Source organism: Acipenser ruthenus, chromosome 1, assembly GCF_902713425.1.
Source record: "Acipenser ruthenus chromosome 1, fAciRut3.2 maternal haplotype, whole genome shotgun sequence".
NCBI lineage: Eukaryota > Metazoa > Chordata > Actinopteri > Acipenseriformes > Acipenseridae > Acipenser > Acipenser ruthenus.
In genome coordinates this window covers 23803736-24092093 of record NC_081189.1, presented here as the reverse complement: position 1 = coordinate 24092093, position 288358 = coordinate 23803736, and the positions used below count along the sequence as shown (strand labels likewise).

The following is a 288358-nucleotide window of genomic DNA, read 5'->3' as shown; positions in this document are numbered from 1 at the left end:
GCCCGTGACCATAAGGATTTCATTGTGGAAGACAGCAAAGAAAAGAAGGTACAATTTAAGTGTGCAAGTACTGTCGAGTTACTACTACACATATTTTGACAGAAAAAATAACGCTCAAGCATTTATTAAAGTAACCAAAAACACTTATTTCATACAGTATATAAAAAACAAAAGCCCTCCAAAAAAAGCGATTTACATAAAACTCGAATATGTTGTATTCTGTTAGGAAATACTAATCTGTGCTGATTACACAATAGTGCTGAACTGACAGGTGCAGAAGGGGGAGCTGCTTCGGGGCTGTTCCGGAACCTGCCGAGTGAACTCGGAGAATGACACAGAGAAAGCAGGATACCCCAGGTTAGTCCTAAAATTGCATGTACATTCACAACTTAGACATAAAAAATAAATGTGTAAGAAGCCTATTTAGGCTAAATATTTGTTGTTGGTTTCATGCATTTGAGGACTCCAACTCCCATAAGCCAACTCTCAATGACAACTGCTGTTTATATGATTACACTAATATATATATATATATATATATATATATATATATATATATATATATATATATATATATATAGGGCTCTGGACTCTTGACCGGCGGGGTCGTTGGTTCAATCCCAGGTGGAGGACACTGCTGCTGTACCCTTGAGCAAGGTACTTTACCTAGATTGCTCCAGTAAAAAAACCCAACTGTATAAATGGGTAATTGTATGTAAAAATAATGTGTAAAAAATAATGTAATTGTATGTAAAAATAATGTGATATATCTTGTAACAACTGTAACAAGTCGCCCTGGATAAAGGTGTCTGCTAAGAAATAAATAATACTAATAATACTACTACTAATAATGATAATAATCATAATTATAATAATTATTATATCTATCTATCTATCTATATATATATATATATATATATATATATATATATATATATATATATATATATACACTGTATATATATATATATATATATATATATATATATATATATATACTGTATATATATATATATATATATATATATATATATATATATATATATATATATATATATATATATACACTACCGGTCAAAAGTTTTAGAACACCCCAATTTTTCCAGTTTTTATTTAAATTTAAGCAGTTCAAGTCCAGTGAATAACCTGAAATGGTACAAAGGTAAGCGGTAAACTGCCAATGGTAAAAAAAAAAAAGTTTAGGTTACCAAAAACTGAAAAATAATGTACATTTCAGAGTTATACAAAAAGGCCTTTTTCAGGGAACAAGTAATGGGTTAACAACTTACAGCTGTTCTGCAGCAATGGAAGTAAATTAAGCCTTGAAAGTTGATGCTAACAATTCCTACAGGTGTCCCAACTTTTGTTGATTACTTACAAACCCTCTGTATAAAAGCAGTGTTGGAACAGACTGTGTTACTACACCCTCTTAAACATTATTTGGACAGTATTGTACTGCAGGAAGTAGTATATTGCTCTCATAATGGCGAGAAAAAGGCAATTAACAAAGGAAGACAGACAGACCATTATAACCCTTAAAAGTGTAGGTCTTTCCTTTAGAGAAATTGCAAAGAAAGCCAAGGTGTCAGTGAGTACAGTTTCCTACACCATCAAAAGGCACTTGGAAACTGGAGGAAACTCTGACAGGAAGAGGTCTGGCAGACCCAAAGCCACAACAGAATCAGAAGACAAGTTTCTGAGAGTCAACAGCTTGCATGATAGGCGGCTCACAGGACAACAGCTTCAAGCACAGCTTAACACTGGTCGAAGTAAGCAAGTCTCAGTTTCAACTGTGAAGAGAAGATTTCGAGCTGCAGGTTTGACAGGTCAAGTGGCAGTAAGAAAGCCATTGCTAAGATGGCAAAATAAGAAAAAGAGGCTTGCCTGGGCCATGAAGCACCGCCAGTGGACTACTGAAGACTGGAAGAAGGTCTTATGGACCGATTAATCAAAATTTGAAATCTTCGGTTCATCACGCAGGGTTTTTGTACGCCGTCGAGTAGGCGAAAGGATGGTTCCTCGGTGTGTGACACCAACTGACAAACATGGAGGAGGAAGCGTGATGGTCTGGGGCTCTTTTGCTGGATCCAGAGTTGGCGACTTGCACAGAGTGAGTGGCACCCTGAACCAAAACTGCTACCACAGCATTTTGCAGCGCCATGCAATACCCTCTGGTATACGCCTAGGTAATGCAAGATACAGCAAGATAATGACCCAAAACATACCTCCAGGCTATGTCAGAACTACCTTAGAAGAAAAGAACAAGATGGTAGGCTTCAAATCATGGAATGGCCAGCACAGTCTCCTGATTTAAACCCTATCGAGCTGGTTTGGGATGAACTGAACAGAAGGGTGAAAGCAAAGCAACCTACAAGTGCAACACATTTGTGGGAACTTCTGCAACAGTGTTGGGAAGAACTTTCCGAACAATATTTGATTTCCATTGTAGAAAGAATGCCATGAGTGTTCTGCAAAAGGTGGCTATTTTGATGAGTCAAAACTTTAGATTAAAGTTTGTTAAACAAAACGATTCCATGATTTCTTTTTTACCTCCAATTGTTTATTTGTTCTATGCTTTAATTTCAGAGTACATTGAGACATTAAACTGCATAAATGTCAATAAAAACTGGAAAAATGGAGGTGTTCTAAAACTTTTGACCGGTAGTGTATATATATACACACAATATGTGTTTTGTTTTTTTATTATTTGCTCACAGCAGTAACCTATTGAGAGGCTTCAAGGGTTAAATGTCAGGGGAATAAAATGAAGCAGTGGTATGATTCTCCAGGGGTTGAGGATTATGATGTATTCATTCTCCCAGTCCAGGAAAATGTACAAAGGGATTTACTTTGGCTACAGAATAGTGGAATTACACTAGCATTAGTAGAAAGTGATGTATTAAATGCTGTAATCCACATCTTGTTATAATCTCATTGTTGGCTATGCAGACCCTGTTTCCATGACATTTGCATGTGATAACTCATTGCTTTCCAATCTGCCATGTGCCTTTCTTATTGAAGTTGTCAAGAGTACAATAGTAAATCTACACTAAAGAAATCAAAGCAATATAAATATGTCATATTGCAAAAAAGCAAAATGGTAGCTCTTCCTGGGATATCATATTTGTAATTTCAGTAAGCCAAACTCACATCACCAATGATGTATGTTCTCTCAATCACCCACCCTTCCTTTATACTATATGCCTACTGTGCAACCTTGCATTAAACATAGTTTAATAATAATGTCAGTGAGTTTAGTATGGCAGAACAAATCAATAAAGTATAAATGCAGGTATAGAAATCTGCAGGAGATTTCAATGAAGAACTAGATTCAACTCAATCCATTGCTCTAAAATGTTATTTACTTTTGTATTTTAGGCAGTAAGCAAAAATATACACTGAAATGTTTAAGCCCTAAATATAGAAATATGATCTGTATTTATAACTGTCTTATTAGCTGCATGTTGTTCAGACCCTGCAGATAACAAATCAAGCATGAAGCAATCCCAGGGAGGTTTGAGATATTAGCATGTATTGCCTTTTTCCAATCTAGGAAATGCAAGCTGTCATCTCATCCTAGATCTTTTAAAGTAAATCTTTAAAGCCAAACACATACCTCTAAAACCAGAATGTTGGACATGTTATTTTAGTGTGGTCTAGTGTGTACAAAACCACTACATCAGTTGCTTGTGAACTAGGTCTATGTCCAAATGCTTCATGAAGTCTTATTCTGCACTATAATTTGCAGTTCCAAATGTTTTTACTCTGTTTTACAATGGTTTACCATGTTTTCTTGCATTGCTGCACCATACTTACAGTATGTGTGATTTGCCATGCTCCCAGCTTATACTACAGTTTGTTAAGTTTTTCCAGTATGCAGTGACACACCCCTTTTCTACAAGAGATCTTCAGTACGCAGCCACATAAAATATTACACTCACAAGAGTCATGAATCATAATCTATCAAATTACCCAAAAGGATTATCCAACTATATTCACACAATTTAAGAAAAGTGTAGAATTGTAACATTTTATTTGGCAAGGCTATATTTAAATTATGTCGTGACGGTCTGTCCTTGAAATGGGACGGAACTCACAGTACCACAACTTCTAAGTTCCAAAGATGGCACTTTTTTGCCCAAAAATATCTTAGTTTAGAATATGTATTTTTCAACAGTAGTACGTTCCATTCCTTTTATTTCTCTACACTAAAGCAATGCATACTCTACATAAGTCATCTTTTTAACTCATTGTGTTGAATAAATGTTTTTTTAAGAACAATTATTCCATTCTTATTGTCAAATTGCAAAAGAATGGTTGTTGTTTCCACGGAACATTATCACTAGACTTGCTACTTTTCAATTTTAATCGGTAAAGCTCGTTAAATGTTGAATTCCCCAAAAATAGTTTGACTGAAATAAATGTATATATGATAAATGTTGGTAAAACCACTTGCTATTTATTTATTTTTTTCTTACCAAAATTATAATTTAGAAATCATCTCTAGTTTGTGTAGTTTAAATACTTACTGTCTGTCCCGTCTCCATTCCACTCTGAATGGCTAGGGTTCGCTGTAAGTCAACTCAGTGGCTACTGTAGTTTCACCGTCAGTCATTTCATCCTGTTCTGACAGATCTCATTTACTGAAGCAGCGCTGGAATGCTCTCATTTGTTTAAATGACTGCCAATCATCAAACCTGCACCGACTGTGCAATTTTATATGCCAGCTACAGCGCCTGTCATTCAAAGCGCATACTTTGAAATCAGTGGGTTAAGGTGTAGGTAGGCTTTTGCTATAGGTATACACGGTGACAGTTACTAGTTTGATTTGAAAATGGGGTGCAAGAGGAAAACACTTAACAAGTATTGCACACAATCCCCTGAACAACAGCTGAAGTTTCCGCGTCAGGATGAAGTGTGCCCGTCTGCCTTGCCTTCCAGTGAGTCCAGCAGTGCTGAAGCAGGAGAGGGGGGAGCTCAGTTAGTTCTGTTCAGCTATCTAATGTTTTGTTCTGTGCATATTATTTTTACTTGTAAATCTATGCTATAAAAGTCTGTGTAATACACTTTTATATTGCATCTTCTACGGCTTATTTGAGACCATTTTTAAATTTGTGTAGGATCTATACAAGGTAGCTCCGCTGTGACCAAACGTTATTCAACTAGAATGTTGGTAACCATGGTTTTGTTGCATGTTGAATATGATCAAGGGGTTTCGCTAAATGAGACATTTCTCAATAGCATAAAAAGTCTGGTGGTTTTCTTTTAAGCATAAAGGTCGATTTCATCCATTCTCTGCTTCAATTGAAAAATAAAGATCGAAAAAAAAAACGGTAAATTCTTCCAAAAAATAAATGTCGATATTAATCGTCAATTTGGCAAAAAAATAAAAATCGAATAGTAGCTAGCCTAATTATCACATACAAATGGCTGCATCATAATTAGGGCTTGAATTTTTCGGTTTTTATTTTTTGTTCAGTTTGGGGGGGGGGGGTATCGTTTTTTATTATTTAGCAAAATCTGGAATGAAGGATAGTGAGAGAAGATCTCAGTGGAAAGAATCAAGCAGCAGGGTTAGGTTACTTAATCCATTCAAAGGCAAATGCTTCTTGCCAATGAAATGTATAAAAGAAAGGAGTTCAGAACACTCTGTTGTCACCAGAAGTTTAAAATATATTTATCTTGCCTTCTGTTAATCGTGTTTTAGAAAGACGGGAAACGCATACTTGGTAGGTTGGTAAGTGTAGAACAGCATTGTTTAGTCACTGTAAGTTGCTCATTAGGATCCAAACAATGACATCCAGCTAATGTTAACATTTTCAGAAAGGCGCATATGCAGAAACATTATAAAGTCTAAGTTGGATAGTATTGTAGTGTATCATATTAATATATTATTTATGCACATGGTGGATACACAAATGAGGATGATAAGAACCAAAACATAGAACATTTCCAGAAGACAAATGCAAGATGAGATAACTTTGATCAGTGGAGTGATATTCTTCATATTATATGACAAATGGAATCTCTCCATTATCCAGATTCGGTTGTTCTCTGATAAAACAATACGGTAGACTTTGGATAAACAAACACCACAAAGGTCCATAGAGATGACTTTGAACAGAAGCAGCACATAACTAATTGTTACAATCCAGGATTTAAAAAAAAAAAAGCAATGACCAAAACACTTGCATCGCGTGTGCTTGGACACAACAGTCTCTCCTGGTATAAAATGTTCATCTTGTATTTTATTTGTTTCAAAGATTGTTATCGTCTTATACCTGAAGCTGTCACTTAAATATATCACTTTATAAGTTAAGTAAAAAAATCATACTTAAATATGGCAGAAATACACTTGCATATTTAATGTGATAGTATTTAATAACATGCCATTTTGTCACTCTTATTGTATGATAAGAATGACAGTGCTGGTTTAAACAGAATGCATCTGGGACCACAATCAGACTCCCATGCCAACTCAGACAAAGGCGGACAGCAAATGGGAGGACAGATTAAATTACCGCGTGTCACAAAGACTAACGTTGTGATTGGCCAACAGCCAACACAGGCAGCACTAGAAATACATTGTTTATTCACAGATTTTCTCCAGGTCGCTGTCGTCTTCACAGCTGTCCTTTTCTAGAACATCAGATAACTTCTCCCATCGCTTCTAATCAATCCTGATGACACGTTGTTGATATAATGAGGCAGGCAAGGATAGAATTCAGAAATGTGAGCTGGTGAAGCTAATCACTCTTGATGCTTATGCTAATTTTTCACAGTTCTGTTTCACAGCGTAGAGTAAATAAAACAGTCCAATAGTTTCAGAGAGGAAAGGTTTTGTATCCAAAAAACATACATCACTGTTATATCATATGCAGTATATAATATATATTCTACCACACAAGATGGCATAATATCCATTGAATTATCTTTTATACTATTGCTTAAACTTTTACAAGATGGTTACATCATCATAACACAACAACGTACATTAAATAATGTGCACCTAAACTAAACGTAAAAAAAGAAATCCTAATCTTAAATGCATTTTGAATGAAAATTAAGAAGCAATGAAGAAAAAGCTATAAAGGAAAGTACAGGAATTGTTAACATGAAACACATGATTGATCAAATAAAATATCAAGTAGCCAGACATCTGTATTTTACAAACCATAAGCAAAACCAAATCCTGTTAGAACTTTACTGAAATTTTAATTTTTTTATTTACAAAAATTACAATACGTCATCATTATGGCTGGCAGAAAACACTACCAAAAGTATCTTCCTGTCATACTGTCTATGAGATCATTCCAGAATGTTATAAAGATTATGAGGTCAGTTTAATAATGATGGTAAATGTTGTTGTTTTTTGTTTTGGTATGTTTTATAAACACACAGCTTTACAGCTGTTTATAGTTAATTAAACATATGATATTGTATACACACATGGGCTGCAACAGCACCTGATACAGGCAATTGTTTATTCACTTAGTTCCCCTTGGCTTATTCTCTGCCAGAAGCAAATCTGAGCACCCTAACTCAACAAGCGACTTTATGCCAGCCCTATAAATAACAGTGATTAGTTTTCAAGATACAATTAATTCCAAAGGCATTTAGTTCAACCATGCATATAGCTAGTATCACTAGATAGTTCAGTTAAAACCAGTAATCATTTTTAAATGTTCAAATATAGCTTCCAGTTAACTACTGCAATGCCCTTCATTCATTACATCTTTGCTTCAGTAATTCTCAGAACGTGAATGTGCTTTCATTAATTGTAGCTGAATAAACATTTGACAGTTCACTGTAAAATCAGCTGTTGGTTCAGAGCTATGCAGCAGTTATCAAAGCTGATAACATTCATTGATTTTCCCAGTGCTACTGAAGACTCCAGCTCAGTCAGGACAGGGAAACTGCTTTTGCTTTAATAAACAGATTTATTTTATTACTTGTTGCTATGGCTGCACAGGGATTCAGAATCAGAGATCAAATAAAGTCCTTTCTAATCAGAACTTGAGTGAATAAACTTAAAAAGTAAAGGATAATGCTCATTGTAAAAAGCAGACTATAGTGATTTCAAAAAAGTATATGATTACTGTGCCTTAAATATAATTGCCAGGTTTATTCCTTTAAATAACCATTCTTATTCTTATTTATATATAATCCCCAATATATAATGACTGTTTATAAAGTATGCAGTTTGTAAAAGCGGACATATTGAAACTTAAAAGCAGTTTAAGAATCTCAGAGATTATTGCTTTAAATAGGTCAAAGTGGGTCATGTACCATTAGGAATTGCACTTAACTTTTATAAATACCAGAAACTGACAATTTTTCTTGTACTTAAAATGTAATTAATTCATTTTTTTTTTTTTTTTTTTGGAAAGGCTATTGTTGCTCTGTGTGGAGGACCAATCTGTACATTTTTGGCCAGGCTGGAATCATCCAATTCCAGTGCCCCTAACCACCAGTGCAGACTATATTATGTAATGCAAAATCTGCACATCATTATTTTGTCACTGTCAGCTGCATACATCCCTTCTTTGCAGCGTTGTTTAATTGTTATGCGTGGTTTAGGCATTTTAGAAACAAACACCTCTTCTCTTCCATCACAATCTGAATTCCTAAACGACTCGCTTCAAATTGCACATCTGATCAAGTGCTAGTCAGAGCTTCCATTTCCCTTCAGACTATCTCTATGGCAACCACTGAGTCTTGACAACTACGATTGTAAGTATTTGTTTAAAGCATTTTGTTTATCCAGGTGCAATGAAGGTTTAATTGTATAATCCAATGCCTGATGGCTAACAGCAGTAAACAATAACAATGTTAATGAAGCAATACAGCGTCGTGTATTGCTTATTTATAATCCGTGGGTTTGCCCCGAAATAATAACAGTCCCGTTTCAGTTCACCCACACGTAACACATACACAAACACAAACACCAGTCCACAGTGCGTGCTCTAGTGCTCGTGGTGAATACAGTTCTTTAGTGACAACAAAAGTGCAGTGTTGTTGATCCGGGTTTAGTGCTGGCCTTTGGCGACAGCTCCGGATCGTGTTAGTATACCGTAACGCTGCCCCTTTTCTAAATGGCACTGTTGTGCCATTTAGTCCAGGGTATTCTGCTCCCTTTATGTAGCTGCCTCGCAGGTCCGGAGGGAGATCTAACACCAAGAATCATTCAATCTCTGTCACAGTCCTCCATTTGGTTCTCCCTGGAACCACATGCTCCCTTCCTGTAGTTGTGGTTCCATTCTTATGCAAAGTGCATTGGTGTAAATGGAAAACACCTGATTGCATTTGGAATTGGGGAATGGTACTAATTTCTACTTCTATTCACCCGTGCTGTGGTACAAATAATAACACACACTTAACAAATAAATACATCTGTGACAGTGTGCCCCGCCCATGTGTGTATTTTGTGTTATATGTTGCGTGTGGTGTGTTAATGTTGGTGTATAGATATTGGTGCACGGGATATAAATGGGTCTGTGTAGCACGAGTGTTTTAAAATGTAGAATTGTATTTAGGCATGGGGATTGCACAATCACTCCACATGCAGATTAAACCCAGTCCTTACCTAGTAACAGTCTGTGAACCATACAGCTTTCTAATCATGGTAATGAGTTGATGATTCATTTTCTTTAACACATTAGGTATTGCTTTGGTTTGTTTAATTACTGCCATTATCTCTTTCTAAAATGAATCTAATGATTATGCAATGCTTGCATTTGATTATATACACGTTAAGTGGCAAAATTATTAGGAATAACTTGGTTACATGATTACATCTACACTCATATATACTGTATATTTGATCTGACATTTTTTGGGGGGGTCTAGTATTTTTTGGGGATGTGAGTGTAAGAAATCTGTGCTTTGTGTTTTAAAACACTTGTAATGCAAATCAGTGGCTACTCGACTGTGAAAAAAAGGAAATTCAAATTACATTTAATGTGACTAACCCTGAACACTCTTTATTTTAACAATATTTATTTTATTATTTACGTTGTTCACATGAATTGATATACAGTTTTTATATGGTACAAAAAGCCACTTGACCTCTCCACATAGCATGTGTAACAAATACAGTTGCTGGTCCCTTCATGCAAATTACATCAAATGTAAAGCATTCCTTCAAAGATTACAACAAATATTTCAACCAAAAAAGTAAATTGGATTGGGTTAAAAAAAACAAAACAAGGCTATGTATAGTACACTAATTGATATGTGACAGTATGTAAAGAATATCTTTGTGTCTCATGACAGTTTCCCTGTTATATACTTGTGTCAAAACATTAATATATTAATTTATAATATATTTGACAGTTTCAGTTCAATTTGCATAAACTCATTGTCATGAATTATGTTCCACTGACAGAAGTCTTTTCAGAAGCACGGCAGTTGCCTTGGTGACTGGAATAGGTAATGAAATCAGAGGTTCTGAGAACATCATATTAGACTTCTATTGTTGTTGATTTTGCATTAGTAGTACTTATTGCTTAAGCATATATTTATTATACAGCATATTAAAGTGTGTGAATATGAAATACATTTCTTCAGTAAGCAGTGTAGAGTAGTGGTTAGGGCTCTGGACTCTTGACCCCGGAGGGTTGTTGGTTCAATCCCAGGTGGGGGACACCAACTATATAAATGGGTAATTGTATGTAAAAAATAATGTGATATCTTGTAACAATTGTAAGTCGCCCTGGATAAGGGCGTCTGTTAATAAATAAATAATAATAATAAATGTGAAACATATTTCTTCATTTTTAGCCCAGTACATGTTACAAATAATTGTTTAGGTTAAGATCCCAAGCATAAGGTTTGTTTTCTTGTTGTGTGTTTGGTTTCAGGCCACATTGTGTGTTCTTGTTTTGTTTTGTTGTCTGTTTTCTTGCATTAGGATATGCTGCTGACTGCCACACACCTGCCCAAATTACCCAAACTCTGAGTCACATTAAGACACCCAGTTGTGAAGTTGATGATAAACAGCCAAAGTTGCTTCTGATTATTTTTAACATTACTTTAGTTGAAAGATGGGCTGAACAAGGATTTACAATCCATTTCCTACCTCTTATTTGCATTAGCAACATCATGCCTGGTCCCCATTTCTTGTGTTGAAGATTTTTGGGTTCTTCTATTCATATGATGTGACTGAAGCAGTTTTACTCATTTTATGATTGCATGGAGGTAGACAGTCTTGTGATAGCTAGGGCCTTGATACATTTACACCAGAATTTACACAAACTGACTGGCCTGTAATTCAGTCCTAAAACTCAAGATGTCTGTTTTAATATTGCTAATTACTTTACTTATGTTGAGTGTAAACTGACATTTTGTAACTGTAGGACTAAACTACAGGTAAGCAGACAAGCCATGGAGATGACTGAGTCAATAAGAGTAAAAGCAGTCCGGAGGAAGCGTCTGGGGATCCATCCTTTTTCCTCTTCTCAAGAGGAAATTAAAACTGTTATTGCAAACTAGGATAAATACACAGCATTGGCATTCTAGTGAATCCATTACAGTTAATGTATTATGGTTCTGTTGCAATGCTAAGTACACCAGACAGCATGGAACACTTAGAGATACATTTTTATCACAGCAATTTGTCAGACGAAGCAGACATTTCATTAAATTAAATCTAATTAAGATACATTATGTGTTTATTAAATACTGTACATTTTGCCCATATTTCACAAAACTATCTTGATGTTAATTTACCAGCTTTAATCTAAATTACACACACGTATTATAATACTTTTTTTAAGTGCCACGTGCAGTTAAACAATTACATAGATTTTAAAACACAATTCTAACTGTTAAAAATGAAAGCTGTATTGTAAAATGTTTAGCAATAGAAAGTCAGAACACACTGTCACATACTGTATTTTTATGTAATCACATTATATAAATTATAGTGTGGTGTGAAGTTTGTGAAGTGCATTTTTTTATTATTATTTAAATCTCAACGATATCTAACAATGTATAATTATATACAGCTGTCGCAAAGCACAGCTTGCTAAAAAAATGCTTTAACAATATTTTGGGAAGTTTTTTGTAAATTTCAATGCTATTTTTGTTTTGTTTACTCGTATATTTTTTATCATTATTATTTTATTTGATGATTGTTGTATTGTTAATATAAATGTAGAAAACTGCTTTGTTTTAACAATACATTTCCAAAAACACATGGCATAAGGGAAGCTGAAATCATGGGTGCCATATAGGGAGGGTAGACAGCTGTTGTTTAATACTGTTAGGGCAACATACAGACGTGCTCAAATTTGTTGGTACCCCTCCACAAAAAACGAAGAATGCACAATTTTCTCTGAAATAACTTGAAACTGACAAAAGTAATTGGCATCCACCATTGTTTATTCCATATTTAATAGAAATCAGACTTTGCTTTTGATTTTTTATTCAACATAATATTGTAAATAAGAAAACAAATGAAAATGGCATGGACAAAAATGATGGGACCGCTAACCTAATATTTTGTTGCACAACCTTTAGAGGCAATCACTGCAATCAAACATTTTCTGTAGCTCTCAATGAGACTTCTGTACCTGTTAACAGGTAGTTTGGCCCACTCTTCCTGAGCAAACTGATCCAGCTGTCTCAGGTTTGATGGGTGCCTTCTCCAGACTGCAAGTTTCAGCTCTTTCCATAGATGTTCGATAGGATTCAGGTCAGGACTCATAGAAGGCCACTTCAGAATAGTCCAATGTTTTGTTCTTATCCATTCTTGGGTGCTTTTAGTTTTGTGTTTTGGGTCATTATCCTGTTGGAGGACCCATGACCTGCGACTGAGACAGAGCTTTCTGACACTGGGCAGTACGTTTCACTCCAGAATGCCTTGATAGTCTTGAGATTTCATTGTGCCCTGCACAGATTCAAGGCACCCTGTGCCAGGCGCAGCAAAGCAGCCCCAAAACATAACCGAGCCTCCTCCATGTTTCACTGTAGGTATGGTGTTCTTTTCTTTGAAAGCTTCATTTTTTCGTCTGTGAACATAGAGCTGTGACTTGCCAAAAAGCTCCAGTTTTGACTCATCTGTCCAAAGGACATTCTCCCAGAAGGATTGTGGCTTGTCAATATGCATTTTAGCAAATTCCAGTCTGGCTTTTTTATGTTTTTCTTTCAAAAGTGGAGTCCTCCTGGGTCTTCTTCCATGGAGCCCACTTTCGCTCAAAAAGCGACGGATGATGCGATCAGAAACTGACGTACCTTCACCTTGGAGTTCAGCTTGTATCTCTTTGGCAGTTATCCTTGGTTCTTTTTCTACCATTCGCACTATCCTTCTGTTCAATCTGGGGTCGATTTTCCTCTTGCGGCCGCGCCCAGGGAGGTTGGCTACAGTTCCATGGACCTTAAACTTCTTAATAATATTTGCAACTGTTGTCACAGGAACATCAAGCTGCTTGGAGATGGTCTTGTAGCCTTTACCTTTACCATGCTTGTCTATTATTTTCTTTCTGATCTCCTCAGACAACTCTCTCCTTTGCTTTCTCTGGTCCATGTTCAGTGTGGTGCACACAATGATACCAAACAGCACAGTGACTACTTTTCTCCATTTAAATAAGCTGAATGACTGATTACAAGATTGGAGACATGTGTGATACTAATTAAAGAAACTAATTAGTTTGAAATATCACTATAATCCAATTATTTATTATCTTTTCTAAGGGGTACCAACAAATGTGTCCAGGCCATTTTAGAATATCTTTGTAGAATAAGCAATAATTCATCTCTTTTCACAGCTTCTTTGCTTTATTCTATGACATACCAAAGGCATGCAAGTATACATGATAAAATAGCTTTTAATTTCATCACTTTTCAGGAGGAATGAAGCATTATTTCAATGAGCTGTAAGGGTACCAACAAATTTGAGCACGTCTGTATAGTCTATAGTGTAAGCGTGGCTGCTTCTTTCATGACATGCTCCTACAAAAAGCACAATCTGCCACTAATGTTCACAGAGAAAAAGCAGGCTGCTACAGAAAACAGGTTTGCTTTGGCGAGTATCACTTGATGCTAGCATAGGGCTTCTCAAACTCGGTCCTGGGGCTGCTGGTTTTCATTCCAACCGAGCTCTCAGTTACTTAACTAGACCCTTAATTGAACTGATAATTTGCTTAATTAGACCTTTTTACTTGTTTTCAGCTCTTGAACAGTTCCATATTTCAAATGATATATAACATTTGATACATAACTTGAACTGCAACTGTTTAAGAGCTGAAAACAAGTAAAAATGTCTAATTAAGCAAATTATTAGTGCAGAACAGGTTAAAAAGGTGTAATTTAATAAAAGATGTTTTTAATCTTAGAATTTCGACTGTTGGACTTGTTTCCTGTTGCAGAGAGCGAGTCCACTTGTTGCTACCAATCAAAGGATTTAAAACATCTGGAATTGATCTGATGCGATCAGAAACCCAGGCAGTGTAAGCTGTGCTGCTACTGTAGTTTTTTTATGTTAAGCATTTTTGTGTTATTTTTTTTTACGTGGGTTTAATTAAGTAACAGCCAAAACGGTTTGTGCCAGACTTGTTAGAAAGTCTGTAAAAAAAATGGTTGATTGTTACTGTCGATACGTTGTAGATACGACTGTTACTGAAGACACCCACCATGCAGGTATCGCAAAGTCCATAAACAAAAGAAAACGTTAAAATAAATGAGTTCTGTACCATATAAAACTGAGCTGATTTTGCCAGTGCTTGCTAGTCTGTTAACCAGTTTAAAATTATTTCGAAGCAAATTAAAACATTTTAGTTTCGTCTTTATTGTTAAAGTTCTCACACGTGGCAGTACTGTCCTACAATGACTGCATGATACTGTGATCATTCCACTGTGTTATGTTGTGAACCAGAGCTAAGTTTTAAAACAGAGATAGCAAATGCTTAACATAAAAGTTTATAATTAAGTGGCCATATAAGAATGCTAAATACTGTAACTGATTTTTAGAAGGCCTTCTTTGTTGTTCTCCAAGTTGCTGCAGTGACATTGCAGGTGCTATAACGAGTTACTGTGCATGAGATACTGTTTTAGCAGACAGATTTCATTTAGTAAACATTTATTTGAATGTTTTTGGAATTCAAAGTATACATTCAAAGTATTTGAATGTATACCAATTCAAAAATGTCAAAATCCACCAAATTTAATACCAGCCAAAATTTCCTGCTATATGGTATATATTAACTTAAAACAAATCATTCTGCTGACACCTCCAGGCATGTCAGAGTTTGTAGATGGTGCTGTGCATCTGACTGGTGCCTTTTAAGCTTGCATATTTTTGGATGAAGTCCGCTGGCATCTGGTAATGTATGTTGTTTAATATTGGCTTACTACGTGGTGTGCACATTAGTGCGCGTTGCTACGATCAGTAAACTGTAATTTGCAATGTTACGTTTGCTCTTATTACGATGGATGGGTGGCTGGTTTCCACGAAGAGACTGTGAGATATTAAACTTGATCTTTATTATATATGTAAAGGAAGTTTATACCATATACAAAAGTATACTTCTTACACACAAATTTAATTTGCTGGTGGTTTTACTACTTCGAGACTGTATAGGCTGTATAAGCAGGTGCATGACTAATCTATGTGTCTCACATTCTCCACCTTATAGTTTCAGCCATCAGACAGATGAAAGGCTGACATTCAATTGAACCTGGTGTGTCTTCACCTCACTTTAATCTTTAAACCTTTCATCGCTTTGCTGCTATGCTTGTTCAAGTACCTTTCTAAGAGGGAAAAGGAGACTACTAAAGAAGAAATGCACAAACAAGCAATGAAAACTAAAGTGCAGACTTTCAAATTGTTGCTGGCTCAACTGGCATGGTTCAGCCATGGAAACGCAAGCTAGCATAAAAGAGAAGCCTAAATAAAGAGATGGTCTGGCTCTGTAGTCGCACTGGTGGTCTCCTGCAACAAGGAGGAATCAGTTGAGTTCAGGCTTCATGGCAAGCCAACACAAAGGGCACTCAACACAACCTGCTGACTGGAGATGAAATTATGCATTACATGATCTCTCAGCTTAATGGGGACTTGAACGGCAACTAGTTTCATGAGTCAGGAACAAACACATTTTTAGTGCTCATTCAGGCTCTCCTATAGCATGCTAATAACGATCTTTTCTTGAGATTAATTTACTAAGAAACCCTGTGAAATAATTGAATTGCCCAGTGGCTCGTCTACCTTTATAGAATGGGTTGGGAGATATCTGCGTCCTGATTGGCTGATAGGCATTCCAAGTCAATGAATTATTACAGTACAAGCAACGGGTAAAAACAAGTCCCAGCAACTAAGACTTTTTACAAACAGATATTATTGCACTGAGCGTTTAAGAACGTTTCAAAAATAATTTTGAATTGGCTGCCATTTTTTCCCTAATAATAAAAAAATAATAATACAATGTCAGATTTCCTCCATGTAAATTTCAACTTGTTTGGTGACTCCAATGTCCACACATTCCTGGAGGATTTAGACCACAACAGTTCGGTAACAGAACCGACAGTAATAATTAAAAAAAAAAAAAAAGGTCAGGAAAAAAATGAAACCATGAGTACTACAAGACACCTCTCTCTCAGTACTGCTGAAATGAATACAATTGAACCCAATAAAGAAGAGCGGAATACAAAAAAGTAACCGCTTGGGCTGTGTCAGTTTCTAATGATTGGTCTGCACAAACAAAAAAATAATATGGACTGGAAAACTGCACCTAAGACTGAAATAAACACAGTTTTAAGAAGTTTCTTGCTGAAGTGAAGTGTATTCAGTTAGCAGTTACACACTCTTGCGAGCTGGCCTGAATCGTTTTTTAAATTCTCCCACAGTGGGACAATCTATAAACATAATTTCAGATACCTACTTTAAAACAGCAAACAATGTCTTTATTTCTGTCCTGAAAACTTACACGCGACAACAAAAAGACAAGTCACAACATCACCCTGCTGTATCTCAAACAGACTTAAACAAACTTAAATCAGCGGTACTCAGCACACAGATATCTCCCAACCCATTTTATAAGGTAGTTTAAGAAGCTATTGGGCACCACCAGCTGAGAAAGACAGGAAGTCCTGCAGTTACATCGTCTCTGGAGTACCATCATCAACTTGTAAACAAAAAGGCAGAAACAAACTCCCCTACACAACAAACAGTGCCACCTACTGCACAATCTGTCCAACTGTGTAACCAGCCATAATGTGTCTATATCTTTACTTCGAAAAACTTATAACCCATTTTATAAGCGCAATAAGACACTCCCAGGGTGTTGTTTGTGCTTGAATAACCGTACTTCTACGGCCTCGTGCCTCACTACGCCCCTGGGCTTGCGGTTATTCTAGCACAGAGGTTCCCAAACTGTGGTACACGTACCCCCAGGGGTACGCGAGACGTGTTTAGGGGGTACGCGTGACAAATTGTGTAATGGCGAACATTTTTTTTTTTTTTTTTGCATTTTCATAAGACTTGTCTTACTCACACAAAACTTTAAAACGCATTGGAAATTCCTTTTAATTTCTGCCGTGAAATGGAGAAATAAACAGAGAGCCATGCAAGACAGTCTCGCGGGCAGCGCGACACTTGGGATCAACGCTGTGGTGTGCTCGTTTATTGCAAACCTCCAAGTGGTATCAATGAGAACAAGGATACACAGGGACAGTGACGTACAGAACTCTCACCACCAATAACTGTACAACGCGAATTAAATGTGTTATATTTATGACGTATGTTTTTAGTTTTTTATTAATTACATTTTTTTGGTGCTTATTATGAGCTATTTTCGATTTTTATGTAAATCATTTTTTCAGAGCTTTCGATTTTTATGTACTGTATGAAATTGTTGTTTTCTGTTACTGTACTTTACAAAATGCTTGTTTTTTTCTGTCACAAAGTAGTAACTGTACAGTACCACACTTTGTACCTTCTTTCTTTTGTTGTCTTCCACAACGAAATCCCTGTGGTCACGGACACATTCTTCTGGGTTTTTTGTGTTTAGGCATTTTTTTTACATTTCGACACAATTTGCAATTCTGTTTTAAATCCTACGTATCTTAACTGTAATATAGCTTTAAATCCCGCGAACAAGCCTCCAGTCGAGAAAGTATTCAGAACTAATCAATACAAGTTAGGGAAAGGTAGTTTGTCTGTTGTTTATGTATTAGGTTTTTGAGTTATGTGAATTGAGTATATTTCCAGTGTTTTTCTGGTGTTTATTATACACAGATTTTTTTTTTTTTTTTTTTTTGTATCAGGGGTGTTTTATCGGTTAAACCCTAAAATCAGAAGCCGTAATTATATTATTATAGTCATTTATATTGTAAGTATATTATTGTGTATGTGTATAAATCTGTGTATTATGAAAGCATATATTAAAAACAACATGAAAATATAAATCTGTATGCTAGGGGTACGCAGACAGTTGATAGGTCTGGAAGGGGGTACGCGGCAATCAAATGTTTGGGAACCTCTGTTCTAGCACAACCAACACCCTGTCGTGTCTTATTGCTTACATAACTTACCTAGCAAAGTATGCAATTGCTTCTTTACAGCTCATTGCATTCATACTTTATTTACAGAAAAACAATACTTCAAAATGTGTAATTATTTGTACAATGGCTTCACAACAGACACAACATATGGAGTAAACTGTGAATTTCCAAATACTGTGTTGATATACAGTATTATTTCATATGTAACCCTGAACAAATGTGAAGCATGAGAGTTACCCATCACTTGGTGCACAAATGTGACAACATTTCTAATTCTTAAAGCTAGATTTGCACTAATGAATAAAGGTTAAGCTGGTTATCTTCAGGAAATTATTTTGGAAAATGGTATTGGCAATGTTTCTGTAAATCAATCAAATGAATTAAATGCTGAAGACCTTCTGATCAGTAATATAGTTTGCAGTTTATATTTTAAGTACCAATAATTGGTTAATGTGGCGTTGGCTTTTTTTGTGCTGTTGATTTGGATGTTACTGCAGAGCTTCAAAGATCCACAGATAAAAACTAGTTTGATTCTACCCAGATCTGAATAATGTTGTGTGAGATATGTGGTGCAATGGTAATTGTATAGGGCTAGTAGAATAAATACAAAATACTACTTTTCACTAGTCACTAGAAAATTGCTAAGATCAATTTTAACAGCATTTATTCTATTTATTTTTTTATTTAGAATGTCCAATTATTTAACCCGCTATTTCTTCTCAGAAATTTGGAAGGTCCAACTATGTTCCATCACTGCAGCAACTCTTCACAGCTCAGGAGAACTGAAGGTCAGCGGGCCCACTGCCAAGCCAATTTGTTCCAACACCCTTTTTGGGTTTTTTGCAAAGTACAGGGTCAGGGGAATAAGCCTCTCTTCACCCAAACTGATCTTGTGCCAGCAGTGGGAAGACTATTTATTCAGCTTTCATTATGTTATGTTTTGTGCAAACATGTCCTTCATTAGGAAGCAGCCTTTCAACATAATCTTTTAGTTTAAATATTCTATTAAGTACTGTAGCGGTCCTGGAAGTTAGCCCAGTTATATTAGGGGTGACTAGTCACGGTAGCCACAATAATTTGTGCACTAGTTTCCAACCTGGTCTGCGGAGGAATCCCTGGCCAGCTGTGGAGGTTCCTTAACATAATTGTAGGGGCATCCTTACTAAATGTATCCCTGTGGTTTGCTTTCTTTTATTAGGTTTGTCTTGGGGAGGGTTTAGAGGAGGGGAAGAGGCTAATGCTCAAAGTGAAGTATAGGGATCTTGACTGGAGTTCCGTTGCTTGTACTTTCCTGTCTGCAGCAAATAAAAGTACCTGGTACCTTGTGATCCATGATGGGGGTTTGTGTCATCAAGCCAGTGGCGTGGGAACAATTTTTTTATAGTGGGGATGCTGAAAGCCATTAAACAAGACTGTAACCCCTGTATATGATGGAAGCCATGCATTAGGTTGCTATTATATGTTCAACATGTTAATGAAACAAAGCCAGTATCTTACCTGTTTATCTATTTAAGTAAAAAAAAATCTTTAACCACAGTCGTTGCTACAATGTTTAGAACATGATTACCATAAAACTTTTAGAGCAAACAAACCGAAAAGTAGTGTATACGGTTATGATCCACTTAAATACTGCAATTTACAAATGTTTACTTCTACACACAGGTTGAACAGTTGTGTTTTATTTACAGTAGTCATTGTAGACAAGGACAGTCAGAAGGCTCCAAAGGTTGACTTGCACCTCAGTGTCATGCTGATGAATTTTTTCATGAGGGAAGAGACATCTAGCGCACCCAGAACGTCACTGTGTACATGTGTTTTTAGTATTTCAATAACCGTTCTCCTGTATATAAGCTACTAATGGGCTCCAACTACTAACCGACTCTCGTGAGAGTTCAACCGTGCGATTTATAAAATATCCTGTCCATGCTGTGACAGTCAGTTCTGATTGGTCTATTACTGTTTGTGTTCACAAGCCATGTAAAAGGGCACAGTGCACTGCACACACAGCTCATAAAACACTGCTCATGAAACTAGCAGGACTTATCACTGCAGCAGCAGGTGCACAGCACCCCTGTATTTCAGCCAGAGGGTCTTGCCACACCCCCAGCACCCCTAGTTCCCGCATCCCAGGTCTCTGCCTCCTGATTTATATATGGTTGAGAATGTGTTTGTTTAAATGTTTTAATGTATTGCGTTTTTCTGCTATGATGGGGCAACACCCACCCCCATTACGTGGTATTACTTTGTGTTTTACAACATCGCTCACATGAGGCTAAGTTTTGTAACCGGTACTGTACTTTCAATAGTCATCATTCTTATTGACTTTTTTTAAATACAAGTGCTCTAGACCCCATTGGTCCCTTCGTCAGGTAAATGTATTTGCAATAGACATAATTCAAACTTAAACATTCCCTGTCTCCCTGTTAAAAATATGCTTGCAGCTCTAAAATGGAGGTTGTTCTAGCCATGCAAACAAGCAACATGCAGTTGTGCCAATAAGCGTGCATTATTTTGGGCAGTCAAATGAAAACTATGTTTGTTTTAAGCACAGTAATGTGAAAAACTATTTTCAATATACACTGCAAAATTCTGATGCTAGGATGAAAGCATGTAGCTGCACGAAAGCATGAGAAAACATTGTGCATAGATACCACAAAATATTTATTGAATTGTGTGTGTGTGTCTCACGCATGTAGCATGAAACATTTAGTGAGTAAACATAGCTTAGAAGAAACCTTTTAAAAAAGAACTTTAAATACAGTGCTGCACAGTTGTGAGATTGTAGATGCAGGATGTCAGTATGATTCAGATCCTGGTGACATTTAAGAGCAGTGATGTAAATCAGTCTGTGAACCTTATCCTTCTAATGCTTTAAATTGATTTTGCTTTAAATTGAGATATAATTATGAATAATTAAAGCTGTAGTTTCACTGCATTGAGCCTTATGCTCCATAACGGCTGCCAGTATGCTTTAGTCACCTGAGAATGTTCAGGTCAAACAAAGTTGCTTGAAATACAAGTCCAAGAGTCTGCATATCCCACTGACAAATTTATTAAGAAAAAGCAAGGCTCGCCAATAAGTGACATACGAGCTATGAACACTCTTTTCAGGTATGATTAACAGAGTGATTTCTTTCTATCCTAATGCATAGAATGTCCAATATGTTCACCTAGTTTCTAAAACTGTGTATGCATGAAACTTGTAATTATATAGTACTTTCTGTACTACAGTACTTTCCAAGTACACTGATATTATGGTGAATATAATATAATATAAAAGGAAACCTACTTCTCTGATACTACGGTGAATATAATAAGACAGGGAACCTAGTTCTTGCATGTTTCAATGTGTTCATAATGCAGACATGGGGCAAGCTAACTCAATGCACAGACGGAGACTGCAAACTCGACGTTTACCAATCCATATCTGTTCATAAGAGCCAGGGTCAGACCAGATGTAATGCCTTCTCGACTCTCCCTTCCATTAACAGTAATAGCTTCTGGTGGTTTACTAAAGTTCACATGTTTAAACCATTTTGGGTGCCTACAGTAGAGGTAACATTTTGATCTTTTTGTTTGAGAGTGGAAGTACTTAAGGGGGAAAAGCCTTTGGAAATCCTAGTTAGTGTATTAGGGAAATCTAACTAAATCCCTTCAAGAAAGAACCATTTACTTGCTAGCACTGCAGAACGTCAAGGATGCAGCTGGTGTTTGAGTGAATACAGATTTCAGACAACATATTAATGGCTCTTTGAAAAGTCTCCTTTGGAGTAGTGACACTAATTGGGGACTGGATAGATGAATTACCATACCAGCAGTGCTAGAAATAGCAGTAGTGAAAACTGATCTACAATATTTGTCTTTGCTTGGATTTGTGAAGATGGTTGTTCGCTTTTTTTTGTTAAAACAACAACATGTTTCATGTGGTTTTCCTTGCACATTTCTTGTAAGTTATTTATATATTTTAATTACACTGTTGCAACTTAAATACTATGTAAAATGGACTTGCAATTAATGTCACTTTATATGATATGTTACATAATTTGCAAACTATTAGGGTCCAAATGCTGGTGTGTTTTATTTAATGCTGGCCAATCCATGGAAAGTGGGTGGCAGAAAGGGTTAGTTGGAACCCCGGGTCACAGTCAGCAGTGACATAGCCTGGATTCGAACCTGCCATCTCCAGGCTATAAGGCGCATCCTGCACTCCATAAGGAGCGCCTTTACTGGATGTGCCACTTGGGAGCCCCCACATTCATTCTTTCTATAATAAACATGCGATCATGGGAGCTTATACAATATCTGTATGATATGGAACATGACTAAAGGTCGGATCCACCTAGCGGCCCATAATCAGGCGCTAACCATTGCCTTAAACTTAGTGCCTTGCCTGATCAAAATGGGGCCCATAGTATTTCATAATGGATTGCTTAAGATTGCACATGATGTTTTATTAAAGCCATGGGGAATAATTATTGAGATTAGACCAATGAGAGACAGAAGATATTTCTAGGTAGGCACTTTTGGAATTAGTCATGCAGAAGCCTCAGTATACAGTCTTAGAAAATAGTTTTTCATTTGTATTTATTAATAAACATTTGCATAATTTAATATTAAAATGTGATTAGTATCAAATTACTTCTCCTCGAGACACCATTCCGAAATTATTCATGTCCACCAGGCAATTTCTCATTTCTCATGTCAAGATAAACTTCAGTGAATACATAATAAAACTCAGCTCCACTCTTCAGTATGTGCCCATATGTGACCAGCTAAAAAGAAAAATCCAGATGTTGAAATGAATATACAGATATAGCTTTTTATGAAGGAGGTTTAGTTTATGAAGCTGTCTTCCACTGAGTTGGAGATTTGATCTAACACTGATGTGCCAGACCTGTGTTATTTCACATTACAAAAATAGCACTCAATTAAACCTTCAAAGGGGTGCATTCAGTCTCAAGTCCAAGGCACATGGCATCCATTCTAATCCCAATTTAACATTTGAAATTATTGAATAATAATTTAACATACATTTATTATTGTACCTTGTTCACTGTTATGTCCTATAAAAATGACAGCAATTATTGATATTTACTGGTGGGAGACTCCTGGCTTCATTGTACATTAGAGTCTTTTAAAGCAATCATAAATGGACGAGTATGGTAATGCGTCGGCCATGCAACCAAATTGCACACAACGCTTACTGATGATGGATGATACATTTAATAAGAGAGCCTGTGTGCGTTGGCCAAAGGCTCAACACATGTTAGCACAAGAGGTTAACATTTTGTTCAGCACCGGAATGAGAGGATTAAGCTGTATCTTCTGACATCTGTAACACACTTTAAGGAATGTCGTGTGATAGTTTGCTAATTTAGTGCAGTACACTTGGTTTGCCTGAAGGGGAGATAAGGCAGTTCTAATAACCTTACAAACAACTGAGAAAAAAAAAAACTAAAATAAGAGCATTTAATTCAGTCATCTTAAGCAGTGGTTAATGTCATGTTCACACCTTGGTGCTTATATTGGATAGTTATCAGTACCAACAATACAGTATATGTATGTATACGGCTAACTACACAAGTACCACTATTTTATATATTATTGTTTAAAATTAAGCAAAACAATGGTTCTGGCAGGGAACTCACTTTACCTTAGATCAAATCATATTTTAGGCGCTTCCAATACCAGACTAAATCGTCAAATTGAATAGCTAGTTTATTCTGCCACATTTCCATGAACCACATAACCCGAGTATGTGCTCGAGTTGCCCCTCCACACCTCCATTTCCATGGTTTTAAATTGCTCGAGTTGGATCCCAATTTGGGCGGGAGCCCAAATTCTCTTGTCCGATTTCACTCCTCCAGCTGGCCTGAATTCTAAAGTCTGGGAGTAAATTACATCACTAAATGTCAATCAAAAATGTTGTAGGGGACGGGAACATACCGTATAACGGGACATTTTGGCTAGTATTAAATTTGTCGGATTTGCTACCTTGGGGGATTTTGATGGTTTTTGAATTACTGTTTTTCACTTTTTTTTGTATTTATACTTTTAAATAAATGTTTACTTAATGAAACCTGTCTGCTAAAACAGTATCTCTTACAGTAACTCATTATACTAGTATCTACAATGTCACTGCAGCAACTTGGAAAACAACACAAAAGACCTTCTAATCAATCTAACTAGCAAGCACTGGAAAAAAACAGCTCCATTTTATAAGGTGCAGAACTAATTTATTTTAACGTTTTGTTTTGTTTATGGACTTTGCGATACCTGCATGGTGGGTGTCTTCAGTAACAGTCGTATCTACAACGTATCGACAAAAACAATCAACCATTTTGTTACAGACTTTCTAACAAGTCTGGCATAAACAATTTTGGCTGTTAATTAAACCCTTGTAAAACAAAAAAAAAAAGAACACGAAAAATGCTTAACATAAAAAAGAACAGTCCTACTACAGTAACAGGCACAGTTTACAGTGCCTCTGGGTTTCTGATCACATCAGATCAATTCCAGATTTTTTAAATCCTTTGATAGAAATGTCTACTCTACTTTTAATTTTTTTCAAGCAAATTGGCTTCATCACTGCCATTCTCATATCCATTTATTTTGACATCTGACACATTATTTCCCTTGTCCAGCGCTTCTGTCCCTGTTCTGCATACCAGTCTGCCAGAAGTATATGCACTGCATGAAACAAATGCGAAAGAATATCTATATGGATGTATCTTTTAAATAATTGACAATGTGACTGTAATACCGTCTGCAGCAAATGCACGTCTTGACCTTTAACTCGCAAGTATTTCCTGCCCAACTCACGTGACAACTCGGGTGACTCGGAAAACCATGGAAACGCCTCCTTTTTCACCAACTCACTTACTTCAATCCATTACGACCCTGCTGTGTGCCAGAGTTCACCTCCTCCTCCCCAGCCTCCATCTGCTTTAACGGGGAGGGCAGCTATCCTGCTCCGCTGCCCGTGGCCTCCCTATGGCCAGCCTCTCCGTGTAGCTAAAACATGTATATTGTAGTAGTGTGGTCTTGTCTGTTTTAATAAATAATCTATCACAGGAGATTCCTGACTGAACTATTATGCACATAATATATTTAGAGCTAGAGCATCCATTTTGAAAAGAGCTTTGAAACAGACTTTAAAGTGTCAGGCTGTTAACAATGAAAAGAAAAATTACAGGTACGCTATTTAAATAGTTGTAGCAACACGTGAGTGTAATGCTACTTACTCTTTAAGAGATTCATACACATTATTAGAGATGATGGTCCTCTTCTACTAATTATTGAAACAACGACTATATATGGAACCACCTCTGTTTACTGCAGATCAGTTGAATAGCACCTGGTGTTATGTAGCAGAGTTTATTCCTTTGAGGTGTTATAAGGGGGGCAGGATTATCAACCCTTTCTGTCTCTGACAAATAGGTTTTTTTTAGAATCAATTTATCCCAGGTTATAATCTATGGTTTTGACAGAATGTGGGCATGATGCTCTGCTGAATATGAGAAGTATCATCTTTCAAGCCCCATTGTTTGGTATACTTCAAGGACACTGGGTTCAGTTAATGAAATAATTAACATTGTGAAAGAAAAGCAAACATTTGATGTTTCATGAATACTGTGATAGAATACATCTGCTTAACCAAGATATTTGTGTAACGGCTGTAAAGATTGTGGATGACAATTCTAAACTGCATGCCCTACTTATTGTTTGCACTTAACTTGCATGAGTGCTTTTGCTTTCGGATGAGGTAACATCATTATCAAGCATCTGCTTCATTGAAGTCCAAGCCTTGTTTGAGTAAATAAAGGATTAGCAATTCTCAGTGGATTTTAACAACTTTTTCCATAAAGCAACTCTATTTTTTATCACAGTAGATATAATTGGTCGACTTTTGTAGTAAATCTGCCACTCATCCTGTTCTATTTAGAGCATACTATGAACCATTTTAACAGTAAATTATTCTGCATTTCTTTAGAAGTTTGGGCATGCACCAGCCTTGAAAATGCTGTCTCATGAATATGATAATTAGCATCAATATGCTAGCTAATATCTAATCACAGTTATTAACCCTACAAGCTTTACTACAGTTTCCTGATCTGTTGTTCTTTTTAAATTAATATCTTGCAGTGTTGTCATGTTGATTATTTCCAAGTCATCTGTTAATTTTACTTAGTGACTGAGTGTCAACACATATGATTGCTCTAAATAAATTCTATATAAAACACAGGCGGTAACTGATGCTTGTATTCAGCAGTAAAGTCTTCATTATTTATTATTTGATTACTGCAGCAATTGATCATTTGTAATCTGTGTCAGTTGCAGGAACACACAGTTCTTTTCAGCTTTCATTTAATGTGGCATGACAATTATCTTCTAATCTAACAGTCATGAATCCATTTCATCCCTACACGAACACGTAATTCCTTTTCTAAAATGTGTGTAACCTTTGTCATAATTTTGTTCATTTCTTTTTTTAATTTAAATGTCAGATTTAAATTTGTAAAGGAGGCATAAACTGAAGGGACAGCTTATAACTGTGAATCAAGATTTAAGACATTACATTGTTAAAACTTTAAACTGCCTGTTCTACTCTACCCCCACCCCACCCCCCACCCCCCCACCTATAGGATTCATGTCCCTTGTGACGGGTATATAGTGGAGACTCATATGTCTGTAAGTATCTCACCCTTACATTTTTAACTTCTTACATTTTTACCTCCAGAACCAGACACTCAAGTGCTTTATACTTGGTATAGCACAAGTTCTTGAGAGCATCAAGGCCACCTATTTATTCATGTTCAGAAATTAGAGATGCTAATGAAGGTTATGTATTGAGAACCGCTTGCCTGAGTTTAATCAAACTTTGCCAGCCAGTAACATACACACTAATCATGTTCATAAGTCCACGTGTGAAAACCATTCAGGGTCACTCATTGTTATAATACTTTTTAATATAATCAAATTATATATTTTATGTTTTTTTTTTCTTTTATGTGTTTTTAGTACAATTAACCTGTCAGAAATGTAACTTAATATTTTGTTAGACACAGAGTGACACAGAAAACATCTTACAAGACCGCAGACAGACTGTGACTGTGCGTGTTTTAGGACTTCTGCAAAGTTATGCTTTTGAAGGAAACAGAGTCTGGGTTTACAGTTCTGCAAAATATGGCACTGCAGTACTCTGTTTCAAACACCAGATGGTACCTCAGCTCCATTAACATTTTTTTTTTCTCACACACCCTAAACTAATGCATTTTAAAGTGATAAACCATTAGGCCTAGGGGTGAGAAGGTCATTTAACTATTCAGGTGAGATGACCTAGGAAGTGAAGTGAAGACAAGGCAAGGAAAAAGAGCTATCTTTAACATAGTATGGTATCATATACATGTTTACTATAATATGTTTTTTTTTTTTCTTTCTTTCAGAACTGCACATGTGTGACCTGTGTAGTGAATGAAAGTGCATGACAGGTACTGCTTACATTTCAGGTATGTGGCTTTGCTGGACATCAGACATTCTCATCAGTTTACTGCTTGTTTTAATTTGAGATATACAGATTATTATTCACTTCTTGTGCAGAAGGGCACTCATTTCAACCAGACCATTTTTCAATCTATAGCGTTGTCTTTGAAATATCTGCATGTCCCAGTTAACCTATAAAAACAATATATTCAATAAAAGAAAAAAATATATCAGTAATAAGGTTACTAGTGGGTAAGAAAAATAATTCCAGGGGCCATTCATTTAAATGGGCTTCATGGTACAATTAAACAATGTTTATTTCTTTTCATCACCTTTTAGATAAATGTAGGGTCTTTCTTTTCTATAAGCCAAGTATGAGCTGCTGGCAGAGTTGGATCATTGTAATCCGTTATGTTGTCATTGGATTTTCACGAGAGTACATGAGTAATAGAAAAGTATTATGTGGGCTGCTGTCAGAATATTTCTGTTAGTGGTAGATAATAGCAACAAACTGTACTGTCAGTTGAACAAATAAAGTGAATTGAGTGAGCACCTCTGAGCTGCTTAAGCTGAAGAGCATGTCAGATTTGTGATGCTCATACTAGGAGACAAGAGGTCTTGTGATATTTGAAACCATTTGCCAGTCTCCGGATCATTTCTTGTGCTCTCAGATATATTTCTGTCTCGACTCATTCAGACATGGCACATTTATCCTGGACATCTTCTAAGGAACACAAATTAAAGCCAATAACTGACAACATGCACGGTTGCTCTTTTTATTACACACAAAATAAATAAACTAAAACAAACTCCTAACAGTACCTTTTCTTCCTTTGACACACAGTCGGGACTCTTCACACAGCAGAGACCCCGAAGAGACTAACTGCTCTCTTTTTAAACTCTGCACCTGGCTCTAATTTACAATGATAGCCAGGTGCAGGTGATTATTAACAATTAACTAAATTAACAAACAATTAACACACTGGGGTGGTGGTCGGGGCTGTGGTGGAGGTGGGCTCCTCACCTCCTTCTCCTTGCCTGTAGCCAGCGGTGGTACCTGTTAGTCCTTCGGCTGCCCCTCTCGCTCCGCCAGCTGCTCATCCTGCTCCTCTGCAGGCAACGGCTCCACCTTCCCTGGGACTGGAGTCAGCTGGGCTTCTCTCACCTGCTGCCATTTTTGGAGCACCGGTTCCAGCTCAGTCGGCTCCTGCTCCGGTAGCCCTAGCTCCTGCCTCCACTCCACTTCCTGTTGAGCAGTGGTATTTTTATTAATCTGGTTGATCAATTATTTTAGATCTTCCATTTTCTCTGGGTCTTTTAGGGGCGCCCACACTTACTGCCACCATATGTAAATCGGGCTTCACTCTCCACAGTTCGTTTGCCCCTTTTCAATCAAACCCAGGACACACAGACTTGAAGTTTAAGCACTTATGCGCTATTTTTAATAAACAAAATGAAAACAAAAACCTAACTCTGTTTTTGGAGTGCTGACTACACACATAAGGAACCTAACTATACTGCAGGACAGCTCAGCTGTTTACCTAACAAATAAACGGTTTTTAAACAAATAACACAACGGCTATACACAGAACATTTAACTACGATTGAGCATTCTATCAATCGGGCTCCTTCATACAGCAGCAGCCTTGAGCAGACTGGCTGCTTTCTTTAAATGCCATGCACATAGCCCTAATTTACAATGGTAGCCACTAAGTGGTCCAGTGGTTAAAGAAAAAGGCTTGTAACCAGGAGGTCCCCGGTACAAATCCCACCTCAGCCACTGACTCATTGTGTGACCATGAGCAAGTCACTTAACCTCCTTGTGCTCCGTCTTTTGGGTGAGACGTAGTTGTAAGTGACTCTGCAGCTGATGCATAGTTCATACACCCTAGTCTCTGTAAGTCGCCTTGGATAAAGGCGTCTGCTAAATAAACAAATAATAATAATAATAATAATAGCCAGGTGCAGGTGATAATTAAACAATAAATAATAATTAAACAATAATAACAACAAATAAACAAATACACGTTTCTGGCAGGGAGGATATTAACCCCCCTCCCTGCCTTGTTACAATATATATATATATATATATATATATATATATATATAGATAGATAGATAGATATATAGATATATAGATATATATATATATATATATATATATATATATATATATATATATATATAGATATATATATATATTTAAAGATAGAAGTAAAAATGATGTCACACTATATAGAACACCATTACATCATGTAAGAATAAATCATTGATTTGAATATAAACAAAAACAACTAGTTGTCATGCAGTCAAAAACCTATAAATACCTTCAATGTTTTGATTCAAACACATGCTCCCTTGAGAAATATATGTACAGCGCCTTTCATAGTGGACCACCATCACAAAGCGCTTTTATGCCATATCATTGTCAATAGGTTTTGACAACACAGGCAGCAAGGACGTGAATGAAAGGTGTTTAAATTGTTCAGGATATTTCTTAATGATACTGCCTCCACAGCACAGTTTATTTCTCCAGAAAGGTCCATAGAGTTAATTTGCCCTGTCTTTGATACAGAAGTACCTGCCAAGTGAACTCAGCCCTCAAGTCTGTTACATCTTACTTGCAACAGGTAGATGCAGATTTTATATATTATAGAAAAGATGATATATAAATAGTTTTAGGCATTTATGGTAGACGCTGTAAGTTTTACCCATTGCCATTTTAATCACTATCTAAACTACATAGTAGTTATTTATCAAAAAAAAAAAATGCTGGTGTTAATATATACACAGTCAAAATTCTAATTCTGGTAGATGCTTGGATCCAAAATAAAAGGATATGCTAGGGTCATGTCAATTACAATAGCCTGGTAAATAAAATCCTCCCAGGTGTTGAAAGATCTGGAGTGAAGCCAAGTTTACAACTGGTATATGAAATACAAGCCAGCCCAAAAAGAGCAGTAGAAATCTGACCTAAATCACCAGCAGCATCAAACACTACAGTTTAAATACGGTCAAACGGTCAAACTCTGAAATGGATATTTTCAAACTCTTGATCCAATCATTCCCATGTGTTCCAGGGCACATCCCATAGAGTGTTGTATCTTTGTTAATAATTTATTGTACTTCCAAATGTGATTTAGAATGAACCCCTTGCTGGTGGGTGAAGAAAGGCACAGTGTTAATAGAAAGAAGAGAACATTTGTGTTCAGATGCATTATTAATGCTTTCAAGTGCAAAAAAAAAAAACACAAATATTCAGCCTGAGGTGTAAAAGTACATTTGAACTCTTGGACCTGCTTTACATTATATTTGCATTGTAGTCAACATTAATTTCCTGAAATTAGCATGTACTGCAAACTTGTTGAAAAAAAAAACTCCCAAAAAAATGTTACACAGAAGCATATTGATCTTGTATTAAAACTCAAAGTAAAGCTTAAAGGATTACATGTGAAAACATGACACATGGTTAATATTTAAAGGCCTTGTGGTCTTAAAAGGTGTACAAACTTACTCCACTCTGAAACCCCTGCTTACCAATATGTTACTATGTGAGCCAAATAGTCATTAGTATGTTACTACTTGCAGCAGTGGGAGGTTATAACTGATAACGGCAAGGATATAACATGTCATATATTAAACAGTTATTTTCTGCATTTTAATTGGTTATGAGTTGTGCTTGAAGTAAAGTAAGGGAGACTGCAATGGATTTCACTACAGCATCTTAGCTTAGTTACCTGGACTGGCAGCGAGATGGTGGACAGCAGTGTGAGGGTCCCACTATAATGGGCAGTATAATGGGAAAGGACTCTATGTATCTTAAAAAAGGCTCATATTTCATGCACTTACGTAACATAGTAAAAATAATATTCAGAATGTACATTTAAGAGTAAATATTATTTGCAGTCAAATATATTATTACATTAAAATATATATATATATATATATATATATATATATATATATATATATATATATATATATATATATTACTCACAAAAAGCTATACAAAATACAGTAAGTACAATTGTACATTTCTGAACCATCTTTAAATCTACATCTCAGTCCTTTTTCTTTTTTTTTTTTACAGCTTGCCCATGCTTCTCAGTTTCAAACACTGACATAAAAAGCACAGTCTATTGGATCAAGTTTCAAACCTCATATATCAACAAAGCATTAGGACATTTTAGTATCGACTTACTTTACTTACTTTATATCACGATACTTTATATCTTTATATACTTTATATACTTTTACAATACTTTATATCATCTATACATGTTTAATGCATTTTTCTTACCTGTTAAATATACTATTATGTGTGGTTTCTTCATAGATTATTATTTGCCATGCTCTTCAGAAACAACTATTTCTAGTTTTAGCAAGCATTGGGAATATAGTTATATGGAGAAACAACAATACAGAATCAAACAGAACACACACAATAGGAAATTAAACAGGTATGAATAAAATACAGAATAAAGAAAATGTAGGTGATCAAAGTATTCTTCGAAGTTTGACTTTTGACTATTATTTTGTCAGGTTTCTGTGGATATTTGGATGCAGTTGGTTTTAAGAAGAAATCTAATGGAAAAATAGGACCTCTGCTTGATATTGCAGCTTCAAAGATAAACACAGGATACTGGTTCATAAAGTAAATGCTTTAAGGTAGAAATAAAAAAAAAATGACATTGGGGTCTATCTATATAGGCGGGACGGATTGCACTTAAATAAAAAGGGAACCAATCTACTCGGAGAAAGGATCCTCGAGGAGGTTCAGAAGCATTTAAACTAGAAAGGAAGGGGGGAGAAATCATCAAAAAAACAGAAGGGAGTCCACATCAAAACAAGGGCAGCAACTCAGGTAAGATAGCTATTAAATGTATTTATCTAAATGCTAGAAGTCTCAGAAACAAAATGTTAGAACTTGAAGACACTGCACAAACAAGTAACTACGATGTGATAGGTGTCACAGAAACTTGGTTGTCTGAGAGTGATGGAGACGAATATAATATTAGTGGGTATATACTGTATAGGAAATTCAGGTGGGACAGAAGAGGCGGAGGGGTAGCGCTATACATAAGAAATAGTCTTGAAGCCCAGGTGTTAAATCTGGAAGAAAAAAACAATGCAGAATCAATATGGGTCAGAATAATGGACAAAAATTCAAAGGGCATAATAAAAGGGGCATGCTATAGACCGCCAAATTCAGACACCAAGCAAAATAATCTGTTATAAAATTACATTAGAAATGCATGCAGCAAAGGACAAGCCATATTAATGGGGGATTTCAACTTCCCCCATATAAAATGGGAAAACCCGGTGGGGAGCACGACAGACGAAATTGAAATGGTGGAAATTACAAATGACTGTTTCCTAATGCAATTTGTCAAGGCACTGACTAGAGGGGAGGCATGCCTTTAGTCTTTTCAAATAACGAAGACAGAATAACTAAAACAGGTCAGCGAACCATTGGCAAACTCAGACCACAACATGGTCTCATTTGAAGTGCTTCTTAAAACCCCCAAAGTAATGACTAAAGCTAAGGTTTACAATTTTAGAAAGGCAAACTATGAAGGTATGAAACAGAAACTAACAGAAGTAGATTGGAATAAAATAGAGAAAACATCCTCAGAAAAAGGATGGTTGTTTTTTTAAAAAAAAAAAAAAGAAATGTAGTACTAGAGGCACAAAACAATTAATAGATTTAATAGATCTATTAAAAAAATGTTCAGAGAAAAAAGGCACTTTACAGAGCATTTAAAAGGGACCAAGAACCAAGTAGACAGAAAGAGTACTTGGAACTGCAAACACAAGTCAAAAAGGAAGTTAGAAAGGCCAAGAGAGAGATAGAAATGAGCATTGCTAAGGGGGCTAAAACCAATTCCAAAAAGTTTTTCCAATATTATAACAGCAAGAGAAAATTCAAGGAGAAGGTAAAATGTTTAAGAGATACAAATGGCAAAATCATAGACGAAGATAAAAAAAAATAGCAAATATATTAAATGATTACTTTTCACAAGCTTTTACAAAGGAGGGTGCGGGCAACATGCCCCACATGTCGACCTGTTCCTATCCAGTTTTAAATAACTTTAGCAAAACAGAGGCAGGAGTGTTAAATGGACTAGGAGCTCTTAAAATAAACAAATCCCCTGGGCCGGATGAGATCCTCCCAATAGTACTCAAAGAAATGAAAGAAGTTATTTACAAACCGCTAGATTCTGGTATAGTAAGCAAACTTGTTAAATTTGCAGACAACACAAAAATAGGAGATGTGGCAAACACCGTTGCAGCAGCAAAGGTCATTCAGAATGATCTAGACAGCATTCAGAACTGGTCAGAAACATGGCAAATGACATTTAATAGAGAAAAGTGTAAGGTACTGCACGTAGGCAATAAAAATATAAATATCATATGGAAGATACTGAAATTGAAGAAGGAATCTATGAAAAAAACATAGGAATTTATGTTGACTCAGGAATGTCTTCATCTAGACAATGTGGGGAAGCTATAAAAAAGGACAACAAGATGCTTGGATATATAGTGAAAAGTGTTGAATTTAAATCAAGGGAAGTAATGTTAGTAAGACCTCATCTAGAATATTGTGTTCAGTTCTGGTCACCTCGCTACAAAAAGGATATTGCTGCTCTAGAAAGAGTGCAAAGAAGAGCGACCAGAATTATTCCGGGTTTAAAAGGCATGTCATATGCAGACAGGCTTAAAGAATTGAATCTACACAGTCTTGAACAAAGAAGACTATGCGGCAATCTGATTCAAGCATTCAAAATTCTAAAAGGTAGTGACAATGTCGACCCAATGGACTTTTTCGACCTGAAAAAAGAAACAAGGACCAGGGGTCACAAATGGAGATTAGATAAAGTGGCATTCAGAACTGAAAATAGGAGGCACTTTTTTACACAGAGAATTGTGCGGTTCTGGAACCAACTCCCCAGTAATGTTTTTGAAGCTGACACCCTGGGATCCTTCAAGAAGCTGCTTGATGAGATTCTGGGATCAATAAGCTACTAACAATTCTTCCTGAGCAACATCCGAAGAATCCGACCCTTCCTCACCAACTACGCTACCCAACTCCTGGTCCAGGCCCTGGTACTCTCCCGCCTAGACTACTGCAACTCCCTCCTGGCTGGCCTCCCTGCGTCCGCCACCCGTCCGCTCCAGCTCATCCAGAACTCTGCTGCCCGCCTGGTGTTCTCTCTGCCTCGCTTCGCCCACACTACTCCACTACTCCGCTCACTCCACTGGCTCCCGATCACCGCTCGCATCCAGTTCAAGACTCTTGTACTAGCCTACAGATGCTTTGACCAGACTGCACCCAGCTACCTCCAGACCCTCATCTCTCCCTACACCCCCACTCGACCTCTCCGCTCCGCCTGCACTAGAAGACTAGCTCTACCTCCGCTACGCTAGCCTGCCTCCAGAGCCCGCTCCTTCTCCACCCTTGCTCCGCAGTGGTGGAATGACCTTCCTACAGATGTCAGGACTGCCCAGTCCCTGACCACATTCCGGTGCCTCCTTAAGACTCACCTCTTCAAACAGCACCTGTAGAACTCCTCTGTTTGTATCCTGGGACACTATCACCCTTCATTTAAATGTTTTTTTTATTTTGCTCTTATCTGCCCCCTATTTTACTGCATTTAATCCTGTACTTCAGAATACTGTAATCTGCCAAGTGTTTAACCTGTAGTATTTTGTATTTAATCATATCCTGATGTAACTATCACTATTATCTACTGTAGTATTGAATTGTGGTTTGTCACACTTGTACTTTGCTTGAACAAAAGTTATTGTATTTCTTGCTCTTATTGTATTACTTGTATTGTAACACTTGAAATGTATTTGCTTACGATTGTAAGTCGCCCTGGATAAGGGCGTCTGCTAAGAAATAAATAATAATAATAATAATAACAACCAAACGAGCAAGATTTCTCATGTTCTTATGTTCTTATTCATTCCCGTCAAAACAATCATTTAAAAAACAATCTCTAGTTCTAGACCTGCTGATCTAAAGTGACCATGCTGTAGACGAATAAAGAGCAAATGCTTGTGCTGATGAAATATTGATCAGCACCATTCAGAACTATAAACAGTGTTCCAGAGCAGTAAAAACAACACAATTCAATTTCACCTGAATTGACCTTTTAGCTACCAAGATTAAAAAGCAACAGTCACTACCACAAAGTCCATTTCAAGGATGAAGGTAATTACTTTTTGAAAGAACATGCTGTCCTAGTGAAATGTTAAATTCTGTTTCTTTCAGTGGCATTCTTTAGTTTAAGGTTTAAGGGTCAAAGCTCCCAAAGAAATATTTTGAACCTCTTGGTCAATTGTGACCCAATAATATATTGTTGCTCTTTTGAAATGTCTTAACAGGTCCTAGCTACACCACTGTTTCTATAAACTGGCTATAGGACTCTCCCAGTATGTTAGCAACAGCTTGACAAGGTTTGGAAAAGGTTGATATCTACAGTTTAGTATGAATTTACTCTATACCACTTTGGACAGCCCCTTTATTAGGGAAAGTCACACATTTCTGTTTATGTTGAAGTGGAGCCCCAATGCAAAACAGGTATGGTATGCAACAACTGTATACGTGTATTTTCATTAACAATAAAACAATGATACATTACTGTAGCCATAACATCATTTTCCAATGTCACCATTCCTGCACTATCAAGCTGAAAGAATGCATGGGAATGGGTTTGGAGGACACTGCTTTGCTCGTCTCACTGGCCTGTAGCACTGTGGTGGGATGTGCTAGCATCACTACAGTACATTAGTGCAGAAAGCAAAACTAACCATCTTGTGGTCTGTTTCCTCCCTGTTATCTGATTTAAACCTTTATTTCAAAAGACAAGGAGTTCATAAATATTAGATAACAGTGAATGCAGGTACTAGTGTGGAATAGAAAGCTTGTTTGCATAGAGTTTCAGAACATATTTCAATATCTGAAATTAGCATACAATAATGCAAATATTTAAATGCCACTTTAATTGATTAATAGATGTTGTCTTTATTTTGTATGATGTTTTCTATAATTCTGAGTGGTTCTAGGTTATGATGTTTGCTATAATTCTGAGTGGTTCTAGGTTATGATGTTTGCTATAATTCTGAGTGGTTCTAGGTTATGTTGCTCCAATATTGAATAATTCTATTTTTTCTTTCTATCTTTCTGTACTATAACTTTCCTTATAGCTTGTTAGGAGAATGCTTAGAAGTGTGTCCAATGCCCTCTTTACTTACATTAATCCAGCCTAGGATTCCCCCCAATGGTGATTCAGTGACCCACATATTAATGCAAAAACAATATACTAAAAAAACAGCAAATTAGGTTTATAAAAAAATCATGCGTATACATTTTAAATGGTATTAAGATCCTCCACAGATTTCAGTATGATGAATTCCAGCCTATTTAAGTAATGGATTCACTTGTTCAATATTATTTCTCATTTCTGTATACCAGCAAATTGTCTGGAAATACATACAGTGATCTCAAGCTTACCTATTTTTTCTCGTTTGAAATGACCACGTCTTACAATTGTGTTCATTGTGTCTGAAAGACTTGGTGATAATTTCACTAATAATAATGGAGAGCATAGAAGAACATCTCTGAATTTCATTTTTTTCCTTCTGTTTTTTATAAAGCATGGGATTAATCTAACATATCCAGTCTTCAAATGCATGCCCTTTTACGCTGCTGGATTCCTGCCCTTTTGTTTGCTTATCTTCTATACTGTATATTGCTACAATCACGCAAAACATAAGGTAGTATGTGTAGCTGTGAGAAACCTGCTAAAATGATTACATTGTAACATAGAATTACCAGGGTGATATTATAGCAGGGCCATTGTGAAGTAATTATTCCAAATCTATTGTGTTGTCATTGGTGCTAATATGGTCTGCTAATGGTTCTGCAGTTGTTTCAAAGACCAGAGTGTCACAACTAACTAACTTAATTGTCTCATACCCAAGCTTCTAAACCATTATTACACACTTGACAGAATGTTTCAACACTACATTAGTTAACTTGCCACAAAATAATTGTATGTTTATAACACCTTGTAAATGAGTTTTGTCGTCTTGATTAGAGCATGTCAACGTAGAAGGCACTGTGAACTGTGAGGGTAACGTTCCACATTTTGCTATGTGTATCAGTGTAAAGTACTTGCTTCTACTTGGCTGTACAGAATGATGATGTCCAAGTACACCATGCGCCGGATTGCAAATATGAACTTTAGCACATTTATCACTGTTCAGACCCACAGTGAAATTTCTGTGTAAATAATACCATGTCTAGTAAAAACAAAACAAACCTTGAACAGAACTTAATCTGAAATAAAGCATGACTGAAACATTTGCAACCAAACAGACCACAGTTGAATAATACACCCACTCCCTCAATTTCACATTTTGTTTGAATTTGTTTTTCATTTAGTCAGAGAATAATGTGGGAATGAGTGTACTGCTGCTGCCAGTTTTTGTGGAAACATTTGTCAAACCTTTTATTAAGTTTCTTTTTAGTTCTTCCTACGATTGAGTGTTAAACATTAAGGATGAGTTCCTGTAGACCCCCACTATAAAGTTAATGAAAAATGTATACGGAAAAAAAATGTAAAGCATAAAATACCATGATGATGTTCAATAACCAGGGGCATCTCTGGAGCTTCAGGTTTAAAAAGACAGGTATTAAAAATGTTGCGCCAACAATTATCCAATTGTTTTCTTGATTCGAGGTAACGATACCTCTACGTGTTTGCAACATATAACAAGTATGTCAGTAACTTAAATAGCTGTAAATTCCAAATGATGACCATGACATACTGTATATAAACAGTATTTACAGAGGGGAACAGAATAAGAATTACTGAATTTAATGACAATGTGGCAGGGCAGAAGCTTTGCTGCTGTAAACAGTTTGTGAGCAGGAATGTAAGGTTGGCAGGGATGGGGTTAAATCTGTCCCTGCCAGCAATCACAGGTGTGGCCATTCCCCAATTAGGTAATTGGTGCTAAATGGGGAGTGGCCACATGTATAAAAAGGAAGCAAAAATGCTTTGTTTGGGAGAGGGACTAGGTGAGTGTTTTGAGGTGCAGGTGCAGGTGCAGGTGCAGGTGCAGGTGCAGGTGCAGGTGCAGGTGCAGGTGCAGGTGCAGGTGCAGGTGCAGGTGCAGGTGCAGGTGCAGGTGCAGGTGCAGGTGCCGGTGCCGCCGCAGCCTATAGTTATTATTGTTATTTGTTTATTTAGCTGACGCCTTTATCCAAGGCGACTTACAGAGACTCAGGTGTGTGAACTATGCATCAGCTGCAGAGTCACTTACAGCTACATCTCACCCGAAAGACAGAGCACAAGGAGGTTAAGTGACTTGCTCAGGGTCACACAATGAGTCAGTGGCTGAGGTGGGATTTGAACCGGGGACCTCCTGGTTACAAGCTCCTTTCTTTAACCACTGGACCACACTGCCTCCCTATAGTGCATATTGTTGTCTTGTTTAACGTTTTATTTTGGTCCTTGTGCCTGTTTATTTGTTCTGTTGTTTGTTTCTGTCTACTAAATGTGTGCAACAGCCCTTTGAACTGCAGCTTCTTGTCTTTGGGTCTCTTTCCTACCGGTAAAAGCTTGGGCCATGACGCTACCCTGTCACAGACAATTTGATAAGATATCCAGATATACAGTATGCAAAAATCTGTGACTAAGAGGGATGGCTGTACGGACAGACAGACAGACAGACAGACATTCATTTATATTTTCAGAATCTGGTACTCTCAATAACATAAAGTAAATAAAGTTAAAACTAAGTTTCACGACATTTGGTTAACCAGTTCTCCAGATATATGTATGCAGAAATATGTGTGACATACAGATGGATGGATGCACAGACAGACACCTCCTTATATCCCCAGAATCTGATATTTTCAATACTTTATGCTAAATAGTTAAAACTAAGGTTCATGACTATTCAATTAGCAATTATACTGTATATCCCCTTTGCAGAACTTATGTACAATTGCCTCCAGTATCTCAGTTTCAAAGAGAATTTCATCCCCAGTGGTTGATAATCAAGAGGGAGCTCTCTATATGTCTTAATCAAGGGGTGAGTGGGATTAAAACAGGCAACACATGCCCAACCCCTGCATTAAAGTATCTGTTTCAATACTAGGTATATAATCCTAGAGATCTAAAGCCCTTAAGAGGCAAGATCCCATATTTCTAAAACAAAAAACGACTACCTAGTTTCTCCTATAGAAAGTAATGAATGTTTATTTTATTTTATTTATTTATTTCTTAGCAGACGCCCTTATCCAGGGCGACTTACAATTGTTACAAGATATCACATTATACAGATATCACATTATTTTTACATACAATTACCCATTTATACAGTTGGGTTTTTACTGGAGCAATCTAGGTAAAGTACCTTGCTCAAGGGTACAACAGCAGTGTCCCCCACTGGGGATTGAACCCACAACCCTCCGGTCAAGAGTCCAGAGCCCTAACCACTACTCCACACTGCTGCCCATGTTGCTCTCATGGATACAACAAAATGTTCCTGCCCACAATGACTTTGTGATACATCACTTATTAACTGATAAAAGCAAGCAAGCAATAGCACACCCCAGATAACTAGTAGATTCAAGTAGCAGGGGAAACAATTGATTAGAAACTTTTCAAGAGATCGGCCACATTTTTTGCAGCAAAATGCTTCCCAGTCCCAGCCCAATGGTTAAACAATTTGCTTATGATGACTCTGTCCTGTGTTCTTATAGAAGACAGTGCCTTCTAAAGCCAACGCATTCCACTCCTTCCAGTCCTATGGAAAGTATTGGATCTATGCAGTTATGGTAAGTGACTCTTTCTTAATTCTTGTACTATTTACAGTACTTATTCCAAAGATGAGGGTAATAGCAAGACATTCAATTCAGTCTAAAATGGCTAAATTTGGTGTTTATTTTCTAAAGTGGTTGTTGAAGGCAGAAACATTTTAGTTAGCAGCACCTGCACCAGTATGAATGGACTTGTACTATATGTGTGCTTAAAAACTGGCAGTTGCTTCGATTTATATTTTGCTACATTATTCCAGAAAACTAATAATGAAATTATCAAATTACAGGTTACAGTTATACAGCTCCGTCTACAACGCTTGGGAAAACACTACTTTGTCTTGTTATTAGCATTTCAGTCAGTTGGCAAATAATTAGGGCTTCTGTTTTTCGGGTTTTATTAATTGTATTTTTCGGTGCTTATTTTTAACTATTTTCGAGTTATGTAAACTGCTTTTTTTCGGGGCTTTCGTTTTTGATATGAAATTAGTGTTTTCGGTTACTTTCCAAAATGCTTGAGCGTTTTGTTTTTTTGTGTGTCAAAATATGTATAGTAACTCGACAGTACTTGCACACTTAAGTTGTACCTTCTTTCCTTTGCTGTCTTCCACAACGAAATCCCTATGGTCACGGGCACATTCTTCTGGGGTTTTTGTGTGTAGGCATTTTTGTACATTTTGCCACAATTCTGTTTTAAAACCTCCATATCTTAACTGTAATACAGCTTTAATTCCTGCTAACAAGCCTCCATTCCTGATTGTAATCTCGTTTTAAATCTCGCAAGCAGAGTCTCCAATAGAAATGTAGGAATGTGCTGTCACTCATTAGTTGGAGCGGGTATTCAGAATGAATCAATGATAGATACAAGTCAGGAAGGCGGGACATTGCCCAACAGCACTTGGAAATGTATTTATTATTATTTTTGTAGTAGGTATTATTTTTTAATGGGAAAAGGAAAACGTCAATGTGAATTGATTAACCATTTCCTCAGTTTTTCCGGTGTTTTCTGGTGTTTATTGGCTATCCACCGATTCCATTTTTTTTTTGTATCAGGTGTGTTTTATTGGGTTTTATCGGTTAAAACCACAATTTCAGAAGCCCTACATATAAGTAGTGTTCCGCGTTTCTGTTTTTTTTTCCGATTTTTCTTTTTAACTGGACATCGTTTTTTACTGATTTATACCTGATTTTGTGTCGATTTGTGAAATGCTGGTGAGATGATTGGTGAGAGTAAATATATGCACAATTTATACTTGGGTTGCTTTTCTTAGTTTTCATACTAAAATCTGGGTAGGAGAGGATCTCTCATGTCCTTTGTGTTCATCACCTGCAACATTAAGGCACATTTTGACAGGATGTAAGGGGGGTCTTAGCCAAGAACGGTTTACTTGGCGCCATGACCAGGTGCTGCGATGTTTGGCCTTGGCATTTGAAGACAAGCATAACATGACCAATAAGTTGGCACCAGTTCCATCAAAACATTACACAAAAAAGACAACATTCCTCCATCCAGGAGAGCAACCGCCAAGAAAAGGTGTTAAAACCAAGCCTCGCCCAGGACAACTGAAGCTGCTAGAGATTGGAAAATGTTGGCAGATGTTGGTCAACGGCTTATTTTTCCACCTGAGATTGCCACCACTAACCTTCGACCAAATATTGTCTTGTGTTCTGGATCAGCACGCCTTGTTCACCTGGTAGAGTTAACAGTGCCATGGGAGGATGCTGTAGATGAGGCGTATGAGAGAAAGAAACTTTGGTACGCTCAACTAGCTGCTGAAGCGGAACAGCGAGGATGGAGAGTCCGGGTTTACCCAGTGGAGGTGGGTTGTCGAGGATTTGTGGCACACTCTATAACGTGGTTTCTCAGAGACGTCGGATTCAGTGGCCAAGAGTTGCGTTGCACAGTGAAGAACTTATCTGAAACAGCACAGAGGAGCAGCAACTACCTGTGGTTGAGACGGAAAGATTCTGGTTGGGGATCTCAAGCACAATAGAAGAAAGAAACGCTGATGTACGGGTAAGTAAGTTGGGTTGAGTTGAGTGGGGGACAGAGGGGAGTGATGCCGGGACACCAGAATCACCATCGAAACCTCTTGAGGTGTCGTGGACTAGTTGACAAAACACAGAGGATGGAAGGTGCCCACTTGAAGACCCCAGAGATGCACCCTACTTAGCTCAATCCAGACAGTCGTCATGCTGATGCGCTGTAGTGACCGCACTGTGGTTGATCCCCGGAGCCAGCATCGCAGCCTTTGTGTGTGCTGATGCGCTGGGGAGGCAAAATAAGCTGATCCCTGGAGCCAGCATTACACCTCAGCCTTCAACACCAGGCAGAAGGATATCTACATCATCAGATGGAAGGAAACGCAAATGGATGGAGACGCAGATAGATCACATTAGTTTACTGTAAAGCTACGTCTTAGTTGGTGCTTATCTTAGCAAGAGCCGAGTTCAAATCAGCATTATGTTTTAACATCTACTCTCATGTAATGGAAATCTTTTATATTTGTTGATGTTAAAACATTGTAGGCATCATGTAAACTCTTTTCATGTCACTGAACAGGGTTATACTGGGTTACTTTTAAAACAGTTGACATAACACACAAGGTTGTAAGTACAATTTGTTTGTACATACTGCACTGTGATCAATGTAGGTCATTGACATACTATTGTTAAACTATTAAATAAACAAGGTTATTCAAAATACACTGAAAGGCCTTACAATTGAGAAGTAATTTCTTAAATAAATGAGTAAAATAAATAAATATAATATCTATTGGATTTGCAGGCTGTTGAATCGTCCAGTACTAAATACTCCATGAATAGCCACACTTTGAATTGATCTGTGGCATAGAGAATAATGGGCCCTATTCATGAAGCTTCCAATAAATGTTTTGTGAAGGACTGTTTTTTAAAGCCTATTTTGCTTAATTAAACAATTTTGCTGTTTCAGTAAAGGTTGGAAGTTTAGTCTGTTTTAAAAGAACACTGTTTTGCAATCTGATAGTGGATTTATGAGTAGAAAGAAGTTAAATGGGTAAAATTGTGATTTCACGTTAGGATTAGGTTAATGATTAGACAATCCTGGAATTATAGAAGTTCGTGGAATATCACATGCTACACAATAAAATGCAGTAAACATTTACAATGTTGTCACTAATACATGATCCAAACACCTCTGCTCTAGGTCTATCACAGACCTAAGTTCACTGTACAGTATTTTGTTATGTAAACAAGGGTGTGGTCTAACACTTATCGGGACACTGATTTACCTTTGCTCTGCTTGACCCAGAATTCTTTGTTCAATAGTCAATGGTGAATGAGGTCATGCCCTCACCCTCAAAACATGCGTCAATAATCTTTACCATTTCACAATAAACAGAAATGCATGATCCTTTTAACACTTTACTGGTGATTGTGTTTTCATTATTTTATAGACTAAATTTCTGTATAATGACACAGATGTCCTACAGATGTCCAATAGATATTAATGCATACATTAAATATCCTTAAGTACCCATTTTAGCCTTTTTGGTTTGGCTTCCATGATATTCTTGTTATTTCCTATGTGAAATGTGTTTATTGAGGCCAAGTCTCAAGGCGTTAGAAGGCCAATAAGTATATTATAGTGCTGGATGAACACAGGATTTTCATATTCGGAGATTCGCTCATAATTAAATATTCGTTTGGATATTCATTTGTTTTCAAAATGCAATAAAAGTCATTATATTGCACAGAATGCAGGCAGAGGCAGCAGGGGCAGGGGGATGTGGCCCCTGTGTGTGTGCCTTTCATTTACAGCAAGACGTTACACTATGTAACACGTTCAAGTAAACAAATATCCCAGGAGTAAAGAATACGTTGTGTAGGCCTTACTTTACCCCAGTTCTCTAACTACAAAATAAAGGATGCCAAATAGCAGTTCATGTTGAACGTTGTTTTGTTTATTCTCAAAATAAATAGTACATAAAGTTGACAACACATTTTATTTATTTTTTACTTTTTTCACTCCTTGCCAGCGCCATTTCTCCACAATATAAACAGTGGCCATAGACACGTTTTCATAAAGTAATAACACAAGGTTTACTTGTGCCTTTTTCTAGCTGAACAAGCAAACGAAAATTGAAATTGAACTTTAAACACTTCAAATAAACCAAACATGGAAATGGCGTTGTAAAATGATGGGGGAAAAACTCACAGTTTTGGTTCTCATTTATTACATTCCACATAACAAAGTCACAAAAATATATATAATACTGTGTATATATATATATATATATATATATATATATATATATATATATATATATATATATATATATATATATTTACATATATATATATATACATATATTTTAAATCTCACATATCACACAGAGCTCTTTTTCATTTTTTTATTTGTCAGGAAACTTTTGGTGAGACAGTAAATAAGTGCAAGGTATTTTTGTCATTTGTAGCATATACGAACATCTGATTTTTGTGTCTGAATACTGTACCTGTCAAAAAATATTCGTTTGAATATTTGGATATTTGTCCCAGCACTGGTATATTATAACAGCAGCTGACTGTCAATGTTATCCAAGTGTTGGGCTTGTATAACTGTTGGACAGTTATTTTTTTTTTTTTTAATTGTTACTCATTCTAAAAAAGTTGTTAACGTATTCCAATTTCGGGTAATTTCAACCACAAAACATATTTTTGCATTTCATTTTTTATTTGAAAGATGCTTAAGTGACAAGTAGAGAGATCCACTACAAGCTGACAAGATACTGTAGCTTTATACACGCAAAGGAGACAGCTGTCTCTGAGTTCATTCAATGCAGTCTCTAGTTGCAGCTGTCATGGATACAATAAACAGTAAACTGAAGCCTTACCATTGTATATATATATATATATTACAAAAATGCATTGTAATTCTTTCGTAAGTCACACTGATACCAGTGTCTCTGCTGCGTATGAAAACACTACTGCTGTCTTTACTGTACACAACTGTGTTTTTATAATACACAGAATCAAAAAATGTGAAGGTAAAATAACGAAAGATGGGAAGTATTTAATGCTGTAAGTCCAGCTCAGGATTCTGATGGGGATTCATAGAATAACTCCTATCTATTTCCAAATGTGTTTCTTCAATCCCCACCATATATAATGACAATTCAGATGGAGTACTGGCATTGTTACTCCGCATTTCATAATTCAGCTTCATAGTGTACATTTGTTCATTGTACTGCAGGAGATTGGGATGGTTTATGCAGAATCATCCTTCTGCATGTCACTGTGCAACTATATTCCCCAGTGCTTAAAATTAACATTTGAACCTGCCTTATATTCGCTTGCATGGGTTCAGAGAAAAATCCATTATCTTAAAAATAATGCAGCTACGAAACTGTAATTCTCTGGCGTTTGATGAGCCAATTGTCAAGTCATGATCATTTTGACACATTCTGAGATGGGGTCTCAGAGAAATGTGTCTAGATATGCTGGCTTGACATGAAATAACCCGGTATGCAACACATTAATCTAACATCCTTATCCCTCACCATTACTGTAAATCCAAAATCAGGGCTATCAGCAGCATGAAAAAGTAAATAACCCTGCAAGGATATGCAACTCCAGCAGGGTTTAATAATAAATCCCTCTCAGCAGTAATGTATAGCTTACATGTTCCTCCTATATCCACGTTTATTTCTGCAGAAAATTTCAGATAGCTATTACAGGAAGGAAAAGAAGGATTTTTACTGGCACTAAGGCAGCTGATTTCGCTGCTGCCAGAAGCTGCACAAAACAAAATCTTTATATAACTACCCCCTTCCCTTTCTCTAAACTTACAATAAAATAGAAATATTATTCTTTCTTCAGCCCTTCAACAGTCTTTTTTGAGTTTCTTACAGGAAGTACTGTACTGGTATTAAAGAATGCCCAAAAAGGCTGCTGCCAGGAGATTTTCTGCTGGTTCTACTCCTTTTAAAATAGTGAAATTTTTAGCTGTATAAATTTAAGAGTTATCAGAAATCCTTAACACTAGTGTTTAACAGGTTACCAATAGGTATCAAGGCGGATATATACATACACGACTTTAGTGAGCCTGGGGCGAGGTGCAGCGGGCAAGGTGAAAGGAGACTTAACGACCTCAGCATTGCGTTTGGTGCAATGAATGACGTGTATTTGCACACCTGAGGCGAGTGAGCTGACAAAAGCAGCAAGGCAAACAAAGTGTTCAGACTTCAGCGTTATGGGGGAGAAGTCTGTTGTGTCTGCTGCAATGCCCAAATTTACTTGCCACTTAAACCCTTCTATAATTAAAAGATAATTCGAAGTAGCAAACAGCCTGAATGAAATGTTCATCTTTCTGTAACAAAACCATTTATATGACAAGTTTATAACCTTGTTGTTTTAATTTATACTGTTATGGGAATTAGCTTGTTGGGATGCCTCTATGTCTAGAAATTTTATGCAATTACACTGCAATAGTAAGCTAACATACCAAGACTACAAAACATACATAGACATTTTTCTTATTCTGCCTGTCAGCTAGCATTGGTTTAGCACCTCTTTGTGAATCTACTTTACTGTCTTAGTCAGTCAGGTTGAAAGTTTTTAGCCCGTTGAGATATATGGGGGCTGAGGAACGGCCACCAATCGAAATATATTGTGTATAGCAAGAACAAAAGTGTTTGGAGTGAAAGACAAAGAGCTAGGATGTTGTGGGTTCAAATCAAAATGAAAAGAAAACAGAAACCACAGTTATATAACTGATATTCTACTAATATGTTTGCACATGAAGAGTATAATATGAGTACAGCTGTGACCAAAACTTTTGGCCATAGCTGTACAGTAGTATGATAGATACTGTATAATTATAGTCAAGTAACTCTTTACTCTTTAACATGAACTATTTGGCATCCTTTATAAGTCACTGTATAAGTCACTGTGTGTGTATATATATATATAGAGAGAGAGAGAGAGAGAGAGAGAGAGAGAGAGAGAGAGAGAGAGAGAGAGAGAGAGAGAGAGAGAGAGAGAGAGAGAGAGAGAGAGAGAGAATGCCTCAGAGAGTGGCATCCCTTCACACCAGACACACATGATCAAAGCATCACATTTTTAATGTACAGATCGTTTTAGTAAACAAGTGTCTGCGTGATTCAGTTCCATTTCTTTGTTTTGGTATCTGTCCTGCCATCTGACTCTGAGGATACTTCTCATGCATTGCTGTCTAAATTGTATCAATTCACTATGATCTGCTCAATTCCCTGATGCATACAAAACACAGAAAACATGACTGAGTGTAGATTGTCCCTCTAACTATAAGGTAAATATGTGCTTTGTCCTCCATACATATTTGACTGCATAATGCATTAGGGGAACATCCAGTCAGCAAGGCACTTAAAAACACTATCTGTTCCTCCAGAAAACATCTACATGTCAATATTTCATTTTCCAATACTTTCATCTTTTATACTAGCCAACAACAGGCCTTTCCTTTCTCAGTCAGTATTACATGTAAAACTCGGGCGGGTATTTTGAAGATAATTCAAAGTCTGGCACCAAGAGTTGATAATAACTAAAATAATAAAATAAATTGTGACTATACAAAGTAATTTTAAAATATAATAATGTCAGGTACTCACAGTAAAGGCATCATTTGTTACACATTTCAAATGAGTGATTTTTTAGAGTCAGGTTAGAATGTCTAAGGGTAATGGCAGTTATATATTTTCTTGTGATTGTTACATATGTACGCCGGCTCATTGAGGCCACAGGAAAAAAAATATATATATATTTCATTGTTATGTCGAGATCACAAGATAATTTATCTCATGATCACGAGATAATGGAAGGTTTTCTCAAGATCACAAGATAACAAAGGTTTATTTATTTTTTTCGATGGCCGCAACGAGCCACCATACATATGAGTTTCTTCTGGCCTGTAGTAATATATTAAACACTTAATATTAAAACTTGTTAAACAATGGCATAACATCATGGATCTAGTTCAAATCTGCCAACAATGTTATCAACTCGCTTTAAACAGAAATAACACTTTAGTATATATATATATATATATATATATATATATATATATATATATATATTAGATGATTTTACTCAGAGTTCTATGCAAGCCAGCTGAAGAAATAGAAGAATATGATTGGCTAATAGACGTGCTAATCATAACTACAGAGGAGGCAACCGCGCATCTGCTTCCTCTGAACATACAGCAGAGAATAAGTGGAGAATTTGTATCAGACAGCTGCCTCTGCATTAAAGCAATATACCTGTTGTTATATAACATATAAATAAATAGAAAGCTTATTTATTTCAACATTTTCAAGTAGGCAGTGCCTCCTCTGATGAGCCACCACTGGCTTGTGGTATTATTATTATTATTATTATTATTATTATTATTATTATTATTATTATTATTATTTTGTGATCAATGCAGTACTGGCTGTCTTGTCAAAACCACTGGCAGTGTTACAATACTGGTACAGTTTGGTGGATGATCTTTGGTTCAGGTCCAATTTTCAAGTCTGTGATCATCTTGAGGAGTTTCATTTGTTTTATAAAGATTTTCTCGGTCATTTGCATAATAGGAATATAGTCACATACTTAATGGTTCTGAATTTATACATGGAATCCTACTTGGAAAGTTGGTTAATTTGAGTTCTGGTTTAAGCTTAAAGCAGCCCCCAATTATTACGTAGAGCTGTGAGCTACCTGATAGCAACCAGATGGGACCTTCTCAATCCACGTGTTTGCAGATAACAAGGAACATTTTACATTAGGACAAAACTATTTACACAGTTCAGTTTTGATAATAATTTGTAATTCATGTTGTCAAAATCCATTTTAATGAAGCTATTTATATCTGATAAAGTGTCCCAAATTACAGAAGACCTCAACTACATGGTCCTGCCCATTATTAAGGCAATATGGACATTTGTTGTTCTTGTATTATTATTTGTACCTGTTTAATATACTAGTAGGTGTGTTCTGTATGATGTTATATCATGTCTGCTTACATAATAAATTGCCATTCCTACTAACTATTCCAGCAAAAATTGCTTCTGAAGACACTTCTCAAGGCTGATTGTGGGTAGCAGATGTGGGGAAGCATATTAATGTTATATACAGTTATAGCCTTTTAGAACATATTGCTTTACCTTTGTTATAGATTTAAGACGTTATTCCCTTCCATTTATTTAATCATATTTTACAACATCTTATTTGTACTTTCCTTTCTGGTCACAGATTTTATATATATATATATATATATATATATATATATATATAATTTAACTGCTAACAGAAAATACATCTTTAGTACTGTGCTTTAAGAATGTAGCCATATGTTTTATCTGTTAAATGGAGATACAGACGAGCTAACATTCTGTTTAAATTATTTCGTCTCATGTAAAAGATAAAGGCATCACAAAGAACCTGAGAAATTATGGGAACTTATTGTACGCAGGTTACTTTCATCTGCTGAAGTTACTATTCAATTTAACAAGTTATACAGCATGCACCTATCCAATCATCACCACATTTAACCGGATACAAAAGTAGCAGGTGCGCGTTTCATCAATTTGAACGGAACCCTTTAAAGAGTTAACCAGCAGCGGTCGGTTTGGTTCAGCAGCAGTCATTCAATCTGCCAAGCCAATTTATTAGCGGGGTAAACTTGACAAACGGGTTTTCGTTCCCTTAAGTGCTCCATCCTGCCTGTGAGCTGAAGAGTTGGGTGTTAAACTTCTGTATTTCATTTTGATTACTCTGTACGAAAAAAAAAAAATCACTAGCAGTAAACTTTACAAAGAAGAACCTAAGTTTGTCTAAAGTTCCATGTGACGGGCCTACCTGCTTAAGCAAATTCTGAACTTTGGAGAGGAAGTTATATAACTCTGCGGCAGTGAGAGGAGAGGAGACGGAAAAGGGTAGAGAAAGAGAGAGAGTGAGTGGCGCCCGAGATAGAGGCAGTTCTTACGAGATGGTGCTGGTGACTGAAGAGCAGGAAAACTATGAAGGCCAGCTCTGTACTCCCGTGGATGAAATCAAACCCGTGAGGTCGTCTAGCAAAAAAGAACCAAGAGGGGTTACATTTCAGTAAGTATAAGTACTTTTATTATTATTAAAGAAAAGACGAAGAGAAAAGGAAGTCGGGCAGTGTGCCACAGGCCTAATCCAGTTACCGGTATTATTATTATTATTATTATTATTATTATTATTATTATTATTATTATTATTATTTATATGGCAGACGCCTTTATCCAATTACAAAGAAAGTGACATAAATGTGTTTCACAGGATCATATGGAAGAGCGTATTCAATACTTAGTTGTGTTTTTGTTTCAGGGGTTTTTGTTTAGATTAGTTGGGCAGCTTTTTTGTGATGTCTGTATTCGGGAAGGAATGAAACCTTTGGAATGTAGTTCAAGTAGACAAATGTCAGAAGGAAAACGAGCACGTAGTACAAACAGCATGTGTGTTAAGTGCATTATTATTATCACAAAATATACTTGTGTAGGTCTGCAGAGAAGTTAAGTACAGTCCCATAGATATCCGAATCTACACGGTTCACGATATTATTTTAATGACTTTTGAACGTAGTTATATTTTTAAATACAGATAAAAGTCCAGGTATTGATCTGATTTTACAACCTACACAACAGCGTACAGACGTTTGAAACTTTGTGAAATTCGAAACTTACTGTTTATACTAGTACAGTTAATGGACTGCAATCCGAATGTCAAAACGTTTCACATCCTGAACTGCTTGTGAAATTGGCTTCATACTGAGGACTGTGCTTTCTTTCGGTCAAGTTGGTCGGTTTTATTTTATTTTCCAGTTACAAGTTTTAAAAATATTTAATCAGGCTATACCTATTTTGCATGCATCTGTATAAAGAACACTGGGTACCAGCAATTAGTACAAATCTAGACAGTTGTTTCTTTAACGGTTTTAATTGAAATAGTGAATTGGCCTACTCCACACTTATTTTGCATTTAATCGTATCCTGATATAACTATCACTGACACTGTTATCTGCTCTGATATTGAATCGTATTTTGTCATAATTGCTAGAACTGAAGTTATTGTATTTTGTCTTGCTCTTAATTGTATTAATACTTGTACTGTGATTCTTGAAATGTATCTATTGTTTACGACTGTAAGTCGCCCTGGGTAAGGGCGTCTGCTAAGAAATAAATAACACCATCGCTTGCTTGCTGTAGAGCTCCGTCTGAATAATCCCTACTTTAATTGGCTAATAGTGGAAATTGCAATGAGTGCAAAGCATCCTCGGATTTCTCATTCATGTTGCACTTAGTATATTTGCACCCATGAGAATGAAATTCATTCCTGTTGGTATTTTATAAAGCTTAAGTTTTGACTTGAACTGTGACGGTTTACATGCAGTTTTTAAAAACTCAATTCTCATGATATGACCTAGTGAACACACACATCCCTTGGGAAGTGTGCTGCAAAAACATGTCTGTGGCTAAAAAAAGCTGCTCAAATTGCCTAACAATGGGTATTTGCTTGGCAACAAGTAAATATGAACAATATGTTCAAATAACCTCACGCAACTTTCAACTAAAAGGCTACCATTCCTTTAAAAATTCTCTATACACGCAATGTTTCATAATACTCATGCTTTTTGATATGCCATTCTGGGTCAGTGATGAATACTAAATGTTTCATGCTTTAGGTCAATTATGTATACTATATTGTCTAAATATTTATGTTCTTGCAACTGATAATACCCATTGCTGCTCGGAGATAGGATACTAGTATGTTGAAAAAACATAGGACTGGTCTGCAAGGCTGTAATTTCTCTGGAGCTTGTGTTGATGCGAGTGTCGGTGGTAATGTTGCTTTCTGGCTTGGAATTCTTCAGTAACTAATGCTTTACACAGTATTCATGGTTTCTTTTAAACTTTTTTTTAATCATTCCTTTTGGTATTATTTGTAAACAAATATTTACCTTGCACTCCTACCTTTTTTATTTTCTTTCTTCAGCCAGGTTTAGAATTAAGGGCTTTCGTAAAAATAAAATAAATCTTGGCTAATGGCCAATAAGAAGTGCAAGTCAGAATGCAACCTGCAGAAAGGTTGCATATCCTGTCAGATGACTGCCTCAAGTGAAAACCTTTCCCTTGAACTCAGTAGAGGGTTGCAGCTTATTCCCAGGACTATGATTAAGCAGATACTGACTGTAAGCATTGCTGCTCAAGAGTACTGTACAGCGCCTCGTAAAATCCTGCATTTCATGTTCTGCAGAATTAAAGGCTGAATAGACGGACCTATGGTACTCGTATTTTCAATATGCCTTTACTCCAGTATAAAAGTTACAATCCTAGGAGTGACTCTGAAAGGTTAGGGGATCAATCTTGTGTAAATTACACTGTTAAATTGCATCAGTGTCTTTAGATAACCGTGGCCTACTCTATTTGCAGCTCTGAAACTGAGAATGGGGGAGAAGAGAAACACAAGAAGGCTGGGAAGCCATTTAATGAGCAGCTGCAGCCATTGAATATTGATGCGGAGCTCTTTCAGACCCGAAAGAAATCACCGCTTGTAAGGTGAGGCACTGTGATCTGTGCACTATAATAGTTTGAGGTAAGGTGAGGCAAGGCAGGGATGGAAATACCTTTTGCAAGTTCCAGGCTAATGCAAATAACTGTCGGTTCATGTTTAGTTTTAGGAGAAAAAATGGTACTATCTAATTTCACTCTTTGGAATTGTATCGGAAGATGATACCATCACAGTCTTGAAGGTTTCTTAATGCAGATAAGTTGGTAAGCTTTTTAAGTATGCTTGGCAGTCGGTGGGTATCAACTAGCATGGTTCATGTTAGGGGGTATCCTGGTATTGTAGTATTATTATTATTATTATTATTATTATTATTATTATTATTATTATTTAAGCAATGGTTGCTGATGGCTATCTGGTTGTGGACCACAGCGGGAGCTATGCACCTCAACCAGAAGGCAAGGTGTTATTGAAATCAATGTTTTTGTTTTTTTTTGTGCTGGACACCATGTTATGTTATCATGAGTCACTTTGTTTTGTTTAAATATCCTATATCTGGTGTTTTTATATAGTGAAGTACTCAACAATGTTATTTTCAAACACAGTATTATTTTTAAATCACTACAAACACAAGGAAAGTGGAAATCCTGGTAAGCATAATTGGCAATGTTATGTTCCTTTTTTTATATTCGTTTTCTTGCCATATAAAATCCATTCAAACTCATCATGACCATGTGTGTTTACTACATTATAGTACATGTATCTAGGTTTACCCCCTTTCAACTTTTTTTTGCAAAATACTGCAGTAAATTTCACCTTTTGTAGTACGACTGGGGTTCTTGATTTGAACATCATGAAACCTGTTAATTTTATAGATCAGTATTTTCTGAGCCCCTGACAAAATAAGCATCAAAAAGCAAACCTATTTAATTTGATGTAATAACAGTAAAAAAAGTCCCAGTAATCAAGTGCCTCCTCACTGTTAACTTGTATTCAACTCAAATACCCCTCATTTAATATTATCAGTTCACCTGTCATACATCCAACTTTGTGAAACATTGTAGCAGAGACGTTTTCTGTTCAGAAAATTAGTTTTCGGAGCATGATCTGTGATGGACCTTTTTTTCACTCCCCACCCAGGTCCAAGACCTTTGATACAAACGTTTCTCAAATTTCTTCTGAGTGTGAAACCAAGCTCGAGAGAAAGAAATCTTCGACCAGTCAGGTGAGTAATTTTAAATCTGCCCCTTCCCCACACTTTGCACTGAATTGTGTTGCAAGTAATTCCGTGATCCTTCCAAACTGTCACTAAACAAGTATGTGAGTGATCTAAAGCAACCCCTGGCACGGCTTTTAGTACAAAATTAAAGCCATCAGTAAACATTAACTTGATCTACCTCCATATATAGCAGTAATGTGAGGTCAGTGGTTGGGTAGGCACTGGCCAGTCTCGCACCCCAATTTACATAGATTCGATTGGCAGGCTTATAGAGAGCAGAATTATAATTATGCACGGTTGGGAACGAGACTTATTGACGCAGCTCAACGAAAACCCCGATGTAATTACACGATTCAACCAACAGATGGCACTGAATTAATACCTACTTTATTATCTAACCTCAATGTCAAATTGATGGTTATTGTCCTCAAAAGAATGTACTGTAAAGCATATACACTGATTTAATTCATACTATTAGTGTTTTTATGTAAATGCCCAAATCTACAGTTAACTTGTTACTGTTCTTTAAACATTTGCCCACCAATACCCGACAATTAAAAGGAAAATAAATACTTGCACTTACATACCTACTTGTATATGAAGTCCATCCTTCTCGACGAAAATGTCCGTGACATCATTGTAGAATTCCTCTCTTGGACTGAATTTAAGTCTCTCCTTTTCAATGGATGTAAGCACCAGGGATGAGAGCCGCCCTTGATCGGTCCGATTTCAGAGTGTAGGTTTTGATCCGTTTAAGTTGACATATAACGTTTTTCATTTTCGGATCTGTTGATGTTTGACATGCTAGCATAGCTTGGTTGGTTTACTAAAGAGCGGTAACTCAAGGACGCGCCCCCAAAGGCAGAGAAGGTCTGTGCCTTTCCAACGGTTGTTCCCACAGCATTTTATCCGCAAGAACGCATGGAATTAGTGTAGTCGGGTGACGCAGTTAAAGCAGCGAATCGCTGTGCTTTTTTTCTCTCATTGCTGAGACTAAGGTTGGAACGCGCTTGCGCGACTTGAGTAGAGCGGCTTATGTTCAAGTTCAATGGTAGGGAAAGGCAGAGCGCATCGCTGCCTCTCGTCTTTTCATTGAATTTTGTATTGCCCAAAAGAAATCCACTATGCAGAAATGCGTTGTGACAACGAAAGGTAATGAACAGTCATACACAATTTAATAATTTTTTTTGTTGGAATCTCACTAGGAAAAGCAGCTTTCTTAAATACAGTATATATAAGAGTAATTGTGATGTACTGACAGATGGGCAGATGTCAACCATATAACCCAGAAAAACTAACATCTTGTCAAGTTTCATGACAACTGAACTAATGGTTCTCCCTGGTAAAGTGTTTCATTTTTTTTTTTCCAGTTTACCAAGACTAATGCACAGTTTCATAAGCTTTTCAAGGAAGTATGTAAGGATGAGCTTCTAAAACAAAGTAAGAAACTTCAGAAATACACATTTTTAAAAGTGACTTTATACAGAGTAGTTTTATAGTCAGTTTTGCAAAAGTGAAATATATATTACTGTATAATATATAAAGACATGGTATGCCTAAATGATGGAAAACAGTATTCTAGGGCTGCATGGGTAAAAGGACCTATAGCTGTTCACAAACACCACTGTAGTTTTTTCTTGGCAGTCATGTGCATAAAACTAACATCATCAAACTTTGTGTTGCCTGTAAATTTTTATATTTTCTAATGTTTGCTCAATACACACAACTGTATTGACGTTTGATGCCGGTGTGCATTACGTAATCAACAGTCGATTTAGTATTTGTATTGTACTATACAGAGGAAGTATTCCACTGCAAACCATTGTTTTTTTTGTCTAGGTTATACATGTGCCTTACAAAAAGACATCCTCTATCAAGGAAAGTTGTTTGTTTCAGAAAACTGGATCTGTTTCCATTCCAAAGTATTTGGTAAAGACACAAGGGTATGAACGTTTTTTTTTTTTCTTGTTAAACAAGGAGTCTTTATACCGTATATATTTAGATGGACATTACTATTGATGAGAACTACAATGAAACATGAGCTGGATGCTGCTTACTGTATCCAAGATGTCTATTTCACTTGTGTGGATAAGATACAGGCTAGTTTAATAGCAGGTGATCACTTATTTTAAGTAGCAGTGAATACAGGCTTTATTGTACATCAGTTAACTGTTTAGACCTCAAACAAGGTCTTGGAATGGAGCTATTTGTTCAAATAGTACCTTCTAGTGCAGTCTGGGAAATCTTCCCACTCAGCAGACCGCAAAACAAATACATGAATCATCTTTTTGCAAAGTAAATCGCAAAAGGCAATATGCATTTAAGATGTAAATGAATAGATCCCTACTGGGTGGATTTGTCTGTTTTATTGGACTAATGTGTTCACATTCAGATAATCCTATTTAGAAGTCTTGCTCTTAAAGTGACTTCAACATAATTGTGCCTCATTAAACTATCTAAGTGATGACTGTATTTCAAGAACAGTTCTGCTGCTTTGAACAGTATTGCTCTTCCTGACTACTTTTTTTTTCTTCCACTAGATTGTTATCCCAGTTTCATCCGTGACCCTTATTAAGAAAACAAAAACTGCCATTTTAGTGCCAAATGCGCTTGTTATAGCAACCCCAAATGACCGGGTAAGTAAATGAGGCAAAATGTCTTGTTCTGCGCTGTACAGCTCCAGATCCCTCATTCCTGCTGTCCAGTTAAAGCTGCAGAGCCCCTGATAACTCCACGAAGGAAGCAAAATCTGTCATTGTGACTTCTTGGTTATCTTTTTCTTTGGTTATTTTATATATATATTTTTTTTCCCCCCAGCATGTGTTTGGGTCTTTGCTCTCCAGAGATGCAACGTATAAGGTCTTGAAATCCATATGTGTTCACCTGGAGGTGAGTAGTTTTGATATATGATGTAACTTTACTAAGTTCAATGTAACTTAATGGTGTTTATGGTCACCATACATTCAGTTCAATGGCCAGGCTAGGATATGAATCTGGTCTTGAGATGCTGTGATAACTTGAGTGATATATTTAAAGAAAGCAGGTTAATAGGGGTGACAATTCCGACAGTAAATTACATCATTCAGCACCTCAGTATTTTTGTTTGGTCTGTTACTTTCATACTTTGTGTAGTTTAACAATATGTGCCACTGGTGTTCGTGTTATGTAAACGTGTAGTGGATAACATTCTTGCATGTAACCCTTAATTTCTGATTTCAACTTTCCCTTTTTATAGTTTCTTATTTTTAAAAGATAGGTATGTTTTATAAAATGGCCCTCTCGTCAATGTCATGCAAGTATTAGTCCCACAGTTCTCTGTATAGGATAATGTCTCTTTCAGAGAAGGTTACTGTCATTCACCTCTTCTACAATTAAAGCTGGATGGCACAACATGTGTTCTAACTGGAAAATAATTAATCTGTCCAGAAGAGAGGAAACATTTAATAGGTGTGCACCTGCATGGTAGAATAGGATGCTCTACATTGTTCCTCCAAAGAATAAGGAAAGAAATTAAGAATCTAAATGAAAGGTTGATCTATATATTGGCACTGTGTCAAAGTGATTCCCTTGGAAACAGTAACAGTTAATGGAATAAAAATGTATTTTAGGACAAAAGCACCGGAAACAGTCCAGTCGTATCTGCTGAAAACAGCTTCAGGGCAGAACGTCCAACATCCTTGCCTCTGGTAGGTATTTTGACCTGATACTTGTGTTCTATTCTTCTCAGTAGAAATGTACTATTTCGTTGCCACATTTTTACTCTCTGCTCATATCAATGATTGCAGACTACACACTTTGAGATTATGGGGTCTAGTTTAATAATGTAAACAATGGTGCATCTTAATACCCCAGTCTTTCTTAATACCCCAATTTTTAAACTAATTTAACTATTTTTATTGTGATTAAAAGGGCAGCAATATTTATATCCCGATTTTTAGATAATTAAGATCCCAGTGTCAACACAACTGTATTCTATGATTCTACATAATGTTCCATTTATGCCACATTTGTGTTGCTAGCAAATGGTACAATAAGTGTGTTTTTCATGTTTTTAATCTGGCTTGATTTATACTTAATACTTTGCCATGACCAGTAAACATGTATTGATCAGGTGTATCTAGCTCAAACATTGGGATTCATTTAATTTGGTCCATTAGGATTTTGCTGCAGATTTCTCTGATCTGGATGGAGCAGTTAGGAAAAGAAGACAGGAGATGGAAGAAACTACCAGCTCTGGCTCGCAGACCCCAGAGTATGAAAGTATTCCAGGTAAGCAAAACCTTAAAGCCTGAACTATTTGGCATTGATACATGGTGCTTATTTAAACAACTGTCTAGTAAAAATAGAACTAGCGGATGTGGTTGGCTAAATATGTATTTAATTTCGGGAAAGCCTTATAACAAATTGCATTTCTCTTTTAAGAGGGAGAGAAAGGGCTAGGGTGATTAGAAGAAGGCATCGGTTACATCTGTTGTAAACTCAGATGGCCACTAGGAAGGTAAAATGACTAATATTTTAGATTGGGGAAACATTCCGGAGACTTATTTTAATTCGTAGTATGGTTCTTGTTGCTTGGAATCCTCCTTTTGTTACCAAAAATGACACCTACTGGCATGGCACTTTCTTTTTTTTTTTTTTTTTTTTTTTTTTTTAAATCAAAGCTTTAGTAAATAAGCCCTGGGTCTATAGCTATAGCTATTCTCTTGTATGCTGTTTTTGTAGTAGATGTAGCCTTTAGTCACAATTTATGGAGTACCTTGTAACAAGTGCCCATGCAAAGTTAATCAATCCAAGCAAGCTGTTACCAGCCAGTCTGGGGGCAGAACTAAAATAGATCACCATGAACTACTAGATTAAACTGGTTTATAGGGTTGGAATATAAGGAATGCTCCCTGTTTGGCCGAAAAACTCGGGAACACTTTAGAGTTTCCATTTTTCTTTCTTTCCCCCAAGAATTCCCAGGAGTGCCTCCTACTTTCCTAAATGTAGTTAAGAATGGAGATCTACCTGTCCATGCTGATATTCACATGCAGCAGAATCCTGAAAGAAATATGAGTGTGCACAGGAAAGGTAAGCAGTTCATTGGAAACCTAGATGAGCACTGTACAATTACGTTTTTCAAAAAGGTCATGGTTCATCTACACTCTCTCCCTCTTTCTGGTACATGGCAGGTTCTTCCAGACTGGTGGGTGTTGTGCATAAAGTGAAATCGTTGCGGCCAATATCTTTGAACGCTCTTCTCCTTGTCTACTTGGTCTTGTAAGTAACTAACATGTTTAACAATTTTAACACTGCAGACCTGTATATAGGTCGAGGAAGAACTCCCTTCCAGTAGGTTGCAGTAAGGAAAGATAACTTCAGAAACTGGGGAACAGGAAACTTCTGTAATATACCAATATGGATATCCTATTCATATTTCACAGTAAAAGTACTATTTGATTATCTGTTGTAGGGTTTCCTTTCTATTAAATACTCAAATTGTGTGTCTGGTACATTTGGAAGCAGGTTTGTTTTCCAGCAAATCAGTTTTAGCTAAATGTTTTAAAATACAGGGTCCAGTGCAGTAGGTAATTTAATTTGTCAAGTCCTTTAAATTTTGTATTTAATTTAGCTTTGACTTGTATCTGTTACAAGCATTTGGTATGGGAGTTAAATTTAATAAACGGAACAGTTCAGTTACAAACAGTGCACTGTAGTAGATGTAAAGTGTGTAATAACTAGAATACTCTACTGGCATAATTGCTGTGTTCTGATAGTTTACATCTGTTAATGTTTTGTTTTTCTCAGAGTGTGTGTCCTAGTTCTATCATCGTGTTATATGGGCTTTAAAATAATGGCTTTGGAGCAGCGATTGACTTCGCTGGGTTCTCTGACAGAGTATCGGGAAAATGAGTAAGTGCACGCCTCTTTGCACTGTATTGACAATCTTGTGGCTCTGTGCAGCACTCCCATACATACATACATTTAATGTTGTGGTGAGTAAAGGATGAGCGTCCAGGTTCTTTCCACATCTTGCATAGTACAGTGCAAATCGCAGCTTCCATGTAATGCACCAAAATGAATACATTTTAAATACAACCGATCCAAGATTGTTCACATTAGAAGACATGGGGAGGAATACTGTCGAGGGAATCAAAAGTAATAGTGACTGACATTGGGCAATTTATTTCTGTGAAATTTGAGGATCAGTTATAAACTTTCCGTGGTTTATAGTTGTGATTATTAAAATGTCAAAACACCAGTGGTGTTAGCAACACTGATTTATTTTCTACACCCAGGCGTTGTTAAAATTGCATGGGCTAATGTGTTAACACCTAAACAGTTTGCCATTTGAGCAATCTGTTAAACCTGATGTTTTCAGTGATGTTTAATCAGAAGGCATGAAACTGCACAGCATGATGGTGGTTTAGCTCAATGTATTTCCTATATATCCCTCTAACCACAGGTTCTGTTTGTGCCTTTTAATTGAAAATCTGAAATGTCTGCAGTTTTGGGGGGTTATTCACTTAAACTTACTGAAGGCAATCATTAGAAAATAAATACTTATGGCAGGGATATGTCTGCTGTAACCTACTGTGTGTCAAAAGGGGAGACACTAGTGATCAAATGTAAATTCTGACTTTTTTTTTTTTTTTGAGAATATTTTGAAACCTGTTGATACGTTGCTGATGTAAAGCATTTGGGAGATTTTAATATCAACATTTTGTATGTGCAACCTGAAATAACATTCATTTTGTTCTTGCAGGCTTTTTGTGCAGCGACGTTCAGAATCAAATGTTAATGCAGAAATGATTCATGGGGAGTTAACTTCAAACCTGGCCAAACTAGAACAGGTATGCAGGTTATTTTTGTTGTGTTGACAACTTCAAATATATACATTGTTTTAAATAGTCTGTTACTAGGTAAGTGTGTATTAAAGATAACTTTCCTGTCTTGCCTATGAGCCAATTCTACTTTTACGTTTTTTAATTGCATAAGATAATATGAGACTAGTGGTGTGTGTTTTTTCTTTTTTTTTTTTTTTTTTTTTCAGTGCAGTATTTTAAGGGCTTAAAACGGAAATGTATTCTAAATGTTGATTTTGCAGGAGAGGCATAGAAGTGGAGAAAATGCTAGTATAGAGAGATGTAATACAAAGGTTATTGTATGGGGAAGCCACGTGTTTTGTAAGCTACATTTTGGATCAGTCATGCAATTGTATTGAAAACTAGGTTTAACACAAGTTTCTTGAGTGTATTACAATGCAGAAACTGATTGGAGGGGTTCTGGTCTGAGCAAAAGTTCAAATAACTAGTAGCAATACTTCAAGCTAATGTAACAGTTAATACTATAATGAAGTGTCCTTTTTTTTTTTTTTTTTTTTTTTTTTCAGATTAAGAAAAACCTGCAAAGACTTCTAGATGAAACGGAATAAGAAGGGTTAACTGAAATAGAAGTTTATTTTCAAGCTTAATGTTTTGCTGCTTGCCTTGGGGACCACAAGACCACCTCTGCTGGACAGAGCCTCACAATTATGGTACTTGTAGCCCAAATCATGTGGACTGTACTTCACTGTGGAACACTTAAAAGTGGCCTTAATGCTGTGGAATGTAAAGATTCTTACTCTTGTGCAATAATATTCTTTTATTGTGAAACCTTTCCTGTGATGGACTGCACTGTTTCAATTAGCTGGTTTCTCTTGAAAACAGGAGTCCTAAATAGCTTATTGCCCAAAGACTATTGGTGGCTGTAGTAGATGGGTGCTACACCAAAAACTTATTTCTTGTACTCCACTCCAAATGTAGTGTAATGTTTGAGCTTTTCATTGCATAACACTTGCATATGCATTACAGATTATCCTTGGTGATCTGCATATGGGTAGCTATGCATAACTGTAGAAACTGAAATGTTTTGTAATAAAATAAATAGGGTGACTGAAACAAATCTTTATTCTGTATGATGAATTTTTGTCTGGTGTATAATATGCTTAGAGTAAGTAGCTGGGTTCTGAGAAATATATAGCATTGTACATCGCTGTGTTGCAGCAACTGTTCAAATAACATACCTGTCATTTCTTTACATCCTTACCACTTTTTACACTTCAACTTACTTAAGCCCATCACTCCTTTTTGGAGCATAGGCCGTCGACGACATCCTGCCAGTGTATCTGACTCTGGGCTATCTTTTCCAGTTCTCTCCCAGGTGTAATCCGTTATCTGTGTCTGCCTCAAGGTTGCACCTCCAGGTGTTCTTCGGTCTCCCTCTTTTTCTCTTCCCCTGTGTGTTCCAGGTCAGGGATTGTCTGGTGATGTTGAAGGTGGGCTTCTGTAGGGTGTGACCAATCCAGCCCCACTTTCTCCTCCGGATTTCTTCCTCGACAGGGTCTTGCTTGGCCCTTAAGTCAATGTTGCTGACTTTTATTTATTTTTTTTTCTGGCCAGTAAATGTGAAGAATCCCACGCAAACATCTGTTGATGAAGGTCTGGCTCTTCATCATTATCCTTGTTGTTCTCCACGTTTGAGCTATACAGGAGTACTGATTTGACTTTTAATTGAATATATGGATCTTGGTATGTGTTGTAATTGTAACTTTTTTAGGTGTTTCAAAGCTCTTCAATATGTTCACTCCAGCACACTGGGGTTTTAGATCTGTCCTCCTAAAGCACTGCAGATTTTTTAAAAAATGTACTGCACTGTCTTTTCTGTTCTGTACCACATCATGGATTGTTATTGCTGTGTTACCTGTTTGACAATGTGGGCAATAATCCTTGCACTAGATTGGCCATTTTGAAAAGAGCTTTGAAACACTAAGTTATAAGTGTGTAACATCAAGATGTTAACCATGAGAAGAGAAATTACAGGTATGTTATTTAAACAGTTCTAGCAACATGTGGGGATGTGTGACGCTATACTTTTCGGAACCCTGCTACTTGATCTTTAAGTCACAATGGTGCTGGATTGTGGGGCATTATGTCCTGAACCAGATGGCTGTTTCTGCAGATTTTGAAAAATTGTAAAGCAACAATCTGATGGATTATATTTATATAAAAAATGTAATTGGGTATATTTTTAACCATTTCTGTGAAATGTTTCTAAATTTGGAAATATGGAATAAATGCATTATATTGTCTTTATTGTCCTATATTTAACTGGTTTTGTTCTACAATTGATTTACTTTTTCATGTTTGCATGTCATCCTCAAGGGCCATACATGAGGGTTTCCAAATGAATGAGTCATTGCTGGAATCTAAATACAATATATTCTTGAATTTAGAAGTTGAAGCCTTGATTTTGAATTTTGTACTTTTTTGGGGGGCAAAAAAGGTTTAACAATGAAAGTATGACCTGTATTGTATCACTGCTGTATTTTGCACATCAGACTCTTCCGCAGGGGTCTCCAACCCTGGTCCTGAAGAGCTACCGGGTCTTCTGGTTTTGTATCTGCTGATCTCTGTTACTTAATTGAACCTATTGGCTTAATTGGTCAAGATTTAACATACATGCCAGTTCTTTTAGCCATTGAGGATGTATAGACACCTATAAAACCTGCAGGATTGGGGCTCTCCAGGACCAGGGTTGGAGACCCCTACTCTATAGTATGTTAATGATTCAGGGTCAGGCAACACAATGTGGAAACTTCGTTCTACAATTTATATATTTACATCCATGCTGTGAAAAAATCTCTTTGGAATTGAATGTAAAAATGATAATGGGGGCTATCGCCCATTATTATTATTTGTGTTGGAGCTTCATGAAATGGAACATTCACTTAGGGTCCTATTGAAAACTGTTTCACGGTTTCAGTTATTTTTAAATCTTAAATTTTCATGGTGGTGTAACAAAGTGTGAACATGTAGTTTAAAAATGGCAAAATGTAAACCATTTAAAGTCTTGAAGTTAATAAAAGCATGTGACTAAAAGTAGAAATGCTAAAAGAAAATGAAACTGAAATCCAGTGGATCGCTCTATGATTGTTTTGTTTGTTATTTTATGCAACAGTAACTCACTATTCTGAAATACTGTTTTTCTTCATTCCCTGTCTCTGTGGTGTAAATACTCGTCCGTATTTAGACACAGCGCTCTCTCTACATCCACAGAGTTTGTTAGAATTGACAGACTGCGCCGAGCTAGGGACGGGTCTGTAGCTGGACAATATATCCAGAGGCTAAAAATTTTGATTTATTTCTTAGCAGACGCCCTTTATCCAGGGCGATTTACAGTCATAAACAAATACATTTCAAGAATCGCAGTACAAGTAATAATACAATTAAGAGCAAGATAAATACAATGACTTTGGTTCAAGCAAGTACAAGTGACAAAATACGATTCAATAATACAGCAGATAAGTGTCAGTGATAGTTACATCAGGATATAATTAAATACAAAATACTGCAGATTAAATAACACTTGGCAGATTACAGTACTCTAAATTACAGGATTAAATGCAGTAAAATAGGGGGCAGATAAGAGCAAGTAAAGCACATTTAAAGAAGGGTAGTAAGTGTCCCAGGGGAAAAACAGAGGAGTTCTACAGGTGCTTTCTGAAGAGGTGAGTCTTGAGGAGAATATAAATATAAACGTGAAGTCTCTGAAATTATTAATTGCCCTGTGGTGCTTTTTAATGTATTTCTGCTCATACTACTACTTGGTATCTGATGCAGTAATGATTGTAGCACTTTTTAATCTGTTTTGAACACTAATTTTAAAATTCAAGTCTAATTTGACTTGCCTGACAGTACTAGCAGTTGAGTAACATAGGTTGTACTAAACCTACCTTGAAAGCCCGTGTCTACCTAGCGGGGAGTAAAGCACAGATAGTGGCTGTCAAGTGGCAATCAATAAATCCTGTCTAGTTCATGAGCTTTATTTTTTTTTAATTGAAACAAGCTAACAATCCAATCAGGAACCTGTAACTGTACATATAACATTGTGTACTTTTTACGCTGCACTAAAATCCAATTTCACAGTAAGTTTCACGACCGTCAATATCAATAGAGCTTGTAGGTATCGCCAACAATATTCCCTAATAGTTAAGCGCTGGTGGTTCTCCAAGAATCCTTCTCCAATGTATTTATTTGCTCTGAATATATTGTACGTGCATACTTTCCTTCCTTCATTGTAATATTATCATGTGCCTCATCCTCACAACCTTACCTTTTATTTAACTAACCCACTTTATTTCTAGTTCTTCATAAAGGCTGATAAGCAACTTTCACAATTTACACTTTTAATTATATTTATTTTTCCATCACATACCTTACCCAGTGGCCATTCTTTGCAGAATTCTATGGGGGGGACAAAACCTATGTGTAAATAGACACCTCTCTTCTGCCTAACATCTTCATGTGTTATACAAATCACACCATATGCTACTTTATATAGTCCTTGTCTCTGTAATTTGATACAAACAAATACTATATTTTAACAGATTTTATATTCTGTGATTGTTTTTAATTGCAGTAGCCAAAGGGCATTAAAAACAATGCACAACTGTGCTAATGAGCCACAGGCCTTGGCGAGTCGTGAATAATTCACATTCCAATAAATGATTTATTTCTGGCACAAAATAGTTCATGAAATAAAGATTAGCTTCTGCTGTGTTTGCTCTCAGCATGGTCTGTTATGAGAGCAGGTATAGTTTTACAGCTCTTTCCAGCGTGCTCAGTACAATTGCTCCTATGATGCTAGACCTATCAAATGCCTGATCTCGTTTAATGTTTACTACCCTCTGTAAATAATCCATGTCACTTGTCATTGTGTTTGAAAATGTGGCTTGGTTAGAAGGTGTTACAAACTAATTATGCATTTCAGTCCAAATTCTTCCCATGTGCATTATTTAGGGATTGCAGGCTTCAGATATTAATTAAATGAGACTTTTGGAAAAGCGTGACGTCATAAATTGTTGATAATTGAAACAGAATGCTTGCCTGATAAAATCAGTTCTAATTGTAAATGATACCTTTCAGGGATGCTTGGCATTCACAGTTATTGTGCTTACCACAGTACAACTATAGATACAAAATAGGTCAGCCCAAGTTCAGTTTCCCAGGGTTTGTAATCAAATAAACAAAGGCAGGGTCGCCATGTAATGTCAGCTGAAATGGGAACCAGGATATCCTGGTTTCTTTTTTTTTTTTTTTTATCCAATGAGAGCCAGGGAAGGACTCAACTTCTTGTGTATTGGTTCCCTTTGCTGGAACTATGCGTGGCAGCATGTGTTTGTTCAAAGGATTCAGCTGTTTCTTAAAATTAAAATTGGGACTTTTTAAGAGTATTTATACATTTACAGCATATCACTTTGCAATCTCAAATAATATCTGACATGCATGCTTGCCTTGTTCTAGCTATATGCATGCTCTGGCTGACGTGCTGCAGGTAGACCACACGTTGGGCTATTGAGATACACATTGCTTTTGATTTCTTTTCAGGTACAGGATTTTGCATATTCTTGTCAATCTTCTCTCTTTTGCAATGTCATAATTATTGTGACTATTTTAGTATTGTGAGTATGTTCAAAGAAATTCCTCATGTGACCCTTTCCTCTAGAGAGATATACAACTATTCATTTTGTAAAGGTATAACTAGTGTTTTAAAATAAATTTGCTTTACTTTCACTAGCATTACAACTTAATAACATTCGCTATATTGACTACTGGTTTTTGTTTCCAGATTTATTTTCACTCAAGTACAATTTATCCAATAGCCTAAGATGACGGAGGTGAGCTGTTTGTTTCTGTTTATTCCTGTCTGACAGGGTATAACAATCCACCTGAGTTCTATAGATGCATTATTTAGTTAACTGGCTTGACTAGTTTCATAACTGCTAACTGGTTTGACTAGTTTCATATTCCCCCATTCCCCACTAATTTTAGAACAAACTTTCAACAACAATGTTCAATGGTTAAGTGTGGTACTAGTTGCAGTGACACCAGCTTGTAATAATGTATGCATTATATAAAGATTATGCAATTCATATTTACACTTGGGTTATAGCATTCTATTCTATTGAGGGTGTTTTTGATGTGCTAATATGTAATAGGTGCATTTTACACGAGAAATGTGCTTTTTGCAGAATCTATTCTAAACATAAAGGAACCAAAAATAACCTATTTAGAAACATAATAAATTAAGTTTGATTTAATCACCAATAAAGAACAAATCTGTTTCAAATGTTTTTTTTTTATCAATATTCACCAATTACTAGTAAATGGCTAGAAAATGATTCTACAAAATGTTTGTTAAAATATATCATGTCTTGTTGAAATAGGCAGATTGTTTTTCTGTGCACACCTGTCTTTGTGAAGTTGGTGCTGCAGGGCAAAACACGTGTAGAATAGCAAAAAGCAGCAAGCTAAAACAACAAGATGGAGGTGCATTGAGAAGAACGTATGTGCATAAAGTCATTCAACAAAGTATTAATAGAACATGTAATTGCCCTTTTCAAACAAGGTCATTTTTATAAAACATAACTTACTGCTGTCATCGGAGGTTCAGATAAAGACGTGATTGATCAATTATCCAAACTCCGTATATATTTTTTTCCATAACCATGAGAATTTACGACTAGGCCTTCGTAATGTACAAAAACATGCTTTATCGTCCCATCTTCCAACACCTCCTTAATCGGTGATCATGATTTAAAAGCTAAAATTATTAAACAATGTTCCATAGAGGAAGAAAAACATACAACCAGATAACACCACATCACATGAGTTTATTTATGAGTTTTACTACAGATCTGATTCACATTTAGTCTAGAAGCTATTAATGTGTTGCAGTGAGACTAGCCTTCCCACAGAATGACAGATGAGATATTCTTCATTTATTGAAGAATATTCATTCATCAATTATAAGAAATGAATTATTTCATTTCTTATAATTGATGTTTTGGATGCTGATGTTCTTCATGATTCTGGGGTTATTTTCTACAAAGTAATTATTACATTTTTTTATAATTTTAATTTGTTTTTTTTCACTTGTTTTCTAGGACTGCCCATTGTTAATTACATTATATATATATATATATATATATATATATATATATATATATATATATATATATATATTATATATATATATATATATATATATATATATATGGATTATACATTTAATTTATACAATGTACAATGAAGCAAAGATTACGAGACAAGGGAAACTAAATTGACAGCTGGTGTTTCTTAAAGGTTAAATGCCATTTAAATTTATGTTTGGATCCTTTTCATTATAATGTCTCATCTGTCAGCTTTATATATATTTGGCAGCCAGTGCAGTGCTGTTGCCCAGACGGAAAAAAAAAATCCAGTCTACTTTTTTTTTTTTTTTTTTTTTTTTAACCATCCAGATCAGTTGAGACTTGATTAAATACAAGGTGTAAAACTTATAAGAAATAAAGTAAAGAAGAAAACATCTCAGCTAATGCCTTCATCAGTGTCCTGGTGTAATATAGCATGTACAAGTTTAGGTTACCCCTATGTCTCTTGACCTGTCATGTGAACTGTAGCGAGTAGGCCTAAATGCAACAGACATTTAGCTAATAATTAACTGAGAAAATGAATCACAAAATTTGCCTGTGGAACCCATTTTACTCACAGACATCTTATATTGAACAGGGAAAGCCCAAAGTGATTTTTAAGAGTTGAATTCATGTTTTCAATACAAAGCATCTATGATGAGCATAGTAAATGACAGATTTTTTAAAGACATTTATAAGCAACACATCCTTCAAATCCTGAAAAACAGATCCCATAGACTTCTGAAAGTCTTCTTCGTATATTGCGTTATGAAAACCATGATTTAACAATATTGGCTCCCGAGTGGCGCATCCAGTAAAGGCGCTCCTCGCAGGATGTGCCCTATAGCCTGGAAATCGCTGGTTCGAATCCAGGCTATGTCACAGCTGACCGTGACCGAGAGTTCCTAGGGGGCGGCGCACAATTGGCTGAGCGCTGCCCGGGTAGGGAGGGCTTAGGTCGGCAGGGGAATCCACGGCTCACCGCGCATCAGCGACCCCTGTTGCCGATAGGGCGCCTGTGGCTCTGCAGCGGAGCCGCCAGATCTGTGTTGTCCTCCGGCACTGTAGGTCTGGTAGCATTGCTGTGGATCTGCAGTGCGAAAAATGACGGCTTGGAAGGAGCACGTTTCGGAGGACGCGTGTTTCAGCCTCCGTTTCCTGAGTCGGCGGGGGGGGTTGCGAGCGGTGAGCCGGGGATACAGATAATAATTGGGCATGCTAAATTGGGGTCAAAACCGGGGTAAAAATAATTGGCGACGACTAAATTTATAAAAAAATAAATAAATAAATAAAAAAAAAACAATATTATTGCCAATCTATTTTTTTTAACAAAACAGATACAGATGAAAGAAAATAAGCTCACGTTCATACACCGCCTTTACAAAATCCTTTCACAATTATTAAGCAACCATTAAGTGAAAGACAGCCACCTAAAAATGTGTGTGTGTGTGTGTGTGTGTATGTGTGTATATATGTGTATATATATATATATATATATAATATGTATTTCTAGACCACTGGCTTGTTCCCTACAGATCAAGGGATTGATCTGTCACCACAGTTATGCAAAAAACACAAATCCCCCTTTTTTCTTTTATAAAGCATCTGCATTCAAATTTGAGGTAAAATTATTACAACAGTGGCAAACAATTATAGTCAGGTGACAATATTTCTTGTTGTTTTAAGTTTAAAAATCAATATGCTAACACTACTGGATTTGTGCCTGATGCATATATCTGTTATGTATTACTTTTTGTAACAATGAGACAGTCAAGGGATCTGTAATAGGTACTCCATGCATGACTACTGTAATAATTATGAATTAATTAGTCATGTTAGCAGACGGTTTTATCCAAAGCAACTTACAGAGACTAGGGGGTGAACTATGCATCAAAACTGCTGCAGAGTCACTTACAGTAGGACCTCGGTTTTACATCTCATCCGAAGGATGGAGCATAAGGGGGTTAAGTGACTTGCTCAGGGTCACACCCAGTGAGTCAGTGGCTGAGTTGGGATTGAACCAGGAACCTCCTGGCAGCAAGCTCCTTTAATTACTGGATCACCAAGCCTCCTATAATTGTCTGCTTTATAACAAGAGGCTCTCTGTCTTAAAGAGACACCTTTATTAGCTATTGCTGACAGACATTCTTCTTGGTAAATTACCTGTGCTGCAGGAAAAATGTGAAGAAATCTAATTTTTCCGATAGGTTGAAGTCCTAACGTAACTTACAGGTCCCTTTTGTTAAGAATAATATAGGATAAGCAGAGAGCACTAAGGTTATGGTACAGCTTTTTCTAACAGCTTTTCTTGCGAATGAGGTGATGTTGCAATGGATGAGATGTAATATGAGATGTGTTACATCCCTGATGAGATGTAATATGAGATGTAATATGAGATGTGTTACATCCCTGATGAGATGTAATATGAGATGTAATATGAGATGTGTTACATCCCTGATGAGATGTAATATGAGATGTGTTACATCCCTGATGAGATGTAATATGAGATGTAATATGAGATGTGTTACATCCCTGATGAGATGTAATATGAGATGTAATATGAGATGTGTTACATCCCTGATGAGATGTAATATGAGAAGTAATATGAGATGTGTTACATCCCTGATGAGATGTAATATGAGAAGTAATCTGAGATGTGTTACATCCCTGATGAGATGTAATATGAGATGTAATATGAGATGTGTTACATCCCTGATGAGATGTAATATGAGATGTGTTACATCCCTGATGAGATGTAATATGAGATGTAATATGGCACGTCTCATATGTTTTTGTTTTTTTGTTAGGTTTGGTAATTTATTTACTGAATCCAAGTGCTTGTTTTGTATTGATCTATGTGCTTAAGTTATTGTGGAACATTTGGCTGATCTGTTGCCTTCTGATGATCTGAGGCCAGAAACAAAATGGTATTTTTGACAGAGAGAAGATTTACCAATTTAAATTGGCTTCTTAAATACAGTGCATGTTCCTACCCCTGCATTGCAGATTACAGAATGCACTTGTCACTACGTCACATGGCAGGTGTCTGAAGATCATGCAAAAAAACAAACATTCTAATAACAGCAGGGGCCGTTGTGCTCTTCCAATAAATGCTTTTGGGAGACAAACCCTACACAGAGGTTTTGTAGATGTCTGCATGAGATTAAGATGAATTACTCTTTCAGTCTATTATGTTTGTTTTTTTTTCTGGGATATCTCATACCACCCTGTCATACCTAAATGCTTAATTTTGTCTCACAGCATTGTATACAATTTCCAAAACAGTCATAGGAAGCTGTTGAATTGTAAACAATTTCCTTTTAATAAAACATTTCCATAATATATATTTCCCACAAAATGTATTATTTTATAACTTTAAACCCTTATAGTAAAAAATCAAGCTAAGATCTGCTGAACCAGCATAATCTGACTCAGTCCTGGTCTGGTATTTACCTGAGGCAGATTCTACAGGCAAATTGTTCAGAAGAATATGTGACCATGTTCTCCATGGCTACTGCCTGTACTTCCTTCAGAGGTAAGTGGTGGAAATGTGTTTTCTCCAGAATGAAGTCAACTTTAAAACTGTTCCTCATGAAACGTTGGTCGTTTGTGCAGTCCTATAGATGCAATCAGTCCTCTACACAGAAGCTTGTATTACTAATTAATATTCAGTATGTTTATATCCATGAAATGATGCAGTAAAGTGTTTATAATGTGAGAGATAAAGTGAAAAAAAAAGAACAGGACCAAATCATTGCCGATTAGCTGAAGCAAATTATTTCTGAACTGTAGCTTTGTGAAATGTGTGAATAAATCACAGGATTACATCATGATTCTGCATTTTACCTTCACTCTTCATGAAATGTTAAAAAATTAAAACTGGACCAACAGTGACCCCTAAAGGATTTTTTAATTTATGTTGAATTGTTTGGGATTGCAGCCTTTGAGCCTACTCTTTCTGTATATATATAATTATAAATAACAGAATGTTCGGATGCTGCACGCTGATTGGCACACAGATGTATAGCACAATGCACGGCGGAACTTATTTTTGCCTAAGCACAGTTTCGAATAATAAATGATCAGTACACAACATATTAAACTCGCAATAAAAATGTATGACTGTCCTTGGCACAATCAGTAAATTATCTTGCTGGATGACTGCTTGTGGTAGACTCAGAATGTATAGTATTTTCTAAACGTTTCCCTTCATGAACTTTTGTTTGTTTTTTATAATGGCCACTAAAAGCAGGTTTCACTATCATTTGGGACAATTACTTGGACACTGTTGGTAATGCATTTGGAGGCAATTAAAAAACAGTGCAGAAAATAATAATAAAAACATTTTATAGTAAAAGCATATTGGAGCCCATTGATTTTAAAACTACATTAATCAGTTTTGTATTCTTTGCCAGCTTTCAAAGCACTTGGGTGTAAAAAATAATGGGAAATGGATTGCCTGTGACACATTGTTGCTAATATCTGTTTTTCAAAAATCCAATATTCTGACCTTTAAGGAGTGTAGGCCGCTTGCAGACGCCCTTCATATTAATAATATAAATCAGACTACATGCCTTGTTTGTATCTATCTGCCATCAAGACCTTTCAGTGCATGGAACCGTAGGCAGACAAGCTGCCAGCCTTTTCAAATCTAAAGTCTGAGCAAATTTCCATTATGCTATTTAATAAAAGTGTCTCAGTGTAAATGTTATTCCAATCTTGATAGCCACTGTAGTTTCCAGTTTAACGAACACATTAATCAATCTACACTACACAGAGTTTTTGTTTTCAAATGAAATACATTTGAAACTGCATATAATTTAGTCCAGCAAAGCATGCTGTCACTGTAGGACAACGCTGTGTGTTAATATCAGTCATCATGGGAACAACATGACAGGCTATTAGTTATACACCATGGCTCTCATTGGAAAGGAAAATGGAGCAAAATAATGAACTTCAGAGCCTATTCTATTGACACACTGTTGACATACTACTTTTATGGTAAGAATGAAAAGTGACTTAGTTAACTTTCTTCCTTGTGTATTTGGTTGTGATCATATACATTCAATCGTGATCAAGAGGAGTATGATGAACACTACTGTAACTCATTATAATGCTAGCATTAATGCAATCATTCATACCAGTAGTGCAACACCCCCAATGTGTGTATTGTGAAATCCTCAAGCCATCCGAGATATTTCACCATAGTGTGCAACTTGGAGTTACTGTTATAACACAGGTGCATCCTTGTTTATACATGTATTTAAATGCACTTGAAAAATTAGACCCACACATAAATGACTTCATTTCAATTAATTAAAAAGCTCACGGACTGACATCAACTCAAGTTTTAAGTAGATTGTTATTTTACCATAGACTTCCTCTAAAGCTAAGGACTACTTTAGAATCGTGAAACTCTGAATGGTGACTTTACATCCATTTGTTTTTATATAAGGACCATATTTAACCAACATTATCACATCTCATAATGATAAACAAAATACTGAAGACGGAATTGTTTATAATAAACAAAATGGTTGCAAAGAAAAAAATGACCAAAAATGCACAAATGGGCCAAGATATGTTTCCTTAATATTTAATATATTAAAAGTGAACTTGAATACAAATACAGTGTGCAGCATCCCATATTGCAGAACATATTTCACTAGCTTGTTTACTAATGACGTGGAGTCCCGTTTCTGGTGTGGTTGTTTTATGATTGAAAAAAAGGGGCCCTGTAGTTCTAACACACAGTTCTTCTCACCTTGCAATGTAAGACAAGTCATATAATCTACTGCTCTGCTAAAATCTATTAGATTTTTATTATTATTACAAAAGGCTGTAAGTATTCAAGTCTCGAGTGTTAAAAGAAGTAATTCTCTTTCCTCAGTGTAATCTGTTTGCTCTGGAAATGTAATTAGGCGGTGTGAAAGAAATGTCAATTTCCATTAGGAAAGGGCTTATTTGTTTTATAATTAGAGACCAGATTTAAATCTTTCAAATGCAAGGTTTAGTTAAATTGTGTGTGATTTTTGTGTAATTCATTCTTGTCAATCACTTCGGAATTATACGGCGATATAAATTTGACATGCCTGGTTGAATTATTAACATGGTATTTTGCAGAACTGTCTACAGCAGCTGTTTATCTAAATTGTAATTTACCAGTTCCCCAGACCTGGCTATAGCAAGCGGTTGTTGTTATTAATTAATACTAATTAAAAAAAGTAGTATACATTTTATTTTTCAGAAAATCCATTAAATAAATTGTACAGCATTACAAGTCACAGCATTATTTTTTCCCTCCAGATAAAGTCCACACGAAATACATCATTTATGAATTATAATTTTTTTTCCTCCACAGATAATTTATTCAGGCATTACTTTCAAAGCGCAGATCTAAGGAAAAACTAAAGCTCTACTGACTTGACACCTTGTAAGTTGTAATTTAAAAAGCCACTTAGCGTTCTGATGGGCTGCATCACGCCTTCCCATCTACAGCTAGGCATTTCAATGTGTACGTCACTGTGAACAACTCTAGCCAAAAGGACACAACTTTACCAGTGCTTTTAAAATAGATGGCACTCGAGACAAAAAAATAAATCTGTTTTCCAAAAAGGTATATGCCATGCCATGTTTTTGTAGTAAAATGCAATTTCCTATAGAAACGAACATGACAATTTAAAAAATAAATAAATAAATAAATAAATAAATAAATAAATAAATAAATAAAATAATAAATCACTGTTAGTGGCAGATGATAGCTTTTTAAATAACATTGGGGATTGGCCAGTCAACCAGTTTACAACTCACAAATTCGCAAAAAAATATGACTGTGTAAACACATTACAGTGGAACCTAGATAAAAAATAGTCTCCATTAACACAGGAAAAGGTCACACTTGCAAGACTGAAAGTGTATTACTGTTCATATTTGTACCATTTGACTAAGACACATTATTGACATAATGCTGCTACATATTGTCAAGTAGATCTTAAAATGTGGTACTTGTGTGGAACAATAGAGGCTTTCAGGCCTAGTCCAGCCAAAAACCTGAAATTTAATTTCAAAGCCTGCTTTATCTCGAGGTATTTTGTTTTTCCAGTGCAGCCACACCAACTATTCATCAAAATAAAATCATTCATATATTCATTCAAAATAAATGCAAGATTTATTTCAATTTACAAACTTTCTCCATGGAAATCAATGCTGCATAACACATACATGAAGGAGTAGAAAACATTTGATACAATAAAGCAGGTAATGACAACTCGTCTCAAACAAACATCTTACTTCCCATTCTGGTGCTGTATGTCAAAACAAATAAATCAGTGTCCATTGGACAAATAGCATGACTAGTTGTACAGACAGAATCTGTATTAAAAATGCTACCTACATAAATCAGCACATTATTCCAACTCAGCCAGTGCATAGATGACAACTTTAAGGCAATTTTATGCAGAACTGTATCGTGTAGAGTAACTTTAATGCCAGTACAATCATTAATCTGAAATTATTTTTAAGCAGTTTTTTTTTTTAAACTTCATGGGTTTAATGATAGCTTGTAGAGGAACATGATTTGTATTCTCCTTTTTAAAGCTTTTAGAAGTGCTGGAGGTTTGGGGGAGTTTCAGATCTTTATTTTCACTCAAATTTGATTCCCTGGGCAAGAGGCAGTTCTTTGCTGTAATTGATGGTGCTGAAACAAAAAACAACAAAAAAAAGTTAATTAGAGCAATCTAGTGCTACTGTACATGAACAATGGCAACAGTCAGAAATGCCCTCTAGAATAGTAGACCATGTCACATTACATGATTTTAAAGAAACAAATAACTTGATATTAAATATTGTCAAAAACATGTGGGTGTATAATTCTGTAATCCCACAATGTCAAATACATACACATTGTTTACTATACTTCTCTCTCTTTTTTTTTTTTTTTGCATCATCTCATTAATAACCCTACTGACAACTCAAAAACCTGCTCTATAAAATATATATAAAAGAGAAGTCAGAGAATAATGTAGAACCCACCCTTCAAAAGCCTAGATGATTCACAAACAACTTCAACAATATTGTGAGATCACTAAAGGCCGTATTCCCAAAGCATTTAACCCTCATGCGAAGTTAACACCATTTTCATGTTTTTCATTTTACAAAAACAAGGGTGCAGTGCAAAGTTAACACAGTGGTAAAAGGCTTTGTAAATATGGCCCTATATCTGGACTGCACACTTACCAGGTGGATCTTCTCATGTACTGTTTCCATGCATCACTTCCGGACTCTCTCCCTCCACCCGTGTGCTTCTCACCACCTACAAATAAATTAAACAGCTAGTAGAATAGAAGCATACCTTTTGTAAATGTATACTGTTGTGTGCACTTGTCTGGGAATAAAAGACTACCAGTTAAATACCCTACCCTTTCCAGGAAATAAACTGTATTTTGTTCCAAAAATGACAAACAGACGGCCCTGCCCATTGTCTGGCTTACCAAAAGCTCCTCCAATTTCAGCCCCACTAGTTGGAATGTTCACATTTACAATTCCACAATCTGATCCTTTGGGTCTGGGGGGAAAAAAAAAAAACAGGTCGGAGAATGTTATCGAAATCTGACCTAATGAAACATCAACAGACACCATTGTAATCTAGTGCTAGACTTAGATTTGCAATTATTTAGACAGAACTCAAAGACAAATTGTCATTTACAGATATCTCAAAACAATGACATTTGGTCTATAAAAAAAACAGACAATTTAATATACAAAAATGTATCTGAAACCATATCCAGTGAGTAAACAACTATAAACAATAATGGAGAAATTTCAGGTGTGTGTATATATATATATATATATATATATATATATATATATATATATATACACACACACACACACATATATATACACACACACACTTTTTTTTCATTTAGATAGTCCAATTACTTTCTCTCCAGTTTTCTTCCAATTCCGTTCCCTCACTGCAGCAATTCCCTACAACAGCTCAGGAGAACCGAAGGTCAGTGGGCGTCTTCCGATCCCATGCCCAAGACAAATGCCTCTTTACACCTAGGAACTCGAGAGCGGATGTCAGCGAGCTCTGAAGGACAAAGGCCAAGTAGTCCAATGAGGAGGGTCTCTGCCCGTTTTGCCTCTCTAACCTAAGGAACGCCAGAGCCAATGAAACAATCCCTATACAATCAATTTTAAGTTCACAATAACACTTTACCCCAGCCAGCGGAACACTTTGCCCATATCGGTAGTGAAGATGCTGCTGGACAGTCCTTGTTTTACTTCATTGTTCCTTGCAAAAGCTTCTTCCTCCGTCTGCAGGAAGAAATTTTATTGCTTAGGTGTTCATAAAAACACTTTGAAGCTTAATTCTAACTTACACTGTATTTTAGTTGACCTGATGCATCCTAAAATGAATAGAGATTATTAACGTTTATTAAAACACTAAAACTGTCGCTATCAGCTCTGTCACAGGTCATACATAATATCTGATCACAAGTACAGTGCTCACCCTTTATAAGGCGGCCCCTCATACTGTGTGTAGCAGGGCAGGGCCCTGCTTGTAAATAGTGTTGGTTTGTGTACTGGTGGTTGTGGTTGGCAGGGATGGGGTTAATTCCTATCCCTGCCAAATACATGTGAGAATGAGGCTGGAGCCTTAATTGAATGATTAATGGTTAATTAGGCTCCAGTCACATGGTATTTAAGGAGGGGAAAATCCTTTGTTTGGGAGGTTGGTGTTTGGGTGAGTGTACCCTGTGGGTTAAACTGTGTTATTCTGTGGTAGTCAGTGAAGGCAAATGCCCAGCCTGACAGCAATGTTTATTATGGTTGTGTTTAAACCTTTTAATTTTGGCCCTTGTGCCAGTTACTTTGTTCCTGTGTTGCTGTTAATGGTTTTTGTGACTTGTTTTATTTAACCTTTTCATTTTGCTCTGCGTGCAGTGTTTTGATTTATTTTTTGTTTGAATAAAAACGTGCACCAGTGCTTTCAACCCCACAAGTACCTGCCTCTGTCAGCCTCCTGGTCTGGGGACTTCACCACAAAGCCGTCCTGTCACACTGCAGAACAGGCTATAAGGGATGGTCATGGCTCCCATTTGCCCCATAATGCCACTACACTAACACTAGTAGTCTCATTATAAGGCGGAGCACAAAACAGCACGGTCTCTTAACTATGGCTCCCGACTACAGTGTTATAAAGGGGGAGCACTGTATACTGATGCAATGCACTATTCTTTCAAATACATTAGACTCTGGCTAAGAACCCCCCTCGGTAAGCAAGAGAAGTGTTCTCTAAGACAGAGTTGATCATCGGACACAATATGCCAAGGCTAAATCACGATATGAATCCATAAATACAAATGAATTTTTATTACTTGTGTCATGACACACGTTCATCAACATATGAAATGAACAGAATAAGTAAGAGAAAAGCAATAGGCAAGCATGTTAATAAACTATAATAATAAACTAACAGACAAACAAACTATGTCTATAGGAACTGTGCAATACTGAGAAATATAAAACTAAAAAATATAGCTGGACTTGCTATTTTTATTACGTATTCTTTTTGTTCTGGCCATTACTGGGTATATCATTTTCAGCCTAAAACAGAAGGAACTGCACCCATTTCTGCTTTGTATCCTTCAAAAATCCATAGAATTTTCAGAGTAAATTATCACACATTAACAACACTTACATATAATGTGCACCTTATGAAATGTGACGGGTGTTACATATGGACTGAACGTGTCCATTACCACACACATGCTCTGCTAAATGTTTCTACTGTAAGGAAGAATAACGTATTTGCTGGCTGTAATACTGGTGTAAAGATGGGCACTCCACTAGACGTGTTCTCACAAGAACGAGAGCTCATTTCAGGACAATTAGCCTCAGCTGCTCCACTGGCCTTTCATTTAGCTCAGCTCATAGATTACAGAAGATGTGTAGATTTGTTAAGATGCTGTCTTCATTGCCTGGATGTGTTGTACCTTACATTGCATTGCCACAGTCACACTTAGGTTTTTGTTATTATGTTGCTACCTTGAAATGGCTATTGTTACATCAGAGAAAGGAATTTAAAGCACAACAGGTTGACTAGCATTCAGAAAAGTTACTGTACATTTTTTTTTTCCTTTTTGCATCAGGTTTGCTATTTTTATCACATATCCAAGTTCTGGGTCCAATAATCAGCTAGGGATTGTTACCAGACTTGTTTCTCTCCACAAGTGGTGCCAGCTAAGTTCAAGTGGCTGTATATTAGGGATGATTACTGTTGCTAAAATGTTATTACTGCGGCCACAAATCCTTTGCAAAGGCTCTTACCTTAAACTTGAGCACATACAGGATCGGGGCAAATGTTTCTGTGTGGACAATAGGTGCATTGTGGGCAAGACCAGTGACAATTGTGGGCTCCACATAGTTTCCAGGTCGATCTATCACCTAAAACATGAATACATTTTTTTTTTTTTTTTTTAATAAAAACAAAGTGTTACCTTATTTAATCAACAACATAGTTTCCAATATAAATGTTAAAGGTTTAGGGTGTAATATTTCTAAAAAGACTAAAACGTTTTATATAAAAAAAATGTTTTAATAAGATGCACACTATTTTAGAAATACCACTCTGTTGCTTACCTTTCCTCCACACACCACAGTGCCCCCTTGCTGTTTGGCTTGATCAACTGCAGCCAAGTACATGTCCACTGCCTGTTTGGTGTGGAGAGGTCCATACATAGTGCTAGCTGTGAACACAAACAGGTAAAATGATGAAAACCCATGCATTCAATATTCCAAGACAGACGCAGTGTGAAGTCTGATTTTTGCATAGATCTCCACACTCGGTACATATTGTTTAAGTTACAGAAAGCTAATCAATACATTTTCTCTCCCACCTACAGAGGTCCTTGAAAATAACCTGTCTTGCTCAGCTGCTGCTTTCAATTTAAAAGCGGTACATCTCTAATTCTAATTAAAATTGAAGTACAGTTCATTGCTGATACAGTATAATCCAGAGGATGTTAGGTTACCACACGTTGAAATTACTGCATTTGCAGCCCAGTTTTCACATCTCCCAATTTACAGGAAAGTATTACAATGAAGCTGATCGTTTCTCTGTCTATTATAATTTAACATAAATGGGTACCTGTCCATCTTTTAACAACAACAAAAAAAATAAGTTATGTTATAAAGCAAGTAAGGAACAACTTGGGTGAAAAACGTGCACTGTAAAACAAATTCAAATTTCACCCAGTATAGTGTTTTCCCTCCTATTTTCAAAATGCAAATTCCTTCCAAGTTTTTACATCATTCACCCACATGATTTTCAGAAAGCTTTCTGGGCCAGGCTAACCTAGGTTCAACAGAACAATCTCAGAATATGCTAGTAAACCTGGAATACCAATAGACTGGAAACCCTGATTACAAGAATACTTCTCTATTATTATATACACACACACTAAGCGAAGCTAAGCTAAAATAACGAAATCACTGTCGATTTAGAATCACATTAGAATGTACTTACGATCCCAAGGATCACCGATTCGGACTTGCTTGTAGGCCTTGGCTAATTTTTCAACCACTACATCGTGAACACTTTCATGCAAGAACTAAAAAAAATAATAATAATAAATCTGTGTTAGTCTTATTGGTAAACTGAGTAATGCATAAATCAGTATTCTGAACAGGTAAGAAAGGCTTGTATTTCAAAATATATAATGTTAGTACCAATGGCCGGATTTTTGTGACCTAGCATGCACATTCCTCACACTATAGGAAGTGCGCGTCAAACACTGTACGACTTTAAAAGGGTGGGTAAATTGCCTGTAAAAAAGCTATACAATTTGCCAAAAATCTCAGAAAGCCGTACCTTATGATAGTGAGACTCACCAGTGCAAATCCAATTTGTGATGTAGCCTTGCACAACTTTCCATTATAACTAAATGCCTTAACAAGCAATCCACAGATATTTTTTATCCTTTAGACTTTTGTTGTCTTCGTGTTTGGTGATTGGATAGCCAATTGCTTTAAGCGTAGACTTTTCTGTCCCTTAGCAGTAAGATGCAATACACTGTACACTAACCTTAAGTAGCACCTGTAAAAGGGTACCCCTATCTATTGAATTAGCATAGCTGGGAACTGGTTGCCAGTGGCTTTATTATTGTTGCAGGCTACCAACAGCACCAGGCTGGAGAAACCACCTAGAGTTGAAGTAAAATCTCTTAAAACAAATTCACTGAGCAAGATTTGTTTTAAAAGAAGTGCTCTGGCTTTGTGTTCTGTGTGACATCATGGGTCGTTATTGCTGTGTTACCTGATTGGCAATGTTGGCAATAATCCTTACAGGCTGCACTTGCAGTGCTTCAACACAAACTAAAAACTCTGTGGAAACCCAGTTTAAGAAAGCTGCACAATATCAGTAATCACGCAAGGCCAAATTGGAACACAGACAGAAACATTTAAATATACCCTCCCGTATTTTAATATTAATTAGCTTATTTGCATTTGGAAGGAGAATTTCTCTGGCTAAAAGAAAACTACATAGAAACCCACACTACCCAAAAAGGTACTACCAAAATAGCGTGAGAAACTAACAGCCATAGCATTTCACAGGTCAAAGTGAATTCACTCCTCACCATATTACTGCTCTCTTGACAAACTTTCTTTACCTGAAATTATTTTTAAAAAAATAGGACTCGATTCCTACCAATCGCCTAGTTGTTGTGCATCGCTGTCCTGCAGTTCCCACAGCAGCAAACAGAGCCGATGGTATCACAAGGTTCAGATCAGCATCCTCGAAAACTATGAAAATACAAAGCACGTGTATGAAGGTTGATGGATCATTGATGGGGGGCGGGGCAGTTTAAATCCAATACCAATCAGTTCAAGATCTCTACTTATTTATGATGTACTCAGAACTACTTGTCACAACAACTGCAGTTTAAGATTGACACTATCCAAAATTGTCAAACATTAGCGAGTAAATGACTTCATGGTGTCATACTAGTAGGCCATATTCATATTTTGCACCCCCTTCCCCAGTAGAATAAACATACACTAAAGGATTTTCCACTGCAATTGTTAGAAACTGCCAAGTGTATAAGGCAAGGATAGAATGGTTTATATTCATTTTAAATTGGAATGCTGTGTACATATTGTTTAATGTGAAGTGGCTCAGTTTTTACTGCTGATGCACAATGCTTTGCGTTAGAAGAAGCAGCAATACAAGAAATCATGCCAAGATGGGCATCTGCTTCATAATGTGGTTACTGTAGCACATGCTAATATTAGACATTAGTCCAATATCTTTTAATTGGGTCACAGGAACCTTATATCCCTTTTTAATAATTCACTAACAAAATCAACTTACCTATTATGGCATTGTTCCCACCAAGCTCCAACAACTGCCGTCCTGCAGGGAGACAAACAAGGAAGAACTATGATCTTTTGGACTCCTTTAGAAATAAGTAACTCAGGGCAGGTGCTTGTGCTAAAGCTTATATAGTGCTCCCAAAGTGATTGTGCAACATGCCTTCACTAATTCATTGCTCTCAATATTTCAGTACTGATGTGAAAATCAAATAAGATACTATCTTAAGATACCACTTTATTTCCAATTGTACCATTTTCATTACACAGACAGGAAGGGACCAAGTGACGATCTACTGTAACAAAACAAAAACAAGGTACAGTGGGAGAATACTTTGCACTGTGAGCTCAGTTATTAAAGAGTAACCTCAATGAATTAAAAAAAAAAAAAAAAAAACACACTTGCGCCTTTAATTACCTGGAAACATTCCCTGTGGATAACATTTAAAAGTTAAACCAAACTTGACACTTTATATATTAAATAAGCTTTGTTCCTTGAAAAAAATATGGGGGAAAAATAATGGTTCTTCAATGTCTGATACTAGTGGAATAATGTGGTCTTCCCTTGAGAAATTCTGAAGAAAACCCTGGTGCACAGTATATAAAAAAAAAAGAATGTTCGTTCTCTAGGGAACCTGTACCAGCACATTTCTACAGCCCCTCATGTTAAAAGCCAACTGAGCATTTCTGGAGCAGTAAAAGGAAACACAATCGGTTTGGTTTACATAAAAATAAAAATAAGTCTCACCTTCGTGCCACACTATTTTAGTAGTACCTTTTCAGCAGCTTGGGTTTACATGTAGTTTTCTTTTAGGGACAGAGTATATATGGTATGGCTTTCGGATGTGTTGCCATACAAAACAAACAAAAAAAAAACACTTAGTTTATCATGAGAAGGCGATTTACCCATCCTTTTTAGCCGTACCATATTTTGCCAATGCATTTCCTACAGCGTGAGGAATGTGCGTGCCATGTCATATTCTCATGACATGGGAGAGAGAATTTGGAGTTTTTAAACTGTAAACTAAGCCATACAGAATCTATAATCAAAACTCACCAAATCGCTCCTGTACAGTCAGGGCTACCTGCTTCCCTACATTGGTGCTGCCAGTGAAGGATACAAGGTCCACTCGCTCATCCTTGGCAAGGGCAGTTCTGGAGAGGACACACCACTTCATTAAACACAGCAATGCCAACCAATAAAATAATAAGGCTGAAAGTCTTGCTCATCTGAAACACTGCAACTCTTAAATGCTTTCTGAAGAAAGAAGAACACTTCACCTGAAATGTGGTCACAACCTGTTCCGTTTTTTTACAAGAAATTTCCAGTACAATAACTGTCGTGATACAGTAATGCTTGGCACATGAACAAGGATGAGAAATGAAATCTTACCCAATATCGGCTCCCCCACAGGTCATAGAACAAATAGCACCTGGTAGCTTATTCTCTTCCAAAACCTCTGCAACAATTCTGAAATATGATTGGAGGGAAAAAAATATACGAGGTGAATGCTAGCTAAGTAATATTAATATGCACTGATCATATTTTAAAACACTGCTTTAGAGAGTGGCGAGAACCTTATGCAAACATCTATAAAAAAAAAAAAAAGGTGTAATTCTAAGTTTCCAGTGCATCCCGGATCTGGTTCATAATGCATAAACACAAGATTCACTCGACAAGAAAAAAAAAATACAATATCTCATAACACTAAAGACTTCTTTTTATTTAATATGCACTTTTTGGATGGAATTCCTGGAAAAACAGAAAGTTACTCCAGGTGATGGTAATGGTATACTAAACAGTACTTACTTTGTGACTGCTACGCTGGTTAATGGAGTTGTGGGTGCTCCTTTCCTATTAATTGAAGACAAATTTACTATCAGTATCTCATTGGCTATTGCTACAGAGCCTTCAGACTAATTTCCAACAAAATTATGCATTTCTTATTTTTTTAAAAATCCAATAAACTGTATGAAGTTTATTATACTGTATAAGCTGTACGATTACACATCTGCACTGTCTAGCTATTACCATACCAGAGACAGACATTTCCAGAGATCAGCGCTATGGCATTATTCCAACCATAAACAGCTACAGGGAAGTTAAATGCAGTAATGATTCCAACAAGACCAACTGGATTCCACTGTTCAATCAGGGCATGGCCTGGCCCTGGAAATAAAAAAACACATTACACTTTATTATACAGCAAACCGGACACTGCTCTACTACTGTTTTTCTTAGGAAGGTCAGTCGTTCTGTTACTAATCAATACAGGTGCACTCCACTTATAACAGACTGCAAGGGACAATGGAAATCAGAACTTTATAAACGAACTACGTAGTAAACACAATTTGAACTGCGAACAGAAGTACCTTCAATATAAACAATACAAGAAAGCTTAACTGCCAAAGAACGGGAGCTGATTATTTGTACAAAACACGCTGTGGGCAGTACAATAAAATAATTGTACCATTTTACAAATTTATATTTTTGATAAATGTAATTAAAACTGTATACATTATACATTTAAACTGTACAACGGCTGTGCCAATAAAAACATAGAAGAATAAAAGTTAACAGAAACTGTTTTTCCTGCCTGGCGTCACAAATGCCGCTGTGACTCATTTACTGTACCTTATTTGCGCAAAATATTTGCCTGTGGAACATGAAAACTGTGTGTATTACAGTACTGTATTTATTCAACTGTGCGTATTACAGTACTATATTTATTAAACAGTACTGTATTTATTAAATTGTGTGTATTAAACACAAAAGACCTGCTGTGGAACAGGAAAACTGTACGTATTAAAACGGTTATAAATGAGTCTGTTTTAACCAGAGTAATTCCCCATTAACACACATGTTTGGCAGGGACATGCCTCCTCAAAAAGTTGTAAACAGATTTCAGCCATCAAATAACAGTTGTTATGTTTTAATAAAACTTTCATTGAATGCTTATTGGGAACAGATGGCAGGAATCACGGATTTCAGTTTTACATTGATTTAAATGTCAGTTTCTTGTTTTTCAAATTGCAGCAGTGTGCTTATCTATTTAATATGTTTAGTTTTTAGTACATATCAATCTTCATGTCTTTTTAAATTAGAGATCTGTTCCACTCCAGAACAGATTTCATGAAACCTACAGTAGAAGTTACAAGTTTGGGGAAAAAAATGACCAGTACATCAATTACCCAGTCAGGATTTCCATTAACTGTTTAACTGTTTCAAAAGCTAGTTGACGGGCAGACTGAAGCCGTCAATCAGTTTGACTTGAAGCAAAAGGTCAGTGACAGGCAGCTAGAAACACTGACTGTCACCTCTAGACTGTGCCCTTTAAAAGGCCTCGGCAATCGAATGAGTGATTCAGCTGTTCCTGTCTTAGTGCATGCTTGTTAACAAAGCCAGTCAGCGCTACGCCGATTCAATCCACGTCCCCTCCTTTCGTTCCTCCTGGAGGGGAGGATTTCTTTATTTCGTTTTCATCCATGTGATTGACTGTGTCTCGTGTGTTCGTTGAAGTGAAAGCATAAAACAAGTGCAGTTTAATTTTTATATTTTGTAAGTGATTTTAGTCTAGATATGCAAGTCTGGTCTTATGCAAGTTTGAGCACTCTCCTATCTTTTCAGTACAAAATGCTTTAATTCACGCTGACATTATACCTGTAGTTAAGTTATGCTAAGAACTATTGTGTCAAATATTTTAATTTGAAATTCTGAAGTGAAATATGTATGTTAAATGAGAAAAAAGTACTTTGGAAACAAATTACTTTTGAAAATAAATTAAGCACATAGGGGGGTGCCGGGTGAGACAAGCTGCTGCGTCGGAGTGCAAGACTGTTTGTTGTTTTTGAACAGGGGTCGGGAATAATCGTCCAATAAACTGTGGATTCGAGTGCCTGCAAATTTATGTGTCTCTTCCTACATTTTCAACTGCACGCTACAATATTAATTTGGCTTGTGGGCATTGTAAATCATTTCAGGAACAAAAATGCCAATATTCATTATAAGGCAAAACACAAATAACGCGGACCCCAACAACTGCATTATAAATGGGGTAGCACTGTATGTTGATTTAACTCCTCCTCCTACAAATTGGATATTCATTTATTTAACTTTATACTACCATACAGGGCCAAAATAGCAATTCAATGTGCATGTTCTCTAAGGAGCTATTTTTATATCTGCTCTGATCTGTTATACATACAAGATCCTTTGTTTTAAACTAAAAACAGTACATGTTACATAAGTAAACAAGTACTGTGAAACTAAGAAAAAAATACATAACTATTAACCAGATAAACTTAAATCCGTAATCCTGTTGCACACTATTGAGAACTACACACAAAGTACAACGATGAGGGGAATAAAATGTACACTGTTGTCTTAAACAGAATGTTACACAAATAAAAGACACACGTTCACTGAAAAAAACGTCTGTTATTGCAATTCCAAACTGACTATAACAAATCTGTCTTTTGTCAAGTTGCAACTCACTTTCGGACGGTAGCACAGGTCCACCGATCATTCGAGAGAGGCCGACAGCATAGTCACAGACGTCTATGTACTCCTGGACTTCTCCAACACCTTCAACAAAGATCTTGCCCATTTCCAAGGAAACCTAGTGAAAATAAAAGCAGAAATAAAAAGAAATTCAAATCAAGCAAAGCCAAATAGGTGAGCTGAAGTGAAATAAAGACTACTTGAAAAGCCCCTCTGAGAAACAGGGAGCAGAGTAGCAGGCTGATTAAACAGATACTCCATAGACTGGAGGGGTGGGGGTTAGCTTTCCTCAGAGATGATATTTATGAAAGTGTGTTTGCAGTGCATATACTGCTTGTTTCTTGTATGGATGTTTCTATTATGAATTACTGGTTTGATTTGTACATTTGTTACAATTAATGGAACACTCAGTTGCTGCTTGTGTTGAAACAGTGCTCCCCCAAAACATCTAAGCACTTGCTATCAATACTTGTAGATGCAGTGACATGTCTGTAGTGTTTGAGGCACAGTTGATTGCACCTTCAGGTCAGGTATGTTTGTCACCACTAGAAACCTGAGCTCTCATTTTTTCATACCATAAACTTAGATAATGATTTAGATCAGATCTTACCAGGCTGCCCAGAACTTTACTCTTCTTTCTTAAAGCATCTCCAATTTGTCTTACAATTTCTCCACGTTTTGGTGCTGGAATCTACAAAAAATAATGTTCAAGTATAGTATTAAAGTTCAGTTTTACAGTATGTTAAGTATTCATCTGCATTATCCTGTGATAAAAAAAGTGACTCTACTTACATCTGCCCAAACTTTCCACGCATCCTTTGCCTTTTTCACAGTTTCTTCATATTCCTGCATAGTCGCCTGGAAAGGAAATACAGATTACTACCCACAAGGTCACATTAAATATCTATGACAAAAGCATAACATGAACTGCACTGTAACTGTTTTTGTAACAGACTGGTCAGAGGATGAAACTTTTAGTTGAACTTAAGATATTTAAATATGCGATCTGTACAGATTTAGCTGGAGCCTTGTGTTAAATCAAATTCATTTGTTGGTCATTACCATGACCCCAGTATCGTTCACAGCACAAAACCAGAACAGAATTTAGCACAAATGGCGGGCTCTGACCTTTAGGGCACTTTTGCAGCTAGTTCACTTGCAAGTGATTCGAATCGTGGTTCACTTGCAAACTAACAATTTTTTTCAGGTTTGCTTTGGTTCGTTTTACACCAGAAAAATTCAAGCAAACTTGAGTTTCTTGTAAAGTGCATTCAGATGCGTTTGTCTGGGTGTCAGCTTCATCCAGACTAGAGTTCTATTGGCTTCACATTGCACTTTCCAAACGCACTCGTCTCCCTTGCCGATTACCTCTCAGGTAAAACTTTTTTTTTTTTGTGATGTGCTGTTGTGTACATGTGTGTGTTTTTGACAAGCCCTGTGTTTCGTATGCGAGACAGTAGGGGGACACTCCTTGGAGCTTGCTGAAGTATGTCACGTCCACGATTTGCTTCGCTGTTTGCAGCAGTTTGTTTCCTAGTTAACTGGAATATGTTTTGTTTCACATTGCAAAAAGTTGAAACGCAGCAAAGAGGCAAACGTACCGAGTCCACTTCCAGGCGAACTGAGACGACCATTTCAAATGACCTCGGTTCACTTGGGCCTCGTACACACACACTGCAGTTAGCGTGACAACCGTATTAACAAACTGCACTGGCTGCGGTTGTTTGTTGTACACACACGCCTTTCATTACTGAAGTGAGTGCTCTCCCTGTTAAACTAACAACTGAACTTGGACTGTGTGGCGGCAGCATGGAGGCTGTGTTTCTGTTTATGCTTTTGGAAGAAAGTACAGTACGTAATCGATCGAGAGCTCGTCAAGCACAGCTATGCTCTTTTCTGCAAAACCAGGAGCCGCCGTTTGGATTTTTCTGCACTGCTAAATACAGTGGCGACGATCTGCAGTACCATGGCAGGAGATCGAAACATTTCGGTGCTCTTCCGACCAGAAGGCTGGTGGGAACGACTTTAGTGGTGTCCAAATGACTGGATTAACACACACACATACACACACACACACAGTTGCTGCGCATTAAGTAACCAAACTGAATTAATAACAGAACTCGCTACTTGTTCTGAACAGGATTAACTAGTGCGGTTGCCGCTGCCTTTTGCAACCAAACTGTGTGTGTACTTAAACTGCATTTAGGCTGTGTGTGTACAAGGCCTTGGTTTGATGCGCATCCTGGTGCGATCAAGTGGTTCTCAGAGGTTTCGCATAGTACTCCAAGCAAACCGAACCGCACTTCAATCTGCATCAAAGGGTCAAACGAACTAGGTGGGAAAGTGCCCTTAGAAGGGGCCAGGATTAAAATGTTTAGTTCAGACATTTTCTGGCAGTAGATTTCAGCACGTTACCCTGCAGAAACCAATCAGAACTGGCATTTTTTAATTATATAAACAGTAAACAGAATATTTATTTTCACAACACACAAATAATGACTTACAGCGAATCAAGAACGTACCTGTCGGACTTTGGCAATAGGCTCATTGTTTGCAGGGCAGTAAGAGGTGATGACCTACAAAAGGCAGAGATTAGATTGGTTATGACCCGCATGTGGTCGAGCCTAGACCAGTATTAGGGACAATTCCATATGTCATCAGTTCAGGGTCTCTGCAAAGCAAGATCACGTGGTCTTGGTTGTCAGCAGTACTGTGTGCCAATGACCACATAGTTATAGGACTAAACTACCCACTCTACATACACCTTAGGATGGTCACTCCAGCCAAGGTGAGGAGAGGCACATTTGTAAGGCACAATGTAAACTGTGTAATTTAGTACCCATTGCTGGTAATCTAGGATCCTTTATTACGGATACGGTATACCAATGGTTACTCTAGATTTATTTTTAATGATGTACAATGTTTTGCATAAACTGAAAGAAACAGGAGCAGATGGGTACCCTGTCAAATAAGAAGAAACATAGCTCAATGTTCCAAGAATCATTAGAGATCATTAATCATTATTACTTCAGACTGAATTTATTATCAAATTAAAACTACCAATATTGCAGGGCTAGAGTAACGACGACTACCGACTGTAATTCTTATTTCCCTCCCTCCTAGTTTTTATAACAATATTAGAGGGTTATTATTTTTAAAAAAAATAGTTAACAATAAATGAATTTCAACAAATGCACTTCTTTGAACTTTACCCAAAACATGTGATGACTGGTGAGCAGACACTGGTTTTGAAACTGTTCTAATCGGTGTTAGGCAGTTCCAATAAATAATTCGGGCCACTGGTTGAAGATAATCACAATCATAACAACAGTTAACATGTCCTCGTTTTTTGTGTGTATTTTGCCAATGTTTTTAACATTATTTTTAGCAACGCGTTCAATGCGTTAATCCTATTTTGTGTGTATTTTGCCAATGTTTTTAACATTATTATTTTTAGCAACGCGTTCAATGCGTTAATCCTACCTTGCTGTCATGTTTCAGATTATTTTTAGCAGGCCATTATTATCTCTCGGTACTGAATACCTCCCTCTTACCTCTCCTTTCCCTCCCCAGGTCCCGTTGTAAACTCCGTCGTTTTCCTCCTTCAGTCCCAGTTCTTTCAGCCAGGAGTACTTGGGTTGATTAATCAAGAGAGTAGACATGGCTGCAGTCTGCCTGTAACAAGAAAAAAGGACTTTCCTCCTAAAGGCTGAACACCTTGTAATACTAACAGTCTGGGTAATAACTCGCTGCATGGCTCTGTTAAATTGACAAATAAAGAGACAGCAGACGGGTTTCAGGACCAGCCCTTCTAAACTGAACACTGATTGGATGAAAGGCGGCTCTACCCACAAAGCGTTTTTGGTGCTGTCAGGGGCACGAGGACATTTTGGTGCTGTATGTCATCAATATGCAACGTTCCACACAAGAATCAAAGAGGTGAAGTCAGCTATTAAGAGCAAACCAAATTATAATGAACACATAAACTAAGGTCCCTGTTCAAAGAAGGTAACTTACTTTACACAATACAATGCTACAACGTTTTGGTTTAAACTTAAGCAGTCTCAATCATAAAAATGATATTACACTCCTATTTTTTTTTAACCTGTGTACGTTGGACATTTACAAGAAACGTTTTGCTTCTATCTTAGATTAGTATTAGGAACAATGCCGTCTCCAGTGTGCCTACTTAAAAAGTTAAGATGCATTGTTTTAACATTGCAAAAATCTGCAAAATTACACCCTTAAACATTTCTACCGGTGTTTATAGCCCATAATGTAACCACATAACCCTTTTTGACCGTGTTGAAAACCTCGTACAACCGGCAGAAGCAGAGTGGCGCAGCGGAAGCGTGCTGGGCCCATAACCCAGAGGTCGATGGATCGAAACCATCCTCTGCTAATTTTTTTTTTTTTTTTTTTTTGGTCATATTAAAATTTAAAAATTTAACATACTGATTTAATACTAATATATTTCAGTTGGATGGTATGTTTTTATGGGTCATACTAAAAATTATGATTGCATGACTCGGATGATTGCATGCAATAAATATGTTTTATGAGTTTTAATCAGAAATTGGCAGTTATACGTTTTTAGTAGGAATAATGTTATTAATACAGTATATACGATGGGAAAATTACGAGAAGCTATGAAGAACAGTGTTTTCTCCTAATTATTACTGGGGAGCTTATAGAATAAGATTTGCGAGGCAATACGCAAAGAAACTATGTTTAGTTACCTGGATCACTGTTTTGGATATATTTTAATTGGAAGACGTGTATTAGCAAGTTTTCTGTAGGAAGAATGCATAGAAATAATGTCTCGCTATGCAGATCACTGTTTTCTGTGTCTTTTTTATTTATTTTTTTAAAGCGAAAACTATCCTGCAGAAGTACCTGAGCTTCCATACTCCTTTGTGGTGGGTTTAACGTTTACTACTATCCTGACAGTGCAACACAAAAAAGATACAGATTTGAAAAAGTGAAAATAAATGTGTAAACAATTACCTTATAAATATTCAAAAACATAAAATACATAAACACATTCATTAAAACATTATTCACACTTGCTACATTTGTAAAGAAACTACAAATGTTTTAAAGGCAAGGTTTAATGCGTGTTACAAAATTGTAAAACTGCTTAAATTAGATGACAAAAGGACGTTTCCTTTGTTTTCCAGCAGAGTGCGCACGTTGTTACTGCATTGTTCCTTAGCAACTACCGAGCACTCGGAGCTGACCTAGGAAGGTTATCATTCGTGTAGCCAAGTGGGAGGAGTTGTTTTATTTCCGGGTCAGTGGAGATGGCGGGCAGTGCTGTGAGGATGGAGGATCTTGAAGATGGGGAGATATCTGGTTCCAATTCAGATTCAGAAATGAGAATAGCCACAAACGAACGGTTACAGGTAAGCGGAAATGCTTTGCATTACATGTAATATGCTACTGTAAGAAGTTGTAAGGGTTTAGTTACATTTGCAGTCTGTACTGAGTGTAAACAAGACTGTAGACCATACAGCGTCTTGGATTACACGATTTATAATATATTTTTTAAAAAATCGTTTGAGATTTATCATTAAGATATATGAAGCCCTTTGGTTTAGTTTCTTAAGATCTGGCTACCTTTTTTTAAAACTTGGATTCTTTGTATCAAAATACACGCTCCATAGGCTCTACACGATAAGACTGTACATTAACTGTAGTTCTTTACAGTATGTCAAGTACATTTATGTGCCCCGTTACTCCTAACGTTGATTTCTTGTGTCGTTTTCTACACGTAATACAGTAAGGTTTCGGTACAGATTCGAAGGCTTAGCGCCAAATACAGCATTTAACCCACAGCATTCTGCGTATTATTTTTCACTATCCGTTGTGATTGCTGTTTCATTAACTTTTTGTATTACTATTTCTTAATAAAAATGTTTTAAAAAGTGATTAAGGTAGGTTTTTTTCCCTTTCTTTTCTTCTCTTCTTCATTCCCCGTGCTGTGGACACACATTCAACTAAGTTACTGCTCCTGTCTGGACCCCATTGCCGTCGGTTTATCTAACTAACTAATTCAGAATCACCTTCCCAGTCGCTATAGTTTAGCTTGCATACACAAAACATTAGATGATGTTGTCGTGCTAGTCAATATTGTACAGCGAGTCGTGTTTTTTAAACAAGTGTGTATATGCATATTTCTATGTGGAAAAGTATCGAAGCAATATAGCATTCGAATAAAATAACAAAAGATAAAAAATAAATACGTTTTAGCTGGAATAGCTGGAGACACCTGGAGAGGGGGTGTACAGTAGCTGGGTGGATTCAGTGCAAGGTTAGAAAGAGCCATGTCTCATAGAGCTATTTAGCTAGGACTGAGTTATCATACCATAGTAAACTAGTGACAGAAGGGTGACGTGCTCATCTTTGTTCCTGTAAAGAATTCAGGAAGTTTACCTTTTGAATCAGTTTTTGTTTGGAGGTAGTGTTTAAGACAAGCCAGCAGGACACTACACAACACAAAGGTTAGAGGTGTGCCAGCATCTTAGTACGTCTGTTGTGATAAGGGTGCAAATGCAATATTAAATATGAAAAACTGTATTAATTGTTTAAAAGGAGATGTAGTGTTGACAGCTGCTTTGTTTAGATAACAAATAAGGGCAGTATTACAAGATGTACAACATTATTCCTTGTTTGCAACTTGAATATGAGCATCAGGTTTCAGTGTATTAATTTATCCCCTTTCGTCTTTATTCAAGTAATTTCAAATAGCTATATTAATCAGTATTCTAAAAATCAGGGTAGGTGACACAATCCCTCAGTATAACTTCGACCATACTGTTCTGTAATTGTCTTTTATTACACTTACAGAAACAGCAATCTACTGTCTCTGCCAGCACAGCATTCCAGAGCAGGAGTGAAGCCCCCCCTCACGCTGCACCCTCTGTCACACAATACCGCAGCATGGCAGGCCTAGATTCCAGTGACAACAGCGACTCGGATTCTGACGAGGACAAGGTCCTGTGGAAGAGAAAACGTCAGAAATGTTCCAACCCCCCTCCTGTCAAACCTCCAGTGGCCCCACCTGTCGGCCAGAGCCAGCCCGCCAAGAAGGTGAACAACATCTGGGGGTCAGTGGTACAGGACCAGAACCAGGAGGCTGTGGCTGCAGAGCTTGGAATTCTGGGAATGGAGGGCGAGGTCAGCATGAGCTGTCGGCAGTCCGAGACCTATAACTATGTCTTGGCCCGGAAGATGATGGAGAAAGAGCGGCAGCAGCAGTGTGGGGTGGAAATGTCCAAGCTGGATGAAGAATTGGAAGAATATATGCAGGACAGCAAGAAAGAAGGGAAGGTGGAAGAGGAGAACTGGGCTGGCCATCACAAGAGGAAACGGCCAGCAAAGGAACGTCTGGGCCAGAAGGCAGAAATGGACTATAAGGGCCGGTATGAGATAACAGAAGACGATGAAGAAGAAAAAGTCACAGATGAGATTGCTCACAGGTCAGCTGCTTTTTCATCTGTTAAAGAACAGCAAGCCCATTTCTTATGTTTCACCAAGTTTCCAGAGCATGTTTTATGGCTTTTTTCTTTTAGGTAGTTATAGATCTGGACAGAAAATGCTTTGTGAAATTTGGGTAGGCGACTAACATTGCTACTAAATTGAATAATATGTTTTAGCTTGTAAGGATTTACTTAAGTCATCATGGTTAAAAATTAGCAATTTGATCTAAAAGAAGTCTAAAATATGCTTTGTAGAAATCGAGTAAAATGCAGAAGAGGGTGCTTTAAATGATATTGTAGAATGACTCCAGTGCCCCTTAATGTGCCAGTTATTTGAATTTGCGCTCCAAACTGTTCTATGTTGTCTCCAAGACAAGGTTTCAATTTAGCTGTAGAAGTTCGGGTGTTCCAAGCACTATACTGTTAATAACAAATGTTGTCTTGTTGTTGATTTCTGAACACATTAACTTGACACAGAGCAAATTTCTTTTTGTTTTACAGACTAAGGGAACCTAAAAAAGACCTGCTTGAACGAGTGGTAAAAAGCATTGGGAAGAAGAAAGCTATTGAATTATTGATGGAAACTTCAGAAGTGGAACAAAGTGGTGGACTCTTGACTATTGTAAGTAATACTTTAAAACCCTGTTTAATTGGTTACAGTATCTGTTTAATGACATTATTATACTGTGTTTATCTGTTCTCTTGCTCTTGATGGCTAAAATCAATTTGCAGGTTGAAATGGTCTTACACAACAGTGAAAGTGCTTCCACACACACATTGGTTTTGAAGATGCCCACACATGTAACTAAAAGCTACAAAAACTCTGAAAATGCTAAGTGTTTTAGTTTTAATGTATGCGTTTGTTTGTTTTACCAGCTACAAAATGGTAAAAAATGTTCTGTTTCTTTTATATTTTTCTTGATGATACGATTTAGGGCTGTCAGTTAAGCCTCCAAATAGCAATTGATTAATTGGGCACACAAAATCGAATCGTTTGAATAAATATCAATGATTGTACCGTTTACATACATTTTCGCTCCATTCTTCTCCCCGTGACTTGATTATGTTAATATCATTGCTTTTAAGTAAAAGCTTGTGCACAACAATTGAATGCCTTGGTAGTGTCAGGAGGAAAAAAAAAACACACACACACACACAACATTCGCAACAAGGCTAAGGCAAGTTTAACATACTACAGGGGTGTTACTAAAATATTTATTCCAAACAGATTACAGTACTTTGGAAAGTAGTCTATATAAATTACACAAGTTTATGAAAACTGTCTTTTTTTTTTTTTCAGTGACAGCGGCTGCATCACGCATTGCGCCTTGTTAATACTATACAACCTAACCTTCACTATCTGTGAAAGACACAATGCGGAAATCCCTGCCTAAAACAATAATAATAATAATATTATTATTATTATTATTATTATTATTATTATTATTATTATTATTATTATTATTAATAATAATACATGTATTTATTTAGCATGACCTGCATACCCGCTATAGGTCAAGCTGATCGTTACTCCAAACAATTTAATTGAATACCAATGCTTGTAAGTGCAGATATAGGTGCTGTATTAACACCAGCAGAATACGGTAACCCCAGTTTCATGCCACAGTTGTGACGGTGACCAGACGTGTTCGAGTGTTGTGTAAACATTTAGTATTTAATATCGTAAATAGCAAAACCAACTCCCTGCAATTTAAACTTGTTTTTACTGAAAAACAAACAGTAACATGTAATCATAAGAGCTGTCTGTATTACATGATGTCAGATCAGGACTTCACTGAGCACTGGAGCTGCAGCATGCTATTTCCCATGTTACACTGTACACAGTTAGGTGAGGTGCCGTCACCAATACCAGACACAACATAGCAAAATATTTAAAATATAAACATGCTGAGTTCATTGCAGTCATCAGCTTCATAGATTTACCACTCAGCAGAATTATGGCAACAAACAAGTGAGTACAGACATTAAGTTACTGTTTTAACATCACTTTAGTGACTTAACAAGTTGTTGTATTTTATGCAGGTGAATTTTATGCAGGTAATTTTGTTTTAAAGAAATGTATTTAAAATAATAAACAGGAAACAAAAGCAAAACAGGCTGTGAAGCTTATTTGAACACAAGTGCTGTACCAGTGTTATTGCAAATGCTTGCACATACAAATGAGACAATTTAGATTTTTATCTTCATGCTTCATTTTCTGTATCGTATCGTGACCCTCGTATAGCAACACGTATCGTATTGTGAAGACACTGCCAATACCCAGCCCTAATTGGTATTTGGTCCTTCATTTTAGCTTTAATGGTGAAGTGCATGCCTCTAAAGCATGCTGACATTTTCAGAAAAAGGATTGCATTTATTGTAATTCAGTGCTTTTCAAATGGCACAACTAGGGCGGCTGAAGTAGGGCTGTGGGTGTTCAGATGAGGCAGTTCTTTTTCCAAGCTTCTGAAAAGGCTGAAAACATCTAATTAGAGATCCTTTGTGTATCATCGGAACATCAGAGTTCACTTCTCCTACTTTTATTATGGGTTTTAAAAAATATTCTATCAATCATACCATTGATCGATCTCCAATTACTGTGTTCTAATTGATTCAAAAGGAGCATTCGTTGTAAATGTCAGTGCAAAATGTGGACATGTACAGTAGAATGATGCAACGATGCCCACAGCTTGCTTTTAGTCACATGACACTGGTGGTCATGGTTATGAATTCTGTTTCCTATTCAGGATGGCAGTAGGAGGCGAACACCAGGAGGAGTTTACCTGAACTTGCTGAAGAACACTCCCAGCATCACAAACAAGCAGAAAAGGGTAAGATACCTTTCTGTAGTTCTGTAAATCAAGCTAACCATGTACAGCAACATTTGGTGTGTTTAATACTTACAGCTGCTAGAAAATGCCAGCTGCTTTTAGTTGTTGAACCATTCTGATCTTTTTCCTTTTTTTTGTGGTTTTTAATCCTATGCACTATTCAGGTAGTTGGTGCATCCCTTATAAATGTTTACTCTAGTGAAAGTGTAATAAAGCATAGTGAAGGTATCGGTAAGCATTGTAAAGAAGAGCTAGATATGGTAAAGCATGTTAAAAAACATGGCAAACCAGGGTAAACTACAGTAAATGCCTATTATCCGCATCAGAAAAGCATGGCAAAACTGCAAAAATACCATAGGAAAGCTTCTGTTACAGCTTCTCCAGCCCATCCTCTTTCATAATGATCTTGCCCATGTGACAACTCATTAGCCAGTTTGTAATGTCTACCCATTACTGTCTGATTTTAGTGGGAATTTTAATGACATTTGAGTAGTAAATTTGTTACAGATTTAAAAAAAAAAAAAAAAAAAAAAAAAGGAAGTGTCAAAAATGCTTTCAGTCAGGACAGTGGAATAAAGGGTTCAACGAGGCAAAACAAAAAACATGTACATTTTGTTTCACCAGGAAATATTCCTTGATGAAAACCGTAAAGACTATACAAGCAAAAAAGCTGCCCAAAAGCGCAGACGGCAGCTGGTGGGGAAAGAGATGAAAAAAGTGATCAAGACACTCAACCTCCAGGAACATGATGATGCTTCACGAGAGACTTTCGCTAGCGACACACACGAGGCACTGGCTTCTTTAGAGGAGTCGCATGAAGGGCCCACCGAGACAGCACTGGATATGGAAGAGGCTGCTGTGATATACAATTCCAATGAAGTAGAAACCTTTTAACAAAGGTGGACTTAGGCTCATGTTCTCTAACAAAGGCATCTTTGGTTATGAATTCTCATTGCATGCCTGCAGGTTTCAGAAGGGGAGGGGGTTAAATGCGGGTTTGTGTTTAAATCCAGCAATTGGTGACTCTGTTAAAGAGGTGGTACTTTTTTGGCAATAAGAATATCCTAAAATCTAAACAGTAATGGTATAAATAATATTATTTAGTTAAATATACCAAGAGGACATTTTATAGAGAAATTGAGTACTTTAGCACTACAAATGATGAATATGTGTGTATGATGTTGAAGGTAGAATATGGAGAGAAGTGTCCTTTTCTTTTATTGCATTGTTCTACCATCAGACGCTATTAACTTACAAGTGGCTAAAATACAGGCTTCTACTGTGCATTTCAGAATATAAATCGACTATAGAAACCTGACCAGATTTACCCTATACAATCTTTGTTCATGAATATGGGATTTTGAATTGGTTTCTGATTTGTTTGCCTCCAGTTAACCTTCTTGTTTTCAAGATGTATTGAGATTTTGTGTTTTGTTTTGTTTTTTAAAACCATTGAGCACTTCCTGTAAATCCTGAGCTTTTTCTTTTTCTTGTTTAAACAAATCAGTTTTTAATAAATGTATGCAAACTGGTTTGAATTTATGTTTTCTATTCAGTTGTCTTGATCCATGTACTGTACTGTATTGGGCTGAACATATCCTCTGTGTTGTAATAAATGCAGGCACATCCTAAGTTTCTGTTATGTCATGAAAAACGAGTTACGTTACATAACTAAATGTCATCACGGTCTTTGACAGTACCTGAAAAAAGTGACGGAGAACTATCTAACTTTAAACTATGACACCTGAAATTATACTTGGGTGATGTGCCTTACAGATTTATAACACACATTTCTTATGTAGACTCAGTGTGTGGTGGATAGTGTAGATTTCTATAAACTTTTCTGATTTAGGGTAGTTTCTGGAAATAAAATGCTTTAACTAGTGTGTAACAGTAATTTCGAATGTTTTAGTGCCTCTTCCTTACATATTTTATGAGGTTTACATTTGTCCTGTGTTTCACTGCTTCAATACTGAATTTGATCCATGTTCCCTGTAGCTGGCTTCCATCTAAATGCTGTGCTGGTATGGATCACAGATTACATGGTGTTTGATTTCCTCGTTGCATAAAGTCATGCAATGCTGCAACCTTTCAACTCTGTTGGCTCTACTGTATCTGCTGTTTAGTGTAGTATAGGGTGGGTTCTTGCAGAGTAGATCTGTCCATCTGATTTTAAAGGTCCCATCCCCAGATTACTAATGGAATAAGAAAGTCAAAGACCATACACCCAACCACTGTTTACAAACAATAGAACCAAACTGCAAAACCTGGGTGGCAAAAAGATTTCATCTTATACAGTGTACTGCATAGCTCAGTTTAATAACGTTTTACGAAACATGTAAACACTTTCTTAACGCACTTATTATTTTATTTATAATAATATGAAGTCAGGTATTTGTTAATGGAAGAATAATACAAATGTTTTCTACATTTTCTGAAAGAAGAAAATTATTACAAATATTACAAATTATGTAGTCTCAATCTATTTTACTGGCTACTGCTTTATAATCTAGCCTTTTTTTAAAATGAACAGGTAGTGAAACCATCTTACATTAATCAAAAAAAATGAAAGGAGCTACATTTCCAAAAAGAAAAAAAAAATTAGCAAGAATCAAATTTGAGTATTTTTAAGGAAGAACTCTTACACACTGAAATTAACATACATTAATTTATTACAATATGGGCATAACATCAGAGACATGTATCTGTACACAATACCATATAACTCAAAATGCCTATAGCAGCTGTTGCAAAATGCATCTCAACTTCTGTCACAATTTATTGTAGAAAAGTTCTACCTGGGTAATTGTTTTACACATACTGTATACATTGTGTAAAACTTAAAATTGCTGTAGAGACTTTCAAATATGTACCTAAAATGTGAAATGATCCCAGTTACACAAAGAGTATTGTTGCTTAACTGTTTACTGGCTGTTGCCATGGCAATTGGGGTGTATACAGCCTATTAAAATACATGCAATATCAAATTTAGTTTTAACAGGTGTGTACTATTTCCAGATGGCTGGAGTATGTAATTATATTTTCTTTAAATTACTTTTAAGAAAAAACATTTACCTGTCTACAAATACTCATTCATCATTTTAGTATGTGATATGTGTAACAGTTTTTTTCTTGTTAAAATCTTTTTCTGTTTTCCAAATGTATTGTAGAGGTTAATAAGTATCAAACTTGCCTCTCTTCATTAAAACACTAAGCTCCTAGAGAATATGTCACTTTTTTGATAAATATTACCATAAATTAGAAATAAAATACTTATGATATCGTATGTTGGTTGCTATATAGTGGTTGTTGCCTGTCTATTGAACTGAGATGATCTCAATAAAGCAACTACTGGTACCCAGGCTCACTTGAAATACAACACAAAATCTGAATTGGAAGGAAATGACTGTTATACCTGATATAGTATGTTTGAGTCATAATGACTTTTCTTTAATACCTTAAAAGAGTACAACTTTCAATGCAGTGTCCAGCAATTAGTTACAACAGTTATTAATCTAGTGGTGAAATATATTTATGTTATTGTTATTGTTATGGGACACAGAACTGAATCTATACATTAGAAGATATTGCAGCACATAGTTCCTTGCCTAAAAACAATTAAAGTTGATTGATTTCATCGCACTACTCATTAAAGCTAACAGGGATGATCAGAAAATAATATTATGTCTAAAATCACTCCTTAAAAAAATGTCAATGATTCTCTTAAAAGTGAGACACGAAGCTCAGTTAATCTGCAGTCAGTTAACGTTTATGATATAAAACACTTTTAACTTTAAAAAACGTGTTCTCTGTACTGTATAAATGAAATGACACATATGAGAAATCTACACTGCTGTATACATTTGTGAAACCTGACTCCTGTGTGCTTTCTTTGAAATAGGACTTTTGCTTTCATCAAGAAAGGAAGTGTCTGTGTGCTGCATTATCATTGCTTCTTCCCATGGTGCAATGCTGGGGGTAGGATTAGCAAGGTTTCCAAGGGCTCTTACACAGTCAACAAACATGGTCAGCGTAGCAACCAACACTGATATTAAAGGGTAGGTTCAGTAAAAGCATTTCAGATGTTTTTGCTGGCTTTTTCTCACTAGTTTTAAGTGTGTTTATGTCTTGAACTGACTATTTCTAAACCGATTCTGACTGTTCCTTTAGTATGCAGATATCTGTAGTGGCTTCAGTTAATGAGAAGAGTAAGGTGTGTCTTATGTCTTTACTGTTGTGTGTTTTATAATAGCACTCCAATGGTATGAAAATGTGCAACAACAATATTTGAATGCATGTTAATTTAGACATGTAGGCGGTTGTGGTGCCTGTCTCTCCTTACACACTGTTCTTTCATCTCAGAATCTGATCAAATTTCAAACACAAACCAACTGTAATATTTGAACAATTTGATTTCTGTGCTGCAGTTTTCTTTACATGCACATTGAATATGTTTTAAATGAAATCCCTTTTTCTGTGAAATATATATATATTTTTATTATTATTATATTTATCAGTTGTTGAAAAATTTACAGGTATAAGGGGGGGGGGAGTCAAACCACAGCATGAATATGAATCTGGAATTGCTTCAAGGTTATATATATATATATATATATATATATATATATATATATATATATATATATAATTTTTAGCTGCATCGCAGCTTTCTATAATCACTGACTCTGTATGTTTAATCTGGATTATAAAACTGCAGATAACGGAATAAACACAGATATAATTAATTTACTGTGGAAATGTTCTTTGAGTTACAGTGCTACTGCAGGAACCCTGAATCATAGTAAACCTGTCTCAAAGTTGCTTGGTCAGAGCATGCTGCTCCCATTCAGCCTGTTTGTTTTTTAAATCTGTTTTACAACATATAATAAAGTGCACTAGAATAAAAGCTCAGTAAATCTGACAAGCTCTTTTAAAATCCTTTTAAATCACTTTCTGAAGAATGTAGTGTCTGTACGGTATTTTTGGTAACATACACAAATTTGAAACACCTGCCATAGCATTGTCAATAGGGTGAAGATGCAAGGTGTTTTGACTTTTCTCAATGATTAATTCTCCAACATGCCATTACTTCTGAGACTTCCTCATGAAAAAAAAAAATCAAGAATCTGGCAGTCTTAAATGTGATAGCTCCTGCCTACTTAGCGACTATGAGCTATGTGGCAGATCTTGTCCAAAGTGACTAACCTGAGTTGCAAGATGGAGACAATGAATGTGTCTATCACATGAATAACAAAAATGATCTGTCATGGGAGGGATAGCCCATTCATTAACAAAAACATGTACTGCATACTGCAGGTGTTGACCGGTCCATTTTTTGTGCTATAGTAACATGATGCATGGAAACTGGAATCCCTAAATATCAGTGTAATATTGTTTTATCTTGACCAGGTTGGTCCATGCCCATCTACCAGTGTTAACACCCAGGTATCCAATAATACCAAAGTACTATGTAATGCCATGGAAGCAAGACATGAAAAACCGAACACTTATATTAAAGGTAGGTGGCAATTGCTGGAAATAGGATAATAACATAAACATATGTTATTTTACTCTGCTTCATCCCACTACTGGTTTCTGTAGACAGGCCTTCACTGGAACTAGGATATTGTAAATCAGTGAGTGGGCTCCAACTGTATAAATACTGTAGTTTTAAATAATAACAATACACAACAACTGTTAAGAATAAACTTTGCAATAGCTGACACAGATGTGATGATTTCTGAAGAATGTAGAGACTGTTCGATCAGTGATTTGTTTGGAATACTTATCATAAACGATATCATACTGAAACTGCTTGTTTAGACCTTTTGTAATCCATTAAAGAGTATTATTCTATTATATGAGACATTGTATCCTCTAGGAGACACAGTGATTCAATAAACTAGGTTTTAATCCAGCCCAGCTCTCACTGAAATTAGTTTTGTAGTCCAACCACAGCCCTCAAAGGACAGAAATCCACGTCACATAACCACCACGCATTTCTGTACATTTCTGGTTGGGAAAAACTCTGGTGTTTATTCAGGTCTGGATTGATGTGCACTGTGGAACCCCGCCAGTACCATAGCTGCTTGTATCCAGTATCATTGTCCCACATTGCACTGTTTATGCACAATAACGTTGACGATAACCAAAAATGTGAATTACTATAGAATAGTAACTTTTCTTAAATGTTCTTACCACTTATTAACACTAGCAATGTTATCACTGGTCCCCCTTTTTGTTTTGTATTTTACTCTTGAATTTGGAATAATGCAGATACTGTATATTAAAGATTATGCTATAGTATAAGTTGTGTATCTTCCTGGTATCTTCCTTTGTGGCAACCAAGTTTAGGAAGGAATTAGATAACAGAAAGAAAGTACATTTTTATGATCTACAGCATTATACTTAAAAATTCAGTATATCTTCAATTACAGACTGTTTAGGCTCTTTCAGCCAATCAGAGTGCATGTTAAATTCCATAACACATCACAGAGAAATCCTATTCATGCCATCAGCTCTGATTTTAGCTTTCAGCCACGGTCTGTTCACTTCTCCAGATATTTGGCGTCCTATTAATCCTATCTTAAAGTTTAAAAATCAAGCAAAGACCCACAGATCTCCAAAATACTGAAATAACATGAAACCTTTGTAAACACTTCTTTAAAGTGCCTATAACGTGTTTAAAATTCCTCTTGTTAGAATGCAAAGCTTGCTGGGATCCCCCATGGACCTCATGAGGTGACCCTGTTCTGGGAGCAACATGAGCGACTTTGTCATGGGGAGGAGAGGACAGGCCTGCTGGGATAAAGTCGGTACAAAATTCCTCAGAAACTGCTCAATCCCCCTGTAACCTCTCTCTACTCCAAATACCGGAGTACACTGATCACCAGAAGACACATGCCCTTTACTCAATAACGTGTGTTTGCTTACAAATACAACCCCTCTAACCTCATTTCTCTGCCTCTCCCCCCCTCCCGCACACTCTCTGGTGCACTCTGGAACTGTCACTCTTCTGCTAACAAAGCTGATTTCATCTCTGCCTTTGCCTCCCACCTCTCGCTCGATTTCCTTGCTCTCACTGAAACCTGGCTGTCCCCTGATAACACTGTTACTCCTGCTGCCCTGTCCTCTCTCTACGTCCTGTCCCATACCCCGCGTCTCACCGGACGGGGAGGTGGGACGGGTCTTCTCCTCTCTCCCTCCTTACTCTTTTCTGTCCCCTCTGATCTCACCTCCCTCTCTGTCACTACCTTTGAATTTCATGCAGTCCAACTAACCTCTCCCTGTCAACTCCTGCTCATTGTTTTGTACCGCCCCCCTGGGCCTCTCACTCACTTTCTGGATGAACTCGACTATCTACTCTCCTCCCTCCCCTCTCTGTCTACCCCGACTGTCCTGTTGGGTGACTTCAACATCCATCTCTCCAACCCCAGCCACTCTGCTGGATTCCTCCCTCTCCTTCACTCCTTCGACTTCTGTCTCTCTCCGTCTCCTCCTACCCACAAAGCTGGCCGTCAACTGGACCTCACCTTCTCCAGGGCCTGCTGCCCCTCCAACCTCTCTGTCACCCCCCTGGACCTCTCTGATCACTATTTCATCTCTTTTTCTCTGTCTCTCCCCCCTCTCCCTGCTCCTCCTACCCCCACTGTCACCTCTCGCCGTAACCTCCGCTCTCTCTCCCCCTCTGTCCTTGCCTCCACTGCTCTCTCTCACCTCCCTCCTATCGACTCCTTTTCACAACTCTCCGTAGACTCTGCTACCTCCACCCTCTTCTCCTCACTCACCTCCTCCCTCGACTCCCTCTGTCCCCTCACCTCCCGACCCGCTCGCCCCTCCCCTCCCCATCCCTGGCTCTCCTCTGTGCTCCGCTCGGCAAGAATCACACTGCGATCTGCTGAAAAGAAATGGAAGAGAACCAAACTCCCTGCTGCCCTAGACCTTTACCGCACTCTTCTCTCCTCCTTCTCCTCTACTCTCTCCTCTGCTAAATGTGCTTATTTCCAATCTGTAATCCAAGCCTCCACTAACAACCCACGTAAACTATTCTCTACCTTCTCCTCCCTCCTAAACCCTCCCCCCCCTCCTCCTCCCTCCTCTATCTCCCCTGACGACTTTGCCTCCTTCTTCTCTTCTAAAATCTCAGATATCCGCAAACTCTTTAACACCTCTCCCTCCCCCGCACCCCCTCCTGCTCCAACCCCTACACCCACTACATCCCCTACTAACTCGCCCTCCCTCTCCACCTTCTTGCCCCTCTCAGACTCTGACCTCTCCTCCCTGCTCCAGGGTCACAAACCCACCACGTGTGCCTTGGACCCCCTCCCCACTCACCTCTTTCAAGCTGCTGCTCCTGCTCTACTCCCCTTCATCTCCTCCCTCCTCAACACCTCTCTACTTTCTGGCATCTTCCCCTCTGCCTTCAAAAAAGCCTCGATCACTCCCCTCCTCAAAAAACCTACCCTCGACCCCACCTCCCTCCAGAGCTACCGTCCTGTCTCCCTCCTACCCTTCCTCTCCAAAACCCTCGAGCGGACTGTACACCGCCAGCTCTCTGCTTTCCTGTCCAACCACTCTCTGCTTGACCCTCTCCAATCTGGCTTCCGCTCTGCTCACTCCACTGAAACCGCCCTTCTGTCTGTCACCAACTCACTTAAGTGTGCCCGAGCTGCCTCTCTCTCCTCTGTCCTAATTCTCCTCGACCTCTCTGCTGCCTTTGACACTGTTGATCACTCTATTCTACTATCATCTCTTGCTGACCTGGGGATCTCTGGCACTGCTCTGGCCTGGTTCTCCTCCTACCTCTCCAACCGCACTTACCAGGTAACCTGGCGTGGAGCAACCTCCACACCTCACCCTCTCTTGACTGGAGTCCCCCAAGGGTCAGTCTTGGGTCCTCTCCTGTTCTCTCTCTACACCCGCTCCCTGGGCCCCCTCATCGCATCCTATGGTTTCTCATACCATTTCTATGCTGATGATGCTCAGATTTTCCTCTCCTTCCCCACCTCTGACTCCACCATCTCCTCCCGTATCTCTACCTGTCTGTCTGCTATTTCCTCCTGGATGCACTCGCATCACCTCAAACTCAACCTCTCTAAATCTGACCTCCTTTTCTTTCCCTCCTCCTCCCCCTCCTCTGATCTCTCTATCTCTGTTCCTCTGGAATCTACCACACTCTCTCCCTCTTCCTCAGCTAAAAACCTTGGAGTCACCCTGGACCCCTGCCTCTCTTATTCCCAGCACATCTCCACTCTGGCACGCACTTGCAGATTCTTCCTGAGCAACATCCGAAGAATCCGACCCTTCCTCACCAACTATGCTACCCAGCTCCTGGTCCAGGCCCTGGTACTCTCCCGCCTAGACTACTGCAACTCCCTCCTGGCTGGCCTCCCTGCGTCCGCCACCCGTCCGCTCCAGCTCATCCAGAACTCTGCTGCTCGCCTGGTGTTCTCTCTACCTCGCTTCGCCCACGCTACTCCACTACTCCGCTCGCTCCACTGGCTCCCGATCACCGCTCGCATCCAGTTCAAGACTCTTGTACTAGCCTACAGATGCCTTGATCAGACTGCACCCAGCTACCTCCAGACCCTCATCTCTCCCTACACCCCCACTCGACCTCTCCGCTCCGCCTGCACTAGAAGACTGGCTCTACCTCCGCTACGCTCCCCTGCCTCCCGAGCCCGCTCCTTCTCCACCCTTGCTCCGCAGTGGTGGAACGACCTTCCTACAGATGTCAGGACTGCCCAGTCCCTGACCACATTCCGGCGCCTCCTTAAGACTCACCTCTTCAAACAGCACCTGTAGAACTCCTCTGTTGTATCCTGGGACACTATCACCCTTCATTTAAATATGCTTTATTTTGCTCTTATCTGCCCCCTATTTTACTGCATTTAATCCTGTACCTCAGAATATTGTAATCTCCCAAGTGTTTAATCTGTAGTATTTTGTACTTAATCATATCCTGATGTAACTATCACTACTTAATCATATCCTGATGTAACTTTCACTATTATCTGCTGTATTATTGAATTGTGGTTTGTCACACTTGAGAATTATTGTATTTCCTGTTCTTATTGTATGACTTATATTGTAACACTTGAATGTATTTGTATTTGCTTGCGATTGTAAGTCGCCCTGGATAAGGGCGTCTGCTAAGAAATAAATAATAATAATAATAATAATGTTGTTTTGCATGTTGTTGTGGATAAAACACCTACTTCCATCACCAGCATTTGTTTTCATTTTATAGTGCTCTTACTTGTTAAAGGATCTGAGTTTTAAAATCAGCACACTTAATGACTATTTGGTGTTTGCAGTGTATCTTATTGTATAATATTGGCTTGGTTTGCATACAGTTTAGAAACTCCAAATTCTCTCTCCATTTAATGTGAGAATGTGACGTAGCATGCACAAATCATGCACATTCCTACAGGAAGTGTGTGGCCAAAAGATGGGACAGCTGAAAAAGGTGGGTAAACTGTACCAAGCAATTATTTAACAACTGAGATCTGCTTTTAATATGTTTCAAATTATTGCCATTGCAGGTGACGCCTAAAATTATACTGCTTTATAATTTTGTTGTTTTATAAGCAAAGTTATAAATAAATTTAAAAAAAATCCTGAAGATACTACAAAGTAAAAAAAAAACACAGCCCTTTGCAAACTAATAATAATAATAATAATAATAATAATGTCCTTTGCAAAGTATAGAAAGATATATTTGTATTATTTTGTTATTGTCATGTTTAGTAATCAGATAACTAATTGCTTTAAGCTTAGACTTTTCAGTCCCTTAGCAGTGATATAAGATGCAATTGATGTCACACTAGTCTTAAGCATTTATCATGGGTACCAGCCAAGAAAATAAGTCATGTTTGTACCCCAAAATGTATTAAATTAGCATAATTGTGAATTCGTGCCAGTGGTCTATGTTTTTGCTGCAGGCTACTGACCTCAGGCCCAGGCTTTAGCAACCATGTGTAGTTGAAGTAAAATCTCTTAAACCTAATTTGTAGGCCAAGGTTTGTTTTACAAGAAAGAACACATGAAAGAAAGCAAACATTTTCAAAAAGACAAATATGGTTCTTAATATCACTTGCTGCAAACTTACAGAACAAAAGATGTCTGGGTGGACTACCATTATGTAGTGGGAAATGTGGGCAAGTAGGCTGGCGTACTATGAAAATGTACCCTACTAAACATTTTGACTGGATATTTGTTTTTATATGACAACCATAAAGTGCTGGATTTTAACTTGTAGATGACCATAAGGATTAGAATTGAAGAAGCTAACCTTCTATATAGGAAACCAAATAAAGCAGGCTGCACTTACTGTTCTTCAACACAACCAAAATCTCAGTTTAAAAAAAGATGCATGATATCAGAAGTCACACAAGGCCAAAATGGAACACTGACAAACATTTACAGTAATTATACCCTGCCATATTTTAATATTAATTAGGTGATTCGTATTTTGAAGAATTTATCTCCTAAAAAAATGTGCACATTAAGATTTTTTTTTTAAAAAGTACAATATAAAAGTTATCCTTTCGTTTCTTTATTTCAGCATTACAAGAAATCCAAAAGATTGAAAAAGCAGTATATTTCATTACCATTTTTCAGCTTAACGGCACTGTACAAAATAATAGGTCATGCTTGAACTTGCGTTCCTTTGTAATACTTCGTCTCAACACAACACTTCATATTTTGTAATTGAAAAATAACCCTCTGGTACAAATGTCTTCAAAGCAATGGAGCAAACTGCAAAAGCTGTCATGGAAACCACTGTGCAGAAAGCTTCTGAAGTGTGTTTCAGTAAGTGGTGTAATTATAACCCTGGAGCTCGATGTTTTTGCGGCAACCACAACTATGCTTTACTCAAGATTAATACAAACCTGTTTTCTAAAGACTACCATATGTGCATTTGGAAAAATGTTAATTATCAAAACAGTTACATTTATTTAAAGCCTACCTTCTGCAAACTGACATTACATCTACAAAAACAGATTACATTTAAGGGCACTTGAGTTTTCATGGCCTGTTTTTTTTATACATCATTTCCTTTAAAAAAAATTAGAGCAAAATCCCAATCTTTAGGTAATTTCACTATGAGCATGTTCAAATTTAGCAATGGTAGTTGTGAATGTGCAAAAATAACGAAATGACCACACATACGGTATATGCAGAGCCACTGACGACTGAACAAACTGATACGATTAAAAAGGTTCCTATTTAATAAGATGTCAAATAACTAATTTCTTCCGGGTTTGATATCTTTAATGTAATAGAAGAATAAATAGCACAATCTTATCCCTTGCCTGTCAATTTAATTACTTTATTATTTCTATGGGAACTGAAATAAAAGAGAGACATTTTAATACACAACATTTACAATTCATGTTGCATTTCTTTTCAGAAACGTCAAGCTTTATTTGAAAGTTTATTTTATCCACTTTTTTTTGTTTGTTTTCAAATACATAGCTTTGAATCCAATGAAAGGCATTGTATGATTTCAAAAGCAACCACCATTTGACATGCAATTTCCAAAACAAACAATATCCAAACTTCTACAATTGTCTGCAACAAGCCAGAAACACATTTCAATACAAAACTTTTTCCAATTTCTTTTACCATCACAAGAAAAAAAGGCAGCAGTGCTCAGCATCTACATGTGTACAGGCAAGTATTTAGAAACTCAATGCACTGGCAGGTGTCCCATTTGGTTCTAATGGTCCCCATTGAAGATTACACTTTAGGTTGATTTAGCTATTCAAGGCACTTCTGTAACTGGAACCCCACCCCCCAAAGTTCCAAGTTCACTAAATATACAATAGTTGCAATTTTGCATTTGATTGGACTACTATCAAGCTACATGGCCAATCCTAAGTACAGGACACATACAGATATAAGTACATTTTAAACTTTGAGGCAACTACATCAGAGTAAACTTTACACCATGTTCTGAGTACTTTATTTCTCAAATAAATAAAATTGTTAAAGGTGAACCATTTTAACCAATTAAACGTTTGCACACTAACAGGGTCTTCATTACAAAGCCTTTAACTCTTGTAGAAGTCACAGAAGCTATACATATACATTACAAAAAAAATAATATAAATATAATAATAATAATAATAATAATAATAATAATAATAATAATAATAATAATAATACAAAAGAACACTGGGAACATATTGCACCCACAAAGCCAAACGAACACTCTGCACAGAGATCCATACTTTATGAATGAGGCAGTTTGGTTTTCTGGGTACTAAATGACCTGCTTGCTAGAACATTGTTGATCTGACACTGCCTTTTCTCCAAGAGAGATAGATATCCTTATTTAAAGACAACCCTTCCTCTCCCAATACTGTTATGGAACCCTTTGGTTCCATCTGGGCCACGGGGGAAGCGGAGGACCCCAGATGGAAGATCCCCATTCAGGGCCCTCTTCAACACCAATGGGCTCAGTGGGCTTTGCCTCAGGCTTCCTTCCTGGGAGGAGGCAGCCCTAGCTGCTGCCAGTTTGCGCCTCTGAACCCATGGGCTCCCAGTAGTATTGCTGCTGTCAGAGGAGTAATCTAGGTTCCTCCTGCATGGCTCTGGGCTGGTATCCGGGCTTCTCCACATCTCTGAAGCCAATAGTGGAGATATGCGGTGGGCTGTGGGGGTTATGTGCAGGATCCTGGGGCTAGTGCTAGAGCGAGGGCTGGTCCATGGGATGGACCTGGGAGAAACCCCAAGGCTGTGGAGGTTGCTGCAAGGGCTCAGGCCCTGATACCACCTTGGTGTGGGCATAGGAGATGAAGCAAACCCAGATTCTGAAGAGCTGTAGGCAGATGAATCTTCACCTCCATACTGCAGTTGCTCCATCCTCTGGCTGATTATTGCCATGCCTTTCGGATCAGACTTCTCTTCTGCATCACTTGCATCCAGTGTGGTCTTCTTCCTTGACCCCTTCCCTACAAGAACCACCTTCATAGTGCTGTCAGCCTTAGAAAGCTCACGGTAAGCTCTACCAGCTGCCTCTAGGTCTTCATACTCCACTAAAACGCACTCCGTGGAGACCAGATCAGGGTACTTGTAGGTGTACTTCCTTATATCTGTGGGCAGCTCTTTCCCAGGTCGAAGGATCCTGATTGTACTTATAGTACCAAAAGTGCCAAAGATTGCAATAGCCGATTCAATGCCATTCTTTTTGGTGGGGAGGTCTCCGGTGGCCGACGGCTCTGGCAGGTTCCACACCAAGAGAAGCCTGCTTGGCACCTGGCTGAGGAGTGTCTCTGGGACTGGGATTTTCCGACGCACCTTCTTACCTTCCTCATTCAGCTCCAGCTTAGTGGAGTGACGCAGAGCAAAAGCAGTCATCCGCCAATCTTTTGTTAAGAGCTTCATCTGAAAAGGTAGAGATGCCAATAAAGGTTACAAGATTTTATTGCCTTTCCACACCATTGAAAGAAATTAATACTATTCCAGCTAAAACCAGTGCTTCTTACCTTTTTGAACGAAGTCAGCAACTTGATATTCACGTAACCCAGCTTGTTTCTCTTGACATGTTTCAGCAAGAAGGCATCTTTGACAAGGTTTTCATCAGATAGGTAATACTCAATCTGAGAGACCATCTTCTGAACAAGTTCAGAATCTGGGGGCTTCCAGTCTCCCAATTCCACATCATCATCATCGTTATCAAAAAGGTTGTCAGAAAATCTAGGAATGTAAAGCATTGGAAACAATAAAACAGGGGTTGGCAAACCAAATTACAGCATCATCTGCTAGAACACCCAAATTGATATGTTTAGTGCAGCGAATTTTGAAAGTCGTAGTTAAAACAGCAAAGTTGGTATATTTGGAGGTCTCAGATTAGAATAGTGGGAATTTCATATTTTCTAAAATGTATACCTTTATGTTTGTATTTTAGTCCAGTTGCCTAGAGAAGGAGAAGTATGAGAAATACACTTAAACATATTATTGGCATAAAGCTTTGGTAAAATAAAAATAATGGAGTAGGGGAGACAGAAGACAGTTGTAACACCTTGAATTGCTCCAATCAGAAGCAAGCTGTGCCATCACTCACTCGGCACATGCTCAGTTCAGGTCTCTGTCTGCCTGTGCCAAAGACCTGAGATTTTATCTCCAAAAATATATACCTGTGTAACCCAGTTTATGGATCTAGGCTTTTATCATTCATCCATGATCTCTGTACTTAAAATTGACACAACTGATTGCTCTTCATGTTCTTGTTTCTTGCTGGAACATGAGGTATAGTAATGGCTCCCTGGGTTTGGGGGCAGTTGTAACACGTGTTACTCTTGCTTGAAAAGGCCTATAAATTTTAGGGATGTTAAAATTTAAAAAGTAGGACATCAAAAAAAATGGCCTTATATGACTTATTTTTAGATACATGGTGAGTTTCAGTTAAATAAAAACAAACATTTGCTTTATGTGAAAATTGATCTAATTCAATAAAACGTTCAATTCTTGAGTTAAAATTAAATGTTATTTATTTAAATGATTATTCACAAAATGTTACATCTGACCCCACCCCCTTTAAAACTGACCCTGGCCATGGGGAAAATGGAACATTAGAACCTTACATTTCAAGCCCTCTTGCTAATATCATTTACAGGCCGTCAAACTCCTTTCTGAAAGGGTTTGGCTTTTACACTGAAACCAGTTAATTATTTCTAAGATAAATTAAGAGTCTTGATGGACAAAAAAGTGCAATGCTAAATATATTTTAAACTCCGAGCCAAAAATGTAAAGTGCCTTACACATCACATAGCATCGTATTATAGGTGAAAAGTCTTTCAATACTTTAATTTGGTCATCTCAACCCATGGAATTATAAACTTTTATATGACTAGATTGTTTACCTTGGCATTATTATGCCCACGTATAATTTAAACACTTATATTATTACTTAACTAAGTTACATGTATAATTACAAATAAATAAATAAATAAATAAATAAATAAAAACACACATACAGGACACTTCACAAACACATTCTTTGTGTGGGGAAACATAACATTCGATCCAATTCATTACCCGTAATCAGAGCAAATGCTTTTTATGTCCTGCCTGCTACTTTCCGGATTTTCTCCATCAGTATCTCCGATGTCAACCATCACTCGGACACCTTGCCAGTTTCCACCGGGAATGTCTTTCATATTCAACGGGGAAAAGCCACTCATTTTTTGTAGTAATGTTATTAAATCCCACTCCGTTTCTGATGGATCAGAGGTGTGCTTTGCTGGAAAACTGGCAAGCAGACGGATCGAAAGCAGGACCTCCAGCCCACCTTCCTTCCCCCGACAAAAGCAGAAACTACCTGCTACTGCCACTGAAGAAAAGAGGGGAAGAGAAAAAAAAACGGATCCCAATATAGCTTGTATTTTATCTAGATTAGAGAGTCTCGTTGGGCTGCTTACTAGGTGGGGAGACAGGGTTCATACTGGCCAATTACATGGATGATTGAGGTTTTCTATTAGCATACCCCGTTTGTTTGTTTTTACCTGACATATTGCATTTTGTTTGTTGTTGTTTTGATACAAAACGTTTCATTTTATTTAATACTGCTTATAATTCATATTTAGTTTACTATGGTTTGTTACGTTAGGTAAAACACTTAATTTAAAATAGCCAAGGCTAATACCATGAAATTTAAGCAATTACATGGGTCAATTAAATTCATTAATTTTAATTACCAAATCATACATATTTTGTTTGAATCAAAACATTGGAGGTATTTGTAGGTTTTTATTTATTTTATTGTATTTATAGTAAGTATATAAGTAAGGATCACTTACTTTATTGGCTGGTTTTCAACTAGTCTAGCTGATCATGCTGATTGATGGTATATAGATGTACATTTAAGATTGCAAGCCTGTGACAGGGCAGAAGCCCTGCACGTGTAGATACCGGTAGTGTTTTTTTGTATAAATAAAGTTTATATATTTTGAATTTAAATTGGGCAAGGATTGGGTAAAATCTCAACCCTATCAAATCCATATGCAGAATGTGGCTGAGGCTTATGCCTTCGGGAGGCGCTACCGGTTACACCATGTGTTTTGTGTGTGTGTATATATATATAGAAGTAAAAATGATGTCACAATATATAGAACACCATTACATCATGTAAGAATAAATCATGGATTTGAATGTAAACAATAACAAATAGTTGTCATGCCGTCAAAAACCTATAAATACCTCCAATGTTTGGATTCAAACACAGGCTCCCTTGAGAAAGATATGTACAACATATCGAAACGTTGGGCAGCTGGCTCTTTGATCTAATATATATATATATATATATATATATATATATATATATATATATATATATATATATATATATATAGATATGTGTGTGTGTGTGTGTGTGTGTGTGTGTGTGTGTGTGTGTGTGTGTGTGTTTTATAAGTCTTGTTTTTTTTTTCCCCCCGTCTTTAAGAAATCGGGTGATATCGTTACATTTATTACCATGCTTACGATTCTGTCCAAAGGGTCGTGCAGTACTACATTTATATTGAAGATTTAGTTGACATTTTAAAACGTTTAGATATTTGTCTATCGGGGCAGTTTCTTTTGTTGTAAAAAATATAGAAGCAGTGTCTCACCGAACCTTATTAATTTGTAAAGCCGCAACATGTTACATTAATTCATTATGTTAAATTATAATGAGCATTACATGTGAGACTTAGTCAAGATACGGTAATCACGGTTTTCATTTGCGTGTTATGGTTATAAACAGAATACAAGTTACATTGTAATATATATATATATATATATATATATATATATATATATATATATATATGATTCCCTTGTCAAACTGGTGACCCGTGGCTGCTTCAGCCGAACAACCTGGGCACTACCATAACTAAGAATCACATTAGATCAGAGAAGGAGGAAATAGAATGTGTTCGCAAAGAGACTTCTCATTGGAGAACTGGTGCCCTGCTCCCAAAGAACTTGCAGCGTATTGGCTAACCATGAAACACATGTAACAAAAGCATTTCCTAATGACGTCGCGCTGATGTCACTAATGCTTGCATTATTACTTCGCAGTGTCGTGTTGTCAGTTTGTTAGCTGAATAGGGTGTTATAAAAAAAAAACTGGGAAACTACAAACAAATGTATTAAGAATAATTTCGAACATCTTTAAATCATTTTGTTGTGACAGAGCTCCAAATATGTGACATCTACAGGCCGGACTTGTCTGATTACAACGTGAATCCGATCCAGGCAGTGTAAGTTATTAATAATATGCTTGTGTAATCACAGACTGTGCTTTCAGTGCTATGTATTGTATGGCAATGCAATAATCGTAGTATGTTGTGTAAGCCTTGTGAAGGACAAATGCCCATGAATGACAAGTGTAACTGTAAAGCATGCATACAATGTACGGTGCAATATCAGTATTCAGTGTATAATTCTGGATGTACTTTAACTTTCTTCTCCGCAATCAGCAACAAGGGGGGGGGCTTTTGGTGCACAAAACCATTTCAATCATTTCGGCAGAAAAAGCTACTAAACATCTCACACACGCACTCACACTTAAGAATACTGTATTCTCCGACATGGGTATTTAGTGGACTCAAACTCTGTCAAATGTTGAACTATACCTGACACCTACTGGGCATTAAGGTCAAGTATTCTACATGCTGTCGGTGTACGGAGGTTGGCCAGACAGTTAGAAATAAGAGCGCTATGAAGCACATACTTATTTAATTTAGCTGTCTTACCCAAAATGTATCACAAACAATGGGCAGGACACCAGCTGTAATAGTCTATTATGTTAATCATTTGTAGTAATGTTATTCATTTAAATAGAGGCTATGTTCATTCTGTTTTTAAAAAAAGGGTGAAGAAACCTAACACAGCTTCCAGTTGTAGTACATTGTGCCTTGTGTGTCAATTTGTTATTACAACCTGAGATGAATGGTGGCCATGTTGAGCATTCCAGATTCAGGCTGCCCCTTATCTGGTACCGCCACCTGCCAGCTTTCTGTACCATGCTTATTCCATAGCAGCAGTGGCTGATTACATCTAAAGCCACCATTCATTGAAGTTATATACCCAATATAAGTAGTGTTGCCATATTTGGATGTGACACAAAGCCTTTACAATACTGCATTGCTGTGTACTTTCAACGTGTTGCTTGCATTGTTTTCTTTTGCGGCAGCCTACAAAGGAATTGTTTAAATTAAAGACAAAAAGGATGAATCTGAGCTCATTTGGTGCCTTGCCTTTCCTATGGATGGGATGGAGTTTTTTTTATCCATACTTTGGGTAAGTATACACTTTGAGCACACACTTTTCAGAAATGTTTAAGGTGCGATGTGCAGTTGTGAACTTTTGGTTAAATTATGAAACAATTATAACCATGGAAACAACTAAGCATATTAACCAGAGATGACTAGGCTTTCCTGGTTGACACAATGGCTGGATGAACTGTACTGTGATGTAAATGCACAGTGATAGGCAATGTATCCTTCATACATTTATTGATAGCTGTATATTTTAAGCACCAGTAATTTATTTTTGAGGTTATTCTTTTTTTTTTTTTAATGTATTCTTCAAACCTTTAGATATTTTCTATTACATTAAACATTTCTCCATTAAAAAAAAATCTAAGTATATTTACAGTGGGATTCATAATTGTAGCACTGTTGTGGAAACACATAGTGGTAGTAAGGAATCGTGGCTGAATGCAAGGTTTTGCCTGCCAGTAGGTAGGCAATAATACACAACATCAAGGTGATATGCAGGCATGCTGTGTGGCACAAAGTGTGTTATTGTGCTTATAAAAGGGCCTTTAAAATATAATATTTAAAAACAATATCATTTTTAGAGTGAGAGGCTAATGAAAACTGGAACCATGAGTACTTAGAAATTGCAAGGATTGGAATACCTTTCAACCAGTTCTTTATCAGGACCATTTTACTGATATATATATTATATATATATATATATATATATATATATATATATATATATATATATATATATATATATATATATATATAAAATCATTACAACCTGTCTGTGACCAAGGTAGTTACGTATCTTTCCACTTAAGTGTACTCAATAATAAAAAATGACATACAGGATTGTAAAGATAATAGTGACAGCTGCTAAAGTAGAAGTCTGAGACTTGGAAAAGTGGAGAAGAATGAGCTTCTTACTGATTTAAGTTAGCATTTCCTTTTCCTTAACTGAAACATTCTATAAGCCATGACCTATACTGCTAAGAGCTGGTTATGACAAGAAAAAAACAAATCATGTAGCCGTGATTCTTGTTTTGTTCTTATTGGAGAGACTAATGCATTAATAAATCTGGCATTTGAATAGTTTGTTCTGAAAGAAACAACAGTAACATTTTATAATGAGCTGCACTGTATAGTCCAAACCGTATTTCTTTTACCTACTTTCTTGACTGTGTAATCAGTCTCAGTAATCGCATGCTCTGCTCTCCATTTCAGATTCTGTGAAGGAGCACCGTTCAAACAGGAGGATGGAATAAGTAAGTGTAAAATGTAAAGGAATTCTTTGCTCAGAAAATCTTAATTGCTTTAATTATGCATTAATAAATATGCCATTTGAATTGCCTTAGCTAAATATTAAAATACATGAACATTACAATTAATAAAGCTCCTTCAGTCAGATCAAAACCTACCGTTCATTATTGCTAGTATATACTGTTTATTGCAGAAATATGTCAAAAATGATTAGTATATCATTTACAAAAATGCACACCTTTTAAAGTGTCTTTTTGCAATTAAAAAATGGCCCATTCCACAAATAAAACGTAGTGTAGGAAAACAACAACTCAGTGAAGAGACTAAGCTGCTGTGCTACTTGGAATATTGTACAGCCAATCCATGATCACCCAAGCCATTTTAAAATCAACACCTGTGAAGAGCTGCCATTTTATAATCCACTCCTGTCAAGGGTGTGTTTCGTGAGAATCTGACAACCTGCTGTTGGGCGGTGAACAGTTAGTAAATTTAACAGTATTATAGATGTCTGCTACTTTAAGACCTGTGGTGGCTATTTGGTGGCTTTACCTTATCAAGTTGAAATGCTCTGTAGTGAATGGTTTTCCACAGCAGAGCAGGCATAAAACCTGTATAATCGCAATGAATGGCATGTCCCTTAAAATATGTATTTCATGAGACCAAACACATGGCTGTGCAACAGAATGGGAGCTTACTCTCAAATCTGGATTTTGCAAAAATAATTCTGAAAGGAGAAAGTTACAAAACATGATATAAGTTACACTTTAGAGTGCATGTCTTGTATTGATTGTGACTTTTTTTTCTTTTAAAAAAAAAATAGCTAGCAACGCAGAACGTCAGTCTTGTTGGGAGATTGAAGAATTCACAGTGCAACAGGAATGCACTCGATGCGATGACTATACAAAGGTACACTAAAACTCCCCATGTTTACAACAAATCATCAGATGTAAGATGTGGATTGATGGTGAACCACATGCATTAGATAATTAAGGTGGGGGAAAGGAATAAATAGAATTATGGGTAATCGGGATATGCAATGTCATCATTACAAGAGCCAATCAAATTGCGTGAAAGTTGCCAAAAAAGGCTTGTACGTTCACAGAATTTTAAAAGTCAGAGTACAGCAACTGCATAGATGTTTCGCCCTGTTTGGGGTTCATCAGTGCAGTGTAACTGTACATCGATAGGAATGTAAATAAATACAAGTAGCTTTCGAGTTAAGATGGGAGAAAGCAGTAACTATAGAATTATGGGTAAGCTATCTATCTAATATATATATATATATATATATATATATATATATATATATATATATAAATGTGTGTGTGTGTGTTATACAGTAGGTGTGTTGTGTCTTTTACAGCTTAAAAAATAGATTTGACTTTTCTATGTTGAAATTCAGTGCTTTGCACGTGGTTCCTGTAAAATAACAGAATGGTTGCTGCTCCCTTAAAATACATTAATACTGGTGGCATTTCCCCCCTAGGGTTACTACAGTGGAAAGAGTTTGCATGTTACATGTTGGTAAGGGTATTGAGATAATCAAAAAAAGACCCCCATGTGGAGTAAACAAGACATATTTATTTTATTTATTTATTTATTTATTTAAAACAACTGCGCTTGAAGATGTTATTTATAAACTACAGGCATCCCTGTTTGGCATACAGGTTGATGTTGTGCAGTGTTTCTGGGTGGGAGTTGCCGTGGCTTGTGTCTCTGCAGCTGAAAGTACACTGGTGTGATGTAAACCAACTTTCCATAAAGTAGAAAAGCACAAAAGACATACGATTGTGGGGCTGCAGCTTTAACAAAATAATTTAAAGAGAACAAGACTGGAAACTGGAACCCTACTAAACCCCATGCCACACTTTAGCCTAATAGAGATACTGTATACCTAAACCCAAGCACAGCCAACCAATTGGTACTTGCTGTGAAGTTCCTTACAAAATCTGTTGTTGAATGATCTGTTTCTCTTTTGATTGTGGAACACATTAATAGAAATAAATTGTTGCCCCCAATTTTTTTTTTTTTTTTTTTACATAATTTAAATTAAACAAGGTACCATTTACATTACAAAAAATATATATTACTAGTACACTACTCCAGAAATTTAAAGGTGCAAACTTTTTCCAAAGCATAATTGACTAGAAGAATCACATTTCAGTATTTTAAGGAATCACTTTTTACACACTGACACTAACTGATAAATGAATTGGATTATGTGTGTAACATCAATGACACGCATTTGAACATGAAAATCAAAATGCCTAGAGGCTTGTTCTCTGGAGGTCAATCTTTTAGGCAGTTTGAAAATTATCCAAATGAATGCCTCAGTATCGAGTATGGGCTCCCATGGTGTTGATCTCTAGATCGTCCCGTTCTTCGGTCTGAACTTGTGTCACAAATCTTTGTCTGACACCACCTGGCATCATTAGAAGCCATGATTCACAAACCAACACCAAGTAACATTATCACCTGAGCAGCCGTTTGTATTACTGATCACATCTGAAGAGGGGACAAGTGGTGCAAAATACTTTTTTGACTGTATTTTCATGGTGTTATTTTTGACCACGTTTCCTCTTTTAATGTTTCAGAGTAGTGTATATTACTCTGAAACATTATTGTATTAGTAAGTCATTTCAAGAAATAAGAGTATAATACATATTTGCTGTATTGCCTTCTCATTAAACCCACAGAAGACCGAATCGGAATGCACGTTTTCAGGCTTTGTGGAAAAAATAAAGTGCAACCATTCGGGACAAGTAGAATACAGAAGGTAAGTCAATATTCAGTAACTCGAATTCAAGTAATTTAGTCATTGGTCATTAGTTGTGATTTTTTTCATTGTAAGATGCAAGTTGGAGATACACTATAAATGGGCACTTTAAACATTTTAGGTGACTAGCCATACCATTCTGGGCACAGTTGGGTTCAATGTATGCCTAGTTTGTTCACAAAACATAGATTTGTCATGTCATTGATGCTGTGCTGCTGTAGTTAATTTGCTACTGAATTTTAAGACCTACAATACTGTATGACCTCATTTCAATGCAGGAATGAATGTGTGATTTTACTTGTACTGCCACCTGGTGTTTATGCAATCCCACAGCATTCTTCTTATCTGCTAAGACACATACTTTGTCAAGTTGTAAATGTGAAGTTGAGACGATGACTGAGGCCAGCTTTAATTAATTGACCTGTTTATTTTAGTTGCCGTTCAGCTACTGAAGAGGAACTGAAGTTCTGGAAGTTTGAAGGCAGCATGCTTTCTTTTGGCACAGTCTTTGCAATTCTCGTTCTGTTCCGCCAGCGCACTTTGGACAGGCGTGCAGAATATAAAGTCTTGCAGCAGATTGAAGCAATATAGCAGGACCATACTGGCTGCTGACTCCCCCCCCCCCCCCTTTCTCTGTAAATTGTGAAGTGCTTTAAGAGAATCTCAGTCCACGTGTAGGCCTTTGAGAATGAAGTGTCTGCTGCAGTTCCCTATTCTCCGTGCTGCTGTTCAAATTCCACTGAAAAAAAAAAAAACTGTGTATTGTTAATGTGGTTTTGAATGTTATTGTTTTTTTTATTTATTTGTTACTTTTATTTTAGAGCTATTTAAATAGTTATTAACTATTTAAAACATTGTTAACTATTTTTCTAAGTACCAAACAGATCAGTAAAGATTCTTATTATATTTGTAATGTATAGGACTAATATACTCAATCGCAAGATGTACAGCACAGTAGAAATTGGGTAATACATATAGACAAATGTTTTTTATGTTTTTACCAGTAATCAATAATTATAAAATATAAAAAAATTAAATTAAATTATGGCGTAACACAAAGTATTTTATGATACATAGCAATCCAACTGATGTGGAGAGGGCTGATTTATTGGCCCTCTTAGTACCATCACTAAATGCAAAAATACCACAGGAAGGGGGTATGGTATCCAATTTACATTTTTAATTGTACGTATGGTGGATGTAGGTCATGAGCTCTAGTTGTGTATTTACAGCTGTGTTTGGCTTTCTTCTGGACTGTCCTAGTATGTTAGAGTACATGGTAGTACCACAATGTGATCAGAATTACTTAACACTTCCCAGAAACCTTCTGACACACAAATGGTCAAATACACTTTTCACGCAAAGTGAAGTGTATTGTAACACTACAGTAAAGAAGTGGCTGCTAATATTGATCTTGAAGTATGTAAGTCTACCTAGGCAATCTAAAATGAGTATACCATGGGCCATAGGGTTTAATTTAATCACTACAGATCCCATTAAAATACATGTGATAACTGGGAGTCCTATTTGTGAAAATGTCTTTCTTGATTTTGTACATTGAAACGTCTCTCATCTGTTTCTACAGAGGGTTTCCGATTCATTTTCAGAGTACTGTTAATTAATATGTACCAATGAGTACACTTTGTAAGCCTTTTTGTTGTTTTTTTATATGCAGCATTGTAAAGCAATGTCAAGTACTGCCCATAACTTTTTGTTCTTGTTTTCGTACTGTATACTGTTGTTTTAACATAAATATATTGATTCTGTTTTCATGTTACTGAATTGTTTGTGGATTCAAAAATGAAATAATTAATAGCATGTGTGTACTACTTTATTTAAACCCACTGGTAGGTAAGCTCAATTAGATGTTTGTTCAGTACTCGGGCACCAGCAGATGATATCAAGGATCAGGTGATAAATGTATCCCTTCAAAGAGTAAGTAGCGGGGTTCCAAAAAATATAGCGTCACACGTCCCCACATGTTGCTACAACTGCTTAAATAACATACCTGTATTTTTTTTTTCTTTTCATTGTTCACATCCTGACAACTTTTTACACTTATAACTTTAAAGTCTGTTTCAAAGCTCTTTTCAAAATGTCCGCACTAGTGCACTGATAGTGGAAGGATCTTGACCCACATTGTCAAACAGGTAACGGCAAGAACAAACCATGATGTGGTATGGAACAGAAAAGCCAGAGTCCTTATGTTTTTTTTTATTTTTTTTAATCGCTCTTCCTGCAGTGAATTAGAGGGTAGATGTCAAACCCTAGTGCACAGCAGATCTGACAGACTTAAGACAGCGTGTTGATTATAGGCACACAAAATAACATTTGGAATGCCCTAGGTGCATATTTAACAGAAGTGCAATTTGTACCATAATAGTTGATGGTCATAAAAAATAAATTATTTGACTACTTATTTAGAAGTGGCAACTCCATTGACCAAGCACTGTTGATCTGTCGTCAACTCCAGCACCAAGCTTTCTTCAGCAGAATCAGTCTGTTCTTACAATTACGTGGGGCAGCATGCTTTTGGTTAGTTGCAGTAGATGCATAACATGTGATTTGTGTTTTAAATGTCTGGAATTCGCAATGCCAGTTACACTGAGACTTTTAAAAATACTTGTTTAATCCATTAATCTGGACCAGGTACTGTTTTATTTGTCTTGTTGGTAAACAGCCTGATCTCAGGGTTGCTCCAAGTTATCTAAAAGAATTTGCCCAGTATTGAAAAAATAAGTTTATCAAATTAAAAGAAGTGCCTTCATGGCGTTTTTGTACTTTTAGACATAAATACACTACAGAGATTTGCATGGACGGTTAGATGTTTGATTTTCACAACCCTATTCAATGATCGAACAGTAACAAGATTTAGACCTGCCACTGCTTAGATCAAGTGAATATACACGTTTATTTATGACAATTTTTAACACTTAAATATTCAACAACTACTGGATGCGTTCTACGTGTGCTTTCGATTGCAGCTGCTTTACTCTGTTATAAGGGATAGCTGCTGTCCCGATGTCTTCCTGAAACACATAAATATAATTAACATTTAAATGCCGAATAAATATAAAACGATGATCTCAAAAAATAGACATGTGTACAGCAATTGTGAACAGCAGATTTATTTAGCTTTCTCAAACTAACTTTCACCGCCTAGAATACTAGGCGTGTGTAAATTGCACAGGGGGAAAAAATGAAAGGTTTATTTTTCACTAAACACTGAAACAAAATCTTTGAACTATAACAAATGTCAACAAGCATAAAAAGCTGCGTATTTTTGAAAAAAAAAAATCAAAATAGAGATGTGTTATGTGTAGCCTATGTTTACTACTGCTGTTTAAAGTACTTAGAATTTAAAGCTTCCCTATGTATGTTGCAATTATGTAACACCAGCTTTTTCTTCAACAAAAAACATCCCAGTTTACATTGTATTGCAGAGTTGGATAAATCTGACGCATTATGCATTACACGTGTGCTGTTCGTCTCAACAGGCTATGCTGCTGTGTTTTGAATTTTGTCTCAAATGCCCAAATTTAAAGGACGCGTTTCGTTACAAAATATCATTGGCTTCAAATAGTCACGTTGCCCCTGTATGTAAATTAGCGGCCATATTAGTCAAGCCCTTTCTTTCATTCTAGGAGACAAAGTACTAAAGGAGGAGGTTGTGTGGGATTTGTCGCTTTTTTTCTTTTGCAGCTTTCCTAACACATTTGTTTTGCTTTTTAACATTTTTATATTTTCTTTTCATACCCCTACTAAACCAATACGCGCTTATATTTATAGCCTACATATTTGCAAGAAAAAAGGCGCTTTTTTAAATCGGCAGTGTCCTCGGTGTATTGTGCTTTTTATATTACTTGTAGAAGTGTTAAACAGGCTTTATTTAAAGTTTATATTTTACCTCCTGTATTTTTTTTTATCATCTTTGCCGGTTGGCGCTTCTGTCCGCTTTACTTGTTTTTTTTTGTCACAATGGCGACGGCAACTTCCACCCCAGCTGGTCAAAGAATAAGCAGTCGCTCCAGCGCTGGAAGCACCCCTTTGAGTCCTACCAGGATAACCCGGTTGCAGGAGAAAGATGATTTGAGGAACCTGAACGACCGTCTGGCAGTCTACATTGACAAGGTGCGGAGCTTGGAATCCGAAAACAGCGTCTTGCAGTTGCAGATCTCCGAGAAAGAAGACGTACGGAGTCGGGAGCTCACCGGCTTGAAATCTCTGTATGAAAACGAGCTCGCAGACACAAGGAAATCCCTGGATGATACAGCCAGAGAAAGAGCCAAGCTGCAGATTGAACTGGGCAAGATCAAAACGGAGCACGAGCAACTTCTGCAAAAGTAAGAGTTTTACTATTCTACCTAAGTAACGTACATTACTTTTGTAGGATAACCTTAAGGTTGTTGCTATATTAAGCAAAAATACCCTTTATTATTATTATTATTATTGTTATTGTTATTGTTATTGTTGTTAATTGTTACAAGATATCACATTATTTTTACACACAATTACCCATTTATACAGTTGGGTTTTTACTGGAGCAATCTAGGTAAAGTACCTTGCTCAAGGGTACAGCAGTGTCCCCACCGGGGTTTGAACCAGAGCCCTAACCACTACTCCACACTGCTGCCCACTTATCATGCAAACATGAATTTTAAAAACCAAAACCTTTTTAGACAGTTATAGGTTTAAGAAAGGCTGTGATTAGGCACTTAAACATGCATTAATTTGAGGCTAGTGCTATTTCTGAGGCGCTTGTGTAGAACGCGTGTGTTTGCTGGTAGTTTGAAATGCGCACACTGTGTATTCCACCTGGTGTGAGCGAAAGCGCTTTCAAAAGTGGTGTCAGATCAGCAACTCGTCCTGGGTGTTGACATGAAATTACTTGCACCTCTAAACGTCAAAACTATTGTGAACTTTAAGTTAGACCTCAAGTTTTCTGTGACGTTTTGAAATGAGCAAAATCACTGAAGGTAGTCGTGTATCGTGCGTAGTTGATACTTTGTAAACTAGTGTAACCTACGGTATGTTTTTTGGTTGATATATTCGAACTAAAAAAGTGAGTGCCACACCTTTGTTTTGCATGCTGCGAGAGGAGGAGGAGGGGTGCATAGCTCACCTAAATGTTTCACGAAAAGTCTTATCTGCTTCTAGTCACATGTTGAATTATTTACTACTAAGTCTATATTGATATAACCGTGACGCTATCCAGACTGTCGCCTGTACCCCTCTCTTTCCTCAAATTAATGGTTGGGATAAAGGGGGTCGTTCTGCGCGTATGGTATGTAGTAGAGTGCTGATAATACTACAGCACTACAACTAGATCATGTCCTTTTTGAAAGGGAGGGGCGGGGGTATTTTTTTCATTAACACGAGGATTATTGTTAAACACAAATGGTCGAATTACTTTAATGTTAAACGAATGCGTTGTCTGTCCTATCAAATCTGGGACTCTTAACTGGGGGGAAATGTCTTGTTTGTTTTAGCGGGGCAGGGAAAATAATGTAGCTTTGGTTGCGCCCGACCGCCCCCCCCCCCACCCCCCCGCAAAAAAAAAAAAAGTGTGAAAGTTCAGTGCTTTTTGGACAAGTGCTGTATTCATCTAAAATAGTGGCATTTTTAACTAGTCAGACAATTGAATGTAGCAGATCCACAGTGTTTTTATTTTGTTCCCCTCGCTGGGGATGAAGTTCCCCAGGAAGGGCGTATAGTGGAGGCAGTCCTACTGAATGCCACACTTCATTTGTTTGCAGATCCAGTTGTCGACTTGCTGTTGAGCATCACACTTGAGATGTACAGAAGGGGGTGTTTATGTCTGTGTGTCTGTCCAAATGTAAAGGGTCGTTTTTGCAAGTCTGGAGAATGGCTTGTCAAATGAATGTAATTCTATTGCTAATTCTTCTGTACATAGTTCATGTGTCACGCTCATCACATGTCATCGTACTGGTAGCTTGAATGCTGAATTTATAAGTGGTAGGGGAGATGCGTTTTACTTTTGTTTCAAGTTGCTGGTATCCCATTTCGGTCTCCCGTTGTGTGAAATAACACTGGTTTTAAGTGTGGTAAGATGTTTAACATTTGATTTACTTCCATGTTCAGCCCTTGCAGGGTAGCATCCTGAATACTGGAGAGAATTTTGCATTGAGTAGTTAAGGGCACAATTGGTGCTGTTTTTTTAAGTGGGTGATACTAATCCATATCATTTGAGTAAATGCTTAATGTAGTACATAACTTGAATTATAAAAGGTCCCAAACAAAGTTTTGAATCCCCTTTTTAATCACCTTGAGTGACACAGCAACTGTGTGCCCTATGGAGAGAACAGCTGGCAAAAGTGGGCAGCAGCTGTCCAAATAAAGTCCTGTTGTAGTCTTTGGCAAGAACATTTGACCAAACTATGTTCTTTTGAATTTCTTACCACTGTTACTGTGAACTTCTGTCCATTTCACCCTTGAAACCCATTTATCCTGCTACAAAACTGTACGTGAAGCAGATGAGACCCACCAGAAGAATGAATCTGTCCAAATACAGAACAATCTGGCTTATTGTGTAGTACACTTCTTTGTTTGTTCATTTTAAAGCTACCACTGAACTCCCATTTACTGATCGTTGCACATTCCTCTGCATCCACACTCCACTTCACGAGGTGATGCGAAGGAAACTAGAAACATGGCAAATATTTGATTTGTTGAAAAAGCAGCACATGGTTACGGGAAAGATGGGTTGCTTCACAGGTTTTTACAAGAACTCTAGACTTGAAGCGGTGCTTGAAATTAAAGGTGGCCATGTGGCAATTGCCATGGGTGCTCTTCTCAATTGCTGCAATGCCAGGCAAAATATGTCTCTTCATGGCAACTATGGCCGCAGTGCCCTTTTCACTACAGCAACTAGACACCTGTACATGCCATATTAGGAAGCGATTACGTGATTTGCAGGGAAACAAAACAAAAGAACACTACCCTTTTTAAGCGCATTGGATTTCTACCACGTGTAATCATGCCATCTCAGAAAAGAAAATAATAGGAGGCCTTGCACAATTTGCTTATGTGCAAAACCTGATCATTTTTTCAGGTCGGTAGCTTACAAATGTTTAAGCTACTTACAATTTTGGTTTTCTATGGGTTTAAAAGAAATAAATACTGTAACTCAAATATGATTACATTGCCATTATCCCAATATTTAATGTCCTTTGTTTACCAAAATGAAACCAAGGCGGTAGGAAATGGTTTTCCACATTTTGTATTGGTGTGTATTATGATTTGTCCATCTTATGATAAAGTAAGCTTGTTGGTTTTTCTATTAATCCATAAATGAAACCCAGCGCCTTGGCATTTTGTATGTTACACAAGGGAACGATATTTCAGAGTTTAGCTTATGTTAAACTGTGAACAGTATATGCTATTGAAATTTAACAAAATGGTCCCATGGCGCAGCAGTAAAAGCCGGTCCCTTCAGTTCCACATTGCTGGTGAGAGGTTTCATTTCGTGGTCGGGGGTCTCGCTGCCTCTCGGTGCACAGCTGTCCCCTGCCTGCTAGGCGTTGAATTGCGCTCTGGGAGATGATAGCTGTGTGCCTCAGAGTGAAATCGTCATCGTGTGGAGGCTTTCCGTGAAGAAAGAGCAGCGGGGACAGAGGAACTGGTTATTGCAATGTGTTTAGCAAATGGGGCATCTTTCAGTGAATAAATGGAGCAAGCATACTTACATACCCCTATTTTACATTTTGCCTTTTTTGTAACATTACTGCTTAAAGCAAAAGGCTTTTTTATGATTCTTGGAGCCCTGGACTTGCACAGTCAATGTTTGTTCCATAATGTACAATGCAAGGGTGCAGCACTGAAATATCTGGAAGGAGTGAACAGCACATTTTAGTTCATTGGTAGCACTTGCATTAAATGCAACTTTTTGTAAAAGCATTGTTTTAAACATTTACAAACTCTGTGCATTAGTCATGCATTTAAAATGTTCACTGTGCTCGGACTATCTTGCCAGTTCCTCTGTTTTATTTTAGTAGTTTTGAGGAACATCTGTTTAACTAAAGATAAGCCACAGGATATTGGAAGCGAGGTATGGAATTCAGACTGACTGTATAAATAAGCATTGCTGAACTTCTGCATTCCTGGTAACCTTATTAGGAGGAGCTGCTTAAATGCAGCTTTCTGAATTGCTGCACTACAGGAAATAGTGGGGAACTTTAAGTATCTAAAACTATATTCAAAGTTATTGTCGCATCCTGCAGAAGTGGCCCTCTTTCAAATTGACTGTCAAAATATACCAAATTGTTAAGGACAGACTAGTAATTTACAAAATCCTCAAATGTGCACAACAGTTGTAAATTATTATACTAAAACTAATAGTTAATCTCTCCTTTTCACACTTTACCTTTCCACCTTGTCCATACTATCCATAGTAAATATATCTGCCTATTTGAAAATAATCTCATTTAGGTATTTGGGGACTAGAAGAGGGAGCCCTTCTCTGAAGCTTATCTTTCCTTTGCTAATCTTTATTGAACAGTAGTTACACCCAACACTCCAAGGCTAACCATCAAATGAGGTATGTGTTGGGTCTCTCTTGACACCCTGGTGCTGCAACATGGCCAGTCTGCCAGCTGTCTCTCAAGACCCCACGCCTAGAATACAAGATGCAAATCACAATGGCTTTTTGGCAAGGCAATGTTAATCAAAGACTTCCAGACTTTTTTTGGGGTTTGTGGTAGGCTATGGCAACTGAAATATTTTAAAATGCAAGCTTCATTTTTTTTTTTATAGATTTTTTTCCTTCCAAATAGCAATCTGTCTTGGTGCAATATGCCATCTTTGAGTGGACTCTGTCTGTTAACTGTACTAGTCTGAGAGATCTGGACAGGTGTGGGAGGACAGGGCAGATCTTTGTGGATCTGGTGTGCTTGCCTGCCCCTTCCTTTTTCTAGAGCCTGTGAATAAACAGATGGGCAGAGCAGCAGAAGGAACTGTTTTCCTAAGGACTGTTTCAGCTGCCTGAAGCTGTATGTTGTCTGGGGCAGGTTTTACAACATCATACTAGCTAGACTGCTCTGTCTGGTTAGATGAAGCTCTTGTTGGTCTTGGTCCAGGCTTTGGCAAGTGTGTTCTAGCGTACTGATTCTACAGCTGACATTCACCCTTGAACACGGGTCCATTGTGGAGGGGTCTTTTGGTTATAAAGAGCAATATTTTACATCAAGCCAGGCTATTCATTTTTGGCCTACTACTTTTTTTGTGAGTGTTCTAACAGAAGTTAGTTTCATGCCAAATTGCTTCTCCCTTGTCCATTAACCTACACACAAAGAATGACAGTATTGTTTAGGAATGCTTTCACTATATTGCATGGAGACACACATCCTCTTTCAGGCTGTAGTCATTTTATTGGGATACATTCAGTCTTTGTGATTTGAGCTGTGTAGCTGAATTTTATTAAATAACGTGTGTATTACAGCAGGAAATATTTTCCATCAACCGTTTCTGAATTCCCACCAAAAATGTACAGTCTATTTCCTGAAGTCGTGTGGTGCAGTGAAGCGAAGCACTCCAGGGTCATGCATGATTTAAGCTTTGCACAACTGTTTACTACTGCTGTGTATCCTTTGGTACAAGTGTGTTCAAGCTATCCACAAACATTTTGGTTCTCAATATGTTTTGGGGATGGGGGGGTTGCTGCTGTGTTGGACTCTGACCTGGAAGCTGCATACTGTTTGTTCGGAATTGGTTTCTCAAATAGGACATCATGAGAAATGCATGTACATTGTTCCTTCCTTCCCTATAGCTGCATGTACAACTCCTAATGGGTGGGGATTGTTCATACTGTAATTGGTGCTGTCATTTGAACAGTTTTATTAGTGCTGTGATTTCTCAAATTCCTTGGTAATTTCAGTAGTGTACCTAAATGTGGGATGTTATGAAACCAAGCACAGGGAACATTGCTGTTTTACATTTGGTTTGGTTTTCTTTTCGATTTTATTGCTCTAGCAAAAAGGTACTGGTAAATCCGCTGAGTGTTCTTGCCAATGAGATGCGCTTTTTTTCCCCTCATTCCTGTATCCACCTGCGATTTTAATTTTCCTCCCTTTTTAAATGGATATTAATGTCTTGTTTTGTGTGTTTTTAGCCTTTTTGAATCAATGACACCTGGGTTTGAAATAATTGAAAGCAGATTGCCTGTAAACCTTTAAAAGCTTTGCCGCTCATTAACATTTACAGCTGTGGCGGTATAACAACCTTTTTCTTTCCCGCAGCTATGCAAAGAAAGAGGCCGAACTCAATGGAACCCAGACCAAGCTTAAAGACATGGAGGCATCCCTCAACTCCAAAGAGGCAGTCCTGGCCACAGCACTGTGTGACAAGAGATCCCTGGAGGCCAGCCTGGAAGATCTGCAAGATCATGTTATACAAGTAAGTGCACGGTTTGGCTGCGGTTTATGGTGATATTTGCAATGTGGGACCTTTTATTCATGGCATTTTCTGGCAAAATTTCTTTCTTTCTTAGCTGACGCCCTTATCCAGGGCGACTTACAATTGTTACAAGATATCACATTTGTTTTTACATACAATTACCCATTTATACAGTTGGGTTTTTACTAGAGCAATCTAGGTAAAGTACCTTGCTCAAGGGTACAGCAGCAGTGTCCCCACCGGGATTTGAACCCACAACCCTCCGGTCAAGAGTCCAGAGCTCTATCCACTACTCCACACTGCTGCCCCAATCAATCAATGTTCCCTTTATCCTCAGTGTGATCCGACATTTCTCTGTTAACAGCGATATTATTTAATATTACGCACTTATGCGTCGTGATAGGTTTAATTCGTACAATTACATGTGAGTGTAATTCCCTGGGGTGTGTTCAGTGATTTTTAGCACAAGCCATCTAAATCTTAAATTTAAGGTCAAAGGAAACAAGGGCTCCCTTGCAAATGTGGATTGTTATTTTGAATGGGCAATGGTATGTCCCGGGTATGAAGAGTAATGAACGTGTTTTACATTTGGACTTAAGTAATTTGGCTGCAATTGCTGGACATTACATGAATTTCACAAATCTTCCCCATTCACTCTTAAGTTTCTGTATTCAGAACAGTGATACATAGTGGTGGGCTGTCTATTGTATTTGAATTCTGTTTGCAGAGTTCACCAGCAGAGGGAGCTGTAGTCAAAGCTTTCTCCCCAAGGTTGTTTTTAAACGGCTCTCCTAACCAAGATCATTTGACTAGGAGCACTAGAAAAACAATTGGGTGTTTAAGTGGTTTCCTTACTATTTCCTCTTTCAGTTCAATATTTAAATGTGTAAGATATATCTAATATGTGTCCTTGAGTGGTGGCCTGTTTTGCCCAATACCCAGTCCAGTATGAAGAATTTTATAGGTCTGACAAATCCCTTCCACGGCAGAATCTCTCATGGCTTGGTGGAAACTAGTGTTTTGTAATTATAGATAATGAAATCACCCCAGTGATGTTGAATGCTTGTTCTCTTGTGATCCACAGCTGGAGACAGGGATGGCTGCTTTAAAGAAGCAGCTGGAAGAGGAGACCCTCCTGAGAGTGGACCTGGAGAACCGCTGCCAGAGCCTCAGCGAGGAGCTAGAGTTCCGGAAGAACATGTTTGAAGAGGCAAGTCACGCCCACCTTCAGTACTGTTGTGCTTGACGTGGTCCAAAACTATCGTCCTGTTGTGAAAGTGCTGGGAGGGGTGTGTGTAGTGTAGACTTATTTGTATCCCAATGATGCACTTTTGTAGAGTTTGACTGTGGAGGTGGGGTGGTGTATCCCTGATTGCAAGTGTCTAATGGCTAGATGATGCTAATGTCTGCAGCAGCTGCTATTTAAAACTGACTGTAATGTCTGCTAATGGGTCTCCTAAAGGAGGTCAAGGATACTCGCAGAAGTCTCGAGACCCGGTTGGTGGAGGTGGATTCTGGTCGTCAGATGGAGTATGAATTCAAGCTGGCCCAGGCGCTGTCTGAGATGAGAGAACAGCATGACCTGCAAGTGAAAATCTACAAGGATGAGATGGAACAGACTTACCTTGCAAAGGTATGGAGAACAAGTGCAGCTCGGAGTGTTTATGGATGGTGACTGAATGTGTAGCTTCATTTGTGTGATGCATTTTAAATTATTTTAAAGAGTTTAACCAGTGTGTATACCCTTGATGAAATTACCTAATTAAGGAGGGCCTGGTAATATGAATGAATAAATAAATGTGTATATTGTGATTCTTGAAATGTATTTTTGTTTACGACTGTAAGACGCCCTGGATAAGGGCGTCTGCTAAGTAGTGTAGTGGTTAGGGCTCTTGACTCTTGACCGGAGGGTCGTGGGTTCAATCCCCGGTGGGGACACTGCTGCTGTACCCTTGAGCAAGGTACTTTTACCTAGGTTGCTCCAGTAAAAACCCAACTGTATAAATGGGTAATTCTATGTAAAATAATGTGATATCTTGTAACAATTGTAAGTCGCCCTGGATAAGGGCGTCAGCTAAGAAAATAAATAAATTTAATAATAATAATAATAATGCTGCACAGATAACACCCTGCATGTGCTTAAATGTGACTGGCAGTGTGCCACTAAAGCATTTGTTTGCTGTATTTAAGTGATTAAATATGTATTGCTACTCAGAAATGGCAATTCACGGAACTATGCATTGCATGGCAATGGGTACGTTGCACAAGTCTTGAAATCGGTGATGACTTTGAAGAAAACACAGCCTTAATCATAAGTGTACTGACCTATTTTGAAACGGAAGGCTGTCCTATGAAGTAAGAACTTTAATTCGTCAATCTTGAACCATTGCACAATGTAACATGACCTGCAGTATTGACACAAGTGATTCGTACAAGTTGTTAAAGAAGTGTCGTTGACTAATGTTGATAAAATGTGTTAATGGCTGCAGATTTAGCAGTGCACTGAATACGATGCAAAAGTTTGTCTTCACAAATGTATGGCCTTGAATTTAATTTTTCTAAGAGGTCATGAGGGTAACTGTATAGGTTTAAAATACAACATTTAGATTACTCTTACTGCCTATTAAAACACCACAAATGAAATGCTAACCTGTAAATGAGTAACTACTTTTTAGACCTTGGATGTGCAAGTGATGCATTTCCTTTGTCGGTCAGGAAGGCAAACTGAAACCGGAAACTCGGTTCCTCATTTTTAAATGCCATTTTGTGCTCAATTCAAAGTGCTGACCCGTTTGTTGAATCCAGGTGGAGAACACCAGGCTGTCCTCTGAGATGAACAGCAGCGCAGCCAACATGGCCCAGGAGGAACTGAAGGAGACGCGCCTGCGGGTCGAGAGCCTGTCTGCCCAACTTGCAGCCTTGCAGAGAGAGGTGAGTGGACAGCCCTGCAAGTATTTTAAGAGGAGATGCATTGAACTAGCACAGCTTGTTGGCTGTACTTGCAGATATGTTTGTGAGCCTAAATACTGTCTGCGTGAAATGGGATTCTAATCAAGTTCGTATGTTCATACCTGAAGGTTGTTTTTGTATTTTTTGTAGGTTTACAATGTGACTTGTAAAAGTGGTGTGCAATTCTCTACCAACTAACATGATACTGTGCTTTTTGTAGTCGAGAGGCTGGCAGGATAGAATCAATGAGCTGGAGAATGCACTGGCAAGAGAGAAGGATGCCAGCCGCAGAGTCCTGGCCGAGAGAGAGCGAGAGATTGCAGAGATCAGGGAGAAAATGCAGCAACAACTGAACGAGTACGAGGAACTTCTAGATGTGAAATTAGCCCTGGACATGGAGATCAACGCCTACAGGAAGCTGCTAGAGGGAGAGGAGGAGAGGTGAGGGAGGGGGAGGAGACCTTAAATATTACCAAGGTGTAGATTTTAAAGGAATAGCTAAAACTGTCCATCTCTGTGCTGCCAAGACTCGGTTCAAACATGCTTTCATGCAGATGTCCACTGCTTTTGTAAAACAATCAAGGTAAAGCAAAATGCAATAGGCCTGTTTTTTCAGCCGAGCTGTGGCAATACAAAGCAGTTAAACTTACTAACTGAATGTAGTGTGTGGGTGGTTCAGTGATAACTTAGGAGTCAAAGTGTCTCTGAGACGCCTCGCAGACGCACAGGATTTATTAACACAAGTGCTTTTGTTGTGGACACTCTCTCAGGGTTGCTACCAACAATGGTATCGCTCTGAAGTACTGTGTGTGTGGAAATAATCCATTTAAAAAAAAAAAAAAAAAAAAAACTAAATAAAATAGTGCTGCTATAAGCAGGGTTCACCACCTCCGCTGACCTGCAAGGTACGAGATTCTGTGATGTTCTCCTATTCCCTCAATACATTAATGGGGGTTGCCCCAGATACCCCTGGAGCTAAAATAACGTCCCAGGGACTGTACTTTTTACCAGTATGGGTATGTGGTAACCCATAGTACGGCTGGGAGTCTTCAGCTGTCTCCGCTACCTTTTTTTGGTTATCGACTGCTGCCTGCTGCTGTATCAGGAACCGGCAGTTTCTTTTCTTTTTCTCCGTTCGTAGACTTTCGCTCTGTTCAGTTCTCCAGCCAGAGCTTCTGCTGGATTGTATCCTGCTAGGGGCAACCCAAGGAATAGGAGTGTCATTTGAGGTCAGCCCGCCCCTCAACCAATCCAAAGAGGTCTCTGTACCACACCCTCACTCAACTGATAGATGGGTCAAACTGGGCTTCTTGTATTTAATGTTGTATCTGTGTGATCCTTCCCTCCAGACTCCGGCTGTCTCCCAGCCCCTCGTCCCGGGTAACTGTGTCTCGTGCCTCTTCAAGCCGCAGTGTGCGCACAACTCGCGGCAAGAGAAAGCGTGTCGACGTGGAGGAGTCTGAGGCCAGCAGCAGCCTCAGCATCTCCCATTCAGCCTCCGCCACGGGCAACATCTGCATTGATGAGCTGGACGTTGACGGGAAATTCATCCGCTTGCAAAACACGGCAGAGACGGTGGGTTTCTTTTACTGCTGGTCTAATGAAGTCTGGTTTGTACAGTATAGATGTTGCATTACTTAACTGGACTTTATATATAAATAACACTTGTTCTCTTGTACTGTGCTGTCGCAGGATCAGCCAATGGGAGGTATGGAGCTGATTAGAACAATTGGTGAAACCTCAGCCACTTACAAGTTTACCTCAAAATATGTACTGAAGGCTAACCAGAAGGTCACGGTAAGTCTAACCTGCAATGATCTAACATAGTTTTGCATGCACATATATTGGTATTCTTGACAAACTATTCGATGTGGCTAAATTTCAGGGTTATTGATTTTTATATAACATGCTGTCATCTCATGCAGTTTGGACGAGGACTGCAAAGCTCAGCTGGATGCTCAAACTGTGTGGAATGATTTGCTATAAGACTAACTTATTAGAAATCACAAAAACGAAGATCATACCAAGGAACTGCTGTTAAACACAACAGCATTTGGTGCAGCGTGCCAAATTTAGGCCACTTAATTCACCCATCAGGGGATTAAGAGTTTGATCCACTTTTTAATTTTAAATAAATAATAAAATACCGTCTTGAAGTAAACTATCTTGTTAACAGATCTGGGCTTCCAATGCTGGAGTTGGAGCCAGACCTCCTACAGACCTTATCTGGAAAAACCAGAGCTCCTGGGGTACCGGGGAAGATGTGAAAGTTGTACTGAAGACTGCTCAGGGAGAGGTAAAATATCTGGGGAAGCTTTTATATTTGCAGGGATGGAAGAATACAAAAGCTATTTAGCAATTCCAGTCCTTGCTTCATCTAGAATCTTCATCTAATCTGCTGATCTTTTCATGTTTTTAACCTAGGAAATTGCTCAGAGGACCACTGTCTTTCAAACCACTATTCCAGAGGAAGAGGAGGATGAGGAAGATGTGGTTGAAGTGAGTGAGGAAGACCTTTTCCACCAGCAGGTAAAGCTCTGCCTATGTCATTTAGATGTCTTTATCTGGAAGAGTGTAAAGTGTGGCCTGGTCTGTCCTAAAGAGATTACTATGGTAACACACGGTGCCTCTTGCATGTCTAGTTGGCAACACAAAGCATCGTGGCTCCCTCTAGTGGACTCTAGAATAATTTGCTACGACTCTTGTTGCCTGTATTGCCTAGCTACCACAATTGGACAATATTCAATATGTAGTGTTTCTAAACAATATTTAAATATTAAATTTGATATCTTCAAACATGAATTCCTAATTTTTTTTTGCAGGGAGATCCAAGGGCATCCAACAGAAGCTGTTCAATTATGTGAACATCAACTATACTTCCTGTATTGCTTTTTTTTTTTTTTTTTTTTATTTAAGCTGCCGACATCAGACCTTCCTCAGAAATAATACATATTTTTGTACCTTTTTTTTATGTTTTTAATTTTATAAGAAGCCATGGTTCTGGAACTTTTTTTTTTTTTTTTAATTCTTTACAGTTCAATGTACAACACTACTTTTTTTTAAAAAAAGCACAGTTATGTATTTTTCTGGTAATGTGAATCAAATGCTTAACTTCACTACATTTGACAGATTTGTATAAATTGATTTTTTTTTTAAATTGATTTATTTAATTGAGTTGAATACTATTGTGTAGTTTTAGGACTATAGCAAAAGCCTTTATACAAAGACTGGGCAGTTTGCGGTTTAAAATTGATGCTGGGTTACTCGTGTTGAGGTGCTGTGAATTCTTTGTTACTTTTTTAATTTAAGTAAGATCCTTTTTCTTTTAGAATGTTTGTAAAGGCTGTTTACTTTTGGGTAATTAGGTGGGAAACTGAAGGATCTAGAATCTGGTTTTAGTGTGATGTGTACATTAGCTAGGCAGGAAGCTGCAGTTTTGAAATTTAGATATCCTTTTTACAAGTGAAAATAAAAATGTATTAAACTTATTTTATTAAAGGTCCTTTTTGCTTTTACTGCTTCATGGTCATTGTGGCCAGGAGAATCAGGGAGTGGGTAGTAAAAATAATGTAGGATAATTTTTATATCTTCTCATAAGGTTGAATGCTGCATGGGAGTAGCTATAAAGGTACAGTTGAAGCTGTTAGTTTTATAGATAAATTATATACTAGAACACCCACTAGGGGTCAGTGGTGACTAGATGACATTTCCAAGACTTGCAATTTAATTGAATGGTGATTAGCCAAAACAAGACATTGCACTCTCTGGCATATAACAAGAGACAAACTGTGGACATGTGCACATCTGAACAAATGCTGTCCCTCCTTGTCACCAAAGCATGAAAAATGTAATAGGCAGCAATTAACAAAGGCAAAGCAGAATGCCCCCCACTTGTGGCTATGCGTGTGTTCATAAACTCCCCCCCCAGCGTCGGCTGGCACTCTAGCCATTCATGGAGAACTCCCTGGGGGCGTTTGGAGAGACCTCCTAGCATGGTGTTAGTCTTGAGTGCTCGCTCTGACCAGACTGCTCTAGCTCCAAAGATGACCTGTCATTCAACTTTTGAGTCTCCCTGTGTCTATCACAGCAAGAAAATAAACTACTATCTGAATGTAGTGTGTGGGTGGTTCAGTGATAACACAGGAGTCAAAGTGAATACGACTCAATCACTGATCACCACTAGAAATAAGGTACACCTGAGTTCTTGGATGCAATAGGCTTTTTTTTTTTTCTTTTAAATAAACCATTGTGATTAAACTATTTAACTGATAGCCAAAAGAACTTTAGTAAACATTCTGAAGTCTCAAAACTGTCTTGGTTAAATTATTTGGCCTCATTTAAATCCCCAGATTACGACTAGTAAGGGGAATCAAGTCTAGTCTCCTTTTGCAATTGGTCATGTGGGTTGGCAATCTCTTGTGTTTTGGCAACAATCTCTTGTGTGTTGCTGCAGGTAAACTTCAGTTTTCACTGTTTTTTTAATTTTTTTTTTTTTGTGTGTTTTGTGTGTGAAAGTTTACATACCCCAATGGAAATTTTTATGATTTCTAGAACTGTCTCAAACAAAGAATTTTAGGAAAAATCTTTTGTAGCAAGTTTTGTTTTTGTGGATGAGGAAATAGTACAACTCCAAAAATGCTAATTCAGAAGTATTCATACCCCATGGTAGTATGCTGTTGTCTACTAGGTGCTAGAAATTTCAATATGGTAATGCAGAACCCAATTCTAGAAAAATTGGGTAGGTGAACATTGTTAGAGTATGAAAGGGTTAGGCATAGGATGAGTGCTGTCATTACCAATAAGACAATATAGGAGAAAAAGTAGAGTTATCTGAATTATTTATGGTCATAAAGCTGGAGATGTATACAAGAAGATTTCCAAGCATTTGAGTATCCCAATCTCAACTATTGTTTCTATTATCAAGAAGTACAAGACTCCTGGTACTGTCACAACGCTCCCTTGGTCTGGAAGAAAACAGGTTCTTTCACCAAGAACAAGTAGAAGAATTTTGAGGAAGGCTAATAACAATCTGAGATTGACTGCTAAAGATATTCAAAGTGACATGGCTGCAAGCGGGATTGGGGTTTCCATTTCGACGTATTGCATGGTGAAGATCGCAGGCTAAGGAAAAAGCCACTTAGGAAAACGTTGCAAGTTTTTGTGGAGTGAGGAAACAAAAATTGAGCTATTTGGTCACGTTGGTAGTTATGTTTGAGGAGGGTGGAGGTGGGAGTCTGGTGAGGCGTACAAAGAAAACACCATAACTACTGTCAAGCATGGAGGCGATAATATCCTTCTATGGGGCTGTTTGTCTTCTAATGGTACAGGAAATTTAGTTCCAATACATGGTAAAATGGATTCCATAGCATACCAAAAGATATTGGCCAATCATCTGAAACCCTCTGCTACAGAATTTGGTTTAAAGCTCAATTAGATGTTCCAACACCTACGCTCTAAAGCACACATCAAAATCTACTTCAGAATGGTTGAAGATAAATCAAGGTTCTGGAATGGCCTAGTCAAAGTCTCAATCGGATTTAGATCAGGAATCTTTGGTATGAGTTGAAGGCTGTGTACAATAGGAGTCCTCGGAATTTGAATGAACTGGAACAATTTTGTGTTGAAGAATGGTCAAAAATTACTAAAGAATCATGCCAAAAGCTTTTGACAAATATCCTAATTGTTTTAAGAGGTTCTTGCTAAAGGTGCCTCAGCTAGCTATTAACTTCATTTTCACTGTTGGGGTATGAATACTTTTGAATTAGCATTGCAAAAAAATTGCTAAAATGAATAATTTTGCTACAAAAGATTTTTCCTATAATTTTGTTTGAGAAATTTCTAGAACTTATACATTTATTGAGGTATGTAAACTTTTGACTACAACTGTGTGTAGTATGAAACTGTCCTGATGCAAGTTGGACAAAAGACAAGGTAAGTTGGTTTCTGACTTGCAAGTTCACGGTTTTCATTGGTTCATCAGTCTAGCATGCGAGTGCAGAATTGAAGCACAATAATGTTCACACGTCCCCAGAGAATTTCTAAATATTGGCCAATATGTTCCTATCGTAAGTGTAATTTTATATTTATGTTCTTAGAAGCATTAAGAAGACTCGGTTGGCTGACTCAAAACCTCAGCACCCATTGCCAAAATAGGCTTAACCAGAGACACAAAACCAGAAACAGAGTTCAGCACTTTATTATATTCAAATTAATTCAAAGTTTGCACTGCACATGTATTTACAAACTGTCATGAAAACTGCACTCATTACGGGTATACCATCTCGATGTGTTAAGAGGTACAGTGGAACAGCACACGCCATGTGGGGTGGGGTGCCTACAGCAGACAGTTCAAGTTACTTGCGCTTAAACATCACAATTACTGCCTGTATCTGCAGTTTGAATCTGCCTTCCTCACATTAATACCTTAAATACTGTAACTGAGAAATCTACAATGTAAAGATTTATATCGTGCAACATTTTGCTTTAATTGACGGAACCTATGGTATATTTCCCCCAACAGGAATGCTTCTCGGCTAACTGAAAATGCTTCAGAAATGAATGTGCATGTTTCCATATGTAATGTTGGACATGATATGCCAGTATGTATGCCTAATAACATACATCATGTTAAGTAAACACTTAACTAATGCTTTTACTTTCTAATTGAGTTGGGTTACACTTTAAGTGCCTACTCATTTTGAACTATGAATTATTTCTATGGAAAATTCTGCAATTTTTACCTGGAGAGTTCATCACTAAATTGTAACTGTCTATACCTAGTTTACAATATAGAGACATGTACTGTAGTTATGTATTTGGCCCCCTCACTGCAAATATTCAAAGTAAGGCTGTCTGTCACCTTTACCTATTTACAAGTTAGAGGGGGTAAGCAAAGCTATAAAATACAGTTCTTACCTTTTTTAGCATCATACTTTAACCCCCTTTCTGCTGAAGATATTATTTAAGAACTTTAATTAAGGATACACAGACTCGTGTGACCTACCAGAACAGGAAGTGCAAACATCACTGATATAAGGTAATGCCTTAAAAACACACTGCACAACAATAATGGTGTCATTGATTGTTATGAAGTTAAAACTTTATTTAACTTTGGTTATAAATAAGCTAGGTTTACAAGATCTTTAAGGATGGTAAGTACCAGCATTTTAACTTTTTCTGTGGTGAAGTATCTGTTTAACCTACCAGCACTAACAGTCCTCAGAATACAAAAATAGGAAATGACACTCTTACAGCTGTTTGGATAATTACAGAACATTGCGCTGAAATTGAACTTGAATTTACTGGTTGTTGAAACATGGCACTTCCTCGGAAGAAGCTTCAATTTACAAATGTGGAGGTAGAAATTTGGAGTGATGCTGGGCCAAATGTTTTTGGCTTTAGAAGGGTATGACTCGCATTAAATTTCTACAAAGATTACTGCTTTAATTCTAGACTATTTGGATAAGAAGAAATGGGATACCTTATTTTAAATCTATATCATATGTATACTGACAGCCTGTTGTTGCCTGTTATTAAAATTAAACATTCACTGCATTTGATGGTATTGAGATTAAATACAAAACCTGCGGGTACACAAGCTTATCTGATCCACTGGACAAAGAGTTTTTAACTTTAAGAAATAATACAATGTGGAAAGCAGGATTTAACCACCGAGGTAAAGAGAAAATAAGCATCCAGTATGCTATTACTAACGTTTATGCTACTGGCTTTCAATGTACTTGCTCTTAATTTTGTAAAGAGATAACTACAAAAAAAAAAAAGCCTCAGTGACAGGATTTACATCCAAAACCAATGACATTCTGTCAAGCTGTTTATGGATTGCAGATTAATTGAAGAAAATGTATTCCTAAAGTCTAAGAAAACAAGTATCTTCAAATTATATTGTCTTATGATGTTTACAATCATACTTAATGCAATTACTCAAATAGTGTGCTTTCTTATTTTTTTGTATTTCATAAGTCAGAGTTCAGTGCTGCAGATATACAGCTGTACACTAGATGAGACTGGCGGTTACTAATGAAAGACACTTGCTGCTGACCTAGCCTACTCCACATCTATGGCTAGTAACTAGAGCGGCTCCTGGAATCACAGCCATGGGTCATTGTTTTGCAGGTGCTTTAACAAAACTAAATTTGTGTAGTGGCATGTTTGACATCAAATGGGAATACGGCCCAAAATAGCGTGTCTTGACACAAGGTCATTCAGTTCTTAAATGTATTATATAGTCAAGAAAGAACAAAATCTGCAAGCAAAATAATCACACTTTCTCATTTCACACTGGAGTGCAACATGTTTTACTGCACTGGTTAGCTAGGTTTCAGCAGAGGCCATTTAGAAACAAAATCCTAACCTTAATGCATGGTTCACATTTACACCTTCTATAATACTCAGTTTGGTTTTTGTTTGAACCTTTATGCTTTTAAAACATACACAATTACAAAACTTAAAAGTGGATTTCATTTAAATGCATCTTTAAAAAGATAAATAAAAAGCACAGCCCTATAAAACCTTTACCCTACACAACAATTAAGAATTATATTTAAAAAAAAAAAAAGAAAAAGCCTGCTGTATTAAGCTCACACTAGCAAAGAGCCTGCAAATGCCCCTTTTCTCGTGGTTTACAATTACTGTTCTTAGCTACTTCCCACCAAAGAAAGTCGCAGGCTATTAAAGGCTTTTAGAGGCAGGATATGTCTCTTATAGACAGCAGTTTAGAACACCGCTGCATTGCTGGTGTCTTCTAGGATTGAAATTCTGGTAGGATGCCCCAGCCATTTTGCTCTGAAAAATTGCTGTGAATATACAGTAAAATGTAAAATATTTGAACAACAAATTTCACTGTACGCTCTGTAAAAGTTGCAGGAATAGTCAACTCCTATTTTTCTGGAAACTAACCTTGGAGAAATCCTGTTTGCCCTGTTTAACTTTCATGTTGAATGCAGTATAAAACTTCAGCTATTAATAAAGTTTGTGCTAAAAAAAACAAAACAGTAAGAGTTCAAATGGAACATGATTCACAAGCCATGAGTCTTTGGATGGAATTAGTTCTGCTCCTGTAAGTGCACACAGCTTAAAATGGTTGGCAAAGCTTGAAGTCAAACAATTGTCTCCTTGGAATCCCTTTTGATTGGAGGCAGTCCTAGCAGCGCGCGCTGCGTAGACGGTACGCTAGAAGACTTCGGGATGAGGAGTACGACTCTCTGATTGGTCCGCCGCCATTCATTATATAGTCTACAGTGATATCTGAAAGAAACCTGGATACAGAGAGAGAGAGAGAGAGAGAGGGTGGGAGATTTTAAAAAATGGGTTACGTGAACCTTTTTAAATGTTTGGTTTTGCAAACTTTATTAACTTGTTTCCCTATTGAGGAGCTACATATTTCCCCCCACTAGAGAGCATTGCTGAGGGAAAATGGGATAAAGTCACTTGTTCAAATAACCAACTATGGCCAAAGGTTTTGCGTCACCCTATAGGATTAACTAATTTCACTTCATAAAGTCAAATGAAACCTGCTGAATAAAATTACGTTAACATATTGGATTACATACCGCTTTATAGTTTTCCATATACTTAAGGAAAAACAGAAAACATTTTGAAATATAACATGAAATACTGTTCGATTCCGGCAGACTTTTGCAATATCATTTAGTAGTTTCTAGGTGATGCAAAACGTTTGGCCATAGCTGTACTCTCTATAACCTTTACAGGTACTAGTTAAGAAGTATGTGCCTTGCTGTCCTGTAAAAACCTGCAAATGACCATTACCTTCTTTTTGCTGTCACTATTTTAACTCAGTTATGAACTATGAAGATATCCACATTGTTTCTAACTAGATATCCAGTACTGGGAAATTCCAGCTACAAAATTGATTCGAGTGGGTTTAAAAAGGAAACGTCATTGTGGTGTATATATATCTAATGTAATTAATAATTTTACACAGCGAGTTCACAATATTGTCAAATCCCCCATTCTTGTAATACATAACTTCAGAGATTCACAGATGTAAGTTCAAACAAACAAGCGTTTTGGGTATTTCCTTTATCAATATATCACAGTGATTTATGTACTAGCAGAAACACGTCTACCTGACTTGTCTACATGTTCATTAATAGAGCACTCACTAGTGTCCAAAAGAGGTAAATAGTAAAGAGTGCAACGGTCAGTGCTATTAGTCCAACAGCCTCCAGCCTGCTGCTAAAGTGCAGATGGTCCACAGCTCCACGCAAACACAGCCAGCCAGAGATTGTAGCCAGGGGAGTTATGAAGAGAAAGCACACCATGTCTCCAAACAGTGTCCGCTTCTCATGCGGAGGGCCTGGATTTTTTAACCACTGAAAAATACAAACAAGTGATATCAAAACATATTCTTTCTGCACGGCTCCTGTACTGAGATAGGAGAAATACATGGTTTATTTTCATTATCTGTTTATATTCCACTATAATGAAGAGTTTAATGCTACCATACACACATTGTAATATGATATTGCATATCCTCACCGTTATAAAAGAATTTCAGTTTTTATTCATTTTGCATAGATGAGCTTCATCAATAACATGAACCTATTAGTGCCAGCTGAAGTCTCACAACCCGCTTATTAGTGATCTTTGTGTCCCATAGTGGATCTGCATATAATGGCTTCATGAAGCTGAATAAAAAGGTAGATGACCATATATAATCTCTTAGTCATTTAACTCTTTCATGGCTAATGCAAAAACAGCATTAAAATCAGAGCTGGAGCATGTCTGGACGATGTACCAACAACCTTTCCTATTGAAATGAACATTTATTGCTTGGTACTCGGAAAAACATTGAAATTATTAGAGGGTGTCAATACCTAAAACCTCACTGTAATTAATCAATTTGAAAAAAAATACTGGTTTCTAAGTCTCTGTATAGACACAATGAACCACAATTCTGGTGATATTTGCAATATTTTAGAATGCAGGGACTCATGTGGTCTGTTTTATTTGCTAATTTGTTGCAACTCATTTTATTTAATTTCATATTCAATTAGAATATGTGTATGCCCTTGCTGTGTAGAATTGTCTGGACTCTAGACTGCTGACCTTGTTCAACAGACTGAGACATCTGTGAGTCTAATGCTTTGTATTTGAAATCAACAAGTTACTTATTAAAATCAATACATAGAAAAATACAGCTTTTTATTTTGCTTCTAGTTTTAGTTTTACATTCCCATTATGCAGATAAACATGTAATGTACCTATACTGTAAAAGTGCTGTCCTTTTACATACTCCTGCCCTATAAAATCAAGAAAAAGACTCTGTACTTATGTTAAGTATGAGATATGAATCTTACATAACACCTGAAGTGCGACCATTAGAAAGTCAAGTAAACCAATATATGATTCAATTAAGATCCTGTCATCTTCTAGTTGATGTTTGGAAGATGTGTGTATGTATGTACTTTTGAGGCAGAAGCAGGTCTAATTGAAAGATAAGGTCAATTGTATAGTTAATGACTGCTGCAGAAAATAATAATGAAATTAAAAATCATTGTGCTGGGACACATATTTGAAGAAAACACTGCTTGAAATGAATGCACAAAAATGAACATGCTTTTATTTAATTCCTATAACAAAAGAGTGTTTCTCTCCATCCTTTAAAGGATAATTTGATGTGGGTTTATTTAACTCCTCATTTTTTTGTTACAGTAATTTAGTACTCCAGCTAAATCAATGAAAATATCCAGTCAAGGAAAACCCCTTTTTTTTTTATATCACCGTTCAAAGCACATTTCAAAACTCCAAAGTGGGATAATCAACTGCTGCACCTGACTGAAACCTGTGACTGAGACGATCCATGAGGCTTAGAAATTAAAGTACTTTATTTATCAATGAGGCAAAATGTTCTGTGTGAGAAAGGCATCACACACCATAGGCATCCGAGCCGACAGGCAGTGATGGCAGCAGCTGCAAACACCTGTTCATCCTGGCTGCAGCCGGGGCCCGCTCCAGCATGGAGGACGACTGGAATCCAACTTTGCACCATGTGGAAAAGCAGATTGTTGTACAATTTGCCACTCTTACAATAAGTTATATATTCATAATACTTTTCTTAGTTTTATATTCATGAAACTTATCTAGACTGTAGTTAAAGAAGCCAACTGCTGTCGTGTGAATATCAAACAGTTTTTTTTTTTTTATTCATACAAATATTCCTCAAAAGTCTTTTTCAAATGTTAAAGCGTTATGAAATATACTGTAAGGTTCACTTTCTTAGGAGGATGAAAAAGAACCGGCTTGGGGTTTTCTAAAAGATGAGTAGCTCTGGAGTCGATTTCTTCAATGGAAAAAAAAACTGCAGCAGCACTGTACTGTACCAGCAAATGCTGTCACTGATGATTAAACACTTCACTTTAACTTGAGGCCCTGCTATGCCAAATGGAAAATTATTTCTGTAATAGGCTGTCTTCAGCAAAATACTGAAGCTTACAACAGGTTTAACTTATGTTCTGTTAACATAAGGGCTGGATTACAAATGTAATGAAGCTATCGTAAATATATTGATGCTAATAGTAAACTGGTGGGGTATATTTTACCCTTCCCATAACCATTTTATCATGTACATTTATTATCGTCGGGGGTCCTGCAGAAACCCACTGCCTTTCAGTCACCGCAGGGAAGAAATCAATCCAGTGCCATCATATTAACCATTCTTCCCTCATGCTGCCTCACCACATGTGAGGCATAACACAGCACTGTACAGAGAATCAGTTCCAAAAACAGGCTTTTGTTTTCATTTCTAATTGTACACAAAAACAAATGGCTCATGCTCAACCACGCAACACTGAGCATTTTACAATTATTGTTTTCTCGCATGACATATTTTGAGCAGATTAATACTTGAAAAGTACTCGGATTATGTTCTCTCTTGCCAACACAGAAAATAATTCAACGCCATGAACACTGAAGCACTACGTCAAGATCTCATTACAATATATTAATTCATCCATAAACCTTTGAAATAAATCATATAGGGCTTGTATAGCCCAAAGTATTTTGTAGTCCTCCATATCTTTTCATGGCATCTAATAAAAGTACTTGAATTCACAATTGAATCCGTTGGTTTATCAGAATACATTCCCCCAAAAAAGGTCAATTTAATGGCCAATTGTCATGAAAAGATGCTTTTGTGTTAATTCAGTAATTATGCAACATTCAGATATCTAACTGGTTAACTTAGCTAGCTTTGGCTGGGTATCATGGCTTCTCCCCTGGCCAAATAAAAATAAGCCAAGATGCAAGTTTAAAATTGGTGCTGCAGGGCAGGCTTCTGTAGAAATGTTGCTAAGCCCATAGACTGCTGAGGGGTACATGAACAGACAGATGGCTTGTTATACCAGTAGCAAGCGCACTGGCAAATATAGACAGCACATCAGTACACAATGTCAACAGTAAAGTGACAAAAATTACAGTATCAAGCTCTGACCAAGGAGATGACACTGACGAATCAACTCATAATTAGCATAAGACAAGCAACAGAAACAAAAAGTAATAAATCCACAATTTTTAAAAGCAAAGAGAATAACAGGCTGCGAAAAGAAAATATTATTTTAACATTTTGAAGGAATTTCAAAATGTGCCCCTCTTTTTCATAAAGGAATGAAACAGATTTAATGATACAAACTAGGAAAAGACATGCCTAAAAATATGCCTAAGTATGTCTATACATGAGTTTATCCCAGGATGATAACCACTAATCCATCAGTTATTGCAGATAATACTAGCCTTTTTGTTTTTTTGTGTTGTAAATACCAAATCTAGTGGTTAAGATAGTCAGTGTTGTTTTCTGGTTACAAGTTAGTTTGCAGTAGCTGTGAAATGCAAGGGCTTGAGTTTGAACTTTCTGTTGACATCAATCAAAGTTGTTTACAAGTTCCAAGGTTCTTGTGGGTGGCTCTCCAGTTCCAATTGTATCAGTACTTGCCTCATCTTGTACTTGCACTTAACTGCTCCACACTTTGCTGTATTCTACTACTGCTCTCAATCACAATTAGATTTTCTGTATCTAGTACTTGATTTTACTCTTAAAAGGTAACTGTATTCACGTTCTTTTGTAATTGCTCTTATTTGAAATCTCTGTTATCCATTTATTGTACCTGCTACTTGCTCTTAATGGAATTTATTCTTATAACCAATTATTTTGAAGTTTAACTGCTCTTAGTCGTAACCGCGCTTCCATTTGAATTTGCTCTTATTTACTACTGATTTTATTATATGTTATAACTTCTCTTATCTGTAATAAGATATTTTGTATTGTGATATTTTGTAATGTGATACCTTGTAACAACTGTAAGTCACCCTAAATAAGGGCGTCTGCTAAGAAATAAATAAATAAATAAATAAATAACAATAACAACATTTGAAAGTGTTTCTGTATTACTATATTTATATTTGTATTCATACAGAAATCATGTTGCCTCCATAAGCATTTTTACCCTCAATGCTTCATCATCAGGCATATCTTATACTTGCATCCTGAACAGTACAGTGTACTTCACAGGTATCATCACACTATACTGGCCGTCTACAATTTACAGTTTGGGTCGTTTGCAGAAAAATGAATGTACATTTCTTTTTTTTTAAATAATACTAAGAAAACCCACAGCACCTGAAAAAACACAATCCACCCAAACCGTCCCATTCTCACAGTGTCCAAGTCAGTCAGGCCGTGTGGGTTTAGTGGGCGTCTGCTAAGAAATAAATAATAATAATAGTGAGCTTGTTCATCAGCTGAGGTGATTAAGATGAGACTGTGTCTGTCTGCTCCACTCTGTCTGTCTGCTCCACTCTGTCTGTCTGCTCCACTCTGTCTGCCTGCCTCACTCTGTCTGCCTGCCTCACTCTGTCTGCCTGCCTCACTCTGTCTGCCTGCTCCACTCTGTCTGCCTGCTCCATGTTGTTTTCCTTTCATTAAATCATCCTCTCTGTGTTTCCCTTTTTAGAAACTTAGTTCATGCATGTCCCACATAACATCCAAACAAATTAGTAATACTGTAATAGCCTGTGTTTTTTAAAAAAACGCCCTGTGACACCACACTGATAAAGGTCTGTTAATTTTTTGGTTAAGATAAGTAATCCTGCATTTAACAAAGTGACTTCAATATTTCCAGAACTCTGACACACTAATAGAAATTGCAAGATCCACTGATTATAAGAAGAGATAAATACATTGAATATCTCTGACATATGGCACTGCAGCGAGGAAGGTTAAAACCTGAATGTTTATATGCTTGACTTGTTAGCTTTACCTAACGCAGTAGTAGATGGGACTTGGACTTTATTAGTCTATCAAATATGCTACCGTAATGTCATCACCATGTATCAAAGCATTTTACTTCAAAGGAAATATTTCAAAGCAAAATTGCCTCACAACCTCATTGAATGCAGAACCCCCAAAATGAAATGTATAATATATTTAACATAAATAATGTGTTTAACAAATTTATTTTTTATATTACATGTAGTATATAAAAAAAATGTGTTGAATGGTATGAAAAGTTATGAAATCGATACAAAAAAGCTTTTCATTTGCAAGTTTAGCATAACTGCAGATGAGGTTTCTTAGTCTGTTTGCTTCTGTGAGAGAAATGTAAGTGTTTTGATCATTTGATGTGCAAAAAAATCAACCAAAAAGGTTAATTTCACAGCATCCAGATCAAACACCAGCCAGTCACTCTCTGGGCAAGTTCACTCTGTCCAGGCAGGCAAGCTGTTACTTTTAAACTTTCCCAATTATGATGAGCTCCTGAACAAATGCCACATTCCATTTGTGCAGGGAGCATCTGTGCTGCCAGTGTAGCACTCCCTGTCCCAGCTCCATTCATGCCTTTGGCATGTTGTGATCTTAATGTCACTTCACATCACAAATTCCTAATCATTCAACTGATGTCAAAGAGGGCTGTAACAACATCAGGGGCTGTGCCAACTTCAGCTCAAAGTAATTCCAGACCTACCTTTGGATTCCAATCTGTAATTACCCTGTTTTCATATCCATATAGTTCAATTGGATATACATCTCTATCTTATTTGACTAAAATCTTCCTCCCAGTGGGCACTCTATTTGGTTGCTAACTGAATATTTCAAAAGTCAAAAACTCTATCTTCAAATCCTAGAATAAGTTAGAGTTAGAATAAGTCCCTTGCAAATGGTGTGTAACAGATACTGTACAGACAAAGGCCTCCAAGAAAAAAAAAAGCAATTCCAGACCAGCTCCACCCTGGAGAAAATGATGGCAGTGGAGAGGTCTGGCTGACTCTGCAAATTAATTTTCCATGTGAATGAGCAGACAATTAGTAAGCATGATTAATTCTAGATAATACAATATTGTAAAAATGTGATTTTGCCCCAAGGGTAAAATGTAATTAAAGGAAAGGCTGAAATAAAGATCTTGATTCGTATCAGATTTAATTTTAAAACGTTGCAATAATGACTTAAATAGGCCTCCTTCAGATACATTAGTTATAATGACAGCGATACATACACATTCTCCTGGTCTACCTAATTAACATATTTCATATGTGTGAAATATTTAGTTGTAAACCTATAGAAAGGGTTGAAGAATATTTGATTATTATTAGGGAATGCTGGTTTAAAGGAGCGCTTACCAAGGTTTTAAAATCAATTTTCTTAGCACTAGCAATATTATCACAGGTCCCACTGTTTTTTTTTTAATGTTTAGCTTGTATTTTATATAGTAGATTGGGTATTTCAAAGACTGCAGGGAACTGCTGCTGCTTCCTGTTACCTCATTACTTTGCATGTGCTGTAGTTCAAACTCACACCAATGGTCTAGCTGCAATGAGACCATGTGACCCACTAGAAAGGCAACAGGATGATTTCTTTGAAATATGAACATATCTTGGATTAACATAAAAACCTAAAGATGTGCAACACAATACAAAACAGGGACCAATAATAATGTTTATATAGCTAATAAAACAAATGTTGGCAATCCTTCAAGACAACTTGAATATTTTCCCCTCTCCCTCTGTATGGAAGTACATAAAACACCATCCGCAAGACAGAACTGGCAACCCTTTTGCTCACCTCTATCACTGGCCTGGGTTTGCGCTCCACTGCAAACTTGAAGTGGCAGAGCTCGCAGAAGCTGGTGTTGGAGGCGGAGAGCCAGTGCTCCAGGCAGCTCTGGTGGATGGTCCCCAGGGTTCCTGTACACTCGCAGGGGGACAGCAGGTCTTCCTGGCTGCTCCCTTCGTGGCAGATCCGGCACATAGGCCTGTCATTGAAGGGGCTGAGACACCACAGACAAACACAGCAAATCAAAATCCAGTACCTGTTGCAGGTTTATTTTCTTTCAGTCTTTCTGAAAGAGGGCCCTGTTATGTGGTTGGTTCTCAATGACACCATCACAAATCTTCCAATCAGACTGAAGTAGATTCTGTCATGATACACTACTGCTTTTAATTTCAGTAGTGTATGAAATGGAACTTAGCTGATAAAGAAACCATCACTACGACAACCGCGGAGCCACAGAAGAGAACACGGTAAAAAAAACAAATATGTCTAGATTTATTCATGTATCCAAGAATGAAAAGCAAATTAATGAGAACAAAACATATTATAAGGTAAATTATGTCTACATAACCTACCACACCGGAGTGCTCTGATTGGTTAGAAAGGTTGTGATGGTGTTCATTTCCTTGTCCACTACACTTAAAAACAAATTATCGCTTAATTATTCTAAAACAGCCAGGGGGTGGGTGTTTTGGGGAACTCTTTGCTTTAATAATCTACAATTTGCACTTGTTGCACTCCAGCATCATTATTAAAGCTTACACACAATTTTAGATAATCCATTATCAAATCACAAGTTATAACAGCCACAACACCCAAACAGTCACATAGGAACACAAGCTTGCACACATACAAATGTATTACATTGCTAATACACATACAAATGCCCTAAGTCTCTAAATACATCCATCATTAATCTCATACATACTTGATTCTATACATGCAAATATAAAATCTAAAAATATTATGAAAACACCACAGCTGTTTTTTTTTTGTGTGTGTCTTTATATCAGGAGACTGCACATCAACTGCACCTATTTTACATTACAATCAGTACTTATATTAATTCACTGTAATTCCAATGCATACTTTTTTGATGACATGTAAATCGAAGTTTATTTCCATCACAGACTTAAATTAGCTAAAGTGCTTTCTATGAAACAACATGACAGCATATCAGAGTTGACAGCTTTTATCAATCCTTAAACTGGAAATGATGAACTCATTACATTCAATTGCTGGATGAACAGAAGCTGTTGTTCTTTTTAGTAATACAACTCCTTGAGTATTTTCATTCTTAACACAGATTTCTATGTAATTATACTCCAGTCCTGCTCTTGTAGCCTACTATTTTCTTATTATTCTCTATCAAACCACTGATAGAACTAATATATATATATATATATATATATATATATATATATATATATATATATATATATATTATGTTGGTACTTGCTTAGCTTCTTCTGAAGAATTGGCATCCTTGATAATACAAATTAAGTGAAAGTGATAGCCTTATATTGCAAAGTTGCAAACCACAGTTGTTCTGATGCACTTGAATTCAGGATATTCAGAAATATTTTTAAAAAACAGTCCAGGCTACAAACCATAATAGATGTCTGTATCCAAGCCATAGTGTCTCCTAAAGCAGATAACTGTCCCACGCTTCAAGGAAGCTTTTTTTTTTTTTTAATTCTACAACATGGTTACAAGACTCTATATAGTATTTGATGGAGGATGCATAAGAAATGCACCAAACTGACTGTTCAAAATAACTAGTTTCTATGCATCTAGATAGTGGAACTCGATTCCTACAGACATTTGAAATGATAGCTCAATCACACTGTTTAAAAGCATGTCTGGAAGCGTATTTATTTGAATTGGCGTACTCCACATAACTGCACAGAACCTTGGGATGTCAGCATGAAAGACGCTTTAGAAATGTAAACTGTATTGTATTGTATTGTATTGTTTGAATGTTGTGACCTTTGTAAAGGTGTCTGGTTTGATGGTTTGACATAAGAAGTGGAACACTGGCTTAAAACAACCAGTTTAACGGGAAAAAAACTGATTTTGAGTGTAATGCAAAACAAACCCACTTAAACTAATAGTGTAATTTTAACTTTAACAAAAACATAACAACATTGTCAGTCCCTTATCATTTTTCTCTTTTGGTTATCTGCAGTAGCACAGCCGTGGGTGGCTCAGGTAGGGTCCAAATACCTGCATCACAGAAGCTGAAAACCTCTACTTGACTTTGCTAAGGACATAGGGCACTTGCTGGGCCTTAATATTGTAGGTTAATGGAATATGACGAGACTGAAATAAACCTTCACTAAACTCATCTGGATCTAGCTCATGCTGTGTCTAGACAGTCCCAGAATTCTTAGCTCTGGTTAAAGATTTCCCAGCTTCATGAGCCCTGCTACCTTAATATCTGATGATGAATGAAGTTCATGCCCTGACAGAATATCAGCAGCGGTTTCTACTTTTCCTGACGTTAAACACGAACGGCTGGTTTTACAGACTCTGATTACTAGACTTGTGCTACTGAGCCGTACTTTATGTAAGGTAGCCCACGATTAGTGCTAATCAGGGTCTGTAAAACCAGCTGTAAAAGTAATCTTTGCACTACACGCAAAATTGGTTCTACAGCTAAACAATGCTGCATAGGCAGGAAGCTGTGGGGAAAAATGAACAGATTAACAGTATAAATGTTAATCTGTTAGGCAAGTAGATTGTGTTCAATACAGTTAGGGGGATTCCGTGCCGAATCAGCAAATAACCTCCACCCAACATTCTCGGACTATAACCAACCATCAAATGCTAAACAGCAAGTTTTTAAGGTCAAGTGATCAGACATCATTGTCAGTAAGTCATTTTTTTTTTTTTAATTTACTTTGTGAATATTAGCTTTCACAAAATGTGAAGCAAATGGATACAGATTCAAAAAGTAAGATTCTGTAAAAACAGCATATGTTTTGTATAGGCTGAACTGTTGCAAAGGAAATGCATTTTTTGATTAATGTATGTGGTTTACAATGAACACATGGGAAGTTTCATGCTTAAACTGTGAGTTCTCCTGAACTTTGCGCAGTATTTGAATTGAACAAAATACATCTGGAGGGGGGGCGGGGGGGGGTGTCCATAAAATAAGTGGAAATCCATACATACAAATCACAGGAACGAGTTTGGTTGAAGACAGGTGATGTCTGGCGGGGATGTTTGCAGAAATTGATAGATTTTTTTAAAGCATTGAAAATTCCACACAACAGCCAAATGCCTGAACATTTGTTTACTTCCTCTAAAAAGTGTGTGTTGTGGCAGTGCTGGACTTCTGGCAATGTTTTAACTGATGCAATGAAAAAAGCAATACTAGGAAAGCAAAAAATGGGATCAGGATCACATCACTGTCCTAAAAATGCTGAACAGCAAGTTGTTAAGGTCAAGTGATCAGACAGCACTGTCAGCAGGTTAATTATTAGTGTTGTCACTTAAAGTGCAGTGTCACTTTACTGTGAAATTACTGGTAAGTGGATCCAGTCCCTTAATTCACTGTTATTAGCAGGTCGAGAGACAAACCAATGAGTCAAAGTGATCCTCTCATTCAAAATATAGTAGCTGATTTAACCCTCTCTCTTCCCTGTCCTTATAGCTGAACTTTGACATCACCAGAAAGTAACCCATCATGACAACTTTCAACAGCCTGTATAAGCAGCGTTCCGTGATAACTTGTGACAGCTAACAAAGCAGCCCACAATGCAAACCCGGTGACAGCCCTGTGCTGTGCAGCTGCAGGCAGCTGTTATTTCCAAAGCCTTCTTTTGTCACAGCAGTTTCTGAGGGGGGTGGGGCTTTAGACTTTGATCTACAGAACAACCTTGTCCTTTACAAAGGCTTCCCTCATGCATATTAATTTAATAGCTAAAATTAGACATTGCTTTTATAAATTCTATCCAGTAAGCTGGATCTCAAAATGTAATCAAGACTTAAACCCTGCACCTTCAGGACAATAACAAAAGAAAAAAAATTATTTAAAAAAATTATGCCGATAGATTTTTTTGCCACGCACATTGCACTGCTATGGTTACAATATATATCTTTTACAGTGTTTATGCATTCGCTTCCTACATTATTAAGCTAGTTACCATTTTTATGGTTTGTACCATCAGAATATATCTCAGTCAAATATTTTTGATAGCTCTTTAAAGTTCTTACCTGCAAACATTTGCCTGATTTCACTTTAGATTGTACTGTACTTAGTTTGTTCTGGGAAGACTGTAGAAACACTAACCACTGAGAGTTGTAATACAATGCTTATAAATATTTAATGAATGTTCTTATTCTTCTTCTTATTAATAATCATCATAATAATAATAGCAACTCACCATTTTAAGTAGAAATTACCATTATTCATTCAACCAATTAAAAAAAGACAACATATAGGAGTTGGCTAAATGTTACACCTTGTCCTGACACGAAATAAACGTTCTCCTGAATCACCCACAGAAGTTCAACTGAAATGTAATATGTTAAAGTTTTGTTCCTGATATCCATTTCCTGCCTACTGCATTTCTATATGAACGGATGACACCACTTTCCATCTTCCTTCCCCAACTTGTATATCAGGCCTAGACAGAGGCACCGTGCCTCAGAGTCTCCAATCTCAATAGAGCCGTTTTTAGGGCTCCCTTCACTGGTCTACCCCCCCACCTCATACCTTTGTGTAGCGAGAGTCCTGACTACTGTTGACAGCAGCTGTCCGTCCTTGGCCGAAACTTGCATTACATACTGCGGCTGTCCATTTACAAGGCTGGTGGAGTCAACGATAGCCTTTCCTGGAGGGGCTGAGTCTGTGCAGTCTGGCAGGACCTCAGGCAGATGACTGCAGCGGCTGGTTGTCATGGCAGCAGACAGCAATTACTCAGCTGAAGCCTCACACATTCATATAGTGTTTCCCATCTGAAAAGACACACACACAATATATATATTCTGTGCACAATGTGTATACCCAGTAGGTTAACTAGTTTAAATGGCTTAGTTTCCAACAAGAAAAACAGCCTAGTATTTTTCTTTAACAGTCACATCTTAAAATAATTGAGCGTTCATGATGGTATAATACGTTTGGAATGAGTGCAGTGTTGCTAACATCACAAGAATGAAATATAAATACAAAATAAACTGTTATAAGTTCATTTCTAATCACCATTGAATTACTAAATTGTTATAAAGTGTTCCCCTTTTACTACAAAATGAAAAGGCAACTGCAGTCAAAACCTAAATACTCTGTCAAATACAAAATTGCATTGTTTAAAAAAAATGATGTAAAATGGTATTGTTTAAAAGATCTATAGCATGTGTAAGATGTTGATCATGAAAACATTTGACACATGACTGGTTTATTATTTTGCAGTAATATATGTGTAAACTGAAGTGTGAGAGATATGTGTAAACTGAAGTGTGAGAGCTTCCAGGTATGTGTTAAATACAGTGTCTTATACCTGGAGTCTATCAGAAACAAGTACTCAAATATAATAGCTTTCCTGTTTTTATTCCTTTTTACTGAGTCATGACAAAAAGGTTTAAATGAAAACAGGGTTTTTCCCCTCAGTTACAACCTCTAATGCTATAATAAGGACACTGATTTACTTTATCAGCTAAAACTACATTTAAAAGGATGTAAATAAGCTGCACAGTCAAGAAGGCGCTTTCTGGTAATAAAATGGAGTAGGAAGGCTAGCTAGGAATGAAGCACAGCTTTCTCTGTTAATGTTTTGTTTAAGATACAAATAAAAAGAAACCACAAGGCTTTTAACCCTATCAACAATATCCTAATGGTTTAAGTGCATAATTAATTTATAATGAAACCTCAATAAAATACCCCTTTATTAAAAAGCAAGTAGTTTCAAATGTAATTTTATGTACACTATTTCTTCCATCTTTCCCTTGTCTTTTTATGATACTTGCATTCCTTGAGAGCGGTTCTGGGTTCTGTTTTTCCAGTGATTATCACTTTTTCTTTATATCTCTTCACCTGGCTTTGAGCTTGCTGGAGAATTCTAACTGTCTAGAACTGAACAGCCTTCCTCATTCCATTCAAACCATGTGACAATGGGACCTTTCAACTCTGCTGGCTCTCCCTACTCTCCATATATAGGGCTCTGGACTCTTGACCAGAGGGTCATGGGTTCAATCCCTGGTGGGGACACTGCTGCTGTACCCTTGAGCAAGGTACTTTACTTAGATTGCTCCAGTAAAAACCCAACTGTATAAATGGGTAATTGTATGTAAAAATAATGTGATATCTTGTAAGTCGCCCTGGATAAGGGCGTCTGCTAAGAAATAAATTATTTATTTATATAGAGAGAGCAAGTGGTGTGACTTTCTTGATTGCAAAGCACATAAAATAAAAACAATACAAATTTGATGCAACTTGAAAAACATGACATGGATTGAAAATGACATATATTATAATCTAGAAAATGTGTTAACTAGTTCAGGTTACCTAAAGCAAAAGAACATCCCTCCAAGCATTTCATTATATAAACCTGATTACATTTACTCTAAATGTTGCATATATGTTGTTCATCTCAACATCTCATTTGGTAACCCAGTTCCTGTGTTAATGTACCATGATGGGATAGTTCAGTTCTTGCAGTACTCCAGCATTATGAACCTAGACTGGGCTAACGTAGAGACAGAAACACCCCCAACATGGGGGCCTGGGTTTATGAATTATTACTACAGTATGTTTTACACAGCTACGTTACTTTACACTTTACACTCATTTCTGGGGTTAATTTATTGCGTCCAAGACTTTAAAAATAATGTTCTTACCTCTCATTACCATTTAACTGCTGGTACATTATTACAAGTGACTTAATTCCAGACTTTTTTTTCAGCCACTGCACAATAGGTTGTACTGAAATATCTTGATTAGCACTTGTCTTGGAATATTTTACATGTAGTAAGTTAACAATAGTCTAAGGTTACTGCTAATTGGAGTCTGTGAAAACTGAGGTACAGTAGATGCCGCTTATTAACAACCTCTTGGTTCCCAGCAAAAAGTTGTCATTAACCGAACGTTGCCAATAAGCGAAAAGCCGCAGTTTTCAAGTGTATTTATATAGAACGTATGTACTGTAGTTGTACAAATATGGCACTGAAATACATGGGTTTTAAAAGTTACAGTGTTAAAAAATGAACATGAGAAACAGGAAATACCCATACATAGAACTGTTTACTTCACGCGTGTGTAGCACAAAAAAAGGGGGGTAGGATTAAACAGTACTACACAACAATGTACTACAATTGTCCTTACAATGGGTAAAACAAACAAAAAAATGTGTTGTACTTACAATCAATTCTAAAGAACACAATTTTAAAACAAGAAATTGTCCAACATAGTCTGCTTTTTACAATGTACCACCTCCTGCTATAAATCCATCTCAATTTTCCATGCCGCTTCGTAGACAGTTTCAAAGCCATGATTCTGCCTCAGTCCGCCACAAATATGCAGTTGTGAAGTCAGTGTGTTATAAAAGCTGCATGAAGTGTGTGCATAAATCATGCAAGTGTGCTCTGTAGCACTGGCAACGAGTAATAAAGTTGTCAATAAGCGGAGTGCAGTTGCTAATATCAGAATTCCATTAACATTAAAGTCTATGAGACGGGATTGGTTCCTGGGAAAATGTTGTTAATAACCGAAAGTTGTCTTTATCAGGGTTGCTAATAATTGGCATCTACTGTATATCACTTTCTTTGTTACAGGTAAATGGACATCTTTGAAAGACATCCAGAACCTCTTTGTTCTTTTACGGGTTCAAGCAGAATCAATTTCCCACGTCCCATTACAGCAACTTCGTTGTTAATGGATATGGAATGTAAGACAATATAATATTTATATAAATATATTTATAATAATATTAAAACATTCAAATTAAATCCCCCACAGCTACAATTTTGGTTTGAAAGAAAAGGGTAAGGGAAATTGCACTAAAGCTAAGAAAATGAATCGTGATTATTTAGACTAATGCCTGTTAATAATTCATTCTGCTAGACATAAAAGGGAAGACATGCTGCTTGAGTTTAATCGTCTAGTTACTACATCCAGATGCACACATTTCTCCCCAGGCTTCCAAGACCATACGACCATCCAGTCATAAATAAAGTCTATCAAACATGTGTTATTTTTCTGATAGTCTGGAGTATGCCATCAACATTATTTATATGTGTGTTTCTAAGGACAGTCTGGCATCTGGCATACAGCTTTTTTCTCTCTAACCACTCAGCTCCTGATGAAAAGACTTGCATCAAAGTGAAATATTCTGCATATTGAAAATGAAATTTGTTTTTGTTCACTTCTATGTCTGTTTTGAAATGGAAAATGCTTTGCAGATGTTTTGAGTTCAAAGTTTTTGCCCCCCAATTTAGAATGAGTACACTTGCTTCTCACTGGTTTTTATAACATTTATACAAATCTTTAAGGACTGTTTTATGGAATGTTTTGTGAAGAACTACGTTTTTTTTTTTTTAATTACTCTGCAGTTCCTGAAACCTTTTGTTAACTTTTTAATGGAGGGTTAGAAGTTCATTCTCATTTTTCAAAGCACTGCTTTACCTAAGAGGGCAGCAGTGTGGAGTAGTGGTTAGGGCTCTGGACTCTTGACCGGAGGGTTGTGGGTTCAATCCCAGGTGGGGGACACGGCTGCTGTACCCTTGAGCAAGGTACTTTACCTAGATTGCTCCAGTAAAAACCCAACTATATAAATGGGTAATTGTATGTAAAAATAATGTGTAAAAAATAATGTAATTGTATGTAAAAATAACGTGATATCTTGTAACAATTGTAAGTCACCCTGGATAAGGGCGTCTGCTAAGAAATAAATAAATAATAACAGCCCTTTAAAAAAAAAATAATAATAATCCTCGGTACATTACTTAAAGTTTTATGTATAGGACCATATTTTCCCCCAAGCAAAGGCTTAATAACCATGGACTCTTTCAACTCTTCTGCATCTTTGTGCATGGATAACCAACAAAATTAAGTCTTTTGACAACCTTCAAGCCTGCAATGATGACTTCTGAACAGCAATGCCATTCCAAACCCATTTAATCCAACGGGCTGGCATTGTTCAGAACACTGAGCCTCTGATTTTTTTTTTTTTTTTAAGAACATGTATTGCGAGATCAGTGCTGTTACACTTATTCTTGTTGCACCACTGGTGATTCATTCATATCTTAAACATTACAAATGAAATCAGGCAGACATAAACATTCGAACTGTACTGTACTCTAACAAGAAGTCCCTGATTAGGAGCTAGGTTCAGATCGAAACCTTGATGTCTACTGTTGATGTGTCAGTCGCATTTGTTAAATCACATGTAAGGGATCCTATTGTTCAGAGCAAGTTATGGGACAGTAAGTGTTTATATATTGTATATACATGTATATGTGTGTGTGTGTGTGTGGTGGGGGGGTCCTTCTGCTTTAGTTGATTTTATGGAATAAAGAGATTTTTTGTGGGTCAAAATGACACAGGGAAGAGTATTAACAAAAAAGAAGTCATTTTTTGCTGTTATTTAATCATGAAAATGCTCTGCAGATTACTGCACTTTAATCTCAGTACAGTAGAGCTCTCTGAGGCTGTGGTCCTTGAAATGAGCTCTGTTAGTCCAGTTTTGGTTGCTGTTGACATTATTTACATCACTTGATCCCAGTAGCTAAGGGATATGTAATGATTGCAGTTTGTTCACAAAAGGGAACAACATAGGCAGCTGGAATCACAGATGCTGTCTCCCTGTGGAATTTCAAGGAGATTAAAAATGAAAATTAATAATAAGCACAGTTGGCCAACTGTACCTTTTTGCTAACAACAAGTCAGCATGAACTCCTACGCATTCAGCTATTCTACTCCCCATCTTTTTCTATGCACTAAAAACTGAAACCCCAGCTTCAGTTTTCAGCTAGACTTTTCATATATGTAAGTCTTGTACTGTAGCTGGAAAAGCATTTGTTTTGCGATGTCCTCCAATGCACACAAGCAGAGTGTTCAGTATGCATTCCTGGTCTAAGTAGAAGTAGCTGTAAACAGATAGGATCATCTTGTGCAAGAGATCATTCTCACACCTCTCCCTCGAGTGTGTAATGGTCTAATAGTTACGAAACTTAAAGTTACCTTTGGGCATAACTTGTTTCATATCTGTCATCATTCAGGGGTGTGCAACTCATATCGCCCGACACCTGGGACAACAAGATTTGTGTGAGGGACAACAAGTTTTTATTTATTTATTTTTCCCCATGTTCGTGCACATTCCAGAAGGCCACGCACGTTTCTGAAAACCGAATTGTGGAAGTCTAGCACCTACACACAAACATTTTAAAAAGTGTTTACATTCCACCCCTATCAGTTCTGATTAGCTGTGAAAAAATCTGATCTTCTATTGGTTACAAAAGAATCCTAGAAATGGCCGTCAAGAGAGCCAGGCAAGGCACAGACTAATCTTTTATTTATGTTGTTTGTAAATTACCAAATAATTGATATTGCTTTCTTAATACATGCACCTGACATTTAAGTTCTGCAATCTAGGAAGGTTAAACCCAATCTCAACTGGGCTGACGGACCACACTGTATTGTATGAACTATCCTTAAGAGTGCAGAAAATATAAACTGTGTCACAGTGCTGTATTGGTGCATAACTGTAGAACTGTATAAAAACAATACAGGCTGTGTAATAACCGCAGACAGATGGACACACTGCTGAGGTTTCTCACATTTTTATATGGCAGCTCCACAATAAGGAGAATATATATTTTTTCCCTCCATAATGAATTATAAAGTGCAACGCCAATCACATTGAATATAAAATCTTTTTTGTAAAAATGCAATTCAAGTCTGCAAACATAAAAGTGCCTAATTTGGGTTTGAAACTGGAAAATGAGTGGTTACCCTGCACAGACATGACGGAAAATACTGTACAGTGACTGTATCTGTATTTGTCACCTTCTTTTTTATTATTTTTTGTGCAAACTCCATGGCCGAACATGTATTTAAGAAAAATAAACCCGTGCTCAGTTCTTCTCAGTGCTGTGAAAGAGCGGGCTGGAAATGTCCGCTCCCTGCTCAGCTCCAGCAGCTACCCCGCTGCGCTCCCCGGCTCCATATACAAACAACTGGCTCGCTCCACTCCGCTCACACTGTCCCGAACGCAGGGGCCGATTAACCAATATGCCAATAACACCATTCACCATAATATGCATAGGGCCCCCAAAATATGGGTTATGAAACCAGGATCCCCCTGCTGCAGCAGTGTTCCAGTTAGCCATTATGGGACAAGATGTTAGATGAGGAAAAATAGATGTAAAATGTTGTGCACTGTTTAAAAAAAGAAAAGGTGTATAATAGAAATAAACAAACAAAACAAATGTTGTCTTGGAATTTGATGGAGCCTACTGTAAATATTGTGTGCATTTTGGTAGAAAAACTGTAAAAAATGCAGAGAATATTATTATTATTACTATTATTTGTTTATTTAGCAGACACCTTCAAGGCGACTTACAGAAACTAGGGTGTGTGTGAACTATGCATCAGCTGCAGAGTCACTTACAACTACATCTCACCCGAAAGACTGATGACTTGCTCAGTGTCGCACAATGAGTCAGCGGCTAAGGTGGCTGGTTATACACAAGTCCTAATCTGGGGTTCAGCAGTTACAAAACAAAGAACGTCAAGAAAAATCAGAATTTCACAAAGCAGCAGAAATAGCTGGCAAGGATTTAATATCTGTGATGCAACAAACTAAAACACCTGTAAATCAGGAGATGGATTCAGCTTATAAAGAATGGAAAAAGACAGGCAGAAGCCATTTCTATATTTAAATAACTCCAAGTATTGCTTATTATAGTTGTACTCTTAGTATGTTACTTAAATTTACTAACAAATGTCTTCCAAAGTGCACTGAAATGAACATTTCCTAAAAGTACGTTATAAATTTGTTGAGGTGAGGTGGGGTCACAGGGAACCTTTTGTGTATCTTGAAGAATTTTGTGAACCAGTCAAGCTACAAGGCTAGATAGTTCCCTGTTAATCACTAATTGATTGTGTTCACTGTCAAATAAATAAATACAACCAAAATCCTTATTTCTACTTTTTTGTGTTTTCTTTTGTGCAACAGGGAGGGGGCAAGTAGATTTTTCTAGCATTTTGTCCCATGGACAAGAAGATTTTTTCAAAAATTGCACACCCCCGTCATTGCTTTCTACTTCTTGTTGTAGCAGTATACAGTTTTACATTTACCTCTGAAACTTGGTAAATGTTAGAACCTTAAAAGAACAAGTAGCCCGAAATTACATTTCTTTTAAAATTACATTTATTTTCTCTGAAATTACATTTTCTTTTCTTACTGTACCCAGTGGCAATCATTCAAAAATTGTTGGCACAATGTTGTCATGAGTGTGGCAAATAGCTATATTATTCAGTCGCTTCTGTTATGGAATTACGAAGCCATGACTTTAGTCTTCGAAGAGCACTGAAGCTTCTCTCAGATTGGAGCCTGGATCCATGATCAGTACAACCGGCCCCTGTTCAACGCTGCGAGCGCTAGAGTGAGTGCGGCGTAATGCACGTTTCATGAGAACTGCCCTTCAAATACATTTTTAGAAACATCGAGGCTTCCCCACAATTGAAATACTTCAGATAAATACACTTTTTCTTTTAAAACGATGCTAGTAAGAAAAGGGTGTTTTTTATATCAACAATAGAATTCGTGATATCAAAAATAAATTGATAGTATTGAGAAAATGTTAATATAAAAAAATAAATATTTTAGGTAAAAAAAATAAAATAAAAAAAATACTGAAATATAAAATTATTGAGATCAGAAATTGAGGAGTAAATGTTAAAACGGCTTGCCATAGGTATAGACATATCTAACATTGGTAAGTGCTAGCGCTATCTAATGCACAACAGTGTATTGTCAAAAAAACTAAAAGGGAGGAAGTAAAAAAAAAAAAAAGAAATCTGAAGCGATTTACGCTTTAATTTTCAAGGGGAGGGGGGCGGGATGTGTAAAATTGCAATTTACCTTTTCTTTTCTTTTTACATGATTTACATTAATACAGTGTCTGATTGTTACTGAATTGTTTTGGGTGTCTCATTTATTCCAGATGACCTCACATCCTGATTGCAAAAATAAAAGCCTCAGGGGTGGCTGGATACTATTCTGGAGGACAGATACATTCTCCTTGGTTAGTACGTAAGGGCAAGTAAGGTCAACAGAATCTGAGACTGCAGGATGCTGCTGAAGCTCAATAGATCAATAGAAGTCTGATAGCCAAAAAAAAAAAAAAAAAAAAAACTTGGCCAACTTTTTTGCTTCAAATGAATAGTAGACTGTCATTATGAGGACAAAAAGCAAAAAAATATAATAAAAAATGTCCCTCTATATATAATACTAAAGTACTTCCGCACTTTAGTAAGATACAGTACATGCTGAATTTACGGTTCAATGAATCCTCATACATTTCAATCCATTGTCCTATTTGTTCAAATGGTTTCCCGGGATAAGTGGCAAACAAATAAACAACTGTACACAGCAGCATCAGTTGACAGCAATCTAACAATGAGCCCCAGTGGAATGCACCTGTTTGAGGGGTTTCACAGTGTGTTTGAAGGGTAGTTCAAAAATAAAGTGCCGACACAGGCTTACAAACAGAAAGGAGATGCTACAGTCATCTATATCCTGGGCATAAAAACATCAACAATACCGTCAGCCAGGCTTGCAAGAAATACAACAGATATAGAAGGATATCTGCTGGAATGAATAATGCCGTAACTGTGGCCACTAAAACGCTAAAAACAAAAATTCACTTCTAAAATCAACTAAACTGTCACAGTTGTTTTCAAATTACAGTACAGGCACATACAGTACATATCGTAGTGTCCTGAAAAAAAAAAAAATGTTTGAGTGATTGTACAAGCCACATGTCAGAGGGGTTTTCTTTTGTTCTGAAACACTTGATGCAGTTATCCTAGAAACAATGATTGAACACAATGGCATAGCTATAGGGTCAAGGAAAGCTGTAATTAACTTTACAAACCTTTACATTAACTTTGTACGTCAGTGCCTCAAATTAGGGGGTTTACGAAACCCTTAAGGGGTCTCATATTACGTATTAATGAAACTTGGTTTTAAAATCCATCTTGTGACTCATTAAAACACCGTCACATGACAGATTATAGTTTGCACTCTAGCCCAGAAGGTCTATATTTATAGCAACAGTATATATAATAGAATTCTTCCATACCATCAATACATATTCTCATAGCAACCGCTCTGACCTAGTCTGACATGCTGACCTTTCACGTACATGTTTGGCTCAGGGCAACATAATCCCGTCAGATACTAGTTTACCATTATACTCCTCAACTCCAGTGCACACTTGTATAATATTCTTCTATTCTACATCTAATAATGTCAATGTAGCACTGGCGCTTAAATATGAATTACTGCATTATGTAACATTCCAGGCATTACTGTGAATAGGCATTTCGCCTGTTATAAAGAACCAGCAAGTGCATTTGTTTTTTTAACCACCTTGAGGGCAGTTCCAACTATATAAATAAAACGAAGTGTGATCATCGCAAAAAGAGAGGAAGCAAAAATCTAAGCACCTGAGGGGGGGCCTGCACATTCACTATTTATGACCTGAACTCAGCACACTGCTAACCCGAAAGCCTTCCAGATTGTTCTTCAGTAGTTCCAGTCTCAATGCACCAGCTCCGAGGATAATGGACTCAAGCTGGGGATGGTGTTCAACAAGAGCAGTTAATGAAGGAATTATTTCAGCTAGAAGTTTGTTTGCCGCATCCGCACAGCAAGAGAATACAAATCTCTGGCAATTATCACAGCTTTGAATGGATAATTACCTAAATCAAGTCATTAATGAAAAAAAAAAAAATTGACACCTCTTAATGAGTTCTAACATTTCTGAAATTTACTTAGCTGTCTTTTTAGTATAATTGTTCCCACATGAACAGCAGCACATGACGCTAACATTTTGTAGGCCTAGTGTAATACATAATAAAACACTATGAAGTACATGTGAAACAATGACTTATGTCTTAGTGACCAACCTGTCAGAGCAAGGCAATTATACTGTAGATAGTAACCATAAAAACTCAAATTGTAGCACATGTAAATATGGATACTGTTTAATTAATAAAAATAGAACCAACCTTTGCATTTTTAACTCTTTAAACAGTAAATGTTTTTCATGTAATTATTTATTTTGTATTATTACAATGCTTCACTATATAAAATGTAGAATAGGTGATTCTGGATCATGTTGCCACACAAATTGAATGGAATGAGAGGGTCTGCTCAGTCCTGGCATTTAGGATTCTCCAGACAAAGCAAGCTCAAAGCAGAGATAAATTATACAAACTCGATACTGGAGCAATAGAACCTAGAAGCAGTATTTAGCACCTTAAAACAGGGGGGGGATGTAAAAACGCAACTCGAATGTCACAACTCACTTGAAAGATTGTGGCCTTTATCTCTCTACAGTAATTACAGCAGTCATTTAGGCTCTTAAAACAGCACAGTCGCTGGGGTTTTACACATTTTTACAGACATGCACTAAAAGGGACAAATTACACAGTATAAAAGTTTGGTTTCCTTACCCTTGGTGCACAAATGCTCCATTTCATTAATTTAAACAGTGTCTGTATTTAGATTAATATTAGACCCGGTATCTTCTATGAAGCCCTTTTTTAGCCATGGTGCATTGAAAATTGAGTGCTCGTTTTTTAAAAAGTCTTTTTTCACTTGGCCGGTTTAGCACTCGACAGAAACAAGCCATACATTCTAACCAGCTTAGACTAAACACAGCTAGTTTGACTTATTAACCTTTTCAAGAATTTATGTTTAAACAACTAGCACCCCAAACAATTCATTTAAAGACTATCTGCACACACTACATTAACCAGAGACAAGGAGGTTATTAGTCATGTCTCAAAAGCACTGAAACCATATTTTGGTTACACTTTAAAACAGGGCATGCCTCAAGTTTATGTATCCCCAAGGAAATAACACATTACAAGTGTTAGTGTCATGAAAAAGTACCTAAACATCCACAGCATATAAAATAATTTATCTTAAATACCCTTGCAGTTAGATACGGTATAGCCTTCACTAGCTTATTGGGTCAGGTATCCATAACATGAAGAATTCCCCTAAAAAAATGTGTTTAGTTAAAATAACAGCAGTATAAAATATACAGGAAATGATGTGCCTATCAATTATAAGAAGCAAGTCATTTCCTTGCATCAAATGAACTGCATCAAAAGACCCCCCCCCCCCCGCCCCCGCCGCCCGACCGCCTTTGAAATATGTTCAGTAAGTTTTTTTTTCTTTAGTATTGGAAACTATGTGAAATATCATTATAACCAGCACTGCAGCAGAAATGTAAAGGGTTAAAGGTGACAATTATTAGCTGTTAAACTGGTAAAGAATCAATAAGATCTGGATTGGGTTTGAATACTTTTACAATGGACAGGTATTTAGGTTTTCCCATTACTAAACCTATAATACAGGTGTTACCTTGATTCTGACTAAATCGGACTCTTGCTATACTGAACAGGGGTGCCACCAGTCCTCGAGGGCCACTGAGTCTTCTGGTATCCATTCCAACTTAAGCTCTCAATTAACTTAATTGATCTAATTATTTGTTCAACTGGACATGTTTAATATTTTTTCACAGTGTTTTGTAGTTGATGATTTTAAAAACACACCTATGAAACATTTTGCAGCCTGAAGAGAAGTGACCAATTAATCAAATAATTCGACCAATTAAGTAATTGAGAGCTTGCGTGGAACACAAGCCAGAAGACACTGTGGCCCTCCCCTCCAGGAACTCAGTTTGACACCCCTGATCTAAAAGGTACTGATTTCTGAGAAATGGGACTCCAGTAGCATTTGCTTTTTTTTTATTCTTCTCACCAGTGTATGTAATGCCATCACATCTTTACCACCTTTGACATCTCCACAGCAAATCTCTTGTGTCATACTTGATAACAACAATGGAGGAATTGTAATTTAATTAGTCCCTCAACCCAAAGAGCACCAGCCAGCTTACCTTGAGAAGAACCCTCATACATAGATGAATTGGAATTCTGGGCCCTCTGATTAGGAGCAAATACAATGTTTGCCATAAAACATGTCCTCACTGCTTGACAGCAACTGAGACAAATTGTAACAGGACAAGCAAGAGTTTTTAAATTATTTACAATAAATATCAGATTACTGCTGGTGCTAAAAATAAAACTGTGAGCTAAACAAAGGCTGACCGAAAACCTTCCAGATAGCTTTCTCCATGCTGTTAGATTCCAGAAAAAGTGTCTACCACACACACACCACACAAAGAGAATGCTTTTCTGTAGTGATAGAAATGGATAGCATGTTCAATAACTTCAGTAAAAGCCTGTAATAAAAGCCTGTTCAGTTTGATCAAACTCAGCCAAATGGACGCCATAGGTTTTGCTTGCATATGCAATGACAAGCCAGAAACCACGCATAGGTAGGTCACAACTATATGGAAAAGAATGTGTACATATTCTGAAGCTTTAAATATGCGTAGGACATATACAGTGTAGACGCACATACAGAACCATGACGTATTTTCATAGTATGTTGAACACTTAATCTCAAATACAAATACAAAATTAGAGTTATCAGTGCAATAAAAAAGGAACATATCAAATATATTCACCTTTTACTAAACAAAATTATTCCTCCAGACAAGTCGGTTTGATGAAAGGCAGTTTCCTTTTTAACTCAGACTAACAGCATGGTTTATATAAGGCACAATCCTCAGGAGGATTAGAAGAACAGGGAGCCTAATTATCAGCACAATTTGTAAAAACATCTGCAGAATAAATGAGAATTGAATCCTTTTTTTCAACATTGTTCCATTTCCACTCTACATATCTACAAAGCCACTGTGGAGTCTGCCCCTCAAACCCTTCAACATCAGCATGTCTCTTACCCTCTTCCTGAATGACAGACCAATCTACTGGCTTCTTAGCCAGAATCGATCTTAATTGCAGAACGCTGGCGTTTTATTCATATAATGAGCACAGGATATAACAGAGGACAGGAGCTGTGCACTTACATTTTTACTCCATAGCTAATGGCAAATTGGTGGAGACTGAGCAACTATCAGGATATTTAGCAATCAAATGACTTAATTGTCTTGGATTCCTAGTGTTATATTTTTCCCAATGTTAAATTAGGTTTAATGGTTTATATTTCCCAATGTTACATTTTTGTTTTGTGGTAAATTGTGTTACAACAACAAACAGCAAGCTGTGAGTCAATGGAATGAGTTTGTGGGCAGGGAGTTCTGTTTTGGCTGCACTCTGACCAAACTGATTCTCTGTTGAAGATTTATTTATTTATGTATTTATTTATGCATTTATTGTATTTGATATATTCGGATAATGACATATGGAAGCTCAAGAATACAAAAACCTAAAAAAAAGAATTGTCTATAATATTATTTGGTAGTTTGAGCATAACAAGCTTAATACTTTATGAAAAATAACTTTGCCCATTATCAAAAAAGCATCTCAGGAGAAGTTATCTTGCGATGTCAGGCAACTGCCTGAATTCTTCTGGGATGCATTTAAAACTGCACTTGAATTCTCATTTAACACTGACACAGCTGTTTGAAGTTTCAAAATATATTATGAATGATTGTTTGTTCGTTTCACATTGATTACTGACCTCAAGTACATAAATAACTAGAAATGGTAGTTTTTAGTCACAGAAACAAAACATCTCCTGTAGCACGCTCTAGAGTGGTAAAGAATACTACAGGGAATACTTAGTTTTTTCATTCACAAAAGTACAGTATGTCATAGCAGATCAAACGGTTTGTAAAAATGGAAATGTGAAAAACAATGTGGCACTGAACCTCTAATGTTCACTGGCCATCACCTGTAATGGAACTATATTCAGAGAATGTCAAACCATGTGGTCTGTATGATTGATATAGCAAAAGTTAAAAGCTATTTCAGTCTTTTCACTAGACAATACTGGTAATGGAACTTAAGAAAAAAAAAAGAATACAGCTGTGTTCCAAATAAAAACAATAACTCAAAGCGTACCGTCTCTATGCATCTGAAACTTCATCAGTCACATGACCTCCATATGGCAGCCATATTAGGGGAGCAGCAGGGACAGGTTGACAAACCCATAGAAGCTTCCCTTGGGGGGATGCTTAATTATTAAAAGCAATTGTGATAATGTAGTAAAATATACTGAGGAACCACCCAGGCTACAGTAAACAAACTGTGGAGAAAACAAAGCCTTTTAATCCAAAGCGTCACAAATTTACTGAAGAGAAATGTTACAAAACTAAACATAAACAATTGAAGGAAATCTAATATATGGCAATTTCATTATTTTTTTTTTTTTTTAGAAACTAACAACTTGACTATAATGTTTAAGAGACCCTGAATTGCAATAATGTACAGTTCTTGTTAAATGGTGTTTTACTCTGTTCAGTAAATAGGAATCAACTACAGACCACATGCAGTAACTGGAATATACATTCTGAATCATCTCATGGATCCTTTGAAAACAGTATGTTCAGACTGTTTGGGAATTTTTGGGAATAGAGTGGGAGTTTAGCTGTACAATGTTCATGAGTTTCAGCCTCTTATATCTTAGTTCTGTACGTGGGCCAAGTTACATCACAAATGCGTTCTGAAACTGTGTACAATAGTGAAAGCATCGCAAAACCCAATAAAGCACAGTGAAGTAAAGGTAAGCATTGTAAAGCCAATAGAGGTATGGTACAATACATTTACCAGGCTAACATTTTAGAAGGGACATAATAAAATTGATAGGAAATTACATGAAATGAAAACACGTATCTGTTAGTTTATCTGTTAAAGAAATTAGTGACCAGTAATTAGGATAATAAATACAATAGATATAATCATACTGCACTGCTAAAGACACAGGACCTGGCCAATAGATAAACTTTAGGGCAATTGTAGGAGAATAAAACCCTAAAAACAAAGCCAGTCACCAGCCAATAGCAAGTAATGAGAACCATGAGAAACTACAACTGGGCGTATCTTTCATAATTATAAACCATAAAAATAATTACTGTTCTTTTGACAAAAGACCTTGGAACTATGTACTATCTTCTGCAACTCTACTGAGAATTAGGACTGTATTCCTCCCCAGCACTCCCAGCACCAAAGAAACTGTGGGAAAAGAGGCCACTGACAGTTAATAATAGAAGCAGCCCCACCCAGTGACAACCACAATCTCCAGCTCTCTGCATACCACAAGTACTTGCAATATAGATTTTAATGAGCTGCATTATATAACGCAGCAAAAAGCAATTATTGATTTAATGTTTCGTTTCCAGAGACCATGGAATGTTCTGTGAAAGTGTGCCCATTTAAACACGTAGCGGAGACTTCAGTGAGGAGAAAGTAAATGGTAAATGATAATCTTTGGTGGCAGGGCTGGCTCATGAGAATCAGCTGTCATGATCTTTAGGCGGAATACCAAGCAACTGTTCCAGCAGCTTTACAATCTTCTGTAACGATACAGTATGCGTGGAATCTGATGATGCTTGAAACCCCAAAGGCAGCCTGAAAACATACAGCCTGAAGAGAAGGAAACAGTGATCAAGATGAGTGACTGAACTGCACAGAAATCTCACTGTACACAAATGATAGAAAAATCACAGAAAACGACATTATGTAAATGGTATGTGTCAGAGACATACATCCTCGCTACAAATTATAGCTACTGTATTGGTAACGAATAAGCCAAGCACCATGATCTACAACACCAGATGCCCCCCTATACAGTACATCTATATTTATAACTTTCATCCCAACAAAAATATTTCTCAAGATGTATGTAAAATTGTAGGTGTGACATGGCACAGACATAAAACCTCTCTATATGTTGCTGGTTTTCCACATTTTAGTTTTTGGGGGTTCACAAAAACATCTATCATTGTACGGTATATGCAACACAAAAACCAAACCAGAAATAAAAAACTGAACATTTCATTTTCCGGCTTGTGAGTCGTCTGAAGTTGTTTATTTCAGAATTGTAATTGCTGCTTTTTGTATTTAATTTCGGAGCAAATAGCTCAGTGTGTCTAGTTGATTGGTGGCCGTTCCGAGTTACCTATTTTTCTATACAGTATGAACCTCAGTAGGGTGTGCTATTCTCCATCTCTATAACCTTTTCTATAACTGTCTACAAATATGTTTAACATTTGAAGAAACCTTGTTTTTTACCCATATGATTTACAATATGCCCTTTCATGGCGCTGCTAGCTAAAATATTGAATATAAATACATTCTTAATTTATATATATATATATATATATATATATATATATATATATATATATATATATATATATATTAAAGCACAGCAAACCATTCATTAAAACTCATTCAGCTTAAGCACACATTTCTTATACTTTTGATGGAGAGTTTAAATTACACACTGCTTGATATTCTACATTTCCTTTCAGCGGCATTTCAAATAGCTTTAAAAAGAAGACTGACATTTCCATGTTCTATACCTTTTATGTATGACTGCTTGTTGTACTCTGTGGTTAAATGCCTGGGGTTTATGCTGATTACCTTGTATTTTGAAATCTACCCTCAATGGCTTTAGCTTAGTTTTGTTAAGGTATTCTTCTTGTGACAAAAGTGAATGCCTACTCGGTATCAAAAACAAAGCCAGTCATCACAGTTTGTGCGTGTCCATCCATCAGTTTGAATACCCACTGGGCACTGGGCACTGGTCCAAGAGCTCAATCGGGCACAGGGGAATACTTTCCATCCAAATCCAGGACCAGCTTGTCGCTTGGCTCCAGCTGCCATGTATTTTAATCAGATCAGACTTGAGGGATGTTTTGCATTGCTTGAATAATTCCCTTGAAATCAGTCAATATCATTTTTAATGCCCATATTCCACAGCTCTCCGATTAATATTTTGAATCACCCACTACTGGGCTGCAAACAAGTTCAAAAGAGCACTGCAATCTGGAAATGCATCCCCATTTTGCTGAAATATATGGTATAAGTTAGACAGATTTACCTTTTGAAAAATTAAACTGAATGATTTTCAACCCATGTACAGTATAATACAATCTGCATGCTTGAATCCCCCCTAGCTCCAAACTCACCCCCATTCATATTACAAAGCCATCAGTTCTGTTCTGGTGATATGATAGCCAAATACCCCAGGATTTCCCAGGACTGTCCCTGAATGATTAGGATGTTTTGCTGTCCCACACTGTCCCGAGTTTCAGGACTATTATGTGCTGGCTGAAAAGCTCTAAACTCTGACATTGTTATGGCACAGGACTTCCTGGGGTGCACATGACATTGCTGTTCTGTTTTCCTTGAAAATGACTAGGCAGGAAGAACATTAATTATTTGTTTCCATGCCCACCTGCTCCTATGTTCCTTCTTTAGAAAACTACATGCATTACTCAAGTAGGGCGTCCCATGTAGCAGCCTTAGCAATGCAGTGTATAGGTCTTCTCTTCATACCCCTAGAAACAATACAGCAAGGTTTTCAGAAAGCTCTACTATAGAGGGCTGTAATTTGGAGGCGGCTTTCACTGCATACTCTTTTAGTCTATTGACTCCCTGCATGACAAAACTTAGTATATTTAAAATGTTGGCAGAAGGGGTCCTACAATAAACGTCTGTAAAATGCTGAACAAATACCAAAGAACCACACTGCATTAGAAATGCACTGGTACTCTGGATATAAGTTAACCTTCCATTCTATTATTTCAATGACTTGGTAGTGTCCTTACAAACCAGCACAATTTAGCTTGATGAGTATATTCAGACATAAACAATTTGCATCCTACTTCTGATAAAGCCTTTTGAAATGACAGTGGGCCTGTTTGATAATGTGTTTGTTTACATGTATAATGCCCATAGAGTTAAAAGGACTAAGGCACAGCTTAATTTGCAGGTCAGGTCACACATGTAACCTCACACTGGCATGGTAGTGTTACCAATGCGCTATCATTGTTGATACTGCTGCACCATGAGTTTAAAAAACGGTCAGAACCAACCGTTCTTAGCAAGGTGGCAGAACCACCCTGAGGATGTGGTTGCCAAGAAGTGTAACTGCTTTAAAAACAGTTAACCACAGTGCTTTGTAATGCCTATCTACATCTTTCACACTTTTTATTTACCGTATACATTTAACCCTGATGATAAGCGGGAAGGGGCTGAGGGGACAATCACAACGAGACTGTTTTTAGCACTTTTCCACAGTTCTGTGAATGAAGACAATCGGCAATTTAAATACATCCGCCAAAGCTTGGGCACCTTCAGCCAACATGTGTAACAAAAAGCAGTCCATAACATTTCTCAAGTAAGGGTTAACACAGCAGCGCAGAAAGCTTGAATCAATTGTTGTGCAATCGACATGCAAATTAAGTGAATACGGTTGGTGATTATTGAGAATATTATTTGGACATCAATATAAAGAGATGAATCCTCAATTGAATCCCTATTGAGCTGCACTGTACTGTTGTAATACCAGCAGATGAAGACCTGTTATAATTGCATTCAAATGTTTTGGGAATATGTACGTAGTATCACCCTAATGAGTTGTAGGATCTTGTTTCCAATGGGGTACAACCAATTTCATTCAGCCAAGCGGTACCAAGAAACATGCACAACTGCTCTAGACTTTATGGTCACTATGTCCAAAAGGTTAATGACTGGGAAGAGTGCCATATAATAATCATGTGGTTTAAATGAAGTCTTTCTGCATTTCACACAGCAAGCTAGTGGCTGAGCCAGATCTGAAAGACATTCATTTCTTATTAGACATTCAATGAACAGGTAGCTGTTTGCATTATTAACAAAGGCAAAAGCAGACAAGGGAATAACCTTGACAGTGGGAGGCAAGTTGCCACGAAACAACTTTTAATCAAAACTGACATGGCATTACCATCTAGTATCTACTGCATATCCATGTGTCACTGTATCCAGGAAAAGCAAGAATATTTAAACCGTTCAATGCCTATTGAAAAGCATATCTTTTTTAGACAAAGTGTGCAGCCTGACAGTGTAAACATTATGTTATATGTTTAATACATATACAAATGAATTACTAGTTGTACTGCAGAACTGACATGGCAAGGTTTTGAAGCTCCCCGTTTCAACAATGGGAACATTGCTGTTTTCATGTCAATGACTATTTTCCAAATTGATGTAAAACCAGCCTGCCATTTAAGAAATGCAGATCACCAGGGCAGACCACTGCAATCTTAAGAAACCACCTTTCTCCTGAAACAAAAAAACAATGGCTCTTTCTATAACCCATCTAGTTGCCTGGCTCCAACTGAGTTCCCTTTGGAACAGCACAAAAGAAAAGAAAAATGCTGAACTGAAAAAGGTGTCATTCCATCTGATTTAATCAAAGCTATGTGCATTCCTTATAAAACTGAGCTGGATGAGCTGCAACACAAAAATGTTTAGTACCTACTAAGAAAATCTGCGTTAAGTACAAGAGCAACATTACTACCATTATCAAACTTAAATAGTATGGATTAGACAGTCTGAATGAAGGCTGCTGCTGCTGCTTGGGATTTTGTTTTGTAACTGCATTTCAAAAGCAATAATGTTACTGTATCTTTTAAAAAGTGCAACTGCATAAAGTCTAAAAGTGTTCCTGTGCTGACATGTCTGTCTGCATCCGAGCATAAAACTACATTGATTCACTAATTAAACTGCAGACAAGGTAAACGCACCCACTTCATTAACTTGAGGTTTTACAGGAATAAAGTAATAATTTGCATCAGCACTAGCGTCTTCAAACCTTTCTTTTTTAATCTCATTTAGTGAGTAAACACTTGCACTTCAGCATACTTGTGCCATTAAACACATGGTAATGTTGGGCATTGTACCTTTTAAAACCAAAGTGGCCTCTTCAGCTCTAAAGCAGCTGGTTAGTGATTCATAAAGATGCGGCTGTTGATACACTGAAGAAACTGAAGACCTGCTCTGTTTGAGCTGGATGTGCCTCAGTCATGTTAACTTCAATGCATTCCAGCTTCGTAGTGTCCATTAAAGACACAAACTAACGGCAACTGAAAGACTTCTGCCTCTTTAGAAGCCTTTCTTATGTCATTTCCCACCCACACAGCAATGGAAGCAAGTATTGTGTGTGTCTGTTTTAAATACACTGACTGGCCAAAAGATTCGAGTGACCTGCTACCGATGCTCACAATGCGTACCTCCAGGCACATTGCCTGAGTGGAAACAGGTGTGTCTTGTCTGATGTTAAAGAATATTTTATTGTGACCAGTGTTGTACTTTCTGGTCGTAGTTTTCAAACGTTGGAATTCTGACACTGCGCTTAGGGACAGGTCGTGCAACGGTGCAACAGTTACTGTAATAGTACTTGTGTATAGTATTTATGCCATGCTTCCATGTAACACTATGAGCTCTCATCTGAAGGGAATGCAAAGGTACATTTTATCAGTATAAAACAAGCAACAAAAAAACAAAAAAAAACACAATTGTACAAGGATAGGCATGACATTATTTTACTATTTACAAAATACCTATTGTTTAATAGAAATAGTTTTTTTCTGTTTTTAATCAAATGCAGTACTGACATTTTCAGTTAGTTATAATGGAAAAAATATTTTTTTTGTGTATACCAAAACAAGTAGAAAGTGTCAACTATTTAAAAGAAATGCTATTTACAAAATAGTATGCACTATTTTTTATTTTAAATACGCTGCTTGCATCCTATTTTCTATAATTTACTCCTTAGCAACGTTTTACAACTATATGCTTTTCTTAAGACCACTAACATTCCAACAGCATTTTGTATAGCGAAACAGGTTTGATCTCACTTTATTTGTAACTGAAACACTACAGGACATACTTCATGCCCCAACCTACCCTAAATGTTTATGCAGTCAGAATCCCATAAATGAAATTTATAATTAAAGTTCGGGAGGAGGGTCAGACACCAATCTCCGCATCACCAAATTGAATCATTCAATTTACACATTAGCTAATTTAAATTGTTAGCACTATAAATACCCTCTTCACTTATCTCTCAGTTGCGTTTTGATTTCATCGTAACCCACCACCTCCCCATCTCCACCTTTCTTAATAACAGTTTTTATGTTTTATCAAATGGGGGTCTCAGCCTCGTCCAGTTGGCCAGGCAGCGAACCCTCAAACCAAGTTAGGTTTGATGCCAAATGAATGTGTATATACAGCATACTTTTCTGTTAAATCGCATACTCCGCATTTTCTACAATAAATATTTGTACTAAAACATTTTGTGATTGGTGTTTGTCCCGAACTACTGAATTATGTTTAAGTTTATATTCAAATATAACTATCTGTGTTCTGTCTACCACTGTCTTCAATAGTTTTTATTCATTCTACAGAATTCTGAATGGTTTACTTGCAGCTTCATTTACAGGCACACAAGACCTCCTATCTGTGTACAAGTAGCTCCTATAAATTTGATATTTAAACCACGTGGTAAAAAAAGAGGTAATAATCATTTTCTGAAAAAAAAGTTAAATCATGAGAAACTGCATATTTGAGTGGGTAAGTCTTGCAAACTTCACTGAAATACTAGACTCACGCCTTTTCAGATTAGTCATGGATTTTGTGGTATCTTACAGTCTATTATTAACCCCTAAATCTAGTGTTGCCTCATCCTGTCTGTTTTTAGCTTGCCTCATCTTTCCCATCCCACCCACCTCCCCAATACCGCACTACAGTACCTGTGGAGCTCGGAGTTAAAATTAGACAGTGACTGTTGACCTCAAACGACAGATCTGCAACTTATGATTAATTCTGTTGAGTAGCTGAAAACAAATCCAAGTCAAACAGACTATTATGTAAATTTCTGGTTTTCAGAGATGCTTTCAAATATATCTTTAAATACAAAAGTGCACAGTGCTCAAAAGCACGTGCACAGCACAGTCTGCCCGCAAGCACCATCAGTTACATCCTCTTTTCACTACAGCAGCAACACAATACCAGTACATTAAACAGTACATTTTCTGTCTGAGTATGACCTGATTCCATCTGAGGTTGTGTTTTTTTTTTTTTTTTTTGGGGGGGGGAAGGGGGGATTGTACCACAGAGGTGGAAACCCATTGCCATAAATGGGAATTATATGTTGAATCTTTAGATCTGAAAGTAGTAAGCTTTGATATTTAAGCAGTGAGATTTTAGTTCTATCAGAGCTAGTCTGACAGACTATCGGCTTGAAATATATAAAATAGGCAAATTGCTACTGTGTACACCATGTGAAGATTTTGATAAAGTAACTCATGTGGCCCCATGCACTAGCTTTGAACTTTTTTTTATCAAAGAAATGCCAATGTAATTTGCCTTATCATGCCAATAATTCGTATTTTTGTGTATCTATTTTCTGTCTCTTTAAATCGGTTTGTGTGGCACACAGAGCACTCTTATTCCATCAACACCACATCCATTTCAAATGACTATTACCCTGTGAAATATTGTTTGCTGCGATTGCTCTTACTAAGCATTTAGGAATACATTGTCAGGGTTGGAAGCCAGAAAAAGGGATTTTTTATTGGCCTACTATGAAAAAGGATGTTATAGTAATTTAAGTGCCTTTGCTTTTAGTTATGCACATTTATGTGCAATTTATGGTTTGATTCTTAATGTTTCACAAGATTTAATAGTGGTGCTCTGGCTAAGCAGATCAAGACAAGACAAAAGCTGATTGGTAAGACAGTTGGCTTAAAATGCATGACACAAATCAACAGTGAAAATAAATTCCAATATCTGAAAAGGTCTGGATGCATTGGATGTCACTGCTCAGTACATAGTAGTCTAATATGAAACCGGCAAATAATACAACAGTATGATTCACCTCTCATTGGAAATTATAAGACACAAAAGTGACCCAGTTAAAAAAATATAGCAGAATATGCTGTCAAAATAATAGTAACCCTTATTATAAAAAACAGAATTTGACATTAACACTGTAGTGCACGGTGGGATTCAGGATTATTTGGTTAGAAAATGTTTTTTGGACTGTGCACGTGAATCTTCTATCTAGGGAATAACCTGGGTCATTATTCAATGGGTGGGTGGGACACAGTAAAAGGCTGCAGACATCTGCCATTTCACATGAGGAGTGGCATTTCTTGAAACATTGCGTGCCAATTTATTAGGTGCCGGGCGAGTGGGTGGGGTGTAATTAAAATTGACAGGGGTTGCAAGTGTGTCCCACATCTCTTGCACATTCAAAATGTAAAGAGGAACATGCCTATTTGATTATATTGTTCGCCACAAAGTTTGCACAAAAGGCATTAGAAACTGCAGTAGATTCCCCTAATCTTGACATATAGATGAGTAATGCAAGTTATTTTGAATTGTGTACAAATGCACTACTTTGTGTCTTAATGTCTAGATGTTATAAAAAAACAGGAAGACATGATTAGCCACAAAATGCTATTTTTAACAAGTAGGTGCATGATGAAAGATTCTTTGTTGCACTTTTTTTTTACAGAAGAAATGCCCTGTAAATGGGACATCCCCTTGAGCCCAAACAGAATACCGCTAAATTAATCTGAAAAGCAAGTAGAACTTGTACAGACATGGAGCGATAATTATACTGATTCAACAATGTGTTCACTCAAAACTTAAAACTGAGCTGATCCAAAATGATGTTGCCAAAATACCACGATAGGGGATCTAGGTGGTGAAGTGGGATAATTAGCAAGCCACTCATTCTTTTCACCTGGTTTAGGTCACTCAAGGTGAGATGAGTTTGGTGGCCACAGCTTAACCCCCAGTGGACATTAGCTCAAATCACACCACACAATTACTGTGGTTGACTGTATCTGCTAGACAATGGTGCTCAAATAGTGCCATTGTCCTTCACGTTTCATGAAAATGTACCATCTTTAAATATTCTAACATCGTCTTTCCTCAAGAGAGGTTCACAGGTTGCTTGATCAGTTCATGAATAATGCAAGTAAAAATTGTGCACCAAAGACCTAATGAAACTTGGCATGTAGCTACATCCGTACTACCTCCCACATTTCACTGTTAACTGTTTTTTAACCACCCGATACTTCTGACATAAATCAAATCTATTTACGTCCAATGTGTACCCGATGGGAATAACTACAAATAAAATAGTACAAGTACAAGAATATCATGTATCCTACTGTACTACTATTGAGCAAACTTATATCATGTATCCTACTGCAGTACTAATGACCAAACTTATATCATGCATCCAACTGCAGTACTAATGACCAAACTTATATCATGCATCCGACTGTACTACTATTGAGCAAACTTATATCATGCATCCTACTGCAGTACTAATGACCAAACTTATATCATGCATCCTACTGTACTACTATTGAGCAAACTTATATCATGTATCCAACTGCAGTACTAATGACCAAACTTATATCATGCATCCTACTGTACTACTATTGAGCAAACTTATATCATGTATCCTACTGTAGTACTATTGAGCAAACTTATATCATGCATCCTACTGTACTACTATTGAGCAAACTTATATCATGTATCCAACTGCAGTACTAATGACCAAACTTATATCATGCATCCGACTGTACTACTATTGAGCAAACTTATATCATGCATCCTACTGCAGTACTAATGACCAAACTTATATCATGCATCCTACTGTACTACTATTGAGCAAACTTATATCATGCATCCTACTGTACTACTATTGAGCAAACTTATATCATGCATCCTACTGCAGTACTAATGACCAAACTTATATCATGCATCCTACTGTACTACTATTGAGCAAACTTATATCATGTATCCAACTGCAGTACTAATGACCAAACTTATATCATGCATCCTACTGTACTACTATTGAGCAAACTTATATCATGTATCCAACTGCAGTACTAATGACCAAACTTATATCATGCATCCTACTGTACTACTATTGAGCAAACTTATATCATGTATCCAACTGCAGTACTAATGACCAAACTTATATCATGCATCCTACTGTACTACTATTGAGCAAACTTATATCATGTATCCTACTGTAGTACTATTGACCAAACTTATATCATGTATCCTACTGTACTACTATTGAGCAAACTTATATCATGCATCCTACTGTACTACTATTGAGCAAACTTATATCATGCATCCTACTGTACTACTATTGACCAAACTTATATCATGTATCCTACTGTAGTACTATTGACCAAACTTATATCATGCATCCTACTGTACTACTATTGAGCAAACTTATATCATGCATCCTACTGTAGTACTATTGACCAAACTTATATCATGCATCCTACTGTACTACTATTGAGCAAACTTATATCATGTATCCTACTGTAGTACTATTGACCAAACTTATATCATGCATCCTACTGTACTACTATTGAGCAAACTTATATCATGCATCCTACTGTACTACTATTGAGCAAATTTATATCATGTATCCTACTGTAGTAGTATTCACCAAACTTCCTGTTCTGATCTTGGATTTTAACACTGCTCTTAAAGACTTTTCCCCCCCAAGAATTTTGGGCTGAGTAGACTCCCAGAATAATGAGTAAAAGATTTACCACTGAAAAGTAATAACTCCTCACAAAACGATTATGTGATGGAACTTCTAATTCAAAACATTGACGTTCACATTAACATTATTATGAACAAGTCTCCAGCCTGAACACAGTCCAAAATAAATGTTTTAATTAAATCACACTTCTACAAATTTGAATTATTTATTAATGCAATGATATATATATATATATATATATATATATATATATATATATATATATATATATATATATATATATATATAATCATGTTACACTGGGTACCAAAACGACATAACCACGTATAACATGTTTTTGAATTAATATTTGGTACATATGGTTAATGGATATATAAATACATTATGCATAATTCGTCGTTTAAATTATAAACGCTTACATTCAACTTTAAATGGGTTGTTACATGGAAATAAGCATGTTACTGTACGTTCAATGCAGAACGAAGAACACAACAACAGTCAATTGTATTTGTACTAATGGAAAATCCTCTATTTTATTAACCTTCCACTTCAGTTTAAATAACTCCCCTGCCCAAGGTTTGTAAAACGGAGTTCCACTTCAATTGAACGGAGCAGGCATTCACACAGGCACATGCATTTTCGCTGATGTTCGAACAGTACAGTGCAAACCCGATGCTGACAGCACTCAATCCAGTTGTTATTATTCACTGTATCGAAGCTTTTAAAAATTACATCATTTATCTATAACGCTACTGAATAAAAGTTGTATTCTTACAGATGTATGTCAATTTCAACTGTTGGAATAAAGCCATTATTATGATTGCTTACCTTTTCAGTCCCCCTTTGCTCAAAGCATGTGCCAAAATAACTATTTCTTGAGATGACTAGAAATAATCAGACTCTTGAAGTAACAAATGTTCTCAATGACTGCTGTAACTCGGATTCAGCGCTTCTTCAAACTCCTCAATTCACTAAGCTAGCTGCCAGTGTAACTGAGTCAGACAGGCCCCCAGCTGTTGAAGTGAATGACATCACGCAGGACCCAATCGACTCGATGCGGGGAAGCAGGATCACCACCAGTGAGCAAACAGTGTGGGGCGGGTCTAAATTTGAGCCTGGTCTTATTGTACCTCCTAGTGGATGATCATGGATAATCATCTACTTACTGTATTACAGTAAATGCGAGCCACTTAATCCCCGCTGGTGAACAAAATATCCTGCGATTAACGGCAAATTGTGATACACTGCCTCCTGTGGTAAGAGTGTGTCTTCACATAACACCATGCTGGTTGGCTACAATATGTCCTATGAAATGTAAATTGTACGTATTGTCAGTATTGCGTTACTACAGTATTACATGCAAGTTATTTTTTATAAATAATAATTATTTATTTATTCATTCATTCATAAAATGTGTATCACTTGTGCACAGTTTTTTTCGTGTTCATGAAATCTGATGAATGGTCAGAAATGGAAACTGAAGGTCTTTCCACAAAGCAGGTATTCCCCATTGTACTGAGCATCCCTCAAGCCTGACAGATGAATCACTTTCTCTCTAGTCCTTGGCTTGTCTTTGTTCTTCTTGTTTTGAGGTCTGTGAAGGTGCTTAGCAACCATTTTATTAAATTGTGTTCTGATGTGGACTGAAATGAGATCATCTGCCCTTCACTACATTAGGATATGTCAATATATCAACAACATGATAGTTCAGGCTTTTCAGCTTGCAACCCAATGAATTCTGGTACATTTTACCTGTCTCAGGTACCATTCTTACCTTTAAGAGAAGCAGGACTACGCTGACCAGAATGCATTGGGTTGTGAGTTGAAAAGCCTGAACTATCCCAAACTGTCCCGCTGAACACAGAGCCATATGATCACCTTACATTATGTAGTAGTTTTTGAAGCTTTTAGAACATGTTAAAAACACGCCCCAGGATATCCACTAGAGGGAGCCTTGACTACCTTCAGCATGGCAGAGACGTAACTTCTGTTTTTGTGTCTTCAGTGGTTAGATGGCATTGTGATTGAAGCTGATATGATTCTATAATTTGTTTCAAACAAATAGAAGAACTCATTCAGGAAGATACTGCTCTTACCGACCATATAAATTAAAAAAACAAACAAACAAAAAAAAACAACGATATGCCAAAAGGAGCAAACTGTTCCGTATAGAAAAATGGGGGCCTTTACATTACAACACATCACTGCTCTTTTTGCTTTAATATCTTAATATGAGGCTGTGTGGTCCAGTGGTTAAAGAAAAGTCCTTGTAACCAGGAGGTCCCTGGTTCAAATTCAGGCTCACACACTGTGACCTTGAGCAAGTCACTTAACCTCCTTGTGCTCCGTCTTTGGGTGAGACTTTGACCCTGCAGCTGATGCATAGTCTCTGTAAGTTGCCTTGGATAAAGGCGTCTGCTAAATAAACTAATAATAATATAAAACACTCAACTGGGAAACAACAAAAACAAAAACAAATCTGGTACTATACTAGGTAAAAGAAAGTTCTTTGTTTGCTTACATTCCCTTACAGAAAACTTGTCATGCCTCCTAGGTCATGTGATCTCAGCAGTGTCTTCTATTGTAGGTCAAAGAATGTTACCAGCTGCAAAACCAGTAACAGTCATTAGGGGAAGCAGTCAATTAGCTACTCACAGAAAAGAAGGCTGAGAAGAGGTGGGCAAAGTTTCATTCTCCAGGTGAAATTATCACAAAAGCAAGGCCTGCATCCAATATTTCTTTAACTAGGGTAGTAACAGATATCATTTAAAAATGAAAGTTGATCTAACATGTTTGCTAAAACATAGATTTATTTCATAACTACACATTGAGACCTGTATAGAGAATAGATGTGCACAGCTGAAAAATGTGTAAAATGATTTTGTTAGCTACAATCACGTTACCACTTTCAACATAATATTTAACAAAAGGGTTTCCTGACATTTCCAGGATTTTGTCACAGTTGATTTGGTCTTTCCTTTTCTTCTATACTTTCAAGCTTCTTCATAAGGGTGTGCGTTTGAACTTTATGCATCATCAGAAACTGTCCATTTAAATGAAAGACTGGGATGTCATACTTGTATCTTTCATACCACACTGTGTTCTCTGGCAGAGTGATGTCCACTTCTTGCAAGACAAACTTGAAGTACAAAACAAAACAAAAAAAGTATTTATTGTCTGTAGCACTATTCAGTGTCAAAGTAACCTACTATGATCATAAGAAATGTTGAGAATAACAAGAGCTTGTCTCCTGCTAACACACAATGAACACCAAAGCAGTAAATTGGGCCAAAAAGCGATTCTTATCTTCTGTTTTGAACTTGCGTTCTTGCTCTACTCTCTATGCCTAGTTTAAAATAAGGAACTATTCCACCAAGTATTTTATAAACTTTAAATTAATAAGGACAGGAAAGTCATAAATAATAATGGCATTTAAGTAACCTGAAACCTACTCTTCTAGAAGACTCACTGGGGTAAATCTAATTGATCTGAACTGCTGCGGATCACAGTAACAGCACTGTTTAAACCATTAGCAAAGGCCCAAGGTTATGAAAATCAAACATCCAACAGTGCGTCTAACCTTTTTAAATCTGAAAGAATATGAAAAAAAAATATCTCTGGAATGTTCATTTTTGAATAATTTTAAATGGCAGCAGTATTTAGATGTACTACAGGTTAGGTCAATTGAGTAGATCTCATTGAATCTAAAGCACACCTTTAATTGGTAACTTCAGTCACCATTTGGGTGTTTTTATATTCATTGTGGACATTTCAATTGTTCTACACTTAACTGCACTCCTTCATCTGGCAGTCATAATTCTGAAGGACAGAATGGGCTGAATTGCTCTGTTTTTAAGATGAAATTGTGAAGTTCACCCATGGGTTGTTGTTTGGTTTGTCTCGAGAGGGTGAGATTTTCTACAGCTACTATGATCAAATTATTGGTAACACAACACAAATAAAATGTAATCCCAGATTGTAACACTGTGTGATTAGGACTCATTATATAACCGCTGCTATGACTGACACACAGCAGATGTCACAGCCAGTTAGCATGTCAATACAGGCCTTTTTCATCTTCTTCGTGATTTTACACTCTAAGTGACTATTAGTATTATTAGCAACATTTTGTGAATGTGTGTAATCAATACATACCCTGTGTTTATATGGCTCAAGAACCTCCTTTGCTTCATCACAAAGCGGACAAGGATACTGAAAGAAAGATTAAGAGATTAAATACATAAATACAATACTTCCAGTAACATTTTAAATCAAAACAGTATTACGAACCCATTTCTCTTGACTCTGTAGAAGCAATTGTTGTATTAAGATTTATTGTACATTTAAATAAAGTTTTTTGTTTCATAGATACAGTACTGGCCATTATTAACAAAGAGATCTTTCTTTATTGCCATTCTACAGTACAGTGTTTCTCTTTTAAAAAAAATACAATTCTTTCAAAATATTTTTAAATATCGATATAAATGAGTGACTTCAGTTTTAAAATTCAGATCAACAGTAAGAAACATTGTACATCTTTCCTGCAAAACAGAATGCTCTTCAATGCTTACATTACCTTGGTGAACAAGGTTAAGACAGGTAAATGCTTTGCTGTTGACAGTCTTCGGAGCCACAAAGCGCTGCTTTTTACCTGTCCAAGGGTATTCAGCATAAGCCTATACATTGTGATTCTGTAAAGAAATGCACACAGAACATTTTATTTGCTTTATTTTATAGTAAATGCTTTGACACTAATTAAGAGCACATTTACTTGGTTCTAGTGCAATTAATATGGTGTGAAGGTTGGCATCATACAGCAACTAAGCTTTCAGATTTAAATTAAGATTTAAATTTAAGGTTTGGGGTCTATTTTAATTATCTTAACAGTATATCGAATACAGAAACCATTACACTTGCAAACCACTCTGTATTTTAAATTGTATTTAGCAGTGTTAACAAGGGACTCAGTATATCCCCTCAATAAAACACCTACAGTACAGGTTTAATATAGACTTCAGCTGTGCAGAGCGTAACCAATAACCTGTCCTACCAATTGAAACAGCACTGTGAGTGGGCTGCCAGTTCAAGTTTCAGAAGCTAAAGGTTCCTGAGAGTGTATGTGTCCTGAACGTGTGCAATGACATGATTATAAGCAAGTACACTGAAACACTTAGTAAATGTAGTATTTTGGACCTCTATTTAAACAATTCACACTGGTTGTAGGGAACACATAAACCCATTTGCGAAGTGATGTTGAGGTTTTTTGTTCTTATCTCAATTGACTTGTACCTAAAACATCAAATATATTTTTGCAGGGATGAGAGTAAAGGCCTTATAAACTGAATTTCACGGGTAACCAATAAAATATCCCTACAGGTACTCCATGTTTGTCCTGCAAGAGCTGTTCAGGGCCAAACAAGAAACATACATTATGAACTTTAGCTGTGAACGGGTTAACTACAGAGCATACGTATATACAGCATCTTGCTCATTTATTAGCACCATTGGCCGGTTGCACTGGGGTTAGTCTCCGTTGTTGCAGACGACTGCATAGAAAATTATATCATGTTTATCAATAAATGTAAACAATACCCCGGTTTGCGTAGACTGACCATAACCACGCATTAGTTAGATCGCACATACTGTATATTTTTTAATAATTTAACTACGTCTTTCGGTCTTTAAAATAATCTCCTGTAATTTTACACTGATTTTATTTTTCACTTTCTGAGATCTGCACTGCAGACTAATAGTCTATACATTTTGTTTTTTCAAAAACACATACAGTATGTAAGACACTGAAATGTTAAAGCACACTGATAAACAAGTTAAACCTCTCCGCACATTCACTAACAGGATCTAGAAATTCTTACATGACCGTCCCAGGAAGACCGGTGAAATGACGGAAGATCAATCCACAAATTCAACGAACTCAATTGGTCGAACGTATAGCTCTGTCTGTTCTTCATTGGTTTACAGACTATTCAATTGCTGTCAATCACAAAATACTACTTGCCTTTAGGACTCACGTGTACAGCACTAAAAGCAGGGTTCTCAAACTGGGGACAGTCTGGGATCGTGTAACATAAATATTACGGGCTGTTGTGCATGGCAGTGGATCTATAAAATCATACCAATGATGCTCTGCTTGTTGTAAAAATTGACATATGTAATAAAAAAAATAATGAACTGAAAGGTTCAATTTTATCATAACATGTTCTGTTCTGCATTTTGTTGAATTACGCATTGTACATTTGCATTCAATTTTAAACATTACTTTAGACAAAAAGATTAAATTCCATAATGCATTTGGATGTTAGAAAAACCACGAACATAATCTTAAATGTATACCACGGTGTGGTAGGTTCCAATAAACATTTATTTAACGAACAGTCACTTTAATGTTATGTTGAAAGAATATCCTTAACATTACTATGACAGGATGGTCGATGGTGAGGCAGATACATTCAGGACTTCATGCTCTTTAAAAGGGAAGACTCAGCTTTTCTGGTACAGATAAAAACACATACAAAAAGACTTGTTAGTGCTGGCACAGGTTACAATAATTGGGCTTTCTGTAGCATTGGATTAACCTGGATTATTTAGCCACATTGCTGAATTTTTAGACAAAGCATTCTGTCATGTGATCTATGTGTGAACTCTGGGGAGATCAGTCCTCGCAAGCACATCGCAAGTACGTGGAAGTCACAGAGCTTTAATGAAATGGGCCCCAGAGCAGTGGGACTGCACAGTAAAAACCAAGCGATACAAACAACAGAGTACAATATAGCTAGCCACGCCACAACTGTGCTCTCACTCTGCAGTTACAGTGTAGTTATACTGCAGCTAACTATAGTTTATTTTGATAAACTGCTGATAAATAATAATGTTATTCCATGTACAAGTTTGAAAATGAAAAAAAATATTACTGTCACAGAGAAAAATAATATATATATGTATTTTTTTATAGTTTTTCTCTTTTCATTTTACTGTTGTTTCCTCTTGGGGATTATCTGGCAGATGTATAAAGCTCTACCTGACAGATTTAATGAACACGACCTGGTAATAAAGTCTCAATTTAACAATGTTGAGACAAGAATACTAATGCACTTCAACACCTGGTCATTACAATGAGCTTGTTACAATCTTTTCTCAAGGGTTTCTGAATATGTACCTAATTATAACAGCAAGACATGGTTAGGTCAGGAAATCAATAGCATTTATTGTATAGCCTTAAGTAGACATATTACTCTCTTAGAAGAACATTTAGGTGCCTAAAAGAACCACAGGGTAAAGGTGTCTTCAAGAGGTTCTTAAGGTTAAGGTTCTTTCAACCGAGGGTCAAACATTTAATAATCTGTTGAGATATCCCACACAGACAAAATATTGAACCATAGAAATGAAGAGTGACAAAGCTAGCGATCTCTACCTGAATGAACCACTTTTCATTGTATTATTATTATTTGTATTCCCATCCTCAGAATAATGAGAGTCGTATAATGTTCGGGAAGTGCAGATCTTCTATGTACTCTATCAAATTACGTTTATATGGAAGTAACAAAGTGGCACTAAAAAGGAAAGGAAAGCAAATGCAGGAATGGCTTTAACAGACGTTTAAAGCAGTACAGTCAAATAATGCATTTTTCATGTAAGTCACATTCTGCATTGTTGAACACAATACATCCTCATGTGCTTTGTTGAACTCACTTGCAATTTATTTATTCGTTATTGGAGAATTCCAAAAACATACTGTATTTGCTGCATGACAACTTTTAAGTGAACTAGGCTGCCACCCACAGGATATTTGTAAACATTGCATCTGAATGCACTTAAGTCTTAGGCCCATATATTTCACACTTCCATTTTATTTGCACAGCCTTATATCTGTAAAGGGAATCCCTGCCTTGCGGAACATTTTTTGAAAGTTTCAATTAGAAGGACAAGGACATGAAGTAAGTGGATAATGTTTGTAATGCAATTGTCTCTCATGATAAACAAGCATACAGTATAAAGAGATACAGTATACGTTTCTAAATCTTTATGTCACTTTCGTCAGCAAGTATCAGAATTTGTATTTATGTAATATGTTTGGGTATAATATATCCTTAAATAATATGTCCTTAATATACCTTAATTTAGCAATTTATGGTCCTATGTTATTGCATTATGCGTTTGAAATGTAAGGAGCGACATCTTTCCAAAACAGAATTAACAACAACAGATTAACAGATACATTAATTTTACTATGTGCGTAACACCAGTGATACACAACTGAACACAAGAACCATAGAAATCAAAATGCCTCTGTAGATTAGTTTTTCATAGAGTTGGTCCGTAGGAATATCTTAGCATTGATTGTTTTTAGAGCTTGTAATGAAAACAAAAATCCAGCTGCTTACACAATTGCATGCTATTTATATATACAGGGTGATTAGAAAGTAAGTTTACCACATCAACAAACCAATCATTGATGTGGTAAACTTACTTTCTAATCATCCTGTATATTACTGAATGCAAAAATTATCCCCATTACCTTAAAAGATGTTAAACAATATACAATTTAAACAATATAATTGCTGCTCAACTGACACTAATAAATGTACTGTTATAAACTTTAATTAAAAACTAATGCTATTTAAAAAAAAAAAAAACTAAATTAATGAAATTATTTACCTCTATTAAAACGATACTTATGTACAACAAGTCTAGATATTTTACTTTGGTAGTGCGATTTTGTATTTATTTTTTGGCCTGAATGGTTATGTATCATTCTTGAAGAGATTGCAGGATTCTTCTCTCAAAGGATTTGCACTTCACGAGGCTGTTGGTGAGTAGACTCTCATATCTGTTGTAGAGTAGTCATGACTCACGGAAAGAAACTAGAACAAACATCCTGTCACCAGGACAGTTTTAAGTGTTGACTTCATTTTGAGTATAATAACAGTTTTAATAATATCATTGTTATTCTTCGGGTTACTGTCTGTCTTGGCGTATCCGCATGTAACACTTTTTAACTAGTGGGGACGGCGGTCCGTATGTCACACTTTAGAACAATGTACCATTGTGATAAAACTTGGTTATGACATTCTTTAGCAAAAGTGACTAAGAGAATCCCAATCTGGCGATATACTGTATGATGGACCATGATGCTAGATGCTGCAAGTCATGAGGATCTATTTCAAGACACTGTTTAGTATTGTAGTTACAGCTATGGCAGGAATGTATGTTACTAACATCCTTGTTCTATTAGAACGTTTTTTCTTTCAAAACAGGAGGTAACAATGGAACTGTAAAAAAGGCTCTGGACAAGGTGCAGAAGCGAAGAGCTATATTCTGAGAATGAAGGTTTCTTATCCACCCTAACATTCAAGAATTGTACCCAGTTGTTCTGCTTATTTCTTTCCGATATAACCACAGAAATCTGCTGAGCTGCTGAAAGTAGAATCCTGAATGGAAGACATTCTGAACTAGAAGAAAGAAGAAAGCTTCACAAAGAAAAATAAATGATAAGCTCATATAAATAACAAAATAATATGAGGAGGTGGCTGAAATAGCTTTAATAATGTTTTTAATACTGATCATGATGATATAACCATATTGTCCAAAGGTATTCCAATTGAAGAGTTTCTTGAGGAGAGATCTTATACCTTGAGTGAACATTGCATTTTTTTAAAATTATAATGAAAGCAGTCTTTTGCTATGCGAAGCTCTGCCTTAATTTGAATACAGAGATCTTGTTGTATAGTGTTTTGCTTAACCTGAAAAATCGTAAGTAGCATCAAAATAAAAACATAAGAAAGGTTACAAACGAGAGGAGGATATTCATTCTGCAGCTGTTTACTGGACCCCATTGTTAACACTGGTAAAGAAAATAATAATAATAAAAAAACAGTGGAATGTCTGTTAAAGAAAAGTACATGTATGTTATTAATAAGCACAGTGCAAGTATATAAACATCTCTGATTATATTATTAAAATAGACTGCATAATGTTTCTAAATGTAGTATTTTGCTCAGTATTTTTACTTGGCAGTGCATACATTTTTGACATAATTAGTTCACCAAGTCTTTGTATTATCTGTATTACACTGGTTTTAAGTAATGCTTCCCATCTAGAAACTACAGCAAATTTTCAAAATAAGGGAATTTTGTAAACTAAAATCTTAGTGGCCTGAATTGAAGTGAATACCAACATAAGACAAAGGCATACAACTATTCCACTTTATTACTGAACGACAGACTGATACGCTGCTCCTAATTGCTTTTAAAAGGGTAAAATATCAAACAGGAAAACAACCATGACATGCTCCACAATCAAATTCTTGCTAGGCCCCTGTGGTTTTTATTACTGTAGTTGCAGGTGGCTGATTTGGCAGCAGCCAACAATACTCTTTAAGCAGGCAACTATATTTGGTTTTTAATGACAGCAAAACACAGAGTTGGCGTTAGTAGGCCTACTTCTAACACACAACAAACCTAAAGAGTGAGTTTAGTGCTGCACGTTGACCCCTTCATCAAAGGCCTAGCTATGGCACCTACTTTATAACAAGAAAAAAAAAACCTTTAAATTAATTTAGTCCGTCATAAAAAAAGTAGTTATAAAAACACACAACAACGTGGTATTGCAACGTTATAATACAGGAGAAAATCTGTCCCGGGAGAAATGTCCAAAAAACCGGAGAGTTCCGTCAAATAAGAGTTGACAGGTGTGCTAATGAGGTCATCTACTTTTGAACCTGCCACAACGCTGAGAAAGAGAGCGGTGACTTCTAAGGATAAGACCTATCCAAGGTGCTGAGGTTGTGAAAAGGAGTATAGTGAAGTGTATGACCGCTAGATGGAGACAGATTCACAGACATGAATTTGCTGTGCACTTCGCGCACAATAATATGATTTAAAAAAAAAAAAAAAAAAAAAAAAAGTGATTTTAAAGTTTTACCTGCAGCACACGAGCAGTTTTTTGTATTACATAAATATGGATGTATATGTTTACTGTATATTTCATATTTGATTAAAGCTTACACTCCGCCATTTCAAAACTGTATCTTAAAAAAAATCGCTGCTCCAAATAAAACCTGGCCATTGTTTTTGAAGAACATGCTTTAAAATGAAATACACTTGTGCTGTATGCAGAGTAGCTGCAAACACTTTGAATGACTGAGAGCATGTTTAGTTTTTATTTAAATGGTGTTGCGTTTGCATAACATTTTATTTAAATAAGTACGTACATTGATATGCTAGTACTTATTTAAGCGTCAAATGAAATGTTAGCTATATTACCGTTTTTTTGTTTGTTTTTTATTCAAGTAAATACGGTTCCCAATATTTACTAAAGTTTTATTGAGACATAATGTGTAAAGCTTGATACTTTTTTTATCCCCAAAATTGGATTAAATGTTTCATTTGTCCGTGTAAAAATGAAAAAAAAAAATCGTTGACTCGTTTATCGCCCAGTTTCCTCAGTTAAACATTTTCTGATTAAAAAAAAAAAAAAAAAAAAATCCCGTAGCCTATGCATATTACTGTGTAGAACAACAAAACACCCAAACACAGCGACCAGTGTTCCGCTGTAAATTACAAAACAGGTTGTTTTGTGTTTTCTGTGTGTCCCAGTGTGTTTAAAGATTTGCGTTTAGTTTGAAGCGTCCTCAGTCCCTTATTGGTTACTGAAGTGATGAGATCACAAGGAGAGTTGGACTGGTGCGCGGAGGCAAGTTCATTTTCACCATCCTGAACTGTTGTGATGTTTTCATACTGGAGTCATCTCGAACCATCAACAGTAGGCGAGCATCACAGTGCCATTCTGACTGTTTTTCAATGTATATATTTTAAGGGCTTTTTGTTTGTACTCTAAATAATCCAAATTTACAGGATATAACATGAATGGATGGTCTTAGAACTTTACTGCGGGGAGTTTTTCTTTCTAACTGACCAGGTTCCAAAGAATTGGATTCTAAAGAGAATTCGGGAACGGGATTCATGAACGCACTGTGGACACCAACAGTTTTATAAACAAGGTAAAGTTTGTTGTTTCTACCAATTCATATATCTGTAAATACTTGCATAGAATTTGAATCGGAGTTATTTAACCCGTTTCATTACAGCAATAACAACTGCACTCATAGGAAGCTATCGACGTTTAACCTATCTGTTGTTCAGGTGGAAAAGTGAAATAATCAATTGCATTTCAAAGCTCCTGGTAACTTTTATTTACTTTTGCATGTTTGAATATATCTTTTTGTTATGGTATTGGCAGTGAAGTGAATTTCGTTCTGCATTAAAATATCGCATTACAATGCATTATGTTTGTTTTTCTGCATTATTATTGTCAGTTCACAGTATCTGTTGTTGGACTCTTTTTTAAGACAGACGTTTATATATTCTGTTTTTATTATTATTACTGCAATATCTCAATATTTGAATTAATGCAATGCCGTAATAGATGGATACTGATTAGTAATACAGTGAAGTTGCAAGTGAAAGTACAGCAGAAGGCAATGGACGCTGCACAAGTTTCCAATTTAATCTGCGAAATACATATAAGGTGAAGTAGGCTACTGTATTGTAATGCAAGACTTGTCAACAAAAAAGAATACTATTGCTTCAGTGAGTGAGTAAAGACAAACATACCATATCCTAGAAATTGTATATATCTTTCTATGTAGATGAAGGATATTCCAAAACGTTTGACAGTACTTTGTTGTGGCTTGTTTAAATTTGTCATCATTGGCACTGGCATTTACACAGTTGTTCTTCTGCATTTAAATTATCGTTGTTCTTTTGCGGTTTAAATGCCAGTCTGTATATTTATATCTCTGTGACTTTCTAAATTGCTGTATGTTTTTAAAAAAAAATAAATAATAATAACTCACAGCATCATTAACATGAGCCAAGTTAATAAATGCCACAGGCATTAACAATTTTAATAATAGAATGTTTGCCAAACTGACCGCATTACGTAGTATGGTTGTTTGTGCGAAAGTATACGTCTCAGTCTTAGCCTGAAGTCACAGTCTTTGTATTACTGCAGTTCATGTGACACGCGCACAAAGGAACCATTACTCATGGTTGACTTCAATCACTGCTCAGTCAAAAGACTGTGTTGGCCATTCTTTAATGTGGTAGCTGTAAGCAGGTGAAACATAAACCAAACAAAAGGAAACTTTCCTATGCTTTTACTAAGGTAAAAGGGTGGACTGGGAATAGTGGTTACCTTTTTTTTTTTTTTTTTTTTTTTTTTTTTATCTCGAGGGTGATTTTTGTAGGGTTGTCCACCTGTTTGGGTTTCTGACCTGTTTCCCATTAAGAGCCTCTTATGATAATACTTGGGCTCCACAGATGTTGTGCTGTTATTTTGACACATGGTTTCACAGACATGTTTGTGGCCATCGGCATGATGGTTTCTGTAGCACAGTTAAGAATATTGAAAAATATTGGTGTCTGTTATTTGAAATGGGGACAACAAGAGTTAAGTGTAAAAAAACAACAAAATAATATGAGATACCCAAAAACAATGACATGTTTTTTTTTTTGTACTGTGTAACTGAGCTCCCAAAATCTGAATAATGACATACCTCTGGTAGCTACAATCTCTGGACCTCTGAAAATGATTGCACTCATTTATTCCTGTTTACATTTGGGAGTGGCAAACCACCCAGCTGTGGGCAACACAAGCAATATTATTTCTTATTATAATTAAAGCTTTCGCAAAGGAGAAAGGTTTAGAATGAGGGTTAGGGAGATAAAAATAAGGGCAGAGGTTTGGTGCAGATGGCTTCACTTAAAGGAATATAAACATTTATTCATCCACTTTCTTTTTTATTGAAATAATCCCTTTAACTTCCCTGCCCTTTCTTATGCTGGTGGGGAGTGGTGCACTTTTACCTCATCATTTGTAAAGGTGCCATGCTTGGTCATTTATAAAAATGTTTAAAAAAAATCAAGCACAGCATAAAATGAAATAGAAAGTAACAATAAAACACATGATAAAGACAGAATTGAATGGATAAAAAGAAGCAGGTTCCCCTTTTAGATATATTTAGCAATATATTGTAACCAGACGTGGTCTGTTAAAACAAACTGTAGAATTGTGGAAACTGCAGCGGTGCAACTGTAACAGATGTTTTTGTTCACTAAATTTCATTTGACATTTTTTAATGTGAAATCAATATGTTCTGCCCACTCATATGCTGAAATTACTAAACCATAACTTGTGAGGTAAAATGTACAAGAAAGTGGATTAGATTAACTTAAGTTGCATCAGTTTCTTGTAGTGTTACCCAAGTTATTACCAAAACGTATTTTCTGCAAGAAAATAACACAAACAACATCCCTAATGGCAACAGTAATTAGCTCCAGAAGTAAATGTAATATGTTAAACAATATGAATGCACAATGTAAAATATATTTGGACATCTTAAGGTAGTGGCTCTTGAAAGTGCCCCAAAGCAACAAAGAAAATGCCCTAAAATCTTGTGCTCTTCTGGGGACCGGAGTGAAACTGCCCGCCCCCTGGTCATGACAGCAAACTTTTTCTTCATAGAGGCACAGGCATCTTTATTTCACAATGTGGCCCTCAGGTGGCCAGAGTGAAAAATAGAACTACTTCATATTTACTGAACGAGTGAAAGGAATTAAAGCTACACACACACACTATATATATATATATATATATATATATATATATATATATATATATATATATATATATATATATATTACAACTTAAGCTAAAAACCATTGGGTGGAGCTTTAAGAAGCCCAAATCTCTAATTAAAGGCATTAAGATTTCATCAGTCATGGTCAAACAGGCAATTAAACCTCTGTAACTCATTTCCAAGCCTCGCTGAGCTTGGATAATTCCACTGAATAGAACGAAAAATTTAAACAGTCTGAAAGGTGGATCAAACTACTTGACAGGCAAGTTGTTGAAGTATAGATTTCAGACATTCTTCTTTCCCTTGTGATGTAAACTTACAGTATGTTATGAATAATAGTGCAAAATGCAAAAGGGTAATATTAAGTTTGGTCCAAACTGAGATGGCTTTAATCTCAAACTTTGTGGTTAACGTGGTTAAAAAACAACAAAACAACGCATCTTGAAACATCCTTTAAATACATTATTCTTTAAATAACTGTCCATTAATGCTCTGTGAATAGGACCCCATGTTAAAAAACAATTTGCCATTTTCTATAGATTTTTTTTTTTTGGTACATAAGTAAAAATTGTATGTGGTTTCCGGTGTAAATTGCAGGATCTTTTGTTTTTCATTAGAAGAAAGAGCAAAACTAATACTGGCATGTGTTTTATGAACTGACCCATATCTCATAAAAGCTGGACATGGCATGGGACTTGTCCAAAGATCACACAGTGAGGCAGTGTCTGGCTTACATGCCTCTACAGTGGACCACACTGCCAACTTCTTGCAAACAGCTGTTCAAATGCATCAGTCACAGGTTTTACATGTAGAGATATTACAACATTGTGTTTATGTTTCAAAAGGGAAGTCAAAATTGTTAAGAATGAATATTAACAACAAATGATTGGAAGACATACTTTTATTAAAAAGAATACCATTTTTTTTTTAAATGGATACTACCTTTTCTTCTCAATTTACTTGTTGCAAGTAGTACACTGTATATACCGGCAGCAGGTAGTAACTTGTGTACAGAATAAAACTATAGCTATACAGTGATATTTTAAACATTTTGAAATTCAGTAAGCCATGTATAAGTTGTCACTTGAACCTACCAGCCAGTAAACCCCAAGATGATTTAAATGACAGTGGCACATTGAATAGGCAACGCACAGAAATGAACATTTATTCTTAGTTTTTAATATAAATTGCAAGAAAACATAGGCACGTGAAAATTGGGATGTATTTTCATTGTGAGGTTCTGTGAGGCTAATTTAGTTTAGATTAATCCATATTGTTTGTATGCTGTACTTTAATTTTCTTGAAATTCATAGTAAAACATGTCAACCAGAATATAGCGTAAACTGTGTGAGAGGACTTCAAATGGAAAGCGATTCAGAACCAAGCAAGGGCAGTTTTTAAATGCTATGGTCTCCAAGTACACTCACTGGTAGTTGAAAACAAACTTCAGACTTGAGCTGGTTTAATGTTTGTGTAATTTTAGTGGGCTCCCAAAGGGTTGAAAGCTTGTGTCCTGAAGCCCTTTAAGCAATACAAGGCTTGCTTAGGGAAGTGTGAAGATTCCAGCCAGTGCAGAATGGCTGGGCACCACTACAGGTTCAAGCTTGACTTTCTGGGAAGAGTGATTACCATGGCAGAGCACAGCTGAGTGAGTCAGGTGAATACAGGCTTCCCAGGAGCAGGGCTTGAACAGACAGGCTGTATTTATTCTGAGGGAGACAAAACTTAAGAAAAGGACCTTTACTGAGTAGTCTTTGGACCGCTTTTGACAAAGGGTGTTTCTTCCTTATAGAAGGACTATATGCCAGTTTGCAGAAAGACTGTTGCCTCCCACTGTTTGAACACTATTTTAACAATGCCCAAAGGCCCTGAAAGTGCTTCAGCTGGGTAGAGGCCAGGAAGCAGCTTGCAAAAGCAAGTTAGAAGCTTAACCACCATCTTTTTTATCCAAGAAGTTTGTTTATTTCTGTTTGTTACTAAAGGTGTATTAGTATGTTTATTGGTTGCTTATATTGTGTTTATGGAAGAAACTAATAAGATATTTAGATAATTTTTAAATCTATCGATGCATGCTGTATGTTGACTTCCATGATGTGCTTCTGGTGAGTTTATTATAAAATCTAGGCCTAATCCTTTTTAGAACAAGTGGTTTACAGTCAACGTTTCTGAGACATGAATCATAAAGAGGATTTTGAAACAAATATTGATAACACTATGCCTAATAGTTTTTCTTATTCCAATAACAAGGATGAACCTCCCTGGGCATTTATTGTTTAATACATCCTTTTAAAATATTTGAGTGTTTTCTAAGGATAGACAGAAGGAACATTACCCATTATTTTCTTATCCGCTTAGAAAATAAACACAAGCCACAAAGTACCACAAAGAAACTCAGGGGTGCGATTTGAAATTTTTGTAAATCAGCCGTGGACAGATGATTCTGTAGTGCTTTGAAGACACAGATAATTGATAATCATAATAATTTGATTATATGTGCACCATGTATCTGCCATGCAAATGCATACACTAATATTGTAACCAAGGTCTAACTGCCAACCTATTTATTCTCCTATTTGTAAATATTTATTTTCATAAGTATTTGAATCCTGTACTGGAGGGATGTGTATACAGTTAGACAGACAGAATACAAACAGGCTTTGAAACTTATAAAACACTAGTAAAAACATCTAATTTACAAAACAGTATTAAGTTAATGATGTGACAAGAAGACATTGAGCTATAGCTGTAGTAATAAAACTGAGATATGTCCATAGCTTCTTGAAGTCCATAGCTTCTTCAAGTGTTTGGAAACACATCAGAAGTAATTCCTGCCAGTGTCATAGGGTGTCTGTTAATATACCCAGTGTGTGCTGCTCAGTTTATCAAAGAGCTATAGCATTAGTTTAATCTACCACATAGGCAGGCTCCGTGTATCAGTCTTGTGCAAAAACAGCAGCCCTCTTGTCTGCTCGGGGAGCAGTTGTTGAAAATGTGTTGTGCAGCTGTGACACGGCCTGTAAGCGCGTCCATGGTAATTGGAGATTTAAACCCCCCTGTTTTTTACATACTGTCAATAACAATGGTTTCTTAGTTGTTCCTGACAACCCATGGCATGTCACAAGAACCATATGCTAAAAGGAAGACTCTACTCTTCTCAATTTAGTTAAGACTGTCTATATACTACTTATCAAGTTTATCAAACATTTCTTTCCAGTATTACTGAATCATCAATACTCCATGGCTGAGATTCACTTGAACATTTTAACCAATGTGACCGTTTCTTGCATAACCAATTTGTTGGTGTGAATGTATCGCTTGAGCAGTTGCGGCTTGTCAGAGGAGGCAGAGGAGGCATTGCCTTCTCAAAAAAATTGAAACAAATAAGATTTTTTTATGTATTTATTTATATGTAATACAGAAGTCTCCGCTTATAGGAAGGTCTCCTAAGAGAACACTTGCACCGCTGTTTCTCTTGCTACAAAAAGTTGGAAATGGTTTGAGCTCTTGACAAAAAACCTGAATCAGACACAAGTTGCCATGCAATTTGGTGTTCTGGCGAGTTGCTTCATCATTCTGTTAAATAAAGTGCATGTCTTGTATATTGCTGCTGCATTTTTTAACATGTGTAGGGGTGCTGCGTCAATTTAGTTTGTCAGTTTATTGACATTAGTTTGTCTGTTACTGTATTATTATAGTTTATTAACATACACTTGCCTATTGCTTTTCTTTTACTTCACTGAGTTAATTTCATGACAAGTAATACATATTTATTTATTGTCTGGTGGCTAACTCCGCCTTAGAGAACACTTCACTTGCTTCCCGAGGGGTGTTCTCTTAGCCAGAGACTAGTACTGTATAACAATAAATACATAGCTTTAACACTGAGGCAGCCGTCCGATCCAAATTCTCCAGTCAGTCACTGTTGTGTGTTCGGAGGATTCAGATGCGCTCTTGTCCCCTCATTAGTTATGATAAGTGTGTCTATTAGCCAATCATACTCTTCAATTTCTTCAGCTGGCTTGCATGGAACACTGAGTAAAGCTGTCTAAAAAATGGCCAAGAGGGGCATGCTGCTCTCCCCTTTAGCCTGTTTTAGCCAATCACCGCACGTGGGCCCTCCCAGATTGGCTTAGTTGTGTGTTTACTGTTACTCGAGACATTTCTGTCTCATGAAATAACATGGAATTGGTACCTTTTTACGTTTCCATGTGAAGCCGTTCAGTTTCCTGGGAATGCCCACTTTCCCCCAAACATTATGCAAATGAATGGAGAAGGGGGAGCTATTGAAAGGGAGGGGGCGGATACTACTGAAGCGTACTGAAGTGAACCACGAGTTTGCTCTCCAAGTTATTACTGCCTGCTGTGTCCTGCACAGTCTGTGCCAGGACCGTAAGGAGGTGTTCAGGTGGCTGCTGACGGTGAGTGAAGCAGAGGAACAGCTACCTCAACCGATATGACGAGGGTCCTGCTATTAGAGATGCACGGCTATCTTTATTTTTGTAACCCGACGGTCTACTTTTATTTTGTATCACATTTTTGTTTCATTAGCTTAGGTGTCGTTGTCCATCCATCAACAGTCCAAAGCACCTTTGACCATTAGTACTGCTAAGAGTACTGTTTCTGTTTGTTTCTTCAAAATGTTACGTACCTTGCTCTGCAATGAAAGTGTGGCTGAATTGCTTCCTTTTTATTAAATAGATATGTTTCATATGTACTGTACAGAATGGTATATTATCATTATTTTATTGGTCATTTATTTAAGTTTAGCAAATTAAGTCGATACGATGTGCTTGATGCTTTTGTTTGACTTTCTCCTGCTTTAACAGCTTTGTTTAGAAAATATTGTATGCAAAGTATGTTAAAGTGCTGGCTTGTGGAGAAAATGCGTTTTACACCCGAACTGGGGTAAAACTTTAAAAGGATATGAAAGATGTCAGTCAGAATACAATAATAAGACTCTTCAGCCTCCCCATACAATAATAAGACTCCCCATACAATAATAAGACTCTTCAGCCTCCCCATACAATAATAAGACTCTTCAGCCTCCCCATACAATAATAAGACTCTTCAGCCTCCCCATACAATAATAAGACTCTGCAGCCTCCCCATACAATAATAAGACTCCCCATACAATAATAAGACTCTGCAGCCTCCCCATACAATAATAAGACTCTTCAGCCTCCCCACACAATAATAAGACTCTTCAGCCTCCCCATACAATTATAAGACTCTTCAGCCTCCCCACACAATAATAAGATTCTTCAGCCTCCCCATACAATTATAAGACTCTTCAGCCTCCCCACACAATAATAAGATTCTTCAGCCTCACCATACAATAATAAGATTCTTCAGCCTCACCATACAATAATAAGACTCTTCAGCCTCCCCATACAATAATAAGACTCTGAGTTAGTAGTGTGTCTTTCACTCTCTACACTGGTGTGGAATGGCGGGTGGTTCCTTTCCCCCTGCATCCCAGTGAAGTAGGCTTACACTACCATGTGGAATGCCTTAGACTATTATTTTTCTTTATTTAGAACTGGGCTGCAGGCAGATGTTGATTTTCAAAATGTATCCCGAGTCAGAACACAAAACTGGCTAATTGCCATATGGCTCAGTTGCTTCTAAAGTGATTAGGATGTTGCTCATATTAATGCGATAGAGGGAAAGGAAAACATTATTTTCTCAGTCAGACAATCTGTAAGTCACATAAAAAAAAAACTGACAGGTGGAAATATTGATTTGGTAATCTTTTTACTTTGTCACCCTTTAAAGAAAAAAATAAGAACAAGCCTGACTTGTCAAATCAACATACATACCTTAAAAAGATAACATTAAGCCTATCAGAGCATATTGAAAACCAAAGGTGTTGCTCAAATTTTTCATAAAAAGCTATTTTTTTAAACATATTTTTCACACATAGATACATAGTTTATTGTGGGGTCACACTAGACTACATTTGAAAAAACTGTTAAAATGTGACTGTTAAAAAATTATAAACCCATTTGCTGAAAAAGTAGACAAAAAACTAAGCTCAATATATTCCACTGGCATAGCAGACAGTTTACAGCAGCCGTAGCTATACACTGAACATAACAAAACATTGGACCATTGTTTACATCACCCACCCCCTTATAAAAGGAAAACTCCTTTTGGCTGACTAGAAAGTTATATATATCGTTGAAGGTTTTTGTTGACTGAAAAAAAAAAATCACAAGAAAGCACGTGTGTCATTGAGTAAGACTGATCAGAGACGTGGGAACAGCACGGTTCCACTATAATGAGGCAAAGAATATTGAAAAAGCACTCTTGGAGCAACTTTCCATTGAAGAGCTGCTTCCAACAGGACAAGCATAGAATTCGAGCTGTGCCGAGACTGCCAATTGCTGGAATGCTTTGTGAATCTCCTACCAGTAAAACAAGAGGAATGTATTTAACTGCAGAAAATCCAGTTGTAACATGGAAGTTCAAAACTGGGTTCTACTTTTCCCAGACAAAACATTGTCAGGGTCTGGATGACATCACAACCCAGTCATTACAATCGGACCATTGTGGCAAAGATTCAGATACATCTATTCTGTCCAGTCAGTCTATATGGGGGAAATGGGGGAAGGGAGGGGGCGGTCTTCACGCGGTATATACTTTAAAGGCACTTATTTTGAGAATTTTATATCAAACTTGAATTATTTTGAAGACACTGTACCTATTCTTGTATTGGTAAACATGAAATAATAGTATCAAGGCTGTGGGAACATTGTTGTTTTACTAATCATTGGCTATTGGTATACGTAAACTAGAAGGGTGTTTGTCTAACACAGCAAATCAGACCAACGTGCTCTCCCAAATGATTATGCTCACAGATCTATTAATAGCCAGGGTGTGGGTTTTTGAAGTGTTGTTGGGGAATGTTTTGATGTAAAAATTTGTAACCGTACCTGTTTCATCCCTCCCATCATGAAACTGTAAACTAATTTTCAATCCAACATCAATCCTACTGGACCAGACGCATGTAAAAAATAAGGTGCATTTTAAAAGATGGCTCTTACAGAATTTTCTCTTGTTAAAAATTGTTTATATAAATACATAATACATGCATTACATTAAAATTGGATTTATAGTAAATACATAATACATACATAATGCAATTCCTTGAAAATCCTGCTTCCCATCTGTCGATTCTGACTTGTTTCATCAGAAATAAAAATATTACATTCAGTAAAGTACATAGAAAGGTTTCTCATATTTCTGCCTCTGGAATTTGCCCAGCGTTGTATTCATCTCAAGTCTTTTTCTGTAAGAGGTCAAACATTACAGATGTGGTAAATTCAGGGTCATGGGCTAATGCATATTGTATTTGTATTACAGTACTACTGGTTATTTATTTTGTAGTGGTTATTTATTTGAAGGCACTCTAGCTGATCTGTGTAATGCAGTCTATGTTTGTGACTGGCAACTAGAACTGAAGAAACCTTAAACTCAGACTTCTGAACAAAGTAGAAACGCTGTATTTTATAACTGCAGTAGGGGAAGCGCTGAACATTATAAAAAAAAAGCAAGGGAACAAAATGCAATGTACAAAATGTCCGTATAAAGCTACTGACTCCTTAGAGCAGCCTGTGGCCACCCTGCTGCTTTTGATGAGTATTGTATTGTCTATCATATGGCCTTGTTGCATGGCTGTCATTAAGGCCATTATTCATACTGTCTGAAAACGCATTTCCTATTATATGGCGGTTTTTTGTTTTTCTATTTAAAATTAGATTTCGCAGACTTGTTGCCACTTCTTCAGCAGAACGCTCCCTTTCACAGATCTGTAGAATGGGAGAGAATGGACACTAGTAATTATTAGCAGCATTCATTTTCCTAAGCAGTGGAAAGAGGATCCTCTTTAAAAACCACAGCTGTATCAACAACACCTCAATAATTCCTCAGAGAATGGAATGTATGTGAGAACACTGTAAATAAATCAGAGTTTATTCCTAATGTGGATTGTGGATTTGTAGATTATTTGTTGAAATGCATTAATATAGGTTTATATGCGGAAGTGCATCTAGCAGGAGGGATAGTTTAAAACATTTTCAGCATTTTGTATCACTTTCCCTTTAAGGTGAAGTTTAGCTTCGATTCTAATGGTCTTATGTTTAAATACATGTTAAGATTTTTTTTTTCTAAAACAACAATCAAGCTTGAACTTTCTGCACATCCATATGATTTATTTGAAGGAAGACATTGCGTTTTTACTATTGCAGTGTATTTGGGTTTTTTTGATAAAAAAAAATGCCAATGAAAGGTGGCGATGGATTGTTTTCAAAATTAGAAGCTACAGTATCAGATACACCTTTAAAGTTGGTCGTCTGAACCTGCAGCTACAGTATAGCCAAAAGTTTTGCATCACCCTATTGAATTAACTAATTTTGCTTCATAAAATCGAATAAAATCTGCTGAATAATGTTAGGTTAACATATTGAATTACATGTTAAATCGTGATTTTCCATATACTGTACTTAACAAAAAACTGACAAAAATGAAAACTGTGACATTTCTAAATCTAACATGAAATACTGTACTACTATTATGGTAGACTTGTGCTATATCATTTTGTAGTTTCTTTGATTACATGAAGTTAAATATATGATCTAAATTATGTTCATGTAGTTTTTTTTTTAACATTTTTTGTCTCAATCCTAATGTTCTAGGTGATGCAAAACTTTTGGCCATAGCTGTAGACCTTATTTAATCACAATTCAGCTCAGTTTGACTCAAATGGCTCCTCAGACACCCGTCTGAATAACAGGGATGGGCCTTCTGGTCAGGATGCATTGAGGTGCACTGATGTAGAACAGGGTGGCCTTGCATAGTGTCCTGAGAAAACAGCAAATGGAAAACATTCACAGACATTATGTAATTGGACCGTGTGTATGGGCATATGTATTTATCTGTCAGTTTTAAACAGTGAATATTCTCTTAAACAAGCTCACATTAATCATCACTAAGCACATCATGTGCCAGAAACAATGGTGACAATCAAAAGCAGATGAGCAATGTCCCAGATCATCTTTGGCATTCAGTTTGGCTATGATGGTCTGACAGACAGTACTGACAGTGACAATATAGATGATAATTTGTCTAAAAACTACAGATGTTTTTTTAGTAGATTTCTTATGTTAATAATTATAAGCATCCGATGACTTGAACTTGCGGAATGCTTCTTGTGGTACCAGCATATTATTTCTGTAGCTTTCTATTTCAGACCGGGTTGGTATGAGAGTTAGTGCTTCTCTCTTCTGTTTAGAAACTCACTAAAACTAGCTGCAAATGGTATCATTCACCTTTAAATTATGAGTGTTTCTTTACTGTGTTGATTTGATGCGGGACAGGGTTTAATTGTACTCTTAATATATTGCAGTTTAATTTCTTGTATTTTGGCAAACTAATAGCATAAGAATAAATGAAAATGTAACTGAATTTATATTATAAAAGCTATCAAACTTGAAAATAAATCTGCGTTTGTTCCAGAACTGGTGATCGAAACGTTTGTCTTCAGTTACCTGACACCTGTTATCATCACATGGGTGGTATGTGTTCTTTTGATCCACTGCTGTTTGATCATTAAAACAAACCCTGGTGTGTAAGCAGGAAGCAACACATCAACAAGCTTGCTTGTTCTAAGGTTATCCACCCAGTTCCAAACTAGTTTTACCTGATGCTGTAGCTTAAAAAAAAAAAAAAAAACTAGTTTGCTTCCTATCTTGGATAAATACAGACTGTGGTCATGCAAAGAAAAATAAAAAAAAAATCACTACAATAGGTTCTGTTGTTCAACATTTATACTAAATACATACCAGCTGCTTGCTGCTCTACATCAGAGTTACTAAATGAGAATGATTACCTATTTTAATTGTTTCCTTGGATAAGACAATAAAAGCTGAATTACTGCAGAAACAACCAGATCTTGTGGGTGTGTGTTGAAAACAATACATTTTTTGTGTGCTGAAGATGATATAGTAAATTTACCAGAAAAGGGATGTGATGGAGATGGGCATACTGGACATTATGTACGCCCGACTGTCTGTCTGTCTGCCACACATTATGTACACGCGACTGTCTGTCTGTCTGAAACACATTATGTATGCCTGACTGTCTGTCTGTCTGCCACACATTATGTACGCCTGACTGTCTGTCTGTCTGCCACACATTATGTACGCCCGACTTGCTTCTTAAACTTGGTGATGAAAGCAACGGTTCCTGCAGGTTGTAAAACCCTGATGATCCAAGCTGGTTGTGACAGTGTGCATATGATGCTCAAAAACTGATTTAATTTTCAACTGTTAATCCGGAAATCACACTACCGCCTTCTGTTCATTTTTATAATTGTCTTAACAAAGGTTGACAACCAACCCAAACATATTTAATGACTTGAATGTAAATAAATGAATACTTTTTTAATGGAGATGGAATGTGCGTGGTCTTTCTGTGCAGTAAATTACTTTTTCTTGTTTACATTCACGGTTTACTTGGCAACGGTTTACTTGACTTCATCTAAGCCACTTACTAAATAGTCAAAATGTCCTTTGTTTCTGTGGATATCATATTTTTTTGTATTAGTGTTTGCATCTTAAATTCCCAATGATTGTGTCTCAAGCAGAATAGTTTTTCTTTCACAGTTCTTTCACTGTCTTCAATCAAAAACAAATGTTACCTGTTTTACAGCTCCTCTCCAAGCACTGGCAGTTGTTTAATCTACTTGCTAACATAACCATGAAATCGACAAAAAGAAGTGGACCTTCGATATTCCCATTAAATCCTACAGCTCACCATTCTATATAAGTACCTTATAGAGTTATGTTTCTCTGTTGTACTGTATAAGCATTAATGTTCAAGTCAAATTATATAGTGAGCCTTTTCTGAGTATATTTTATATATATTTTTTTCTGTTGTTTGGATCCTTAAGTGCCTTGCTTTGTGTTTGCTAACTATATTAAACAGTGTTGCTTTTTCATGCACTGATATAAGTGGATGATGTACTTTTTATATTCCTCACGAAGGTGTGATTCTTCACAGGTAATGTGTTTAAGGCTGTGGCTATACATACATTAAAATGTAAGACATTTAAGTAAAAATGTGTGATTAATAATACATAATAATCATATTCATATTTTACTTTTGTATTCACATTTTACATTATTTATTCCATACAGTAGCCAATTGGTTTACATTATAAAAAGATAATGCAAGATCCTCATGAAACAAACATGTGTTATATAATATTAAAGACATCAAAGTATATTTCAGGCTCAACTAGCGTGTGTTGTTTTTATTGTAGGTTTTACATCTTGAAAGATGGTCCCTTTTCTACATCATTGTGGATCCCTCTTAATTGCCTTGATATGTTACTTAATGGGAGCAACATCTTCACTCAATCTTGAGGACCCAAATGTATGCAGCCATTGGGAAAGGTAAGTCATATTTGGCACTTATAATTATACAGATTTTTAGTTTAGAATAAGTATGCAGTTTAGTTTTATGCTTGGGCTTTTTTAAAGTAGGTTCAAGTTGAATACTGTCTCTGTGCTTTAATGTGTAAGACATTTGTGTATTGTATAATGATGCGTTTTGTGCCCTTTATCATAATCAGCCATCCTTATACAAATTGTAATCATTACATAGTTTGCAGTATGACTTATATTAAGGTATTCCATAGAGCATGTGATACCCCATCCCTTCAGTTGCCCCAAAGGCTTAGCTATTACATCATTAAGTGGCCTTGTTGTTAAAAAGTCTTGAGTTTTGAGACCACACACATTTGGTATCAATACATTCTAGTAACTTATTCTGCTATTTTCTTCTAGTTATTCTGTTACTGTGCAAGAGTCCTACGCACATCCATTTGATCAGATTTACTATACCAGCTGTACTGACATCCTGAACTGGTTCAAATGCACAAGACACAGGTGAGAAATGGAAAAGTTTCACGTTTAAGGAAGCGCGCTTGCTTTTTGTATTCCTTGTCACAGAAAAGCGAAAGGATAAGTGTTGTGGTTTTCTAAAGATAGTATATTTAAAAAAAACTACAAAACCTCAAAATAGTGCATGCTATTTTTATAATAATGTTGCCTACAAAGAAAGGTTATCAAAAAAAGAACATCACTGCTTTTTTGTAAGCTGTGTAATATTCTAACTCATAAATTCTAACTGATGAGTTCACCGTTTTTCCCCATATGTATTTGGGTCTTTACTGTGCTTTACCATAATTCAATTCTTTACAATTTTATTACTATGCTGGATAATGTTTTTGACTGTTTGCATGGTAAAGCTTTATAAGGGACCCCAATTGCCAGAACAAATGTTGCGCAGGCAAAATGTTAGCAAATTGGGGTCTGATTTGAGGCTTATGATGATGAGGTTAAAAAACATGGGGTCAATTGCAGCATATGAGTGATTTAGTCCACGTCAAGTGGACTAAAATATGGACTAGAAAATCCTGCATATCTGTACTAATTTAATCCTGATTACAGTGTGCCATATAGATGATCCCAGTAATGGGTTTAACTGATCAGAACAAGGTTAATGGGGACTAACCTACAGCTGAACCTAGTTTTGCATCACCCTGTAGAATGAACATATTTTTCTTCATAAAGTCGAGTAAAACCTGCTGAATAATGTTATGTTAGTATATAAAATTACATATCACTTTGTAGTTTTCCATATACTTGACAAAAAACGGATAAATTGAAAAATGTGACATTTCAATCTAATAGGAAACACTGCACTACGTTATAGGTTTCCGGTAGACCTCTGCGATATCATTTTGTAGTTTCTTTACTGCATGATGTTGAATAAAATATCTATATTATGTTCATATAGGCTTTTTTATTTATCTCAATCCTAAAATTATAGATGTAAAAACACTTCTTTACTAATCCGATATGTGGAATTCAGTGTCAGATAAATATATAAAGGGATCCCTGTACAAAAACAAAGATGCATTTTTATTACATCAAACATATTTTAGTAAAAATAAATGTCTTTTTCGTGCGCATTTCAAACTGGCGGATCTGACTGTACTTGCATTTAAGTTGACACTGCTGCATAGGCACAGAAAATTTTAATTGTGTGATAATGGACCATTAGTTGTTTATAGTTAAAGCATATTAACTGAAATTGTATTGCATTAAACTGAAAGCGGTATCAAAGTTTATTTAAAATGTAGGGCCTATATATATTTTGCATGACTTTATTCTCACGGATCTGATTGCCCGAACGTGACGGACATATGAAATGCACTGAATAAAGTTTTCAGATGTACTTGTCATTTTAGAGGAAAAATGCAGGTGTCTCTGCAAACACATTTAAGCACTTAGGACAAGCAAGCAAACTAAGTTATTCTCATCCTTCACAGTATTGTTAATCCACTTGAACAGGATCATCACAAACGTGATTTGATACGCTGCAATCGGGATTAGAAGGTGTACTAACTTTAGTCCAAATCAAGTGAACTAAACCTGCTTAATCCACTAGTTAGACACACTGAGTGGACTAAATTTGATATGCTGGAATTGACCCATGAGCATTATCATTTAAGTAATAGCCTTATCAGGTCCATTAAACATCCTCAACCTCACCTTGGGAGGTCTCATTTTAATGACGATATTATCTTGGGTTTGGATTGCATGAACAGAAAATGGTGTTATTACATTATCTCGTACAGGACTGGGTAATGCCCTTTGCTTTAACGTATTTCTTTTTTCTGTTGATAGAGTCAGCTATAGAACAGCCTATAGGCGAGGAGAGAAAACAATGTACAGGCGGAAATCGCAGTGCTGCCCTGGATTTTATGAAAGCAGAGAGATGTGTATTCGTAAGTATCATTAACACTCTTAAAGAGGAAAGTAAAATGAAGATCATTATCCCTTAGCTATCCTGCTGCTAGCATATTATCTATGATAGGAATGCCTTAATTCATCAGTCACTGAAAGTAGGCAATTCATTCCAAAATGTGTTGAAAATGGCGGCACTTTACCGTGTCATTTTGTCTTCAGGAGCTCTTTTAAAACAGCAAAATACCCCAAACTTGGAGCACCAGAGGCTGCTAGACAGTATGGGGGAAATTCTTAAAAGTCATATAATAGAATTGCACCTTGCCATTGCTTGTTGCCCCAAGGGCTAGAGAAATGCAAACAACAAGGAAATCAATATGAATACAGTGCTAGTGCCTAACTGTCAACACCAGTTAAACAAAAACGAAAGGAATTGGGTGATACACGTGGAATAATCTAGTTAGACAGGTAGAATTATAATGTGGCCAAATGTCAATCTTTGTTACCTGGCAAATGGTATTACCTGGCAAAATCAAATCACATTAAATACAATTACTAGATACCCAGTAAAAAAAAAAGTGTGCAAGAAGACAGAACAAAGATAGAACTGGTTTCAATCCTTAAAGCCTTCACCACATTGCCTTTGAATTTATAGAAGCACACTGAATGAAATATTATTATTATTTATTTATTTGGCAGACTTTGAATATATCGGTATAAACACATTGAATTAAATATGGGTTAAATTAGCCAAGTAGATCAAATGTATAAGAGCAATTCTAATTGGGTCTTTTGAGGACCAAGGGAAGGCAGAAAGATCTAATTATAGATCTTTCTATAATTAGTGATGCTGTACATACATATGTCACACTTTTTGCATACAGTATATCTACAGTGTAGAGAATGGCTTACCTAACTTATATCAACTTATAGAGTTGTTTTATTTAAACCATGTCCCAGCTTTTGTTTTCTTCACGTGGGCTGTCTTTTACTGATCTGAAGGTTATAAAAACCGTACAAACTACACTTGAACAGCCAACCATTGATTCAAATAATATCTTAGCATTACTTGGTTCTACTCAGCCTGTATACCGATATAAACTATGCATGGAATTAGGAATCAATTATGTTTTGTATTGGTTTTTGGATTATGAAAAAGAAAGACTGATTGGAAAACCTGTTGCATACCTTGGAAGCCCATTCTTGGGGATATTAGTCCGAACTGTTCAACTACCTTAAAGTGGACTGGACAAGAGAATTATTGTGTTGTTTTTCCTTATTATTGTGTGACTTGAACAAATGCAGATGTTAATGCAACCGGTTTATTTATGATTTATTAGAAAAAAAGCCATCGAAGTGCCCAGCATTTTCCTTTCGGACAGGGAAACGTCACCACCGAACTATGTGTTGAATCAATGTGACCTGATTCAGACTGTAATTCTTTCCTGAGCCCCCTGCCTGTTATTAATCAAACCTCTGTCTGGATGAGCTAGAGATTGATTATACTACATTTCCTGATTTCAGCATTTAGTTCAAATATTCACATGGTAACTGAAAGCAGCTGTATTGTAGCTCAGGGTGAGCTGGATGCTCTTTCTTCTGTGTGCATTAATAAACTATCAATGAGCCTTCTTCACTCACACAACATTAGAGTTAAAAGGTTTATTTTGAAATTCTAGACAAATTTAGTTTATTTTTATTTATTTTTTTACAAACAATTAATGCTACAAACATTGCACTGGAGCAAAAGCTTACTAAATCAATCCCTGAAACTTTAATAAAGCTGATGAGTCTGATGATGTCTGTGTTATGACAATACCAACACAGATTGTTATAATAGGTAACTGTACTAATGCGAAAACCAGGGACCAACCATAAACATGTTCATTTCATAGCTGGTCCTTTATTAACAAGCAGTGTGCAGTAGTATCATGCAGTTTAGTAAGCACATCTTACTATTTTTGGCAATGCTGAGATTATTTGATAAGTAGACTCTTTCTGCCATTCACTTTAAAAACTCAAGCATTATGAAGGCTCTTCAGCTAGTTAATTAAATGTAGGACCTTAAAGGAAAAAGCAAAGCACTTGGCACGTTAAAGCTTTTGCTAGAGGAAGCATTGAGGAAGCATGTAAGAAGCATTTGTGCACTTTTAGACAACCTTATTCCTGACTAGTATAAAAACATCCATCTGGTGTATCCTTGCACAATCATTCAATGCACCCTGTAGTTATAACTTAAATGGAAGTATTATTGTTGAATGTGTAACCTCTGATCTGAACTGGTTGACCTCACAAACTGAAAAGACATTCAGTTGTTTCCTCACAGAATTATTATTTTTTTGTTATCCCACAATGAAACGTTATAATAACACATGACATGTATTTCACTAGCCTAATGAATTGAGCAATAAATCATGACCAGTGATCGTGATGTATTACATTGTGAATGGAATCTTTACCCGGTAACTTTTTTCAATAAAATAGATGAAAGCACTCTTCTTGAACTGTTTTTTTTTTTCATCAAACCAGTTCACTTATAGAAAGGACCATATCAATTGTGAGCTTAAAAAACAATGTGGTGTTCTCTGTTATTTTTTCCTTATGCATGACTCAAGTGATGTAATAGATTTGAATAACGGTATGTCTGTCCTTTGTGTTATATACATCAAAATACAAACAAATTAGTAGGATGTTACGAATACAAACTGTAATTAGAAGTGATTTAGATATAATTGAACTCAAAATAAAACTGACTAGATCCATTGTTTCTTTTAAACTAAGCAGTGAGGAATTTGGTTTGAGCCATTTTCCAAAACTTAATTCACCCGCTGTCCCTGGACTCCACTTGAAACACGTGTCGAATTTTGATAAGGGAATCTTGGTGGAACTTATTTCGAAGTTATAACAAAGTCATATTTAAACTATTTCAAAAGCTTATTCTGTAAATAAAACATACAAGAAATACCTCTGAAACTTTTGTACCTGCAGCACATATTTTAGTTTTTTTTAGTTTTTTAAAACTGATTTCAAACTTTGCACACACTTTGAAATCTGGCCATAAGAAAATAAAAAAAGGATAAATTACACTTAGGTGGTGTCAAATTGTCCAGTATTAGAGCAATAAGTAAAAATACCAAATTCATACAACTTCAAAGGTGTTAGCTTTGCTGTTGAGTGTTAATAACAACGTCAAGTAGTGTTCCTGAGACGTTATCGTGTGACAAGAGATGTGTTTGTGTGTGTGTGAAGAAATGTAATTTGACCTCACTTTCCCTTGTTCTCTCTCCCTCGCTCTCTCTTCCCTGTTGCAGCTCACTGCACTGAAAAATGTGTCCATGGCCGCTGTAGTGCTCCCAACACCTGTCAGTGTGAGCCTGGCTGGGGTGGACCCAACTGCTCCAGTGGTAAGTCCTCACCTGCTCTTGTCAGTCTTGCCTACTTTTCCATCTGTGCAGCGGAGACAGACACTGAACATCATTGTAAACTGTGGATCTATGTGCATTCGTCCTTTTTTCATCCTCATCATTTTTTAATAATAATAAAAGAACGATAAATAGCCAAACCACGCTGTTCCAAATTAGAATGGTTTTGCTAAACAATTGCAGAGCTTGATTTAAGGAAAGTGATTCTCTGAACCCAGCTGTTTAATTTAGGTCTAAACAACAGTTTTTATACAAACCCCTGTTTTCAAGTCTCACGTTGCAAAACCTAATAAAAGGGTCTTTGTTATGTCTGAAACTGTAAGGTCTCTAAGGATTAACTAAAAGCCTGTGTTGTTTTAGTAGGACTGAGTAGCAAATTTGACCTGGAAAGAATGGTTACACTCTGGTATTGTTCTCCTGGCTGGAATTTGGAAGGAACGAGGATTTTTGTTCACATGTATTTCAGACACTGGCTTTTGGAACTTGTCCAGTAACCTGACCGGCATAAATTAGGGAAGAGGACACTTTCATTTCATTTTGCAGCCAGTTGATCCTATTGTTCTGGCTGTTTCACTAAAGGAAATAAAGTAACTAAATTACACCGCCTCTTTGTTTTGTTAGAGTAAAATGGAAGGATTTTAGACTTTTCCCACTGATTTTATTCGAGTTTGCATGAAAAAAACAACATTTTACCTAAAGATTACTGCGTACAGCATTTCAGCACTTGCCAGTGCAAGATCCTTGATTACAATTACAGCAGTCTTCAAGACCTTAGAGACCAAAATAGAGAGTGTATTGTGATTCCATTCCCTTTGAGCAACAAGGTGGTCCTAGGTTCAGAGTGAGGGCATGAATCAGCAAGATTAATCCACTTGCTTGTATTTAAGACATTGTTGCCATTGTTCAAAGTTATTGTGCGCAGGTGCTTGCTCACGTTGTGCTCTGTTCATGTTTCACCCGCAATTAAAAGTAATCGTGTCCCTCATGCAGTATGCCAGAGAGATGAAATGGAGATATCCAAATACAGATATCACCTGCTGTGGAGTTTTTTTGAGCCCTTCCGCCAAAATTGAGAACTCTTTATATAATACCATTAAGTTAATACTTTGTGTGTATTGTGTTTCTTACTATTATGAGATATGTCATCTTGTGGCTGTTCAAACTAAGAGACAGCATAAACAAAGGTTTTATTTATTATAAACAACAACAAAAAATGTATTGTACTCATGAACTTCTATCAAACACACAAAAAGTGTTGTGGTTTAAAGCTATGCCAAAGGATGACAACTATGCATAAGATATCAACTGACATTTTGACTCAATTGGTTGATTTATCATAAGTGATTTATAATCTTATTGACATATGCTTAGTGTTCCGCATTTTTGGTTTTTATCTTTAAAAAAAAAATCCAGGAATTTTTCAGAGTTTATTTTACATATATACAACAGTTGTCTTGCAGTTTTTGGAAAGCGTAATATTAAGATAATACGACAAAAACAACTTGTTATTTGTTCTAGTTGTAATCACAAGATTATGATTGCCCTTTTTAGACAGGCCCTCGCTCCCCCAGTTCTCAACCAGATTGTGCAGCATTGTACATAACACAGGGTGTTTATTTCAGAGTTTTCAAATCTGCTGTCTCATAGAAAAAAAGCAGTATTCAAGATGTTCCAAAAAAACAGATCTGGGCCTAGTCTGCCTTTGGCCTGCTGTACCCCATCTGCCAACACTGGAGCCTGGTGTTTGGGTTCCTGGGCTGCTGGAGGAGCCACCCTTTCGAAGCTGTGGTAATTGAAGCCTACTTCTTGGTGGTTAAAGATCCCATTCCACTTCAAGATGAGGAACTATACACTCAAAGAAAACAATCACACCATCACAACATACTACGCTTCTTTAGATATGGGAATTGAAGGATAGCTTATGTTGAATTAAAACAATGTTAGGCAGAGAAAATTGCCCTAATTGCCTTTATTGCCCTTGGTTCAACTACATCACATTTGTATATTACTTGAAAGAGGTTTTGGAACAGGAATTGCGTATCAAATATTAACACCCTCCCCCACACAGTCGCATATTGCATTTCAGCACATATTAAACATCTCCAGTGAATTCACCAAAGGCTATGTATCATTTAGCAAACCCAAGCATTTTAAAAGTATGGTGTAGAAAATGGAGAGCTTTATAATGACCCTGTGCTGTAAAAAAATAAATGTTGAAATAATTTCATTCATTTACTGCAACTTATGCAAAATCTTTTTTTTTTATCAAAGTTTTACATGGTAAACATGCAGATTTCACATGAGTTTCGTATGGTTCTACCATTGTATTTACCATTTACGATGTGTTTTAATATGCTTAACCATACCTCTTTCTTATGCTAGTCTAAGTTGTACCTTGCTTTCACAAAAGTGTTTTTTTTTTTAGCTGTGCATCTCAATGACAGTCAGCTCAGTATTTTAAAGTATATCTACAGTAGAGGATATCCCCAATAAAGTCCACAGGCATACTTTATTCATATCACAAATGAGAATTTAGAAATAACCCAATTAAGAGGTTTGATTGTTGTAATGAAGATATATTGACCCAACACAATACACAGATCAATAAGAGCTATCCACTGACATGCTTAAGGACATCCCCTAAAGCTACTGAACTGAAACCTCTATCAGAACCTGTCACTATCACTCTGTCTGATTGTCTGTGAAGCTGTACACAATGGAAACAAGTGTAAATCATGTGCAACGCTGTGACAAAGATATCGAGAAGATATTTTTAGGTAATGTGCTGAAAACCTGGGATGGGACAGTTATGACGGTGTTTAAACCCCTCCCCCCGCTCCCAAGAAACAGAAAAAAACCCACAAACAAAACCTTGTATTTTTTGTTCAAAACATCCACAGCAATAAAAATAGCATGTTTTTCCATCATTTAGTTTCTTTAGAAACAGGATTTTAAGGATTAAAACAAAGGTTTTTTTTAGGATCAGCTGAACATGTACCTGGTGTATAAACCTTCAAGACCACAAAGATCACTTCTTCAGATGAGAAGTGGAAACTGAAGGTAAAGTAAGTTCCATATACAGCTGGTATTAGTTCAGCCTCAGAAAAAAAAGACACTCAAAGGCAGGTGTTCTATATATCCACAATGTTTTACATTTAAATTACTGTGCACCAAGAAAAAGAGGAAGCAGTTTTTGCACTGAAGCACTCCTTTTTTTTCTCAGTTTCAACCCACTTAACAGGGAAATAATGTCTAGGTACCTACATAAAACGTACACCATATGTTTCAATTATAGCTTGTCAGTTTGCAGGTTGCTATTCTGATTTCTCTACTCTTGGTGCAGTTGTTTAGTTTTTTCTGCCTGGCCCTGATTGGATAGCTGATTCCACAACCTACTCAGCATTGATTGGTGATTGGTTGGGCGCTGTCAGTGCGCCACTAAATGTGCTTGCACTGGGTTTTTAATTTCATCAGACGCGATTGACTTTAACCACTGCGTTTGCGATTGCACTCATTTCATCAGAGTAGAGCCCTAGGAGTTCTAGTTACAACCTATACAAAGTTTTTCTAAAATGTTGCCACCGTAAAAGTCCCTTCTCGTCAAGAGTTTTTACAAATTCAAATCCTATTTTGTGGATTTCATTTCTAGTTTTTCCCATTCTATTAGTTTTGCATGCACTTTTTGGAAGAAACACCAACTAATCTCAATCAGTCTTTATTATCAAATATATGTACAGGCCTCTAAACCAAATTGACAAATGTTTTGGCTATTAGCTTAATAACAATTATTTATTCTAGTTTTACCTCAGCCTTTGCTGTGGACTGGCACAGACAGCAATTTGCCAACACTGAACCTCCTCCACAAATTCCTTCACACGGGTTTAGATTGCACTGGTGAAAACAGACAGGGACAGGACTGTTTCTATCATTTTTTAAATAGTATTTTTGTACACAAAGCCCCTTTTGAGGTCAGCATACTGTGAATCCTTTCCATGTTGCCATGTCCATTAACAAAGAGTATCTTTTGAACCTTTTTAATAATGAATAAAAAATAGTTTTTTTTTAATTGCAAAAGAGACCAAAAGTCTAGTACCCAGTCCATTTGAACAGCTGTGTTTTCTTTTAACTAAATGTAAAACCGTGTCCATATTGGGCAGTATTATGCTAGCTAATAGCCAATCTTATAAAGAGGCCTAGTGGAATAATGTAGAATGTGGAATGCAATATGACTCTGATTCCTTCAAAACACAGAAAACCCAGATTCATAGTTGTTGTCAGTTCATGGGTCAGCAAATCTTAACAAAAAGGTAGCTTTTTGTTTTGAGTAAAAAAGGAAAAAAAGCCTTTTATTCTGTGCCCAGCCCGAAAAGAAAAGAAATGAAAAAAAACGCCGCAGGCTACAGACTTTTTCATGATTTAGAATGCAAACTGGGCTTTAAAAAGAGAACTAAATCCTCAAAAGGAAATCGAATTTCCACAGGCTGGGCTCTTCTTTAAGGGCTGAGTTTTGAAGCATTCCAAATTACCAGCTAAAATGTACAGTATGTATTGGTTCTGCTTGCACCATTAGGTGTCCTAAAGTACAAGATTATCAAGCTGTTTATTTAGTTCTTAATGACCTGTTGATTGAAAGTGCTTAGAGTAGTAATGTTAGACACAGCTTGGATTTCAGTCGAAGAAAAGGCTATACATTCAGGTGCATATTTTTAAATTATTACCATTGCCAGCTGCTGCTAATATTTCTTGCTCCACTTGAAGCACTGGCATTTGATGATCTTTACAGTTTCTAAAATGAAATTAAAAACCAAATCATTTAAAACCCTCCAGTCCAAATGGATAAAATATTAAATATGTTTATTTGACTTTTATAGTTTATTAAGTATATTAAGGTTACATTTCAAGATGGCAACAACTCAAAAGTTTTTCCTATATTTATAATGCGATACACAGTGCTTGGCTAAGTAAATTTGATAGTTTCTGATGAAAAACAGTAATATCCAATTTTTTTTTTAAATTACAGTAAGATCCTATACATCAAGAACTATCACGATTATCTAGTGGCTTAATATAACCTTGTAGTCACAGTAAAAGCATAGTAGATTTACTATACTGTATAGTAACAGCATGGAACTTTATAGGCATGCATGTTTACAAACGGAAGCATTGTAAAGCATTGTCAATTATAGTAGATGCTTTGTATATAGTAAGCATGGGAAAAGCATGGTCAACTTTATATAGGTTAAGGATAAAATATGGCTTAAGCATTTACGATGGACTGATTATTGTGTTTTTTTTGTTTTAATGTTCTGCATTTAGTGTTGTTCTTGTATTTAGACTGCTAAGGACTTTATCTTAGCATGATTTCTCATTTTCAAGTAGCCATGTCACCCATGGTAGTGCAGATTCTGGGCGGGATTTGGGCTAGGGTGAGTGGGGTCCGTACCCCTGGACTCAAGACAAAAACGGGCCATGAGCACAAAGGTCTCCTCCCACTGCTCAGCTACGCAGGGCCATTGGAAAGTAGAGTACGAACCCACAGTGGGAAGCTGCAAACTTCTGTTCTGGAACTTTCTTCATAAATGTACAGCATTTTATTTATGTTTTACTTTTTTGCCTTTTGTGCTGCATCAGATACAGTCAGTGTTATGCAGTGTGAATAATACTTGAGAAATATAATAGAGGATAAACTCCAGGCAAGGATGCAAAGGGTTTGAATCTGTGTACATCTGTGAATGAGATTTGCTGTACATTTGCTGTAGTGAAGGGACACTGTGCTCAAAGTATTACGAATAATGAAGAAAATGCTGTCAGAAAAAAAAAACCACACACACAAGATTTCCTGTGAATCACCCTGAAACCTTATTACCATGCTTTTTTATTGAGACCAATCAGATTTTAGCTATGCTGTTAAATGCTTCCCTCCAAATCTATTAAAATTAAAAAAAAACAGTAAACTGCTTATATTATTAGAACAGCCACACAGAAATGTTTGCTTTCTATATACATTTCATGCCTTAATTACTGTAACTACAAATGAGCTTTCACTGAGGAAAAAGTGAAAACAACAACTGTTTTCTCACACTCTATCACTCCTTTATTTTCATATGCATTTTCAGAAGATGGAGAGACACAGAGTCTACCAGTCTAACCAAGCTGTTTCTTTATATAAACACTGCTGTGCATATCACCAGAAACTGCAGATACTGGGCAAGCCTAATGAGTGGAAATGGACCAGGGTATTAGTGTGTTATTTTGCTTGAAACCACACGATATCCCTCCTCTATAGATTATGATTACAGACATGTGTCTGGTTCCCACATGCTTGGTTTCTGTAGAGTGCTGGTTTGGAAGGGTGATATTAAATGTATGGAAAACAACATTCCCTCCCCTGGTTTGGATCTGCCAGGCTAGCCCTGTCTGAACAGCTGGCAGATTAAATTACCAGGGAACATGTTTTTTTATAGTTTATGAAATAACGTAATTTTCTTGCGTGCCTGTGATTAGTTTTTAACTTATTTGTAATGGGAATTGTGTATAAGCAGTGGTGGCTCGGGACTTTTTTGACAGGTGAGGCACAAATCACAACCCCCCCTAAAAGTAAATGTACTTTGTTTCATATATGCCTCCACTGAGAACATTTTAATACATTCAAATAATAGACTGCAGTCGCTGTGTACGGAAATGTGTGTTCGTAAATAATACAAAATAATTTATTAACTAGTTATTTGTGAAATTCAAGTTGTAAAAATATTTTCAAAGTTTCAGAACATTTATTTCTTTATGTATACATTTTATGAAACAATGGAGTATTCATATTTAAGAGTAATGCTATATGCATACATGCCAACAGTCCCTATGGTTGATGCACAGGAAGAAAGTCCAGATGTTTACCCATAGAAAAAAAAATCATTTATGCTGCACAGTAGAGTTAGTGAAAACCACACGCTGTGCTCTTCATGCAGCTGACACATCTGCTGATCACTAACTTATACAAAGGTAAGAACGCTTCATTATATCTATTTTTACTGTCATGATGGTCGTGTCATGTTGAGTTGGGGGGGGGGGGGTGGGGGATACGTCTATTATATGATAATGAGCGTTCTTTGCGTATGACTCCTCCCATGTGTATGATGTGTATGACCCCCCCCCCCCCCCCCCCGGAGACGAGCGTCCCACTGAACAGTTTCCAAATGTTGGCAAGTATGTATATGTTGCATACGTGTGATATCTATATAAGGTATTTTACTTTATCACAGCTGTGAGTTTCATAGAAGAAAAACAACACATTGATTAAAAAAATCTGTTTTTTCTTCAGCAAAAGAGACAAATGTCAGGGCTTGAATTACTGGGGGGCTGGGGTTAGGGTCGATCACTTTAAGTATCGCAAAATAGGTTTTATTTCCAGATTTCCTTTAACATGTTTTAAGCCGACAGGTAACACTTAAAACAGAAAGGAACCTGTTAAAAACGTGTTAATTGTATGATGACATTTCCTGCCTTGTCTTTGCAGTTTCAGTACCAATCAATGATAATGAGAAAGCGACTCCTGACAATCTGAAAACTTCTCTGTGCATTTTACACAGGTTAATGCTTATATTAAGGAAGATTAAATAGTATTCCTTTCAGAAGTAAAGAAGTGACAACATTTAATTTGATCAGAAAAGGAATACGATTGAATCTTATTACACCTTGATCCATGTCTCAGCCTATACTGTTGACTCAAAAAAATAAACTCCAAGCAAGATCAGTAAAGAAATTAGCCTTCGTAAAATGCGTAGTTATCTAATTTAGATTGTCAGAAGATGATTTCTCATGATCTTTGATTGGTACCGAAAAATTGAATAGGCAGGACATTTCATCATGCAGTGAACACGTTTTTAACAGGTTCCTTTCTGTTTTAAGCGATGCCCATCAGCTTACAGCATGTTAAAGGGGGAATTTGGAAATACTATTCTGAGAAAATTAAAGGGTTTGCCTACGTGGATTACTATTTACAATACTTAATAACTACTTCAGAAGGAAATTCCTGTTTCTGCAATCAGGGCAGCTTCTAAACAAAACTCAGAAAAGCTGATTAGTGGGCTTCATTTATTGCACAGTCAAGCGATAGGATATTTAACACATTTCATTGCCTTTAATAGTAGTAGTTCAATAGTAGAAAGTGGCTGAAAAAAAATCCTAGTATCTATTAATCACGGCACACTAATATCCAAGCAGGAATTGCAATAGAAAAAAAATACAAAACAAATACCATGCCATTTACATGGTAAGAAATTCAGAATTAAAAAAAAAAAAGATTCTATGGAGTAATCGTTTTATAAATTGAGATACATAATGCTTTCATACAGGAAAGGCCTGGTTTGCAGATTGGACTGGAGGATAGCATAGAAATAGCGAAGGAGCGAGATGTAAAGTAGAAATCAAAGAGAGAAGATGCAGTTTCTTAGGCAGAAAAAGGGACTAGATTTGCATCTGTAATCAGCAATAAAATAGAATCTCGGAATTTGATATTATTGAATTGCTACTGTGTAATGTAATAACTATACTTGCTGTGCAAAGTTTTTGAAAGTAAAAGATTCCACTCTGAATATCACCATGAGTCTCTGCATTCACTTTCAATATGATATTAGATCAAACATTGCCAAAGTGAAAATAAAAAACCCTAGAGCTTCCCTGTAGCTTGGAAGTTGAAGGTTATTCACAATATTTCCATGCTGTCCCAGGTTAAGAACTTAAAAATATGGTCACCTTTCTACTACGACTACTACTACTAATACGAAGAAGAAGAAGAAGAAGAAGAAGAAGAAGAAGAAGAAGAAGAGGAGGAGCTGTTTTCCTCCCAGCAACTCCAGTTATTGAAAGAACCAATTCTAATGCCATTATATGATTGTGTTGTGATATACAGCACAGGTCAGTTGAATATTTAAAAAGATGTAACAAAGGCAATCAGGAGGGGTTGTCACTTTTCTTCAGACCATTCCCCCAAGGCCGAATCCTTTACGTTATCTGGGCCGCATCTTACAAAGGTAAAATCATATCTCCAATGCATCATAGGGTGTTTTGTTTGTGCAGACCGAATGACTATCACCTCAAATAATGCATAGCCCGAGGAAGCACACTGGACTTTTAACCAGTTGACAAGAAAGTAGGTCTGTGTTTGTTGTCTGGCTTCTCTGCCGCAGGAACAGTTCATAAAAGAACAATGAAAGTCAGTCTTTAGGAGAGAGACAAAAAAATCTTGAGTCAACATCAAATCTTATCAAAATTCCACTACATAGGGCAGAGATTGCATGTGTTCTGAACACATGATTATCACATTATCTAACCCAGCTAAACCTAAATTAAGAAACCCATTGGTTTTTAATACTGCATTAATAATAATAACTTTAGTTTGAAACAATGGGTCATTCATTTCTGCGGCTCAGTGTAGTGTGGTAAATTTAACAAAATCTGAAGCAAAGCTGACTCTTCCCATTAAGATGTCAATCAAAGTAGTGTACCCAAGATTTACATACAGTATAGAAGCATCACCTTGCCTTTGTCAGTCTTTGGAAATAGGACACACTCTGTTTGAGGTGCACCCACTTATCTTAAGTCTTTGCTTGGTTTTACATTGCTTGGGAACCATTATAGGTTGAGTATTCAATTGATGCATGATACAAGTAGTAAGATAAATGTATCCCTTTAAGCACCAGACATATTTGGTCTATCAACAGTTTCAGTGAAACCCTGTAGAAGCATAGAAATACCAAAATGCCAACAGTATATTTAATATGTACTAATCTGCTTTATTAAATAGATTTATGTTGGAGTAATAAAGTTAATTGAATGTGAATGTCTATAGTGCTTACTATTTTTTAGAGGGGGTTGATGCTAAATTTGTTTGTCACTCAACAATTTTGTTAATAAACATTCACTGGTAACTCAAAATATTTTGTACATTTTTACAGGTTTAACTTTTAATGACCAGGGTCTTTAATAGACTTATGAGTAACAGCTGTTAAGCTTTTACTAGACAGATGCCACCTTTGAATATAACACTCAAGGGGCCTCGCTTACGAAAGGGCACTAAATGTAGCTGTAACATGCACCATAAAGCAGTGAACAGAAGCAGCCCTCCACAGTGGACAGGTAAAGGCAACGCAAACTAAAACTGCATGCAGAGGAGTTATAAACTCTAGTGGAGGAGGTTGTTTTAAATTATAATGCCTTGTTTGGTCCAGTGTTTTATTTAACCACTAAATTTTGTACCAATGTAATAAACTATAAAATAAAATCTAAGAAATTATAACATTAATTCACGTTTATTCATGCTTAATATAACCTATATGAAAATGTTAATGAAAGTAATGCCTCCATGATGCCAGATAGATTTCAGCCCAGAAAAATAGATTTAAATAGTGTGTTTATCAGTAGTTAAAGCCTGGTTTCCAAACAAACTAATTATCGCTCACTTGAAGGTGCACACTGCGATTATCGCCCCTTAGTAAATACGGTGTAAATGAAGCTCATTTCATTATTCAGAGCAGGGTGCCTCATTTAAATACATTATCATGCATTACCATACAAATCACATATTCATTCTGATTACCATAGTGTGGCACAATAAAATCAGCGAGCACCATTATATGCCCACTATTTGGTGCGATAATTAATAAAATTGCAATAGTAAATATGGAAATCGTGAACGTGCACACTAATGATGCACCATAATGTTTAGTGCCCTTTCGTAAATGAGGCCCATAAGTGGCAGTGTTGTTGGAGTCGGAAACGGTCCAAGGTTCCAAGGTTTAGTAAACCAACGAGACATAAAAATACATTTTTAGTTTCAGTTTAATGCATGCAGCTACAACATTATAACTAACTTAAATGTTAAATATACCTGTGTTTAATGGTCCTGAAATAGAGTAACCTACATAAACTGATGGTCATATGGCAAAAAAATAACTACAATAATGCTACTAATGGTAATAAAAGAAAATTGAAAACTAGATCCTCAGAGATGCAGTATCTTATGTCAAGTGATACCCACCTCCTAACAATGGGATTTGGGAAAATGAAGACAAATTTTTCTTAATGAAATTAGGAATGGCAGGGGTCATTTAGGTTCTTGAATTGAGCTGTGACACCAGGGTTAACACCCCTGCTGTTTGAAAAAAATGAAATGAGATCTTCAGTTTTTACGGCACTGGTTGACTGGCCCTCAACCACCAATGCCACTTCCTACAGTGTCTGGTGTTTTGTGGAGTTCTCTTGGTATCTATCTTCTCGGAAATGATGAAATCCGAATCAAAGATGGTACAGTTAGGCTGCGGGCTGAATGACGTTGGCAAGACAGAATCTCTGTAAATAGCTGAGTTATTTCATTGTGCTTGTTGTTGAAAAAACTCTATTTTTACTGGTCATTGTATTTATTTATTTTTACATCACAGCATGTGACAGTGAACACTGGGGCCCTCACTGCAGCAACCGCTGCCAGTGTAAGAATAGAGCTTTGTGTAACCCCATTACTGGGGCATGTATCTGCTCTCCGGGCTTCAAAGGATGGAGATGCGAGGACAGCTGCGATCCAGGGAATTATGGGAACGGATGCCAACAGAAATGCCTGTGCCAAAATGGAGCTACCTGTGACCATGTTACTGGAGAATGCAAGTGCCCTCCTGGGTACACTGGGGCCTTGTGAGTAAATACTTAACTACTCTGTGGTGGCTTCTGAAGATCATGCCCTTCTCCCAAAAAACTCCCAAAATGCATGCTTTTTTTTTTTTTTTTTTTTTTTTTTTTTTATTATTTTTTTTTTTTTTTTTTTTTATTTATTTATTTATTTATTTATTTATTTTATTTTTTTTTTACTTTTTTTTTTTTTTTTATATATAATTTAGCCGTCGCCAATTATTTTTACCCCGGTTTTCACCCCAATTTAGCATGCCCAATTATTATCTGTATCCCCGGCTCACCGCTCGCAACCCCCCCCGCCGACTCAGGAAACGGAGGCTGAAACACGCGTCCTCCGAAACGTGCTCCTTCCAAGCCGTCATTTTTCGCACTGCAGATCCACAGCAATGCTACCAGACCTATAGTGCCGGAGGACAACACAGATCTGGCGGCTCCGCTGCAGAGCCACAGGCGCCCTATCGGCCACAGGGGTCGCTGATGCACGGTGAGCCGTGGATTCCCCTGCCGACCTAAGCCCTCCCTACCCGGGCAGTGCTCAGCCAATTGTGCGCCGCCCCCTAGGAACTCTCGGTCACGGTCAGCTGTGACATAGCCTGGATTCGAACCAGCGATCTCCAGGCTATAGGGCACATCCTGCGAGGAGCGCCTTTACTGGATGCGCCACTCGGGAGCCCCCCCCAAAATGCATGCTTAGTATTACTGTACACTGCCAGTAAACAGTTAGGGGGCAATAGCACTATGCAATGGTCTTAAATCTTCCTATGAGAAGCCTCTGTGGAAAAGATTTTTGACACGTGTCAGGACATAGTCAATACAGCCTGTGATTTGCAAGTTGTAGGCAAGAAATATCTTTAGCCTTGCATGCACATTTTTTTTACCTTTTACCTTGAGTTAAGGATATACCATGACATTATTTCACCAGGCTACACAATCATTACCATGTCTTCTTTCAGTTATTTCTGAATTAAACTCACATTTACAGCTGCTGTTTTTGCTTCATTTGCCTCAATTATCTCAGCACTAGCGGTATGATATTCTGGGTTAAAACATTAAGTGACGAGTGCACATTGGTAAAACGGGGATGCATTCATGAAAATTAAGAAAAATACTAATGTGTGCAGACCCCAGGTATTTTCTATGCTTTCAGATTATTCATTAATCGTTAACATAACAGTTTTCTTATGTTGTACAATGTATATAGTATATTTATATTTTCCAAACTTAATTTTCAAATTTCAAAATGATAAGGCACTACAGTGAACTGGAGATAGAAAGGAAAAGTTGATCATGAATTTGGTAAGTTGAAAGGGTGTTTTGTATTTCTAATTACCTCTTTCGTTTTGGGAGCTCAGCTGTGAAGACCTGTGTCCACCTGGGAAGCATGGCCCTCAGTGTGAAGAGAGGTGCCCATGTCAAAATGGAGGAGTGTGTCACCACGTCACTGGGGAATGCTCCTGCCCTGCTGGATGGATGGTACGAATGCTGACTGTTTGACAATATATAGATTTTTTGGCTTAAGGAATTGTTGACAGATTGATACAGTAGAACACTTGGCCTTGATGTAAATTTGCAGTTTTACTACTCTTGAGTTGGCAGTCAACATGTTACCACGGTGATGTACCATTCTGCCAATAGTTTATACTGCTGAAGCTGCTATCCTTGTACTACTATTGCCTTTCAGCACCACTACTGTTTTGGTGCCACTGCCAGTAATACTGTAGATCAGAAAAGAGGATCTACAGCAGGGGTGGGCAAAGTTGGCCCTTTCAGTCTTTCTCCCTGTTCTTAATTGTTTTATTCAACTAAATAAACATCCATCCAGATGCTGAAGTTGTTAACTATTTCATTTTACCAATTAAACCTGGAGTGTGGTGGATTGGGCAACCCTGATCTACAGGCACTCTTCTACCAGTGAACCTCAAGAGCTACATAGCAAACAGAATTTGTTTGGTTTATTGTCGTCTAAGAAAGTACAATTATTAGAATTGGAGGCTAATGTTAATCTCTGCACCCCCTTCCCTCTTCTCTTGTTGACCTGTGTGGTGGATTCAGGGCACAGTGTGTGGTCAGCCATGTCCAGAGGGGAGGTTTGGAAAAAACTGCTCCCAGGAGTGTCAGTGTCATAATGGAGGAATGTGTGTCTCAGCTACCGGTCAATGTCACTGCAGCCCAGGATACACTGGAGAGAGGTGAGGCAAGCCTGTTTGTGAACTCTTTGTGATAAAGTGTTCATCCCTACTGTATGTGAAAAGCACCTGTACATTGGCAGCACATTAAATTCAGACAGCTGAGTTCAGTCAAGTGTACAGATTGCCGCTCTGCTGGTGTCCGAGGAGTTCTCTATACTATAAATGTACTGATACAAGTGGAGAGGTCTGTTGCTTTGTTAGGATTAGGAGGCCTTTTAGTGAAGAAATACATTTTGAGGCATACCAATGACTCTTCATAAATCCCCATAGATCTATTAATAGCCAGCAAGTGGGTTTCGGGGTGTTTTGGGTGAACGGTTTGCTATAAAAACAGTACCTGTGCCTGTTTTGAAGCCATATACAGATTTTAAGATCAATCCACAAAACATTCAGAAGTTTTAAACCTCACACGCTTTCATAGAAACAAAAATCCAAACAAGAAAAGGTATTAAAAAAAAACACTATGTGAGCCCTGCATACAGGTCGCATATATATAAATATATTATGTTAGGACAGAGACAATTCTATCAAATACTCACACTTTCAAAGAAATGACCCGTTGGCATTGCTAGACTCCAGAAATAAAATATAGACACAGTCACAACATAGTTTAGCCCTGCAATGTATTGTGTAGGCCTAGTCATTCTTCTGTCAGCTGGGAGAAACAATATGCTATGATTTGTTTAACAAGTACGTGTAATCCTTTCACATTAACAGAGATAATATTAACTTAAAACTTAAAATGAACCTACACTGTGGTTTAAGTGGTTCATGTGGAAACAGTTAATTTTTTTAGTGACCAACAGTGTTGGATAATAGTAATCAGAAATCCTCATATTAATGCTTCAATGGAAACTATAAGCAACTCCAAACACAGTGATATACAGTAGACCCTGCTTGTGACATTCAGCCTACTGTTTGCACAACAATAACTTTAACTGTTACACAATTGGTTTAGTGGTTCAGTAACTGAAGACAAGTCAACATCATGTCTGTATGCATGGGAAAGGATCACGCTAAACCATTTAGTGTGATTTACTGGATTAAGTTATTTTTAGTGTATCATGTAAGCTATATATGATTACTATTAAATAAAAGAAAACAAAAAAACCACGCACAGCATTATTTGGTTTTGAGGGTGGACAATTTCATATACCACTTGACCTTAAGACCCACAGTGTAAGAATTAATTAACTGAAATGTGGCATTACTTGACAGTACAACTGTTAATTAGAAAACTATGTTGACCTGTTTTTTTTTTCTTCTTTTTAAAATTGCACATGACTGTTTGACAGAGAACCAAGCAAACTGTTGATCCTCTATAAACCAGTACCAAGGTCAGCATGCACTGAAAAGAAAGAAAAAAAACACACATCAATTCAAATTCTATCAGATCAGGGTCACTCATAAGTCTTGGTTATTTCCAGCTGGAAATGTGTAGTATATCATTTTTATGTTAAAAGAGCTGTTAAAATGTCAAGCAGGAGTCTGTCAGTGGTTTTTGTGTTATGTACATGTTTCTTCTTTTGCTTCATAAGCCATTTTGAATTACATAGAGAAGAAAGATGTGTGTGAGGGATACTGTACAGCGAGCACAGTATGTGTTTATTGGTGTATCAAGTGGGTCTTGTCACGCTGTAGGTAGTTTATTCTTAACTTTAATTCCTTGATTATAAGATATAGAGTAGTAGTACAAAAAATAGTTATTAAATTAGACAAATGTTTTGATAAGAAGACTTTGTCAGTGTTTTTCCTGTTATAATGCAGCTTGCCAGGGCATAAACATACTGAACACAAGAAATCTAAATAAATAGCTTGCCCAACAGCCAAAGATTACTAAAATGATTACGCACAAATGAGCTTTGAAATACAGTATCCTTATAAAATACTTTTATGACTAAACTAATTGTATTTTTTAATTCACGTTATACATTAGTTTAGCTATGTTTCGGTTATAAGTTCCAGTAATTGCTTTTTTTTCTTTTAGAATTTGATTTGTGCTGTTGGAGAAAACACAAATCCTTATCATTGTGTACTGTGTGTTTTTTTTTTTTTTCTCTCTAAAATCTAGTCTGTTTTAACTGAATTTAATGAGATACAGCAGACAAACCAATAATACCATAAACAGACATTAGGGAGCTTGTATGATCTCAAATTAAGCCGTCATTGTTTTTCCCCACATCTGTGAGTCAGTAAAAACCAACAAGCAGATGAACTTGAAAATAGCAGTTACGTCTTTAACTTAAGAATTATCGTGATATTCAAAGCACTGCCGTAAGTTGTTAGTGTTTCCGGTTTGACGGCGTGCTGTGTGTGGTACTGTTGCTGCTGACTGAGAGCACAGATTACAAACAGTGACTGAGGTAAAATACAATAAAGAGCAGTTTACGTTTACGGACACAACTGAACTGAAAATTAAAGACCACCAATGTAGGTGTACAATACAGGAAAGGTAACGAGACAAACTCGTTTTTTTGGTTTTTTTTTGCATAAAGTAACTGTAATATTACTCCCATAAAAAATGTAGCGCATTATATTACCTTGTTATTGACAATATTATTACAGTAACGCGTTACTAAGTAACAAGTTGCCCCAACTCGGCTTAGGAGAGGAAAAACCTTTTTTATAGCTTCTCCACACTGTCTAGTTGACTTTAGAGTTTCATCCACTGCTATCCCCAAGTCCTTTTCTCATGCTTCATTTCCTCTCACATGCAGTACCACAGTGCTAACTATCGATTGCAGCTTAAACTGATAATGCATTGAGTGTACAGCACGACTCTGTCCTGACCTTTCCCGTGGAACTATCACTCCCAAACCGATAGGTGCCGAGAGCACTGAACCGTAAACCCACATGGAAAAGACATGGCATGGTCCAAGTAGAAGAAAATAGTATAAACCAAGGAGTTTTTTAAAATGTATTTTATAACTAGCTAAAAAGAAACAAGCTAACAACATTGTATTAAACTAAAAGGAATACGGATGATGGCTCTGACTGTGCTTCCATGATGATAAAGCAGATCACATTTATAATGGCGAAGCCTGCACCATTCATGCTATTTACAATGGAGTAACCCCTTCATGACCTTGTGAGTTAGCACATGACCCTTTGTTCTCACAAACATTGTTGCAAGTTATGTTAGATATATTCTGGCACTGTCAGGCTTTTTTTTTTAGTTGTGAACTGCATGTTCGTTATTATTATTCTATATAATCTTGTTTTATGAAACAATAAAAAAGAAACACTTGGAAAGGTAAAATAGGAGCACTGTTGACCAATGTATTAGAATGTTATAAAAAAATATAATTTTATATAAAAACAAACCCGGGCTATCCCTCTGACAAAACAGGGAGTCTATTTTGCATTCCTGTTTCCCCTTTGAAAAAGTTCTCAGAACACAGTTTGAGATTTTCACAAGGCTTTCCTCTTATGCTGTACCTTGTGTCAGTGTTCTGCTGAACACGGGGTCAGGTGTTTCGCCACTAGGTCAAGATGAGGTCATCTAGCAACTTGTATGCAAAGCTTAATTGGTATGGAACTGTTTGTTTTAAGAGCGCCACTACCTCATGTGTATAATTGATTGAATTAGTAAGACTGGAGACAGGCAGTAACACTGCAGCCTTGTTTTCCTGATGTATATAAATTTCTTGGACCAAGATACTCTACTGCACAAACTGCAAGCTTGTTAAGTTTGCAGATGACATAAATCTAGGATTAACAATGGATTCAGAAAATGCAGCCCAGAAAATCGTATCTGGTCTGTAACTGGGAAGACTCAAATTAGTTTTAATCTTAACAAAGACTATGTATTGTACACAATTTAGGATGAAAAACAGGAAGACTTTGAAAAGGACTGTGTGGTTATAGTGGATGATGCAAGCTGCCTTGACATGCCTGTGATCATAAAGATTCAAATTAACCCCAATAATGTTGCTTTACTTAGGGTATTGAACAACTCTAACATGGAAATGATCTGGACTGAAAAACTACTTATCTCCTTAATCCTCTTAAATCCCCTTTTCCGTTTTTTTTTAATTTTCTTGATCTATCTGTTCTCATCAAGTTTAACTATAAACACCACATACAATTATTATGGGTGATGTGAGTGAATAGAAAGTTTAAGGATTTTCCTGTGACCACCAGACCGTGGATGGTTTCCCGGCTCTGCAAGTGGATGCATTCTTTGTGGCTGGTGGCTTTATGACTGTTGCAGCCACAGGATATGAAAACCCTTAGGAATCGTCAAACATTTAGAGGAGCTCTTGCAAATGGACAGATGTGTGTACTTCTGTTCCCTGACTTGCCATCTGTTTGTGCTATATGAATTGATAAACTTAAAGGATTTGCTATCATAATACAGCTACTATATATATGTTTTATTTAACAAATACATTAATAGTACCACTATACCACACATTTATAATAGTATAGTGATAGTACATTTATTTTCTGACCAATTTAGGTAAGCCTTGTAATGATAAATTACGTTAAATTTTGCTGATATTGTCATGTTTGCTAGCTAAAATGTTACTTAGAATATCTTGTGGTGCTGCATAGTCTGGTGAAATGTCTTTTTTGGGCGGTGTGGATCACTTTTACAGTTTGGCAGAAGCAGCCCTGATTTGTGTCTACAATAGAAGCACAAAACAAGACATGCTGCAGGCCGTACATGTACAAAGGGCATGGAGTGCACAAAGCAGTTCACTATATTGCCTATTAGAGAATGTGCACTTGGAATGCTACCAGATGACCTGACTGAAAAGCCTAACTAATTAAATGAGAACATTCAAATAAAATGTGCAGTCAAACTGCCTTAGCTTCCCTTATACATGTTTACCATGGTATTTTTGCACTTTGAACATGCTTTTTCCACATTAATACCATTTATTAAACCATAATTTACCCTGGTTTACCATGTTTATTGATATGCTTTACCATACCTCACTGTTCTTTACATTGCTTTCCTATGCTTTACCATGCTTTGCTATGCTTTTACTATGGTAAACTTTTATAAGGGTTGTCACGCATTACCAATGTCAGTAATTAAAGCTATGCTTAACTCTAAGTTCATTATGGGTGTATAGCAGTCATTTTTTAATAAAACATGTACTATACTGTGCCAACAATAAATTTGATTTAATTTGCAAAATGTAATGTACATTTAAGTGCTACGGTACCAGTTTAAAAAAATGGCTCAGAATGAATTAATGACTTTATTTCATATCTGCTCAGTTTTCAAAAACCTGGTAAAAGCCTGAGGAGGACAAACTTGGTTCAAACCAGGATGTGCATCATCAAGCCCGTACAAAGGTCCTTAAGCTGGTAATTAAGAGTATCAGAAAGCAAAACCATATATTTAAAAAGCCAATGAACTGACAGGAATAGCAACACAAGTGCTTTTTTATAAGTTAATAAGGGCTTGTCAAACCCACATGTCATGACAGACTACCACAAACCGTAGATTTATTTTTTAACCACACCCGTTGGGTTGGAAAACAGTCAAGAAAAGTATTTTGGCATAGAAAAAAAAAAGTCATATGTTGCCAAATGGAAAGTTTGGAAAGCATACAGGATCAGCAGGGGTGTAACCAGCATTGAGGAAGACTAGTCCTTGGTCAGATTTAGAATGAGTTCCTATACAGGTTAAGAAAGCACTTCACTGAAAGGGATAGGTTTAGCCAATGTCAATGTTTGCAGTAACACAGCTGTGAATGCTGAACTACTTTTTATGTTATCCACTACCAGTGAGGCTTGAAGAGCAGCTTATTTTGCTTATGTATTACATATAAGAGCTCTGGGTAGGTTGAAGTCTCTTTATCGTGTACAATCTGCCTCTTCTGCTGGGCAATTAGAAAGTGTACAGTATTTTATTTTTTATTTTTATTCCTTTAAAAAATATGTAGGTTACCGTGTGTTAGCATCTCAGTGGGCTTACTGTATTACTAAACATATAGGAGGCAGGAGGACATAATATCAGTAAAAACAATTACCTAATACAGGCTTTCCAAATCAATTGGTGAATGCATACATTTATAGGAGTTGTTATTTGTGCATGAACTGTTTCGACTGTTGGAAAGAAGCTATCCAATGCAGTCTAGTTTAAATCAATGACAATCTCCAGTTTGGAAATTAGACATTTCATAACATTGTTATTAGTTACAGTGGAAGTGTACACTGGGTTGACATAAAACAGTGAGCAGAGTATGGCAAAACTGCTACTGAAAATAACATGTATTTCAGTGTATAAAAAAATTCAATGGCTTTTAACTGGTAAATACAGTTCACAGTCTTGAACCTTGATTAGTCTTTAGCCCTAGTTATCGTATCTATTGGGGTACAGTTAAGTTCCAGTCCCAAGTCTGTGTTGGTCTTCTTTTTAATTATCCGTGCCTTTCAGCAGTATTGATAAAGAAGCAAAGAGAAGGAAAACATTCTGCACTCTAGTGAGAGCACATTTCAGATAAAAAATAGAATGTGGAAAAGTTGACCAATTAGAGAGGGTTGCCAGAGACTTTGATATAATTTTTGGTATGACACAGCTGGGGTTGCTTGTCCCTGACTGGGCTGTTCTACACAGTCGTCCCACTGAATATTTAACTTGCTGAGTAAATAGCCATAGATGCTTTGATTTCTGATATTTCAATATACACACCGATACTGGCCTTACATAAATTTAATGCACAACACAGCACGATTTGGTGTAGCCCTGTGACACGTATAAGGATATATAACAACACAATAAGAATATTTATCTCTGAAGCCTAGAAACCATAAAAGTATTGATAGGATTGATAGGGCAATATTAACAAACATAATTATTTTTTTTAATCTGATGTGAATGCTGATAAATGTATCGGAAAACAATACAGGCTTTGGTCATTTTGTTATTACCTTTACGAACACAAAACAGGTGTTGGAGAATTAGACTTACTCATTTACTTACTCATTTACACTCCTGATATTTGTTAAAATCTAACAGTTTGAGAATCGAGCCCGAGCGATTTCACATCTGTCCAGCACCAGGGCATATTCTGACAAAATAATTTGAAAGTTGTCATCTAAGGCTTACAGTTGGTAGTACAGAGGCATTGTATAAAAGATGGTGGTGCATGTTAAACACTGCACACATGGCTCCCCTGGTTTGGCATCCTTTTAAGCCTGTGTGTCAATGATGTCCTAATATTTGTCAGAGGGCAGTGTTTATACTGACTGAAAAATTTGAGTTGAGCAGGGAAACAGTCAAAAGGCAGCACAGTATGTGTTTTATAGAAATCACCCCTCAGCAATTGATATTATTAGGAAATGAGTGCCACTTTCTGAATATACCCCCTTCGTTGTAACAGCTGCCTCTGGTTGTGTAAAGAGCAAAGAACTGAGTTATTGTACTGTAGCTCTTCTATGGGATATTTTTGCAATGCCAAAACTTAAATAAAACTGTTTTCATTGGATATCACTATTAAGTGGTTCTCATGGCATCTTGATAAGGATGAAGAGGTTATTGACATATTGAGATACTGCATCCTCCCACTGAGTTCTCTACATGTATGGCTCCTGTGGGAACTACAGGAGAATCTTCTGGCATTTTATGCAGTCAGTCTATTCGGGTTCATAAATATGAGTTCTTAAACTACTTGGAGCAAAGTGTTTCATTCCTCCTTCCACCCCCACCCCTAAAAAATTTCTAACTACTGTACACATCAGCATGCTCTTTGATTAGCTGGCACAACCTTTATTGTGATTCACTCTTTAAACTGGTTAACCCACACATCACTTCACCACTTTCTGACTTGACACCCTTGGGACAGACTTAGGAAACCCTGTACTTACATTTTAGACATTTTGGCTGTGTGACAAATGCAGGGGCCGACATCACGTCAGACTCAACCCCTAATTCCTTCTCCACAAACAAAGGAGTTATCCCCTTTTATACAGATGGCCATTCCCCAATCAGCACTCAGTTACCTTACGTTGAGGAATGGCCACACCTGTTATTGTTGGCAGGGACAGATTTAATCCCATCCCTGCTTTTTGACTCTACTTAAAAAAAAATATATATATATATATATATATATTTTTTTTTTTTACCATGCTGTAGAAAACTGAATTCTGAAAGCAAATGAGGCACAGTCAGTGGTGTTTTCTGCATTTTCCTGTGCCCCTTTCCTTGTTGACTCAATGCACTTTTTTTTTTCTTTTTTTTTTTTGAGAAGCTTCCCAAGCATGTCTCAATTAAAACAGTGTCATTTTTAGGTTTGGTTTAAAAACAACAAATAAAGGAGTGTTGTTTGGTAGACAGATGTAACATACCATGGGTTTTGAAAAGTGCAGGAGAAAACTCTATAGCAAAGATGTTTGTTTGTTTGTTTTTTCAGGCTTGTGTGTGGAATATCACAGGAATCCTGGCCCCTTTTACTGTGTTTAATGTTTGCAGTTTGTTTGTTTACACCCTTTCTTTTCTGTCATACCCATTACAGGTGCCAGGAAGAATGCCCGTTTGGAACGTATGGAGTAAACTGTGCCCAGACATGTCAGTGTGTGAACGGAGGGAAGTGCTACCATATAAGCGGTGCCTGCCTTTGTGAGGCAGGCTACGACGGTGAGCACTGCGAGGTCAGACTGTGTCCAGAGGGAGTGTATGGGATCAAGTGTGACAAAAAGTGTCCCTGCCATTCTCACAACACCCAGAGGTAAGATCTGCTTTTCCACATAGCAAGAAGCTTTGCTTGAGAGGACGCTGTAGCTAGCAAGCCATGGTCATTTCTGCCCAGGGAGCACCAGCAAACCTATTGATTCAGTATTTTTACAGTAGGCCTGGTATCATTTCTGACAAGTGAGTTTGTATAAAGGATTTGCTGTTTATGAACTAGATTCTTGCTCCTGCTGACCATCTATATCTCTTTTTTGAATAAGGACCCTAAAAATAACAGCATTCACAAGGATCTGTTATATGAACATTGGGACTACTCTGCAAGAAATAACGTTCATAGACCAACTAATAATTCACTTTCTCAACATCAGAATACATTTAAACAAATATCTGACAAACAAGTCTTTTTTTCCCCCCATCTACCTAAAACAAAAAGCTTCTTTCAATACTATTTTCTAGTTACACATAAGTAATTGACATTAACCCATGATTTAAAAGCTAAAATGTAGATGCTCATTTAGGATATCCTTTGATGTTCAGATTTTGTTATCATACTAATTCCAAAGAGGCTGTCATTCATTAGTTGTACTACTTATGTTACTATCAATTTTCATTTACTCAGACATATCTTGTTGCATTTAATTACAAAATAACATTAGACTCAAAGCTATCTAATCAAACATTAATTAGAAACCCACACAACCAAGTTATTTGTGTAGTTAACCATTTTGGTCAATCCAATACCAAACAGCCTTGGTTTTCTAGTGTGTAGTGTTTTTACAAGATCTGGGTATTCAGAAGTAAGGAGCTGAAATGACCTCGCTGGGTTTATTTAATGAAGGACCTCCGGGTTCCTAGTCCTCATCTCCAGAGGAGCTTTGCTTTAAAACCACAGCACAAGCATGACAGGCTTTAATCATTCTAGTTTAGCACTGCGGCTGACACGGGCACCAACCCCGGAGACAATGTGAATAAACAACATCAAACAATTATTCAAATCAGCTCTGGAAAACCTATTACGAGCCTGGCAAAGCTATGATGGTCAGGCCAAGTGATATCCAATCTTGGTAAAAGGTTGAGTCTTCAGCTAACCCAGACGTCCAGTGGGCTCTCATAGAGGTGACCTGTTCTGACTGGGGAAGGCCTCAACACTGCCTCTGTGTAGTTGATCCACTGGATTTTTTTGTTGCTGAAGTTCTCTGTCAGTGCAGCCGCTTGTGTGAGCCAGAGAACCACAAGCGCTGCATTGTGTCAGCCCTTGAAGCTCAGATGTCCGGGCACAGCTGATGATGACCATTTGTTATGTGTCGCAACAGCTGCCTGGCCACGCTTTCAATGGAGCTGCTGTTTCAGGTAGAGACAGCTGGTCTCCTTCCAGGTATTAGAGTCTGCAATTGTTACACAGTAAATACCCCCCCCCCCCTTTATTACTGTGATTTTTCTCCTGCCCATAAAAATGTGTTAACATGTTGATCCACTACAATATTTGATTTGTGTTGTCTCATATGAAAACAGGTGCAGGCTGTCGTCTTAACTCTGTTGTAATTCAATTGTTTTTATAGTAAACTCAAATTGAAATTACAAGAGAGAGAGAGAGAGAGAGAGAGAGAGAGAGAGAGAGAGAGAGAGAGAGAGAGAGAGAGAGAGAGAGAGAGAGAGAGAGAGAGAGAGAGAGAATAATAGATGGGCTTCAGTGAGTTACAGGAAAATAATTCCATCTAGGGTTTCTGGGATGTCGTAAATTACAAGACCGAAGGTTGAGTAGTTTATAAACTGTCACAGAAACCTGAGATGGAATTATTTTCCTGTAACTCACTGAATAGGCCCATCTATTATTTTTTATAATACATGGATACCCTTGTGATGCTAATATTAAAGAATACGAGGTTCAGCAGTACAGTTTTTTTTTTTTTTTAAACATAGTGTTTCAGTGCTGTACAGACGTTCTATGTCGTTATTTGTTTCTCCAGTTTCTGTGAGATACGAATTTACCAGCTTTTAATGTTTTTTTTATTTATTTTTTTTAAACATAGTCTAATTTTGTTGATCATTAATGAGCATTTCTGTATTGTGGGTGTTGTCGAGTGATTGAAATCGAGACATTTTGTGTTTGAATTGAAGTGATGGAGTAAGGGGTCGAATGGGTCAAAGTTCAAGTATATTTTCCTATATATAGTGGCAGAGTAGAGGAGGAAAAATGTATTCCTGGAGGGAGTGCCATGGGGGTTACTGTTAAGCCAGAAGTGGAATCACGTGACTGGGGTTAAGCTGGGGTTAAGCAGGCAGGTGTATAAAAGCAGGTCTAAATGTCTGCAGGGGGCTGTCTGTGTGAAGCCCGGGTAATGCCTGTGTGGTTAGACCCTATTTTAAAACAGTCCTTTCAGCTATATATTTTTGACATTGTATCTTTTTGTGTTGCCTGAAAATCGGACAAGGGTTGGAATGGGCCAAAATGAAATAATCAGATATGCGTCACACTCTTTTAACCATCACTGAAGTAAGAATGTGATAGGGTCGGATATGTGAGTGCTGACTGGAGAGAGAGAGAGAGAGAGAGAGAGAGAGAGAGAGAGAGAGAGAGAGAGAGAGAGAGAGAGAGAGAGAGAGAGAGAGAGAGAGAGAGAGAGATTGTGATGAAACTTTGGGCCATGGGGATCTACTTTTTCATGTTATTGATAGCTCCATTTTTTTGTGTGGTGGGGTATGAATGTCACAGACTTGCTTGTTTATACTGTATGGGACCAAGCCATATGGCCTGCAAAGTACACAGGGATCAAACAACAGTTTTTTTTTTTTTTTTTTTAATTTAATTAAATGACAAGAGGTATGTATTGAACTGTAGGTAAGGTTGACTATAATTTGTGAGATTTCAGCTAAAGGGGATTTTCAAAAGTTTCTCAGAGGAACTCACAGTTAAAGTACACCAAATTCTTTTTCTTATGGGAACTAGACACAACCATAAGATTTTGAGGGCATCTGTTGTATTTCTGTTAACACCAGGGCCTGCCTTTGAAAGCCCAATGAAAGACGAAGGGTGTTTTTTACAAATTGATTTACAGTGGAACAATAATTGCTCAATTTCAAAATAAAAAGGCCCGTTTAGTTGCTCTCTGTTTTGTCTACCTTCTCTGCCTTCAAACTTGTGAAGACACTGTTGGGATTCTATCCCAGCGGTTTATCAGAGGATTGCATCATGTTTGTTGGCTTTTCCCCAGTTACCAATAATATTGATATTCCAGCTTCTCAGGGGCCTTTTTTTGTTGCAAGAATGTACAATAAGGTATTATGGGCCTGGGTTTTGAATAAATGTACTGATTTCTCCCAAGTTTAAAGTATTACTCAGGTTTGTTGTTGTATTTAAATTTGTACTTTAATTTAATGTTGTGTTTTGCTCAGTGAAATTATGTTGTTTACGTAAACATGCAAAAAGCTTTTAAAAGCAGAACATTAGGAATTCTAAATGAACACTGCACTGTGACAGAATGGCAGTTATTATTCTGTTCCTGTGAGCCCACTTTCTTGTCCAACACATTTATTTATAATGTTATTGAACCCAGTGAGGTACAACTCAGACTTCAGTTAATCAAAGAACAAGTGTCTTCTTATTTAATGTCAATGTTAACCTCTTTTTATCATGTTTGCAGTCATTCGAAATCGTTCTTCTTGCAATTACTCAAATGCTGTGTTTTTCTTTTTTTTAGCGGTGTTCAGGAGATGCTCTTTGGTTTTAGTAGATGGAATGTACACTTTGGTTGCGCAAGCCTACGTTACATGTGCTTTGGGCAGGTAACTAAAACTGAAGAGCAGCTCTTTGTCTCATACTCCAAGCACCTTAACACAAAAAGACTTGATATTTGAGTAATTGCAATAAGAACCATGCAGAGGGATTGCAAACACCATACAATGTAAGATAACAGTCCAGGTCCATTCATGGCATGTAGGTAGAGGGTATCATGGCAACATTCAACGGTTTGATTTAACAGCAAAGGACACATATTTCTTGTAGCTGTATTACTTCCCTTAGGTGGTGGTGGTTATGATGACACATTGTGCATTGCTATCGTGAGCGTTATTTTAGCAGCTTCAGTGAATTAAAACAAATACAAATAATTGTAGATGTTTATTCTGCCTGCCATGACAGGGTCTCTCTATGATGTAGCTATTTTCCCTACATAGGTGTCTTCAGTAAACAACAGCGGTGTATTGATGTTTATTTATTGCTGAAAGCTTTTTTTACAGACTTGTTAACAAGGCCCATCAAAATAAAAAGAGCCTAAAATAATGGAGTCAGTCCTAAAGTATGACTTAATTTGTTGGCTTTTGGAGTGGTCCCAATGATCAGTCTTCAAGTAAGTGTTAGTAATTGAAATGTAAAACGGATACAGAGACAAATTACTTTATTTTCTGCTTATTAATGTTGAATTCATATGAAGCATAAGCATGACACATTTTACATGCTTGTTCAGACTTTCTAATGACAGTGAATTATCAATCAGATCACTACAATAGTATAATGTTGGTTGATGGGTTTTTAAAGCGTCATTCATAATGACTCTTCCTGCAAAGGTGACCATGTGCTTTCATTCCAAAAGTATCAACTGCATATTCAAACTAGATATTGAGTCTTACTGCTCTGACATAGATATCCCGTTTCTCTCTGATATTAATTTTCCCTGTTATGATGATTTCTGATCATTAGACCACAAGTGTCTTTCCAGCCCAAACATTAAATCCCTTTATCCTCTCCACCAGCTGTCACCCCATGTCTGGTGAGTGCTCCTGCAAACCTGGTTGGTCTGGACTCTACTGCAACGAGACATGTGCTCCTGGGTTTTACGGGGAATCCTGTCAACAAATCTGCAACTGCCAAAACGGGGCTGACTGCCACAGTGTAAATGGGCAGTGTATTTGTGCCCCTGGATTTAAGGTAAATCATCCGGATCTGATTTATAGTGACCTCATTCAAACATACCGAACATAAACATGCAGATCATGTTATATAATCATATCGGATACGCACATTATATATGGTATGTCGTTATTCAGAATACTGTAGCACAGTACATATCCATATCCTTGTTAAATGTAATTGGTGAGGTGGGTTTAGATCAATATAGTGTAGATAGTAATACTGTATGAACAGGACAATCTTGCATCATATTACTCCCTATTAGATTATAGTCTCAATCAAACAATTTAAAAATAATAAGAATTACAAAATGTGCTCATGTTCCAGGGCCCAGACTGTTCAATGGCTTGTCCGCTGGGGACTCATGGAATGAACTGCTCTTCCTCCTGTAACTGCAAGAACAGTGCTGTATGCTCCCCAGTCGATGGCTCGTGCACCTGTAAAGCAGGTAGGGTCGTTTTTGCTTGGATAACAAAATATAATAGGGAAGTATGTAAATGAAGTATTCTTCTTCTTTATTTAGCTGGTTGCCATCATAATGAGGTGAAGTTTATTTTTCTAATGGCTTAAACGTACATTCTATTCTGCACATGCAGTAGGAAACTGGGGTCAAGAAGAGTCATGTTCTGCGTTTCCATGGTAATTTAGCTGACCCGCATTGGCTGCCAATCCGAACTGCCCCTAATTTCTTTCTGACGCTTTCACAAAGTGGGCCCAAGCGGGATGTGTGGAAGTACGTCATAATACTGACCAATCAAGTGACACTTAATCCGGGGTGAGCAGGTTTCTCCGTGGTTTTATATTCTCGTTTAGTTTATTATTAGTAACAAAAAGCTCCAAAGAATTGTTAGGATTTTCAGAAGCAAAGCAATAACGTCCATCCTTTTGGTTTTTTACACAAATGAATGCAACCTTAGCCGCAAGGCTTGCTGGGAAAGAGCCGCCAACATCCGTCAAACTCGCATTGCATGGAAATTGAGTCTTTTCACTCAACTCGGGTATATCAATAGGGTTTCAGGAGGAGTGTGGGAGAGCCCAGATCAGCTCGGATTGGTGGTCAACCCGTGCCCATGGAAATGAGGTATAAGAATGTGCAGATGTGGAAGGATGATTTTGATAAGTTAGAGAAGGCCTAGGTCTTTAGAGAGTCAGTGCCTCTGTTGTGGAATTATAATTGAGAAATGCTACACTGCATCTAAATATGTATGTTTTTGGTATTATGCTTTTGGAAAAATTCCAAAGCACCAAGGTGGTCCCCATCTTGGAAAAGGTTGAAAACAACCACAATAAACAGCTTCTCCTTCTGTAAAGCTATGTTTTATTTCCAACAAGCCCCCTTTTGTATTTGCAGGTTGGCATGGCGTTGACTGCTCAATAAACTGCCCGAGTGGTACCTGGGGTCTTGGCTGCAATGTAACCTGTATGTGTGCCAATGGAGGAGCCTGCAATGCTCTGTCTGGGATTTGTACTTGTGCACCTGGGTGGAGAGGGGAGAAATGCGAGTTTCATTGTCAGGTAATCAGGCTACTTACAATGATTGATTATGACATAGTACTCAGGTATTGGAATTCATATTGAGCCATATTCCTAAACAATTCATATGCTTGTACAGCATGCTAATTCTTTGTGAAGGCAGCCTACACACTGTACAACAATGAGTACTATGCAACTATATTTGTTGTAGATTTAAGAAAGTACTGTGTACACAGCTTACTACAATGTTGTGGAAAGTAGTACTAATGTTTGCCAATAATCTTAAAACAAATACGTTTCAAAATAATACACTTTATAAACGGATCACATGCTTGGATTATGTGAAAAAGATTTAAATAAGATTATGAAATAAGTATGTGACTAGTTTATGCTTAAAAATTGGGGAATGACCTGTCAAGATCACAGGTTTCTTACAAAAATGTTTTTGTCAATAACCAAATTAGTGAAAAACCATTAGAAAAACCATGTTTAAAAAATGTCATACAAAATGAACACCAGTGGAAAGACCTAACCATGAGTATAGGCTCACTATGACATTGTGGGCATGACTGCCATTTTGATTCCAGCCAGGTGGACTGCAAACTTATTATTTGACTGCTCTTTATATACAATCTCCAGTGAATTCATTATTCTCCCTTTGCAGTGTGAGTAGTCCCATTGGCAATGCCATTAGAAAACTCCAATCTTTTATGACCAATGTCTACTTTTTTGAAATATTGACAACGGAGAACAATAAACTTGAGATATTCACAGTACAAATGGTAGAGCTGTTCAACCTTCCAGTCTAAGCTTGTCTGTCTTTTCTTCCAGGATGGTACCTATGGAATGGACTGCACTGAACGCTGTGATTGCAGTCATGCGGATGGCTGTCACCCTGCCACTGGACACTGCCGCTGCCTTGCAGGGTGGACAGGTGAGCATTACAGCTACTGCTGTGCTTCTGCTGTGCTTCATCTTGTGCTTCTGGGAAAAAAACAGAAATATAGCCATCATATGATATATATGTATTATTTATTAAAGGCTGTGCATAGTCAGTTTCATGTATTTACAATTGGACAGTAAGGTATAAACATAAGGTTGGAAACTCGCCACATTTTTCAGGATGGCATTTTCCCAGAAAGAAAGACTCTGTATTTGTATGTAGCTAAAATGTAGGTTTCTTCAATTCAGTATTAGTAGAATCTGTTCTAAAATGAACACAGAAGCAATGAGTGAAGCAGCAAGGTACCTTGTGACTACTCAAGTAAGTGGTTGCTTGCTCATCATAAGCAGTCTAAGCAGTCTCTGTCAAAGAACAGTTGGGGCTCAGTTTAGCAGTACTGTAGTAAAAAGTTCATTATTTTGCCTTAAAAAACACAATTATAAAAAGTAATTGTTTTGCTGTTTTTATGGGAATCTGAAGGCCATTTCTTTAAATAGTCTAAAAAACATGAAACTGTCTGTAGACACTGGGCAGTTTGTTCAACAATCTGGCCTGTTTATATGATGCTTACTTCTAGAAAATTGCTAGTGTGAAACTGTGAGCAGCCATTAGCATTTAAAATGGTTCCAGTTAACAAAATGATTCCATAAATCTCTATATACAGTAGGTCTCAAATGTGCAGTTCTATATGAAACATATGTAATAGCAAACATGCCTTTTCATATTAAAGCAAGATCTGTGGCACTGCACTGGGTTAAAGGAAGTTATTTCTTTCCGTGCTTTACTCTTTGGGTGTCTGTTACTCCTTCTCTTGCTCGATTAGGGGTGTCAATCACAGTCTTGGAGGGCCATTCCACTCCAGGTTTAACAGTAAAATTAGATAATTACGTGCTTCCGGGTCTGGGTGGAGGGTTAATTGGTCCAATTAAACCATTCAGAAAAGGTTTGTAACAAAGACAAGTGCGGAAGGGCCAGCTTTGGACACCCCTGTCCGAGATTATTTCACCCTAGCAGTGTCTTCAGGGTTAAAGCATGTTACTGGCTGCAAAGAATGTCAGTCAGTTGGGGAACAGCTGCAAACAGATTTGTATGACACCAGATATCCTGTTTTAAAACAAAATGCTGTCATATATGATATTTTTTTATTTTTAAATTTCACATTTCAAACCTACACAGCGAACGGAAGTGCACGACGAGAAAACATTTAGCAAACTACAGTCATGCTTTTGGCTTAAAAAAAATAGATGGCTGCCATCCAAGCAAACTAACCCAACCCTGATTAACCCTGGACTTGGATTTACTGGTATATGCCTCCACAGAAAGGCTTACCCATGGTACTTATAGTGCTTACATTTCAAAACTGATTAGCTCCTTGTGGAGCTTAAGCCTGGCACTTTCCAGTCCAATGACAGCTATGCAATCCAGAACACTATTTTGGTTGGTTTAATTATACCATAACTTGAATTGGGTCTGGTCAGTTCTTGATTGGGAGGTGTTTTAGGAATGGTAGGTTCTGTAGGTAGTGTTACTGGGTTAGAAAGGGACACCGTACCCTACAGTAAATAGTCTGAGTGTACAACGATTGGAGTAAAGCCACCAGAATCTGTACCTTCCGACTTAAGGAAAGTTTTCATGTGGTACTTTAGGTTTTTTACGATTAATTAAAATGTCATGTTAAAGCCCTCCCAACAACCCTATACCTGCTACTGTGCTTTCTTCTAAACAGTTCAGTTACAGATACAAAGTAACTAAAATCATTGTGTTTTTTTTATTCAAATGTGTCAAGTAATTATGCAGCTTACTTTTAAATGGTTCAAAATGTATGTTTTGAAAGATGGGGGTATAAATAAACATGTTTCCCTCATAGTTGCTGTACAAGGTCCAATTAAAAAAAAGACTAATGTTCTTATGCTCAGCTCAGCTCAGCTCAAGTGATTAGTATTATGTCTATCATGTGAAGAACGAATTGGCAAAATGTTGAGCAATTCTAAATGCTCTTTTGTCTTAAATATTGGGAAATGTTCCAAGGCTTACTTGCTGACGCCATTTAAAAAAAAAAAAAGAAGTCCTCCCCAATGCATAATTTCCCTTATGCACTGGGGAGGACAGGGACATCAAAGATAAGACAGTATCAGCTATTTCTAATTCACATTTTGTTGTTTGGTTGATACTGGTGGTTGTGTTTCCTAGGGTGCTGATAGTTAGTTGGATGGGTCCATATGTTTCAAATCAGTAACCCTTCTAGTGACTTGCGTCAGTACTAGCAATTTTAATGTAAAACACCAGGCCACAGACTTTAGTTCTTTATAGTGATGCTGTTTGTGTTTAACAATACGCAGAATACAAACAGGCATCCCATCACACACTGCAGTAGCAGAATATGGTGGGAGAGATTGTGTTCTTTAGAAAACTTGTAAATTGAAGACTTTTGGGTATACTGTACAAACCACACAGGGGTCTGTTTTCATGATCTCAAAAGAAATGGATCTCAACTTGCAGGTGTTTTTGCCCTGGGCTGATCTATTGACCACTTAATAACATTACTGCATACAGTGAAACTACAGTTGATAGTCTGAAGAAAGGTTTAACAATGGCTGGATTAGCGGTCTAGATGCTTAAAATAGATCCCACAATGTTTACATGAACAACGTCATTTAGTGATGAATCCATTGTTTCAGACTGCAGGTAATCAAATCTTCCTTTACATTGAATTAAGTAGGCCCAACCATCACCTATTTAAAATACTTTCCAGAGAATCTGTATCCCCTGCCACCACCACCTACAACTTCTGGTGATTCCATGGCATTGGAAAACAAGAATGAGAAGCTTTGATGCCATATCTCTATTTAAATTTGATCTCCCCTTTGCTCTTAGCAAATGTACTTTGATTAAAAAATGGGTAAATTCCTCTAGCTGTTTTTACATGTTGGCTGGCAAACTGAATTTTAAATGAAGCTAAACTCATTTCCTGTACCAACGTGTCTAAACTCGAAGCACTTATATGTGACTCAGTTAAACACTGGTATAGTTCAGGAAGCTTAACGTCAATTGAAATTTCTGTCATACAGTTGACTGATAATATCTTCCAGAAAACAGAGTAGTTTTCAACAGGGTAATTACATAACATCATATTTAAATGTATAAGAGAAAATGAAAGCCAAATAGGGCACAACACACTAAGACTTAACTGTGCATTAAAATTTAAGCAAATTATTATCTCAAGAAGCCTTGGGTAGCTCTAGTGACCTGCAATACCAACCCTAGGTTTACATTTGAATGATGGCACTGCTATCCTTTAATCTGTCATTAGGAAGAACCAAATAACAAAAACTACAGTATTACAACTGTGCTATAGTTATTTAATATTAACACTTGTTGGTACTGTTTAAAAGCTGCAGTGGCACCATAATTAAATGTACTTCCAGGCCAGCTCAGTTACTAGAAAAGCGTAACACCTATCCAGAAACATATTTTCCTCATTTATTTTTAGTTTGGATGCTGAATGAATGCTGATTTGGAGTGGAAGGCCCTCTTGCATAATGTGCTGGGCCTTAAATGCATAGGCATTTCTTCAGAGCTTCTTAACTGGAGTTTATCGTGACCAGTGAGCTATTGCCTAGCAACTTGCAGAGGCCATCAAAGAGCTCTTTGTCCCCAGCCTTGGCATTGCATTCCATCACAATACTCCTTATCAGCATCAAAACACACCAAATAGTCCTGCAAACAAAACTGCTGCCTTTTAATGGAATACAAATTTGAATGGTTTATTAAATTACAGCTGATAAGTTTGAGACAGTTTCAATTTAAGTGATGGACAGTTTTTTGTGAGCCCTCCCCTCTCTTCTTTTAAACAAAACAATACATTTATAACTAAACAGGTCTTTTTAGACGCTTACATAATGATGTTCACTTGTCCCTGGATTCAGTCCTTTTTCTCATCAACAGCAGCCAAAATTAATCATTCAGCAGAACACAGTAGGCTCAATAAGGTCTAAGCGCTACAATGAATTTTTACTGGCATTTCGTTTAAAAGAGACATTTAGTGGTTAGAGTATAAAACATAAAATAAAAAGTTGTTGGTTTGTTAATAAAAAGAAGTCCAGAAGGTTAAAACAGGCAGACATTTACCTTTTAAAACTTAACATGTGCTTCTGTGGGTCATGGTGGATAAAGCAGTGTACTCATTTACTATTTTTATGTTTTGTGCTGCCTAGTTGATTGGAGTTTCTTCCTGGTTGGTATTATGGCGCACTGTAAAGGTGTAAATGACTAACCAATTACTTCCTATTTCTTGTTATTAGAATTGGCAATTGTTTCAATCTGAACTAAATAGTGGGATAACATACATTTTATAAGGTATTCAATATCATAGTAAAGCTACACCCTCAAAAGGCTTGCCATGGTACATTTAATGACTTAAAAGTTTGAGGGTGTTTTAAAACATGAACAAAAAAAGATTTCATGATAAATCCAAACATGCTAAACAATGCTTTTGTGATTGGATCGAATATGCCATATTAAAGTAGGATATACATATACAAATAAACAGTACAAAATTATGCCTATAGTTACCATCAGATTGCTTTGGCAAATTTAACAGTACAGTTGTCCAAAAAAACAAAATCTCACAAAAGTTAATCTCCTTAAAGCATAGGAGTTGAAAGATAAGATCTTGAAAAAGCTTCATAGTGGTTAAAGAAAAGGGCGTTTAACCAGGAGGTCCCCTGTTCAAATCCCACCTCAGCCACTGACTCATTGTGTGACCCTGAGCAAGTCACGTAACCTCCTTGTGCTCTGTCTTTCGGGTGAGATGTAGTTGTAAGTGACTCTGCAGTTGATGCATAGTTCACACACCCTAGTCTCTGTAAGTCGCCTTGGATAAAGGCGTCTGCTAAATAATCAAATAATAATAATAATAATAGGAAAAATTAGTGTTTGATCATTTAATGTTCATACATCATAAAGAATGCATTAGTGAGTTTGCATAACAACGGTTGCAGTGCCCTATAAATAATACTACATCACAAACTAGATGTTTCACAATGACCACATCTATAGTCACATCAAATACCACATCATACTGTGTCATTATCTGTAACTTACAATAGCAATCAAACAATAGTAATTTGGTCAATAGTACTTTTAGTACATTGCTTCCCCCTGGATATGCAGCTGCTTCCTTTCATCAGTGAGTGTCATGTTCAGATTAGACAAATAACTAGTGCTGGAATAAAAACATACTGTATAGTCTTACATTCGCTTATAACAATAGGGAAGCCTGGACAAAAAATACATGACTTCAATTTGGGTGGAAAGAACTATGCTATTTTGGAAATCAGCAGTAGTGGGCCTGGTTGTGGTTAGCACCAGTAGACAGGGAGTTAGGGTGAGTTCATGCTGTCGTTGTTGGGTGTCTAGTTGCCATTTCCTAATTTAAAATAAGGGTGCACCCTTAATTGTTAGCATCTTTCTTCATTCTGAAGGGTTGTTTCAATGTCTTTGCAGGTATCCACTGTGACAGCGTGTGTGCAGAGGGACGCTGGGGGCCAAACTGTTCGTTATCCTGCAACTGCAAAAACGGTGCTTCCTGCTCCCCTGATGAGGGGACCTGTGAATGTGCTCCTGGATACAGAGGCACTACCTGCCAAAGGAGTAAGGACCGGACTGTGTTCTTACTGTGTACTTACTGTAAATCAGGTTCATTTATACAGTAATCATTAAGCAACTGTGTATTGAATACCTGTCCTCTACATCCATCAGGTCAAATGGTGCTAGAAAGTTTCCCATTATACCATTATGGATGCTTATACATAGCAATATTCACTTGAAACTTTTTTTCTTTTTCAGAATAATATTTTTTGACGTTTATAATAACAAAGACACATAATAATCATCTTCAAAAATGACAATGGTTATTACAGACATTCGATGTTTAAAACAGCATAATTAATGAGCTGTTATCATATACAATGTACATAGTCAAAGATTTAAAAAATAGTTTTATGGTATTCATGGTATCAGTGGGAAGGAATATATTTAATAGGTCTACATTCTTGAAAAGGAGATCATCTCTAAATGGCTTTATCCTGGAATGATCAAATGAATGAATGTGAATGAGTGTTGTAATCGTGCTTGCTGTGGGTTCTCCAGCTGTTAATGTCTCCTGGAAACCAGAAGGCTAGTTTAGCTTAAAGGAATTGAATGTTAAAGAAGGAATCTCTTGTTTTTTGTGCTTGTAGTTTGTTCCTCTGGTTTCTTCGGGCACCGTTGCAGTCAGGCCTGCCCACAGTGCGTACACAGCAATGGACCCTGTCACCACATGACCGGACAGTGTGACTGCCTACCAGGGTTTAAAGGGGCCCTCTGCAATGAAGGTGGGGATGACTAATTATCAGAGAACAGAAAAGCCTTGGATGGCACACTCCATTGAACAGCTCTCGTATCTATTTATCGTGCTATCACATTTAACAAGCTGTACACAATGATGCAGGTGTTCATGCTGATGATTCACACTGTGGTGCTTTAAAAGAGATATAAAAATAATGTGGTCAAGCAGTTTAATCTGGGAGACCAGGATATCCTTATTTTATCATTCATTGCTTTCTTCAGTAAGCAGTGAACATGTTTTAGTTACAAAGATAGCAAAGAATACACTGTAGTTGATCAAAAGATTACAAGTAGTAATTTGTATACAGATAGGTGTCTGAACCAACAAATTATAACAGCAAATGGTTTATGATTTTTCAATTGGTCTGGTAGGATTGTTTTTTAATGGGTTGTTTACCATTGCGTTTCCCTTTTTTTTTCTCCAAATTACTCAAAGCCTTTTCTTTAAAAAAAAAAAAATCTTTATCTCTTCTTTTTCCATCGTTTCTGTTCCCAGGAGCTTAAGACAGGTTTATTGAGCTTTTGATTTCACTCACTTTAATCGTCCTTCAAGCTACTCCTGAAAAGATTGTTCTATTAAGGTCAACAAAAATTCACCAACCATGAATTTTCTTTGCCAGCACTGTATATGGCATTGTCTGTCATTTTACATTATGGCAACAGTAAATATTTAAAAATAAAGAGTATTTTAAAGATGTGTACATTTCTCATCAACAGTATTTTTTTCATGGTTCCTTGAGGGGACCATTTTTAATAGGTTGAGGTCAATTTCAATAAAAATAAAGTAATTCCAATACAGTATTTGTATTTAAACAGAGCGTGATCCAGTGATGATTAACAGTGCTCATTTTTATGTGCAGTTTGCCCCAGGGGCAGATTTGGAAAGAGCTGCGGTGGAATCTGCTCCTGCACCAACAATGGGACGTGCAATCCCATCGACGGGTCCTGTCAGTGCTACCCTGGCTGGATCGGCAGTGACTGCTCGCAGCGTAAGTGGCACATCACCTTTTTACCTAAAACATATTTATTTTGAGCAGATTGATGTTCTTCATTCATCATTTCCTTTTCAAACAAGGAAATAAAAAAATTCCTGAAACACACTTACAGTACATCGAATCACAATGTGAACATCAAGATGGTTTATGAGTGCCACCTGTTGGTGATCTCTTGACAGTGCAAAGATAAAACCACATCATTTGGCAAGGTCCTACTTCATAACTAAGTTACAGCTGAAATCCTTACTTGTCTTACATCTCAGACAGACATTTAAATGTAGCATGTGAAATACATGTGACAAATACTGTAAATAGATATTTGTACTAAATTGTAATATAATCTATTTATGCAATTTATTTATTTATGCAGAAAAGTTGCCTTTAAAGAAATGTTTTTTCTTTTTCAAAAAAGCAAACGTGCATTTTTAGGTTAGGGACATGCATGTACATATGCTGGTAATGTCAACAGTAAAATATAATGAATAGTGTACTATGTCCAAGTCACGCTGTGTGTCCAAATGAAGTGTTTCCTTTGTTTTCCAGCCTGTCCACCAGGACAGTGGGGGCCCAACTGCATCCACACTTGCAACTGTCACAACGGAGCCTACTGCAGTGCTTACGATGGGGAGTGCAAATGTACGCCTGGCTGGACTGGCCTTTACTGCACACAGCGTAAGTTAGGGCAACACCCAGTAAGCGACTTTGTTCTGCAGTTAGTTCTACGAAGCTGCTCATCCCTACATGTGTGATTTTAATGCCTCAAAACAGTCAGCTTACTTTGAACCTGGTCATGTCTCGTCATTTGGTTCTGTCACAGGTCACAGCGTCAGTGTATTTCTCTAACCAAGCACTGTCCTGTGTCACTTGTGCTGATGCCGACTGAATTCCTCTGTTTAAAAATAGAATCATGCATAGATAAGAAAATGCAGATGATAGCATTATGGTTTATTTATTTATTTATTTTTTAATCAATGCCCTGTCCCTATCATTACAGGCTGCCCTCTGGGTTATTATGGGAAAGATTGTGCTCTGATATGTCAGTGTCAGAATGGAGCCGACTGCGACCACATAACTGGACAATGTACCTGCCGCACAGGATTCATGGGGAAATACTGTGAACAAAGTAAGTAATAAGCCCAACTACATAAAACCATAATATAGTATCAGTATAACTTTAGAATTATCATGTAAAATTGCAAAATAAGAACACAATTATAAAGTAATATTGTGGTGTTAGACAGAATTATTTACAATACAGTATTATGGTTTGACCAGCAAGGGATTTTAACAATACCTTTGGTGCCCCCTGTTGGCTAACTTTAAAATTCCCTTTGTTTTATAAAACTACACACTGTACATAATATGTTTTGTACTATGAACTTAATTTCGTAGTAGGGTTAAGCAAATATTACAGCAAAGCGCCTCCATTTTTTGATGATCCTTTATAATCTACACTTTTAGATATATTTATTTTATTATTTTTTTCATTAACATTATGCTAAGTAACAGATAATTATAATAAATTGTATTTTTAGTTCTTGGTATACTTTGGTCATCGTTTTGTATTGTACATTGCAAATCATATATATATATATAATTTTTTTTTTTTTTTTACCAGAATGCCCTGCGGGCACGTATGGCTACGGCTGTCGACAGGTGTGTGACTGTCTGAACAACTCCACTTGCGATCACATCACTGGAACCTGTTACTGCAGCCCGGGCTGGAAGGGGCCAAGGTGTGATCAAGGTAAAACACTGTGACACTGTGTCAATGTATTGTGTTGTTATGCCTTTTTTTCCTGGCTTGTATTCTTTTTTTTTTTTTGCGTTTTCTCATCTGTCCTAATCTGTCTGAATATCTGTTGTGGCTGCACAAATCTATTCCAAACAACACTTTTGTGTTACTTGCCCTTGGTTGCTACATTACCGTCATTAAAGGAATATAGAGTACTTTTTTGTTTAAAACCAATTGCAAGTATATTGGTTATATATGATTTAGAAATTCTTGCTGTTGATAAAATGAATATATTATATTATCAGTTCATTACTGTCATTAGAAACGTTTTGAGTTTAACTGCAATGTGTTGTGGGTAGAAGTTATAAAGGTTTCTGACCCTCTTTTCTGTCCGCCTCCCACCAGCTGGGGTGATAATAGTAGGAAACCTAAACAGCCTGAGTCGGACGAGCACAGCAGTACCGGCAGACGCGCACCAAATTGGAGCAATCGCAGGGATCATTGTCCTGGTGTTCATCGTCCTCTTCCTCCTGGCCCTCTTCATTATCTACCGGAAGAAGCAGAAGGGCAAGGAGAACACAATGCCTGCAGTCACTTACACACCCGCCGTGAGGGTGATGAACGCAGACTGCACCGTCGCAGGTACACCAACAAAACGAATCCTGACAATCTCATTTACAGTGCAGCCCTGTAGTGCTTAACACTGCTTACAGTCGCTGTCCCTGGCTCTGTAAATGTCTCTGCAATGTCTTATTCTGCAGAACTGCAATTGATATCTTTATACCTAAAAGCAGTTCAACATTTACTTAATTTAAAAAAAAAAGGCTATATAATGGTTGTATATAAATAACGACAACTTTTAGTCTACATATTTTGTTGAATTCATCTCCAGTTGCTCCTGGCTCAATGTAATGAATGGATTATATTTCTGATTCTTTCAACATTACCTTAACTTTTTTTTTTTTTTAAATCCCACAAATTCATTTTCTGTGACCTGATATGTCTCAAGGATGGACATAAGACTCCTATTGCATAGCAGTATCACCCATTCCAGGTTTTACTACAAACTTGATTGGCCACGGTGTATAGATAATAAGCTCAGGTGTGTCTTAGCAAAGTCTTATTTCCATCCCTGTGTCTGCAGAATTGTCATTTCTAACACTGGGGGATCCGATCCGCACCACTACTGAAAATAACCGATTTACTCTTCTTCTTCTTATTATTATTATTTATTTCTTAGCTGACGCCCTTATCCAGGGCGACTTACAATTGTTACAAGATATCACATTATTTACATACAATTACCCATTTGTACAGTTGGGTTTTTACTGGAGCAATCTAGGTAAAGTACCTTGCTCAAGGGTACAGCAGCAGTGTCCCCACCGGGGATTGAACCCACGACCTTCCGGTCAAGAGTCCAGAGCCCTAACCACTACTCCACACTGCTGCCCTATACTGCTGCCCTATACTGCAGGACAGTCGGGGCGCTGACTGGCTTTTTTTATTTGTATGTGCTTTCAGACACCATTCCGCAAACTAATGGAGGCAATCCCAACAGTAACTACTTCTCTAACCCAAGCTATCACACACTGACCCAGTGCATTCATCCACCACATATCAACAACATGGAGAGGGTTGCGCGTGGCAAGGTAGGAGATTTCACTGTGACATGGACGCATGCAGGGATGCCGTGTGGTCTCTGCTTCCATTCAATATGAAGTCCCAGAGTGCTCTGTTTGGTTGCACTGTGAGGAATAATTTTTAAAGCTCCCATGGTTCTTCCCGGTTAATTTACAGCGGGGCCCCATGCAGCTAAACATTTGTGAAAAGGGTACTAAAGCTAATTAAGGATAGCAAAGTCGTTTAGTTAATAGCAAAGTGGCCTAGTTAATACATATTTAATGTTTTAAAAAAATGAATAAATAAATAACTGTCAGTGATTTGATTACAGTAAGTTAATATACCCAGTGATTTATTTTATTTTTTATTTTTTAACAGACAAAAAACAACCAGCTTTTTGTAAACCTTAAAAATGTGGACCATAGAAAGAGACCCCCGATGATGGATTACACAGGAACACTACCGGCTGACTGGAAACAGGGAGGCTACTTTAATGAACTTGGTAAGTTTCTTCAAATTAGTTTGGGGACTGCAAACAATGCATTCCTTGGGGAGTGGACAGATAAAGAAACCTTCAAGTGCTTCAGCGAACCAGAGTTCATGTTGAGTCTGTCTTTTCTAGGGGCCTTTGGTGTTGACAGAAGCTACATGGGTAAATCTCTTAAAGGTAAGATAATGTACCTGAACAAAAATGCAGCATTTAACTTGTACAGCTCATTTGGGTGGGATTCTTAGGGGTAACATTACTTACCCTGTATTAGAAAGGTGTTTTCTATTTCCTTAGCAATGGTCTTAACAACCATGGCAGGAACCTGTTTATGTGCAAAATGACAAGATGACTGCGTGTGTTACAGAGGGGCTGCATGTATTGAAAATGAAATAAGTTTGTTATTGATTATTATATTGAGTCGAGTCACGTCTTTTGAGCAGGGAGTCGAGTCGAGTCTTTGCTTGCAGGGACTCGAGTCAAGCCGAGTCATATGATATCAAGTTGAGTCACGAATAATTGCGACTTGATGTCGAGTCGAGTCATTGACTCGAGTCATTACAACTCTGCTATAAGCCCTTGCTCGGTTATATTATATTTACCTTTCTCTTAGATCTGGTGAAGGGCTCCACCTATAACTCCAGCTCCTGCTCACTGAACAGCACAGAGAACCCGTATGCAACCATAAAGGACCCCCCGATGTTGATGCCAAAGAACACAGAGTGTGGCTACGTGGAGATGAAGTCACCCGCACGGAGAGATCCCCCCTATGCTGAAATTGGAAATTCGGCCTCCACCAACAAGAACGTCTATGAAGTTGGTAAGTGCTAGTGAAAGAAGATGTTTATTATACAGGGTGCTTGATTAACAACGCACCACATGAAAAAAGCATGTTAAAACTGAGCTCCACCATTGACCTAGCACATGGTAACATTTTACAAAAGTATGTTCTACATTATGTTTCATGGCATTTTAACACATCCAAATGGTCTTTTTCAATAGCAGTTTTCTCTATTCCTATTTTCCAATTAAAAATACATTGTATGGGATCCCGAGTGGCGCATCCAGTAAAAGCACTCGCTAGAGTGCAGGATGCGCTCTATAGCCTGGACGTCGCCGGTTCGAGTCCAGGCTATTCCACAGCCGACCGTGGATGGGAGCTCCGAGGGGGCGGCGCTCAATTGGCCAAGCGTCGTCCCGGGGGAGGGAGGGTTAGGTCGGCCAGGGTGTCCTCGGCTCACCGCGCACCAGCGACCCCTGTAGTCTGGCCGGGCGCCTGCGGGCTTGCCTGTAAACTGCCCAGAGCTGCGTTGTCCTCTGAGGCGGCTGCACGGTGAGTCTGCAGAGTGTAAAGAAGCGGGCAGCTGACGGCACACGCTTCGGAGGACAGCGTGTGTTCATCTTCGCCCCTCCCGAGTCAGCGCAGGGGTGGTAGCGGTGAGCTGAGCCTAAAAATAACTGGGCATTTCAAATTGGGGAGAAAATAATAAAAAAACTGATTGGCAACAACTAAATTTTTAAAAAAAAAATACATTGTATGAGAGCTAAAGAAAGAGTTATGAGACAATATGAAGGTAATAATAATGATGCTGATGAAGATGATGTCATGTCACCACAAAAGCTGGTAAAGCTGTTATATTTTGTCACTTCAGAACCTACAGTCAGTGTCGTCCATGGACAATACAGCAACGGTGGGTCTTTTGTCCAGGATCTGTATGATCTTCCAAAGAACAGTCACATTCCGTGCCACTACGATTTACTCCCAGTACGGGATAGTCCTTCCTTGCCAAGGAAGGACCTCAGCAAAGATTGAACCCAGCCAACACTGGGGAGGTCAGAGACAGCAATAGCGCCATAGTGACCCATGGCTCAGTGGACCCACTGAAGACCTGTCATCCACTGACCTGCACACCGGCAGTTTATGTCTTCTGTAGATTATTATTATTATTATTATTTGTATTATTATTTTTATTGTTATCGTTGTTGTAATTACCGTTGCATTTTCAAGAAGAACATGACACAAGTTTCAGAATTCAGCATACATTTCCAAGAATGCCACACCAAGGACACCCTTTCTCAGAACATTCCTGCACTGCCGTTAGCCAGAGGGCAAAACTAAAGAATTAAACAGAATTCCAGAACACCAATGTAAATTAGTAGATTGTTAAAGCATACATTTGAAATGCTAGTTAATGGTTGTTTTTTTTTTTGTAAGGATGGAAGATTTGACAGGAATTACCCAGTGAATCTCTTTAGAGGGGTGATTTGATGATATTAAGAATCTTTATAAAAATGTTTAAACTGGAAATTCCTGTATAAGCTCAATTGAAATCGTTCCAATGCATATCAGTAGTTTTTTCAACAGCAAACAAATAAAACACTGATTTATTTTTGTAATGATGAAGCAGACATATACTAGGCAATAAGAGGAATACCCAGAACAGACTTTCATTATTATTATTATTATTTGTTTATTTAGCAGACGCCTTTATCCAAGGCGACTTACAGAGACTAGGGTGTGTGAACTATGCATCAGCTGCAGAGTCACTTACAACAACGTCTCACCCGAAAGACGGAGCACAAGGAGGTTAAGTGACTTGCTCAGGGTCACACAATGAGTCAGTGGCTGAGCCGGGATTTGAACCGGGGACCTTCTGGTTACAAGCCCTTTTCTTTAACCACTGGACCACACAGCCTCCATTACTTGTTTTAGTGTGACTGAGAGTGCAGCTGATACAGTTTTATTAAACAAGAGGTACATATAACAAGTACTGTACTGCAGCCTTCTGTTTTTCTTTTACCCAGTGCAGCATTTTTGTTATTTTTGCTAAATCCACTGCAATCCTCCTTTGCTTACTTGTTATCAAAGAGAACTTTTCTAAATGCACACATAGTTATAATATGCTTAAGCTGGCCTTTTGCATTGCAAAAAAAAAAAAAAAAAAAAAATTAAAAATGATAAAAAAAATAAATAAAAGATTTTTTTATACACACTGCTAGAATTGTCTGTATCGTGAAATGCCTTTTTTTAATATAAGCTTTTCTGTACTGCTTTGGTTTTCTTTGTTATTACTCAAAAGAGCATTTTCATTTATACAAACCTTTATGTTTTATATAGGCAAAGGCAAGTCTCAAACTATTCTGAGCCAGATTGTATTATGATGTTGTATAAAAGACGATGTATATAGCTGTAAATCACTTTAGAAATGATTGAGCAGTGATGCTTGTTGACAATGTGTACTGTACAGAAATACCATTGTGTAATAAAATCAACTTAAGCAGTATTTTTTTTTTTCCTGTGGTTTTTTAAGAACTAATTATGGAATATATATATATATATATATATATATATATATATATATATATATATATATATATATATATATATATTACATACACATAATAAGTTCTTAAAAAATGTATTATATATATTCATTCTCCTATGTTGTAAATCAGATATGATTTAATGTGAACAAGTATATGATGTGTCTATCAGAAATTTAAACAATGTAGATTTAGTTTAAGTTGATCTTTTTTAATTTGTGTTGTCAATGGTGAACAGGTTTATTTATCTGTTAAAGCACTGAGTTTGGTTCTGGTGCTTTATTTAGATCTATAATAGCTAGACTCACTCAATACAACTGCACTTACAGTATAGAAATGAGTGCTTTGGCTTTCAACTACCACATCTGAGCTTGACACCAAGCAAACATCTGAATATGTATAACCTGAAAACAGCACCCACACATGGACAGTCATTGTTATTTCTTTTCGTCCCAATGTGTATGTACTGTATCAAATGAGATTACAATTTGTCATTTTATTCACTGAAATTTCCAAAAGAAAAACTGAAGACAGTGTTATTATTACCTTTTACTACCATTGTTAAACATGAAATTGCTTTAGTTTTCTGTAGATCATTTGCAACAAGCTTTCCAATAAAAAAAATATTAAAGTATAATTATATTATTATATGTTTTATTTTATTTTATTTTGTGGGACAAGGGGGTCGATTCAATTGAACTGAAGGGCAACTCCGTTCCTGAAGGGCTATTCTACATAAAGTTGAACGGGTATGATTAGATAATTAAAGGCTTTAGAACCTAAACAAATGGTTAATTGGTTAATTAATTGATCAAAGCTGAACTGGAAGGGCCAGAGTTGCCCATGTCTGAAACAGTGGCAGATCTAAACACAGACGTTGTATAAATATTAATAATAGCACCAATAAGCATACAAAAAACTATTTATAACTAAAGATGACATGAAGTTGAAATTTAAACTGATGAAACTGTCTTGTATGGTACATTACAAGAGAATGGCACATGAGGCATATAAATGATTAACTATTTAAAAGGTTAGTCACAACAAAATTAATTCAAATATCTATTGTTTTCTAATACGATAACCCATTGTTCATTCTAACTAAGACAACAAAAACGTTCTACTGTTTGTGTTAAGTGTTTGTGTTATGTAAAACTATGATCAAAAGTTTAGTATCACGTACAATTTTAGGATTGAGACACAATTTTAAAAAATGTGTGCCGGAAGCCATACTAGTAGTACAGTATTTTATGTTAGATTTCAAATCCACTGTTTCATTATTTTGTTTATAGAATTGTACATTTCATTCTTCATATCTTAGAGAAAAATCACTGCATACTGGTACACATGAGCTGCGATCAGTTTTAAACATTTATGCGTTACCGTACTTATATTTGGACAGCTTCGTTCTTGATTTAGCAGTTTAGTAATAATTCAGATTTGTGTTACAATCCCATTTACTTCTAGGTTTTGTCAAGTTGTTTACAAATTCTGTATTTTTGGCCATAGCCTCCCATTATAGGCAACTGTTTGCATGCAAGGTTATATTTTTTTCATTATGTTTCTTTCAAAAATGTTAGCATGCTTAGATAAAAAGTGAGTTGAAACACACACACACACACACACACACACACACACACACACACACATACTATGGGGAACTAATACAATGTGGTAGAATTTTGAAAATGGATTTAAGTGTCCAATTGGTTTATCACTTCAGATGTACTGTACATAACCTTCCTCAAAATTGTTGTGTTCAATTAATGGAGTTTCCAGTCTCCACTTTCACCTATGAATATTGCTGAATATTTTAATATCCAGTGTTACTCTGTGTTTTTGTTATCTTTGTTTTATTTGACTTAATAAATAATCAATTAAAATAGAAAAGAAACATAACTTTTTTGTTGTTGTTGTTAGTGTCTGGTTCAGGGGCGCTGGAACTAGGGGTGCTGGGGGTGCAGCAGATTTGCATAGCTTAGACTATATACAGGGGTTACAGTTTTGTTTAATGGCGTTCAGCACCCCCACAATAAAAATGGTTCCAGCGCTGGTCTGGTTAGTAATTTTAGTAAATCGCGATTAGTTATGTACACGAGTTGAATCCAAGACTTTGCTATTCCCGTATAACTTAATAAATTTATGTGAGTTAGTTCTTATGAAGATAATTTTGTGCTAAATCTTTTTTTTTTTTTGCACGCTTAATCTGTAGCAAAACCCTCCCCACCATATACAGAGATCTCAAATTCTGAAAACTGCGATGCGTGAGAGTATCTGAATAATAAATAAGTGATGTCACAGCTAATATAACCGTCCATATCCTAGTAATTTATTTAAACATTCAAAATAAAGACCGCTATGGTGGGGCTGGGAGAGAGAGAGGTACTGCGTGAGATTTTATGAAGTGAGCGTGTGAGAGTGAGACAAGATCCTATACGTGTGTTTCGACCCAATCGTGAGACTTCAGGTGTATGTGTAAGTACTATTGCCAGACGCTTCAGCCCACCCCAAAGGGAGAAGTCAAACTACGCCCATGGTCTAATTCCATTCCCTGCATATGCGACTGGGGTAGTTTTGTCAACGCCCCGTATGTTTAAATTCGTGTTTTGAATTTAAAAAAAAAACAAAAACGTATACATACATAGACTAATACAGACTGCTGATGTTCAAACAGCGCATGCAGAAATACAAACGGTGCATTGGCACGCATTAATATTGATCTGCAAGGTTTATCCGTACCGGTAATACATTTAGTATACTCAGCCTGTCACCACGCTGGTAAGACGTGGCATTCCCCGACGTCACTAAACCGGGGCCATTTTGAACCGGAAACTCCGGTGTGTGTTTAGGACTCGAGTCGGGATTCCCCCCCCTACACAAAACATTATATTTCAGCTGCATACCACGACAAGAAAGAGGTAGGGAAAGATTCGCTCCTCTTCGTTCCACAGCTGTCAGGAATTCGGTGAGAGACACGTATTATCAATTTTCATGGAAGTAATCGCGGGTACAGATAGGAACCTATGCAATTAATTAACTCGCCAATCCTTGTTTTACAAAACTAAACAACAAAAGTGTATGACTGAAGCTTGGTTAAATGGCATAGCTGTTCTGTTGATGTTACTATTGTGGGAGCAATACTCAATTACCATACCAACAACACGAATTGCATACAGTAACACAGTATATTGTTATTACGTTTTCAGATTTTCATGGAGCAGTACCTTCATCGTTATGTTTACATTTTTATTTCTGTGGTATGGTATAAGAAAACGTTTATTTTGTACAAGTAATCGGTCTCAACACAAGAGTTAAGACCGATTATTTGTGCAGCGAAATACATCCCCTTATTTATTTGTGTATATATTTCAGTATGCATGGACCTTTACACACATTGGTAATGCAAGTTCATGTATTGGTGTATATCAGAAATATTCAACCTGTAGTACCTGTACTGTATTTTGTGAGTTTAGCGTTCAGAAGGCTGGGAGACGTGGCAAAATATGTCACTCGGCCGTCCGCTACAACCGGCTTCTGCTGCGCAGGCGCACGAGATAGACGCAGAAGAAAAAGTTTCTTAGATTGAGAAGATTTATCAAAGTATTTGTACAAGTAAAGTAAAACTGAACATATTACAGAATAAGTAACAAATAACTTCAGTGCTCACTTGTATGTTATAGTAACTGTTTTGTTTTAGGCTTCAAATTTCATTTATTTGTAAATATTGAGAAATCTGTCACAGTGTTTTTAAAACATAAACTTGTGCAGTAAGTTTCCATAGGCCTCAAAAACAGTGTATATTTTATTTATATCTTTGGTGGGGCTGTTGGACAGTAATGACCTTACCTTACTTAGATTTCTATTGTTTGCTCACTTTAATTGATATTCGTACTTCCGTGACTTATCTAAATTGCCTCAGAAAAAAAAATCCACCTAGCAGATTAGCTTTGTATTTGCCGCATGAAATCTAAGATGTCAACTGCAAATTACAAACATTATCCAGGGTATCCTGCTTGCATGTTAACATGTATCCTTTCGAAGTTTCATCCGTTCTTGTATTTTGAACTGATGAGTCTTTTCAAGCACAGGAACACGAGCTTGTTTTTTTCTGTGTAAACTGAAGGGTGACGGCATTTTTGCTGGTTTTCTGTGTGCAAGCTGACTGTTTTTGATCAAAGAGCTGTTTGACTGACTTGCTGCGGGATGTGGCGAGAACTGAATGCAGGGAAGTCCTACCAGACCCATGCTCCTTTAGAAATAAACATTAAAGGCTCACATTAGAAAGTGACAGATCCACAGAACAGTGTGATTCTGTCTGATGAAAATTGTCTTTAAAATGGGCTGTTCTAAATGGATGTAAAGTTGTTTGAGGGTCTCTAAGCTTAGGGTCTTTACCCAAAACGAGTTTGCTGGCCAAAAAACAATTGCATTTGCAAACTGTAAAGGGGTATGTGTGTGCCTAGCCTATATTTTGCAAAAGCAGCAGGAAAGATAAGGTGCTACCTTCATAATTCAGAGGGATCTGTACAGCATTGAGACATTTATAGAATGCAAAATAAAAGCAATTGCATGTTGTTTTTTTATTTTGTTGCAGTGTGTTCCGACAGAGAAAAATGATGGAAGAAAGTGGAATTGAGACAACTCCCCCAAGCACTCCTCCACCTCCCCCGAGTGCTGCAGCAGCAGGTAGCCCTGCCCCAGTGTCGCTAGGTAAGCACTGGAGCAGGATTTGAGTCATTCAGCACAGTTTAATTACATGCACTAAATCATCCACACTGTTTACAGACATTGTTTTATTTAATCTTGATTTTGCCAGTTATTGAAACCAAGGTGGATGTCAGCTTGTAGAACCAGATAAAAAAACAAAAAAAAACTCTTCAAATGAATCTGTTGTCATAGGACCTGGTTGGGTGAGCTGCAGTTTCCTTACCAGACTTACCAGTCACTTGGTTCCTGTAAGACAGCATCATGAAGACTGCTTTTCTTGATAAATAATTATTTGATTCGTCAAACCCATGTCTCGTTCTAGGGCAGAGGCCCTTCCAGTTCAGGTCCTTGTTCCGACCATGTTCTGTTCTTGTAAATGTTTAATAGAAGACTTCAGACCTCAGTGTTCAGTTTCACGCTGATGTTTGCTGAAGTCTTTTATCTGTAAACCTGCATTGTTCCCTCTGAATCCTCCCCAAAGGCATACACAGGAAATCTGTTTCAGTGATTGGCTTAATGTAAATATAGTGTACCATAAAGAACTACTTTAACAAAAAAAAAAAATGCATTGGTATGTCCTGCACAAATCCCGTGCCCAGGGCATGTCTGAGCTGTTTTTTCTGACTCTCCACTTCACTGAACAGCACAGTTTGCTAACCTCACACCAAAGGCCAGTGTGCAGCGGCGGGTACATTAAGTAGAGGATACTAGAGGAGTTAGTTTAAAAGGGAAATACCAGACAACAGTGCTGAGCTATATTCTGTTGGTCTCAACATTCTGCAGAATTCTTTTTTTAATTATTAAATGAGTCTACCGAAGAAACTGACAATTTTTCTAAGGTCTGTAATTAAGCAATAGAATCAGAAGAAGAGGGCTTTACCGTCAGCTACAGCTCTTATTTTTCAATTGGGATTTGCGTGCAGGGTTGTGTATTTGTGTAAGTTTCAGTATTTAAGTTACCTTTTAGGTACTAAAGTTTATTGGCAAAAAAAATAAATAATTAAAAATATCTAGTAGTGTTGTCTGCATGTGTTGTTGCTGATCATGTTGTTTGTTCAGTAACTTGTTCACAGTGTGCTGATAAAGTTTATTCAAAGCCTCCTTCCTGGCTTTGTTAGTCCAAGAGAGCACTGTCCTGTGTTGTTACTGTGATAGGCTGAAATAACGTTGCTGAAAGTAAACACTTCAACATTCAAACCGGAGGCTAGTTGTTATTGTGGTTACTGTATTGTACTTTATTTACTATACAAAATTTAAATAGATAGATTGAACGTATCGGACCGTGAGGAAGCAGACTTGATGTACAGTGACAGACAACATGTAGAGTGCATGTACTAGAACAGAGATTTTCTTTCATCACGCAAAAAAGGTAAAATACATGGTGACTGTATTTACATATTTTTTCCGGCAGATTGATTTGCAACAGTGATTAAGCATAGTTTGAACAAGATAACATTCAAGGTCCTTTAACAGAGATTAAGGACCTCATATTGACCAATCAGGTTAAAGGAAATCTCAGATCCATTTTCTGATGTTCTATTTGAGTGCATAGCACATTAATTTGTAGCACATTAATTTCTAATACACAATGCTGTGTACATAGCCAGTTTGGAGTACAGAATGCTGTGCTCCTCCACCAGTTTAACAAATCAAGGGAAGTAATGTTAAAACTTTACAATGCATTAGTAAGACCTCATCTAGATTTTGTGTTCAGTTCTGGTCACCCCGCTACAAAAAGGATATTGCTGCTCTAGAAAGAGTGCAAAGAAGAGCGACCAGAATTATTCCTGGTTTAAAAGGCATGTCATATGCAGACAGGCTAAAATAATTGAATCTATTCAGTCTTGAACAAAGAAGACTACGTGGCGATCTGATTCTAGCATTTAAAATTCTAAAAGGTATTAACAATGTCGACCCAGGGGACACAAATGGAGATTGGGGCATTCAAAACAGAAAATAGGAGGAACTTTTTTACACAGAGAATTGTGAGAGTCTGGAACCAACTCCCCAGTAATAGTGTTGAAGCTGACACCCTGGGATCCTTCAAGAAGCTGCTTGATGAGATTCTGGGATCAATAAGCTACTAACATCCAAACGAGCAAGATGGGCCAAATGGCCTCCTCTTGTTTGTAACCTTTCTTATGTTCTTATTTTATTTTCCAATAGTGGCCTTCAGTGTTGTATACTGCTGCACTTCATCATCCTTCTAGCCTTTCATCACCGTGTACATTCTCCCATTAATCAAAGTCATAAAAATGCTTGACGGAATGACACCAAAAACTGTAGCATATTGGGGGCAATGTTTTCACACCTGTAGCTCTCACCTCGCTGTTCTAGTTTCTCATGCAGCTCGTGATTAGTCTCCTGAATTTAATTGTCAGATATGTAGTGCTGAACCTTTGTTTCTGCCATTTGAATCACAGTTTTAGACAACTGTGCTGCAAGGACAGATTGTTTTACGTATTTCACCAAAAGACTACCTGAACCGATCCTGAATGTATGCTGTACAAATTACACCCTACCCGACACTTGTAGTTTGGTCCTGTCCAGTTGCAAGGGTCTACTCTTTAAGCTTACCCAATTTGTAAATGAAAGTGCATGGCCATCAATCAACCTAAGCAGGGACTGGTATTTATGGCATGTACCTTAGAATAGAGTAAACGTTATTTCAATGGGCATTAGACATAGACTAGTTGTCCAGACAATCACTAGACCGATGAAGACACTAACTAGCTGAAATGTTTGTCAACTTGTCTGAATTTCAAACATTTAATCTTGTCATGCAAACACTGCATGGCAATGTTAAACTTAATGAGTCCAAAGGTACACGTACTCCCTTTTAAATGTCTCTGACACTTCCAAAGGGTTTGTATTCCCTTTTGAAGCAACTTTGTACGGGTCAGAAAAATCAGAGTTATGCAAACTATAGTATTCTTCTTTTGTTTCACATCTCGATGACCCTTTCCCTTTATATTTGTGTGTTTGGTAAAACCCCTATTTCTGTATCATAATTTGTATTGGTGATGCATTGCTGACATTGATATTTTCTGAATCGATGTTTTGTTTTCTCTTTTATTTCAGCCATGTCCAGTCCTTTGTCTCTCCCCAACACATCCGGCATGTCTTTCCCAGCCCAAGGCTTTTCGACAACCATGGCTCCTGCCTCCACCTCACTCCCTCCTATCAGACCTTCTGCACCTCCTCCATCGGGCAGCGCTCAGGGTTCCATGATGTCTGCCTCTCCTTTCCCTCCTCCTGGGGCCTCAATCCCTGGTATACCCTTTGCGAGTCCACTGGCTGCATCAGTCCCAGGTGTCCCCTTCTCTAGCCCCATGGCCGCCTACTCCTCTCCCTCCATCCCTCCCAGTGGCGCTCCTCCTCTGGGTCCTGTCATGTCTGCACCTCCTGTTGGTCCTCCCACTACAGGCTTTTCGATGAACGCTCACTATGACATCACTCGGGGTCACGCGGGGAGAACTCCACAGACACCTCTTATGCCATCATTCTCCACCCCACAGCCTGTCACAGGTGATAGTTTGTTTTTCTCTTCAATCTTCAATGTAAAGTAGTCAGAATGTTTTTTTTTTTTTGTAGGCTGTCAAAGGTTGATAACTGGCAACCTAAGGAGCAGCGGGTAACTTGTAGATGTTTTCTCTAGCTTCGTTTTTTTTAATTACATTTTAAACCATTTCATTTTCACCCCTTTCCTCATTTTATTGTGTTGTTGAATTCACCATTGTTTTGGTTCAAGTCAAACCCTACTCTTCTTTCTGGTCAATAAAGTGTACAGCTGCAACAGTTACATGCAGCAGCTTAACAATCTTCCTCTGGTTTGTACAGCAGGGAGTGACTTCCCATCCCCACTGCAGTGAAGTAAGGAAGAAAGTTAATTTTTAAGCAACAAAAAAAAGGCATTTAAAGTAGATAGTGTAACATGATTTTGGAGGCGGGGATATGGTACTAAAGGATTTTTTTAGGGCTAGCTAGTTAGTTTTTGAGACTTTGCATGTCACCTTGCTCTGTTATGTATAATAATTTCATTATACATTGATTGATAATGCACATTTTTTTTTTATATATATCTATGTCGTGTTCATCGTTTCTATTGGATGGTAATCTTAAAAATGTAATGGCATAATGCCACATGATGAGCATGTTTTTTCTCTAGTTTTGGAATAGAAACATTATATTGATTGTCTACTTGTTTAAGTTTTTGCATGATGTTATTTCTATGAAGTTTTGTTGTCTTGAGTTAAATTGTGAAGAGTGTTTTGTGCAGGGCCCTTCTCTAAAAGCGCTGTTCCTTCTTGCCTGCAGCAGTGATGTCAAACCCCATGGTTCAGCAGCCTGCTATGTCTGTCGGTGTTGGAGCTGAATCTCCTATCACCTTCCCAGATAATCATGAAGATCCGAGGATGGGCATGGAGGACAGTGGCAATGCAGGAGGCATATGGGGCTTTATAAAGGTGAGCTTCTGTGAGGTAACCTGCAAGAAGGAATGTGTTAAAGAAGTGTTGTTTAATAGCAATCACCTGATCTGAAATGTTGACAACATACAGAGAATGGCTGTATCCTCTAAATCAGAGGTATTTTATTGGTACACAGAGCACTGTTTGCAATATACAACTGAGTGTGATATTTTAATGTGAGGGTAGAGCTCTTGAGTGTTCAAGAGCTGACAACATACGTCGATTTATGTTTGACCTGGAGAGGGGCAGTAACTCTTGGCAAGTGTATTAGCTTCTGGCCTCATCAGTCAAGTGCTGTGTGATGGGGGAGCAATTTTTATGAACCAAGCTGACACTACAAAAGTCAGTGGTAACACAACAGTGCATTTATCTGATGCGCTACTGAGTGAATGAATTAAAGCTCACTAGCAACAGGCACACATAGTGTGAATTACACAGCATTCCTGAAACGATCCACAAGGTGGTGCTGCACAAAAAGAATTTTAACTGAAAACAAAAAGAATGTCCAACTGTTCATTAAGTTATTATCTGTATGATTGACTTGTACACCAAGAATATGAACATGGGTAAATGTTAAAAAATACTGCTCTATTATTGGTCACTAAATAATAAATGAACAGAATTAGAATATGCTTAACGTTTTGTCAGCTCAGTGGTTTAAAATATTTTCGATAAAAGGAACATACTATTGAAGCTGTAGTTTTTTTAAATGCTTTTTTTTTTTTTAAGATGTAAGAAAAGTTGTGCCCGTCTTGATCCTGCTTTGGCACCAACAGCCCCTCTTTATAGAAACTGTCACTTCTTTAGTTTATTTCACGTCATTTGAAAAAGAAAAATAGCTCTAGCTTGCATTGGGAATTTAGGTGACTGTAAATATCTTTTAATCAGTTTCAGGAGCTGTAAAACCACGCAGAACTTTATTAAAGTCATATTTCAGTCAGAAGAGACTTGCTTTTCTATTTTATCATCTTGATTTAATTAAACAAGCATTATGTCTAGGTAGCCTTCATCATTTTTTTTTTTTTTTAATCAAAAATTGCCTTAAAAAGGCAATCAGTATTCAGTATAAACCTATCAAAAACTCACCACAAGACTTTAACCTTGTGGTGTGTAGCACCAACATAGGGGTCAGTAAAAGTCTGTATTGTGTACAATACATTATAATACATTATACCCCAGCTGTGAAATTGTCATCAGATGAATGTGATATTGTTTTTCTATTTTGGGCTTGTGCCATGCAACTTAGGGTCAAACAAACAATAACTACAAATCATCTTCACGTTTACCTCCTTTTAGTATATAATATGTGCATTTTTTGGCGTAGATTTAGAAAACAGCTGTGAAACTGATCTGATGTGTTTCTGCTTGATGCTTTTAGGGTGTTGCTGGAAACCCAATGGTAAAATCCGTTTTTGATAAAACCAAACATTCTGTGGAGTCGATGATCACCACTTTGGATCCTGGAATGGCTCCGTATATCAGTAAGTAAAAATAGTGTATCGCAATGTATTTTATGATACTTCCTGAAGTAACAACCTCTCGAACAGTTAAGTGTCTTTACTACTGGAGCTAAATTTTCAATTTCCAGTGTGTCCCCCGTGTACCTGTTTCCTGTGCTAGCCATGTAACTCCCTTTCATCATTAATCAGTACACAACTTGGTGCAGTGGTTGCAGGTTTTGCAGATTTATGACCTGTGGTTGATTTGTTGTTGCTTGGATCTGGATAGATGATTTATTGGAAAGTACTGTGGGTAAAGGGACAACTAAAATGCCTGAAAGTGAAGAGAGATCTTGGTAAAACGGATTTACTTTGCAGACTGCCTGACCTACAATAGGTTTAAGAATTGAAAGATTTGGGGATCCCCCCCCCCCCAGGTGGGAAATAATAATAAAAAAAAACAGACTTGAGATCGGTAGATCTACATACTGATTTTAATTAAAGTACCTATACAAACATCCATACTCTATGTACATATATGTGCCACACTTTTACCTATATTTATTTCAGATGTATTTAATGTAATTTATGTTCCTCTTCCATGAAGAAATTATCATGTCCCTGTCAGGGTTCTGCCCAGGCCTTTTCAGCCAGACGGTGACTGTCGCCGCCTGGCTGAAAAAAACCTGATCCGCCCGTTTTGCAGATGCTACTGTGGCTTAAACAATAAGATTGATTGCACTTCTAGATGACCACTTGCGCGTTCCTGGGTGGAAAAAAAAAGTCTTGGAACCACATGACGGCTGTGTTACATCTTGACACAACAGGGGTGGGTTTTCTGTGTTAAGCACTTCGAGAGGCTAAAACATTAAAATGATATCATAAAAATATGTACCCAGCTGATTGTGAGAGATATTGGGGGTTCATGTATAGAAGCTGTACACCTTTAAGAATAAAGGCATGGTGGGATATCAGCAGAACACTTGTCAGCTGACATACAAATGCTTAAGTGCAGAGGTGCTGGATTATTACACTCTGGTTTTATGCAACAGTTATGATGATGACCAAACGTGTGTGAGTACAGTTGTGTAACAAAAGAAAAAAAAAAAAAGTTAAAATTAATAGTTAGTTGCATTAAAAAAAAAAATGTAGAACAGCGAAAAACAAAAAGACATGCATTAACAAAATGCCCTGAAAACTTAACATAACGAAAACGAAGCAATGAATCAGTAAGCTCAACAATTAAGCGAAAAAGGAAGTGAAAATGTTACCCCTTTTTTTTTGTGAACTCCGATAAACCTACATTATCGTTCCTCAGTCAAATCGTAGAGTGCCTAAATAAGCACGGTAATTTACCATCATAAAAAACAGTAATGAAAAAGAAAATGTAGAACAAAAAAAGAGCAACCAGATATGTCAACAAAAGACAACACATTATTCAAATTCTTTGTCGTATTATATATTTAAGGTAAGGCATGTTTATTTTTCTGTTAAATGCTCCTGGCTATAATGTTCTGCCACCCGGCTGTACAGAATTCCTGGGGAGAACCCTACCTCTGTTTTCATACTTTTGTAATTGTTCCTTTCAGAATCTGGTGGAGATCTGGACATTGTTGTGACTTCGAATAAGGAAGTGAAAGTTGCTGCTGTTCGAGATGCTTTCCAAGAAGTGTTTGGGCTGGCAACGGTTACAGGAGAAGCTGGTCAGTCCAATATTGCATCCCAGCCTGTGGGTTACGCAGCAGGACTGAAAGTGAGTGGCTTATAGATGTTTCTCACTCTTCTTCTTTAGACGAGAAAGTCGTTTCCTTTTGGAAAGGTGCAAAAAGGTTTGAATGACCTAGGTGGTTACAAAGCTGGCCATGTTAGCATAGCATCAGATGGACAATAAGCAAAAGACTATGTGGCACATGTGGATATTAGATTGTTAATTGTAATGCATCTGCTGGCATACCTCTTGCTAACCCCGAAACAGGGTAGAAGTATTCAGCAAGGGCAACACAATTTTGATTTCTTAACTTGGTATTTTATATTTTCCTTGCAGGGTGCCCAGGAACGGATAGACAGTCTGCGTCGAGCTGGGGTGATCCATGAAAAGCAGGCAGCAGTCTCAGTAGAGAACTTTATTGCTGAGCTGTCTCCTGACAAGTAAGAAGCACTTTTCTTTTATCTTCACCTGTAACTTTGGCTAACAAAGTTGATCGATATCTTCCTGCCACAAAAAACAGAAAAGAAACGGTGTTCAAAGTGTTTTTATTCCTTTTGATCCTTTTAATATTGTTCTTTTAGGGCAGGACATTCCAAAGTGATCCTGTTTGTTTGTTTTGTTTTTTATCGACCTGTCTGTGCTTTTGTGCTCAAATGATCCTTACTACCCTTAAAGGAGATACAGCAAAAAAATACATTCATTGCAGTGTTTTCCTTGGGATTCTCTTATATTTTTGTTTATGAAAGGACTAAACATTGAATACCTTGTTGACCATTTGAGATGTAATATGACTGCCAAGATAATGCGAAGATTTGACATTCCAGAACTATATTCTATAATTCTCTAGGTCACGTTGGGTATCATTGGGTGTTGTTGACATCAACCTCTTATTTAATATGGCTATCGTGGCTCTTGTGACTTCTGTTTAGTCTTGTCTTCACATTTAGTACACAGCTCAATATAATTTTTGCAGGTCAATTTCCATATCAGTGAGTTTTTCCAATATCTATTTTACATAACTTTTACAAGCGATTTGATGCTGCACAGTTGGAAACAACAAGGAACTTATACAAGCCATTTACTGTATTTTGTATGTATGTGTTCTTACACTTCAAATTATGCATTCTGTGAATTGCATGCTGTATCGTTTAGAACATATAAATGAACCTCTTAGTATTTTTCATGTATTCATTTGTGTGTGTGGGTGGAGGTGGTTGACTGTTGAGAGACAGAAATTCCTTTGTTGTAAGCTCAACTGCTGTTCTACACACACCACAAAAAAAAATCTTAAACTTCTACATTTTTGCATTTTAATCAGTCTTGTCAACACTACCTTAAAAGAAAGTATTCCTGAGGGATTCTGTTTTAACACAAATTGCTTAACTGTTTTTGATCACTGATTTACAAGTTTACTGCATATTCATGAACATTACATAACATGTCAGAAATGTGCTTTGAAATTAGATCAACATATTTGCTAGTGCTGTGCTTGACAGAAATAGGAATTGGTTATATTTTTGAGTATTTACAGTACCCCTGTAGTTTAAATCTTGTATTTTGTTATTGTTACAGGTGGTTTGATATTGGCTGCTTGATTCTTGAAGACCCAACCCATGGCATTCATATTGAAAGCTTTACACAAGCCACACCAGTGCCTTTAGAGTATGTTAAGCAGGTCAGTGTTTATTCAGAAGATAATTAATACTCCCCATGGATTCAACGGTCATAGTATATTTAACCACTTGACTGCCACTGGATGTACCAGGTATGTCCTCCTTGTGTAATGCAAAAGGATTGGATTTTCTACTTTTCCCTTTAATTAACCTTGATTTGGTTTATTTAATTTGTAAATGGACTGGTAATCGTTGAAGGGATTCGCCTATGTGTTGCATTCATTTCTGTGGTAGTTCTCTCCTGTCAGTTCGACACTAGCATTGCACTGCTTGCTTCCGTATGGGCAGGGATTTTGAAAGTAAATCTTCTCCGATAAGTTTTTCAAGGAATGGGATGGATTAAAAAGTCATATATAACATGATGCCACTACATGGCATAGTAAATACAACCACAAGTATTATATCTATAATCGTTTATTTTGTAAGAAAGTGAATTCCTGTGCAGTCATGGGTTTCCTCTCTCATTATTTTCATTGGTTGAACTAGCTGCATGTGCCATTTCTAAGAGATTTGATTGACAGATGACTTTACCAATAAAGTTGTGAACAATGAGAGATGTGTAGCAAAACTAACAACAATCAGGACTGTAGCTACTCTCTTAAAACGGGGTAAAAGTTTCCGTTAAAATGTGTGTGCTTTTATTCAGTGTGCTTGGTCATGGCATCCTGAAGTAATTTGTATCCACAGCAGATCATACTGGTACACATGGCCTTACTTTGTTTACTGGAAGCAAGCGACTTGAACTGACAGGAAATAATAACAGTGATTAACTTCATGAAATGGTGTAACGTTTAGCCCAAGGGAAAAATAATATAACCAGTGGCTGTCAAGGGGTTAAGAAGCAAAGTAACCTATTTTTAAAGGTATTTACCTAGAGTGTGACTGATGTATCATTGGAGCTGCAGTGGTGTTGTGTTCATTTCATAAAGGGTTGCCAAATATGCATTACTTTATCTTTGCTGCATCCTGTGTGGTATATATTATGGGTTTACATTTTTCAAAGAGGCCAGATAATTCACCAGAAACTGAGATACCGCTGTATTTTCTAATGGAAATAAGAGGTAGGAAGTAATGTTAGGCTACATACATACACACTGCAGTTGGCTTGACAACCGTATTTACAAACGGCACTCGCTGTGGTTGTTTGTTTTACACACACCTTTCATTACTGAAGTGACTGACTCTCTGTTTAAACAAACCACTGAACTCGGGCCATCATTGCATGCCATGTGACAACATGGAGGCTGTGTTTTTGTTTATGCTTTTGGAAGAAAGTACAGTACGTAATCGATAGAGAGCTCGTCAACCACAGCTATGCTCGCACCAGCGGAGAAGCCGTTTGGATTTTTCTGCACTGCTAAATACAGTGGCGATGATCTGCAGTACCATGACGGTAGATTGAAACATTTGGGCGATTTTCCCAAGAGTATATATCTGCAGAACGAAGGTTCCCACAGCGTAGCTCACACAGGGTAGTGCTGCGTGCGCAACTCATAATTTACGTCGTGCTTCATTCACCCTCAACACCGCTACCATGTGACGATAAAGGCGAAAGATTTATTCGAACTGAAGAGAAGCCAGAGTGTGGTATACAGGGTATGGGAGGGGGAGAACACTGGCTGAACATAGTGATTATCTTGTGAGAATTAATTGGTGATCCACGGCCAATACACCACGAACCTTGGGTTTAGGGCTAGGTTATTGTTATGAAATTGTTATAGTACGTAAATTCATCACCCTTATCATGTGCTCGGCTGTAGCACATAATGATGACGTCTATTACCAGTTGCGCACGCAGTACTACCCTGTGAGCTACCCTGTGAGACCTATGCTGCGGGAGCCTTCATTCTGCAGCAATACCCCTCTCAATCTTCCGACCAGAAGGCTGGTGGGAACGACTTGAGTCGTGACTGGATTAAAAATGTACGCATGTCTAAGGAGTTGTATATGCGTCTTTGTCATTTACTGAGACATTTCGTGGAGTGCCAAAACACACAGATGAGATGTTCGGTATCGGTGGAAAAACGAGTTGCGGTCACACTGTGGCGTTTGAGGATACGAATTGACCCATATTGTTTTATTTAAGTTGCAAAACCAAAAATAAATTTTTTTTTTCTTACAACAGAATATTATACAACTGTACTTTGATTAAATAAAAAAAAAATTGGCCATGTTTATCACACGGAAATGTCTGATAAACAATGACATCATTAGTTGCACAGAAATCCACTGAGCACCAACTGCGGTTGTGTTAGTGCGGTTGTAATACACACACACAGTTAGTGCGCATTAACTAACCGTACTGAATTAATAACCACACTCGATACTTGCTCTGAAAAGGATTAACTAGTGCAGTTGTTGCTGCCCTTTGTAACTGAACTGTGTGTGTATACAAACCGTATTAACAGCAAAAGATGAACTTACAACCGCATTTAGCCTGTGTGTGTACTTAGCCTAAGAGAATCCATAAGAAAACCCAATTCTTCATTTTGGGTCATGGTTAAGAATTTTACCGTCTATTTTTCCTGTACAAGATGTCTTAGAATTTGAATGGCTGATGGCATCTTAGCTTCTGCTAATAACCACATTACATTATGAATACAAACTAAATGGTAATTTCTTTTAAATGTTCCTTACAGGCCGAGACTCTAACACCAGTAGACTACAGCTTAAGGTGGTCGGGTCTCATGGTGACAGTGGGAGAGGTGATGGAGAGGAACTTGCCTCATGTCAGCAAGACTGACTGGCATGTCATGTTCACTGGCATGTCTCGAAGACAGATGATCTACAGTGCGGCTAAAGCTTTAGCAGGAATGTATAAACAGCGACTGCCACCCAGGACCGTTTAATGCAACACAAAAACACCATTTTAGCCAATGGTTTCTAAAGGACTACAACTATTCACACATCCAGGTGTGTGCTTCATTTTTATGTCCTATGAAGATATATAGTTGGCAAACAAAATATAACTGTAAATTTGTATTTTTTTTTTTTTTAAATTATAAGATTTAGTGAAAGCTCCTGCAACTAAACATTCCAGTTTGTAAGGTGTTCAAGTTTAAAACATAACATCTAAGTAAATGTGTTTTGTAAACGGCTGAAACCTCGACATCTGTAGCAGATGGAAGATGTTTTGAAAGTGATTTTAATATGGGACAAAGGAAATCTGAACGGAAATGCAGAATTCTGCTATTTTAAAAAAATATTCTAAGCAGTGAAACCTTGAAGGATTGTTTGATTGATCTCAGTGGGATATGGGCTTGTTACAGAGCTGTCTGTCCTGAGTAGTAAAAGGTCACTGAATAGGAGGTGTACAGTTTATCAGAAACCAGGCTTAAAATTGGCACCTGCCTCCCCAATATTTGGTCCTACAGCCAACAGAAGTCAGTTCTGACGTAATTAAAGCATGACATGACATTTATAATAATAATTTTAAAAATAGGCTTTACAATTACCTCATTAGCCATGCTTAAGTCTTTGGCCCATAGGTTACATCTGGTTAAAGATGCAACTAATTAAGATCTTATCAATTCAATTTAATGTGTGAACTCAAAATTGACATCTGTCTGCTATAGGACCTAGTAGGTGATGCTAATGTTGAGCCTTGAGAAATGTGTGTTGAGAGAAGCTGGAGCTAGGAGTGAAGCTTAAATTCTTACCATTGACTCAGATAAAGTCCTGTTCAGAATGATTGAGTGCAGGAGGATTTTAAAGGAGGTTTCTTGATACATGCATTAAAGGTTGTGTTTTTTTTGTTTTTTTTTACTATTGACATTATAGATGGCCTCATTTATTGTAATCTATGAAAAATCATTTTTAAACTATCTTCTTTTTTGCTAACTTTTGTTCTCTAAAAGATAGACAACAAAAATTTAGGATTTATATCTAAATTGATCTTTGTTCGCCAAAGTCATATATATATTCTATATAAGTAACGTAACAGCTTTAAAACTTGTTGACTGTAGTGTAAATAAACCATACACAGTATGCAAAAAAAAAAAAAAAAAAAACTTTGATTCCAGTCATCAGAAAATCTCCAGCCACATGATATGTGAATAAAAACAAATGAATCACAGGAATATTGTAAATGAAGAATTGGAACAATACATTTGTATAATACAATAACATTCATAATTTAGGAAGATTTGACAAGTTTGATGCTAAAAACCCAATAAGGGGCACTTTGATTGTTCATAATTTCCTGGGGTTTGTGAAATCTGTCACACACATTGGTGATCCATTGTGCCATCTTGCTTATAGCCGGTTGGTTTCAAAGTATTACTATTCATTCTGTGCTGTGTTTATTTATGTTTACATTGAAATAATGTAGTTTGACATACCCTTTTGTTCAAATACCTCTTTCCATAATATAAAGAAAACTAGCATTATGACAAGATCTTTAGGATTCAAACAAAAAATAACACCAGGTCTGCAGTGTCCTGAATGACCAGATGATCCGCTTTCTTGTATGAAAACGCAGTTTGGTGTTTTGATGTAAAGAGTCAGCATCAAAACAGCCCGAGCTGCTTAAAGGCTGTATAATGCAAATGTGCCTCAGCTTTTATTAGTAGTCCCTATTCTCTGCATGTCACTTGCCCTGTCAAACATTACATTGATCTTTTAATAATGCTTTCCTTTTTTTTTTTTTTTTTTGCATTAATCCACTGAAAACTAAAATAATTTATCCCAGAGTGACCACAGAAAAACTAGAGCTGTGAATGACCTCAGGGCTGCCAATTATGTTGGTGTGAAAGTAAAAAAGTAAAAGAGTGTTAGTTAGCCGTTGAAATTTGCATATATACCTGAGAGAGATTTCAGCATTTTATGTTTTGGACAAATGGCAGAATTTTAGTCTACGGTTATATTGTTATTTGTTTATTATTTGGGATAAAGGATTAACAACTATAAAACCGCCTTTTTACAAACCAAGATTTGTAAATAAATAACATTTTTGGCAAATAAAACATTGTTGGCATTTCTCCTAAAGTGGATGCTGGGTACAAGTTGTACAACTAATGTGGCAGGTTTTAGTGTGCGGCTTTACCTTTTTGATGACAGGCATGAACATATACTGTACTGTGTAAAGATTCTCAGCCCTTTGTGTCTCACAATTGTTCTAATGTGTAAATCGGATGAATCAGATACATCACAAGGAACCCTGTATAATATTCTAAATATATTTATGTACTGTTCTCTATATTCAGTTTAGTATTTTATAAAACCAACAGATACAGTACATTTATTATCCTTTTAAAACATGCTTTAAATATGTGCCACTGATGTTCAGGAGACTAAATTCATTTATTTACTACTTCTACTGTGTCGTGTCATTTATTTATAGAAGATTATTGAACAATTATCAGCTGAATATCCGACTGTGTACCAATGCTTATTTTTTAAATATCTAACCACATGACATGTGAATAAAAACAAATGAATCACAGGAATATTGTAAATGAAGAATTGGAACAATACATTTGTATAATACAATAACATTCATAATTTAGGAAGATTTGACAAGTTTGATGCTAATAGACCCAATGAGGGGCACTTTTGATTGTTCAAAATTGCCTGGGTTTTGTGAAATCTGTCACACTCATTGGTGATCCATTGTGCTATCTTGCTTATAGCTGGTTGGTTTCAAAGTATTAATATTCATTCTGTGCTGTGTTTATTTATGTTTACATTGAAATAATGTAGTTTGACATACCCTTATGTTCAAATACCTCTTTCCATAACATAAAGAAAACTAGCATTATGACAAGATCTTTAGGATTCAAACAAAAAATAACACCAGGTCTGCAGTGTCCTGAATGACCAGATGATCCGCTTTCTTGTATGAAAACGCAGTTAGGTGATTTGATGTTTAGAGTCGGCATCAAAACAGCCCGAGCTGCTTAAAGGCTGTATAATGTAAATGTGCCTCAGCTTTTATTAGTAGTCCCTAGTCTCTGCATGTCACTTGCCCTGTCAAACATTACATTGATCTTTAATAACCTCTTTTCTGATTTAATAGAATTCGAAACTGGATCGTACTTCAGGTACCCTGATGCATATTTAAGCTGACCCCTCTTCATGTGGCTTCAATTGGAAAAACAAGCCTGACTATATAACGCTGATAAGAATATCAAATTAAGCAGCATCCACATGCAGTAGCTGTCCTGCTCTGAAATTCCCAGCATTTTAAACAAAAGATTCTGCATAAGAACCCCACACATCCCACCCCATACTGGAAACAGACCTGTATTCCCCTTTTTAGACATACATAGTGTACGTTTTCTTTAGGGACTTCTTTTAGTCATGATTTCAACTGTTATTGCCTTGATGTGATGAATGGAATTGAAAAATAGCCACATGGGTGACCTTAAGTTCAAAAGCAGGCTGTGTATGTGTACTTTGCCACATTCATTTTAAATGGGTTTTTACCACAAGTCACTGGTTCGGTTTCTGTTGCTGGCAATATTTAAGTACCATTTGGTCTACAAGAAATACCTGAGACTATTACACACAAGAAAAAAAATCTTCTATTCAGAATGAGCAGTAATATGATGTCTGGCATTGTTATGATATGATATGATTGCATTAACTGGGCTTACCTTTGGCATAAAAGTAGATCATACTGTATTCTATTTTCTGAAGACATTTAAAACACACAAAAGTAAAATTAGCATGTAATAATATTAAGGGGTCCGTTTACATTTTTAAAATGTTTAATTTGAACATAACTAAATAAATAATTGTAGATATATTTAGAAATATATATGTCTGACATCCACCATTGGACAAAAAGACCATTATTGAGGAACAAGGATATGTATGTTCCTAAAAAGACATGTAAGCCTTCGTGTAATCAAGCTGTGACGTTACAGGCCTTTCTTTCCAGAGATTTCACCTTTACTTTCTTTTTCCTTCTCAAGTCTGGTTTGTTTCTGGTTCTGCATTCTGATGAAAGCTTTAATAAAGTTCATAAAACTGGAGAGATCGTGGCATTATTACTGTATGTGATAATCCGGGTATGCATTCTATGCAACATTTAACACACAGTTTTTGTAAACTTCCTGGATTGAGTGTGTTGAAACACATTATACACTGTAGACACTAAAAACAGATTGAACGAGGTTGACATTCGCTAACATTTCTGTTTCTGTACGGAACACCATGCATGTTTCTAGAACATGCTCTATCTCTGGTTGCTATGGGAGTGAGAAGTAAGTTAGTGTGAGGAAAGTCAATCAAGACAGTAAAATAGCTGCATATAGTAGCTGGTTTTCTTCATTGAAAGACGTCCAGCAAAAGATGTTATGTAAATCTAAAGAAATTCTTAACTATTATTTTTAGACATTAACAGAAGGAGAACATTCCTTTCTGTCTAAGAGCTCTGCACACTACAGGTAGGTGGGCCAACAGACTCACTCCTAAGAGGGGGAGACAAATCTACGAATGAGGAGGCAACAAATTTGACGCTTCTTAATGAAACATATTCATAACAATAATACTGCAAGTAATGGAAGTAGGTGTACTAACTAGCATTATATTCAGTAAACACTAAAGAAAAAGGGGCATAGGTGTAGAAAGACGGGCCATGCTTTTCAGCAACAGGTCAGCTGAGAGAATTTGAAAACTGAGCTTGATTTAAATCACCCTAACTCTAACTCTCACCTGAAACCTAATCAAAAGAATGCAGTACAGTTTTACACATCTTTCTGCACAAGGTTAAAAGCGTGGTCCATCTTTCTGCACCTATGCTGAAAAAGCTTATAAAAACGCAATAAGGTCCAGCTCCAAAGGCTACTCCACAGGGTCAAACAGAGTAGGCTGTGGAATCCCTCAAATCCCCTGTGTGTCTGAAGGTGCGCTACTTTGACTTCAGTAGGATCAGCTCCAGTTTGTGTTACAATTAGAAGGTTTGAGGGTTCATATCTGTGAGTGACTGTGATGTGACAGTGTCCAGTGATAACTGCAGCGTGGGGTGGCTGTTTTTGCCCTGCAGGGAAACATTTCATATCTTCAGCTGCTAATTTAGATACAAACAAAGTTCATTTGCAATCTTTTTCTTCTTCATTTTATTGTACATGAGGGGAAGAGTAATAGCTATCATGCCTTGGGTGATGATATACCAACAGCAAAAAAATATTTTGTGACTGAATATATTGCTACATTACTTAAACATTAAAAAGCTTTTTTTTTTTTTTTTTTTTTTTAGAAGCAGGGCATGTCATTTTTTTTCCCCACATTTCTTTTAAACAACTGAAGCCTCCTGGTATCAATAACATCAGTTTTTTTTTAGATCTGGGAAAATGTTTATTGATGTACCAGAACGTTTTTAGCATTACCAGTTGACGCCTTGAGAGAATTAAACTTTAAGATTTCTCTTGTTTGTTTTTGTTTGTTTGTTTTTATTTTTTTCGTTATGGCATTCATGAAAAATACTTAACTGAAAAATAGAAGAAACAATCCTTCGTTTTACAAATTACACATTTAGCAAAATGCCCACCACAACATTTTGATGTCTAAGCCTTCTGTTGTATGATGTGTTTATATACAGTACCACTGAATATACAACAGGTATTTAGAGTTGTAGTGTTCAATAACATTTTTGTATTCAACACTACAAAGCTAATATTATTTTTTTTATATATCTGATTTCATTTTGAAATTTATCTTGCATTTAAATCCATTGACAGACTAACTGGGTGAATCGCATTGTTCCAAATTATGCCAAGCAAAGTGATTCTCTGAATTCAGCTGTTTAATTTAAGCTTAAACACACATTCTTCATGTTTGGAATGCTGTGTTTATTTAACGCACGAGGATGACTGTAACCAATCCTCTACTGCCCATTAGGGCCTTGTCAGTTTATCGGCCATCCTAATTCATGGAATAACTACAGCACCATATAAACTGTGTATATATGACATAGCAAGAGCCAGCATTTATATGAATATCTATGCTATACATATCATAGAAGCACAATGTACATTACGTTTTTTGAATCAATTCTCTTTACTGCCCCTTTTATTTAAACTGCTAACTATTACAGGGAGCCACCCACTTCCCTTTAATGTTGTTCCAAACGTTCAGCTCGGATAAAGGCATGCTTTGAAGCAATCATTCAAAAGAGCAGCTTGTGCAGCTTTAAAGAGGTTGCCCTCAAGGTTATATCCTGGGATTCTTTATGAGACGTTATTATAGCCTTGCCCTCAGGATTGGTTGCTCGTCCGTCCTAAATATCCTTAGATATTAATAATGTTACATACTGTCCAGTATTACCCAAACCAGATGACACAACTCCAGGTGCAGAAAGCTGATTCACAAGCTTGTCATTCCTTTCACCTCGAGAGGCCTGCTGGTTTGAATCCGGCTCAGGTCACAAGGCAAATGGTTTGGGTGAGCTCACACTAACACCAAGTAGTCAATTGTCACTCTTTGGTTAAGAAAAGAAAAGAATGCTATTTACTATTTTGATAAAGCTTTTAAATGTGTGCTTTAGTTTAGATAAAAGCTGATTGCATCATTGCCTGTTGCATCCTAAAATTAGTTTTCAACACACACACACACAAAAAAGAGAAGCAGCTCTTCAGTTTTAGTAGCCAACAGTATCCAGTAACACATGATAGATGAGCCAATTTCTCTTTATAGTTGTAAGAGCCAGCGACATCTAGTAAACACCTACTCTGTATTGCCAACAAGAGCCAGAGAAACTTGATCCACGGTAGGTGGTCACTAGATGGATCTGTCACTCACTTCTATAAAGACACTTCAGCTGAACAAGGATGTGGTATTATGCCTATGGTTGACAGGCAGTACTGAATTCAGGCCTTAAAGCACCTTAGCAGAGACTATAAAAAAAAAAAACATAATTTAAAAGTAAGGGGACAGTTATGAAAGGAAAATGTCATTTGAAGCTACCTAAACTTGAAATCCAGCTCTGTCACTGTAAATCTAATGTGTTTAAGAAAATGGGTCATTTTTAAAATCAGTCTTTTCAGATCCTTAAGAATACAGTAAAGCATCCTTGTTAAATGGGAGATAAGTCTTCACAGTGGCATTGAAGAATGATAGATCATTAATATCTGCCGGTATTAGCTTTAATCTTAGACAGAGCTGTTGCTGAGCTAGCAACAAAGTGACCTCTGGAGCAGCGGCAGCGACTGCTGTGCAGAGAGCTTGAGCTAATTGTTATCAGGCAAAGGTGGAAAACTGTGGACTGATTTTTAAACCTGCCTTCTATTGGAAAGTATTTGAATTCATTTAAAATGCATTTTGAGATAAATATGCATAATAATATTGATATAGCAATGAGATCTTAACAGCAGGCATTTCTAATGATGTAGAGTTAAAACTTGTGTGGTTTTGATAAGCAATGTGTGAGTAAAATATCTACAGTATATTCCAATATACCACATGATAACAGTATTAATACACATCTTATCCATGTGGTTAAATTGGAAGACAATTATGTACAGTACATTCTATACAGTGGCTATCTATTTGAAATGTTTCAATAGTATAATGCCTAATACACCATTTCATGTATTTTCAATCAGTGCCTGTACTGTATTTTCGTTTACTTGTCGTGTACTGTTTAAACCATGTTTAATTAGCACTTTCTGTCAGGAAGTGAGATGCGAGATAAATATAATGTTTCTTTCTTATTAGAGGGTTATTTCAACCATATACACTTTATTAATATGTGATTTCTTGCTAATTTATTATTTTTAACAAACAAACCATCTTCTCTGCATGAAGGTATCTCAGTTTGGCCAAATGAGCTCAGAAATAAGTCAGAAGATTTAAGTATTGATAACAATGTCTGTCAGTGTTCTAATAGTTTCTTAAACAACACATTTTTACAAAACAGATATCGCCTAATTTGATCACAAACAGTACTGTTAAAGGTTTTTTAGAATATGAATGTGTTACAAGGTTCCTTTTCATTGACACTGAAAAGATTAAACTTGTTTGAATGGATGAATAATGTCTCAAACAAATAAGTTATTTCATGAGGGCTCCACTTATTCCAAGACATTACAGGAACCCACCAGTAGTGAATTGTTTAAAGAAAATGTTGCTTTTCTTATAACATAAAAAGCTAACGATTAATTAAAAAAATGATTAATTAATCCCAATGATTTTCATAAGAAATATAATGCAAAAACTCTGGTCAAGTACGAAGGGAAATAATCTTCGCTCATTCCCAAAACAGCTACAAAATTGAACACATCTTCACAATGTTATTAGATTTCTACTGCACAATTTCAAACAGCAGGAAATCAAAGAATATAAAGAAACATATATGGCAATAACATTGTATTTGAGTCAGGGTAATTCTACAACCCACCAGGAAAAAAAAAATACATTATATATAGTAGGTCATCATTCTGATCGATAGTTAGAACCTCATCGGGTTACAATGGAGCACAGCAGGCTTGTGAACAAAGGTTGAAGCATCAATGAGCTTGAGGAGCAATTTTCTCAGTTAGAATGATATGGTACCTCAAGCCTTAAGTAGCTTTTTTTTTGCCTCATTTTAATGATGTGCCTTTTGAGTTCACATTCAAGATAACTATGTGCAACAGCTTTACTGGAGAGTGTATTTTCTGTGTAACCCCTGTTACCCTGAACTTATAGATCCAAGTTCATTTGACATTTTCACTGATACTAAACCCTCCGATTGTCCTGAAATTATTTTAGTCTTCATTCTCTGTGTTTGTTCCTCTTGTTATGATGCATCCTGCACTTCATGGTCCATGGTTTTGCCCAGTTAATTTGAGCCCTGAGAGACAAGAATTGATTGAGCGCAAGCTCTAAAATATTAGAGCAAGGGAGAAAAGATTAAGAGCAGACTCTCCTAGTGATCAGATTCATTAGACAGAGGTGGAAGCATTTTGATGGCTGCACTTGTTATATAAAATTATATATTTTAGTGCCACTTATTTAAAGGAATATACAAATGTCAGTTATGACTGAAATGAAGCCAATTATCCTAAAAAATACAATGGCAACAATGTATGTAAGCATTTTAGTGGCAATTTTGAATCGGTGAAGACATGGAGCAGGGATGTAAGTGCAGAGCGTATGTAAATGAATGAGTCAGAGAGAGTCAGGGTAACTGCAATATCCATTGGGGCTGCCAATTGGAGCTGACAAGAAGGGTATATTTGGAGGAATTAGAAAGCAAGCCCAAGCAGTGACAGCAGCAATGAATGGGCTGAGCGATAGCCGCAGCGCTTACCGATTTCAGAGTTCAGGCTCAAGTGAAAGGTTAATTACAAGAGGCGCTGCAGAGGGTCTACCAGTGGGATACTGGGGGTTTGCTGTAGCCTCATTTGAGAAACCTTGTTTTAATGTCCGCTTATGAAACTAAAATAAATGTTCTGTAATAAGGTTTGTAATGAGTGTAATGTTTCGATAACATACAAGTTTAAAATGCACAGTGGTGCTCAGAAGGAGAAACTCACTGTCTCAACTTTATACGATCCTATAAACACAGGTAACGACTTCAGTAGATGTAAGAATAAAAACACTGGTAATGGACAAATATCTGTCATGTAAAATACGCAGTCTTTCTATGGCCATCATCTCTGCAAGGTAAACGCTTTGCAGGACGCCATCAAACAACGCTGCAATTTACCAGCTGTGCTTCTTTAGATAGCATTTGAATTGTGTCTCCCAATCTGATATAAAAGGGCAATCTTGGTGTTTATATCTCCTGAGTCATTGTCAGATAATAATAGTCAGCACTCGCTCAGTGATTATGATGCCAGAAGGGCATCAGCAGATTTTGTTTGGGAATGACTACTATTGATAATATGACCTGGAAACAACAGTAAGAGCAATCTTTGTATCGTGTGTGTCCCAGCTGCACAGGTAAACAAGAGGCTTTATTATTCCTAATGCCCACAGACCGAGACTCTGCCAAGCCAGTCTGGGAAATTGTTGTCTTGATGCTGGTGGCTCTGTTTCAATATTAACCTATGTGGGGAAAAGAATGCTTGCCAACATTGCCTGTGGAGAGGGGAAATCAAGGTATTGGATTTCTTGTAAATGTTTTATAAAAGCTAAGTCATGGCTCACTGTAGTAGGATGATGAAACCTTTCACCTCAGGATCTGTGGTTTCGATTCCAGACCGGATCATCAGGAAAGAAGCAATCAAAGTATGAAGCTTTATTTATCCAGGATACAAGAACCCTTGAGGTGCCAGTGTTCTCATTTAAAAGGGTTTATAACAGGTGCATGAGATTACAATGTACCGCATAAGTGCATTTATTAAAAAACAAAAAAGAACATTGTTAGTGAAGATGCATTTTTGTTTTTAAGACTTCAATATCCCTTGCTTCAATTAATTCTTGAAAGTAGAAAAACTCTGTGGACTGACAATTGTATATGAAGTGTGCAACCTCTGAGTACGGAATTTAAATCTGGTCTGTTTTGATGGATTGCATCTTTCATTGAAGTCCAGCTTAATCCAGTATACAGCAAAGATCGGGACAGTTTAGCCCTTATAAACGTTTACCATAGTATACATGGTAAAAGCATAGTTAAAGCATGGTAATAAAGAAAATGGTATAACCCGTCTGTGGAATGGTGTCTGTGGTAGCATTTCATGTTTTGACACACTTATTGTACCGCAATGGTATGACCCTATAGACACTAACAACCAGTTGCTTAACATGGTACCATATCAGTACTAGTGTGCCACTGTATCAGGACTCATGTGCAAGACTATGATTTCAATTGGTTGTGTTAAGACAAGGTCATCTGGCACTAGATGTTGCTTTTTTACTATTCAGCACACAGAATCTGAGAAAAACCAAACCCTAAAATAAAATCGTTTCAGTGTCTTGCAGAAAACAAGCAAAATTATAAATTACAATTGTACTGTGAACCTACTTGCTACTAAGATTAGACATCAGTCATAATATCATTTGTAGAATAAACATAAATCTGCCATTTGTCTTCATCAGGATGAAAACTATCTCTAATATAAGATTACTGGTTTTGTTCTTTCCTGTCCAATATCTAATGGCATTCCCTGTTAAATCTGGCTCTTAACAGAAATACAGCTAGAGGAAATGAATCCAAGAAAAAAAAAAAAAAAAAAAAATATATATAATATTACTGATGTTCTTCTTGAGCACTAAGCTGTCTGAAAAATCACGTTCATTAAAACCCCACATGAATAAAGTTTAAGTGCAATTGTCAAATTGATTATAGTGACCGTCATTCCAAACTTTTCATTTGACCTATATTGAGCTGCCTTTTAATGTGCGAGAGGACAAAGCCAAGAATCAAGGTTATTCAACTACCCATTGTGAATTAAGAGAATCGTTTACTAAGTTGTTACCACAGTGACTAGTATGTTGTGTTACTTCTGTTTTGCAGTGGAGCAAAAACCTAGTACAGTAAATATGATCATGTAGTAAAATCAAGGGTAACTGATATTGGGGAACATTTAAATAAAAAAAAAATCGCCCAATAACACCCCCCATTTAAGATGCAGCATCTTGTTTTCTGTTGCATCATGCTTGTAACGCCTTTTAGAGAAAAATGATTGAACTTTGTTACAGAATGTCTTGTTATATGCATTAGAGCCACATCAAAATAATACTATGAACTGGATTAACCATGACTGTTTTTTTATTATTCTGAATTGCTAAAAATGGTTATGAAGTGAATGGGTTCTAAAGTCCTTCAAAACAAAGGGAATATAAAATGTGTAAGGGAAAATGTTCTCTTAAATGTATTTGAAGCTCTGTGTTGATGTGCATTTCCTCAGTAACACTCTACCATCCCCACACATTTATAAAACATTTAAAACCAATTAAATATCATTTACAGAAATTATTTATAACCGTTTGCATCCTTTTAAAGAACAAGGTGGAATATTGTGGGCTTTTTGAATTCTGTTTGCAACTCCACCACTCCACCACTGTAATGCTTGTTTCCTCAATGAAAATATCCCTGGCAGGCTGGAGGCAAACAAGGCTGAGCCGAGTTGCAAACACTTCTCAACAGCAGATTTAACAAGTACCCTTATAAACCCTTATAATTACACTATTGGACAGGTCCTCTACCCAGCTCAGATCCAGATATTTTTTCCACATTGTCAAAAGAGTTGTATGAACCAGGATTGTATTGTTGTGTTGGGCCCTGATAGGCCAGGCTGTAGCCAGTGAGCGGGGCTTGGGTAATGCAGTTGGGGGTTGAGTAAGAGTAGGAGAGTTGTCATGTGTGAGAGTTAGGCCTTGCTGTTTCTTTTTTCCTGCAAAAAAAAAAGAATACTGTACTTACAATGTATAGAAGTGATTAACCAGGTACTCAGATACAAATCAGTAAAGGAAATAAGAATATTTTTAAGCTTGTTGTATAGTGTATAAAAACAGTGCCATATGCCTTTTTGATCCACTAGTTACACATGTTGTTACTGTAGAACCCCTATGGCACTTCCATATACCAGTTGTATTATTTAAAAGGTGGAACATTTGGGTTTCTCACAGTGCATACATTAGTGATCAAGCATATGGTTATAAAAAGCTGGGCAATCTTAAATCCAAGCTGGGAAATTAACTGAATGTGAATACTGAAGGGAGGCTTGTAGCTACAGTATTTCTAAAATGTTTTTGTCTATTGCTAAAAAAAAACCTTCTATTTTTATATATACTGTACCGTGCAGCTTACGACACAGGAAATTATTTTCCTCTATTACTGCAATGTCTGCACTTGTAGTGTGAAGAGGAACCTAATTATTTTATAGATTGTGTTTAATAATTTATTTTTGGTATTTCATTATTTATAAATGATGCTTCTGCCCACTGGCTTATAGGGAATTTGACTTTGAAGATTTTTGTCTTTTATCAGTTCAAGTTAAAAAGTATTACAATCGAACACAGACTTGTGCAGGAGGCCATGTATATTAAAACAGCAGACATCCCATTAG

At 36.9% G+C, this 288358-nt stretch overlaps 11 protein-coding genes across 15 annotated transcripts; 7 read left to right on the top strand and 4 right to left on the bottom strand.

The window, feature by feature from the left end:
• Window positions 1–40667: 40667 nt before the first annotated feature.
• On the top strand, window positions 40668–63678 carry LOC117409341 (GRAM domain-containing protein 2B-like). 2 transcript variants are annotated; one of them, XM_034015232.3, is made up of 14 exons: window positions 40668–40840; window positions 53275–53400; window positions 54491–54575; window positions 55940–56009; window positions 56409–56512; window positions 57110–57205; window positions 57387–57458; window positions 58178–58255; window positions 58727–58838; window positions 59523–59639; window positions 59741–59828; window positions 60357–60461; window positions 61315–61402; window positions 61942–63678. In XM_034015232.3, the coding sequence occupies exons 1-14, from the start codon at window positions 40698–40700 to the stop codon at window positions 61981–61983; spliced, it is 1326 nt and encodes a 441-aa protein (XP_033871123.3). In that variant the 5' UTR covers window positions 40668–40697; the 3' UTR covers window positions 61984–63678. The 2 variants fall into 2 exon arrangements, with proteins under 2 accessions (XP_033871123.3, XP_033871124.3); XM_034015233.3 differs by lacking the exon at window positions 40668–40840 and adding an exon at window positions 50416–50923.
• Window positions 63679–75707: 12029 nt separating this feature from the next.
• LOC117418586 (alpha-aminoadipic semialdehyde dehydrogenase-like) lies at window positions 75708–91257 on the bottom strand. Its single transcript, XM_059022388.1, has 18 exons — window positions 90997–91257; window positions 89965–90018; window positions 88235–88300; window positions 88053–88133; window positions 87437–87560; window positions 84979–85111; window positions 84752–84796; window positions 84335–84412; window positions 83999–84096; window positions 82943–82984; window positions 82280–82374; window positions 81098–81182; window positions 80212–80318; window positions 79900–80016; window positions 77786–77883; window positions 77052–77125; window positions 76798–76873; window positions 75708–76258 (listed from the first exon to the last, which is right to left on the bottom strand). Exons 1-18 carry the CDS (start codon window positions 91195–91197, stop codon window positions 76204–76206), a joined length of 1629 nt encoding a protein of 542 aa, XP_058878371.1. The 5' UTR covers window positions 91198–91257; the 3' UTR covers window positions 75708–76203.
• Window positions 91258–92622: 1365 nt separating this feature from the next.
• LOC131736882 (phosphorylated adapter RNA export protein-like) lies at window positions 92623–99296 on the top strand. The gene is made up of 5 exons (XM_059022389.1): window positions 92623–92847; window positions 94292–94923; window positions 95425–95545; window positions 97671–97754; window positions 98379–99296. The coding sequence occupies exons 1-5, from the start codon at window positions 92746–92748 to the stop codon at window positions 98646–98648; spliced, it is 1209 nt and encodes a 402-aa protein (XP_058878372.1). The 5' UTR covers window positions 92623–92745; the 3' UTR covers window positions 98649–99296.
• A 2441-nt stretch (window positions 99297–101737) lies between these two features.
• Window positions 101738–104713, top strand: LOC131740217 (testis-expressed protein 43-like). The gene is made up of 3 exons (XM_059035770.1): window positions 101738–101812; window positions 103164–103272; window positions 104457–104713. The coding sequence occupies exons 1-3, from the start codon at window positions 101778–101780 to the stop codon at window positions 104562–104564; spliced, it is 252 nt and encodes an 83-aa protein (XP_058891753.1). The 5' UTR covers window positions 101738–101777; the 3' UTR covers window positions 104565–104713.
• A 5361-nt stretch (window positions 104714–110074) lies between these two features.
• Window positions 110075–114578, bottom strand: LOC117418138 (la-related protein 6-like). Its single transcript, XM_059022373.1, has 4 exons — window positions 114563–114578; window positions 113802–114096; window positions 112250–112460; window positions 110075–112148 (listed from the first exon to the last, which is right to left on the bottom strand). Coding segments are annotated over exons 1-4 (1563 nt in total). The 5' UTR covers window positions 114564–114578; the 3' UTR covers window positions 110075–111092.
• A 1178-nt stretch (window positions 114579–115756) lies between these two features.
• On the top strand, window positions 115757–122983 carry LOC131736880 (protein JTB-like). The gene is made up of 6 exons (XM_059022382.1): window positions 115757–116005; window positions 116941–117047; window positions 118241–118281; window positions 119097–119182; window positions 120973–121052; window positions 121487–122983. Exons 2-6 carry the CDS (start codon window positions 116977–116979, stop codon window positions 121641–121643), a joined length of 435 nt encoding a protein of 144 aa, XP_058878365.1. The 5' UTR covers window positions 115757–116005; window positions 116941–116976; the 3' UTR covers window positions 121644–122983.
• Window positions 122984–124680: 1697 nt separating this feature from the next.
• LOC117408729 (lamin-B1) lies at window positions 124681–137909 on the top strand. The gene is made up of 11 exons (XM_059022351.1): window positions 124681–125395; window positions 131306–131462; window positions 132547–132672; window positions 132925–133095; window positions 134268–134393; window positions 134632–134852; window positions 135761–135986; window positions 136104–136208; window positions 136588–136707; window positions 136836–136940; window positions 137234–137909. Exons 1-11 carry the CDS (start codon window positions 125031–125033, stop codon window positions 137273–137275), a joined length of 1764 nt encoding a protein of 587 aa, XP_058878334.1. The 5' UTR covers window positions 124681–125030; the 3' UTR covers window positions 137276–137909.
• Window positions 137910–140591: 2682 nt separating this feature from the next.
• Window positions 140592–183230, bottom strand: LOC117417943 (E3 ubiquitin-protein ligase MARCHF3). Its single transcript, XM_034924648.2, has 5 exons — window positions 182970–183230; window positions 156215–156456; window positions 151504–151708; window positions 144554–144763; window positions 140592–143686 (listed from the first exon to the last, which is right to left on the bottom strand). The coding sequence occupies exons 2-5, from the start codon at window positions 156397–156399 to the stop codon at window positions 143528–143530; spliced, it is 759 nt and encodes a 252-aa protein (XP_034780539.1). The 5' UTR covers window positions 156400–156456; window positions 182970–183230; the 3' UTR covers window positions 140592–143527.
• Window positions 183231–184933: 1703 nt separating this feature from the next.
• LOC117418066 (glutaredoxin-like protein C5orf63 homolog) lies at window positions 184934–188086 on the bottom strand. Its single transcript, XM_059022366.1, has 4 exons — window positions 188015–188086; window positions 186718–186832; window positions 186297–186353; window positions 184934–185280 (listed from the first exon to the last, which is right to left on the bottom strand). Exons 2-4 carry the CDS (start codon window positions 186823–186825, stop codon window positions 185098–185100), a joined length of 348 nt encoding a protein of 115 aa, XP_058878349.1. The 5' UTR covers window positions 186826–186832; window positions 188015–188086; the 3' UTR covers window positions 184934–185097.
• A 5717-nt stretch (window positions 188087–193803) lies between these two features.
• On the top strand, window positions 193804–259058 carry LOC131736868 (multiple epidermal growth factor-like domains protein 10). Its single transcript, XM_059022345.1, has 25 exons — window positions 193804–194157; window positions 208121–208253; window positions 208647–208748; window positions 210555–210655; window positions 213926–214018; window positions 225469–225715; window positions 227065–227185; window positions 227765–227901; window positions 236376–236588; window positions 241301–241475; window positions 241785–241905; window positions 242809–242972; window positions 243762–243864; window positions 249379–249525; window positions 250113–250247; window positions 251121–251249; window positions 251799–251927; window positions 252250–252378; window positions 252874–253002; window positions 253396–253632; window positions 254512–254639; window positions 254989–255112; window positions 255233–255277; window positions 255711–255917; window positions 256750–259058. Exons 2-25 carry the CDS (start codon window positions 208138–208140, stop codon window positions 256908–256910), a joined length of 3393 nt encoding a protein of 1130 aa, XP_058878328.1. The 5' UTR covers window positions 193804–194157; window positions 208121–208137; the 3' UTR covers window positions 256911–259058.
• A 2143-nt stretch (window positions 259059–261201) lies between these two features.
• On the top strand, window positions 261202–277728 carry LOC117409439 (protein PRRC1). 4 transcript variants are annotated; one of them, XM_034015485.3, is made up of 9 exons: window positions 261202–261339; window positions 263016–263131; window positions 266210–266656; window positions 267446–267594; window positions 268976–269078; window positions 270626–270789; window positions 271081–271184; window positions 272317–272419; window positions 275057–277728. In XM_034015485.3, exons 2-9 carry the CDS (start codon window positions 263035–263037, stop codon window positions 275264–275266), a joined length of 1377 nt encoding a protein of 458 aa, XP_033871376.3. In that variant the 5' UTR covers window positions 261202–261339; window positions 263016–263034; the 3' UTR covers window positions 275267–277728. The 4 variants fall into 4 exon arrangements, with proteins under 4 accessions (XP_033871376.3, XP_033871379.3, XP_033871375.3 ...); XM_034015488.3 differs by having other exon boundaries at window positions 261202–261386; window positions 267449–267594; XM_034015484.3 differs by having other exon boundaries at window positions 261203–261386.
• Window positions 277729–288358: the final 10630 nt, after the last annotated feature.

Coding starts and splice junctions, on each gene's coding strand:
- LOC117408729 (XM_059022351.1), top strand. CDS start 125,031: ATGGCGACGGCAACTTCCACCCCAGCTGGTCAAAGAATAAGCAGTCGC. Junction 133,096..134,267: donor AACAGACTTACCTTGCAAAG/GTATGGAGAACA, acceptor TGTTGAATCCAG/GTGGAGAACACCAGGCTGTC. Junction 136,941..137,233: donor AAGACCTTTTCCACCAGCAG/GTAAAGCTCTGC, acceptor TTTTTTTTGCAG/GGAGATCCAAGGGCATCCAA.
- LOC117409439 (XM_034015485.3), top strand. CDS start 263,035: ATGATGGAAGAAAGTGGAATTGAGACAACTCCCCCAAGCACTCCTCCA. Junction 263,132..266,209: donor CCCTGCCCCAGTGTCGCTAG/GTAAGCACTGGA, acceptor CTTTTATTTCAG/CCATGTCCAGTCCTTTGTCT. Junction 266,657..267,445: donor CACCCCACAGCCTGTCACAG/GTGATAGTTTGT, acceptor TCTTGCCTGCAG/CAGTGATGTCAAACCCCATG.
- LOC117417943 (XM_034924648.2), bottom strand. CDS start 156,399: ATGACAACCAGCCGCTGCAGTCATCTGCCTGAGGTCCTGCCAGACTGC. Junction 151,709..156,214: donor AGGACTCTCGCTACACAAAG/GTATGAGGTGGG, acceptor GTGGTGTCTCAG/CCCCTTCAATGACAGGCCTA. Junction 144,764..151,503: donor AACCCAGGCCAGTGATAGAG/GTGAGCAAAAGG, acceptor TGTATTTTTCAG/TGGTTAAAAAATCCAGGCCC.
- LOC131736868 (XM_059022345.1), top strand. CDS start 208,138: ATGGTCCCTTTTCTACATCATTGTGGATCCCTCTTAATTGCCTTGATA. Junction 249,526..250,112: donor AGGCACTACCTGCCAAAGGA/GTAAGGACCGGA, acceptor TTGTGCTTGTAG/TTTGTTCCTCTGGTTTCTTC. Junction 255,278..255,710: donor CATGGGTAAATCTCTTAAAG/GTAAGATAATGT, acceptor CCTTTCTCTTAG/ATCTGGTGAAGGGCTCCACC.
- LOC131736880 (XM_059022382.1), top strand. CDS start 116,977: ATGAATCTGAGCTCATTTGGTGCCTTGCCTTTCCTATGGATGGGATGG. Junction 117,048..118,240: donor TTTTTTTATCCATACTTTGG/GTAAGTATACAC, acceptor TCTCCATTTCAG/ATTCTGTGAAGGAGCACCGT. Junction 119,183..120,972: donor GATGCGATGACTATACAAAG/GTACACTAAAAC, acceptor TTAAACCCACAG/AAGACCGAATCGGAATGCAC.
- LOC117418138 (XM_059022373.1), bottom strand. Junction 112,461..113,801: donor AGCATTTGCTCTGATTACGG/GTAATGAATTGG, acceptor TTACATTCCTAG/ATTTTCTGACAACCTTTTTG. Junction 112,149..112,249: donor TGCTGACTTCGTTCAAAAAG/GTAAGAAGCACT, acceptor CTACCTTTTCAG/ATGAAGCTCTTAACAAAAGA.
- LOC131740217 (XM_059035770.1), top strand. CDS start 101,778: ATGGTCAGCGTAGCAACCAACACTGATATTAAAGG. Junction 101,813..103,163: donor ACCAACACTGATATTAAAGG/GTAGGTTCAGTA, acceptor TATCTTGACCAG/GTTGGTCCATGCCCATCTAC. Junction 103,273..104,456: donor ACCGAACACTTATATTAAAG/GTAGGTGGCAAT, acceptor TCCTCTTGTTAG/AATGCAAAGCTTGCTGGGAT.
- LOC117409341 (XM_034015232.3), top strand. CDS start 40,698: ATGCTTCCCAGTCCCAGCCCAATGGTTAAACAATTTGCTTATGATGAC. Junction 53,401..54,490: donor AAGAAATCACCGCTTGTAAG/GTGAGGCACTGT, acceptor CTCCCCACCCAG/GTCCAAGACCTTTGATACAA. Junction 57,459..58,177: donor CCATATGTGTTCACCTGGAG/GTGAGTAGTTTT, acceptor AATGTATTTTAG/GACAAAAGCACCGGAAACAG.
- LOC117418066 (XM_059022366.1), bottom strand. CDS start 186,825: ATGTATAGGCTTATGCTGAATACCCTTGGACAGGTAAAAAGCAGCGCT. Junction 186,354..186,717: donor TCTTAACCTTGTTCACCAAG/GTAATGTAAGCA, acceptor TCTTTCTTTCAG/TATCCTTGTCCGCTTTGTGA. Junction 185,281..186,296: donor TTGAGCCATATAAACACAGG/GTATGTATTGAT, acceptor TTGTACTTCAAG/TTTGTCTTGCAAGAAGTGGA.
- LOC117418586 (XM_059022388.1), bottom strand. CDS start 91,197: ATGCAGCGAGTTATTACCCAGACTGTTAGTATTACAAGGTGTTCAGCC. Junction 88,134..88,234: donor CGTGGAAAGTTTGGGCAGAT/GTAAGTAGAGTC, acceptor TATTTTTTGTAG/ATTCCAGCACCAAAACGTGG. Junction 76,874..77,051: donor TGAAATTGGAGGAGCTTTTG/GTAAGCCAGACA, acceptor ATTTATTTGTAG/GTGGTGAGAAGCACACGGGT.
- LOC131736882 (XM_059022389.1), top strand. CDS start 92,746: ATGGCGGGCAGTGCTGTGAGGATGGAGGATCTTGAAGATGGGGAGATA. Junction 92,848..94,291: donor CCACAAACGAACGGTTACAG/GTAAGCGGAAAT, acceptor TTACACTTACAG/AAACAGCAATCTACTGTCTC. Junction 97,755..98,378: donor TCACAAACAAGCAGAAAAGG/GTAAGATACCTT, acceptor TTGTTTCACCAG/GAAATATTCCTTGATGAAAA.